The sequence below is a fragment of the Chiloscyllium plagiosum genome, unplaced genomic scaffold, assembly GCF_037043375.1.
Source record: "Chiloscyllium plagiosum isolate Xiang-an unplaced genomic scaffold, Cpla_swu_hap1 HiC_scaffold_45, whole genome shotgun sequence".
NCBI lineage: Eukaryota > Metazoa > Chordata > Chondrichthyes > Orectolobiformes > Hemiscylliidae > Chiloscyllium > Chiloscyllium plagiosum.
Genome location: NW_028270183.1, coordinates 9,531,790 through 9,757,160, shown reverse-complemented (window position 1 = coordinate 9,757,160; position 225,371 = coordinate 9,531,790). Strand labels below are relative to the sequence as shown.

The following is a 225,371-nucleotide window of genomic DNA, read 5'->3' as shown; positions in this document are numbered from 1 at the left end:
GAAGGGTCACCAGACCTGAAATGCTAACTTGCTTTTTCTCCACAGATGCTGCCACACCTCTGATTTTCTCTTGCAATTTCTGTTTTTGGTTCTGATTTTCAACATCTGCAATTCTTTGGGGTTTTTTTGTCTTAAATCTTGCTCTCTTCCAATTCTGGCTTCTTACACATCTTCTGATTTTCTACATGGCACTGTTGATGGTTGCAGCATCCTGGTCCCTGAACTCTGGAATTCTCTCAAATACCTCTCCACATTTCCCTTTTCCTTAAAGCTGCTTCGTAAAACTGATTATTTCAACTAAGTTGTTTGGCCAATTGTCCTAAAATGTGGCTCTGTGTATAAACTAACTGAAGACAGAAACAGAGTTAACTTCTCGTGTCCATTACAACTCTTCTTCAGAACTTCAATTCTGAAGCACAGTCATACTGGACTCAAAATATTAACTTTGTCTATCTGTCTACAGATGTTGCCAGACCTGCTGGGTTTCTCCAGCATTGTCTATGTTAGTTTCAGATTTCCAGCATCCACAATATTTTACTATTATTGAAGTGTCAAACCTTGTTTTGACACCCAAGACACCCACCATCCTGACTTGGAAATATATTGGTGGGCCAAAATCTCGTAATTCCCACCTGAAGAGCATTGTGAGTCTATCTACACTAATTGGACTGCAGTGGTTCAAGATGACAGCTCATCACCACCTTCTCAAGGGCAACTAATGATGGGCAATAAACCTCGGCCTAAAAGTTGATGCTCATATCCCCTGAAGGAATTTTTAAAAAGTTAATCTCTGCAACACAGCCAACAAAACGTGATCTATCAAACCCAAAATTTGAATACAATAATGGACTTTGCCGCAGCAATCAGAGCAAGATAACCTGATGTACATTACAAGGGTGAAATTAAAGTCACATTGAACCACATCGTTGGAACTGATGGTATAAATTTCAGATTGATTTTTATTTTGATTCATTGCTGGGATGCAAAACCTGATAGTATTGCAGTCAGTATCACATGATTCCATTTAACATTCCATCTTGTTCATCCAAAGCTGTAAAGACATCATCGTAACCAGTCCTCATTGCTTTCCCTGTATTAAATTGAAGGCTTGTTATATCTAGTCCCATCTCATATCACATTCTCCTGACTAAAAACTGTGGAATTCTTTTCATCCTGAGTTTTCCCTTTCTACCTGTATATGATTTACCCTGCTTTCTCTCCCACTCTTGTCAATCTAACTCGTGTCCTCTAGTATACATGGAACTCAGCTCAGAAATTAGCCTTTTGTTCAGTTGGTTTGTAGGTTTGCTTCTTTTTCTGTAATTCTTAACAATATGCTGGAGTTATGCAATATAATCACATAATGTACAGCAGCTATAGAGATTTATTGGCCTGTTAAGTCTGCCAGGACTTGTTTTTCAATCAGAATTCCCTCCTCTAATTCCATTTCCCCACATCATTTTATATACGGCATTTTCTGCTACGTACCAATGGAAATGTTATATCCCTGCCCTCAATACACACCCACAGAGAAGCATTCCATATCCCAGTAATTCCGGGAAACCCACCCTCTTCCAGTTAACTGAGATATTATCAGAACATCAATTTTGCAACATTGCTCTGATTATATTTTCTATAAACAGACACAGCTCCAGCTGAATTCAATTGTGCATTCTTCTGGTAAAAAAATTCTTTTGATTTTATGTATCATGTACCAGAAATCACTGTACTCACCTGTCTACTCAAAAAGATAATAAATGCCACACTACCAGTCTGAATTATTCAGGCCAATCTAATAGTCAGATTCATTTCAACATAAGATAATTACATGAAACAGCAATTAGATAACGCGCGATATTAATGGCACCAATTTTGAATCAACTCACTAAACATAAAAATGTCTTGCTCAGCATGTATTTTATTACATGGTCTGATAATCTCATTGTGAGATTATCTACAATAAAATATCTCATTGGCAATCAGTTCTAATGAACATCAGCCTTGGATATGACTTCCTAAATCCAAACATTTACCATCTTTGTTGCTTTCATTACTGTTGCTAATAACAGTCAGTTCACACATCCATTTTGTCACAAGATCTCCCCATGGTGCTTTCTGAGCCCCCATTGCTTGTCTGTTCATTACCACTCTCCTAATCAAACCGTCCCTTTACCTGAGTTTTAATCATCGACTTGGTCTTTTCACACAAATTTCCAACATACAGACCATTGTGTGGTTCGCAGCCATTCCGTGTGAATAAATTGCGGGCTATTGTGCATGTACATTGTGTGAATGTGCATATTTTAAGTGTATTATCACAGGACACACCTTTCTTCAAGGGAATAAGTGAAAAGATGCTTTCAGTCAAAGCTGTTATGTTGTCACCTTCTGCTGGCAAGTGGTGTGAGGCAATGAAAAGGAATTGGAAATAGCAAAGGTACATTGAAAACATAAACACTGAGAACAATGCTGAGGGCAATTGGATTATGTAGCAGCTCCGCACTGTCCCTTCGCTTCAAGAAACTGTACTTGAATGAAGACTGAGTGAATAAGTGCAAGTTTCCTCTGCTTGTGTCCCATGTGAAATGAGTTCTCAGTCAAACCTCGTGCACAGCACTAAAATATCTTTATTAAACCGACAATCTCACTCAGATTTATTGGGATTGCTGTTGGGGGGAATAGTGTGGTTTATATTTTACAATGAACATTTTTCCAGATAAATTTGAAGATGGGGTGAATGTAAAATACAGACTAACAACTCTCCCTGTGCATTCTTCCAGGTAATATCATATTGATTACAATTTCTTGATTTTCTCTGCCATAGGGAATTGTATCTAACAACACAAATAATTGCCTTCTTAGATAAGATAAATTCATGTGCATAAGATTAATAACCTAATGCTCAATAACTCCCTGCAGTGTATCTCACTGCCTTATGTTTCATTGGGATAGAAAAAAGCTACCCTTTGTGAAGCTGGAAAGCATCCTGTGCCATCAGATGTGCAGTCCTTTGAATGAAACATTAAACCGAATCCCTGTCTACTTGGCATTAATCTTTGAAGAAGAGCAGAACAGTTTTCCCCAGTGCCTGGATAACATTTTCCTCTTGACCATTTGGGCCACAGTGGTTCAAGAACATGTATCATCATCAACCAACAAGGGCAAGAAGGAATTAGCAACCATCACTACAACTAATTGTCTGGTCATATCACACTGCCGCTTGTGGAAGCCACCATGTTTCCCGCATGACAAGAGCAACTGCACCTCAAAAACCCCTCAGTGGCTGTAAAGCACTTTGAGATGTATTGAGGTTGTGAATGCATGATCTCAATTTTTTTCTCTATCAGGAAGTTATAAATTTACAGATTCTATAAGTATTAGCATCTACTTTGATAGCTCATTTATTTTCCACCTATGAAATCAGGCGTTCAGTTTTAATAAATTGTTGATGCCCCAGGCACAAAGTCGACAAATCCATCTTGGGGAAGGGAGTGGTGGCAGTGCAAGATGGGTTAATGCTTAAGGGGAAATTGTGGTGTCATGATAATGTCAATGGACTAGAAATCGGAGCTAATATTTATTGCCAATTTCTTTTTGCCCTTGTTGTTTGATGATGATACATGTTCTTGAACTATTGTGGTGCAAATGGTGGAGCCACACCCACAGAGTTTATTTGACTTTTCTGCACAATTAAGTGGTTTACCAGGATCGTTTTGAGAGTAGTTAAGAGTCAAGCACTTCACTGTGGGTCAGGAGTCATATGTTGCTCAGATTAGGAATGGACAGTAGATTTCCTTTCCTGAAGAACTTTAGTGCACCAGACAGGTTATTAAAGATCACTCACTAGTTTTATAACTAGCAATAGTGAGATTAATTTATCAAATTTATTGATGAATTTAATTTAATTTTTCCCAACTTCTCTGAGGATATTGGTTTAAGTTGCATCATGATGGCTGAGGAATCAAATTTAATGAACAAATCTGGAATATAAAGCTAGTCTCAGTGATGGCGACATGATACAATCATTATTTGCTGTAAAACCCCTTCTTTTTCATTAATTAGATTAGACTACTTACTTACAGTATGAAAACAGGCCCTTCGGCCCAACAAGTCCACACTGACCCGCCGAAGCGCAACCCACCCAGACCCATTCCCCTACATTTACCCCATCACCTAACACTATGGGCAATTTAGCACGGCCAATTCACCTAGCCTGCACATCTTTGGACTGTGGGAGGAAACAGGAGCACCCGGAGGAAACCCACGCAGACACAGGGAGAATGTGCAAACTCCACACAGTCAGTCGCCTGAGGCGGGAATTGAACCCGGGTCTTTGGCGCTGTGAGACAGCAGTGCTAACTGCTGTGCCACCGTGCCGCCCACAATATTCTTCAGCAAAGAAAGTCTGCCAGCCTTATCTAATCTAGTCTGTATGTGACTCCCGATCTACAGTGACGTGATTGTCTCTTAACTACTCCCCAGTATGGTCAAGCAAGCCATTCAGTGCAAGTACACTTAGGGCTGGGCAACAGATGCTGGCCTTGTCAGTGACACCCACAACCCATGAATAGAAAAGAGATCAAAGGCTTTAAAGCACAGCATCAAATATTCAATTCCATTGTCTGCTGTCTCCGTATTGAACCTTGGCTTCATACATTTACCTCACCACCTTCCCCACCCAGATCCACTGTAAAAGTTATTTTTATAATGAGTTTTCATTACCTGATTTCTCCTCCTTGCTCTGTAAACATATTTGACTGCCCATTATTTCATTTTAATGCCCAAGTGGTTTGGAGCTATTCAATAAAACAAGGCATTGCACTGCAGTAGAGTTCTCTTCTCCCTGGATAGACATGTTTCTGGAATGATGGGTGCTGGGTGGCAATATTACTGCAATAGTAATCCAACGGCCTGGGTTAATGTTCTAGAGACACAAGTCCAAACTCTAGCATGGCGGCTGGAGGACTTCATTCTAGATTTATTGATAAATAGAATTTTATAAAGGTAATCTCTGTATTGATAGTCATGAAACTGGTGAATAGTCACTTAGAATCCCATCTGCTTCTTTAATGACCTTTCAGGAGGGATATCTAGTGTCCTTATCTGGTTTGGCCTGCATCTGACTCCAGACTCAGAGCAATGTGGTTGACACTTAACTGCCCTCTGAAATTGTTGAGCAAGCCACTTAATTGTATCAAACTGCAGAAAGTTTGAATAACTCCTATGGGTGTGTCTACATCACATGTATCACAGTGGTTCAAGAAGATGTGTCGTCATCATCATTGTCAACCAACAAAGCCAAACAGAAATTAGTAACAAATATTGTCCATGCCAGTGAATACAATGAAGAATTTAAAACTAACAACATTTACCAATTACGTGTAGGGAAGAACACTTGGATGCACAATGGCCAAGTACAACAGTCTTATTACTTGCCTTGACCAGGATCAGCTCATGCAACTCCAACCCTGAGCCAACACTTGCTATTTATTGGTCTTTGCAACACAGCTTTCAGAGTACTGGAAGAGGCTGCTGTATGTGACAATAGAATGAAAACACCAGAGCATCAAACTTGGGGCACAATGTCCATCACATTGGTGTCTTCGAAAAAAAAAACATGTTCTTTTAAGAAAACTACTTTGGAATTAATTATCTCTGAGAGACTGCCTGGCAGGGATAGAGGAGCAGCTTCTAAATCCTCTGTATGGCTGACCGAAGAGTGACATGAATGGTAGCCATGGAGATGTCGTGAGAGATCATCATGTATGTGGCTCGGTGGAGGACAACTCCAAATTCTTGCAAAATGAATGTAAAAAAGATTCAACTTGAACACATCAGATGAAACTATTGGCAGAAATGTCACAGCACCTCAGAAAGCACAGTGTCATCAAAAAACTAAAAGATACTCAGCACATTAAAGCTCCCATTGTTTTTCAATGAGAATCATGTTAACCTTGCAGATTAAGTTGGAAACTTTTGTTTGTTGAAAAGACAAATATGACAACTTTTTTCCCTCTGATGGTTCCTTACTGCTTTGCATAGATACAATGTTTTCAAAATGATTAGATTATTTCTGTAAGCTTCATACCAACAAAAGCAATATTTGACCTTTAAAGCTAGCACTGTTTTCTTGTCAGCATGCTTCTCTCTCTCTCTCCCTCTCCCTCTCTCTCTCTCTCTCTTTCCCTCTATCTGCACCCCTGCTCCCCACCTTTTCTCTGATCTTTGCCTTTGGTACAGTGTGCACAGGAGTATAGGAACTTTACTGTTTCCTACTATCTCTCTCAGCCTTATTCTGTGAGCAGCTAGGCAAAGCATTCGAAATGTTAGAAAGTTTATGCTTCATCCATGACACATCTGGTGGGATTGTTCTTTTCTTTCTCCAAAAGGATTCCAAGAAAAAGTAAAGTGTTACTTAATTAATTTATGCCAATAATTAATACATGCCTATAATACATAAATGAAAACAGGAATTAGATAATTAACCCCAATCAGAGTGTTCTTTCTGAGAAAAAGAGGCCAGAGAGGATTATTTTTTCAGATATTCTCCCTTAAATTAATCTGGGTTTATATCTGCACGTTCATCTCCCAGTGAATCTCATGGATTTGAGATGGGGTGGACTGCATATTGTGATGCAAAAGGCAGTATATAGTTGTGTGGGACTGACTTGATGGATGAACTAACATTTTTTTGTCTGTCCAACATTGACTTTGTATTGATTGATCTCACCTAATCACCTCTTACCATGTCTACAAATTCCATCTCTATCTCCAAATGCATTCAATGACTTATTGAATTCATGCTCCTCAATGAAAGTCTTTCTTCTAGTACATCTCATTCTGTAACTTACTATTCTCTTTTACTGCAACTTCCCAACTGGAAGACTTGCCTCCCAACTGAAATACAAACAGCAGTAGTAGTGGGGCTGAATGGCATCTTTCTGTCCTGTTCTTTCTATGCTGTCCCACAATTTCCAATGTATCTTTTAGGATCCTTGTATCAACTACTTATCCAATCTATTGTTAAATGCTGACTGCTTCAGTTGTTATGTCTTAGTTAGGTTAGATCCAGGGTTAGTTAGGGATCCAGGGAGAGTTAGTCAATTGTTTAAAACATTGGCTTGATGGTAGGAGAGGGTGTTGGTAGAGAGTTGTTTTCGGACTGGTGGCCTATGACCAGTGGTGTTCCACGGGAATGAGTGCTGGGTCCACTGTTGTTGTTATTAATGTAAACAATTTGGATGAGAATATAGAAGGCATGGTTGGTAAATTTGCAGACAACGCCAAAATTGATGGTATGGTGGACAGTGAAAAAGGTTATCTAAGAATACAACAGGATCTTGATTAGCTGAGCCCATGGGCTGAAGAGTGGTAGGTGGAGTTTATTTTAGAGAAATGTGAGGTGTTCCATTTTGGTAAGGCAAACCAGGGCAAGATTTACACAGTTAATGGTAGGGCCTGTGGAGTGTTGTCAAACAGAGAGACCTACAGGTTCAAGTACATAGTTGCTTGAAAGTGTGTTCCTGGTAGACAGGGTTTGAAGAAAATGTTTGGCATGCTTACCTTCATTGGTCAGACCATTGCCTATAGGAGTTAGGATATTATGTTGTAGCTTTACAAGGCAAGTGAGGCCACTTTTAGAGTACTGTGTACAGTTCTGGTCATCCTGCTATAGGAATGGTTTTATTAAATTGAAAAGTGTGCAGGAAAGGTTTAGAAGAATGTCACCAGGACTACAGGGTTTGAGTTATAAGAAAAAGTTGGATAAGCTGGGACTACCTCCTGGAGCATAGGAGGTTGAAGGATGTCCTTATAGAGGTTGATAAAATCATGAGGGGCATAGCTAAGGTTAAAAACGAAGGTCTTTTCTCGAGGGTGTGGGAGTTCAAAACTGGAGGGCATAGGTTAAGCTGAGAGGGGAAAGATGTAAGAGGGACCTGACAAGCAACATTTTCACACAGCGAGTGATGTATAAATGGAGTGAATTTCCAGAGGAAGTGGTAGATGCAGATACTGATACAACATTTAAAAGACATTTGACAGTTACAGGAATAGGAAAGATTTAGAGGATCATGGGCCAAATGCAGGAAAATAGGGCTAGTTTAGTTTGGGAAACCTGGTTGGTATGCATGAGATGGACTGATGGGTCTGTTTCCATGCTGTATGACTCTATGACTCTATGACTCTGACAGACAGTGTATCATTTAGCCTCATATCCCTGTGCCATTGTGAGCCCTTTGTTAAACTTTTACCCTGATAACCTTTAAAACTTCAACGAGATTATTTTTACAAAGGAAGGATGACCAACTCCCTTATTCTCTCTTTTAAAAATATAGCATGTAGAACATGCTATCATAAGGAGTGGTTGAGGTGAAAGACTCAAATTCAATTGAAGGAAACTAGATAAACTTCTGAAGAGGAAATGAATGGAAGTTTTCATTTAGGGGGTCACATGAGAGGAAGCACATGTGGACAATAAATGCCAACTTAAATCACGTGTTTAAGACACATTTCTACGTTGTAAATTCTGGATAATTTGAGTTTTTGTTATAAGAAGAAAGAGGTATAGGCCACATGATCCCTGAAGCCTGCAGCACCATTCAGTAAGATCATGGATGATCATCTATATCAATTTCACATACCGGCTCTATCCCCATGTTCCTTATTTTCTTAATGCTAAAAAAAATCTATTGATTCCTGTTTTGAACGTGCTCGTGTTGTCAGGGGAATTAATTTTCTTGTCTCAGCATGCAATTTCCAGTTGATTATAGGTCCAAATCTTCACATGAAGACAGGAAAGTAAAGTGCCTCACTGATGCATTGGCAGCTTCTGAAATTGGTATTGATGCATGTTGCTGAGGTATAACATAACATCTTTTCCCTGTAAATCAGGAGGTGTGCTTGATGATGCGTCTTGGTACTGAAAGCCCAAAAGTGCTCCATCCCTCGCATCCTGACTTGTCACCTTGCTAAAGAGGAGAATAACCACTGCTCTAGACGATAATGTCTTCAGAGGGTCATTAAAACTGTTTTCTTAATATGCTATGGTGGGATGTGGTCTCACTGGTAAGGCCAACATTTGTTGCCCATCTCTAAATGCCTTAGAACTGAATGGTTTGCTAGGTCATTTCAGGTGTCAGTTAAGAATCAACACATTGTTGTGACTCAGGAGTCACATGTTGGCCAGACTGTGTAAAATGTCACATTTCCCTCCCTGAGTGGTCTTAGTGAACCAGCTGGGATTTTATAATGAGGAGAAAGTGAGGACTGCAGATGCTGGAGATCAGAGCTGAAAATGTGTTGCTGGAAAAGCGCAGCAGGTCAGGCAGCATCCAGGGAACAGGAGAATCGACGTTTCGGGCATAAGCCCTTCTTCAGGAATCTCTGAAGAAGGGATTTTATAATGATCAACCAACAAGGGGTGGCTAAGATAGGAATCTACTGAGATGAGTTTTCAATTCCAGATTTTATTAATTGAGTTTATTTCTAGCAGCCACCTTGCTGGGATTTGAAACTGTTTCCCCAGTGCAATCGCTTGGGCCTCTGAATACTAGACCAGTTACATTGCCACGGCTTGATTGTCTGCCTGTGCAAATGTGTTTCCTAACACTTTTCCTTTTTTGAATAACAGCAACTGCAAATATCATGCAATTTGTACTTTGTTATGTTTGCAAAATTTTATTTTCATAAAGGCATTCAAAATAATGCTCCAGTTATCCCTGTAGGCATCAGTGAGACATCACTTCTCATTGAAGTTTGGCCCATTAAAGCCTGTCAAAGGAGAGCCACCTGTCAAAGTAATGAGTTCACAGCGGCTTGTCCTCTATCAAAAGAAAAAACATTCATTTTGATAGCATTTTTCAAAACCACAGGACATTCTAGAGTGCTGCATGATCAAGCTAATGCATTTAAAGTGTAGTTACTGTTATAACCTAGAAAACCCAACAACCAGTTTGAGCACAGTAAGATCGTACAACCAGCATTGAATCCCCACATAATTATTCTAGGTGTGATCTCACCTATACCCTGTGCAGTTGTAACAAAACTTGCCTATAATTAACTTCTAACCCCTTGCAATAAAGGTCAAAATTCCATTTGCCTTCTTAATTAGATGTTGCACATTCATGCTAACGTTTTTGTGTTTCATGCACCCAAGAATACAGATCTCTGTGTCCTGCACATTTTTGGAGTCTTGCCATTTAAATGACAGACTACTTTTTGATTCTGTCCACCAAAGTGCATGACCTCACTCTTTCCTACATTAAGTTTTGACTCCTTACTCAACCTATCTACATACCTGCTGATTCCTTATGTCTTAATCGTAACATACTCTCCCACCTAATTTTCTGTCTCCGGCGAATTTGTATACATTATAGTCTGCTCCCTCCACTGTGTTGCTAATATAGATAATAAATAATTGAGGTCTCAGAACAGATCCTTATTTTACTCCACTAGTTATGTCATTCCAACCCAAAAAAGACACATTAATCTCAACTCTCTGTCTTCTTTGTGTTAACCAATTCTGAATCCATGCAATACATTACACCTAATGTTATGAGTTCCTATCTTAGATCAAATGCCTTTTGAAAGTTTAAATACACCTACCTTGACCAGGTTCCCCCATATCAACTCTGCTTGTTAGAACCTAAAATAACTAGCAAACTTTTCAAACATTATTTCTCTTTCACAAAACCATGTTGAATTTGTTTTCTTGATTTAGCCTTTCTGAATGCTGTGTTATTATATTCTTCATAATAGACACCAGCATTTTCCCCATGATGATGTTGGTCTAACTGGACTTAGTTTCCTGTTTTCTGTCTCATTCTCTTCGTGAACAGAGGTGTCACATTAGCAGTTTTCCAATCTGCTGGAACCCTGCCAGAATCCAGTGATTTCTGACCAATGCCCCCATTATATCTGCATACCACTTCCTTTAAAATCCTTGGATGCAGCCCCAGTTCCTGGTCATTTGTCTTTAGTCCCATGAATATTTTGTTTGGCTGATATCTTTTGGGAAAGGACAGACAGGACCATGATTTAACTGCACACCAGTGGGAATGTACATCTATCAGTGCACTACTGCTTTTGTACTGTAGAGGAGCAGATTTTGTGCTCAGACCTCTGGGGTGGGATAGAAGTTTTGACACCTGGCTTTCCTTATATGAAATTGGCTTCAAAATCCACATTCCCACTGCATCCCTTATTGAAGTCCTTCTTGCCTATCCCAGGTTCCAGGCAACCAGAGGAAAAATATGAGCAAGGTCTCTCTGAGCCGCAACTCAACATGTGACAGCACAAGCTTCACTTAACTGCTTTCGCATGGCTTGTAACCTTCCCTCTGTGGGCAGCTCCCCTTCAGAACACCGAGTTCCTGAATGAGCTTCTTAATCTGGGTTCTGCCCTGCTGCCCAATAGCTTGATGAAGAATTTTAAGTAAACACTGTCACTGGGAGCAGCACTTTACAACTGTAGAATGGGTAAAGTTAGTTTTAAAGAATATTCAATATGATTTGCTGAATACAAAGTATTAATTTTCTTTATTCTGTATTTTGTTGATGAGCGATTAGCATCATAGAGGATAGGAGAAGTTTGACTCTTGATGTGAAATGCTAAATATAAACATTCATTCTTTTTATGGTGTATGATCAGGGAATGCTCTAAGTTTTAGTGTAGGGAGTGGCCACTGCATAGAAACAAGCCATCTAATCCAAACTGACATACATGTTCCCATCTTCTCCCATTCTTCTTATTCTGCGCTAATCAATGAACCCTTCTATTCCTTTCCCCCTTAAGTATTTATCTGGTTTCCTCTTAAATACCTCTGTTATGGGTCTCAGGTACTCCATGCGGTCACACATTTTCACCACCCTCTACCTGAAGATGTTTCTCCTGAGTTCCTCACTGAGTTTTTTTTTGGTGAAAGTGGATAGTTGAATTGTCTCTCAACCTTCCCAAGATGTAATTGCAGTGTACAGAGTAGAGTGGAAAGGGTTGTTTGTCCCAGTGATTCTTTGCTGCCGCCACTAAGACAACACTCAGCGTCTCCCCGCAAAACAGAGTTAAGATCAGAAGATCTTCGGTGCAGGGAATTGCTTGTGTAAGTACCTGTCTCAGTAAACATTAGATAACCTTGCCTCTTGCAGATTCTTCAGAAACAGGGCGGGAGTTGTGCCCTTGACTGTCCATGAGGCAGAAAGATAGGCTGAACTGGCTCTGTCCCCAGTATGCACATTGCCAAGCATGTGATGTTATACTATGTGAGCCTTTGTGTAGTGACCTTCGGTAGTTGTGTTGCTGCTGCCACTAACTGTCAAGTATGTTCTGCGCAATTGGTTGTGGTGTCTGTTGTATTTCGCAAAAAAAAATAGAAATTTAAATGTGTAGCAGGAGTACATAGTCAGTAATGGTTTCTCCCCGATATTTGTGATTAACCCATTGCTGTCAGACTATTTGCGGAGTCCTGCCTTTGTTCCCGCTAGCAGAAGCCATAACAATTCAGAGACACAACATTTCTGACTAGCTTTTACAGTACTCCTCGCTATCCAGACACATTTTATCTTTGTGTATGTGCGTGAAATGAAATAATCGAGGTTACTTGATGTCAACAGGGGGTTGGATGAGGCTGATTTCACATAAAACACTTGATAAGAACCAAAGGATCTTTTAGTTCAGATGAACTACACCAAAAGTTGTAAAAATTTGTAAAAGTTGCAAAAGTGCAGAAGGAATCCAGTCAGCCCTGTGCTGCATATTCTCTGAGAAAGCTTTCCTAATAGTCCCAACTCTATTCCCATGTTCTGCAAAGTTTTATTTTAATATGTAATCAAATTCCCTTTTGAAAGTTAATATCAAATCTGCTTCCACCTTGCTTTCAGTCAACTCATTCCAGATTATAGGCATTTGCTGAGTAAAATAATTGTCCTCATCTCACCACTGATCTTTTTCCAAATATCTTAAACCTCCAGTTTATGTTCTTCAGTTGCTGACTGTCCTGCCAATGGAAGATTTCTTCCTGTTTACTCTCTCAAAATCCCTTACTGCTTTGAACCTCTATTGACATCTCCCCTTGGCTTTATCTACTTTAAGGAGAACAATCCTAGTTCTCCTGGTCTCTCTGGATGGTTAAAGCAGATCCTTTTAATCTAGGATCTTTTTAAAAGTACCTTTTTAAAAGTATGCTTATCTCTTTCCCACTTTCCATTGTGGACTGTGCTTTGCTGAGGGAAGAGGAAGTGATGTCCTGTGCCTAAGTGGTTGGGAATGACTTTGGATAAAGGAAGCAAGAACTTTCTCCCAGTGTGAGCTTGACTCAGTTAATAATGGGAGAAAGTGAGGACTGCAGATACTGGAGATCAGAGTTGAGAGTGTGGCGCTGGAAAAGTATAGCAGGTCGGGCAGCATCTGAGGAGCAGGAGAATCGATGTTTTGGGCAAGAGCCTTTCATCAGGAATGAGGGCCCGATAAGGGCTTTTGCCCGAAATGTCAATTCTCCTGCTCCTTGGATGCTGCCTGACCTGCTGTGCTTTTCCAGTGCCACACTTTCAACTCAGTTAATAATACTCTCGCCTTTGGATGAGCAGAGCATAAACTCATTCTCCATATGCAGGAACTTCAGCTTGTACAGCTGGAGTTTAGGAGTTGGGAGATCATGTTGAAGCTGTACAGGACATTGTTTAGGCCACTTTTGGAATACTGTAATTCTGGTCTCCCTGTTAGAGGAAAGATATTGTGAGACTTGAAAAGATTTACAAGGATGTTGCTATGGCTGGAGGATTGAGTTATAGGGAGAGGCTGAACAGGCTGGCGCTGTTTTCCAGGAGAGTTGGAGGCTGAGGAATGACCTTAGAGAAGTTTATAAAATCATGAGCAGAATGGATAGGGTCAATAGTCAAGGTCTTTCCCCCAGGGAAGGGGAGTCCAAAACTAGAGGGCATAGGTTTAAGGTGAGAGGGGAAAGATATAAAAGAGACCTAAGGGACAACTTTTTCACGTAGAGGGTGGTACGTGTATGGAATGAGCTGCCAGAGGATGTGGTGGAGGCTGGTACAATTGCAACATTTAAGAGGCATTTGGATTGGTATATGAACAGGAAGGATTTGGAGGGATATGGGCCGGATGCTGGCAGGTGGGACTAGATTGGGTTGGGATATCTGGTCGGCATGGACGCGTTGGACCGAATGGTCTGTTTCCATGTTGTACGCCTCTTATTACTCTACATGAAAACCCACACTCGGGAGTATGGCTGCTGTGCAAGGTGAGATTAAACTAAGGCCCTCTTGATGCATCAGGTGGATATTAGAGGGCCACAGTGTGGATCTGAAAAGAGATCCTGATATTTCTCTACCAACAAATATTCCCAGCAACAGGTTATTTGCTCATTTGCTGCTTGTGGGATCTTTCTGTGTGCCTACCTAACAGCAGTTCTCTACATTTCATATTAATGATTGCAAACAAAGACCATTCCCATGGTTTGGCAGAGGTGTGATAAGGTATCCTATAATACAAACCTTTCTTCCAGTTCCCTCTTCCTTCCCTATTGTAAAGCATCTTAAGGTTGTGAGACAAGATGGAAATTATAATCACAGAGAGGAGTTGGCAGCTTAACTGAGGCGATAACAGATTCTTTTTATTACGTTCAGATTTTCTGTGATTTCTGTGCAACCAGCTGGAATGATATCACAGAAGCACACTGCTTTACACAGAGACACTGAAGGAGGTCATTTAACCCATCGCTAGATCCAATTAAAACTCTCACTAACACACTCCCATTATAATTCTGACCAATTCTAAATGAATTTCCCTACCCTGCCATGTGCCTATCTCCCTGTAGTTAACATCACTAATCCTGTAATAATTCTAAATTAACTTTCCTGTCCAGCTCTATGCCCATAACCTTGTAATCTAACATTACTAACCTTGTATCAATCATCATAGACTTCCTATAGTGCGGAAGCAGACCATTCGGCCCATCGAGTCCACTCCGATGCTCCGAAGAGCATCCAACCCAGACCCATCTCCTTACCCTATCCCTGTAACCCTGCATTTCCCATGGCTAATTCACCTATCCTGCACAACCCTGGATATAATGAGCAATTTAGCACGGCCAATCCACCTAACCTGCACATCTTTGGACTGGGGGGGGAAACCGGAGCACCCGGAGGAAACCCACGCAGACATGGGGAGAATGTGCAAATTCCACACAGGCTGGAATCGAACCTGGGTCCCCTGCTAACCACTGTGTCAAACATAGACCTCATTTCTCCCCCCTGAGTGAACTCCCCCCAGTGAATATTGAGGAAAGTCTGGCAGCCTAGCCAATATTTATCCCCAAACCAAAATCAGTAAAATGGGTTCAAAGGAGCACAGAGTTGTTGCGGCAGTGAAGGTGGCCATTCGGCCCATTGTGTCTGCATCAGCTCTTCAATCAGCATAATGACGAAGTGCTGATCGCCTTCCTCTTCCCATTAACCTTGCACATTGTGTTCAAATAATTATTCGAAGCAGTTCTGAATGCCTCACATGACATCCCTGCACCACATTTTCAAGCATTACTCCTTGTGGGAGTTTGTTCTGTGCAATTTGATAATCGTTTTGCCTTTTATTCCTTGTCACAAGAAGATGACTTTGAACTGAGTTAGGAGTTGGTTTGCTTTCAAGCTTTGTAGCCCCAGATACGAACAGGAGAAGCAGGCTAGGGCGAATACCATTTAAATTAATTTGTGAATTCGAAAATGCAATTCAGCATGTTGAAACTTCAGTAATCCCTTATTGATGGTGAGCAAAGAGGCCGGGAATTTGTTTGTGCAAATGATAATGGGAGTTACTGAAGGCGTTTTTTTTCACAGGCTGCGCCACTACGTGTCAGTGCCTGAGTCTGACCTTGGATCAAGGAGAAAGTGAGGACTGCAGATGCTGGAGACCAGATTGAAAAATGTGGTGCTGGAAAAACGCAGCAGTCCAGGCAGCATCCGAGGAACAGGAGAATCCTGATCAGTCAGTCCAATTGATAAACTGTAACACTTCGTGTCAACCAGGAATTCCTGAAGAAGGGCTTATGCCCGAAACGTCGATTCTCCTGCTCCTCAGGCAAACAAAGCGTTTGGTTTTAAGGAGCATTGGAAAGGGGGAGAGCTGTAGTGTGGCAGAGATGCCTAGGAGTGAATTTCAAGAGTTTAGAGCCGAGGTGACAGACGTCGAGGCTGGAGTTAGAGGGGGCTAGGATCCTAGACCGGGTTCATGGGGCGAGGGGGAACGCTACTTGGGAAGAGCCTGCACACTGGGCAGTTCTCTGCAATGATCTCTCAGTTCTGGCTTGTCCAGAGGACCCCGGCAGAAACAGCGGAGGCAATGTGGCAGCTCCTCTGTAAGACTGCTGTCAGGATGCAGTGGAGAGATTTCACGCGTTTATAACATTCACACCCCGGAATGACATGGAAAAAGTTCCGTGTTGTTGAGAGAAAAAAAAAACCCTTCTGCTAAGGCCTTTAATCTCACCAGAGAATGACAAAAGTAACTGTGTCCAGCACTTAGCATTCCCTCAAACATTCCATTCAGTGAAAGGTCTTTAACAGAAAATTCCTGACCAGTCAGTCCCATTGATAAACTGTAACACTTTGTGTCAACCAGGTTATCCCCCCGCCCCCTACTCCCTTCCTGCTTGCCGATAATTCCAATACTTGGTACACTGCTGGCTGTTCTTACAGTCGGACCACACTGCTCAACATTATTTCTCTTAGTTTTGCATGTCTCCAGCGTTTAACTATTTTATTAGTGCTTTTTTTTGTCCAGTTCAGACTGGACTTAGCTCAATGAGTAACCACTGAATCAGAAGGTTGGTAGTTCTAAATCCTGTTACAAAACGTGAGTGCAAACTGGAGGTTGACACCAGTGAGGCCCTGATGGAGTGCTGCACTGTCAGAGGCCCTGTACCATGCAAATCAGAGATTATATGGGAACTCCAGTTTTCCTCTTGGATGGATGTAAACGCTTCATGTCACTAATTCAAGAAGAGAGGGATTTCTGACTCTGAGCCAGCTTTTAGCCCTAACCAACCAACCAACAGATTATTTAATTGTCATCTTGTGGTTCTGTTCGCCAAGCTGGGAATTTGTGTTGCAGACGTTTCATCCCCTGTCTAGGTGACATCCTCAGTGCTTGGGAGCCTCCTGTGAAGCGCTTCTGTGATGTTTCCTCCGGCATTTATAGTGATTTGTATCTGCCGCTCCGGTTGTCAGTTCCAGCTGTCAGCTGCAGTGGTCGGTATATTGGGTCCAGGTTGATGTGCTCGTTGATTGAATCAGTGGATGAGTGCCATGTCTCTAGGAATTCCCTGGCTGTTCTCTGTTTGGCTTGTCCTATAATAGTAGTGTTGTCCCAGTCGGACTCATGTTGCTTGTCATCTGAGTGTGTGGCTACTAAGGATAGCTGGTCATGTCATTTCGTGGCTAGTTAGTGTTCATGGATGCAAATCGTTAGCTGTCTTCCTGTTTGTCCTATGTAGTGTTTTGTGTAGTCCTTGCATGGGATTTTGTACACTACATTGGTTTTGCTCATGCTGGGTATCGGGTCCTTCGTCCTGGTTAGTTGTTGTCTGAGAGTGGCTGTTGGTTTGTGTGCTGTTATGAGTCCTAGTGGTCGCAGTAGTCTGGCTGTCAGTTCAGAAATGTTTTTGATGTCTGGTAGTGTGGCTAGTCCTTTGGGTTGTGGTATGTTTTCATCCTTTCATAGTATGTGGGTACTACTGGCCAGCATTTGTTGCCACTCTTACCTGCGTGGCTTGCTAATACAGTTAACAATTCATCGCATTGCTGTGGGTCCAGGCATATTTAGGCCAGATGAAGTAAGAACTGCAGATTTCATTCCCAAAAGAACAATAGTGAACCTCATGGCTTTTAATGACAATCACTGACAGTTTCATGTCATCATTTCTGATTTTATTGGTTTAATCAATTCCAGGCTTTATTAATTAAATTAAATTCCCAGAGAAGATGGTGGTGAGTTATGTTCCTGAACCCCAACAGTCCTTGGGATGTAGGGACACCCACAGCATTATTGGGGAGTTCCAAGATTTTGACCTGGTGACAGCAAAGGAATGGCAATATATTTCCAAGTGGGGGTGGTGAGTGGCTTGGAGGGGAATTTGCAAGTCCAAATGTTCCCATGTATCTGCTGCCCTTGTCCTTCTCAATGGTAGAGATTGCAGATGAGGTTGCTGTTGAAGGAGCTTTAATGTTAACAACTTAATGTTAGCCTTGTCAATGATACCAACGTTTTGATTATGAACAATGAAAAGCATGATTTTAAAAGACTTAAATAGGTTGAAGTAAAACTTTGGATGATACGTTAAGTAAATCAAATCATTTCCCTTCGGACTTGGAATGAAATTGATGAACTGCATTCTTCTTCCAACTGTCACTTGGGAAATGTTTGCACATGCACAGTTAGCAAGGACATTCTCTGGAGGAAGGACACTGAGCAAGATTGCACCATGTATCCTTCTGGTGAAAACGATTCAGCATCTCAAAGCAGCTCCCTTGTAAGCCTGTTGCTGAAGCTAATGTGTGATAATTGTACACAGGGCAAGGCCCCAGCATCTATCATTTAGTGTGCTGAGTTCAGCTGAATAGCTATACTAGGATTGGTTTGAACTTATTTGGATGAGGGAGTAGGAAACGAAAAAGGGATCTCAATCACTGGCCTCAGTCCTCCTTGCTGAAGGAATTGTGGATAGCTGTGTTCATGAGTTTGTATGGAAGGCTAGCTAGCATAGCAAGAGAAAAAAGAAGGAATTTACATTTATTTAGCATCATTAACTTGCATCTTTTATGCTGCAATATTTAAATCATCCAGATTTGAAATTAAGGGATTGCTGTGTGCTGTAATGTTAGGGCAAAGTAGATGGGTGCAGGATGTTTGCAGATACTGTTCAGGTCTTTGAATCAGACATTTGTTGGCAAATACCCCACTCCAGATCCTGAAGCATATAATCTAGGCGACACTTCAATGTCATACAGAGGGAATGCTGCACTGTCAGAGATGCTGCTAATATGGATAACTCCTACATAGTGTATGGCCTTGCCACAGTATGCTTTGAGAAAATGGGAAACTAATGGAGAAAATGAGTCATTTGGCTCATTGTAAACACATTATAATTTAACACCAATTGTGGCTTGTACTTTAATTGTTTTATTGTGTTTAACTGATGACCAAGACTTTGATATATGCCATGTATTTACAAGCTGTGGTGCGATTCGAACCCAAGACATTACCCAGGTCTCTGGATTAACAGTCTCGCAATAATTCCACTAGGCCCTCGTCTCCCCAGTTTCTAGCTTTTGTACAAATTAATGTGCCATTTCTAACAAAGAAGATGTTTTTAAAATCCTTAATAATATGACATTAAACTAAGTCTTAATCGTACAAAGTTATGTACACACAATGAGGATATCTTTCATCATCAAATCTCTCCCGTCTGGTCTTTTAACTTTCCATGCATTACACCTACCTGCGTTTGAATCAATGTCCCACATAACATTTGATTATTGTGCAGGAATATTGTTTTTACTGTCAGGTACCTTAACATTTCTGGCATGGCTTCTATGCAGCTACATGTATAATATTTTGCATGGAACAAGAACTACACAGTACCTTTCAGGCTATTGCCTGACCATTTGGATGCGCAGCTTAGCATGAACATTGTTTTGAATGCCTGTACCACCTGGATATCCATTATTCTATACATTAATCATCAGAGCCCTTTGATCAGATTCCAGCTTATAAACATTCCCATGCATCTATTATTTGTGTAAAAATGGCCTAAACCTCCCCAAACCCCCACTTGCGACCCCAATTGGCTTCAAGTCAGTTTCCAATGTAGTTAGTATAATTCACTGCTACTGCAAAATAATAAGTAAATGGTGAACTAAGAGTAATGGCTAATGGATATTTTTCAGGCTGAAGGAAGGGTCATAATTGAGTTTCAGAGGTCACTATTGGGGCCTTTTCTTTTCCTGACATATTTCATGATCTAGACCTGAAGGTACAGGGCACAATTTCAAAATTACCAGATGTTACGAAACCTGGGTTCATTTTAATCTGTGAGGGGGGGGGGGGGGGGGGGGGGGGTTGGTGGAGCTTCAAAGGAACATAGACAAGTTGGTGAAATGAGTGGAAAGTGGCCGATGAAGCTCAGTGCAGAGAAATGGAGACACAATATAAAGCAAAGGGTAGAACCGAAAGCAAAAGCAGAGGGATCCCGGTGTATAAGTCATGAAAAAAACATGTAAAACAGATTGCAAACACGGTTAAGAAAACATATTCTAGGCTTTATTAATAGTGCCATAGAGTTAGTAAAAAATAAAATATTGAATTTAAAGAAGACATTAGTTCAGCCTTGGCTGGAATACTGGGGAGGCAATGGCTTGGTGGTACTGGTGCTGAACCGTTAACCCAGAGACCCAGGTAATGTTCCAGGGACCTGGGTTTGAATCCTGACATGTCAGATGGTGGAACTTGAGTTCAATAAAAATCTGGAGTTAAGAGTCTAATGGTGACCATGAATTCATTGCCGATTGTTGGAAAAACTCATCTGGCTCACTAATGTCCTTTAGCCAACCTTACCTGGTCTGGCCTACATGTGACTTCAGACCCACAGCGAATGTGGTTGACTCTCAACCTCAATCAGGGATGGGCCGTAAATGCTGGTCTAGCCAGCAATGTCCTCATCCTGTGAATGAATAAAAAAAAAACTCCAGGCAAGAGTACAGAAGCGATTTAGGATAATGGTACCAGAGATAGGGAATTTCAGTCATGAGGATAGATCTGAAGAGCTGTAACTGTTCTTCTTGGAGAAGGGAATGCTGAGGAGATGTGATAGAGTTATTCAATATTGTGAGAGACCTAGACACAGTAAATAGGGAGAAAGATATACCCACCCATGAAAGGATTGAGAAGAAGGGGTCCAGTTGTAAAGTAATTAGTAAAAGAAGCAAAGGAAGAATGTGCAAGCTTACGGGAGAGGGCAAGAGAATGGCACTAGCTAAGATGCTGTGTTGGAGAGCCAGCACAAACATGAAGGGCCAAATGACCTCTTTCTGTGCCGTATCAAATCTGTGATTCTGAAGGAATTAGGAATATTCTTGCTGAAAGCTGCGTCGTAAAAGGTTAGAGCTGGAGTCAATCTTTATCCAAGTTTATAAGAATTTATGACTGGAGATATAATTTACAAACATGCACTTCCTCATGCAACAGCCATACTATCAGTCTATTGCTATTTTTACATGTTCATGTATCCTGGTGACTAGTTTTCTGCCTGTTTGTCCAATGTCGTGTTTATTACAGTTCTTGCAAGGTATTACAAGGACAAACTGGCAGAAAACTAGCCACCAGGATACACGAACATCAACTAGCCACAAAAAGACATGACCCACTCTCACTAGTATCCTTACATACGGATGAGGAAGGACACCACTTCAACTGGGACAACACATCCATCCTAGGACAAGTCAAACAGAGACACCCATGAGAATTCCCAGTAGCATGACATTCCAACCGGAACTCTGTCAACAAACATATTGACTTGGATCCCATTACCACCCCCTGAGGGGGGAAAAACAGGAAATGACATCACCATATGAAATGACGTCACCACCGGAAATGACATCACCAACCCAAGGAAACCCAAACGTATAAATAGAAAGCAGGTTACACCACCAATGCTTCACCTGGAGGCTCACTGAAGATGTTACCTAATATGGTGACAAAATGTCTGAAAACAAACCCTCCAGCTCAGTGAGCAAACCTACATCCAGAACCTCAACCTGCGCTACAAATATTCTCAAAACTTGCCAACATATGTTGCAGAGACACTAGGCTGACAGCCTCTGAGAGACCAGGCCAGGACGCACCATGAGCTGCAGGGAGACCAGGCTGAGAGCTGCAAGAGGCCTGTTTGGGACCTGCCATGAGCTGCAGGGAGACCAGGCTAAGAGCTGCGAGAGACCAGGCTGAGACTTATCACGATCTGCGAGATACCAGCCTGGAACCCACTAGGAGCTGCGAGAGACCAGACCGGGACCCACCATAAGCTGCGAGGCCCACAACAAACTGTGAGAGGCCTGGCTGGGACCCACCACAAGACCAAAGAAGGGACAAAAGAGAAGGAAACAGAACGAGCAGAGGAGCTCCATTTGGAACGTCCTGCTCCGCCTCCCTCACGACCAGAAGGAGCACATTTGTAGGAGCACAAGTAACTTTCCAGTTATTACCCACTGCCAAGATACAATCAAATACATTAATATACAATTAACAATAACTACTTATTACTTTTTCATAATGGCTCTAACCAAAAGAAGGGAATCAAATTAATTTCTTATTTGCATGGCTGATTAGTCTAGCTATGATAAGGTAGTCTAAAAATAAGCTGTTCCACTAGGACAATTGTCTACATTGTTCTTTATCCACCTTAGAGGATGAAAATGAATGTGGATGCAGGATGAAGTCATTCTGTATGGTGTAAGAATAGAGATGATGTCGATATAGATTTGGGAGGGTGAGGATAGGGAGCATACAGTAAGACCTTGTGAAGTGTGCCTCAGATTAGTAAAGGAAGGAAGGATCTCAAGATGTCCCAAAGTCTTATACAGCAATGAAATACTTCTGAATCGTAGTCATTAGTAGAGAAAATGCAGAAATTTGCACACAGCCAGCTCCCCTAAACAGCAATGTGATTATTTTAGTGATTTGGTTGACGAGAAAATATTGACCAGGACATCAGAGGGGAGGATCTCTCTGAAATAGGGCCATGGGATCTTCTGCATCCACCTGTAAAGTAAGGTGGAGTCTTGGTTTAACATCTGAATGAAGGCACCTCCAACAGTGCGGTACTCCATCAGCACTGCACTGGGTGTATCCATCTGGACTGTGTGTTCAAATCCTGGAGTGGAACTTGAACTCTCAACCTCAGAGGTGAGTGCGCTCCCAGCAAGAAAGGGTTGACAAGTATCAACAAGGAGATTAGACAGTCTAATATAATCCCTCTAATTAAATAACTGATTGAAGCAGGTATCTCCTCTCAGTTCCATCTGTCCCCAGAGAGCTAGCATTAAATGTTTTAAAGCTGGACAGAAGCCTTTTTAAACTTCAGTTTAGCTTGTGTGATTACTAAGTAGAGTGCTCTTATGCAGCAATATTTTCTGTACCTCTGTCTGTGGACCTGCACTGCTTTGCATAATACTCTGAGAGAGCCACATTCTAGCCCGCATTCTGTTGTTTGTGGTAAGTGTACTTATTTGTCATCCAGAGGATTACAGTGTGACGCCAGGAGTTTAAGACCCTTGTCATTTCGTTGTGGTTGCCTTGCGTGCCTGCTGTAATCTACAGGGAGTTGATCTCTGTAAAACCGCATTAGAAATTATTACCATCATTTCAGCCAATGGCACAGTAAGGATTTTAAGACGTACTCTCCTGTGCGGTCATCTAAAGGTCACTGTGGCCGTATTATGTAAATCTGATATCCGATTGCACAGAAAGCTTGATTTATGTAGCACCTTTTCTTTTGTTGTGTGGTTTTATGCCCACATCCAGAAGTTGGGGTTCAAGACAGACTGGTCGAGGAAAAGGCAAGATCAGAAATTGTCTTCAATCTTGGACTTCTTTATTTATACTGCTTTTTATATATTAAGACTAAGTACCACAATACATGGTATTCAGAGAAATATCAGTCTCTGTTGTTACATATGTTCATAAACTCTGTTACCTAATGCTAGCTGGTCCACTCAACATGTTTCTCTCCACATGTTTCTAACATTTGCTCAGCTAGACTTCTGGTTCCTGTCTGGCTGTCCCTATGTTTCTCTACTTCTTCGCCCAGATTATGCTATTTATGCCCATGAAGAGCATGTCCGTGACACCATTGTAAGGTTGCTTCAGTGTCCTAAAGGCCTTACTCAACACTTTTCACAACTTTTATTTCTTTCTTCTCATGGCATTTTGGCATTGCTGGCATGGCAGTGTTGTTGTCTATCCTCAATTGCCCTTGAGTTGAGTGGCTTCTTAGACCATTTCAGAGGGAAGTTAAGAATCAACTTTATTTGACTGTGTCTGAAGTCACATGTAGATCAGATGGGCTAAGGATGGCAGATTTCCTTCCCTGAATATATTAGTGAACCTGATCAGGTTTACAAGAATTGATGGTAGTTTTCATCATCATCATCAAGTTATTTTTACAATCCCAAATCTATGAATTGTCATTTAGAAAGTACTGGCTGAAAGAGTGGTGAAAGCAGATTCAACAGTTACTTTAGAAAGGGAAATGAATAAATAGTTGAAAGGAAGAAAATTTCAGGCCTGCTGGTCAGATAGCTCTCTCAAAGAGCCAAACACAATGAGGTAAATAGTATTCTTCTGTGTTATTTTGATTCCATGGCTGTGTAGCTGGTTTTGATGAAGTGAGTCAATATTATGACAGGTCCCAGATTCTATTTAAAACTTGTACTTAGTGGATATTGATAATGTGAAGGTGGTAGCTTAGCTGACTAAAGTTGAGGAGAAAGTGAGGACTGCAGATGCTGGAGATTGGAGTTGAGAGTGTGGTGTTGGAAAAGCACAGCAGGTCGGGCAGCATCTGAGGAGCTGGAGAATCGATGTTTTGGGCATAAGCCTTCATTGTTGCTTCTCCTGCTCCTCAGATGCTGCCTGACCTGGCTAAAGTTGAGGCTGTTTCTAATATCTGTCTAATTGGTGTTTTAGTTGTCACACTCTGATGCATCTGATCTGGTTCAGTGCAGAAAATGGACAGAGTCTTAAGTGCACTCTAATGTTATGAGCGTTATCGCCCTTGTGGGAGTAAGCAAGGGACAGTTTGATTTTTTTTTAGGAGCATGTGACTACTGTTACTTTTTAATACAGCACTGGGACAATTAGAAAGCACAGCACACATTGTACTTTGGCAGTGCAGTAATGAGTCAACCTTTCATAGAGACATTGCAGAGGATAAAGGAAAGCCAGCCACTTCGAGAATATTCTACAGCAACTGAAGTCAAAGTCTGAAACAAGTGATTAACAGAAAACAAAATGATCACAAAAATATAGGATAAAGGGAGAGAAATGAAACACAGGCTATTAAGGGCACCTGTGCCCAGGGACTGACCAGAAAGTGCTTTGTCAGAATAAAATCAACCACGAGTGAATCTGAATCTCTTCGATAAAAGTCAGCCTTAACTTTTTTCAGATAAAAGCAGAGAATAAAAGATCTTCTTCGAGAACCTGATATTGAGAAATTTAAAAGTACTTGGCAATCGTGAGACAAGCCGAGGGTTGGCTCACATCCTTGAACAAGACCCCCTGCCTTCTCGACTGGTTGTGCTTCCACTGTTTATGGCATTCTGCCAGACACGCTATTCATCACTTCTATTCTGTGTGCTACCCACAGGAAAAACAAGGGAATGTGGCTCGTAAATAGTGTCCATAAAACAGCTGATTGTAGATGTCAGCTATGACTCAGTGAGCAATGCCAGAGTAGTCAAAAGGCTGTGGGTTCCAGTCCTATTCTAGTTCCTTTATCATCACCATCAACGCTGATTCAGATGAAATGTTTAAACCACTGTCCTGTCTACATTCCTGGGCGAATGTCAAAAATAAATCCCACACCACCGTTTTTCAAAGAAGTGCAGAGGAATTCTCACCAGTGCCCTGACCAATGCAGAAGGAGAAATGAGTAAAACTGGCGAATGAGACACATTGATCCAACTTGTCTCCTTCAGAGGGAAGCTCCAGTATAAACAGTATCAAGTATCACTATTTCTCCCCCTCTGGAATTGTTTATCTCATGAACAACATCACTTTTAAATAATCCAGGTTAATTATTTAATTGCTGTCCAGTTTGACAGATGCATTTCTTGCATTGTGTCAAGTTCAAATATTTATTGCATTCCTTGTAACTGAGGTTGTGAAAGGGATGACGTCAATGCAGGTTAGCTTCTTCTTTCGAGAAAGTGACATGAAGCACAGAGAGGCTAGAGGCCAGAAAGGAAGCAGCGTGCTTAATTGAGACGTTGGATAGAGCAATGTTTTTGGCTGAGCTCCCAACTGATGGAGCACTGCTGACATCTGCTGAGCTGTTTGTAGTGAATGCAATGCGAAGTGGGCAGTAAAGTCTGGAATTAACCTGATATTCCAACCCAAAAGAAAAGGATCAGAGAAGAACTTTAAAACAATAATGCACTTCCTGCTAACGTTTCAACGAATTGTTGATTTATTAACTATAAAAATGTTAGAGTTGAAGAAATGACACACACATACACACACACACACCCCCCCCCCAACTATTTGGTCCATCATATCTGTGAGAGGTCCCCTTACTCCCATCCACATGCTCTGTCTTACAATTTTGCAAACTTTACTATTTTAAGTATATATCCAATTTCATTTGAAAATGCTGATAGAATTCGCTTTAATGGCCATTTACGGCAGTGCATTTATCATCATAGAAATTCACTGCTTGAAAAAATGATCTGAATTCCTCTCTGGTGCTTCCTTTGGTTTTTCATTTATTCATTCACAGGATGTGGCTGTGACAGGCAAAGACAGCTCTTACTGTGCTTCCCTATCTGCCCATGTAAAGGTGGTGTTGAGCTGCTTTCCTTCACCAGTACAATTCATGGGCATGGTGGCTCATCATTATCTTCTCAAGGATATTTAGGGATGAGAAACAAATATTGACCTAGCTGGTGATACTTTCAGACCTAGCATGCATTCACCTGGTTAAAAACATGTGAAAAGTTCTCCAGTTTCACACGAAAGGTGGTAAATAGCTTCCCCCCACCCCACCCAGAAAAGGTTTTTGAGGCTGAGATTCAATTGGAAATTTCAAAACTGAGGTGGCTTCAGTTTTCTTCAGCTTTGAATGAAGTAAAGATCAAAACCACTCAATGGCAGGTGGAACATAGTTGATGGACTGAGTGGCCATCTCATTCCTATAGTCCAGTGTACAAATTTACTGCTCTTATTATTTCAGTGCAGTCTGGTTCTGAGAGAATTGAAAGTGCTCTACAAACTTGACTATTCATTTCAATTTGCAATATTATATGTTCCTTTGTGATCTCAAATGACACAATGCACATAATTTGTAGATTTCAGCTTTTGAAGCCTTGAGAAATTCCTTAAAGTGTCTGCTCTGTCTGGCAGTATCTTGAATTCCCACTCATTGTTGTGACACTGTCCATATCATCTGTTGATCTCTTGTATCCATTTTGTGGGGTGAGAAATAGAGGGTGACTGCTAAGGTGAGTATAACGTGTTGTGCCCGACCGATGGGGAAAGGCTGCACAGTGGGATCATCTTATATGCCTGTCAACGTATACACTATTGAGTCATAGATGCATAGAGATGTACAGACCCTCCAGTTCAATTTGTCCATGTCAACCAGACTTACCTACTGAAGTCCCATTAGCCAGCACTTGGCCCATATCTTTCTAAACCCTTCCTATTCATATACCTTTTAAATCCAATTGTACCAGCCTCAACCACTTCCTCTGGCAGCTCATTCCATACACACACCACCCTCTGTGTGAAAAAGTTGCCGCTAAGAGGCCCCTATTAAATTTTTCCCCTCTCACCTCAAACCTATGCTCTCTAGTTTTGAACTCCCCTACCCTGGGGAAAAGACCCTGTCTATTTACCCTATCCATGCGCCTTACGATTTTATAAACTTCTATAAGGTCACTCCTCAGCCTCCGACCCTGCAGGGAAAATAGCCCCGGTCTATTCAGCCTCTCCCCATAACACACACCCTCCAACCCTGGCAACATCCTGGTATATCTTTTCTGAACCCTTTCAAGTTTCACAACATCCTTCCTAAAGCAGGGAGACCAGAATTACTCACAGTATTCCAACAGTGGTCTAACCAATGTCCCATACAGCCACAATGTGACCTACCAATTCCTATACTCAGTAGACTTTCCGATAAAGGCAGGCATACCAAATGCCTTCTTCATTCTAACTGCCTACAATTCCACTTTCAAGGAACTTTGAATCTGCACTCCGAGGTCTCTTTGTTCAGCAGCATTCCCCAGCAGAAACTTACTATTGTGATGATGCTGCTCCTTTAACAAGGTAATGCCGTCCTTGGCCTTTTTCAGAGAGGTTGTAAAAGCAGCGATTCTGAAAAGTCTGGGTTTGAAGGGTTTTAGGGCCAATTTGATTATAGCCAACAGATACTGCCTCACACAAAAGGCTTTCAAGTTAAAAGAAAAACACTTGCACAATGAAAGGGGAGTGCCCAGTTCTCCCAGCTCAGCTTTTCTCTGGTTTGGTTTGGGTTAACAGTTTGGCTGTTGACTGAAAGCAGGCTGTCAGTTTTGAGGCTGCTGCTCTAAGGAGCAGCTACATGGAAGAAAGTGTTCCACGCTGAATCTCTCTGCCATCTCTCTCTCTCCTGTAAGGTACTGTGTTTGATTTTACCTTTTGTGCCAAGGGGTGTTTATGGGGATTGTTGTACATATTGGGAATGGCATCATTAAGTTGGGATAATCTGTTGGGTTGTTGGAAAGGTTAAGTTATCCCATATTCTGGTCTCTTTTGTTTGTGTTTCATTCAGTAATCTTGTAAATAAATTTTATTTTATTTAAAACTAAGTGGTTTGACCAGCTGCACCACTCCTGGAATATCTACTGTAAACCTGCTTAAAACAACTCGCAAAGTTAGGGTCTGGGCTACTTTCTTGAAATGTGTTGAGGGGGTCTTGCCTGGTGTATAAGATCTGCTTGATTAGCCTTTCTAAATGCAGCACCTCACATTTATTGAAATTAAACTCTATCTGCCACTCCTCAGCCCATTGGCCCGTCTGATCAAGATTCCATTGTACTCTGAGGTAGCCTTCCTGGCTGTCCACTACACCTTCAATTTTGGTGTCATCTGCAAACTTACGAACCATACCTTCTACGTTCACATCCAAATCATTTATATAAATGGCGAAAAGCAGTGGACCCAGCACCAAAGCTTGTGGCACACTGCTGGTCACAGGCCTCCGGTCTGAAAATCAACCCTCCATCATCACTCTCTGTCTTCTATCTTCAAGCCAGTTCTGTATCCATATGGATAGTTCTCCCTGTATTCCATGTGACCCAAACTTGCTAACCAGTCTACCAATGAGGAACCTTGACGAATGCCTTACTGAAGTTCACATCCACTGCTCTGCCCTCATCAATCCTCTTTGTTACTCCTTCAAAAAAACTCAATCAAGTTCATGAGTCATGATTTCTCACACATGTTGACTGTTGCGAATCAGTCCTTGCTTTTCCAAATACATGTAACTCTTGTCCCTCACGATTCCCATCAACATCTTGCCCACCACTGATGTCAGGCTCACTAGTCTTTAGTTCCTTGATTTTTCCTGCCACCTATCTGAATTGGTGGCACCACGTTAGCCAACCTCCAGTCTTCTGGTATTTCACCTGCGGCTATTGATGAGACAGATTTCTCAGTAAGGGGCCCAGCAATCACTTCCCTAGCTTCCCACAGAGTTCCAGAGTACACTTGATTAGATCCTGGGGATTTATCCACCTTTGTGCATTTTAAGACATCCAGCATTTCCTCTCTGTAATATGGACATTTGTCAAGATGTCACTATTTATTTCCCTACTTCTATATCTTTCATATCCTTCTCCACAGTAAATACTGATGCAAAATACTAGTTTACTATCTCCCCCATTTCCTGCAGTTCCCCAAAGAGGTGGCCTTGTTGATCTTTAAGTGGCTCTATTCTCTCCCTAGTTACCCTTTTGTCCTTAATGTATTTATAGAATCTCTTTGGATTTTCCTTAACCCTACTTGCCAAACCCTACATGTCCCTATTTTGCCCTCTGATCTCCCTCTAAAGTGTACTCCTACTGCGTTTATGCTCTTCTAGGGATTCTCTTGATCTCTACTGTTTATACCTGACGAATGCTTCCTTCTTATTCTTGACCAATACCTCAATTTCTCTAATCATCCAGAATTCCCTATACTTTCCAGCCTTGTCCTTCACCCTAACAGGAACATATTGTCTCTGGACTCTCATGATCTCATTTTTGAAGGCTTCCCATTTTCTAGCCAAATCAATGGTCCATGAAGTTGACTAAAAATCTGAGGGTGAAGTGATCTCCTCTCACAGTGATCTCTCTTGAATAATACCATTCATGGCATGTCAATATTGTAAATGCTGAACTAATTAACTGTGGATGCTCCAGGTTAGATTAAGAACAATTGATGTTAATTGGTGTACATATTAAATAATTAGTTTTGCTTTGCCCTTAATGGGTCTTGCTTGTAAGTATCTAACTAGCCAATATGGGTGATCACAGGTGATGGTCAACGTTTAAAAACAAATAAGTCACTGTGATTTGGAGGTGGGAAAGTCGCTTAGTTGCCTGTGATAGCATTTCTGGGTTAAACAAAAAGAGAAAAGAAGAAAAAGAATTGATCTTTCTTTGCCTGTAATGGAGTTTGCATGAAAATATCTAATTGGCTACACTGTGGCAGTTAATGTTAAAAACAAAAAAAAAGTCACAGTGATTTGGTGGTGGGGAGAAAAAAAACTGTTTGGTCATGTGTGGTAGCATTGTTGGATATGAATAAAAAAAACGCAAAGAAAGAGAAATAATTAGTGTCCCCACAACTCCATTTTGATTTGCCTCCCCTGCTCCTCTCTGTACTCCTACCTCACCTTTGATGGTTTGCATTGCAATAACTGAGTTATGCATATAAGTTAATCAGTTGGGAAACATGGGAGATTTACTGGTACTGGTTAATAGATGAGAAAAAAATACCCACGGATGATTTGGTGATGAGAAAAAAAAATCAGATGTGTTTAAGAGCACTTCTGGATATACAAAAAGGAGATGAATTGGTTTCCATGGGATCTTGAACTGCAATGATAATGTCCCTACCTCCAAACCAGGAGGCTTGAGATGAAGATCTACCCATTGACATACGTAAAACATTTCTGAACAAATTGATTAGAAAATATCAAAAGTGTGTCTGAACCCATGGAAATGGACAAAAAGAAGATGCAAACATCTTGAAGGAAAGAAAAGGAATATTTGGTTTCTGTGAGGTCTTATGGTAGAGTGGTAGTGTCCCTCTGAGCCAGGATGCCTATGTTCAAGCCCCATCTGCTGCAGGGGTATGTAATGGCATTGCTCAACAGATTGGTTGGCAAATATCTGGTTTAGAAAGTCTACATTCAAGTCTCACCTGCAATGAAGGTGTGTGCGATGACATGTCCAAACAGATTGATTAAGAATTGTTTTCTGGAAATTGGTTTCCTCTTTGCCCAAGTGTCCTTGGGGAGGGAGCACTCCACCAACCTCTTTGAAGCTTTTAGAGAGAGAGGTGGGCACCATGAATGGTTTAGTGCATTATCTCCCCCTCTCTTCCACAATTATGCCCATGGCTGAGTGTCCCTTGGGAGGGAGTACATAAAATCCATTGGTACCTTCAAAACATTGAGGGATAGATGGGCACTGAGATGTCCGTGGTACATTATCTCCCCAGCCACACTGTTTTAATTTATTTTCTCCTTGTTTTCTCCCCTTTTTGAATTTTATTCATGAAACACTACCCTAGTAATTTTTGTAAAGTGTTAATTGGATTACTTGTTAATGTGGTGGTGGGTTTACTGAGAGAAAATTACAGGCTTCCACCTGAGAAAGAAGATCTGCAATAGAAAATAGTGACCTGCATTTATAGGAGTGTTCATATATGAATTGGTAAAAGTTGATTTGCAGGTGCAACAGGTAAAGAGGAGGCAAATGGAATATTGGCTTTCATTGCTAGAGGGATTGACTTTAAGAGCTAGGAGGTTCTGCTGCAAATGTACAAGGTGTTAGTGAGGCTGCCTCGGGAGAATTGGTCTCCTTATTTGAGAAAGGATATACTAGCTTTGGAGGTGGTGCAGATGAAGTTCACAGTGTTGATTCTGGAGATGAGGGGGTTACCCTATGAGGAGAAGTTGAGCTGACTGGGACTGTGCTCACGAGATTCTTCTAAATGAGAGGGGATCTTATGGAAGCATTTAAAAATATGAAATGGATAGATAAGATTGAGGCAGGCAAGCTGTTTCCACTGGTGGGAGAGACTAGGATTAGGGAACATGACCTAAATTAGGGGAGTAGATTCAGGACAGAGCTGAGGAGGAACTGCTTTTCTCAGAGAGTAGTGAGTCGATGGATTTTTCTGCCCAAGGAAGCAGTAGAAGCAGTGTCATTAAATATATTCAAGACACAGTTCGACCGGTTTTAGCATGGTACAGGAATTAAGGGTTATGGGGATATTACAGGTAGGAGGAGCTAAGACGATTGACAGATCCGCCATGATCTTAATGAATGGCAGAGCAGGCTCGATGGGTCAAATAGCCTACTCCTGTTTCTATTACTATGAAACTATGAAGCTATACGAGACTAAGAAGTGTAAATATACAGATGTGAAAGACAGAGTAGTCCCTTATTTACCAAATAAATATTCACCAGATTTAAGTGGCTTTTCATGTTCTATGATGTGTCAGCAAGCAGTTGTTGCATATTTCAAATATGCAATTCATAAAATGCAAAGAGTTGAACCCTCTCTCCATTTGATTAGAATAATTTGCTCTGTCTAATTTTACCATCAGCCTGTCTTGAAATAGAAGCAGAAACAGAAAACAGAAATTGCTGGGGAAACTCAGCAGGTCTGGCAGCATGGGTGGAGAAAAAGCAGAGTTAACATTTAGGGTCCAGTGACCCTTCCACAGAATGGATTGTACCTCGGAAAATGTTCTTAGGTATGCTGAAGATGGACTGGGGGAAGAATAAATGATAGATGGAGATGAAACCTGAGAGAGAGAAAACAACAGCTGAACAAAGGAATGAATAAAGGTCAGACTGGGGGAATGAATTACTGCTAATTGGGACCATTAGTAGCTGACAATGGGATGGTTGTGGTAATAGTGGAAAATCATTTTCCACTTGGGGACTCTGCAACCTTCAGGACTCGATATCAAGTTCTGCTCCCACGTCCTTAATCCAACCTCCACACACCAGGACTTGTCATCGCATGTCGTATTAGATGTTATAATAAATAATGAGAATAATTAATAGCCTATCAACATATTATCCAATAGCAAATTTAATACAATTGAATTCAGTGCAGCATTTTGAGAAATGGATGCAGAACAGCTATAAAGGACCCAGATTTAGGTAAGGCCAGTTTTAGTGTCAAGCGACCTTGTGGTCCACAGCAAACAGGAAAATATCAGTGAGAGATGTTTCAACAAATGTTATGGTACAGAATCAGTTTGCACCCTTGAGGGCATTAGCTACTTGTCAATAATAAAGCCAGACATGGATGATGAAAAATCAAAAATAAAAACACACAAACATGCAAAAATCAGCATAGATTCTGGCAACTGAGGATCCCAAAAAAGGTGGTAAAGGGCACAAAAATAAACTATGATTAGAAAGTTGCAAGAAATCCAAAATCAACACAAATTGTATTTACAATTATATTTAAAATAGAGAGTGTAGTCAGAAGCAATGGGGCCATTTGAAAACTGATAGCACATTATAGGAACAAAAATGATGAAATGGCAAATATGTTGAATAATTACTTTGTGTCAGTCTTTATAGTACAGGAAAAGGCCCAAAGAAAACTATTATTAAATCAGTACAGTACAGGGATTTATCAAAACTGATGTAGACAAAATAACAGTAATGTAAAAAAAAATGCCATTCAAGATGATAAATCCCCATGGCCAGCTGATTTCCATTCCAAGGCTATAGATGAAGTCGGTGAAAACATTGCAGTTGCTCCGACTGTAATCTTCCAAGGCTCTCTAAATGAAGAATTGGAGAATTATTTATGTCATTCTACTACTTCAGAAAAGCAAGAGAGGAAAACCAAGGAATTACAGATTGAGGGGTCACAAAAGTGAAATATTGATTTTGTTTCTCTTTCTACTACTGATGCCTGACCTGTTGTGGATTTCCAGTATTATCTGTTCTTATTTCAGATTTCCACTAGCTGCAGAACTTTGTTTTTGAATTATAGATCAGTTTATCTAACATCTGATGTTGGGAAGTGACCAAAATCTACAATTAAGGATAGGGAGACTGAAAAACTAGAATATTTCAACTGATAAGAGACAGCCAGCATAGAAAGGGTGGACCATCCCCAATAAATCAGATTGAATGTTTGAAGAGGCAACTAAAGTAGTTGGCCAGGGAATGCTTGTGATGTTATTTGCATGGGCTTACAGAAAGCATTTGATAAAGTCCCTCACAGGAGATTCTTAGCTAAACTTGAAGTTCATTGAGCTGAAGGGAACTTATTGACCTGCTTAGGAAGTGGCTGAATGGCTGGTGGCAGAGAGTAGAAATAATTGACCATTCCAACTGGTCAAAATGTGATGTGATGAGCCTCAAGTATTCACCATATTTATTAATAACTTTATGTTTTGTTTTTATTTATTCTTTTGTGGGAAATGAGCGTCTTGGCTGGCTGGCATTTATTCCCTGCCCCTAGTTGCCCTTGAGAAAGTGCCCTTCTTGAACCGCTGCAGTCTACCTGCTGTGGGTTGACCCACAATGCTCTTAGGGAGAGAATTCCAGGATTTAGACCCAGCGACAGTGAAGGAATGGCAATATATTTCCAAGTCAGGATGGTGAGTGCTTGGAGATGAACTTGAAGGTGCTGCCTTTGTCCTTCTAGATGGAAGAGGTTGTGGTTTGAAGGTGCTTTCTAATGATCTTTGGTGAATTTCTGCAGTGCATCTTGTAGATGGTACACACTGCTGCTACTGAGCATCAATGATACAGGGAGTGGATGCAGTGCTAATCAAGCAGTCTGCTTTGTCCTGGATGGTGTTGAGCTTCTTGAGTGTTGATTGTATGGGATTCAGTGATGGTAATGCCATTGGTTAGATTGTCTCTTGTTGGTGATCGTCATAGCCTGGCATTTGTGTGGTGTGAATATTAGTTGCCACTTGTCAGCCCAAACCTGGATATTGTCTAGATCTTTTTGAATTTGGACATGGCTTTGCTTCAGCATCAGAGGAATCACGAATGGTGCAGAACATTATGTAATTATCAATGAACAATCCCACTTCTGACCTTATGATGGATGGAAGGTCATTGATAAAGCAGCTGAAGATCGTTGGGCCTAAGACACTACCCCGGGGAACATAGGCAGAGTTGTCCTGGAGCTGAGATGACTGACCTTTAACAACCACAACCATCTTCTTATGTGTCAGGTACGATTCTAACAACTGGAGAGTTTGCACCCTGATACCCATTGATTCTAGTTTTGCTATGGCTCCTTGCTGTCACACTCAGGTGAATGTGGCCGTGATGTCAAGGGCTCTAACTCTCATGTCACCTCTGGAATTCAGCTCTTTTGTCTATGTTTGAACCGAGGCTGTAAAACGGTCAGGAGCTGAGTGGCCCTGGTCGAACCCAAACTGGGCATCACTGAGCAGGTTATTGCTGAGCAAGTACTACTTGATAGCACTGTTGATTACACATTCCATTACTTTACTGATGATTGAGAGTAGACCGATGGGGCGCTCATTGACTGGGTTAGTTATGGTATGTGGGCATTGCTGGAAAATTTTGCATTTATTTATTATCTAATTGATCTTGAGAAGGTGATGGTTAGCTACCATCTTGAACCACTGTCAACAGTGGTGTTATGGAAGTTTGCTGATAATGCAAAGATAGTTGACATTATAAGCAGTATAGATGGACATAGATTACACAGTGATGTTTCTTGATTAAGTGAAAGGAAGTAAAAAAAAGGAATAAATGAATTTCTCTAGACACCTGGAGGTGAAAAGAACACCACGGAACACTTCCTAAATGTTAAAAAAACAGAAACATCAGAAGACCAAAAGGCTTGGGGATCTATGTATGGGGTATATTATTAGTGTCATGAATGCAAGCAGAAAATAACGAAGGCACTGAGTAGAATGCTAGACTGTATGATAACAGCACAAAAGTAAAATACCGAGATGGCTACTTGAAATTCAGGAACGAAGAGGATTCGGACTCGAAACGTTAACTGTTGTTTATCTCTCCACAGACACTGCCAGACCTGCTGACCTGCATTTTTTGTTTTATATCATCTAATTGGACCTGTACCTGATATGCCATTCAGTTATATCGTGGCTGGCCTTCAACCTAAACTCCTTTTTCTGCTGTCTTTTTGCAAATCACTTAATGCCTTTATCTGTAAAAAAAAACAAGACAAATATTCAAATTTTCTGACATTCGTTCGCAGAAACATGATGGAAACCTAAGCCGACATTGTAGCACCGCCGAACAGCCGCAGTCTATTTCAGCACCACGGCCAGCTCTGCGTGCGGCCTCCACCCCACACCGTGAACACGTTTCATCCAGCATCAGGAACAGCTCTCGGGGCAGACACCATCAACCGAGCAGCTCCATACCGCTTCCTGGCGGCGTCCAGTGATGTTGTTTCTGCCTCTGGGCTAGAAGATTTGGATTCAGGTCTCACATGTCACCGGGATTGTGGTTTAGAACATGTCCTGGCAGCCCTCGTTCGTGGAATATGAGTAATAGGGAGAAAATAAACCTAGGAGAATACAGGCATTTGTTTGCTAAAGCCTGAAGTCGGCCTTTAACCTACACCATTGCACAGCAGTGGGCACTAATATAGGAAATGATTTGGGAAATTTCTGAACTGTGAATACGTACAACAAAGGTCCAAACCTTCCTATTTAGATTAGGTTGCATTATCTTGAATTAAATTCCCCACCCCAATCTCATTATTACTAGGAGACCCAATCAGTGAGATTCCCAGTCAAACATCAAACATAAAGGACATGCAGGTCCTGGGCCTCCTCCATCACCAAACCCTTACCATCTATCGCCTAGAGGACGGGCACCTCATATTCCGTCTTGGGACCCTGCAACCACAGGGGACCAATGCGGATTTCAACAGTTTCCTCATTTCCCCTTCCCCCACATTATCTCAGTCCCAAGCCTCCAACTCGGTACAGCCCTCCTGACCTGTTCATCACCTTTCCCATCTATCTGCTCCACCCTCCTCTCCGACCTATCATCTTCTCCCTCACCTTCATCCACCTATTGCATTCTCAGCTACCTTTCCCCTAGCCCCAACCCTCTCCCATTTATCTCTCAGCCCCCAGGCTCACAAGCCTCATTCCTGATGAAGGGCTTATGCCGGAAACGTCGATTCTCCTGCTCATCGGATGCTGCCTGGCCTGCTGTACTTTTCCAGCACCACACTCTCGACCATAATTTATTAGCTCCCGATCCATTTTACTGCCTTTATCTGGCAAGGAGACCTAGTTGCCTAGTGGTTATGTTATTGGATTATTGATTTACGACATGCTCAAGTTCCACCACAGCTGCTGGGGAATTTGAAATTAATCAATTAATTAAATTTAAAAAAATCTATTGCCAGCAATGGTGACTATGAAACCAATTTGCTCACGACCAACCTTTAAGGAAATCTGTGGTCCATTCCCTTCTCTGGCCTACGTAGAATTCCAAGCAGGCAGCATTTAATTGACTCTTAACCTCCCACTGAATTTGTCTAACAAATCATTCAGTTGTGTTCATAGATGGTAATTCACTCCCAACTTCTCGACGACATTTAGGGTGAGGCAATAAATGCTGGTCGTGCAATCCTGTGAATTAACTTCGAATAAAAACATGTCCACAAGATGTAGCTAACGCAGTGACCACACGATGGCGCCTTTCTACAAATTTGCAACCTGCTATCTGGAGTGAAACCCCCTCAGTGTGCAGTGATGAATTGCGCCCGTAGTTTTGGGTTTAATTCCTTTTGAATCCTTTCTGAAGCAAGGGTAGTACTCATCGTTTTTGCATTTCTGTAGACCATACGCTGCGGTGAGAGGGTGGCCCCTGGATTGAGGATCTGCTTTGGCGATTATGGGAGCACAATATCTTCCATCCCAGGAGTTTATAATCAGGATTCATATGCAGAAGATTGTAGATGTCAAGCTCTTCACTATTGCAGCATTCCGAACTTCCTTATTCTTTTTTTTCTCTACTGCTGCTTGGATACAGCAGAACGGACCATCATTCAAAACACCTTACCCTAGGAATCATGCACATTCATGCACATTCATGTGTGTTAGCGTGTGGATATATGCTTGCATGGGTGCCTCTCTGTGTACATGTGTTTATGTGTGTTAGTGTCTGTCTGTGCATGAATCTGCATGAATGTGCATGATTCCTAGGGTAAGGTGTTTTGAATGATGGTCATGATACCGACACGAAAGCGCACAAAGATACGCACACATAGAAACGCACACAGGTGCAACTATACATGCACAGACACACATAAGGATTCACATACACAGAGATATGGACAGGCACACTAACACATGGAACTGCCACAGTTAAATAAAGGGATACAAAGGTAGACAAACATTATAGGAGAAAGTGAGGACTGCAGATGCTGGAGATCAGAGCTGAAAATGTGTTGCTGGAAAGGCGCAGCAGGTCAGGCAGCATCAAAGGAGCAGGAGAATCGACGTTTCGGGCAGGAGCCCTTCTTCAGGGCTCATGCCCGAACATTATAGGCGCACACATAGTCATATACATTAATGCACAATGTAACAGCAGAAACACAGACCCATGCACAAAACAGACAGAAAACAGGCCAAAATATACAAAAACACACAGTCATGAATAAATCAAAAAATACAGACACAGATACACATAAACACAGCAAAATTTGTCACAGGAGAGTGATCAGGGATGAACCCCTTTAACACTCATTACTAGTGGTGTTAGTTAGGCTGAGATCCCCTAAGACAGATGCTGAAGCAGAGGCCACTCCACTTCAGGCCACAGTAAGAAATGCATTAACCAATTCAGTCGTTGAATGCTTTTCTTATTGTAAAATGCTAATGTCAGCGGGTGCTTGGAATCCCACTTGCATCAGTAATTGGAATAATTGTGCTGCAGGGATTCCACAGAGTGCCTCTCCCTGTGTGTAAGTGTCTCCAGTCATTACACAGCAGTAGTGGGACTGTTTAGGGAATCATTTACACATTAAGGATCATCTTCCAACATCACAATCAGCATGAGGCAACTTACTCATATCCTACAATGATGACCGTGACTTTCAGTCACATCCCACTTGATACTAAATCCTTGGTCAGTCCCTGACCAATACCAAGCCCTATCATCCCCACACCCTCTACCCCGCCCCCCAAACATCCACTGTCTGTTTCAACAGACGCCACACTTAGACCAATTTATATAAAAACAACTGTTAGTTACAATGAGCCAAAATGTGAATTTTAGTTGCTTTGTCTAGAAATGCCACCTAACCTGCTGAGTGTTTCTAGCATTTTCTATTCTTATTGATCACAATTTATTGTTTTGTACAATGATACAGCACAGATGGTGGCCATTTGGCCCCTCTTGCTTGTCTCAGTTTTTTGCTGAAACTATTCGTTTATACCCACTTATGCTCAATCTCTTGTAAAACTAACATCTTGGGCTCTTAGAGGCAACACTAAAGGCAAATTATGTTTTTAAAGAGGATTCTTACACTTTCACAGATTGTTTTGCTGACTCCTTACTTTGTCAATGTTGTTGGATTTTAATCTGCTGTTGCCACCAACTTTACAATCTCTTCTTCAACTGACTCCTTCCCAGTGCAGACCAAATAAATTGCAAAGATTTCCCAAATCCCATTATCAATATTTTTCAAAGGGGAAAGTAATGGATGGAGGCTGGACTACTAAGGCTGCCCAAGTGATTGTTCTTTATTCTTTGTTGGAACATGGGTGTCACTGAAAAGACTAATTTGATTTGTTGTTCATCCCTAATTGTCCTTGAGCTGACTCGCTCCCTAGACCATTTGAAGAGGGCAGCTAAGAATCCTGGTCCACCGTTTCATTTCATCCTTCGTATTATTCGACGCCTTAACTCCAAACTTTTCCTGTTTCTTGCAGATGTTAAGGAACACAAGCTTTAACTTCTCATCCACACCCCTGCCCATCCTCCATCTTCCAACTCCCAATCCCTTGAACCCCATCTCTTTCAGCCCCACCCTTGCCATGTGTTCACCATACCCTCTGACTTTCCCCTCTCTGAGGCTGAGCGTACTGTTCTCAGCAAAGGACGCAGCTTTGTACCCTTACGTCCCCACCTCAATGAATTCTGGGCTCGACACAATGCTGAGCTCTTTTTCAGTCTCTCCAATAAGAATCAACCACTTTGCTCTGAGTCTAGAACCACATGCAGACCAGACTTCCTTCCTCAAAGGACATTAGTGAATCAGATAGGTTTTTATGACTATTGTCATGGCAATCATCACTGAGACCATCTTTCAATTCTTGATTTAATAAGCTTGAATTTGAATTTCAGCAGCTGTGATAGTAGGATTTGAACCCATGCTCCCTAGAGAATTAGCCTGGGCCACTGGTTTACCAGTTAGTGGCATTGCCTCTTTCCACCATCTCCTCAGATGGAGGCACTCACCTGCCTTTGATCCCAACACCAATTTATGTGGGTAGAGATGTTTCCTCCTTCATCTAGAATGTACACTACCAAGGAAGGTGCCTGTTTCATGCTGCAAACTCCATTTGCTGTCTTCATAATATGCACTGCTCTGGACAGTGGCTGTTATGGTTTCTGCAACCTTTAGCTTCCATGTCCTATGGTCATTTCCAGATGCCAATGGGGTAACTCATTGGCTGTGGACAACCAGGACCCAGCAAGTTATATTCATGCCAACTTGACGAAGCAGACCTTTTAAAAACCAAAAAAACTGCGGATGCTGTAAATCAGAAACAGAAATTGCTGGAAAAGCTCAGCAGGTCTGGCAGCATCTGTGGAGAGAAATCAGAGTTCTGATGAAGCATCATTTGACCCGAAACTTTAACTCTGATTTCTCTCCACAGATGCTGCCAGACCTGCTGAGCTTTTCCAGTAATTTTGAGTTTTGAAGCAGACCTTTTCTTGTTTGCCACTGCATGAATAACTCTTACACCATAGCTAGATGGTTAATTATTGCAGACATCTCCTTGCTGCCAGCCCCATTAATGGCATCTCACCAAATACACATTGTGCCACACCAATAATAATATCTACAAGCATCTGTGTGCTTGTGTGTCACCATCATGCCACTCTTCATTGCCAATGTGTGATGTGAAAATTCTTCAAACTAATGTAATGTTTCTCCCAGGCCAGTTAGTCCTGTGGTGATCTTTATAATTGAGGCAGTGGCATAAGTGACAAGGCAGTGTCAACCTCATATTTGAGATTGTGTCATGCCATAAATGTTTTAACCATACTGAGTAAGAAAAACAGAATAAATTATTTATGCTAATATAAATGCTGCTGGTCTGGGGCAATGTACTATTACTTATTCATACATTCATAAAATGGCTGTTAGTGTTGAGAGGATGGTGAAGCAAGAGGCCAGTGAATGCAGGGGGAGTATTTGAGAAAATGTGCATTCTGTCCCTTTTTCTTACACTTTAGGAATTTGTTGTCTTATCTTTAACACTCTTCTGGAGCACCTTTTCTGTTACTGGTGAGAATGAAGCAGACTTTTTTTCCCTGTTATGTTGGCCCAGTATTTACGATCCATCCCTAATTGCCCTATAGAGGTTGGTGGTGAGCTGCCTTCTTGAACTGCTGCAGTCCATCGACCGCAGGGATATCCAAAAATGCTGTTAGTGAGTGAGTTTCAGGATCTTGATCCAGTAACACTGAAAGAATGACGATATAGTTCCAACTCAAAATGTTCTGTCGGGCTTAGAGGGAACTTGCAGTTGGTGATGCTCCTGCACATCTGGTACCCTTGTCCTTCTACATGATAAGGGTCCCAGGTTTAGACAATACTGTAGAAGGAGCCATGGTGTGTTAATGCTGTACATCTTGTAGATGGTGTACATTATTGCCACTGACCATCGGTGGTGGAGGGAGTAAATGCTGAAGGTGGTGAATGGGATGCCAATCAAGCAGGTTGCTTTGTCTTGCATGATGTCAAGCTTCTTGAGTATTGTTGGGGCTGCACTCATCCAGGCGAGTGGGGAGAATTCCTTTGTGTTCCTGACTTGCTCTGTGTAGATAGTGGACAGGATTTGGAGAGTAATGGTTTGAGTTACTTAGTGAGGAATTCTCTGATCTGCTCCTCTATTGGACTGCAATAAGTTACTTGTTTCTTCATGTCACTCCCTCCCACAATACTTTGGCACCTCACTGGCTCAATGGTATTGGCTGCCCTATTTGCCCAGACTGCAACTATTTCTCATAGAGACTTGCTTTCATCTCGCACCCATAACAACCTCAGGGCATCCCAAGTATTTTGCAGCCAATGAAGTGCCATTGAAGCAAAATAATTCAGCTACCAATTTCCACACAGGAAGATCATTACAAATAGCAATGAGATAACTAACCAGATCATCTAATCCAGTCATGTTGATTAGGAGATAAATATTGGCCAGGAAACCAGGGAGGACTCACTTGCTCTTCTTTAATATATTGTCGTGGGATCTTCAGGATTCATGTCCATAAGACCATAAGACATAGGAGCAGAAGTAAGGCCATTTGGCCCATCGAGTCCACTCCGCCATTCAATCATGGCTGATGGGCATTTCAATTCCACTTACCCGCATTCTCCCCGTAGCCCTTAATTCCTTGTGACATCAAGAATTTATCAATTTCTGCTTTGAAGACATTTAGCGTCCCAGCCTCTACTGCACTCTGTGGCAATGAATTCCACAGGCCCACCACTCTCTGGCTGAAGAAATGTCTCCGCATTTCTGTTCTGAATTACTCCCTCTAATTCTAAGGCTGTGTCCACGGGTCCTAGTCTCCTCGCCTAACGGAAACAATTTCCTAGCGTCCACCCTCTCCAAGCCATCTATTATCTTAAAAATCACACAACACCAGGTTATAGTCCAACAGGTTTAATTGGAAGCACACTAGCTTTCGGAGCGACGCTCCTTCATCAGGTGATTGACAATCACATGATGAAGGAGCATTGCTCCGAAAGCTAGTGTGCTTCCAATTAAACCTGTTGGACTATAACCTGGTGTTGTGTGATTTTTAACTTTGTACACCCCAGTCCAACACCGGCATCTCCGAATCATGTATTATTTTGTAAGTTTCTATTAGATCTCCCCTTAATCTTCTAAACTCCAATGTCGAGCCAAAGCTGACAGCATACATCACTGAGCTGTTGGAGTTCAGCCTAATTCCATTTGCACCTGGTGTCTCCATACTGACACTTTCCAGCTGGATGACTGGACAGCTATCAGGAGTGGGAATCCTAGTGGCTTATGTCCGTCTTTAGCTTGGGCAGCTGTGACCAGTATGATGGACAAGCTGCTGTCAAAACTAAAGCTCCAAACTAACTGGCGTTGCAATATTTCTTACAGGTATGGAAAATAGGCAACCTTAGGGATGGTTCAGTATGAGGGCAGAAAATTCATCTTGTGATCAAATCCAATTGTGAACTGATTGATTAAGTAAGTCTCATACTGTTACCAGGGTAAAGGATGGACGTGACACTAGGGAACAGAATTTGAAACTGGATACAATGACTTCAGTCTTGCCAATATATAATGAAAGAAACTTTCTTTTTGTCCGGTATTAGATGTCAGTTAGCAACAGTGGAGGAATCAAGAGGATAGCCTCAGTGTTCATGTAAATTTAACACAATGCTTTTAGAGGCTGTTACCAAGGGGAACTATCTTCTTGGTATTTAATGTGCCACAATCCTATTGCACATGGTTCAGTGTTGCTTTTATTTTTCAGACTCTTGTCTTGTCTTGTGACAATGTTTAATTAATCATTAGTTCTGGGACTTTTCTCTCCTAGTCTTTATTTAAGGATATTAATACTGGTGGTAACTGCTCTGAATGAAAATGGTAAATTAGATTCCACTAAGCAAGATACCTCTCAATGTAACATTACAATGTTAAGCATTGTTTTGTCAGTCTTGGCATCAAGTCTAATTTCAATCTTCAACATATCTGCAATGATGGATACTACAGATAACAAATGAAGACAGTAAATACATTTGCATCAGGCAATGACAATTTCCAACAAGAGATAACCTAACCATCTTCCCTTGATATTCAAAGGCATTCCACTTACTGAATCCTGCACTTGGTGGTTGACTAGAAGCTGAACTGGGCCAGTCATATGAATACAGTGGATACAAGAATAAGTCACAGAATGGGAATTCTGATGCATGTAACTCACCCCTTGACTGCCCAAATCATGTCTACCATCCACAAAGAATGAGCTGGAGTGAAATGAAATGCCGTCCATTTTGCTGGACTGGTGCAGATCAACATTATCCAGGGCAAGGTAGCTCACTTGATTGGCACCCAATCCTCCACTTAAACAGTCACTCCCTCCACCACCAATGCACAGTGATAAGAATGTGTACAATATACAAGATGCATTGCATCAACCTATCAAAGCTCTTTCAACAGCACCTTCTAACCTGTGACCTCTATGACCTAGAAATGCAAGGGCAGCAGAAACAGGGGAGCAACACCATCTGCAAGTTCCCTTCCAAGCCACTCACCATCCCTGATTTAGAAATGTGTTACCATTCCTTCACTGTCACTGGGTCAAAATCCTATCATTCCTTGCCTCACAGCACTGTGGGTATACCTACATTCAAGGATTGCAGCAGTTCAGGCTCACCACCACCTTGTCAAGACCAATTAGGAATGGGTAGTAGATGCTGGCCCAGCCGTCAATGCCAACATCCTGTGGGATAAAAAAGATGTAGAATCTTGCCCAATATGCAATTAAGTGTAATTAATCTTTTCGATGTAGACAGTGTTATAAGGCAAAAAGCCAGTAAAGTCCATCTGTCTGAGCAATGGTTAACACATAGTTTGAATGGAACAATGATGAAATTTTCCATTAGTGTTGGGCCTCTTCCCTTGGCATTGGGCCATTTACTGGGAAATGATGTAGATGTATTGATTTTCAATTTCAGTTAACTATGAGTCATTGGCTTGAGCTGGGCCCAAAGTCTCTTGTGAATTACCCATATTCAGCTGTTTACCGATGACTGTTGCCACTAATCTTCCCATTTGTTAGATTCCTACACTTCCTCTCCCTCTCGTGAAGGCATTGGTGTGCCTTCGTGGGTACAATTTGCCCAACAACTCTCTACCTGAGCTGCCATCCTCGTCTGCACAATATTGGTTGGCAATTGAATTGATCAAAGTGAGCTGTTGTTGTTCATTCTGTTTGAAGCCCCAACACTCACAGGCAAAGACAATAGATCGTAATTCAGAACAGGAATGCTGGTTGATTATCTCAGTACCTACCTTGGCATGCTGAGGAACAAAGAAAAGCCAAACTCAAGACAGATATTTAACATCCGCAAGCTAAGGGCTGCACTGTTTTCAAGCGAGATGTCAAATTGACTTTCCTCTCAGCCAGGTATAAATCCAATCATAGCAGATCACCAATAAAACTCTCTGGTGACCTGGTCAATATTTACCCAAGAATTCATCACCAAAATTACAGATTATCTGGTCATTGTCTCACTGGTATTTGTGGGACCTAGCTGTACACAGGTTGGCTGTTGTGCTTCCTAATGTTCCAATAGTGACTACATTTCAAAAGCATTTCGTTGGGTGTGAAGCACTTTTGGAACAGCTGGAACATGATTGAAATAACTCCACATAAGCTGGTATCCCATCACCGGTACCTTATTTACATGTTGAGAGTCCTTTATGCTGATCCGGCTCCTTCAGGGCCAGCTCTCAGAGTGAACAAGATGTCTGACACTTCTGTTCTTTTTTTTTAGGAGAGTCCTTGCATGTACACACACACTCTCACTCACACTGATCCAACTCTCAAAAGGGAAAACACCTGAGTGGCCAGTGACAAGCAATGCCCTTCTCTCCGTTTTTTTTTCTCTATTAACCCCCACACAACCGCCTAACCGCGGTAGTGCTTATTTATTCCCCAGCACCCATGGTGTGTGTGTGCAGGTGTGAGACACAGTGAAAGACACAAAGTGCACGAATCTTTATTCAGACACTTCTGTTCTTATCTGTCAGCCAAGGCCCCCTGATTGGACCATTTTAACAGCCCTAATCAGGGAACTCATATTCAATGAGGTCCACCTGGCTGACCTCATTACAATCACTACAACCATCCCCCTTTGAGTCTGAGGATCTAGGCTGGTTCCTTTTCTTGTAGCTCCTCCTGGGGTGTTTCAGTGCTGGGTCACCTCACTCCAACTCTGCCTCTGATACAGGTGGTGCGTAGTACACAATAACTCACCTCTTGTGCCCGGAGAGTCTCAGAAGAAATTCATTTTTCAGACGTGTCAAAGCAGTGACATCCTCCATGTCCATCTCAGATTCCAAGGCTTCTTCACCAATTGATGGAGAGTGGGAATGCTTAGGTTCTAGAGCAGTCAAAAAAGGCTTTAGAGGAGCCAGGCACGTTTTGCTTCTGCAGTGTTTGAGGAGTTTGCAGCTTTCATCTGGTCCACGTGCTTGTTCAGGACTGTTGCACCTACCTGATCTTTCTACATTACTGAACCTGACCTCACATCGACCATGTCTCTTACCCTTTTGGGACCATTCCCGTGGTTCCTACACCAGACTTCATCTACTGAAATAAAGTGTCTCTGTCACTTAGTGGAGTCTTGTGTCCAGCATTGACATTCTTTATGCCTTTGCATCCCCCTGTCCCCAGGTCTAGGAAGATCAGGTTTAATCTGGTGTGGAGTTTTCTCCCCATTAATAACTCTGCTGGAGTTATCACTGTAGTTGTATGAGGGTGGTCCTATAATCAAATAGGCACGAGGACGTTTTGATATCTAGTGAAGCTGTAGGCTGTTTCTTTAAGCCTGCTTTTAATGTTTTGACTGCTCTTGCTGCTAGACTTGGATGATGGATGGTACGGAGCTGTTTTTATATGTTGAAAACTATTTGACTTTAGGAAATACTCAAATTCCCTGCTGGTAAATGCTGATCCATTATCTGTGACCAATGCTTCCATGAGTCTGTGTATTGCAAAAGACGCATGATGATTTTCTATCGTCGTCCCCATGTTTGATGAATTAACTCTGCACATTCAGTCACTTTGAGTGAGTGTCCTCAATGACTAAGGGCATTGAACCCGTGAAAGGACCTACATACCCGATGTGTAACCATGTCCAGGGTTTACGCGGCCATTCCCACAAATGTGGGGGAGCTGTTGGTGGTAATTCATGTCCTTGTAGGCACTCTAGGTATTGACCCACCATCTCAGCTATGTCTACATCAAATTCCAAACACAACATAACTTCTCAACAACATATTCATTTTGGAAACCTCTTTAAAGTGTTTGTGGTTCTTTATTATTACAAATTTAGATCTGTAAAGGTATTGGTGGAAGTTCCTGACTCCAAGCATGACCACAAAACTTTCCTTCTCTATTTGAGTGTATTTACACACTGCATTAGCCAAAGTCCTGGATGCATATGCACTTGGGTATTCCTCTCCACTGGGCCATCAGTGAGCAAACACTACCCTAATATCATACCATGCTTCTTCATTTTCCTAAAAGCTATAACTTGGCTACGAGACCATTTCCAAGGCTGGCACTTTTTCAATAGCAGATGAAAGGGTGGCAGGATGGAGGCTAAGTTACTCATGAACCTTCCACAATAATTCATCAATCCAAGGGAAGATCTGAGCTCTGGTGCAGACAATGGGAGCCGGGGGACCTTTGATTGCCTTCACTTTATCTTCCAACGGGTGTAACCTGGTCTTGTTGACTCTGTAGCCCAAGTAAGTCACTCGGGATGCCTGGAACACACATTTTTCCCTCCTAAGGTATTTCCCTCCTCAGGACTGTGTCCAAGTTCTCTAAGTGCTTCTTATTGATCTTCCCTGTTATTAGCACGTCATCTAGATGAATGGCAACCTGGGGTAGACCTTATAGAATGTTCCCCATCATCCACTGAAAAATTGCACAGGCTGATGATACTCCAAATGGCAATCTCATATATTGGTACAAAAACGTATGGATATTAATTGTAGCATACTCCAGCGAGTCCTCATCCAACCTTAATTGCAAGTACATGTCACTCACATCCAGTCTCACAATGGACAGCTTCTCTACCAGCCTTTCATATCACTCCTGTAAGGGATTGAGAATTCATCCAGCTGTGAAAAGTGTTTTACCATTTGTATAAAATTCTAACAAAGGCGAACAGACCCATCGGTACAACTGGTACTGCCTGTTCTGCCCAAACTGGACTGGTTTGAGGATTTCTTTGCTTTCCACCTTTCTGATTGTTGCCTCTACTTTTGCCTGTAAAGCAATTGGCACTGGGCAGGCTTTGCAGAATTGTGAAATTGTTTTCTGGTCAACAAAAAACAATCTCCTTTGATAGTCTCTAAACTTGACTGAAAATCTTCCAGGGATTTAATTAGGACTTCACTTAGGCAGCCGTTTTCTAATTGAAAAACACTGAGCCAATCTAGGTGAAACTTTGTCCAACCCATTTTGTCCCATCAAGCTTGGTTCTGAGCCTTTTACTACAATCAGTGGTAACTGAATTAGCTGCTTCTTCTCATAAGAGACTGAAACCAAAGTCGTACCCTTAATCTCTAAAATTCCCTGGTATAAGTTCACAGTCTCACCGAAATCTTGCACAAACTAAAGGTTGGAGTCCAGAGGGAATTTTGTTAAAGATTGTTTCTGTGATCACAGATACAGCCATGCCAATATCAATCTCTATTAGAACCAAGTGACCATTTAACCAAATGTTTATTTTGATTCATTCTGATTTGGATGTTGCTAACCAATTTAACTGTTGCAAACCAGATGTAGATGGACTTTCCAGGGCATGGACTCTCCTGGATACCGGCCTATGGGTTCCCTTGCTCAATTCAAGCCTAGTGCCATTTTTGCTGTCTCGAGTCCACATACAGGCAACAACTACAATGGCTTGCTGGTTCAGATCCTGAAGAAAATGTTAACCATTTGGCTGAAGCTTAGCTTGCTTTTGGGTTTTGCTGTGAGCTGACCTAGAATTCCTGTGTTCAGGATATGCCTGAGTGAGACTATGTAATTGCCTTCACACAAGTGGTGATCCTGCGTTCAGTGGGCCTGGCAATGATGTCCACTTCCATTGCAATACCCTGCAACTCATATGCTCCACTTGCTATATTTTCCAATGATAAAGCCAATCTTAATGCCTGTTTCTTGTCCAGTTGGGCATCAGCTAGTAGGCATGTTTGCATGGTTACATCATTAATCCCACATACTTAGTGGTATCTAAGCATCTCATTAAGGATTAAACCAAAGTCACATGCCTCTGCCAGTCATCTTAAACTAGTTAAAAATCCTGCTACAGACTCCCTGGTTCTTGAACTGATGAGTAAAACCGACACAAATCAGAATTACAGGAGGCTTAGGGTCGTAATACTCCTTAACTAAATCTGTCAATTCTTGAGAGGTTTTAGTATCTGGTGCCTCAGGGAATGTTAAGCTCCTAATAACTGAAAAAGCTGCTGGTCCACAAACTGTCAGGTGAATTACTCATTGCTTTTCATCTGCCCAATATCATTTACCCAGAAAAAATAATGCATTCTTTCCACATACTGGGCCCAGTCTTCAACAGCAGAATCAAATGAATCAATCTTCCTAAATAATGGGATGATGCCAGAAATGCTTACTCAAAGAAGACTGATATGAGCAAATTTCTTCAGGATCATGCTTTTCTCTCCTGGCTGCTGAAACAACTCCACAGAGGCCAGTATCCCATCACCAAGTCACCCTGTATTTGCACATGGTAAGCCCTTGACATTGACTCAGGTCCCTCAGAGCCCACTCTCAGAGTGAACAGGAAGTCCGACACACCTGCTATCTGTCAGCTGGGGCTCCCTGACTGGACCAGATTAAAAGCCTCAATCAGGGAATTCATAATCTATGAGGTCTATCTGGCTGACCTCGTTACAATCACTACAGTGATGAAAGGTGCTGCATTATTGCAGGTCTCTTTTTAAAAAGTAAAAAAAATTAAAGAAGAATATGTAAGAGTTAAGTATAAATAACTAGACAAAGTAATCTGTTCTTGTGTATGATATACATATATAAAATATATGTACTACCTGATAGCTTCTACATTGACCGTGGAAAATGCTTGCATTGACAGTGATGTTTAATCTGGTGCCCAATGAAGGGCCCACATTTCAGTACTAGTTGTAGGAATTCTGTCAGAAGAAACAAGACCTCAGTTCAATTAGAGGCTAATTGCTGTGGCAAATTTTAGCAGATTACAATCTGCAACTCTTCAGTTCCTGCCCCTGGAGTTTGCCCATGTTATCAATCAGTGGGAAATCACTGAGTCGCTGACCCTAATTTCACACTACGGAATTAAGAGTTTGCCTTGCATCTGTAACAAAGTACATTTAGGAAACTAGAAAGTCTGAAATGTGACAACAGGTGTGGGAATCTCCTGACCAACAGATGTATAAACTATTTTATGAAAATTGAATGAATTGTTGTTAAGGAAATACAATCTCAGGTCATTTAGATTTCAATGGTTGCTTCAGGTTCAGAAACCTTTCAAAATAGAAAGCACTTATCAGCTTCTACTGCAGAATCCCTAGCAATCAATCACGTTTTCCTCCCTTTTTCAAATTGTTTTTTTGTCTGTGTCTAAGTGTGCTGGCTGGAGTGTCACATCTGGAGTACACCATCTGTATTGTTCTGGCATGTATGACATACTGTTTTAATATATTACACTGATAGATGTACAAAATATTTATATAAATAACTGGAATGTTCACAACCTCTTAAAATATGAGTCTTTGTTTTAGTATTTCTGTAAAAAGGAATGAAGGTTGATTGTATTAATTAAGATGTAATGTTTCTTTATTTCTGGGGAGCTTTGATCGTCATCAGGACAACCAGCTGGGTGAAATTACTGAGCCCAGAAGTACTAGGAAGATTATACAGCATCTACACAGTCAATCACTGATACATCCTGAGTTAATGACGGTAACTCCTACTGATGCTAATTTAAGTCCTTCACATTGCTGTTCCTGCTAACTCCTCACAGCTAGTTCTCTCGGTTGTGTCATCGGTGTTTGCCATTCACCTAAAAATATATGAACAAACAGTATTTTTTTAAAGAAATGTTGAAGTTAATCCCAACATTCTCTCATGAATGCTGTGATTTGTGCCTTTGTGACTTTCGGAGTCTGTTCCTACTGGATTTGACAGATGGGGTAATAGTTTAGTGAGAACAGTGACAACAAGCGTCACCTACATAGGAGACACCCCCTCAACAACTTTCACTTACACAGCACAATAAATATGCTAACAAAGATGCTTCATACAAGCCATCATCAAACAAAATTTGACTGAGCCATATAAGAAGATGGTAAGTCAGGTGACCAAAAGCTTGATGAAAGAGGTAGGTCTTAAAAAAGGAGAGAGAAGGGTGGAGACATTTAGGGAGGGCTTTCCAAAACTTAGACATGGGCAGCTCTTGGCACGACACCAATAGGCCAGCGATGAAAGTCAGGGACGTGCCAGAGCCCAAAAATGGAGAGATTTCATGGGATTGTAGGGCTGGAAGAGGGCACAAACAAGAGGAGGAATAAAAGATAAGAAGGGATTGAAAAACAGAAGTGAACAATTTTAAAATCAGTGCATTGCCAACATGGAGGTAATATAGTTCAGCAAGCAGAGGGTGATGGATGAACAAAGGTTAGTGTGAGTTCAGAAGAAACTCCTGTGGATTTGGCTAAAACTACTTTCAGACAGATCTCATGGATATCCAAGAGAAACGTCTATCCTTGAGGATTTGGACTAAAGAGTTTCCAACCTACAACCTCTTCAATGAGTCCCTTCTGGTAAAAGGATTGAGGAGTTTTCAAAAGTGTGTGGACATGAGTGAAACCTTTGGCTTTTCCCTATGCATGAGTGCCCAGTATTATCCTCCAATGCTCTCAATCCCTTACCTCCTCTGATAATCATTGCAAAAGGGACTGGTTCTCTTGCCTTCTGTCCATTGACAGTCTGTTCTCTTTGGGGCATAACTTTATACAACAATTTAAACTTACTCTCTATCAATAACATTTGCAAAGCTAGCAAGCTTATGCATTCACCCACCCCTGCAACAGATGCTATATGACTTCAGCATGCCTCAAAGTGTTTTATTTACAATGACAATATAATATTTACCAATTAGGAGCTGATGTGCACATAGCAAAATCCCACAAACAGTTGATGTCCAGAAATTAAATGCATGCTGTTGGATTCCTAAGGGGCGTGGCAGCAGGGTATCATGCATTTACTGCCTGTCTAGTGTAGTAACATCACTGAATTGAGGAGTACGTGGTAAGCCCCAGATGTGATTGCTGTCCGGTAATCAGCATACTTTTATTCTGGGTAGCAAGCACAAGTAAGAAAAAAGGTGCTTGCATTTTTATATCATCTTTTGTGTCTTCAGATGTCAGAGTGTCATTCAAAAAAATCAATTGATTTTTAAGTATATTTACTACCATTTCTAATAGAAGCACAGATGCTAATTGAACACCACTCATGAGTGAACCTGTGTTTTAATGAGTGCCTTCAGTTCACACCATGGATCAATTAAACCCTAAGGGGAACTTTGGCGTCTTTCTGTCTGCACTTGTAGAATTTTATGTGTATACATATATTTTATGCAATGAGTTGTTGTGATATGGAAAACATGACCTGAAAAGATGTGGAAGCAGATTCAATGGTAACTTCCCATAGAAGCATAGAGGAAACTGACAGCACAGCAGTAGGCCATTCATCCCATTGTGTATGTGCTGGATGAAAAAAAAAGCTCTGCAGCCCCACGAAATTAGAAGCAGCAATAGACCATTGAAACTGCTCTGGCATTCTTGATCATTAGCTGATCATCTATCTGAGCATCATGTTGCTGTATTATCTCCATATCCTTGATTGCATTAGTATCTACTCATCTATCCAACTGAATCCTGCTCTCCAACTCTTGGCCTGTAGTTCTGTTGGTCACAATACTTCGTGTTTTTTTCTAAAAATGTGACCTGCACTCCCTTCTGCGCGAAAAAGAACTATTTGATTTCTGTCTAATCTGTCTCTGAGGAATCTACATGAAGGTTTAACATATGGAGAAAGAGCAGGAAGGTGTGGGACTGTATCAATACCTCTGCGCAGCCAGTTGGGGCCGAATGGCCTCCTTCTCCCTGCATCAATCTGTGATTTGCAGCTCCCCCCTCCCTTATGTATCTGAATGTATTTGTTGTGCAGGTATGCGCGCCGTATTGTGAAGTGCCCCTCTCCATGGTGCTGAATTGGTTAAACTTCCTCTTACTGACTCTGGAGCAAGAGAGACAGACAAACGCTGGTGACCAATACATGAAGACCTGAGCAGATGTCAAGGTAGGCTCATCTTATCTCCGATTGGTTCTCCTAAACGGGCAAGCTGATAGGTTGCCTCTATTTTCTTTTGCCAGTATCTATTTGCTTGTGTGTGTGTGTGTGAGTGTGTGGAGCTGTCAGCTTTTTCTACACAAATCCCTGAGTCATGCTTTGACTGGAGAGTTAAGGGTCGGTCGATAGTGAACGCAGACTGATCAAACGGATGCTTGCAGTGAAGATGCATTTGTGTGTGTTGGCGTGCAGAGGGCTGGAATGGAGCAGCGGCAGGATTTTGTCTGCAGTGAATTCTTCCCGAGCCAAAAGCTCCTGAGTTTTTGATTCCCCAGGCTAACCCTCCCCCCCCCCTCCCCCCCAGCACCTTGGAGCAGCTGTCACAGTCTGGGGAAGGGGTATGAGACCTACCATCTGACCATGTGCCAATGCCAAGTGACCCCGGATTGCCCTGGTACTGGGGTAACGATCCGGTGCTGTTCTATGGACATTGTCTGGCCACTGACCCATTGAGAAACAGATGCTCCTGCCCTCGGAGCCTGTACCTTTTCTCTTCCACATTCAAGATCACTGAATATTTTTGTTTCTCTTTCCCTCTGCTGGTTCTCCTTCTACCCACGCCCCACCCAAACCCCCCGCTCCCCCCCCCCCCGACCCCGGCTTTTTTTTTTGGAGGGGCTGGGGAGCTTGAAAAGTTGCAGCTTGTTCCCCTGATGGCGACTGGATCCGTCCTGTAGCACAGCAGATGTGACCTCTCGTATCGTCGGATTAAGGGAGAGGGAGAAAGAGAAAGACATTCGGGCGTCTGAGATGACAACAGAGGCACCAGCCTAGGGTGGCCATGGATGATTCTGATATTGTTAGACGGAGGAGAGTTCAGGTGAGTGCAGCAGCTCAGTTAAAAATAAAAAAAAAGGCTTAAACTTCTAAATGTCAAAATTAAAAAATGTTTTGTTTTCGAATTAAATTAACGATGGGGGCTACGTTTTCACCCCCATCCCAACCCCCACCCTCTGTCGCAATAAACATTTTACTCTGCATTGAAAGGTTGGCTCATAATTGGACGTTACATGGGAGACTGCTCGGCCCGTCACTCATACACTAGCCCTTTGAAGCCACCTTCCCGCCCCCTTCCCCGCTCTTTCCCCAGAACCCTGCAAATCCCCCACCCTGCTTGTTATTTAAAAAGAGGCGAATCCTTTTACAAAGTGACGCTTAGCAGGTAAGGCAGCATCTGCGGAGAGAGAGAGAAACGGTATTAACATTTCAGGTTAGTGACCTTTCAGCAGAACTTTTAAAAGTTCCGATTGAACTTGCTTACACCAGTCTTTCCAGGCAGTGCCATCCAGAATCATTGCAACCTGCTGCATATAATTTAAAATCAACTCCCCAGATGGAATTTGACTGGGAGGCTAGGGGAATTGAATTCTAAAAGTACAATGCATTTACTTTTCTCCTCCTCAATCCCCCACTGCACCTGGGCTGGTTTGATTAGATTAGATTCCCTCAAGTGTGGAAACAGGCCTTTCGGCCTAACCAGTCCACACCGACCCTCCGAAGAGTAACCCACCCAGACCCATTTCCCTGCTACTAATGCACCTAAAACTATGGGCAATTTAGGATGGCCAATTCACCTGACCCGCACATGTTTGGACTGTGGGAGGAAACCCACACAGACATGGGGAGAATGTGCAAACTCCACACAGACAGTCATCCAAAGCTGGAATTGAACCTGGGACTGTGAGGCAGCCTGTACTAACCACTGAGCCACCATGCCACCCCAAAACATGTGCTCCAGGTGAGGTAGTGAGTTTGAGACCAAAGTTTTATGTCCTAGTGTCAAGGCTTGGATTTGAATTTTATTTTAGTTTTTGTTTGCTAATGAAATTGAGGGCAGGACTGACTGGGAATTGGAAGAACAGCAATACCTCTGTGGCTTAGTGCTTTCTCTCCAGTGCAAGAGGATGGCAAAGTGCCTTGGCAGTGCAGTACCATGACAACACCAGCCCTTTCAAACATTCTGCTCCGCAGTCACAGCTAGTGATTCCTGAAATCCTGTCTTTGGAAATCACACAAATCATGTGTGGGGACTGAGAAACCTCACTGGCAGAGTGTTGGCTCTAATTGGCTCCCAGTCCTCCTCTTGGGCATTGGCTTGCACTCGGCTGCATGGCCCTGTGCTCTGGCTGCTCTCTGTTTCAGCCAGAGCTTCTTTATGTGATAGGGTTACAGTAAGGGTCTACCTGGTGAGTTCATCCGTCTAGTGGGGCATCTCAATTCAGCTTTCTTCTAGTGTGACCTGACATCCGCAGATGTGTGCTTTTGAGAGGATATCACTGGATAGAGACAGGGTGGGGTTTGGGGGGTATTGGGTAGTGGTTAGTTAGGATCTTAGCACAATTCCCTCCACCCAGCCTCTCTAATCCAAGGTTGCTGAGATCAATTTTATAGCACTACAAATAACGTCCAACTGAGATTACTCAACAGCACAGGCTGTCTCACAGTGACAGTATTAAGAGGGCTATAAACAGTGGAGTTTTTGAATCAAACATGCACAGTACATGGTCAGTGTATTTCACGGACTGGGTGAATTAAATGGAATGTGTCTTGAGTTTCTTTTATAATCTAGTATTAGAACCTTAAAAATAATCTTGGAAAGAAAGTCTTACATTTTTGTGGTGCCTTTCACAACCTCTGGACTTCTGAAAGCATATTACAGGGAATAAAAGTGTAGTCACTGTTGTATGGCAGTCAATATGTGCACTGCAAAGTCCCCCAAAGAGCAATGTGATAATGACCAGATAATCTGATTTTCAGTGATATTAGTCAAGGGATAAATATTGCCCAAGATATTCAAGTATTATTTCCTCTCCTTTTCTTCAATATGAAATAACTTGCAGTGTTGTGGCTGTTTTCATGACATTTTAACATGCGTTACAGCCAGTAACTTACTTTTGAGATGCAGTCACTCTTGTAGAAAATGCAATAGCTAATTTGCACACAGCAAGCCCCCATTAAAGGCAATGAGATATGTCCAGGTAATCTCTTTTTTTGTGAGTTGTTGATTGAGGGATAAATAGTTGGCAGGATAGCAGGGAAAACTTCCCTGTTGCTCTTTGAAATAGTGCAGTGGAATTTTTTTACATCCACCTGAATGGCAGGGCACCATTCTAACATGTTATTCAAATAGACAGCACTCTCTTGGTAATGCACTGGAGGTTGGATTTTTTTTAAATCACGGTCTGAGGGTAAGATTGAATCCAGACCTTGAGTTTCAGAGATGAATGTGTTACCAACTGGGCAACAGCTAACACAAATAGTGCAAGTCAACACAAATAATCTAGGCAAAAGTGAGGACTGCAGATGCTGGAAACTAAAGTCTAGATTAGAGTGGTGCTGGAAAAGCACAGCAAGTCAAGCAGCATCCGAGGAGCAGGAAAATCAATATTTCGGGCAAAAACACTTCATCGGGAATAAATCCATTCCTAATGAAGGGCTTTTGCCTGAAACGTCAATTTTCCTGCTCCTCCGATGCTGCCTGACCTGCTGTCCTTTTCCAGCACCACTCTAATCAACACACAAATAATCTGTTGAATCCAACTGAAAGAGAGGGTGTTTATGTTCCAGTTTATTGTCTCGTTTAAAATATGGTCCATCTGGCAATGTTGCAATTATTAAGTACTGCATTGAAATGAAAACAGAAACTTCTATAGAAATTCAGCAGGTTTGGCAGCAACATTGGAGAAAAAGCAGAGTTAATGTTCGGGTCCAGTAACTATTCTTCAGGGCTGTATTGAAATGCCTGTCTAGAATTTGCGCTGAAGTCTGAGGAATTCTTTGTGAATTTTAAGTTCGTATACGTTTCAAAGGTGTGTGTACATGTACATGCATACGGACAGGTGTATGCATATGTGTGTACCCATGTATGTATCATATGTATAGATAAGTATGCATTTGTAGTTATGCCTTTTTTTAAACCTCAGACATGCGCGATCTATACTTCTCTCTCCCTAAGTAAACACTCAAATAAAAATAAAATACTGCAGGTACTGGACATCTGAAGCATAGAAAATGCTGGAGAAACTCAGCAGGAATGGCAAAGTAGCTCAGAGATTAGCATTGCTGCCTCACAGCCATAGGGTTGAATCCTGAATAGGATGACTGCATTATAAGCATATCTTCCTTAACTAGTCTAGGTTGGGACTCAAACCTGGGACTTCTGGTTTAGAGGCAGCGACCATGTTAGGTGCCTGTGCTTCCAATGTTTATCCAGCTTCTTCTTACATGCAGCCAAATCCTGTTTGGGTAGTGAGCTTCCCATTCTCAACATACCTGGATTAACCTCCTAAATTTCTGCTTGGATTTATTTTCTTATATTTAAGGACTGTGATCTTTTTAACTCCCCATTTCTCCCAAGCAGAAACACCTCCTCTACATCTACTTTATCAAGTCCTAATGATGATTTTAAAGATCCCTATTATTAGGGCAGCACAAGCCCACACTGGCCCTCCTTAGAGTATCCCAACCAAATCTATTCCTCTACATTTACCCCAGACAAATGCACCTAACTACACATCCCTGAACACTATGGGCAATTTCGCACGGCCAATTCATATAACCTGCTCATCTTTGGACAGTGGGAGGATATTGGAGCCCTCTGAGGAAACCACGCAGACACAGGGAGAATGTGCAAACTCCACACCAACAGTCGCCTGAGGCTAGAATCAAACCTGGGTCCCTGACGCTGTGAGGCAGCAGTGCTATCCACTGAGCCACCATTTCTTCTGAAGCCAAAAGGTGTTTTGTCTTATATTTGAAGTTGGGAGTTCAATCTGTGATGGCACCACTTCACAGCTGCTGTTGTAGTAATCTTGGAATGAGCAACAAATGTCTTGCCAGCTCATACTCCATGAATGATATATTTTTAAAGGAAAACCCCGAGGCCCCAGTCCAAGGCAGCAGCATTTTCAGTGAGGGAGGATGACCGAGTCCCTGTCTCCAGTGGCAGTGACAGAGGAACTCCAGTTTTGATTCCCACTGGAAAGGTGTGATCGAAGGCCTGACTGCAGTGGCACAGTGGGAAATGTTCCTGATGCAGTCACTTGTGTCCATGTAGGTTATGAACTTGATAGTGAAGGAACTGGGGCAGATAGCAGCAGTATCTACCCGAAAGTGTACAGGAAGGCAGTGGCACGGAGTGAGCCCTGTTTATAAGAAAAACATACTCAGCCCCTCTAATGATCTTTAAAACCAACCCTGTTCATTCAGTGTCTCAGCATGAGGTTGTAAAAAGTGTTGCCACCATTCTGGGAATGTCCAAAAGCTTCCAAGTATTAAAAATAAATCTCCTCCTGCGAGTAATCCCAGAGAAAATTCTGAACAGCATTAAAAAACATATATAATTCCTTTCGCTTGTTTGTGATAAGAATGTCAGAGCAGGCAAAGAAAGGACAGAGTGACTTGTCAGTCATGACGTTTTCAATTGAGTACAGAGCAGTCTGCTCACTTTCTCAAAAAGCCAGTGGAAGGTGGGACTTCATGGGGTTTGACAAATCAGGAAACCAATGATGAGGAGACTGGGGAGTGAGTGAGTTTGGAGGGAGAAGGTCATGTGATGAAATCTCTAGGAATGTATCCAGAACAGTTGGCAATCTTTGTTATACTGTGCTGACAACTAATTAGATTAGATTCCCTACAGTGTGGAAACAGGCCCTTCAGTCCAAACAGTCCATGCCAACCCTCCAAAGCGTAACCCACCCAGACCCATTTCCCTCTGACTAATGCACCTAAACATTATGGGCAATTTAGTACAGCCAATTCACACTGCGGGAGGAAACCAGAGCAAACCCACACAGACATGGGGAGGATGTGCAAACTCCACACAGACAGTCGCCCGAGGCTGGGGATGAACCTGGGACCCTGGTGCTGTGAGGCAGCAGTACTAACCACCGAGCCACCATGCTGCCCCATGTTATGATAGCATCAGTATCGTTATACTTGTTGAGCTTTGTACTTTTTAAAATCCATCCATTTGATGTGGCCAGTAAATAGTATCCATCCCACAATGTGCCCCAGAGAGCAGTTAAATGTGAACCACATTGCTGCATGTCTGGAGGTGCATGTAGGCCAGACCAGATAGGGCTAAAGGACATTGGTGAACCAGATATGCCTTTGCAACAATTGATAGTGTTTTTTTAAAATTATTGATTGTTATTGAATTCAAATTTCACTATCTGACATGGTCAGATGTGAACCCTTGATTCCAGATCATTCATTGTGGGCTCTAGATTACTAGCCCCATGTCAGAGCCTCCCGCCCAAGGTAGTGTTTCCTGTTTTCTCTCTGAGTAGGAAGAATGTTTACTCCCCTTTCTTCCAGGTGTTTTGCAGGGTCTGGTCCCATTAGTTTTATCAACCCTCTGATAGCTAGTAGTCATATTCACTCCTGTGATATAAATGTTTTGAGTGTCCACAGGCATTATTATCTCAGTGTGACCAAAGCTGATCCTGCCCTTATGGATTTGCCACTGGGACAATGTTATCTTTTGTTGGCCACTGCCAGTGATCACTATGTGGTAAATCCTGGTCACTAAGTGGTTCAACATGAACATGTCACCCCACTATATAGGGCCCTGGCTTGTCAATCTGTGGACTACCTTCAGTTTGGCTCTCCATCATTGACTTGAGTGAAAACTGAGAGGGCACCTGATGAACAATTCATATTCCCCTCCAGAAAGTTCTCGTCAGTCTGCACTGTCACCTCCTGAAATGATGGCTATCATTTGAAACCAGGTGAAAACTGTAATTTCATACTTGGTTCCAAACGTACAAGTTAGTTTTAAACAGTGAGTACTCCAGATTGAAAATTACTCTTTATTTAGTTATCAGGAAACTACAGTTGCCAAAACGTTTTAGTATTTGTTATTATAAAGAAAGAATATCCATAAAGTTTAGGTTGTTACAAATACACAAATATTTAATGGACCAGGAAGACAGACTGGATTCATACAATGATCCACATGTGATTATCTGCATACACATGAAGAGCCACAAGGATGTTCATTCACTGGGCCAGCATGTATGATGTGTCCCTAATTGCCCTTAAGTAAATGGTGGCAAGCTGCCTTCTTGAACCATTGCTGGCCATGTACTGTAGGTAGACCCACAATGACCGTAAGGAGGGAGTTCCAGGATTTTGATCCAATGAAAATGAGTAAGAGCAATATATTTACAAGTCAGGATGGTGTGTGGCTTGGAGGGGAATCTGCAGGTGATTGTGTTCCTGTGCATCTGCTGCCCTTGTCCTGCTAGATGGCAGTGTTAGTTGGTTCAGGAGGTGCTGTTTAGGAGCCTTGGTGAGTACGTCTGCAGTGCATCTTGTAGATGATATGCATCGATGTTACCAAATGTCAGTGATCAAAGTGTTTGAAGATGTGATGCCTTATCCTGGATGGTGTCAAGTTTCTTGAGTGGTGTTGGAGTTGCACTCATCCAGACAAGTAAGGAGTGTTCTGTCACAGTCCTGATTCATGTATTATGGATAGTGGTCAGGCTTTGGGTAGTTAGGAGGTAAGCTACTTACTACAGAATTCTTCATCTCTGATCTCCTCCTGAAACCACAGTATTTATGTGGCTGGTCCACTTTGTTTCTGGTCAATGGTAAGCTCCATGATGTTGATAGTAGGCTTTCAGAGATGGTAATTCCATTGATGTATATTGCCACCCACTGGTGCTTTCTGAGGTTGGAGCTGATGGATTTGATTGGTATTCAATAAACCAGGCTGTGCTTTGTATCTAGTGACATTGTGCTTGAGAGTACATTCGTTGGTGTTACTCTATGCCAGAGTAGGAAGCAATTCCATCTCCTTGCCATGATAAGCTCAAAACCTCATCTCAACTACACCCCTAACCAACCAAAAACATAAATGGAATCTTTGTCAATTTAAGGAACTAATGATCCAGAAGCACCACGAGACTGAGCAAAGTTCTTTTAACTTAATGGCTTTTAATTGTATGACCTTAAGCCTGCTGCAAAATAAACCATTGAGGACTAATGCAGTGTATTCTGGTAAGGAATATTAGAAAACTGGATTAAGAACTGCACCAATTCCACCTTAAAACCAAGAACATGCAATGTTTTTTTTTAAAGATCTTTGCACCCTACAGTTTCAACGTGTCGCTGTGGAGATACTAGATTTCCTGATGACCATTAATTAAAAGGGAAAAAAAAGACATCCTTACATGTATACATTGCCTTTTACAACCACTGGACACCTCACAGGCAAAGAATGTGCAGTGCAATCAATGTGGTAGTGTAAGGAGTGTAATAACTGATAGGCACATAACATTCCTGCTCACTGGATTTTGCTATCAAGTCCAAATAATGCGATTATGTGATCTCCATTGAGGGATAAATATTGACCAGGCTATTGGGGATAATTCCTCTGATGCTGTTTAAAATACTGCTGTAAGATTCTTTTCAGCCACCTGATTAGGCAGTTATAGCCTTGGTTTAGAATCTCATCTGAAAGTCAGCATCTCTGACAGTGCAGCACTTCCTCAGTATGGTTTCGATTTCTGTACTCAGACCCAGTGATAACTCACTTAAAGGGCCAGCAATCCAATACAATTCGTGAAGTCAGACAACATGGTAAAGGAACCAGGGAACCTGCAGAGTGCAGCTGGGCTGAGAAGTGTCAACTAGTTCAGATTCTGGCACCTCCAAGGGCATTATTAACCTAATGTGGAACGGTTAGTCTGTAGCTCTGTGCATTAAAACCATCTGCATGATCATACTGTGACTGAGAGGGTGATACTGCATTTGTGTTCAGTACAGTGTGTGCCTCAGACAACTCAGAGTAAACTCAAATACTTATTAGGCTGTGGTGCACCTGTCCGTGCACATCTACATCAATGTGGGTTCAAGGCGCGGTGTAGCATGCCGTGATGTGAAGAGCTGTATTTTCTTTTAAAGGAAGCAGGGACTGATAAGTAAAAAATAAGTAAATAAGTAAAAAATTGAAACACAAACTTGACCGTCAAAGACATAAAGGTCAGCTGTCATTTCAATCCAGACTCTGTAGTCTGGGTTTTGAATGGCCAGCTGTGACTCTGTGGGCTTAGTCTCATTTCTGAATGTTGTAGGTTCATGTCCCACTCTGGGTGACTTGGGGCTCAAATTTAATCTGACATTCCCACTGCCGTACTCAGGAAGGGCCAAAAGCCTGGCCCTGCTCCTATTTTTCATGTTACTATCTGAGGTGCTGTCTTCAAATGATAAGTTAAACGGGAGCCAGTTCTTGGCTGCCCAGAGTGACTTTCCTCCTGGATTGGCTTTTCTACATTCTCTGAATGTAATTCACTGTTTCATTCAAATTAGGAGTAGGATATTGACTGCTGGATGGTTTTGCAAAATATCATCAGAGGTGAGTGGGTCCTGTGGAAAAGGCCTCGTAGGTTTATTTTTGGATGGACCCTGGCCTGAAGTGTTTTGAGAGTCATTAACCTCCTTGGTGAATGTTTTCCTTGGATGGAACCCCCTTCCCACCACCTTGCTGGAGGGTGACCAGCGAGAGGTCTGCCGAATGAGAAAGGTTCCTTGCTGTTTCAGGAGAAAGTGAGGACTGCAGATGCTGGAGATCAGAGCTGAAAATGTGTTGCTGGAAAAGCGCAGCAGGTCAGGCAGCATCCAAGAAACAGGAGAATCAACGTTTCGGGCAATTCCTGAAGAAGGGCTTATGCCCGAAACGTCGATTCTCCTGTTCCTTGGATGCTGCCTGACCTACTGCGCTTTTCCAGCAACACATTTTCAGCTCCTTGCTGTTTCAACTTACCTTTGGGAGACGAAGAACAGAAATAGTGGTAACATGTTCATTTGCTAATAAATAATTGTTACACCGTGATGCTGTACTGCTGTAATGATGTAGGTTAATTGGAATGTGGGACAGCAGTAATGTGAGTCATAGAACCCTATAGCGAGTCATTGAACCATTCCAAGGTTCAATGTAGGCAGAACCCATTGCCACCTTCTGGAGTTGGTGCTTTCATTGTCTCTTGAGATTTGGAAGCTGTACTATTTTAATCAGTCTTTCCCTCATTAAATGCTCAGAGATTATTCTCGGAAGAAACTTTCTGTTCAGCGGCAGTTTTAAGAAAGGGATCAGTTTCTATTCCGGGTGTCTAATGTCAGTAACAAGCATGACCCAGAGCAGATCAACCCTCCTATTCAGTCACATCTTCTCTCATTACTGTAGGACCTGGATCTGTCAGGATGATGAAAACCTGAGCTACAACAGAATTATTATTTTCCAGCCTTTCAGGGTCAGATGTTAGGCTCGATAGATGGTAAATTCTTGTGTTCATAGCTGAGGGCTTCAGTATCAGCAATTAAACAGTCTCATTGTCGGTTTCCATAGAGAATACCAAGACTTCTCAGGTCAGGCATAGCTTGCATTTGTATAGTCCTTTCTCAATTTCTTGATGTTACTTTTGTAAAATGGCAGCAAATTTGCCCACAGTAAACTCCACAGCAACATCCTGAAAGAATGACCAGGCATCATTTTTGCGTGATGTTTGATGAGGGAAAAATATGAGCTAGCAGTAGTAGGGGCAGATAAGATTTAACATTTCATCCAAAACGCAGCCTTAAGTGGGACTTCAACCCACCAGCTCCTGTTCCAGAGGTTAGATTGCAACTTAGTGAGCACAGTTTACAACAGAGGCAGAGTGAAACTTCCTTAATGAGCCTTAACCATAACCAAAGTCAAATAGCTTCACAGTCCCTTGTGGGGTCTTTGCATTCCTCTTAGCAATCTCCTCTGAATGAGATTGTCTTAATGTGAATTAGTGCTCTGATCCAACCTCCGACTTTTGTGAGCTGTAAGAGTGCTTGTGTTCAAGATTCAACATCACAGATGAATCCATAATTTATTAGATGGAAACTCTCAGTGAAGTTCTGAGGGAGTGCTGCATTGTCAGAGTGCCAGTTTTTGGAGTTAATGTCAAATTGAAGCCTCATTTATTTGTGTGGTTAAACAGAAAACATATTTAGAGCCATAGAGATATACAGCATGGAAACAGACCCTTCGGTCTAACTCGTCCATACAGTCCAGATATCCCAACCTAACCTAGTCCCATTTGCCAGCACTTGGCCCATATCCCTCCAAACCCTTCCTATTCATATACCCATCCCCCACCCCAGGGGAAAGACCTTGTCTATTTACCCTATCCATGCCCTTCATGATTTAATAAACCTCTATAAGGTCACCCCTCAACTTCCAATGCTCCAGGGAAAACATCCCCAGCCTATTCAGACTCTCCCTGTAGCTCAAATCTTCCAACCCTGGCAACACCCTTGTAAGTTTTTTCTGAACCCATTCAAGTTGCACAACATCCTTCCGATAGGAAGGAGACCAGAATTGCACGCAATATTCCCAAAGTGGCCTAACCAATGTCCTGTACAGCTGCAACATGACCTCCCAACTCCTGTACTCAATGCTCTGACCAATAAAGAAAAGCATACCAAACGCCTTCTTCACTATCTTATCTACCCGAAACTCTACTTTCAAGGCGCTGTGAACCTGCACTCCAAGGTCTCTTTGTTCAGCAACATACCCTCGGATCTTGCCATTAAGTGTATTAGTCCTGCTAAGATTTGCATTCCCAAAATGAAATGCCTCGCATTTATCTAAATTAAATTCCATCTGTCATTCCTCAGCCTATTGGCCCATCTGATCAAGATCCCATTGTAATCTGAGATAACCTTCTTTGCTGTCCACTACACCTCCAATTTGGTGTCATCTGCAAACTTACTAACTATTTTCACATCCAAATAATTTATATAAAAGTGTAAGAGGCGAAAGTAAAAGTTCCATGTTATCACTTTAAAATAGTTTAGATTGGAATTCAACACCCATGAATAAGTGAATCATAGAATTCCTACAGTGAGGAAACAGGCTATTTGGCCCAACAAGTCCACACCAACTCTCCAAAGAGTCTCCCACCCAGACCCATTCCTCTAACTAATGCACCAAACCTACACATGCCTGAACACTATTGGCAATTTAGCTTGGCCAATTCACCTAACCTGCACATCTTTGGACTGTGGGAGGAAAGCAGTGAAAGCCCACTCCGACACAGGGAGAATGTGCAAACCCCACACAGGCAATTACTCCGGGCTGGAATTGAACTCAGGTCTCTGGCACTGTGAGGCAGCAGTGCTAACCACTGAGCCACCATGCCACCCCAAGTGTTCACGTGTAACGGCACAATGGTCAAACACCAAGACTCAGCTTCTAAATGAATGCTGCCTTCAAAAGCATGAATTACAAATTAATGTTGGGAATTCCATTTAAAAAAAATGACAAATTGTTCAAGATTTTGGAAATGAGCTGCTTTGTTGAAGACCAGTAAGGGGGAGATTTTCCTAATGTCCTAATCATTACTTAATCATCTTGTCACTCTCATTAGATTATCACTACGTTATCTGGTCACTACTATTTGGTTGTAGAAGGTTGCTGTACACAAATTGGCTGCTGTACTGTCCACATAACCTTTTCCAAAGTTCTTCACTGACTGTAAATTGCTTTGTGGCGCCCAGATGTCACTCATTAGGGAGTAGGCAGAAATTGTCCAACTCTTTCCAGCAAACAGAAATTTTGCCTTGAACACTTGTGTCTGTGATTAATGATTATTATTTTAGCATTGGGCTTGTGAAGGCATGGACAAAGAAATATCAGCAGAGCATGCAACACTCTTACCGTATTGTGTCAGGCAGTTTAATCCCATTGAAATCTACAGAAGAAAGTAATAAAATGTCAGATCCTGAAAAAGTACATACACAGTCCCATCCATACACTTGTACACCTACACGTACACCCACATATACACACACCACACTCACACACATGCTTATTCATGTACAATCACATCCACACCCGCACTCACACGGACATGCACACGATCACTGCACCCATGCTCATGCCTGCATCCACATCACACTCACAACCACACTCTCACACTAGCGTACTTTCACACTCTAATTCACGCTGACACTCACACCCTCACCCATAGTCTCACCCACACCCACATATTCACACTTACGCTCAAGCCCACACTCACTCTCAAGCTCACATTCTCACACCCCGCACCCACACTCACAACCATACTTACACTCTCACTCACATCCACAATCACGCCCATGCTCACAGCCACACGGACACCTCTGATGAAGGACTTTTGTCCGAAACGTCGCTTTTCCTGCTTCTCGGATGCTGCCTGACCTGCTGTGCTTTTCCAGCACCGGTCTAATCTCGACTCTGATCTCCAGCATCTGCAGTCCTCACTGATACACTCACACTCTCACTCACACCTGTACCCACTTACAAACACACTAACACTCGCACCCACACCACACACTCACACCCACACACATCCACATCTGCACTCACACACAACCACACTCATACCCAAGCTCACACCCACACCCATGCACACTCACTCCCACATCCAAGCTCACACTCATATTCACACGCACATTCATCCACATCCACGCTCACACCCAAGCTCACACCCATGCCCACACTCACATTCACACTCATGCCCATATCCATGCTCACACGCTCACTCACACTCTCAAGCACATTCAAAAACACACATTCACATGCAAAAATAATACAAAATATTTTCCAATGAAGGAGGAATATAAATCAAAGGAAACTGGTTTAATGTGATTGGCAAGGGAGTGCAACTTGACATGAAGAAAACATATTTTGTGCTGCAAATTGTTTGTTCTGGAATTCACAACCAGAAGGAGCAGTTAGAACAGATTTAGTGATAACTTTCTAAAGGGTATTGGATAGATACTCAAAAAGGAAGAAATTATTAGGCTCTGGTATAAGGGCAAAGTAATGTTTCTAACTGGATAGCTCTTTTGTAATGGACCAAATGGCCCACCTCTGTGCTGAATTATCCTCTGATTCTGTACAGATTTAGATAAATATAGGGAGACATAAATTATGCACCTAATGATTTTAGGCATAAAGATGTTCTGAAAGATCAGAACCTAGCACTAAAAATCTCTTGAGAAAGTTACCATGGCAACCACAGGCTTCATATTTGGGAGTGTCTTCCGATTCTTTAAAGTGTTGTTCCGATTGGTTCAATCTGACAGGCCACTTTATTAATTGTTTATGATGGGGAGAATCTTTCACAGCCAGCTCCTCGGGTGACCCAGTTAGTAAGAAGCTGGTGTGTAGGGGGCTCCTTGGTTTAACCGTCTTGCTGAGAACCCACCAGAAAGTGGGCTTCATGCGACTGCATTGAACCTTGATACCCTCTGTGGCCCATCACCGGCCAAAACCTGTGGTCAAGGATGAGCAATGCATCTCAGTCAGTGCCCCAAAGTGATTGAGTTTGGCTTGTAGGGTGGAGTTGTGTGTTCTCAAGGAAATGTGGGCAGGTTGTGGGTTGGTTTGTTTTTCTCATCTTTTCTGTGAGGCATTTATTGCCCATGTCTAATTGCTCTGGAGAAGCTGCCGGTGAGCTGCCTTCTTGCACCACAGCAGTCTATGGGCTGTAGCAGCACGCACACTGTGCTAAGGCATAGTGGGAACTAGAAGGTATGTGGTTTGGAAATCAACGGCAGTGTTAAATTGACATGACGATGATAGTACTGAGGCCATACTGCAGGAGGTGCCATCTTTTGAATAAGATGTTAAAGCAAGGCCCCATCCGCCCTGTCAATAATTCCAGAGCATTCTTTCAGAGAAATCAGGGGAGCAATCTCCAGTAAGGTTACTGCAGTTACTGGAAAACTGAAATGAACACAGAGAAGGCTGAAGAAATTTAGCAGATCTGGCTGCATCTGTGCAGACAGAAATAGAGTTAACATTTCTGAAGAACTGCTTTGAAGAAGAATCATATTGGACTGAAAATGTTAACTCTATTTCTCCCCCCACAGATGCTGCCAGACCTTCTGGGTTCCTCCAGCAATTTCTGTGTTTGTTTGAGCTCTCTCCAGTGTCCTGGCTGACATTTATTCCTCAAATAGCTCCATTAACCCAGTTGATCGGGCCATCAGCACATTGTAGTTTATGGGAGCTTGCTGTGCACATTTTGACAGCTGCATTTCCAATATTGCAACCGTGACTGTTCATCAGAAAAAAGTACTTAATTGACAGTGAAGCTTTTTGGGAGCAAAGTTTTTGAGAAGAGTGATAGGATTGCAAATGTTTCATATTTTATTGAGGGATGGGTGTGTTGGTGTAGAACTTGGACTAAGATGGAGGTCAGCTGGAGGTCCGATCAATGCATCATGCGGCCAGTTCGAAGGATTATCTTTAATGTACTGCTGCTTAGTAACAATGCATTAGGCGGTATTGATCAGATGATACTCAATTGCTAAAATATCATTGGCAGCTGGAGTTTAAGCTGGGATTCATGCTACAAGACAGCCTGAGCAGATTGACACTGAGATACCATCTATCAGTTTCAGTGCTGCTGATGTCATGTTGAATTCCTGAGGTTTTCCACTATTAATAGTTACTTAGTTGTTCATTCTGTAAAAAAAAAGAGAAGTACTCTTAAAGCTTTGCATCTTGAGCTCATCAGGACAATCACAAGTAAACCACATCTCCAGGGGAACAACAATTTATACTACATGAGAAAAGGGTGCTGATTGATTGGCAAGAGCACTCTGATTTGTAGAGATGTTGCCATGGAGAATACTCAGCAGAGTTAACTGCTAGATGTAGTTCAATTTCCCCCACTCTGCACAGGCAACTGAGATATTGAAATGCATTCTTTTTTAACTCTCCTTCCCCCTCCACTATCACCACCATCCATCCATTGAATCAAATTCCATAAACAAACTTCAGGACACTATTACAAACCTGGCTGTTGAGTTACAAATGTTTGCACTGATTCTCCAGTATAGCCATAAACTATTAACATCAGGAAGGCTGGTGATGAGTTAACTGAACTCAAACAGGACAATTTTAAGAAATATTGTGTACTTTGTACCTTTTCAGCACGTCAAAATCCCAATGTATCTTTTACAACCTTATAAGGTACTTTTGAAGAATGATCACTGTTCCAATATAGATAACGTGGTAGCCAATTTGCACACAGAGAGATCCCTCAAAAAGCAATGAGAGGAAGTCCAGAAAATCTGAACTGCAAACGGGGAAAGAAGGTGAATCAGTTCTCTTCTTTTTAATCCCTGTGGTTGATGCAACCAGTTTTTAAAATTATTTGTAGAATGCAGCTATATAATTTTAAGTTAAAACTTAATCTTTGTCAAAAATAAAGAGCCTATTACTTGTTTTTTTTGAGAGAAATCTATCATTTACTAATCCTGAGAAAAATAATAAAACATGACAGCAAACACACACGCATACAAGCGCAGGTGGACAGGAGAGGGTGTCTGTTACAAAGGGAAGCTGAAGAAATTGTAATTTAAGAAGTCCTTGAAGCTCTTGAGGTGTTAGATTTTAACCTGAGACCAGGGTTGTTTACTGGATGTCTTGTATCTGCAGCAGTGGCAAAATCTATAAATATATTTACATTCTCAGTTACTAGATGGTTCTCTAATTTGCTTTACGATGGGGCATAGTTTTTAGAGACGCTGATGGAAGCAGAAAGTGAGGGAGAGAAAGAATCTTCCAGTATTGTTACCAACCCAGTTTCTGTCCTCGCCCCAGTCCCAAAGTTGTTTTATTGAAATACAGTTCACTTGTGAGGAAAAAGGAGGGAGTGTATGTGTGGAGCCTCAGGAAATGAGTGAAATCCTTAATAGAGTCATAAGGTCCTACAGCAAGCAGACAGGCTGTTTGGGCCAAACTGGTCCAAGCTGACCAAAATGTCCAACGATGCAAACCCCATTTCCCTGCATTTGGTCCATACCCATAATGAGTACTTTATATCGGTATTCACCAAGAGAGGTATATGAGGTATGTTGAGGTTAGGGAAAAGTGGACGAATGCTCTTGGCAGGTCAACATAATGAAGGAGGAAGTGTTGATATCTTCAAATGTATTAAGGTGGACAAGTCCTCAGAGCCAAATAGGGTCTATCCCAGGATACAGTGGGCGTCAAGGGAGGAAATAACTGGGGCTATCAGAAACAGATATCTTTGCATCTTGTTTGGTTTCAGGTAAGGTTCCAGATGACTGGAGAATGGCCAATCTTGTTATTTTGTTTAAGAAGGGAAACAAAGATAATCCAGGTAATTACAGACCAGTGAGCCTGACATTAGTTGTTGGGAAGCTGTTGGAGAAGATACTGAGAGACAGGATTTAATCATTTTTGGAAGCAAATGGACATGTTAGTGTTAGGCAGTGTGTCTTTGTATGGGGAAGGTCATGTCTCACCAACTTGATTAAGGTTTTTGAGGAGGTGACAAGAGCAATTGATGAGGGAAGGGCAATGGATGGTGTCTACATGGACTTTAATAAGGCATTTGATGGGTTATCTCATAGCAGGCTGGTACAAAAGATACAGTTTCATGGAATCTGGAGTGAGCTGGCTAGATGAATACAACATTGGCTTAGTCACAGAAGACAGAGTAGTAGTGGAAGGATGAAATCCGGAATGAGGATCAGTACCAGAGGTGTTCTGGAGGGATCAGTGCTGGGGCCTTTGTAGCTTGTAAAAGATACAAATGATCTGGGGGGAAGTATAGGTGTCTGATTAGTAAATTTGTGGATGACATCAAAATTGGCAGAGTTGCAAATAGTGAGGAGGATTGTCAAAGGATACAGCAGGGTATAGAAAGATTGAGAATTTGGGCAGAAAAATGGCGGATGGAGTTTAATCCAGACAAATGCAAGGTTACGTATTTTGGAAGTTCAAATTCAGATGCGAATTATATAATAAATGGCAGAATCCTTAGGATTAGGAACTAGCGCAAGCTGCATAGGCCGAAGGGTCTGTTCCTGTCCAGTATTGTATTGTTCTGTAATCTCATGTAAGGCATCTTTTCTTTTTAAGAATGGGTTTATCCGTGGGTAACTACCATTCTGGCATGAACTTTCAGAAATGTACAAATCAAAAATAAGGGACAAGGATTTCTTTATGCCTGATTGCGTTTCGGAAAGTGGCTTTTGATCAAATATTAATTTCAGCACAGACTGTCTTTGTTTATTTCAGAATGGTTTTGTGAATTTGGCTCAACCTGGTCAGGTGACCATTGTGGCCATCTTCAGTCTGTTTTCTCTCCTCTCTTTTTTTTTAAAGACATTAGTTTATGAAAATCACAGGTGTGAAACTCAGATGTTTTAAGTTGGAAACTATGGCAAGTAATATTGATTAAGAAATAAATGTTGGCTAGGACACCAGGGTGATCTCCTCCTGCTGTCCCTTCGGATAGCACCATGGGATGTTTTAAGACCACCTGAACAGGCACAAATTTGTAGGAGTCGCAAATTTGGGAAAAGAAGGAAGGAAATGTTAATCTTTGCTGGGACTATGTATGCCTCTCACTTTCTTTCTCATTTACTTCCTAAAAGTGGTAACGCCCACAGTTTCATGAGCATAAGATGCTGCCACCCATGAACAAGGGTAGGAAATCACTATAGCAGCATTGCCCAGAGTCGATATACTGCAATCAGCAGTAAAATCGACGTTTCGGGCAAAAGCCCTTCATCAGGAATAAACTGCTGTGCTCTTCCAGCACCACTAATCCAGAATCTGGTCTCCAGCATCTGCAGTCATTGCTTTTACCTACTGCAATCAGCAGATGACTTTATTGCCAATGATATTGTCCTGCCTGTAAGTCAGCAAGTGAGAACTGGTGCAAGGCAGGGAATTTGCTCAACAGCCACACTTGTACGAAGCAAGTAGGGCTCAGTATGAGGTAAGAAGCCATAGTCCACAAAGGAGCATGGGCATTTGCCTCCATTAGAGAGACAATTGGTCATGTGTAGCTGGAGGGTAATCTCTCCACAAGCACAAGGTAAGATGAGGAGGCAAGTCCTCCATCAACTCCCACATCTGGTACAAGGATTGGACCCATGCTGTTGGCTTTGTTTTTTCTAATAATCTGTGCTAACTAACCCCCGGAACTCATTAGGAGACCATTACAACTTTGGAGCCTTCCATGGAAGAGTGACATGCAACTACAGAAGTGGCTTGGCTACTATGATCAGGAAAGGGAAGGCAGAAAGGATTTAACAGAGATAAACACAAGGTGGTGCTTAATGTAACAGAAAGTGTGCACAGAGTTAAATAGTATTCTTTAGACAAAGATGGAGATAGAAAGGGATCTGGCTGTGATTATTGATCCTTTGCTGAAAATTTTCAGTCACAGTGGAATGATTATCAATAAAATTAATTAGATACCAGCTCCTGTTTGAAGGGCATTTAGCTACAAGTCTAAACAAGTCATTGTAACCTTGTAGAATTGTCAGATGAGGCTGTGTATGATGTACGGCGATTAGATATCCTATCATCAAATAGACATTGAATGCTCAGGCAAGATAGAGGCTGATTCTGGGACTAAGTGCATTTTTACACCATGTCTGCAGCACAGAAATGGATCATTCAGTCTCACTGGCTTCCATGCCTCACATGAACCTCCTCCCATTCTGCTTCATCCTAATCTAGCAGCATGTTCCCTTCCTCCAATGCTTCCCCTTAAGTAGTTACCGCAACAATGCCCTGTGGGAGTGAATTCTATATTCTCACTGCTCTCTGGGTAAAGAGATTTCTGATGAATTCCCAATTAATTCATTCATGCCTTTCTTAGCCTACTTTTGGACTCCTCTATAAGAGAATGCGTTTTGTCCATGTCCATCCGAGAACCCCAACATAATCTTAAAAGTCTCTTCACCGCTCACTTTCCTTTTTTTACCTGGAGATTCTGGTGTGTAATTTTCATATGTTACTGAAGTTTCATTTCTCAGGCTTAAGCAGCCATTGAATTGAATAGCTTCAGCGTGGTTTGTTGAGGGCTTGGGGAACCAGGCAACAGTGGAAGGGAGGTGAGAACTGCAGGATCCAACTGGTAATTACTTATCAAGCACAGCTTGTGCGTCAAGAGGAGCTTGATTGCTGATCTATCCCCACGCTGACCACCTAAACTAACCTGCAATGATTTCTCCTACCTCCCCTCTCCCTGCAATCTCTCCATTCAACTCCTTGCTCAGTGATCTCACCCCCTCTCCCGTCATGGTCATTTCCTCTCCAGGTATTCATCTTCACCAAGCTCTGTCTATTTACCTGCTGCCCTGTGATCTCTCCCTCACTACCATCTTTCTCTGTTCTGTGTCCTCTGATGTGAATGATGATCTTGCCCTCTCTCTCTGGTCTGTTGTCTCAGCCATCTATCACACTCAGATATTAACACAGCCTCTCAATGTGAACGAAACACAGAAATCCCTGTATTCTCAGAGAAAAAAAAAACTGATCCCCTTTCCTCCTGTGATCAGTTATATCAGAACCATTATTAACTGTAGGGATTAAATCTTATTCATCATCAAACAGCCATTTCCCTGATAATTTTACAAGTGATAAATAAAAGCAATTCCCCCTTTAATTGACCCTTGGATTTTTGTTTTCTCCTGTGTTCCCCCCACCAGCCCCCGAACAGCATTCTGGCAATTAATCCTTTATTTCTTGGAGACTCCAGGCCATTCCTGGAGAGCTGGCAATGCTAAAGTCATTATGGAAATGGGCAGTAGGACTAGAACATATGGCAAAGAGGTGGCTAAGCTTAACAATCTGTCACTGTACAGTATATCAGCACAGGTATTTAAAATGGCTTCAAACTTTACTCCTCGCAAATTGTTTCTGTTTGTTGATTTTATTAAAAATAAATCTGCTTCTTCATTTCTCACCCACACTTTCTGCATGTGAAATGCCATGGATCACAGTTATCTGTTTTCTACAGTTCCAGCTGTGTGTGATAATACCCAGCACAGTAAATAACAGTGCCAGGGCTCCTGTAGCACAGTGGTAGTGTCCCTACATCTGTGCCAGGAAGCCCAGTTTCAAGTCCCGCCTGCTCCAGAGGTTGTTAAATAACATCTCTAAATGGGTTGATTAGAAAACATTTAAATAACACAAGCAGTACTTTAGGGAATTTCTCCTAACATAGTGAGAGCTGAAATGTGTAGGAGGAGGGAGGATGTTTCATTCTGGATGGGTCCATTTACGGTCTGAATTACTATTTCTTTGAATCTTTCATCCGATATTGATGTCGCTGGCAGGGCCAACATTTGTTGAACATCTTACTTGCCCTTGAGAAGGTGGTGGTGAGCTGTCTTCTTGCTGCAGTCCCTTTGGTGTAGGTAGACCCGCAGTGCTATTCAGGAGCGAACTCCAGGATTTTGACCCAGTGACACTGAAACAACAGTGATATATTTCCAAGTCAGGATGATGAATGACATGAAGGGGAACCTGCAGGCAGTTGTGTTCCCATATATCTGCAGCTCTTGTCCTTTAGGTGGTAGTGGTTACAGGTATGGAAGGTGCTGACTAAGGAGCCTTGATGACTTTCTGCAGTGTATCTTGTAGATGGTGCACACTGCTGCTCCTGAGCATCAGTGGTGGAGGGAATGGGTCTTCGTGGATGTGGTGCCAATCAAGTGGGTTGCTTTGTCCTCGATGATGTTGAGCTTCTCGTGTGTTGTTTGAGCTACACTCATCCAGGCAAGTTGGCAGTGTTCTATCACACTCCTGACTTGTGCCTTGTATATGGTGGACAGGCATTGGAAGTTAGGAGGTGAATTACTTGGTGCAGGATTCCTCACCTTTGACCTGCTTTTATAGCCATTGCGTTTATGTGGCTGGTCCAAATCAGTTTCTGGTCAATGATAAATCTCAAGATGTTGATAGTAGAGGACTCAATTGATGGTAATGCCTGTTAATATCAAGGGGCAGTGGGTGGATTCTCTGTTGTTGGAGATGGTAATTGATAAAGAGCCATAAAGAGAGAGCATTGTCAAGGTGTGGAGATTTCAGGAGTGGTGTGGCAGATTAAATTAGTTGCTGAATATTCTTGGGAGTCTCGCAGTAATGTGACTGAACTGATAATCCAGAGGACAGAGCTAATATTTCAGAATGGGAATTCAAATCCTATCATGGGGAAATTTGTATTCAATTCATTAGTAAAATGGGAGTCTCATTAATAATGAATGTGAAACTATTGGATTATTGTCGAAAACCTATCTGGTTGTGTTCTTTTCAGGAAGGAAATCCATTGTCCTTACCTGCATGTGACTCCAGGCCCATGGCAATCCCCATTATCCTTCACTACTCTCTGAAATGGCCAGGACAGCCCCTCACTTGCTCAAGGGCAGTTAGAGATGGGTAATAAATGTCCATTTATTGATGACACTCATATTCCTAGAACAATTAGAAAGTGACCAACACAAATGGCTGTGAAGATCTACTGTTTAAGTGTCAGCATTCAAAATTACACATCGGTTTTGTTCATGTAAATAAGGAGAAACTGTGTTTCCACTGGTGAGAAGCTTTGTAATCTGAGGACACAGAGTTAATATAATTGGCAAAAGAGCCAGAATTGACAATGAGAGAACACTTGTGTTAACACACTGAGCTGTTTCGATCAGATTGTCTTGCCTAAAGGGGTGATGGAAGTAGATTCAACAACAACTTCGGTCCAACTCATCCATGCTGACCAGATATCCCAACCTAATCTAGTCCCATTTGCCAGTACTTGGCCCATATCCCTCTAAACCCTTCCTATTCGTATACACATCCAGATGCTTTTGCATTTGCTGGTTGCAATTGTACCAGCCTCCACCACTTCCTCTGGCAGCTCATTCCATACACGTACCACCCTCTGCATGAAGAAGTTGCCCCATAGGTCTCTTTTATATGTTTCCCCTTTCAACCTGAACCTATGCCCTCTAGTTCTGGACTCCCCCACACCAGGGAAAAGACTTTGTCTAGGAACCCTATCCATGTCCCTCTATGTCACCCCTCAGCCTTTGACGCTCCAGGAAAAACAGCCCCAGCCTATTCAGCCTCTTCCTGTAGCTCAAACCCTGGCAACATGCTTGTAAATCTTTTCTGAACCCTTTCAAGTTGCACAACATCTATATGACAGGAAGGAGACCAGAATTGCACGCAATATTCCAAAAGTGGCCTAACCAAAGTCCTGTACAGTCGCAACATGACCTCCCAACTCCTGTACTCAATACTCTGATCAATAAAGGAAAGCATACCAAATGCCTTCTTCACTATCCTATCTACCTGTGACTCCATTTTCAAGGAGCTATGAACCTGCATTCCAAGGTCTCTTTGTTCAGCAACACTCCCGAGGACCTTAACATTAAATGTATAAGTCCTGCTAAGATTTGCTTTCCCAAAATGCAGCACCTCACATTTATCTAAATTAAACACCATCTGCCACTCCTCAGCCCATTGGCCCAACTGATCAAGATCCCATTGTAATCTGAGGTAACCTTCTTCACTGTCCACTATACTTCCAATTTTGGTGTCATCTTCAAACTTATTAGCTATACCTCCTATGTTCATATCCAAATCATTTATGTAAATGAAAACGTGTGGACCAGCACCAATCCTGTGGCACTCCACTGGTCACAGACCTCCAGTCTGAAAACAACCCTCCACCACTACCCTCTGTCTTCTAACTTTGAGCCAGTTCTGTATCCAAATGGCTAGTTCTTCCTGACTTGCATGAGATCTAACCTTGCTAGTCAGTCTCCCATGGGGAAACTTGTCGAACGCCTTACTGAAGTCCATATAGATCACGTCCACTGCTCTGCCCTCATCAATCCTCTTTGTTACTTCTTCAAAAAACTCAATCAAGTTTGTGAGACATTATTTCCCACGTACAAAGCCATCTTGACTATCTCTAATCGGTCCTTGCCTTTCCAAATACCTGTAAATTCTGTCCCTCAGGATTCCCTCCAACAAATTGCCCACCACCGTCAGGCTCACTGGTCTATAGTTCTCTGGCTTGTCCTTACCACCTTTCTTAAATAATGGCACGACATTAGCCAACCTCCAGTCTTCTGGAACCTCAGTGACTATCAATAATGCAAATATCTTGGCAAGGACCCAGCAATCGCTTCCCTACCTTCCCAAAGAGTTCTAGGGTACACCTGATCAGGTCCTGGAGATTTAGCCACCTTTATGTATTTCAAGACATCCAGCAGTTCCTCCTATGTAATATGGACATTTTTCAAGATGTCACCATGTATTTCTCCACATTCTATATCTTCCATATCCTGCTCTACAGTAAACACCAATGCAAAATATTCATCTAGTATTTCCCCCATCTCCTGTGACTCCACACAAAGGCCGCTTTGCTGATCTTTGAGGGGCTCAATTCGCTCCCTAGTTACCCATTTGTCCTTAATGTATTTGTAAAAACCCTTTGGATTCTCCTTAACCATATTTGCCAAAGCTATCTCATGTCCCTTTTTTGCCCTCCTGATTTCCCTCTTTCGTATACTCCAACTGCCTTTATACTCTTCTAAGGATTCGCTTGATCTCTCCTGTTTATACCTGACATTCTTTCTTTTTCTTAATCAAACCCTCAATTTCTCTCATCATCCAGCGTTCCCTACACCTACCAGCCATTCCTTTCACTCTAACAGGAATATACTGTCTCTGGACCCTTGTTATCTCATTTCTGAAGGCTTCAAATTTTCCAGCCATCCCTCTACCTGTGAATATCTGCTCCCAATCAGCTTTTGAAAGTTCTTGCCTAATACCATCAAAATTAGCCTTCCTCCAATTTAGAACTTCAACTGTTTGATCTGATCTATTCTTGTCCATCATTATTTTAAAACTAATAGAATTATGGTCACTGGCCCCAAAATGCTCCCCCACTGACACCTCAGTCACCTGCCCTACCTTATTTCCCAAGAGTAGGTCAAGTTTTGCACCTTCTCTAGTAGGTACATTCACATACTGACTCAGAAAATTTTCTTGTTCACTGTAACAAGTTACTCTCCATGTAAACCCTTAACACTATGGCAGTCCCAGTCTATATTTGGAAAGTTAAAATCCCCTACTGTAATCACCCTATTATTCTCACAGATAAATGAAATGTCTTTACAAATTTATTTCTCAATTTCTCGCTGACTATTAGGGGGTCTATAATACAATCCCAATAAGGTGATCACCCCTTTCTTATTTCTCAGTTCCACCCAAATGAATGTATTTCCGGAAATATCACCCTCAGTACAGCTGTAATGCTATCCCTTATCAAAAATGCCACTCCCCCACCTCTCTTGCCTCCCTTTCTGTCCTTCCTGTAGCATTTGTATCCTGGATCATTAAGCTGCCAGTCCAGTCCATCCCTGAGTCACATTCCAGTAATTGCTATGATATCCCAGTTCCATGTTCCTAACCACGCCCTGAGTCTTTCTGCCTTCCATGTTAGGCCTCTTGCATTGAAATAAATGCAGTTTAATTTATCAGTCCTACCTTGATCTCTGTGCTGTTCCTGCCTGCCCTGACCGTTTGACTCACTTCTTTTCTCAACTGTACCAGTCTCAGATTGATCTCTTTCCTCCTATGGGATCCCCTGGGATCCCCCCCCACTTCACCCCCCAATAGTTTAAATCCTCCCTTGCAGCCCTAGCAAATCTCCCTGCCAGTATATTAGTCCCCTTCCAATTCAGGTGCAATCTATCCTTCTTGTACAGGTCACTTCTACTCCAGAAGAGATTCCAAATGATCCAAAAATGTGCATTCTTCTCCCATACACCAGCTCCTCAGCTACGCATTCATCTGCTCTATCCTCCTATTCCTACCCTCACTATCTCGCAGCACCGGGAGTAATCCAGATATTACTACTTTCAAGGACCTCCTTTTTAAATTCCTGCCTAACTTTCTATATTTTCCCTTCAGAATCTCATCCTTTTCCTTTCCTATGTCATTGGTACCAATGTGTACAATGACCTCCTGCTGGCCCCTCTCACCTTTGAGAACATTCTCTGGGATATCGTTGATCCTGGCACCAGGAAGGTAACACACCATTCTGACTTTTCCCGGCTGGCCGCAGAAATGCCTGTCTGTGCCTCTGACTAGAGAGTCCCCTAACACAATCGATCGATTGGAACTCGATGTACCCTTCATTACATTAGAGCCTGTCTTAAAAACAGAAACTTGGGTATTCGTGCTACATTCCCCTGAAAGTCCATCACACCCTACAATTTCCAAACCACTTGTTTGAAACGGGGAAAGCCACAGAAAACTCCTGTACTACCTGCCCATCTCTCCTACCTTTCTTGGAACTAACCCATCCACCTGACTGTATCGGTGGCTTTTCTCCCTTTCTATAACTGCCATCCATCACACCCCCCAGGACAGAATCCCACTGGTCCTCACCTACCACCCCACCAATCTCCATGTACAGCGTATCATCCGCCGTCATTTCCGCCACCTCCAAACGGACCCCACCACCAAGGATATATTTCCCTGCCCTCCCCTATCAGCATTCCATAAAGACCACTCCCTCTGTGACTCCCTAGTCAGATCCACACCCCCCACCAACCCAACCTCCACTCCCGGCACCTTCCCCTGCAACCGCAGGAGGTGCAAGATTTGCGCCCACACCTCCCCCCTCACCTCCCTCCAAGGCCCCAAAGGAAACTTCCATATCCGCCACAAATTTACCTGCACCTCCTCACACATCATCTATTGCATCCTCTGCACCCGATGTGGCCTCCTCTACATTGGGGAGACAGGCCGCCTACTTGCGGAGCGTTTCAGAGAACACCTCTGGGACACCCGGACCAACCAACCCAACCACCCTGTGGCTCAACACTTCAACTTCCCCTCCCACTCCACCAAGGATATGCAGGTCTTTGGACCTGCAACAACAACACAACAGACCACAACAACACGACGGTTGGAGGAAGAGCGCCTCATCTTCTGCCTAGGAACCCTCCAACCACAAGGCATGAACTTGGATTTCACCAGTTTCCTCATTTCCCCTCCCCCCACCTTGTCTCAGTCAAATCCATCGAACTCAGCACCGCCTTCCTAACCTGCAATCTTCTTCCTGACCTCTCCGCCCCCATCCCAGTCTGACCTATCACCCTCACCTCGACCTCTTTCCACCTATCACATTTCCAACACCCCTCCCCCAAGTCCCTCCTCCCTACCTTTTATCTTAGCCTGCTGAACACACTTTCCTCATTCCTGAAGAAGGGCTTATGCCCGAAACGTTAAGTCTCCTGTTCCCTGGATGCTGCCTGACCTGCTGCGCTGTTCCAGCAACACATTTTCAGATCACACCCCCCAGCTCTTGTAAATTCCTCATTGCCTCTAACTGTCGCTCCAACCAATCCATTCAATCTGACAGGATTTGCAACCGACATTCACTGCAGATATAATCCTCAGTAGCCTGGAAACTCTCTCATTGGACAAGAAAAGCATATCCCTCTACTAAAGGCCACTTTGCTCCTCCCAATCTACAGACCCAGAAAATAGCACCATCTTATTTCCCTACAAAACACTGCTCCAGGCTAACTTAATACTTATGGCTTACATTTTTTAAATGTAATCAAGAGACAGATCCCAATAAAAACATATAATCAAGAAAGAACCCATTCTACTCACTATTGTAGATTTACAGCAAGGCTATGCTTAAAACTATTCATTTATCCGTTTCTGTGCTGTGACCTCTCCCAAGATCAGTTGTGCATTTCGCTGTTTGTCAAGTTTTCCTAGATGCACTCCAATTTCCAGCGATACATGAATTCAAACAGCAAAGGCAGTAACTGCGCATGTTCACTGCCGTGTCAGTTAGCAGTGTAGGTTTCTTTCTCTCTCTCCCTTACAGACCTTGTGTCTTTGTCTGTCTTTCTCCCTTTTAAAGTTGTTGTTGTTTTGACTTTTCTTTTCTCCAAAGTTTCAAAGCAATTGCAATAGTATATAACACAATAATTGCAGCTCCTGGAATTTGAGGAAATCACCTCTAACACCTAAAATACCTCAAAAAAGGAGCAGCTGTTACAACTCAAATTTTTCCCATCCTCCATCTTGGATTACCCAGAATCCATATATGAATAGTTCTTACAAATGGCCCAATCATGTCCCTCAGTACTGTCTGTGTCAATGGCAGAGAGGTAAGACTGGTGGATGTGGAATTAAAGTAGCAAATGACAGAATCATAGGGTGTCTACAGCACAGAAAGGGGCCATTTGGCCCATTGTGTCAGTACTGGCGCTCCAAATATACAATCCCCTACCTTCTCTCCGTAATTCTGTGTGTTCTTCCTTTCCAGATAATAATCCCATTGCCCCTTAAGTGTACATCCACCATAATCTCAGGGCGCACATTTCCAGATCTTAACTGCGTGAAGGTGTTTTTCCTCTCTGGTTGCCATTACTTCTTTTGCCAATGACCTTAAATGTGTGCCAAATACTTTACCACTCCCTTCCACTGTTGGGAACAGTTTCTCCCTGTTTTTGTCCAGAGCCCTCGTGATTTTGAATACCTCTACCAAGTTTCCAAGGAGAAGAATCTCAAAAAGAAAAGTGACAAGCTGTTTCACTTGCAGACACAGTGAGCACGTGAACATGGAAGCAGGATTTAAGTCATTCAGCCCCCTTGGCCTGTTCTGGCAGTTACTGTTTTCTCATGGTTGATATCTGCCTCCACACCCATTTAACTGCCTTAGCTCCATATTCTCCACTGTGCTATTGATAAATCACAAATTGTAAGGACCTAGATGACCTCATGCATCCATAACATGTTAAGGCAGTGGCGAATGACAGCTGAGATGGTAACTTCTCCATTTCCAACTGACCTTCTGTTGGTTTGTCAGCGTACTGCTGTTGTTTCAGTTACATCTTCATTTTATATTCACCATCACTGCAGCCCCTTTCTGAGGTAAACCTTTAGTGAAACACCTTCCTATGACAACTCTGCCCTTTTGAGTAATGGCTGCTTTTGTGCATTTATTTAGTGGCTTTCAGAACCTCACCAGTCCCAAAGAACCCTACAGCCAATTAATTATTTTATATGTGCAGTCATGGCACAATGTGGGGAATATGGCAGGCAATTTGTACACAGCAAGATCCCACAGATAGCAATACAATAATGATCAGAGTGTTTTAATAATTTTGGTTAAGGGATAAATATCAATGCAGGATAATGGGGGACACATCCATGGTTTTATCTGAATAGTACCTTTTACATCTACGAAGACAGACCTGGCTTGAGATTAACATTGTGTCTGCAAGAAGTCACCTCCAACCGTGAGGCACTCCCTCAGGGCTGCAGACGATATACCAAGAGGTGGAAGAGTGAAATTAATTTCACGACTGCAGATTAAAATATGCCAGAATTCTAGTCTTCTATATTGGGGACATGACGTAAGCTGCACTTCTGTTTGAAAATAGCTCCGATGCATTTTGCATGCTGTTCATTACACCTTCCCTAGCATGCTCTCCTTGTTCACATCTTTCCTGAACATTTCCTGTGTTGGCCACCCAACTGACTGCATCTGTCACAAAGCATGGGATGGAATGTAACAAAGATGGATACATTGATTGGAAAACAAGGACTGGAATATTCTTGTTGGCACTATCCATTCTCAGCACTTACTTCATCATGAAAGAGCTGTCACCTCGTCATAATAGCCAGAGTGAACATACCATAAAATCCTAGGCACATTTCCACAAGGACATGGAAAAATTCTTGGTTGTTCAGTGGTACAATCATTAAATGAATACCCCCACTCAACCACAGAGCCGCTAAATTGTCGTGACACAGACAACATTTTAGAAAGTACTGAAAGGGCAGCACGGTAGCACTGTTAGCACTGCTGCCTCACAGCGCCAGGGACCCAGGTTCGATTCTACCTTCGGGCGATTGTCTATGTGGAGTTTGCACATTCCCCCTGTGTCTGCGTGAGTTTCTTCTGGGTGCTCTGATTTCCTCCCACAGTCCAATGATGTGCAGGTTAGGTGGATTGGTCATGGGAAATTGCCTGTGATGTTCATGTTAGGGAAATGTAGGGTGATACGGATTGGGTAGGGAGCTGAGTTCGTGTGGGATGATCTACAGAAGGTTGGCGTGGACTCAATGGGCCGAATGGCCTGCTTCCGTAGGGATTCCATGATTCTACCTCATCGGCTGTAAGAGATGTGATGAAAAGCATTAAAATGTGAGCCTTCCTTTCTGCAGGAAAATGATATTCTTCATAAATCTGAGACACAGGAAATGGCCACGGGTGTGTTTGTAAAATCGTTGATCACTTGGTTATATCCAATGAGGCAGCTTTGCAAACAGAGTTTGTACAGCAGCTTCAGAATTAAACAGGCCATATTGATGTATGTCAAACATTGAGACAACATTAAAGACCACTAATCTAAAATAAAGAACGGTGGATGCTGGAAACCTGAAACAAAAACTGACATTTCTGGAGAAACTCAGTAGTTCTGGCAGCATCTGTAGAGAGAGAACAGTGTTAACATTTCAAGTCCAGTGACCCATCTTCAGCTGAGGGGTCTGGCCTCCAAGCATTAACTGTTTTATCTTCACAGATGCTGCCAGACCTGCTGAGCTCTCCAGCAATTTCTGCTTTTGCTTCACCTTAAGGACCACCTTGGACCTGTAAAACCCCTGTCCAGCCAAGATATTGGAACTTTTAACCAAGTTCAAGGCTGGGAGGCTTCTCTGCACAGTAACTCACCTCCTGACTCCCCAAAACCTAGCCACCATCGACAAGGCAGAAGTCCCCGGTGTGATGGAATATTCTCCACTTACCGGGGTATGTTCAGCTCCAACAATACTCATGCAGTATAAACATGCAGGACAATGCAGCTCACCTACCAGTACCCTGTTCACTACCTTTAACATTCACTCCCTTCACCATCCATGCATAGTCGCAACAGCGTGTACTATTTGCAAGTTGCATTGCAGCAATTTTGCCAAAGCTATGCTAACTGCACTTTCTAATCTCATGAACTCTCCCATACAGAAGGACCAGGGCAGCACATCAATTGAAGCACCACCACCTTCAAGTTTCCCTCCAAGCTAAAATAGCATCCTGGAAATATGTCGCTGTTCCTCAGTGTCATTGAATCAAAACTATGGAACTCCCTTCCTAATAGCACTGTAGGTGTACTGACATCCAATAACTACAGCAGTTCGTGGTGGCATCTCACTGCCACCATCTCCAGGGTATTTAAGCATGGGAAATAAATGCTGGCCCAACCAGTGATGCACATATCCACCAATGAGTAAAAACAAATCAGCTAATGTTGGCACGGAGCTGATTATCCTTTGTGTTTTTGGCTCTTTGCTCATGTTAATTTTGTTTCTTTTTGTTTGTTCATGAGATGTGAGCATTGCTGGCAAGTTCAGCATTTATTGCACTTCCTTAATTTTCTCCAGGCCATGGGGGTGTGTACATACATCAATAGTGCTGTCAGGGAGGGAGCTCCAGGATTCTGACCCAGTGATAGTGCAGAAGGTAAACATCAAGGTAGAGAAATCTCCATGCATAATTCCACTTACATCAATCTCCCCTATACACACAAAAACTAGGCAGTATAACTCCATTCCACAAAACTGTACTTGTAACACCGATGCATTATATGTTAATATGTTACAATTATCATTTTCAAGAAGTGGACACCAGATAAACATTTACTGTTGAAGATGTAAAAAGACAAAATACATAATTACATGACTGTATGACATGACCTCTTTTCTTAAGGCAGCCACTTAGCATTTTATCTGATACTGTTAGTGATAGTGGTCAGACCCATGGTTGATATCGTTGGGGAACACATCTATGCATCATCACAGAGTCATAGAGATGTACAGCATGGAAACAGACCCTTCTGTCCAACCCATCCATGCTGACCAGATATCCTAACCTAATCTAGTCCCAATTGCTAGCATTTGGCCCATATCCCCCTAAACCCTTCCTATTCATATGCCCATCCAGATGTCTGATAAATGTTGTAATTGTACCAACCTCCACCACTTCCCCTGGCAGCTCATTCCATACACGTACCACCATTTGCGTGAAAAAGTTACCCCATAGATCCCTTTTAAGTTTTTCCCCTCTAGTTCTGGACTCCCCCACCCAAGGGAAAAGAAGAGTTGAATGTGATTGCTGATCACTAATGTGTTCTGAACAGCTGGGATTGCAGAGATCAGAAGTTATTGCTCCAATATGAGAGACCCATGAAGACTTTTAACCTATTTGCCTTTTTCTCTTATTTACAGAAAGATCTGCCTTTGACAAGAAAAGGGAGCAGGTGAGTAAAGAGTTTTCAGACGTTAAAAGACAAGACGTATAGCTGGAAACACATAGCAGCAAAAAAATTGACACACTTATAAGGCACATTTATCACTTCACATCCCAGGGTGCTGCCTAGGCTTTTACTGAGATAAACAATTGACACTGAACTATGTGAGGTATTAGGACAAATTACCAAAATAAAAATGATCAAAGAGATAGATTTGAAATGGTGTCTCAAAGCAGGAGAGAGAGATAGCGGGGAGGTTTTAGGGAAGCAATTCCAGATCATAGGGCCCAGGCAACAGAAGGCATGGCCTATGGTGGGGCAAAGTAAATGCACATAGGTACAAACTGCAAGAGCTCCAAGGTCTCAGAGGATTGCAGGTCGAGAGATGTTGCAAGGATGGGGAGGAGGTCAAACCATAGAGGAATTTGAAGACTAGGATGAGACTTTTAGAATTGAGACACTGCCAGAACAGGAGCCAAGTTACTTCATGAGTACAGAGGCAATGGGTGAAGTTACTTTGAAGCTGCTTCCATATCGTCTTTCAGACACCTCATTCAGATCATGACTATTCACCTGGTAGAAATATTTATATGATGCTTATTGAGTAAGGATATAATTTGATGCTTAACTGTCCTGTGCAACAAGAGAGGGGAAAGGTGTAAAAGTGATCTAAGGGGCAACCTTTTCATGCAGAGGGTGGAATGAGCTGCCAGAGGAAGTGGTAGAGGCTGGTACAATTACAACATTTAAAAGGCATGGGTATATGAATAGGAAGGGTTTGGAGGGATATGGGCCAGGTGCTGACAGGTGGGACTAGATTGGGTTGGGATATCTGGTCGGCATGGACGGGTTGGACCGAAGGGTCTGTTTCCGTGCTGTACATCTCTGTGACACTATGACTAAGTTCTGAGCCAAATGTTAGATTATGAGAAAGTATTAACAAACTTAAAGAATGGTCATTTAATTGGCAAATGAATTTCAGCATGAACATGTATGAGGTAGCTTGACAAGAAAAATAAGGAGACGGCTTAATATTTAGAAAATAACAACCAAATCAGTGCTAAATAAAGGGACAGATAGCCAAAGCTTTTCCTTTTGCTAAAGAATGCCAAATTCAAAAGGTCACTGCAATTTATATTACAGGGGAATGGGTGCTGACTATTTAATTAGTTGATTCTGATTGGCCAAGCAATGCCATAGACGAAACAATGTAAGGTTCCTGGGTAATTCACAAAAAGCGCAGGACATGAACACATTCCTTAAGTTTTTTCAGAGGAATGGACCCTGCATAAATACTGTAGAGCAGCAAAGGGCCTAAAAAAGCACAAGTGTTTAAAAAAAGCGGATTTGGGCTAACAAGGTTATAAAGAAGCAAATCATGGATTTATATCTTGCAGAGAGGATGGAAAAGTAAGGAAGTTATCCGAAACTCAAATTGAAGCTTGGCTTTAGACCACACCTAGGGTACTGCGTATAGTATGGTGGCAGCGTTATGAAAGAAATGGTGTGGTGGAATTGGAAAGCATGTAAACAAAAAGAGCTACAAGTATAATAGTGGAAGAACGTGCAAACTCCACACAGAGAGTCGCCTGAGGCAGGAATTGAACCAGGGTCTCTGGCGCTGTGAGGCAGCAGTGCTAACCACTGTGCCACCGTGCCGCCTACTAATTCTATATTCTATAGAGTCATTTTGTACAGTTTTTCCATGGAAAGGTTTGGATAAACAAATGTTGCAGTTTTTTTTTCAAAAATGAAAACTAAAACTAAGACAGTTTGTTGAAGCTTTTGGGAAAAAAAGGGGTGTTTGGTCTGCCAATGAGCAGCTATTGACTGTGTTATTCATGATGATCAAGGAAATAGGATGAGTCATTTCACCACAGAGTCTCCAGAAATTATTCACCACTGTCGACGAACCAGATTGAAAGGTTGGTTGTGGTTGCAGGCTTGATCAGAAGTCTTCCAATTGATTTGTTGACAGGTTAAGGACTAAGAATCAGGTCATCAAGTTCCAATGGGATAAGAGATCAACAATCTAAATGTTGGTGAGTGTTCTGATGTGAGGGATGCCCAGATGGATTGAGAATAGTGGTAATGGTGTATGCATTGGTCAAGATGGGCTGCAAAACGTTCTTGTGGCACAATGGTAGTGTTCTATCTTTGAGCCAGGAGACCTGGGCTCAAGCCTTGTTTGCTGCTGAGGTATGTAATAACCTCTCTGAACATAACAATAAAACAATGCATATGGATGCTGAAGATCTGAAGCAAAACCAGAAATTGCTGGAGGAACTCAGCAGGTTGGTTAGGGGGGAAAATATTGGGTGCAAACAACTTTATTTAGCCAGAGGGGCATAGCTGATTATTTTTGTCATTCGTGAGGTGGGAACTAAGAGAAGATGAACTAAGTGAGATTTATTGTAGCTCCTATTCTGTATGTTCATAGACTATCTATAAAGTACATCTGATTAATGATTTATAATTGCTGTCATCACATTAGCGTTAGTACTTGGCTTCTTGAAAGCTTGCAAAATTGCATTTGAAGGACGTGGTATTCAATTCAGAGTGGGGACGTCTTGTTCAATCCACGTTACTCTGTAGTATAAATTTGACATTGGGTGCTCCCCAGAATAAAGGGAGCAGGGTCCATTTAGGGAATGATCAGCAGAGTTGTATCTGAGAGAATAATGAGGCTGATTCAAATGTGTAACAGTGAGTTCCGACAGGGATTTGTGCTCAAGACAAATGAATTATTTATATTCAGTGTGTATGTGCACACTCTTGGTATGTGCATGCAGGTTGAATACAAAGATGATGGAATGGTGGTGTAGAGGTCTTGTCATCGGGGATTGTAATCTAGAGGCCCAGGCCAAACATTAAATCGGTTGGGACTTTACTCACTGGAGTTTAGAAAAATGAGAGGTGACTACATCAAAAGATATAGGTTTCTTAAGGGTCTTGACAGGGTAAATGCTGAGAGGATGTTTCCCCTCATGGGAGAGGCTAGTACCAGAGCGTATGATCTCAGAATAAAAGGGTGCCAATTTTAAACTGAAGTGGGGAGGATTTTCTTCTCTCAGATAATTGTGAGTTGTTGGAATTCCTTGTCACAGAGCTGTGGGTAAAGAGTACTTTTGTGTATTTACGAGTGACATAGATAGATTCTTGATCAGTAAGGGTCACAAGGAAAGGGCAGGAAAGTGGACATGAGGAATGTTGGACAGATTAAAGAGGAGGAAGTGCTGGATGTCTTGAAACGGGTAAAGGTGGATAAATCCCCAGGACCTGATCAGGTGTACCCGAGAACTCTGTGGGAAGCTAGAGAAGTGATTGCTGGGCCTCATGCTAAGATATTTGTATCATCGATAGTCACAGGTGAGGTGCCAGAAGACTGGAGCTTGGCAAACAAGGTGCCACTGTTTAAGAAGGGCGGTAAAGACAAGTCATGGAACTATAGACCGGTGAGCCTGACCTCAGTGGTGGGCAAGATGTTGGAGGGGATAGTCAACATGGCTTTGTGCGTAGGAAATCATGTCTCACAAACTTGATTGAGTTTTTTGAAGAAGTAACAAAGAGGATTGATGAGGGCAGAGTGGTAGATGTGATCTATATGGACTTCAGTAAGGCGTTCGACAAGGTTCCCCATGGGAGACTGATTAGCAAAATTAGATCTCATGGAATACAGGGAGAACTAGCCATTTGGACACAGAACTGGCTCAAAGGTAGAAGACAGAGGGTGGTGGAGGGTTGTTTTTCACACTGGAGGCCTGTGACCAGTGGAGGCCTGTGACCAGTGAGCTATAGGGAAAGGCTGAACAGGCTGGGGCTGTTTTCCCTGGAGCGTCAGAGGCTGAGGGGTGACCTTATAGAAGTTTACAAAATTATGAGGGGCATGGATAGGGTAAATAGGCAAAGTCTTTTCCCTGGCGTCGTGGAGTCCAGAACTAGAGGGCATAGATTTAGGGTGAGAGGGGAAAGTTATAAAAGAGACCTAAGGGGCAACGTTTTCACACAGAGGGTGGTATGTGTATGGAATGAGCTGCCAGAGGAAGTGGTGGAGGCTAGTACAATTGCAACATTTAAGAAGCATTTGGATGGGTATATGAATAGGAAGGGTTTGGAGGGATATGGGCTGGGTGCTGCGACTAGATTGGGTTGCGATATCTGGTCGGCATGGACGAGTTGGACCGAAGGGTCTGTTTCCGTGACGTATATCTCTATGATTCTATCACTCTATTCGCCATGAACCTTTAAAATGATGGAGCAGGCTTGAGGGGCTAAATAGCCTACTTCCTATTTCTAATGGCCTTATGATCTTAATCCTACCGTGGCAGTTGGTGGAATATTGAATTAATAACTTTGGAATTAACATTGAGTAAAATTGAACGTGAAATTATCATCAATTGTTATAGAAACCAATCTGGCTCAGTGATGCCCTTTCGGGAAAGGAATCCGCCATCCTTACCTTGCTTGGCCTGCAATGTGGTTGACTCTGAACTACTCTCTAAAATAACATGGCAAGCCATTCAATTCAACGGCAGGTATGGATATGTAATCATTGCTGGCCTTGCTCCTGACACCTAAATCCCATGAAAGAATAAACTGTACAAAATTATGCAGAATTTGAAGAACTGACAGATTAGCTCATGCCCGAAGCGTCGATTCTCTAGCTCCCTGGATGCTGCCTGACCTGCTGCGCTTTTCCAGCAACACATTTTCAGCTCTGATCTCCAGCATCTGCAGTCCTCACTTTCTCCTCGAAGATTATACCTCCCAGCAAAGACTCCAGGAAAGAGAAAGCTGAGGAGAGATATAACAGATGTCTTTAAAATTGTGAAATGGTTTGATAAGTTAGAGGTGGGGGTAATGTTCAAACTAAAGTGAGGGGACCATAAATACAAGACAGACACTGATAAATCCAATCATGAATTGAGATTCCTTTTTAACCAGAGAGTGGTTAGAATGTGGAACTCAAAATCACATGAAGTTAAGGTGAATAGATGCATCTAAGAATGAGATAAATACCTGAGGTGCAAAGAAACAGAAATTTGATAATGTGTAATTGTTGACATATAATTGTTAAGGGGATGGGAAACATCAAAGCTGATATAGGCCATTTGAGCCAAATGACTGGTTTCTGTGCTGTCAATTCTATGTAACATATTGAATGTTTGATGCTCAAGAGTCAGTTACAGACTGGAATCTAATTATTGATCGACTGTATGGAATATCGTGAACACGCAGAAGTGAATTTCATCGTGGAATCCAACTGAGCGGTTCAGATGCTCAAACAAGTAGATTATATATATCATCTATATGTTGACTAATTGATAGGCTGGAGTGATTTATCAGCAGGAACCTAATAGTTGGATTTGGCTGATTTTTGTCTCAATGGTGGATAGCTGGACTGAGTTGTAGGTTAGAATCTAGAGCACTCAGATGATTTGCAGATTATTAGATTACTTACAGTGTGGAAACAGGCCCTTCGGCCCAACAAGTCCACACCGACCCGCCAAAGCGCAATCCACCCAGACCCATTCCCCTACATTTACCACTTCACCTAACACTACAGGCAATTTAGCATGGCCAATTCACCTAACCTGCACATTTTTGGATTGTGGGAGGAAACCGGAGCATCCGGAGGAAACCAAGGCAGACACGGGGAGAATGTGCAAACTCCACACAGAGAGTCGCCTGAGGCAGGAATTGAACCTGGGTCTCTGGTGCTGTGAGGCAGCAGTGCTAACCACTGTGCCACCGTGCCGCCCACGGAGTAACAATGGATACTCAGAATTGCTGACTAGTGTACAATCTGATGGAGTGGTTCAGGTAATATCATAAGCTACACTGTGAATGGCTTGTGGCCATCATCTGAATTGCAGAATTAAATTACAGCTCAGAAGCGACACGTGGTGTCTGTTCCAGTTCCCAGTGATTTAATTTTACAGGGGAGGTGGTGTTCTGTGCCTGGTCAGTCCCTATCTAGGCAGCAGCTGTCAGTACAATCACTGCACCCTGTGTCCTTAATACACGCTGACATTCACACGAGCGGATTACCCCTTGTGATATCATTACTGCAGCATTATCCTGAGAGTAATTGATACCCAGGACCTTGGCTATGAGGGCGGGGGTGGTGGAGGGAGGAGGCTTTAATGTTGTATCAGAGCTAATATGCTATCACAAAATACCAGATTAAAGCACCAACACTGAGTAGCCAGCATCTGAGATCCCGGCCCATGAACTGAGGCATAAACTAGAACCATGAGCTGATCTGATTTGTAACCCCCCTGTACCTGACAGTGATTGCTGTGCTGGATATTGGGCAATGAGACAGGTGAACTTAATCACTTTGAGCCCAGTTAGGTCCTCAGAGAATGATCCACAATTGATTAGATTGTGAAGTCTGGCCAGTTTTGCGATGCCCTCTCATCCCCGTACCCAGAGGCCCAGTCTCAGTAGATTTTGTATAGAGGTCTATGGGTGGTTCATAGAGAACCCATGTCCCCAGGGATTTTATGTGGACTCTGAGTTTCCAATACTTTATGTAGAGATTAAGTCCATGGGTATTTATGAAGAAATCAGATGCCCAGATACCCAGCCCAGTAGTGTTTTATCCCAGATGTTTTCTAGAGAGACCTGATCCTTGGCTGTTTTATATACAAAGTGAGATGTTTTTATGGGTGCTTTAGGTAGAGACTGTACCCTGGGTGTTTTATATATAGATACGATTCGCAACTGTTTTCTAGAGATGTAAAGGTCTATAGAATAGAATATGGCCCTTTGGCCTATCGCATATGTACCAATCAAATATAAGTCCCTAACTATACCAGTTCTATTTTCCAACACTTGGCCTTTAGCCTTGAATACTTTGTGCACATAGAAGTGCACATCTAAATACTTCGTAAATGTTCGGAGGTTTCTGCCTCTACCATCCTAACAGACACTATATAAGTTCACTCATGTCCCTTAGGGAAGGAAACTGCCATCCTTACCTGGTCTGGCTTACATGTAACACCTAAATCACAGCAATGTGGTTGACTCTTAACTGACCTCTGGATAATTAGGAATGGACAATAAATGTTAGCCCAGCCAGTGACACCCTCATCCCTCATCCCATTAATAAGAAAAAGGCTGTGAATTTCAGATTTCCACCATTCTCTGGATGAAAAAGGATTTCCTCAAATCTCCTCTAAACCTCCGACCTTAAATCTATGCCCTCCTAGTCATTAATCACTCATAATTTTGTTCATCTCAATGTTGTTGTTCCTCAGTCTCTCCTGCTCCAAAGAAAATAACCCCATCCAATCTCTCTTCATAACTCAAATTCTCCATTAGGCAACATCCTGGTAAATTTCCTCTGCAAATCTATTATATATAGAGACCCAGTCTCCATGTAATTTATGTAGAAACTTTGTCCCGAGACTGTTTTATGTAGAGACCCATTAGCTGGGTGCTTTATATTGAGACAAGTTTCTTGGCTGTTTTATAAGAAGACCAGGTTCTCGTTTCACATGTTTCATTAGAGACATTGTATATATTGAGTCCCAGGGTGTTTTATGTAGAGTCATCCTCTATGTGTTTTACATAGCGTTCTAGTTCCTGGGTATTGTGTTGCAGTGGTGGTGTACCTTGCCCTGAACAATTCGGCTAGCTTCAAGTCCCATCTGCTTGAGAGGTTGTGTAATTACACCTGTCAACAGGTTGATTAGAAAATATATATCTACCTGGTCTCCAGGTGTTTCACACAGACACCCGGTCCTGGATTCTGCCTCTAGAGACACAGCCCACAGGTGATTTATGTAAAAACCCAGTTCCTGGGCATTTAATGTAGTGAAATGGTTCTCAGTATTTTATGTAACGATCAGGTCTCTGTGTATTTTATACAGAAAACCATTCCCAGCTGTTAGAAACAAAGAGCCTTCCATGGGAGTTTTGATATAGAGACTCAGTCCACATGTATATGAGAAACAGGCCCGGTCCATGGATGATTTATGCAGACACCCACTGCCCCGATGTTTTATTTAGAGATCTGGTTCTCAAATGTTGTAAGTAGAAACCCAGTCTCCCTGTGTTTTATATAAAGCCTCTTTCCCGGGTATTTCATCGAGAGACACGGTCCCTGGGAGTTTCATAATGATCCAGTCCCAGATGTGAATTATAGACATCCAGATTATGGATGATTTATACAGAGACTTAGTTTATGGGTAAGACCATAACATGTAGAAGCAGAGGTGCCCATTTAGTCCATCAAATTTGCTCCACCATTCAGTGATATAATGGCTGATCTGACAATCCTCAGCTCCTTTCCTGTCTTTTCCCCATTATTCTTGATTCCCTTGATTAAAAATCTGACTATCTCAATCTTGAATAGACTTAATGACCCAGCCTTGACAACCCTCTACGATAAAAAGGCTCACTACCCTCGGAGAGGAAAAATATCTTTATTCTCTGTCTTTTGTAATGTGTGCACTAGGAGTGACTCCCAGATCCCTATGTGTTGTAGCTTGCTGCAGTCCTTTCCAATTTAAATGATATTTAACTCTTCAGTTCTTCTTGACAACTATGCATATGTTATAAACGTGTTTGGGACCAGCAATAACCACTGCGGCACTCCACTTATTACAGTTTGTCATCCTGAAAATGCTCCTTGAGCTCCAACTCTCTGTCTTCTATTAGTTAGCCAATCCTCTATCTGTGCTGATATACTACCTCCATCACCATGGAGCCTTATTTTGTTAAGTAGCTTAACATGTGGTATCTTATCAAACACCTTTTGGAGATTCAAATATTTTATATTCATTGGCTCCCCTTTTCCATCCTGCTTGTTAGCTCCACAAAGAGTTCTAATAAATTTATCAGGCATAATTTTCTCTTTATGAAGCCAAGCTAATGCTGCTCAATCATATTATGTATTTCTAAATGCGTCACTATTATGCTATTTACAATAGACTCAAACATTTTCCCAATAGCAGATGTTAAGCTAACTGGCCTATTGTTACCTTGTTTTTTTTTGTTAATAAAAGTGTTACGTTGGCACCATTCCAATCCTCTGGGACTTTTCCAGAATCTAAGAATTCTTGGAAGATTACTATCAATTCATCCACTGGTGAAGCCAGTTGAGTTTCTGGAGCTGCTTCGTTTAATATCCTAGGACGCATCCCACCCAGGAATGCCGAGCCATATTCAGCTGCTTCACCGATGACTTTCCCTCCATCATAAGTTCAGAAGTGGGGATGTTCGCTAATGATTGCACAATGTTCAGCACCATTCGTGACTCCTCAGATACTGAAACAGACCATGTTCCAATGCTATATTGGACCAGGGGTCATAAAAGGACCTAGTACTGTGGAACGAGCCAGGACAGGTGGTAGAAGTTGCGGTGGGGGATTTCTTTGGGAACAGTGACCACAATTCTGTAAGTTTTAGAATACTCGTAAATAAAGATGAGAGTGGTCTTAAGGGAAGAGTACTAAACTGGGACAAGGCCAATTATATCAAAATTAGGCAGGAGCTCAGAAATATGGATTGGACACAGCTATTTGAAGGGAAGTCCACATTTGATGTGTGGAGGCTTTCAAAGACAGGTTGAAGATAGTGCAGGATAGGCATGTCCCATCGAAGGCAAAGGATAGGAAGGGCAAGATTTGTGAAGTTTGGATGACAGGAGAAATTGCATGACTAGCCAAGAGGAAAAGGAAAGTGTACATGAGGTCTAGGCAGCTAAGAACAGAACGGGCCCTGGAGGAATATCAGAAGAGTAGGACAAGTCTTAAACAAGGAATCAAGCGGGCAAAAAGGGATCACGAAATAGCTTTAGTGAGCAGAATTAAGGAGAATCTCAAAGCATTTTATTTTTATATAAGAAGCAAGTGGGTAACTAGAGAAAGGATTGGTCCACTAAAGGATAATGAAGGAAGGCTGTGTGTCCAACCTGAGAGAATGGGTGAGATTCTGAATGATTACTTTGCATCAGTGTTCACTGGGGAGAGGAACATGATGAATGTTGAGATTAGAGATAGAAGTTTGATTAGTCTGGATCACGTTGACATAAGTAGGGAAGATGTGTTGGGTAGGCTAGAGGTTATTAAGGTGGACAAATCCCCAGGACCGGATGGGATCTATCCTGGGTTGCTGAGGGAGGCGAGAGAGGAAATAGCTGGGGCCCTAACAGATATCTTTGTGGCATCCTTAAGTACAGGTGAGGTGCCAGAGGACTGGAAGGTAGCTCATGTTGTTCCCCTGTACAAGAAGGATAGTAGGGATATTCCGGGTAACTACAGACCAGTGAGCCTTATGTCGGTGGTGGGGAAGCCGTTGGAGAAGGTACTGAGGGATAGGATCTATTTATATTCAGAAAAGAATGGGCTTATCAGTGATAGGCAACATGGTTTTGTGGGGGGAAGATTGTGCCTTACCAACTCAATAGAGTTCTTCAAGGAAGTGACCAAGTTGATAGATGAAGGAAGGGCTTTTGATGTCATATACAAGGACTTTAGTATGGTAGACTAATGGAGAAAATGGTAGACTAATGGAGAAAATGAAGTCACATGGTGTGCAGGGTGTTCTAGCAAGGTGGATAAAGAACTGGTTGAGCAAAAGGAGACAGAGAATAATCGTTGAAGGGAGTTTCTCGAAATGGAGAAAGGTGACCAGTGTTGGGGCCACTGTTGTTTGTAATATACATAAATGATCTGGAAGAGGGCACTGTTGGTATGATCAGCAAGTTTGCAGATGACATGAAGATTGGTAGAGTAGCAGAAAGCATAGGGGACTGTCAAAGAATACAGGAGGATATAGATAGACTGGAGAGTTGGGCAGAAAATTGGTTGGGCAGAAAGGTGAATTTCAGTCCAGACAAATGTGAGGTGATGAATTATACAACGAATGGAAGAGCCTTGGGAAAAGTTGATGGGCAGAGAGATCTGGAAGTGCAGGTCCATTGTACCCTGAAGGTTGCTGCACAGGTGGATAGAGTGGTCAAGAAGGCATATAGTATGCTTGCCTTCATCAGACGGAGTATTGAGTATAAGAGCTGGCAAGTCATATTAAAATTGTATAAGACACTGGTTCGGCCGCACTTAGAATACTGTGTACAGTTCTGGTCACCACATTACCAAAAGGATGAGGACGCTTTGGAGAGAGTGCAGAGAAGGTTTACGAGGATGTTGCCTGGTATGGAAGGTGCTATCTATGAAGAGAGGTTGAGTAGGTTAGGTTTGTTTTCATTAGAAAAAAGGAAATTGAGGGGGACCTGATTGAGGTTTACAAAACCATGAAGGGTATAGACAGGGTGGATAGATAAAAGCTTTTTCCCAGGGTTAAGGATTCAATAATGAGAGGTGAGAGGTAGAAAGTTTAAGGGGGATACACACTGCAAGTACTTCACACAGAGGGTGGAGGGCGTCTGGAACGCGTTGTCAGCAAAGGTGGTAGAGGCAGGCACGGTAGATTCATTTAAAATGCGTCTGGACAGATGCATGAGTAGGTGGGGAGCAGAGGGATACAGATGCTTAGGAATTGACCGACAGGTTTAGACAGTACATTTGGATCGGCTCAGGCTTGGAGGGCCGAAGGGCCTGTTCCTGGGCTGTAAATTTTCTTTGTTCTTCTTTGTTCTTTGCTACAAAGTCTGGACAATATCCAGGCTTGGAGAAAGTGAGGCCTGCAGATGCTGGAGATCAGAGTCGAGAATGTGGTGCTGGAAAAGTGCTGCAGGTCAGGCAGCATCCGAGGAGCAGGAAAATGGACGTTTCAGGCAAAAGCCCTTTATCAGGAATTCACCAGGCTTGGGCTGACAAGTGAAGTAACAAGCATGCCACACAAATGCCAGATAATGTCCGTTTCCAATAAGAGACAATCTAATCACCACCCCTTGTCATCCCTAAATCTCCCACTATCAACATCCTTGGAATTACCCTTGACTAGAAACTCAACTGGCCTCACCACATAAACACAATAGCTACAAGAGCAGGTCAGAGGCTAGGAATACTGTGGCAAATAACTCACCACCTGATTTCCCCAAAATATCTACATAGTACAATTTAGCAGTGTGATGGAATACTCCCCACTTTCCTGGATGGGTGCAGCTCCAATAACATTCCAATAACATAGCTTGACACCATCCAGGAAAAAACAGCCCACTTGATTGGCACCACATCCATAGGCATCCACTCCCTCCAGCACTGGTGCTCAGTAGCAGCAGTGTTTCTATCTACAAGATGCACTGCAAAAATTCACCAAAGATCCTTAAACAGCTCCTTCCAATCCCACTACTCGTTCTATCTAGAAGGACAAGGGCACACTTACAAGGGAAGACCACCACCTGACAGTTCCCCTCCAAGCCACTCACCATCCTGACTTTGAAATATATCACTGTTCCTTCACTGTTGCTGGCTCAAAGTCCTGGCATTATCTCCCTAAGGACATTGTGTGTCAACCCACAGCATATAGACTGCAGTGCCTTAAGGAGACAGCTTACCACCACCTCCTCAATGCCAACTGGGGACCGGCGATAAATGCTGGCCCAGCCAGCAACACCCACGTCCTATGAGTGAATATGAAAAAGGTCCTAGAAACTTAACGGCCTTTGATACATTCGTTTCCTTCATACTTATTCTGTCCTCCTTTTGTATCTTGGTTCTTTAGTATTAGTGCAATGCTATTCGGGTGTTCTACTGTGAAGGCTGACACAAAGTATTTACTCAAATCCTCTGCTATTTCCTGGTCCCCAGTATTATTTCCCCAGCCTCGTTGTCTAAGGGGCCTATGTTCACTTTGGCATCTTTCTTCCTTTGTAACTGTTTAAAGAAGCTCTTGCTGTTTGTTTTCATATTAGTTACATGTTACCTTAAAAGTTTACCTTCTCCTTCTTTATTATGTTTTTGGCTGTTTTTGTTGGTTTTTAAAACTTCCCCAATCCTCAGGTTTATTACTAATCTTTACATCTTTCTATATTTTTCCTTTCAATTTGATGCTATCATTACATCCCTGGATAACCATGATTGGCTTAGCCCTATCCTAGAATCATTCTTTCATCCTGGGATGTGTCTTTGTTGTGAGCCATGAACTATTTTCTTAAACGCGTTTCATGAACAGACCTAGTCCTTGAGTACTTTACACAGAGATCTGGTGCTCCAGTGTTTTATGTAGAGACCCAGACTCCGTTTAGCACCTCACCTCAGACAATGCCTTACTTCTTGCATTTTAGTGTTGTTAGTCTGCATATCATGCTTAGTTGCCTGCAGTGGGGCTTGAACTCCCCACTTGCAGGCATGAGTCTTTCTCAGCGTTTTGCTGGAAGGCAGGCCTACGACAGGCCCAGCACCATGGTCACCAACCACCAAGGGTAGGGCAAGGAGGCAGGTCCCAAATCCCCAAACTGGCATTGAAAAGAATGAATCAATAAACGAGGTGAGGGGGTCGAGAAATAAATCATTCATCCTGGCTGACCACATCCTGTCTCATTGACATGCTGGGAATCAGCAGTGCATCTACAGGTAAATATGAAGTGAGAAATAATGGCCTTTTCAGATTATGGATTTGCCCCAAGCATTAAAGTGGATAAAGCTTCATACTGAGGAAGACAAAGGGCAGTTTTAGGAACTTGAGATATTAAGTGGAGAGTATTGATTCTTATAGGTGTGTGGATACCTGGAGAAATGTATGTATCAGCAAAAAGAAGCAAAGAACTTTGAATGATACAAAGGAAGGATGTTAACTCCCTCGCCTTCTCTCCCTGAAAGAGATTGATTGATGCTATCAACATGGCAGAGGTTTCCATTGACCAGAAACTGAATTGGACCTACCATATAAATATATCGGCTACAAGAATAGATCTGAGGCTGAGAATTCTGAGGTGACTGACTCACCTCTTGTCTCCCCAAAGTTTGTGCACCATTTCCAAGGCACAAGTCAGGAGTGTGCTCTTCATTTGCCTGAATGAGTGCACCAATGCTTCAGAAGCTTGATACTATCCAAGACAAAACAACTTGCTTGATTGGCACCCCATCTCCATTTTCAGCATTCACTCCCTTCACCACTGCCACAGAATATCAGCAGTGTCCCCTCTACAGAATGCACTGCAGAAATTAACTAAGGCTCCTTTTAACAACACCTTCCAAACCCATAACCACTACCATTGAGAAGCATATGGACAGCAGCTTCAAGGTTGCAAGTTCGCTCATCATCCTGACGTGGAAATGTATTGCTGTTCCTTCATTGTCACCTGGGCCAATATCATAGAACTCCCTCACTATGGCATTGTTGGTCTACCCACACCATATACACTGTAGCAGTTCAAGAAGGCAGCTCACTAGCGCCTTCTGAAGGGCAATTATAGATAGGCAATAAATAGTGACCTAACCAGCGACATCCACGTCCCTCAAACTGGGGTATGTATTCACTCAGACTCTGAACTCTCTCAGTCAAACATTTATGTGTTTTGGTCTGTCAATTCCAATATTTTAAAATTTTAATTTCTGCTTTCAAATCCATCCTTGGCTTCACGCCTCCCTCTCTGTAATTGACCTCTGTCCTCAACCTCCAAAATGTCATTACGCCATCAATTCTGACTTTTTGATCATCACAGATGTCATTCCCTGCAACATTGCTGACTGTGCTTTCAGCAGCACGGGCCATAAATTCTGGAATTTTGTCCCAAACCCCTTCTGCCTTGCACATCGCTCTCTTCATTCAATATGCTCTTTACAACCTACCTCTATTCCCAATCTTTTGGCTACCCATCCCACAATCTCTTTATGCAGTGATTGACTATGAGATCCTTGATTGTGATTGTTAATCAGCGCCAAAAAGGGAGCCCTGCCTGACACAGGTATAAACAGAGAGTCTTCAGGGCCTGACTCTGAGCTGCCTGGTCTCAGCCAGTGTACTGTGCACATGTAAATAAAGGGTGACTTGGTGACGGGATACCAACCTCTGTACAGTTATTTCAGTTTATATGGCTTAGTGTAAAATTCACTGGGGTGAAACAACTTGGGACTCTTTCCTATGTTAAAGTTGCCTCAAACTTACCAAAGTTGGTAAAATAGGGCAGAGTCAGCATGGTTTCATCAAGGGGAGGTCATGCCTGACAAATCTGCTAGAATTCTTTGAGGAAGTATCAAGCAGATTGGACCAAGGAGAACCTTTGACAAGGTACTGCATAGGAGGCTACTGAGTAAGATAAGGGCCCATGGTGTCAGAGGCAAGGTGCTAGCCTGGACAGAAGCTTGGCTGTCTGGCAGAAAGCAGAGAGTGGGGATAAAAGGGTCCTTCTCAGTATGGCAGCCGGTGACAAGTGGTGTTCTGCAAGGCTCAGTGTTGGGACCACAACTTTTCACTTTATACATGAAGGAATTCTGAGGGTATTCTGGCTAGGTTTGCAGATGATACAAAGATTGGTAGAGGGACAGGTGGCATTGAGAAGGCAGGGAGGCTGCAGAAGGATTTGGGCAGGTTATGAAAGTGGACAGAGAAGTGGCAGATGGAGTATAACGTGGGAAAGTATAAGGTAGGAAGAATAAAGGCATAGACTATTTTCCAACTGGGAATAAAATTCAGAAGTCTGAAGTGCAAAGCGACTTGGGAGTTCTAGTCCAGGATTCTCTCAAGGTAAATTTGCAGGTTGAGTCAGTAGTTAGGAAGGCAAATGCAATGATGCAGTTATTTTGAGAGGGCTTGCATATAAAAGCAAGGATGTACTTCTGAGGCTCTATAAGTCTCTAGTGAGGCCACATCAAGGTGTATTGTGTGCAGTTTTGGACCCCATATCTCAGGAAGGATGTTCTGGCTTTGGAACATGTTCAGGGGAGGTTCATGAGAATGGTCCCAGGAATGAACAGCTTAACGCATGAGGATCATTTGAGGACTCTGCGTCTATACTCAATGGAGTTTAGAAGGATGGGTGGGGAGGGGAATCTAATTGAAACTTACAGAAAGCTGAATGGCCTGGACAGAATGGATGTTGGGAAGATGTTTCCATTGGTAGGAGAGACTAGGACCCGAGAGCACAACCTTAGAGTAAAGGGAAGACCTTTTAGAACGGAGATAAGGGGAAACTCCTTCAGCCAAGGAATGGTGAACCTATGGAATTTGCTGCCACAAAAGGCTGTGGAGGCCAGCTCATTGAGTATATTTATGACAGAGGTAGATTGGTTCTTGATTGTAAAGGGGATCAAGGGTTCCGGGGAGAAAGCAGGAGAATGTTGAGAAACTATCAGCCATGGTTGAATAGCGGAGCAGACTTGATAGGCTGAATGGCTCCTATGTCTTATAAATGGAGTTTGTTGTTGTGCAGATCAGGACTTGATGCTTGGAATAAGGGTTGTGACAGGTTAAATATAAGCAAGTTAAACTGGTCGGGTGTGTGGGGAACACAGTCCTGTTACACTGCTTTATTGTTTTGTAAAAAGAGAGGGTGGTGACTCCATGTCGTTGAGGAGGGTTTGGCAGACACTTCTGCACATGAAAAAAATTAAATCATTTCTTTTTATTAATTCATTTTTTTCTCTTATCATGTCCTTCAAAATCTTTCATACTGCTTCTATTCAATCATTGTTTCACTCACTGTCTTTCTCTTGGGTTCTTTCTTTTAGTAATCTGCTGATTTCTGTTTCTGTGTTTTATTCTGACCCTGTGTCTCTCTCATAGTGATATAGAAAGACAGTGATCGACACAATCTGTCTGTGCTGCTATTCTGTCTTTCTGTGTTTATATGTGTGTCTGCTTCTATTTTTCAGTGCCTACCTCTGTATCATGATCTCTTTGTCTGGTTTTCTGAGCATGTCTCTCTCTGATTTTAGGAGGAAGTGAGGACTGCAGATGCTGGAGATCAGAGCTGAAAATGTGTTGCTGGAAAAGCACAGCAAGTCAGGCAGCATCCAAGGAGCAGGAGAATTGACGTTTCGGGCATGATTCCTGCAGAAGGGCTCGTGCCCGAAATGTCGATTCTTTCTGATTTTAGTTCATTTGAGTTTAGTCTCCACCTGTCCCTGACCTTAAACTTGAAGGGTGAATGGCCCGTCACTGTCTTCCCTGCTGGTGTGTGTGTGTATGAGGGAGAGAGTGTGTGTGTGTGTGTGTGTGTGTATGTGTTTGTGTGTGTGTGTAAGAGTAAGATGTGAGTATAAATAAGTGAGTGTGAAAGGATGTGAGCGAGAGTTTTTATGTGAGTCTTTGCTTCTGAGTCTCTGTATCCCTGTACTCCTTCGGTTATACCTGTTTCCCTCTTTCTCTCCTTCTCTGCCTCTTTTCATATTTAAGTCTGCATCAGTGGGTGTGCCTATCCCTCCCTCTAATCTTTCCTCTATCATAATCTTTGCCCTTTTCCCTCTTTGTCTCCGTTGTTCTCTTTTTGTCTCCCATGTCTGTCTCCTTTATTTCATTTTTCTAGCATTTCTTCCTTTCCCATTGTTAGCTTTTATCTTCTCTCAGAACCTCTGGAGTCTTGGTCTGGACTTCTCAGCTGAAATCTGGATAAATAGATGACTGTTTTGTGAGTAGGCACCGTCTCCCCCCTCCCCCCGAACACTCCCATATGGCGGGAGCAAGTATGGGACTGACTGATTGTGTTTAAGCTCCAGGGCAGATTCTTGACGATGCAGGAACAGAGGGGGTGGGGTTTGGAAGAGGTGCCAGCTCTTCCAATCCCAGACTGCTGGTGGCAATAGATTCACACACTCACATATACAGAGACTTACACACTCACACACACACAGAGCATCCTCCCCTTCCCAGACCGGTGGAATAATCTGCCAAACCCATCGAGGGAATTAGTACAGCTTTCTTTCCTCAGTGGCTAGACGGTGCTGTGTACCAACTTAACGCCACCATCACAATGTCAGCTCTGCAGGACCATGTCTGACTCTCTCTGGACTGTACTGTCTAATTTTTCTATGCCGTACTTCCTTGATAGCAGCATGTTCCGACGTTCTAAAAGGTAACTGAGAGGCTGCCTCCATTGAACAAAGAAAGGGGCATGTTCTGGTGTGCCTATGACAGTGAATGTATGAGAGAAGGTCAAATCTACGTTTGTCTCTGTGTGTGTGTGTGTGTGTGTGTAATACAACATATTTGCATGTTTCAGGGTGGTACAGCAGCCAGTAAGCAGGGAGGGATAGATAGATGTTTGAAGAGGGGAAAGGGCTGTGGTTATTGCACTGATGCTGAGAAGGAGGGATTAGATTCCTCCCTCTCCTCCACCCACTCTTGCTGTAAAGATGCTAGGCTGTGAAAAGCAGCAATGCATGCAGCCATAAAACACTCAGTGTTCTAAGCGGTTCACCTTGGTAAGACAGGAGAAGGTGCGAGATGTCTGCTTTATTTTTTTCGTACTTGCAAAGAATAGAGGTGAGAATGTGGTTCTCATTGTGAAGTTAAACAGTGGGAACTGTACTCTCTGGAGGGTGTGACTGTTATTATCAGGACAGAAGAGAAGCTCAGCAAATGCTGAGATGGATTCTATTGTTCCACTTCGATACCTTTTTGAATGCTGAGCCTCCTGTTATTGTGTGCTACTTTACTGACATCATACACGCATGCACAGATGTACACACACAAATGTACATGCACTTATATACATGTACATGCACATACGCATACACATGCAGACTCACACAGACATACTGATACACATATACACACTCAGACTTAGACATGTGTTTACATATATACACATATAAAGATAAAAATACGCATAACCCATACCAGCACATAAACACACAAACCTAGAGTTACAAAGAAACATACAAAGATCACACATAGCAGAATTTGATACCTTTCCCCTTGAGTTTGGAGGAACAGAGGTATTGAGTTGAGTGGGAGGGTGCTAGATTGGAACAGTGCCTTCTCTTCTTCATTTCTATATAAGGCAGGAAGGCTGATGGACAGCCTTTCTACCTGTTGCCAAATGAAGTCCTTAAGTGGGCAGTCAATTCGGGCATGATTGATGTCACACAGGAGGCCCAAAAGCTAAACCAAGTTGTGTTTGCTTGTGGGCTCCCAGGGAGGGTCCCTTGTTCAAATACACTCAATGCCTGCTCAAAGGTCCTGGCCTCTGTTACATAGTCAGTCCTAGCTGCTGTTGTATGAGCAGTCAGATCTCTACAGCGTGAGCTGCTGTTTGCAATGGAGGTTTTCTGCCACTATTCTTTTCAAGTTTAGGGATTCACAGGGCTTGCATGCTCGAGTGTAATAGAGGAAAGCCACCTCCTGCTGCTCTGACAAGAAGAGGCTTTTGTAGTAAACAAAAGTCATAGACATTTTACAGGACAAAGAGGGCCTTTGGCCCATCAAGTCCACACCGGTCATCCAACATCTATCTATTCTAAACTTATTTTCTAGTAACTTGGCCTGTAGTCTTGTTAGCTATGGCATTTCAAGTGTTGATTTAACTACTTTTTCATTGTCTTGAGGATTCTGCCTCTAATCACTCTTTAGGCAGTGAGTTCCAGATACCCATAACCCTCTGGATAAAACACAACTTCCTCAACTTGTTTCAACTCCTGCTCCTTCCCTTTAAACTGTCCCCTGATTAGTGACCACTCTACTAAGTGGAAAGGTTTTTTCCCCAAACACCATGTCTATGTCCCTCAGAACCTTGTATATCTCAGTCAGGTTCCTCCTTAGCCTTCTCTGCTCTAACAAAAACAACCCCAACCTTATACTTTATTTCATGAAAACAATGTAATGTATGTCTCAATGCTCTGATAGATATTGTTACTGAGGCTATAAGGAGATCTCAATGTTAGGTTTTACTTCTATGAGGTCTTATTACGTTCTCCCACTGAATGACATCATCCTACAAAGCAGTGCTTAAAGCACTCCTCAGCATTAACCATTTCAGACTCCTACATCTTTTTGCAACAGCACAGGGCAGGGGAAGGCAGGGTGAGAGACACCACCCGCCCTTGCTGCTGACCCTTCCCCTTCACTCTTCTGTCATGACTTCCATCCTGCAACCCCTCCGATCCTCACTCACCTAAGGCCTGGGTTCCTTGACCATTCTAGATTTCTCCCTGGCCTCTGATTGGGCAGCAGCACTTGGGAGTGGGAAACGGGATTTCTACACCAGTATGCTAATCTTGGGCGAGGTCCCACTGCTGCCCATTTAGGTGCCTATTTGGCTGTGAATTCTGTTGGCCTTCCCCAAAGGCGACCCACTAACTCTGCATCTGATATTTCTATCGCGTATTTCCCATACGTACCAACATCCACCATCTACAAGGCAAAGTCAAGAGTCTGATGCAATATGAGGTGTGATACATGGGTGCAACTCCAACAACACTCAGGCTCAACACCATCCAGGAAAAAGCAGCCTTTTTGATTGGCACCCCATTAACTGGCCTACAGTAGCAGCAGCAGTGTGTACCATCTATTAGTTGCACTGCAGTAACTGACCAAGGACCCTTCAACAGCACCTTCCAAATCCTTGATCCCTACCATCTAGAAGGCAAGGGAAAACAAATGCTTGGGAACACATCACATGCAAATTCCCTTCCAAGCCACACAGAAGACAGATAAGCAAATAAATGAAGACACAGCCACGAATCTAGTTATCAACATGCACAAACATACTGGCACACGCGTGTGCAAGCACACACTCTTGTAATCAGATCTTTTTGATTTGTCATTCAGTTTTTCAGAATGTAGGTTTCTGACTGTTAAGTCATAGCAGGATAAAATATTTTGAAGAGTTCAGGTGACAAATGAGTTCTAAAATATATTGTGTGTGGGATTGATCATTGAATGACCTTCATAGTGCACATTCCTAATTACCTTTGCATCTGAGGCATGTGATGTGGGATTTCACTTCTCTACATTTCTGTTCAATACAGAACCTTTCATTTTTAGTGCATTGCCTTCAGTTTTCCAAGGACTGTGGGGATAAAGGCGACGAAAATTTTTAAAAAATATGTAATTCAGACAAAATGTGTCTGAGATTTTTCTAAGAAGGTAGAATCCTTTGCTTAATCAATGGACCCATAGCCTGGACAGGGAATTGGAAATCTAAATTATGTCACGTATAGGATGTAAACACATGGAAGATGAGTGACCAAGAACAGATGTCAATCACAAATCACTGAGTCCAGGCGCAAGCACATGGAGATCTTCTTTAAGTAAGTATGAAATCAGAGCAGGAGGAGGCCATTCAGCCCCTTAAAGGTACTTCGCCATTGCTGATGTTCTGCCTCAGCTGCCCTGTTGTGTCCTAACCCCACATTCCTTGATCCTCTCGTTGTCCAAACAATTTGTCAATCTCCAGCTCTTGTTATTTTGATTACCCATTTGATGTTATTATTCTTCCTCCATTTTGGGATTAAACAATAGAGCATGTTTAATCTTTTTTTTACTGTACCTCAGAATGTTACAATTTAGGCTGGGTTTTATGTGTGTGTGTGTGTGTGTGTGTGGGGGGGGGGGGGGGGGGGGAGTGGAAATGTTGGTGGCAGGGTGGCTACATTGGGCACAGGGCTGCATCTCCCCAACCTCATCCCCATTGTCTGGCAACACTGCTACATATTGGACCATAAAACCATAAGATGTAGGAGCAGAATTAGGATATGCATCGAGTCCATCAAGTCTACTCCACCATTTGATAACGGCCGATATGTTTCTCAACCCCATTCTCCTGTAACCCTTGATCCCCTTACTAATCAAAAACCTATCTACTGTATATCTGTCTTAAAGACACTCGATGATTTGGCCTCCAGAGCCTTCTGTGGTAGTGAGTTCCACAGAGTCACCACCTTCTGGCTGAAGAAATTCCTCCTCATCTCAGTTCTAAAGGGTCATCCCTTCACTCTGAGGCTGTGTTGTTGAGTCCTAGTCTGTCCGACTGGTGGGAACTTCTTCTCCATGTCTAATCTATCAAGGCCTCCCAGTATTCTGTCAGTTTCAGTCAGAATCTCCCTTACCCTTCTAAACTCCAGCAAGTACAGATACAAGGCCTGTGACCAGTGATGTGCTACAAAGATTGATGCTGGGTCCACTGTTTTTTATTATTTACATAAAATGATTTGGATGTGAACATAGGAGTTATGGTTAGTAAGTTTGCAAATGACACCAAAATTGGAGGTGTGGTGGACAGCAAACGTTACCTCAGAGTACAGCGGAATATTGATCAGATGGGCCGATGGGCCAAGGAGTGGCAGCTGGAGTTTAATTTAGATAAATGTGAGGTAGTGTATTTTGGAAAAACAAGTCAGGGCAGGACTTATACACTCAATGGTCAGGTCCTGCGGAGTGTTGCTGAACGACAAGATCTTGGTTCACAGTTTCTTGAAAGTAGAGTCGCAGGAAGACACAATAGTGAAGAATCCTTTGGTATGCTTTCCTTTACTGGTCAATGCTATGAGTATAGGAGTTGGGAGGTCATGTTGCAGCGGTACGGGACAATTGTTAGGCTACTTTTGGAATATTGTCTGCAATTCTGGTTTCCCTGCTACAGGAAGGATGTTGTGTAACTTAAAAGGGTTTAGAAACCATTTACAAGGATATTGCCAGGGTTGGAGGATTTGAGCTAAAGGGAGAGGCTGAATAGGCTGAGGCAATTTTCCCTAGAGTGTTAGAAGCTGAGGGGTGACCTTATCGAAGTTTATAAAATCATGAGGGGCATGGGTAGAGTGAATAGTCAAGGCCTTTTCTCCAAGGTAGGGGAGTTCAAAACTAGAGGGCATAGAGTTAAGGTGACAGGAGGAAGATTTAAAAGGGACCTAAGGGGTAACTTTTTCACGCAGGGGGTAATGCATGTATGGAATAAGCTGCTAGAGGAAGTGGTGGAAGCTAGTACAATTACTACATTTAAAAGGCATCTAGATGGGCATATGAATAGGAAGGACATGCTCCAAATGCTTGCAAACGGGACGAGAATAATTTAGGATATCTTTTTGGCATGGGCGAGTTGGACTGAAGGGTCTGTTTCCATGCTGTACGGGTCTGTGACTCTATGACTCTATGAGTACACAGAACATCCAATTTCTGTCAGAGCCCCATTCTGACTTTAGTGCTGCTTTATTGATGCTTACTGATACAGGTTCCGATCTAGTTGCATGCGCAGCTACCATGAGTACCACCTCATGGCGATTGGAGAGAATATGGCTTTCCTTAGGTTGAGATATTTTTGTAAAATGAATTAGATTTTGGAGTCTTGAAATTTTGTGAAATATCTATCTGCTTCCCATTTGAGGTCCAACAGAAGCCCCACACTATCCACTCTGTAATAACTGTGATGTGGCTCAGTGTTAGTATTTATTTGGGATCAGAGACAAGAGTCATAGAGTCATAGAGATGTACAGCATGGAAACAGACCCTTCGGTCCAACCCGTCTATGCCAACCAGATATCTCAACCCAATCTAGTTCCTCCTGCCAGCACCCGGCCCATATCCCTCCAAACACTTCCTGTTCATATACCCATCCAAATGCCTCTTAAATGTTGCAATTGTACCAGCCTCCACCACATCCTCTGGCAGCTCATTCCATACACGTACCGCCCTCTGCGTGAAAAAAATTGCCCCTTAGGTTTCTTTTATATCTTTCCCCTCTCACCCTAAACCTATGCCCTCTAGTTCTGGACTCCCGACCCCAGGGACTTTAAGGAAAGCATTTTTCCATCTTGAACCATCAAAGCACTCCATGGTTGGGTATAACACAGTCAGGCAGGTTTAGAGCAAAATAAAACAAAAAAACTATGGATTCTACAGATCTGAAACAAAAACAGAAATTGCTGGAGAAACTCAACCAGATGGTGGCACCTGTGGGGAAAAAGCAGAGTTAACATTACGACTCCTAAACAGAACCAGACTATCAGAGCCATCGGAATTTGATGAAGTGCCCCCGGACTTGAAACAGTAATTGTTTCTCTCCCCACAGATGCTGCCAGACCTGCTGAGTTTCTCCAGCGATTTATGTATAGGTTGAGAGTAAAGTTGTCGTTCCTCTACCCAATACTGTCCCTTAGATGGGACTTCAACAATTCTGAGCCCTAATGTGCTTGGACTGAATGGGGAACTGACTTCCTGTCACATCCTGGTCTCAAGCTGCTCCTTCAGTTTAGATGATGTGGGAAAGCCATAGATCCATCTTTAAATGTGCAGATTGGGTGTGGATGATGTCATCAGGACCTGTCTGCCATTTTCGGGTCAGCTGTGACTCCACCCCACCCCACTGCCCTGTAACCTGGCTGAACTTTCCTGATCATGGGCCAAAACGAGACCGGTAAGTTGTATAACCCAACTTTGGGCCTCCTGTGCGTGATGGTTTTGTCAGGTTGTCACAGAAACCCAATGTGCTCCTTAAAGTGCTTCAGGGAAATAAACTACTGTCCTTACCTGGTCTGGCACATTGGTACTCAAGTCCTGTACGAAGATGGTTGGCAGTTAAGTATTCTCTGAAGTGGTACCTTCACCATTAGGATTGCATGGATCAGGAATGGGTCCTCCATTCTCGAGCACAATACAGGAATGGTCAAGGAATGCCATCTTAAGGATGAATATTTTCATAAAACACCTACTGGTGCTGTATTTTCTAACAATTCCTCAACCATATCAGATTCTGACAGGATTATAATGAAGGACTAACTGAGCAAAGGGCTTGCTAAATCACTGGAGCTTTCAACCTAGTGTCCTTCCAAGGTTATTGTGGATGGCAGGGATAAATGAACTCAGTGACATCATGGTAATGTCACTGGACTAGTGATTAAGAAACCCATATCTGGTGGCATGAGTTCAAATCCCACCATAGCAGTTGATGGATTTGAACTGAATATAAATTGAGCTGAAGAAAAATTAGCCTAATGATGACCATGATTCCCCGTCGGGTTCACTAACTTCCTTGAGGGAGATAATTCTGCTGTTCTTACCTGATCTGGCCAAATATGACTCCAGACCCACAGCAATGTGATTGCCTCTTAACTGCCCTCTGGGCAATTAGGGATGGGCAATAAATGCTGGCCTGGCCGGTGACATCCTCATCCCACTAAGGAATAAACAAGAATCACCCAATGCAAGAAGACAGTGTATTTTTTTAACTCTTTCAAGGGATGTGGCTGTTACTGTCAAGGATTCTTTGCCAATTCCTATAGTCTTTCAGAAGTGGTGATGAACCAATTTCATGAACCAAAGCTGTCCATCTGGCGTAGATGAACACACAGTGCTGCTGGAGAGAGAGTTCCAGACTTTTTACCCAGCAACAATGAAGAAACAGTGATATATTTCTAAGTCAGGATGGTAAATGATGTGCAAAGGAACTTGCAGATGGTGACACTCCCCCCTATCTGCTACCCTTGTCCTTTTTATTTGGTAGAGGTTGTGTGTTTGGCAGATGCTGCTGGAGAAACCTTGCTGAAAGTTTACAGTATATGTGGTAGATGATGCACGCCGTTGTACCTGTGCAACAGTTGTGATGGAGTAAATGTCGAAAGTGGTGGATAAAATACCAATCCAGCAGGCTTGAATGCAGTTGGAGTAGTATTGATCCAGGCCAATGGAGAAAATTCTATCACACTGGTGTGTGGACACAGGCTCTAGGGAGTCAGCAGACTGGTTATTCACCTCTAAATTCCCAGTTTCTGACCTCCTTCTGTACCCACATTAAGTACATGGCTGGTCTATTTCAGTTTCTGGTCCATCTGACCTCCATGGTGTTGGTGGGGGAATTCAGCAAATGTAACACTTTTAAATGTCAAGGAGTAGGGTGGTGACTTTCTCTCATGTTGGAGGTGGTCATTGCCTGGTACATCTATAAATGTTACTTGTCACATATCAAACTGAGCTTGAATGCTGTCCAGATGTTGCTGCACACAGAGCATTGAACAGTAAAGTGCAGGAACAGGCCTTTTGGCCCATTAAGTCTGCGCTGACCATTATACCATTCTAAACTAATCCCATTTGCCTGCACATGGTCTGTATCTCTCTATTCCCAGCTTATTCGTCTGCCTGCCTCAATGCCTCAACTGTTACTATCTGTATCTGCTTCTATCACCTCCCCTAGCAGCACCTCAAACAGCTGCCCCCAAACTAATTTCTCCAGTTCTTGCCCAATATAGTCGTAATTAACCTTAGCACTTCACCTAAGGATAATTATCCTTAACTATCTAAAAATGTATGGAATTATGATCACTGTTCCCAAAATGCTCCCCCACTGAAACTTTGTTCAACAGGCCAGGCTTATTCTAGTACGGCCCCTTCTGTAGTTGGACTAGTTACATATTGTTTCAAGAAACCCTTCTGGATTCACCTAACAAATTCTGCCCCATCTAAACCCCTAGCACTAAGTGAGTCCCAGTCAATATTGGGAAGTTAAAATCACCCACTACAATAACCCTGTTGTTTTTGCATCTTTTCATGATCTGCCTACATTTCTAATCCTCTATCTGCCGCTGACTATTAGGTGGCTTGTACTATAACCCCACCATAGTGATTGCGCCTTTCTTGTTCTTGAGTTTTACCCATATTACCTCAATTGTTGAGCCCTTCAAGGTGTCCTCTCTGAGTGCAGCTGTGGCATTCCCCTTAATCAGTAATGCAAGCCCCCTCCCCCCACAGACAGACAGACACACACAAACACACACCCACACACACACACACCCACACACACACTGGAACATTGAGCTGCCAATGCTGCCCTTCTTTCACCCAAGTTTCTGTAATGGCTACAACATTATAGATCCATGCACTAATCTGTCTTAACGGTTATACTCCTTGCGTTAAAATAAATACACTTCAGAGCACCAGTCCTGCCATGTTCATTTAATTGGCCCTGCCTGTTCTTCCTATTAGATTTACTTGACCTAACCTCTCCCTTCTCCTCAATCACTCCACATGCTGACCTACTGCTCTGGTTTTCAACTCCTGGCACCAGCAAACCTCCCTGTAGGATACTGTCGCTTCTCCAGTTTAGATGCAATCTGTCCTTCTTGTACAAATCCCTCCTGCCCTGGAAGAAATCCCAGTGGTCCAGATATTGGAAGCTCTCCCTTTAATACTAACTCTTTAGACATGCTTTCAACTGTATTAACTTCTGTTTCTGGCATGTCTAGCATGTGATCAAATCGACTTCAGTAAGGCCATCAACAAGGTTCTCATGGTAGACTGATTAGCAAAGTTGGAACTCATGGAGTACAGGGAGAACTAGCCGTCTGGATACAGAACTGGCTCAAAGGTAAAAGACAGAGGGTAGTGGTGAGGGATGCCTTTCAGACCCGAGGCCTGTGACCAGTGGAGTGCCACAAGGATCGGTACTGGGTCCATTGGTTTTCGTCATTTATACGAATGATTTGGATGTGAACATAGGAGGTATAATTAGTAAGCTTACAGATGACACCAAAATTTGAGGTGTAATGAACAGCCAAGAATGTTACCTCAGATTACAACAAAATCTTGATCAGAGGGGGCACTGGGCTGAGGAATAGCAGGTAGAGTTTAATTTAGATAAATGTGAGGTGCTACATTTTGGAAAGGCAAATCAGAGCAGGACTTATATACTTAATGGTAAGGTCCTGGGGAGTGTTGCTGAACAAAGAGACCTTGGAGTGAAGGTTCATAGTTCCTTGAAAGTGGAATCACAGGTAGATAGCATAGTGAGAAGGCATTGGGTGTGCTTTCCTTTATTGCTGTAGGAGTTGGGATGGCATGTTGCGGCTGTACAGGGCATTGATTAGACCACTTTTGGAATATTGTGTGCAATTCTGGTCTCCCTCCTATCAAAAGGATGTTGCGAGACTTGAAATGTTCAGAAAAGATTTCCAAGGCTGTTGCCAGGGTTGGAGTGTTTGAGCTATAGGGAGCTGTTGAATAGGCTGGGGCTGTTTTCCCTGGAGCATTGGAGGCTGAGGAGCGACCTTACAGAGGTTTATACAATCATGAGGGACATGGATAGCAGAACCAGACAAGGTCTTTTCCCTGAGGTGGGGTTTCCAGAACAAGAGGGCATTGATATAGGGTGAGAGAGGAAAGATTTAAAAGGAATTCAGGGGCAACGTTTTCACGCAGAGGATGTTACGTGTATGGAATGAGCTGCCAGAGGATGTGGTGGAGGCAGGTACAATTACTTAAAAGGCATCTGGATTGGTATATGAATAGGAAGAGTTTAGAGGGATATGGGCTCAGTGCTGGCGAATGGGCGAGATTAGGTTAGGATTTCTGGTCGGCATGGATGAGCTGGAACAAAGGGTGCTGTATATCTCTATGGCTGGATGTCTTGAAATGCATACAGGTGAATAAATCTCCACGACCTGATCAGGTGTCCCCTTGAACTCTGTGGGAAGCTAGGGAAGTGATTGCTAGGCCCCTTTCTAAGGTATTTGTATCATTGATAGTCATAGGTGAGGTGCCAGAGGACTGGGGGTTGGTTAATCATGTCTCACGAACTTGACTGAGTTTTTTGAAAAAGTAACAAAGAGGATTGATGAGGGCAATGGGGGTTGATGTGTTCTATGTGGACTTCAGTAAGGTTTGACAAGGTCCCCCATGGGAGACTGATTAGCAAGGTTAGATTTCAAGGAATACTAGCCATTTGGATACAGAACTGGCTCAAAGGTAGAATACAGAAGGTGGTGGTGGTGGGTTGTTTTTCAAACTGGAGACCTGTGACCAGTGTAGTGCCACAAGGATCGGTGCTGGGTCCACTGATTTTTATCATTTATATAAATGATTTGGATGTGAACATAGGAGTTATGGTTAGTAAGTTTGCAAATGACACCAAAATTGGCATTGTAGTGGACAGCAAAGGTTACCTCAGAGTACAATGGAATCTTGACCAGATGGGCCGATGGGCCAAGGAGTGGCAGATGGCATTTAGTTTAGATAAATGTGAGGTGCTGCATCTTGGAAAGGCAAATCAGGGCAGGACTTATACATTTAATATAAGGTCCTGTGGAGTGTTGTTGAACAGAGACCTTGAAGCGCAGGTCCTTGAAAGTGGAATCACAGGTAGACACTGGTATGCCATTGATATGCTTTCCTTTACTGGTCAATGCTTTGAGTATAGGAGTTGGGAGGTTATGTTGCAGCTGTGGAGGACATCAGTTAGGCCTCTTTTGGAATACTGAGTTCAATTCTGGTCTTCCTGCTGCAAGAAAGATGCTATGAAACTTAAAAGGGTTCAGAAACCATTTACAAGGATGTTGCCAGGGTTGGAGGATTTGAGCTATAGGGAGAGGCTGAATAGGCTGGGGCTGTTTTTCCTGGAGCATTGGAGGCTGAGGGGTAACTTCATAGAGGTTTATAAAACCATGAGGAGCATGGATAGGATAAATAGACAAAGTATTTTCCCTGGGGTGGGCGAGTCCAGAAGTAGAGGGCATAGGTTTAGGGTGAGAGGGGAAAGATAGAAAAAGGGACCTAAGGGGCAACTTTTTCATGCAGAGGGTGGTACGTGTATAGAATGAGCTGTCAGAGGAAGTGGTGGATGTTAGTACAATTACAATATTTAGAAGGCATCTGGATGGGTATGTGATGAGGAAGGGTTTAGAGGGATATGGGCTAAGTGCTGACAAATGGGACTAGATTAGGTTAGAATATCTGGTCAGCATGGATGGGTTGGACTGAAGGGTCTGCTTCCGTGCTGCCCATCTCTATATTTCTATGACTCTATGATTCAGGGAGCAATCTTGAGGTTACAACCCTAGAAGACCTGCTTTACAACTTTCTACTAACCCTCTAAGTTCTCTTTGCAGGATCTCATCTGTCCTCCTGCCTATTTTGTTTGTATCACTATGGATCATGACCTCTGGTTGCTCACTCTTCCCTTTCAGAATAGCTTGTGCCCACTCAGAGACATCATTGACAGGAACACATATGGTGTTTAGTGGCTCAGTGGTTAGCACTGCTGCCTCACAGTACTAGGGACCTCAGTTAAATTCCAGCCGTGGGTAACTGTCTGTGTGGAGTTTGTACATTCTCCTTATATCTGTGTGGGTTTCCTCCCACAATCCAAAGATGTGCAGGTCAGGTGAATTGGCTATGCTAAATTGCCCATAGTGTTCAGGGATGTGTAGGTTATTTGTATTAGTCAGGGGTAAATGTAGAGGAATAGGTTTGTGTGGGATCCTCTTTGGAGGGTGGGTGTGGACTTGGGCTGAAGGGCCTGTTTCCACACTGTATGGATTCTATACTCTTCGTGGATAGGACAAAACTGGAGCATTTTCCATTTTCTCAGCCTGACGCCAATGTTACATTTAGACTGGAGCAGCTTGGCTGGGAACCAACATTCTCTCTAAACTGTGTGCACAGCCTCTCCAGGGTTCCATGCACGGCAATCGGTGTCAGCATGCTAGCTGTGGTGTGACTTCCAAATTGCAGACATCACTGGGGTGCATGAGCCTCAAAGGCTGCTGCAGCCAGAAAGAAGATTAAAGGGAATGCTGCTGGGGGTGTGGCTAGTCCTTGGGCTGAACGTCTTCAGTCATTCTGGCAGCATGATGCCCATTGCCTGTGCTGTACTCAGTGCTCTCAGCCATTTTTTTGATACTATATTGAGTGCCACAAATTGCTGAAGGGTGGCATCTGTGATTATGTGTCCTCAGGAAGAGCTGAGATAAGTCACTGAAAATAGTGGCAAAGGCTTCAGCGTTGTCTTTTGCATTCACTTGCTGGTCCCTCCAGTTATTGGAGATGGTAATATTTTTGGAGCCTCTTTCCCTGCTCACTTGTAGAATTGTTCACTACCATTTACAACTGGATGTGGCAGGACTGGAGATTTATCATCTGGTCCTTTGACTATTGATCTCTTGCCTCCACCTATAGCATGCTGCTTCCAATCTTTATCATGTAGACCTGCTGAGTTGGCATTTTGTCCTTAGATGCCCCTGGTGTTGTTCCTGACATGCTTTTCTACATGTTATGGACCAGGCCAGACTCCCTCAAAACAGTTCAAGAAAGTAACCCGGACCCTAACTTTGCTGCTTGTTTCAAGCAGGTGTAGCGTGGGCGATGTAGCTGGCCCAACCACTTAGTTTTAAACAAAACAGAATTTGTTTACAAGATTACCGAATGAAACACAAACTAAAGAGAACAGAATACCAAATGACTTAAACCATCCAAAAACCCAACAGATTTATCCCAACTTAATGATGCTGTTCCAAATACTTGCAACAATCCCCATACACATCGCTTGGCACAAAAAGGAAAAAAATCAAACACAGGTTCTTTGAGGAGAGATGTCAGAGAGAGGGAGGATCAGCATGGATCAGTTTCTTTGGGTCTCATAGCTTCAAACTCAGCTTGCGACAAACCAAACCAAACCAAACTAAAGAAAAGCTGAGCTGGGAGAAGTGGCCACTCCCCTTCCATGTACGTGTTTTTTTTTAAACTTGAAAGCCTTTTGCCTGACACACTATCTGTTAGTTATAATCAATTTGGCTCTAAAACCCTTCAAACCTACACCTTTCGGAATCACTGTTTTTACGACCTCTCTGAAAAAAAAAGCCAAGGACAGCATCACCTTGTTAAAGGAGCAGCATCATCACATATACTCCTCATTGAACCTGAGTTGGCCTCTTCCCTTGATAATGGTGGTAGAGTGTGGGATGTACTGATCTTGAGATTACAGATTGCGGTGGAATACAATTCTGATGCTTGAGTGCCTGTTTTTGAGCTATTACAATCCCTTCACTTGCAATTTTGCTTCAGTTGAAAACTCAGTCTTCTCCCAATGTTTGAATAGCCCAGTTATTCCCAATCCTGATACAATCAGACAAATACTTAACATGTCCCAATGGGGTTATTCTGTCTGCCTATCATTGTCAATCAAACAATAATTCATTTAGTTCCATCTCAATGGGTTAATGGCCCAATGGAGTGGAAGGTATTGGAATAACAATGAACATATTTAATCACTAATGATATGAACATTAAGTTCTGACTTATATCTGCTGATTAGTTTAGGTCCAGGATATGTTCTGGTGCTGCAGGAGTTGAAGATTAATCTCCAGGAAATCACTGCAGCCACCAACCTGGACAAAGATCATAGACACTATCAAAACATTTTTCTTTGAACACCTGACATAAATAAGTTGTAAAAGTATCGGTTAATTCTGAAGGAAATAGCTGCTTGGTAGACTGTGAAGATTCAACCAATTGTATAACAGTAAGCCAGTGTTCTTCCTAATTGGCTTTGAAAGGCTGTCTGTCAACTTGATCAACCAATGGTGGGAATTTGGGGAATGTGGCCATCACAAACTCTTAACATTCGCCTGTGCCTGTGTTTTTGGTTTTGCTGCTGTTTACCTATTATTTACTTATCTATGCTATTTAACTCTGTGACCTGCCTGTATTGCTCACAAGACAAAGCTTTTCACTGTGCCTCAGTACACGTGACAATAAATTCAATTCAGTTCAAGATGACAAAACCTCCAGGGGTGCACCCAATCAAATCTGACAACCCAAATCAAGGTGTTGCAGAACAGCCCAGAACTGGGTGTTGATCCTTTCACACCCCACTAAGCTGCATTGTGAGATTCCTACTGGATTATTGCTCACCTGGTTTCCCAACTAAAGATGTTGTCTTCCCCAGGGAAACAGCTGAACCTCGAGCCATAATGTAGACCAGAATTGAAATGTGCAGGGTTGAAAGAGGAATGTCGACAAAGTGAGTACTTCATAGCCTTGCCAGAGGAAGGCACTGTCTATCTACTCCACTTGTCCTGGGATAAACAGTAGATGTGCCAAAATGTGAGGTTAGCTGATGTTCCCTTTGTCCACTGCACAGGCCATTGGAAGATTTTGGAAATGATTCTAAAAAAATAGGGTTTACATGTGCTTGGAGAGGCAAGGAATGACTTGGGATAGATTCTTGAGGGCAGAGTGGTAGACCTGGTTTACTTGAACTTTAGTAAAGCCTTCGATAAGGTTCCGCATGGTAGACTAATTATTAAAGATCACAAGGGATAATCACATACAAAATTGGCTTTACAGCAGGAGACAGAAGGTGGTGGTGGAGGATTGTGTTCCAGTGAAATGTCAGATTTGAGACAGGCGGTTCTTGCAAGGTTAGGGAGATGGGTTGTTTGTAGATGTGTGTGGTTCTTCTTGATTTCATCTCTGGACATTTGTGACCAAGCCTCTTGGTGCCTGCAGAGCCTTCCCAAATGAGCCTTCCCCATTTTGGTCAGTCACAAGTCACGGTCTCCCATAAGTCAACAGGAATGTCAGAATTCTTCACGAATGCCATGAGGACATCTCAAACCTGTTTCACCGTCCTCTCGTGAATGTCCTGCTACAACTGAGTTCCAAGTTGTGTAATTGGTTTGGGAGTCCCAGGTTCGGAATACAACCAACATGTTCTGTAACTTAGGGGCTACTCTAGCTTCCCAAAAGGGCGACGTAGGACCCAGGCCTTTAACCCTGACAACATCGGTCTAGAGTTGCCCGTGTAATGATATTGGTAATGTTATTGGGCTGCTGATCTAGAGGTCTGCGCTCAATTACCTATCCTGCAGCAAGGGATTTGAATTTCAATTAACAAGTGGGGGAGGCGATGGCCTAGTGGTATTATCACTGGACTGTTAATCCAGAGACCCAGGTAATGTCCCGGGGACCCGGATTAACTTCCACCATGGCAGATGGTGGAATTTGAATTCAACAAATATCTGGAATTAGGGTCTAATGATGACCACGAATCCATTGTCGATTGTTGGAAAAACCCACCTGGTTCACTAATGTCCTTCAGGGAAGGAAACTGCTATCTTTACCTGGTCTGGCCTACATGTGACTCCAGACCTACAGCAACGTAGTTGACTCTTAACTGCCCTCTGGACAATTAGGGATGGGCAATAAATGCTGGCCTGGCCAGTGATGTCCTCATCCTATGAATGAATTAAAAAAAAACAAGAGTTAAATCTTGTTAATAATGATGGGGAAACTCTAGGATTGTCCTAAAAATGCATTTACTTTGCTAGTGTCCTGATCTGACCTACATGTGACTGTAACTCCTGCAGCAATGTTGGTTTGGTCTTTACTGGATCCTGAAATAGCTGAGCTTGCCTCTTGTTTCCATGGCAACTTGGAACAAATGCTGGCCTTGCCAGCGGTGCCCACATCTCATTAACAAATAAGTTCTGGTTGGATGATATCCTGGAGATTTTAGCAGGTGACTTCTACAGCTGTACCACTATCCCCATTGCTTGACTAAAGCATCTACCTGAACCCCTCGAGAAGCAACCCAGCTTTTCATGACCAATTCCTCCATGTCAGTGAAACAGTCTCCTTGCACCCCCTCTCACATCTCCAGGTGTTCTTACACAGTTGATAAGAGAAGGACTTCAAACAGTTTATTTTTTATTTAAAGCATACCACCTTTTTAATGACCACTACCTTTCTCCCAGGATTGCCCACTGCAAATGCTGGAGATCACTGTTCAACCGTGAGACATTCTTGGCAGGTCACTGTCATGTTACCTGTTCAGAACATTTGATCAAACGTTAAATACACCACCTCACATGACCCAAATCAACTAAAGTGACATGCTCATCCACTAACAATTACAGAGTGCCATGTAGCTAAGCTCAGATGTTGGCACTCAGTATGAAGAAAATGGAAATTACAATGACATAACACAAAGTGACACAGCAAAGTGATCTGAGGAACACTGTTGCTATGGCATGTTGCTAAGGTGCTTTATGTTTCACGTGACCTTTTTGAAATATATTTGCTTCTGTTGATTTGTTAAGGAAATTGGTTTTGAAAACCTCACAAGCTTAGCTGGCTGTTCACCAAACATCTGCGGACCATGAGCTGATAGTGGAGTACCACTGATGTATCATTTACTATCTTCAGCAGAGAGGGTCTTCGCTTTCCAGGGCTGTCCTCAATCTCCAGAATATTTAGTGCCATAACTTTGCTTTTAAGTGTAATTTGTTAATTGAAAACTTCTATATTAACCATAAAATATATGTCAATATTGTTGTTGGCAGAACGATTGTTTGTTGACCAGGTAATTTTAAGATGTACTACTGTTCACTCTGTCCATTTTTTCCCCCAGTCAGCTGTGGCTTGATAAGTTCCAAATCTTGTCCTTAAATCATGGACTTGTACAAATTGTACAAACTCCAGTGCACTACTGAGGGAGAAATTCCCTTCACTAAATCAGATGGATGGAGAAGATCTCATGGACTATTTTGAAGAGCAGAATCCTCACCACTAAAATAGCACTGTGAGAACTTGTACAATAGTATGGTTTATGGTGCCCCACTGGTGTTATTGCTGAGCTGTTAATCCAGGGACCCAGGTAATGCTCTGGGGACCTGGGTTCAAATCATGCCATGGTGGATTTTGAATTCAACAAGGATCTAGAATTGAAGGTCTAATGATGACCATGAGTCTATTGTTGATTGGTGGAAAAACCCATCTGGTTCACTAATATCATTTAAGGAAGGAAACTGCCATCCTTGTCTGGCCTAGCCTACATGTGACTCCAGACCCATAGCCATGTGGTTGATTCTTAACTGCCGGCTGGGCAATAAATACTGGGCTGGCCAATGATGTCCTCAGCCTGTGAATGAATTTTTAAAAATCCGTTCTGCAGTTAATCATTTTTTAACCTTATTGTTTTCCCTCCTCAGAGACTAACATTTTGAGTCCAGTATGACTCTCTTTTATTTCCAATCTCGAGCATCCACCATGTTTTAATGCAATGTTGCTAATTGAGGGCAGAGCTTCATAGCCACTTTAAGCCAGAGGTTGTTCAATGCAATGGTGATGGATTCATGTGGTGCAGTGGTTGTGTCCCTACCCTTGGCCTGAAATACCTGGGTTCAAATCCCACCTACCCCAAAAGGTTACCTGATGTCCTAAGATAGGAGTGAATACTGCAGATGCTGGAATCTGTACTGAAAACAAAAATGCTGGAAATCACAGTGGGTTAGGCAGCATCCATAGATAGAGAGCAAGCTAACATTTTGAGTCTAGATGACTCTTCATCAGAGCTGAAGTGAAATGTGGAGGGTCCAGCATTTATACAACAGGGGATGGGTTGGGTTGGGTTGGGTTGGGGTGGGGGGGGGGGGGTGGACTACTGGGGGAGAAAGGATGTTGATAGTGCAGATTAAGTGTGAATCATGTAATAACATTTCTGAACAGGTTGATGAGAAAAATAGGTCAATGTTTTTAAAAAAATTCAAAACATTGATACTATAACCACCCCCCTCTGTGTGAAAGGGAGTTTAATGTGCCATTTGCAGTAATTAGGCTAATTTCCGTTTAAATGGACACTGAATCCACAAAACCGTGGTTTACTGGCCTCATTGACACTTCTTCAATTGTTTAATTGTCATGGAAATGACAGGGATTAGAGGGTGACAACATTTTGCTGAAGTGGTAGCACTTTGCTGAGTGTTTGCAAATAGAGGCTGTAAATATATTGCAGAAGTACTTCCGCTAATATTTTGGCATCTGGCCCTGTTAAAATTGTGGTGGGGAATTTAAGGTACCATCAATGAACCTATAGATTCTTGAGAGCAGCAGGATGGGGGGAGAAGGTGTATGAAGGCAAATTGGATACTTAACTTTATTAGTCAAAGTATTAAATACAAGAGGAAGGCTATGATGGAGCTCTGTGTAACACTAGTGATGCTGCAGCTGGAATACTGTGTGCAGTTCTGGTCACCAAGCTCTAGCAGTGGTTGCTATAGTCCCCGAGGACTGCTCTCTCATTACAGAAACATGGTGGTGGTGATTTAACCTGAGGGTCACCATGCTTCAGGCAAGGTCAAGGAGGCAGGAACTGATGTGGTGACCTCAATATTGTGGGAATTGACCCCTCACTGTTAGCATTACGCTGCATTGCAAAACAGCTGTACAGCCAACTGAGCTAACTGAATCGCAATCCCCACCTCCCATCATTGCACTATAGGAAGGTGATTGCCCTAGAGAGAGTGCATAGGAGATTCACCAGGATGTTTTCTGGGCTGCTACGAGGAGAGAAGTCTGACTGAGGTGTAGACATTTATGCTGGGTATGCACAGAGAGATACTTCCCCCTTGTAATAGTGTGATCAGTAGCTAGGGGGCATAATTTTGAGGCAAAGAGCAGGAAAGTGAGAGTGGCTTTGAGGAAACTATCTCAACTGGAGAATGGTGGGTGGTAGAGGCAGCAATCTTCAATTTAAAAATAATTTAGTTGAGCACTTGAAGTGCCATCACAAACAAGGTTTTGGGTCAAATGCTGGAAAATGAGATTTGAATAAATGGATGTTTTATAACCAGTACAATCAAAATAGGCAGAAGGGCCTCCTTCTGTATTGTAAAAAAATCTATGGCTCTCTATGACACTGGAAAAGTCGCCCTACTGAGAGCTGGAATACAATATCCAGTCTGATAATCCTGGTACAGCTTTCAGGGGGTGCTGCACTGTCCCTTTCTGGTGGAGACTATAAAGCTTCCCTGTCTCCCCTCCTCCCATCTGCCCTCTCAGGAGAACTACTTTAGATCCCTTGGAACTACTTTGAAAAAGAGTAGGGACGTGCTCCCCGATGTCTTCTCCAACGTTTATCCCTCCACCAGCATGATAAGATAAACTATCTGCTCAATATTCCATTGCCATTTGTGGGATCTTGCTGTACACAAACTGGCTCTTGCATTTACTACATTACGACAATGTACTTCATCAAAATACTAGCCTAAAGGAACAACCTGAGCTTACAAAAGGTACAATACAAGTGCAAGTCTTAATTTATATTATAGTGCAACACAGAAGGAGGCCACTCAGTCTCTCAAGCCTGTGCAAGCCTTTGGCAGAGCTTTTGGACTTGTTTCACTCTTTGATTCTATGCCTATACTGCAATGTTTCTTTCGATTCTTCTTCATTCCTTCCTGTTATCCATGCTCCCTAACACCATAAGAAATAGGAGATACAGTAGGCCATTTAGCCCTTTGAATCTATTCTGCCATTAATTGATTCATGGCCAATTTTATGGCTAAATTCAATCTATCCACACTATCCCCCTATGCCTTTGATCCCTTAGTACTCCGATATTGATCAATCTGTGCCTTGAAGACATTCAGTGTCTGAACAGCCACAGCTTTCTGGGAAAGAATTCCAAAGATTCATATCCTCTTAAGTGTAGAAATGCCCCCTTCTCTTAGTCCTAACTAGCTGAATCCTTATTCTGAACCCCTGACCCGAGCTTCTAGATTCCCTGAGCAGAGGGAAGCATCTAGGCATTGTCTACTCTGTCAAGTGTTATGGTGTGAAGGAGGCCATGTCTGCACCAGCTCTTTAAATGAGCATCATTACCTCATGCCAATTTCTTGCTTTCTCCCCATACTCTTACACATTACTTTTATCTACAATCATCCAGTGCTTGCTTGAATGTCACAATTGAACTCGCCTCCACCAAATTTCCAGGCAGTATGTTCCATACCCTAACTATTCATTAAGTGAAAAAGTGTTTTCTCATTTCACACCAGAAAATGGTGCACTGAGAACAACCTAGCTCTCAATGCCGGCAAATCTAAGAAACTCATTGTTATCTTTCGGCATAGAGATGGAATGAGTAGAGACAGTCAAGCTCCTGGGAGTGGTCATCCACAATAAGCTTTCTTGGACTCTTCATGTGGATGCACTGGTTACAAAGGCCCAACAACGTCTCTTCTTCCTCAGGCAGCTGAGAAAATTTGGCACGATGGCGAATACTCTTGTCAACCTTTATGAGTGCGCCATCGAGAGCATTCTGTCTGAATGTTCAGGATTGGACACAGTTACAGAGAGTGGCGAACTCAGTCCGGACAATCACAAAGGCCAACCTCCCATCTATAGAATCCATCTACGAGGCCTGCTGTCAATGAAAGGCTGCCAGCATTCTCAAAGATCCATCCCACCCTGGCAATGCTTTTCAACAACATGACACTGTCCTATCCCCCCTAGTCCAGGAACTCCCCACATACGTTCGAGACACCACCCACACCCTCCACCTCCTCCAAGACTTCCGTTTCCCCGGCCCCCAACGCCTCATCTTCACCATGGATATCCAATCCCTCTACATCTCCATCCACCATGACCAGGGCCTCCAAGCCCTCCGTTTTTTCCTCTCCCAACGTCCCCAACAGTACCCTTCCACCGACACTCTCATTCGTTTGGCCGAACTGGTCCTCACCCTTAACAATTTCTCCTTTGAATCCTCCCACTTCCTCCAGACCAAAGGGGTAGCCATGGGCACACGTATGGGCCCCAGCTATGCCTGTCTCTTTGTTGGCTATGTAGAGCAGTTGATCTTCCGTAATTACACCGGCACCACTCCCCACCTCTTCCTCCGCTACATTGACTGCATTGGCGCCACCTCATGCTCCCGCGAGGAGGTTGAGCAATTCATCAACTTCACCAACACATTCCACCCTGACCTTAAATTTAACTGGACCATCTCTGACACCTCCCTCCCCTTCCTGGACCTCTCCATCTCCATTAGTGACGACCGACTTGACACTGACATTTTTTACAAACCCATCGACTCCCACAGCTACCTGGATTACACCTCTTCCCACCCTACCTCTTGCAAAAATGCCATCCCGTATTCCCAATTCCTCTGCCTCCGCCGTATCTGCTCCCAGGAGGACCAGTTCCACCACAGAACACACAAGATGGCCTCCTTCTTTAGAGACCGCAATTTCCCTTCCCACGTGGCTAAAGATGCCCTCCAACGCATCTCATCCACATCCCTCACCTCCGCCCTCAGACCCCACCCCTCCAACCGTAACAAGGACAGAACGCCCCTGGTGCTCACCTTCCATCCTACCAACCTTCGCATAAACCAAATCATCCGCCGACATTTCTGCCACCTCCAAAAAGACCCCACCACCAGGGATATATTTCCCTCCCCACCCCTTTCCACCTTCTGCAAAGACCGTTCCCTCCATGACTACCTGATCAGGTCCACGCCCACCTACAACCCACCCTCCCATCCTGGCACCTTCGCCTGCCACCGCAGGAACTGTAAAACCTGCACCCACACCTCCTCCGTCACCTCTATCCAAGGCCCTAAAGGAGCCTTCCACATCCATCAAAGTTTTACCTGCACATCCACTAATATTATTTATTGTATCCGTTGCTCCCGATGCGGTTTCCTCTACATTGGGGAGACTGGACGCCTCCTAGCAGAGCGCTTTAGGGAACATCTCCGGGACACCCGCACCAATCAACCACACCGCCCTGTGGCCCAACATTTCAACTCCCCCTCCCACTCTGCCGAGGACATGGAGGTTCTGGGCCTCCTTCACCATCGGTCCCTCACCACCAGTCGCCTGGAGGAAGAACGCCTCATTTTCCGCCTCGGAACACTTCAACCCCAGAGCATCAATGTGGACTTCAACAGTTTCCTCATTTTCCCTTCCCCCACTTCACCCTAGTTCCAAACTTCCAGCTCAGCACTGTCCCCATGACTTGTCCTACCTACCTATCTTCTTTTCCACCTACCCACTCCACCCGCCTCCCTGACCTATCACCTTCATCCCCTCCCCCACTCACTTATTGTACTCTATGCTACTCTCTCCCCACCCTCACCCTCCTCTAGCTTATCTCTCCACGCTTCAGGCTCTCTGCCTTTATTCCTGATGAAGGGCTTTTGCCCGAAACGTCGATTTTACTGCTCCTTGGATGCTGACTGAACTGCTGTGCTCTTCCAGCACCACTAATCCAGAATCTGGTTTCCAGCATCTGCAGTCATTGTTTTTACCTTTTCAACAACCTCTACCATTGGGGAGCAGGTACAGAATCCTGAACACACACACCAGCCGGTTTCGAAACAGTTTCTACCCTACTGTTGTTAGAATACTGAAGGGACTCACAAACTCTTAACATTCACCTGTACCTGTGTTTTTGTTTTTGCTGCTGTTTACCTATTATTTACTTATCTATGCTATTTAACTCTGTGATCTGCCTGTTTTGCTCGCAAGACAAAGCTTTTCACTGTGCCTCAGTACACGTGACAATAGATTCAATTCAAATTCAAATTTAAATTCACACTTGCTTCTTTTGTAAATCACTTCAAATCAATGCCCTCTTGATTTTATTCCTTTTCTGAGTGGGAACAGTTTCTCTCTTTTACTTCATCCAGCCTCATCATGATTTTTAAAACTGCTATCATCCTCTCAGCCATCTTCCCTCCAAGAACAGCAGTCCTAACCTCTTCAATCTGTCCTCATGACTGAAGTTGCTCATCTGTGGAATCATTCTTGTAAATCACTTCTGCATTCTCTCCAATGAGGTCACATCCTTTCTATAGTATAACGCCCAGAACTGCAGACAGTACTCCAGTTGACGCCTGACCAGTGTTTTATACAAGTTCACATCATGTCCTTGCTCTTGCACAGTAGGTCCATATTAATAAAGCTGAGGATAGTGTGCTTTACTTACTGCTCTCACCACCTGCCCTGCCACTTTCAATAAATGTGCACATATAAATCTTTATATTTATATCAGACCACCCTCTCAATCTGCCTAGGCCAAGTCTACTCCATCTCTCTTCATAGGATAACCCCATATTCTCGTACACCTTTCATTCTAGAAGTTTGACTTGATGATGATGCGGGGTCCTGGATTATATGGTCTGTTTGGGACATCGGAGAGACAGGACACCAACTTGCGGATCATTTCAGAGAACATCTCTGGGACACCCACACCAATAAACCCTACCACCCCGTAGCTGAACAATTCAACTCCCCCTCCCACTCCACCAAGGACATGTGGGTCCTGGGCCTCCTCCATCGCCAAACCATAACCACCCAATGCCTGGAGGAAGAATACCTCATCTTTCGCCTTGGGAGCCTGCAACCACACCGGATCAATGTGGATTACATCAATTTCCTCATTTCCCCTACCCCCCAATTTATTCCAGTCCCAAGCCTCCAACTCAGCACCATTCTTTTGACCAGTCCATCTTCCTTCCCATCTATCCGATCCACCCTCCTCTCCAACCTATCACTTTCACCCCCATCTTTATCTACCTTTCACATTCCCAGCTACTTTCCCCCAGCACCTACCCCCTCCCATTTATCTCTCAGCTCCTCGGCCCACAACCTCATTCCTGATGAAGGGCTTATGCCCGAAACTTCGATTCTTCTGCTCCTTCGATGCTGTTTGACCTGCTGTGCTTTTCTAGCACCACACACTCGACTTTGGGAGGCATGGTCAGTTTAATCTCCTAGCTTTTAATGAACAGGTCCCCAATTTTTTCAAGATGCCAGGCTCTTACAACAGAAAATTCTGTCAGATTTGTTTAACACTGACAGCTTTGGGAAGGAAGTGGGTAACCCTCAGTCTGATTAAAGGAGAAATGCACTTCACAGATGAACTAACAGCAAGACGTAAACAAGGCCAGCTGTTTTGTTTCTTAGTGCAGGTCTCTCAAAACCTCAGGAATAAAGGATTGTAGAAGACATCTCACTGTGGGGGATACATGAGGTATGTTCCTGCAGTGAATCAAAGAGTTGGTGCAGAATTAAGTGTCTATTAGAAGGTTAGATTGGTGTCCAGTTTTAATAACTGGATGTTTTGTACTGATTGAACCTGCAGACTGAAACACTATCCTTATTGACACAACATCCTCGCAGTCAACTACTGATTTCACCTTGGCACATTTTGCGAGTTCCTTATATCGTGCATAACTCATGCTTATGAGAAAGCAGGAACGAAACTGAAAGAGTAATTGGGAATAAAGTGAACTTTCTTGATCCTCCAACAGGATAAGAAATGCAGTGTGGTCCTAAGGTGCAGGACCAAGGGAGTGGGACTAGTTGAACAGTTCTGCCAAAGTGCTCGCAGAAGAACAACAGACTGAATAGCCTCCTTTTGTGTTGCATTATTATATAAATACATGAATGCTGCCTGAGCCAGCAAGTGAAGGAATTTTTAAAAATGCCATGGAAATAACTCCACAAAGGCCAGTATCCCATCACCAAGTCACACTGTATTTACGCACAAACAGTTCTTGACTGTGGCTCTGCTTCATACAGAGTCAAGCACTAGGATGTCAGTATGTCTGACACTCATCCTTTTTATGTCAGCCCGGACTCCCTGATTGGGCCAGATTAACAGTCCCAGTTATTTTATCTGGGATGCTACTGGCTGACCTTGTTCCAATCACTACAGACAGGGCAAATTGTCATTCAGTCTAATTACAGCTTACATTTATATAGAGCCTTTACATTACAGAAACATCGTAATCACTTTATTTAACAATTTGCACTGTACTATATTTACTTCAGAAATAAATGTTATAATATAGAAAAGTGGTGGACTGGTGGTCGGAAGGAATGAGATCAAATGGGCTACTGAGAACTTTATTTATTCACCCCTTTAGTGTTTTATATTTGTGTCAACAATCTTGAATTATTGTTTAGCCTGTCATGTTTACTTTTTTTGGGAGTATCTGATTCTCACACTGGAGACAGGGTCCAGCTCGGTTGGTTAGTGGGAATCCAATGGAATAGTTCAGTTACGGGTCAGGGCTTAAACCAAAGGTCTGAACATAATATCAGAATTCTAGCTTTGGTTGTGTGAGATGCAGTGCTTTGAGTAGAAGACTGGTTAAATTACTTCCCTACAGGTTACATTAATAGTGTTATTTTTAATTTATTCACGGGATGAGGACATCACTGGCTAGGCAGCATTTATTGCCCATCCTGTGACGGTGCTGCTCCTTTAACAGGGTTATGTTGTCTTTGGCTTTTTTTTCAGAGACGTTGTAAAAGACACAAACTCCAAAAAGTCCACGTTTGAAGGGTTTCGGGGCCAATTTGATGATAGCTAACATATATTGCCTCACGCAAAAGGTTTTTAAGTGAAAAAAACACTTGTACAATGAAAGGGGAGTGGCCAGTTCTCCTGGCTCAGCTTTTCTCTGGTTTGGTCTGGTCTGGCTATTCACAGAAAGCAGGCAGACAGTTGTGAAGCTGCTGGACCCAAAGAAGCAGGTTGATGCTGATCCTCCCTCTCTCTGACATCTCTCCTCTAAGACCCTGGGTTTGATTTTATCTTTTGTGCCAAGGGGTGTTAATGGGGATTGTTGCAAGTATTGGGAACAGCAACGTTAAGTTGGTATAATTTGTTGGGTTTTCGGATGGTTTAAATCATACAGTATTCTATTCTCTTTTGTTTGTGCTTCATTCAGTAATCTTGTAAATAAATTGTGTTTTGTTTAAAACTAAATGGTTTGACCAACTGCATCATTCCTGGGATATCCGTGTTACACCTCCATAAAACAACTCACAGAGTTAGGGTCTGGGCTACTGTTTTGAAATGTTTTGAGGGGGTCTGGCCTGGTCCATAACAATGCTTAATTGCCAACAGGGCAGTTAAGAGTCAATCACATTGCTGTGCGTCTGGAGTCACATATAGGCCAGACTAGCTAAGGATGGCAGCTTCCTTCCCTAAACAGCATTAGTGAGCCAGATGCGTTTTTCCAACAATCAGCATTGGGATTCATGGTCATCATTAGATCCTTAATTCCGGATGTTTACTGAATTCAAATCCCACCGTCTCCCCTGGCAGGATTTGAACTTGGTTCCCCAGAACGTTATCTGGGTCTCTGAATTAACAGTCCAGTGATAAAACCACTAGACCTTCTTTATACAGGGGTTAAAATGAGTATTGAAATTGTTTTGGGGTAATGGGCTGTGGGGTGCAAGTTCCCCACTCTAGTTAAATAGTGAGTATTAACATCTTCTAAATTACAGAGAATAAAGTAGCAAAATACTGCAGATACTGAAAACATAAAGTAAAATTGCTGGGGAAACTCAGCAAGTCTGTCAGCCTCTGTGGAGAGAGAAACCGAGTTAACATGTTGAGTCAAGTATGGCGCTTTTACAGTTCCAAAGAAGAGTCATTCCAGACTCAAAATGTTAACTGTTTCTCTCTTCATAAATGCTGCCAGACCTGCTGAGTTTCTCCAGCATTCTCTGTGTTTGTTTCAGGGAATATAATTCCAGTTTGTGTAATTCCTCCTCATAATGTAATCCCCGGAGCCCAGGCTTCATCCAATAAATTTGCCCTGAAAGGCTATACAAATCTTTCTGTAGGTGTGGAGGTCACAGCAACTCGAGGTGTGGTCTAATTGGGGCTTTGTTCTAAGTAAAGCCTCCTCCGTGTAACACAATATCAATGACTGCTAAAGGGAACTGTGACTGAACAAATAAAAACGATACTCCTTCCTAAAGACTGTAAAGGATTGGTGGGCTTGTGAGTGACAGTCAGGCATGACGGAGGTTTGCAGCTGATACTTAATGAGCTGCTTTTCGAGTTAATTCTCTTCAATAAACCCTTCCAGCTCAAAGGTGTTCATGACACAATGCTGTGATAATCATTATCCGCTAGATATTAATTTGTCTCCTTGAAGAAAGAGAGTGACAGAGGTTATTATTTGCTGTGTTTTCGGGAGGGTTGTTTGTTCTGGTGAATGATCTTCAGTCTCTCTAAGGTGCTTGGAACTGTTCTCTGAGATTCTAATTAACTGAGCAACACTAAGGGTGGATGTTACACTCTGAAGTTAGGAGAAAGGCTTATCGTTTAGTGATATGTGATTAAGACCTTTGTCTGGCCGAAGAAGCCTTTGTAATTACTGGGTCTTTTGTTCCTATTTTGGGAGCATGATGCGACAGTGAATCAGCGAGCACCCCTGTATCAGACACAGAGAGAGAGAGAGAGTTCCAGTGTTTACACAGGAGACTGGATTTACCTTATCCCGAGCAGCCTCAACGCAGTGACAGGTCTTACGCCCACATCTTCCATGCAGTGGATTTCTGCAATCTAAAGTGTCTCTTCGGGCAAGAGGCAAGAAAGAAAGACTTAAACTTATGCAGCATGTTTTACAATCTTCCAAGTGCTTTATAGTGGAGCTAGCTCAGCTGGCTGGACACCTGGCCTGCAGTACAGAGTAATGCCAACATTGGTGGTGGTTTAATTCCTGCACTGGCTGGGGTGACCATCAAGGTCTCTCCCTCTCAGCATCTCCCCTCTGCTGAGATGTGGTGACCCTCTGATTAAACCATCACTAGTTATCTCTCTCTCTGTCTCTAATAGGAGAGTGGTTCTATTGTCCTCTGGGGCTATGGTGACTTTACCTTCCCGTTACAGCAGAGTGCTTTCACAGCACTCAATGTTTGTTAATGTAGGAAATGCCACAGCCAGCTCCCACAGTAAGCAGATAGAATGACAACAGCTGTTTTAGTGATGATGACCAATGGATAACTGTTAGCCAGGACATCAGGATAACCTCCCTGCCTTTCACAACAGTGCTGGAAGATCTTTCATCATCATATGAGGAGATAGATGAGGCATCACTTTAACTTCCAATCTGTACAACTGCATCTCCGCCAGTGCAGTGAGTTCTGTACTGGAGTACTCGATGGGCCGAATGGCCTTACTTCCACTCCTATGTCTTATGGTCTTATGATACTAGCTTTATTTTAATGTTTAGTTCTCAGTGTGGGACTTGAATCCACAACTGCCTAATCCTGAGACGAGAGTTTGAGCTTCTGATCCAGAGCTTGATACCTCCATGGCCAGAGTTCTCTGACAGATTTTTTGCTTGGTATGGGTAATGAGGCAGTAAAGGTAGGGTGGAGGTCTTGCAAAGCAGTGGGTAGCATCCCTTCTCTCAGTTCAAGTCTCACCTCTGGACTTGTTGGCAAACAGAACATGGGTTTGGAAAATGTTCAAGTAGATTGATTATTAATCTGTACCTCCTTCCAATAGATCTGGTGGTATAGGCTAAGCGGGAAATGGCATCATGCTACCGTCACCGGCCTAGTAATCCAGGGATATAGGTAATGCTCTGAGAACCTGGATTTAAATCCCATTGCAGCTGCTGGTGGAGTTTGTTTTCAGGAAAGAGTTAGATATAGTTCATCAAGCTTAGGGGATCAAAGGTTATGAGGAGAAAGCCAGAACAAGATACTCAGTTGGATGATCAGCCATGATCGTATTAAATGGTGGAGCAACTCAAAGGGCTGATTGGCCTACTCCAGTTCCAATTTCTATGTTTCTCTGATTAGTAGCAAGCAATAGGGTGAGACAATTTCTGGGTCAACTATCACCAGGTGTCAATAGAAATGCACTGGTTTGCCAGTCATATTCATGCACCAATGAGGTGGAAGTATACAGTTGCCAATGGTCTTTTAGTTGCCAATGGTCTGTGGTACCGGACAGAGATGGACGGATAAAAGCAAAACACTGTGGATGTTGGAAATCTGAAACAAGCAAAGAGAATGCTGGAGAAACTCAGCAGGTCAGGCAGTGTCTGTGGAGAGAGAAGCAGAGTTCATGTTTTTGAGTCCAGTGACCCTTCTTCAAGCTCTTCCTCAGAGAGGGATGGATATGGGTGCAGCTCAGTCAGGGGTAGGCTCAGAGGTTGATTGGCCCAATCCTAGGAAAGGTTTAGAGGGATGCTATCTAATGGCAGTTGATCAATTTAGAAATTCTGGTCAGCATGGACGAGTTGGACCAAAGGGTCTGTTTCTGTGCTGTGCATCTCTATGATTCTATGATTCTTTTTAGTCATCTGATCCACAAATGTGCACATGGTAACAGATCTTTTTGCTCTGATTTTGTGTTACAGTTGTCGAACCAGCAACAGGAAAAGCTTGATTCTGACCAGCACGTCGCCAACTCTCCCACGACCTCATTCACCACTCCCGGGCCATCTAGGTAAGGCATCAATTCCTCGCTGCTCAGCAACAGATGGGGTAGGCTCAGGGGATTGAGTGGGGGTAGGGAGGAATACAAGTGGAGGTGAGAAATTTAAACCTGCAACTGTGGGATAGTCCTTAAACTCTTCATGGAATTTGGGTTTACATCCATCGAGGATTGGCTCTGAAGTCTCCAGGAATTAAAGGTTAATCTCCAAAATAAGGAGGGGGCAAAGTCAGGCAAAGAAACATCAGAGGGCATTTAAAAACTGGCATTAGTTGATGAATCGGTGGAAGTCCCACCTCTTTGTACCAATGAAATCCAACTGCAATGAGGCAATGAATTGGCTTCCAACATGATCAAGGTCCCCACAGTGCAGGTATCCCTCCCCCAAGAGCTGCTGACCAATTACAGACCGATAATTCTCCATTGTCAGCAGTGACACCGGAAGAAGTGGTTGCTGCAGGTAATGCAGGTCTCCACCAGGGATTGATGCTGGGCCGTTGGATCCACTGGGGGAGAGGGACGCTAACAAAGTGAGGAGACGGTGAAGGATATGAGGGTGGTGGTGGTGAGGTAGCTTTCATCCCTCCACCCTGTGCCCGCCCACCTGAAACCAACTCCACTCAATATGTCCACCTTCCAGGTTCGGGGCCTCTCATTAGGGCATTGCATGTCTGTCAACAAGGCGCCCCACAGACAAAATTTGACAGGCAGCCTTTGAGAGTGAGGGGGAGGAGTGAGACCTGTGTGAGTGCTGTTAAATCCCTGAACTACTAGATTGTTATCAATTCAAATTTCACCACCTGTCATAGCAGGATTTGAACCCACAACCCCAGAACATGGATTATTAGTGTAGTGACATTACAATTACCCCACTGCCTTCTGCCCTGAGCCATGATTAAATCCTTGGTGTCTCAGGGATAATTGCCTTTGAATAGCTCATTAATGAATCTAATTGACATGCTCCTGTCAGTCCTGAGGAAGGGTCACTGGACCTGAAACGTTAACCCTGATTTCTCCCCACAGATGCTGCCAGACCTGCTGAGGTTTTCCAGCAATTTCTGTTTTGGTTTTTGATTAACAGCATCTGCTGTCCTTTCAGTCTTCATGCTCTGTTGGGATTCCCTTTTTAAGTCCTTCCTGCTCCGCAGTCCCCACTAAAATGGCGCCAGTTTTCACAACTCATGTTTCTAGTCAGCCTTCCATATGTTATTACATACTTATGAAACAGGTAGAACTGGAACTCAGGCCTCCCTGCTAACGGGTAGGGTCACTATCACTGCACCACAAGAGAGTCATGGCAGTTTTCACAAAGTTGGCATTCAGAATTGGGTACAGCTGCCTGATTCTTTTCTCAATTACTTTAAATCCATGTCCTCTGCTTGTAGCATTTCAGTCCCAACCTGGAACCCATGTCAATGATGGCAGGAGATGTAAAGCAGTTCACTTAATTTCCTGCAGTTTTCCATCTTGATTCCTGAAGGTAGCAACCATATGGTTTATGGATAAGTAAGACCATAACCCATTCTTCATGTGCTAACCTGGGCTGTGAAACTATTCAACTGTGGGAGGTATCAGAGAGAACCCTTAACTTGCTTTTGTTGCAGGTTCACAAGAGCTTAATTTCCAGCACAGGGTCCTGATCCTGTGCTCCCGAATCTTAACGCTGGCTGATTTCTATTGCAAACACCACCCACATAACACCACCCTGGCCCCAACCCCAATCTTAACCTTAACCTTAAGCCCAACCTTCCCCCGACTCCTGAATATGTGTTGCCCATTTCTGATTGCCTATGCTAGCTAATGGTTAAGTCAGAGTCAGAAGATAGTTTTAAGTTTAATTTTTTTTCAGTTGGTTATTGTAGTGGTTAGGTATTGAACATATATACATGAGGCTGCATGTGGTCTTTAACAAAATAACACAAGTTTATCACATAAAAAACAAAACTGCACATATAACAGTTTATAAAGATCATAATGCTAACAGCAAAGCAAAGTTTCAATCTGTTTACCAAAACTATCCTTTTACAGATATTCAATCCCAGAGAAATATCACTCCTGTTCTAATCCTTTAATTTCCTTCTTTGCTGACATTTTTTCAGGTCGCCTTCTTGGATTGCGGAGACAGGTTTACAATGTATTTCCACGCATGCTGGCATTAAACCTTTGTGATATTATGATGGCAGAAACCTCCTTTCAGTCCAGACAGCTTCTGTAAAAAGTCTCCCCGGCTTGAAGCTTCACAGACTTAACCCACTCCTAGTAGGTTGACCAGTTCCCTGAACTGCGAACGAGATTCCCCTGCTGGGAGGAAACAATTCTTCCGTCTGAACTGAATCCTCATTCTTTCAAAGTGAGATCAAAACCTAGCCCCTGATTCGAGACTCTGATCTATTTTCTTTCTGTCTGCCATTACTCAGCAGTATATACAACTCATCCATCAACACCCCAGGTGTTCTCCCAGGCAGTTGGCAGAATCACATGACTTGCTGGAAATGATGTCTCCTGTTCACTGTTCGAAATTACCTTCTGACCTCTCTAAAACAAATACCTTAACAGAACTGAAAGTACACATCTGCCTCTATTTAAAACAAAATCTAAATCCCAAATGGTAATAATGCATAATATAAATATTTATCACAATTGTTAGGTCACTTTAGAGAGCAGTTAAGAGTTAACCATGTTGTGGGTTTTGAGTCACATGTAGGCCAGACCAGGTAAGGATGGTCCTCACTAATTTTTAATAAGTGAAGCAATTAGGTTTTTACAGCATTCAGTTATAGTTGTCATGGTCACCATCACTGAAACTGAATTCCAGATGTATTGATTAATTAGCATTCTACTTGCTCCCATGATGGTGGGTGAAGCTAAATCCCCAGACTGTTAGCCTGGGCCTCTGCATTACCAGTCCATGACATTACTGCTAATTACTATCTAGACTAGATATGTGGTTAAATGTTTGAGGAGTGAAAATAGAATCATCACACTCCATCCGGCCCTGCACGGAATGAATGATATGCTAAAGTTTTGTCTGTCCAAAACCACTACCAGAAGCAAGGAGATATGACTTATTCTCCACAATTAAAGAGTTTTTGAAATAAAAAAAATCTCTGCTATAAATCTTCCCTACAAGTGTGGCAGCTGATTGCTGCCAAGTGATTCATCACAACGAACATAATCACATGCACCATAATGAGAAGAAAGTGTTTGGGATGGGAAATTTGTAATCTACTTATTAAACTCATCCTCTTTTGATGTTTGCAGGTGTCTGGCACTTTCTGCTGCTAATCAGGCTGCTGCACTTGCACACTGACCTTGACGTGAGCTCCCTGCTTATACTTTAATTTTATTCATTTACACTGTTTTATTTTGGGAGTGCCAGGAAATCTGGTCTTGTCTTTGGGAGTGAGTGCAGAGGGAAGTACAAAATATGTACTGGGCAGAGCCAAGTGCCCGTGAGTTACTGTGACTTTAAGATTAATTCAGTTATCTCTATCTAGATTCTGTTTATTTTCTCCCAGTCCCTGTAAAAGGCAGTGAGACTGTTGTTGGGATCCCATGGACTAGATGTGTCAAATAGCACATGTGTAAAAGTGAAATACTGAGGGTGCTGGAAATCTGAAATGAAAGCAGTGAATAGTGGAAGAACTCAGCATGTCTGGCAACATCTGTGGAGAGAAAGCAGGTTAATGGTTTGAGTCCAGTGACCCTCTTTCAGAATGTCACTGGACTTGAAATGTTAATCCTGTATCTGCCTCCAGAGATGCTGCCACACCAACTGAGTATCTTCAGCACTTTTTATTTTTAACATCTTCAGGATCATAGAATCCTTATAGTGTGGAAGCAAACTGATTGGCCCATCAGGTCCACTCTGACCCCTCGAAGAGCGTTCCATCCCACTCACCCTATCCCTGTAACCCTGCACATCCCATGGCCCATCAACCTAACCTAGACATTCCTGCACATCCCATGGCCAATCCACCTAACGTAGACATCGCTGCCCACCATGGGCAGTTCAGCATGGCAAGTCCACCCAATTGCAGTTCTTTGATTTATTATACATGTAAGACTAAGGCCGTGGGTTAGAGGGGGTGGGGAACGTGGGGGTGGTGAGAGAGAGGTGATGTGAGAGAAATAGAGGACAGTCAACATGCAGTTATTTTCTGAATTTATGGAATTCAATATTGGGACCTAGAAAATGAGGAGTTGGTTCTTGTGCTTGTATTGTGCTTCATTGGAACACTGTTGTTGGTCCAGGACAGAAGCTTTAGCATGAGAGCAAGGAGGTTGATTGAACTGGTAAGCAACTGGAAGGTCAGAGTCAGTCCCAGGGTAACGGTCACCAAATCTGTGTTTGGTCTTGCCAATATAAAGGAGACTGACCGCATTGTGAGCATTGAGTACAGCGTTGGTAAAGTGTGGTGCTGGAAAGAGCACAGCAGATCAGGCAGCATCTGAGGAGAGTCCTGATGAAGGGTCAAGCCTGAAATGAGAACTCTCTTGCTCCTCGGATGCTGCCTGACCTGCTGTGCTTTTCCCAGCACCACACTTTATCGACTTCTCCAGCATCTGCAGTCCTCACTAATTCCTTGTTGAGCATTGAATACAATAGACTAAATTGAAAGATATCTTTTATTGAAAATTATACTTTATTCATGGAAGGAAATCTTTACGTACATACACAGTTAATGAAACCATTCAGATCTAAACCGTCTTTACTTACAGAGAGAAAAACAAACATTGTGGTTTGGCTTTCTCTAACTTATAATTAACATATAGGCATTGGGAGGGTCTGATAGCTGAACAGACCCCCGTTATACCTTGGCAGAAAGACCTTGGTGGTAATTGCCCCAAGCTTTAATTTGTCCTTCATCAAGAAGTCCTTGGAATGTGTCAGTCTGCAACACCCAGTCGGAGTCAACTGTTTCAACTGGAAGACCAGCAAGTTTCAGGCAGACCAAAGAGCGTCTTTCACCAAGTTGATGGTTCTCCAGGCGCAGTCGATGTTTGTCTCGGTGTGCGTCCTGGGGAGCAGAACGTAGAGCACAGAGTCCCGCAAAAGATGTGCAAGTAAAACGCTGCCTTACCTAGAAGATGTGTTTGGAGCCTTAGACACTGTGGAGGGAGGAGGTGAATGGGCATACGTTACATTTTCTGTGATTGCAGGGTAAGGGGAGCAAAGAAGTGAGGCTCAAACAGCTTTCTTCTCTGCCATAATGACGTTACGCCTATTATATAGGTGATGAGAGCTGTCAATAAACACCTTACTATCAGTCAGCAGTAGCTCATGATAACCCTTCACACCCTCCACTCTATTTAGATAGGCAGACACTTTAACAATTGATCTACACAATTCAGTTTGTGTCTGGACTTCCCTGGCATCGGGCCCATCACTACATTTGACGACATTGTATCCATTTAACATCTGGTGTTTCTGGTTTCAGCTCCAATGTTTAGACAGTCTTCCTGTTAATGATTTGAATGTAAATAATTTTGATAATTGACCTTTCCTTACTTTGTTCCTTTTGTTCAGGCAGCAGTCCCTTGGACAGTCCACGGAACTTCTCTCCTAACGCACCCGCACACTTCTCATTTGTGACCTCTCGAAGGTGAGGGCAGATCTTACTGCGCTGCTGCTAGTGGTGGTGGTGGTGGTGGTGAGGTGTGGGTGGGGTGACAATTTTCAGTTGTCTCTCTGAGACATGGGCATTGGTCCTATCGTTATGATTAGGCAGCACAGTTTGAGAAAGTTGATATGGCAATTTGTGGAAAACCAGGGGAGGAAACAACTCAGAATCCCAAACTCTAATTCCAGGATTGGTCTGGGAGTTTGTTCTTGATTGTGTGTCCTTGACTGCATTTGGGCAAAGGATCTTAACATTCACTGAAAGCAAAAAGAAAAGGTCAAATCCCACCCTTCAATAATTTTGTGGAATAAATTAATATGAATGCAAATTGACTACTGCACACGGATACTGATGTTGTGCTGTGGTACTCAAGAGGCTTTACTGGCAAACTGTCTTTTTGCAGGGATGTAACATGACAGAATTAATAAAATATGGAACATTGAGTCATGTTTGAGAGTGCTCAGAGAATTTACATATAGGACAGTTGGTCTCAAGGAGATAATTAAACTTCCAAACCTTGACAGTTAACTGATTGTTATCAGTGGACAGTAGCTATATCTGTACTTGCAAACTCTGTGTTATGTGAGTGTGCATTGTATATGTGTGTATTTGTCATGTATTGTGGGTGTATGTGTTGAGTCATGTGTGCCATCAATGTCTGTATGTCATCAATGTGTGCACCGTCTTTGTATGTTTTACGTGTGCATGTTGTGTGTCATGTATGTGTGTTGTCAGTGTGTATGCCATGTGATAGTGTGTTTATGATGCATATGTCATCAGTATGTGTGTGCATGCATGTGTACATCAGCATATGTGCATGTCACGTGAGTATGTCTATCATGCATATATGTCATCAGTATGTGTGCATGCATGAATGTGTGCACCATCAGTGAGTGTGTGTTTGTCATGCGAGTGTGTGTGTTATTAGTGTATGTATATTTCATGTGTGTGTCTTTGTGCGATATGTTGGGAGAGAGTAAGTGCAAATTGGTGATAGAATTGTGTGTTTATGTGTGACTGTCAGAGTGGTCTAGATGAGTACAGTGTAAGTGAGGCTGAACTGTAGGCTATAATCATTGAGCTATGTTTAGTACACAACCCTCAAATGCTCCATAGGAAAAATAGCCTTGTGTTTTACAACAGGATTTCACAGAGTGTCCCAAAGGGCTCTGCAGCCAATGAAATATTGTTTTAAGGCTAGTCACTGTTGTAACGTAGGAAGGGTGGCAGCTAATTTGTACACAGCAAGCTCCCATGAGCAGCTGTGAAACAAATGACCAGTTTCACCTGGTTTTACCTTTTGGCTGAAGAATAGATGTTAGCCCAAGACACCCAGAAGAATTCCATGACTATATCTAAACATAGTTCTATACGTTCTTTTAGCAGAGGGAGCAAGTGGGAGAGTCGCAGTCTGGAGTTTGCCCTCATTTTATGAAATGGGACGTACATCGACAAGATATGTTTTGCAAAATTATAACAGTTTGTTCTGCTTTAACATCTCGCTTAAAAGGAGGTGGTGTTTCCTCCATCAATTCCACACTCATTGTGAATCTTTTGGTCTCTTCTATTTTCACTTGTGACCTTGCTGGTTCTAACATGGTTTGGTTGTAACAACAAGGGCTGCAGAATCTTTGGCCAATAGGTCATTCTGGATGTGAGTGCAGACTATTCAACTGCAGAAGCATCACATTCAAATCAAAACTGACATGCACCCCTGTTTTGAGCAAGTATTGACTACAATAATCAGCTTCTGGATTATTGGTGCTGGAAGAGCACAGCAGTTCAGGCAGCATCCAAGGAGCTTCGAAATCGACGTTTCGGGCAAAAGCCCTTCATCAGGAATAAAAGGGCTTTTGCCCGAAATGTCGATTTTGAAGCTCCTCGGATGCTGCCTGAACTGCTGTGCTCTTCCAGCACCACTAATCCAGAATCTGGTTTCCAGCATCTGCAGTCATTGTTTTTACCTCGTACAATAATCAGCTGCCAATACTGAATGATTGTCCCCACCATACTCCCTCTCTTCAGGGCACTGAGGCACAATGCAGGACTCCACTTGATAAGATTAGCACTTTCAGGAGAATATCAACACTGGCAAGCACTATTATAATTTTCATTCCTTTCGAGACCAGGTATTTATGCAGTGAGCAAAGTGGCGATTAACCTCAGGAAGGTAGCCTGTATCGAGGGTGAGCGCATGACAGGGTCATCAATGTTTTTGCTCTGTACCTTTCTCCACTCTTGTTTCTCAACGGCTTAACCTGTTTCTTTCCTTTCAGCCACGGTCATCGCACTGACAGGTAACTCCAGTCTGTGTTGTGGCTGTGTTAGCTCTGATGCTGTGCTCAGCTCTGTGAACTGGCTGAAGGTGGCAGCCTTGTGGAATGTGGTCCATTGGTCCTCTCAGTTGATGGTGTTGTGTGACCAGGCTTCCCTTTATCGTGTGTGTGTGTGTGTGTGTGTGTGTGTGTGTGTGTGTGTGTGTGTGTGTGTGTGTGTGTGTGTGTGTGTGTGTGTGTGTGTGTGTGTGTGTGTGTGTGTGTGTGTGTGTGTGTGTGTGTGTGATGCATGCTAACTTTTGATGTGTTATGCTTTTAAGATTGATGAATTGGCAACTAAACCAACTCAATGACCCTGCACAAATAAGGAAAGAATTACTTTCAAAATGTCAGAAAGCATCTTCCAACCAATAATATATATTTGCAATATTAGTCATGGATGGAATGTTTAAACATGTCAGCCAATTTACTCACAGCAAGCTCCCATAGTCAGAAACTAAATTATTTCGAGATAATGACTGTTTAGTATGAGTTGCAAATATTGGCTAGGACACCAAAAGCAGGGGAGAAAACTTATTTGAAGTTTCAAAGATTGGAGCCTTATTTGAGAAGGTAGAACTTTATTGTCTCATCTGAATGTCTGGTAGTGTAGCCCTCCTTCAGTACTGCATTGGGCTCAATGTTGTGAGATTTGAACCATAGCATCAGGACTGCCCACTGAACCACGGCTGATACTGGAAGTGATGTTGAGGGGATAGCGGGCAAGATCAGGCTTGGTTGTGATGGAATTTCCACTGCACTCAGCAAGTGCTTTAGGACCACAAGTCAAAAGCAAAATTGATGTACAATTTACTCTCCGAAATTTGAGACTTGGCATCATGGATGGATTTTAAGGCCCTCCCCCATGGCAAATTTGGAAGCGAGCCACATGTGAACTAGCTGGAGGGTGCTGGAGTGGATCCTGCTCTCTTCCTGCCTCTGAGCTGATTAAGCCTGGGGTGGAAAGATGACTGGATGCTCTTCATGCCCAACCTACCAAATGAGGCCCACCCCCTGTGGATAAGTAATTAATTAATGCATGTTAGTGATGGACAGGATAATCATCTCAGGCTTGTATGTGCACGTGTGTCTGTGTATGTGTGCCTACATGTATGCATGCACGTGTGTGTTTATGTGTGAGCTGTGTGGGTTCGTAAGTGTTTGTGCGCACGCACGTGTGTGTGTGTGTGCTTGTATGTGTGCATGTGCACTCAGTGTTTGTTTGAAAGACATGACACCAGGAAATGAGGTGGAGTCCACAATCTCTGTCACTACTCTAGGCCCCCTTACCCCTCTCCCATAACTCACGTCCCACATTCACTCACCCACAGCCTGGCTCTCTCAGCAATCTCAGGCCTCTCTTTTGGAACATTATGGGTGATACTGCCTGAAACAGACGACTGCCTGCATCTGATTAGGAATATGTGTAGGGGTGGAATTTTGTCCTGGAGCCCTTGATTCCAGGGATGGTTGTAGTTTTTGGAGGCCAATCATGTCAGCTCCAAGACATTTCTGCTGGAGTTCCTCAGAGTCCTAGGCCCAAATACCTTCAGCCGCTTCATCAATGATCTTCCCTCCATTATAAGATCAGAAGTGGAAATGTTCACTGATGATTGCACAATGTTCAGCATCATTTATGACTGTCAGATACAGAAGCAGTCCATGTGGAAATGTAACAAGACCCAATAGTATCTAGGTCTGGGCTGACAAGTGGCAAGTAACAATTGTGCCACAGAAATGCCAGGCAATGACCGTCTCCAACAAGAATGAATCTAACCATCACCCCTTGACATTTAATGGCATTACCATCGCTATTAGCACCCTGAGGGTTACTGTTCATCAGAACCTCAACTGGACTACAGTGACTACAAGAGCAAGTCAGAGACTAGGATTTCTCCCAAGTAACCCACCTCCTGTTTCCTTAAAGCCTGCACACGACCTAGAAGGCACAAATCAGGAATGATGATGGAATACTTTTTATTTGTCTGTCATAGTGCAGCTCGAACAACACTCAAGAAGCTTAGTACCATCCAGGACAAAGCAACCAGATTGATTGGTACCCCCATCCACAACCATTTGTCCCCTTCACCACCGGCACTCAGTAGCAGCAGTGTGTACCATTTACAAAAATGCACTGCAGAAATTCACTGGACTCTGTGCTATATTTTGGCACTGGCTGGAATTGTGTTGCTGCTTTGGTTTTCTTCCTGACATTTGGGGATGTGGGTCCCCCACTCACACAGGGGCAAGAATTCCTCTTGCAGCAATTGTGTAATGTCAAGAATTCACTATTTTGAGGAACATCACAAAATCGGACTCCAGAAAGGTCTTCCATTCTGAAATGAACGAGGAGAAATCAAATCTTTCACTAACACACTGCAGACATTGACTGAAGGAATTTTTACCCCTCAGTACTGATTGTGCATCTGAGTGTGTATGTTTGCGTGTGCATGTGAGTGTGTGTGTGTGTGTGAGGGTGTGTGTGAGTGACTGCATGACTGTGTGTGTATGTGTATGTGTGTGTGCACGTGACTGTGTGTGTGCGTGCAAGACTCTGTGCATGTGTGAGTGTGTGTTTTGAGGCATTGCTGTTTTAAATGCTGAAATTGAGTCCCTTTCAGACAGAGTAAAAAGTGAAACATTGATCTAATTTCTTTCTCTCATTTAGAAAGGTTGCGACTCTGTCTCCCTAGTGACATCAGCAGAATAAATTAGCACAATTTAATGCATTAATATTTGAAAACTCTGCAATTGGAGTCATAAAAGAAAAAGAAATAATGAAAGGGCTAATGGTCTGTAATTTAAAGGAAGAATAGAAAGTACCATGTGTTCAGGAAGGTCACACCCAAGGTTAAAGTGCAAGCCTGAATTCTCCTCCCATTATTTTAGTTTTCATTCCGAGATGGAAATTCTCATTTGTTGCTTCTGAAACCTTCAAAAACAAGGTTGAGGATTGAAGTTTTTATTTGTGCTGAGCAGAGATTAAAAGTTTGAGGTATCAGCCATGATTTAATGGTGGAACAAACTCGATGGGCTGAATAGCCTAATTCTGCTCATTCTGCCTCCCTGCCACCTTCTTCAGTTTGCTTGTAATTGAAGCCAATGCTGCACTGTTGAGGTATGGAGCCACTAGAGTTCAGAATGAAACATTATACTGTTTGCCTGCAAGCCCCATTAAGTGAACAATTCTGCTTTGAAGTTTATTGATCCCTGTAAAAATACATATTTGGCCAGACTGTCAGCAGGCAATCGAAGAACTGCCAATATAATCAAGATGCTAATAAGGGTTGTAAGATGTTACTGCTTTAAGACTGAAAAGTGACTATGTATGTTGTTCTGTATAATGCCTCCTATTGCTTTTCCAGGGCAGATGGACGTCGATGGTCCCTCGCCTCATTGCCATCCTCGGGATATGGGACCAACACTCCCAGCTCCACCGTGTCTGTATGTGATACCTCTCTCACTCTGACCTTTAGTACATGCATAAAGAGCCAGCTGTGGTTCATGTCATTGCTATGATGTACTCTATTGCTGAGCCATTGTAACTTGGCACTTTCACTCAATAACAGCCACTTGGATTTATATAACACCTTTGACTTCTTTTAAATTCATTCACGTGATGTGGGTGTCGTTGGTTAGGCCAGAGTTTATTGTCCATCCCTAATTGTCCAGAGGGCATATAAGAGTCAGCCGCATTTCTTAGGGCTGTGGAGTTACATAAAGGACAGACCAGGTAAGGATGCCATTTCCTCAGAAGGACAATTGTAAACCAAATGGGCTTTACCAACAATCATTTCAAGGTCACCACTGGATTCTTAATTCCAGATTTTTAGTGAATTCAAGTTTTGCCATTTACCATTTGAACCCATTTCCCCAAAACGGTACCTAGGTTTCTTGATTAATAGGTCCAGTAATTATACCATCCGGCCATCACCTCCCTAGTAAAACATCTGAAGGCATTTCATAGGAGTGTTACCAAAGCAGATTGACTGAGTCACATGAGATATTAGGGACGTATGACCAAAGATTGGTCAAAAAGGTCAGTTTGAAGCAGAGTTTTAAAAGAGGAGAGAGCGGTGGAAGGGTTTAGGGAGGGAAGTCCAGCTTTAAGGCCCGGAAGGTTAAAGATATGGCCACCACATGTGGAGCAATGAAATTCAGGGATGTTCAGAGGCTGGAATTAAGGAGGACAGAGACCTCAGAGGCTACAGAAATGGCGAGGGACAATGTAATGACTGTTGGTTTGGCCTTGGGCGTTCCATTTTCCAGCAGGAGTTTAAGATGTCTATGGTATGACATCAGAAGAATGTATATGTTTCACTAAATTGTGTGTGAGTATACAGTAGACATTACTGTGCAGCATATTGTAAATATCACACTTCAGATGCAAGGTAGTCTTGAAAGAAAAGAGAAAAGCTTTAATCTTCTGACATTCAACTAAAACGCACAACTGCTTTCCAATTATTTAGTAAAAATGAAACTCTTGTGGCCTAACCGCCAATATCTTTCTGTTAGATATGAGCTCCCCTTTCACCAAGGCTGACTGAGTTAACAATGTTAACATAGCATTCTAAATAGGATCTGACCCAAAACTGTACACACTCAAAGCACGACATCCTGCCCTTTGTATTTCAGCCCGCTCCCCCTCCTTGAGATAACAGCTAACAATCCACTAGTTGTTTTGAAAGCTTTGTGCACCAATTTAAATGATTTATATATTGAAACAGTCCAAACCTCTTCACTCCTAGTTTCTCTCCATCTAACACTCTGAATGATAACAGAGCTCTAGAGGGTTGAATGTTGAGGGCAGGTTACATAAACCTAGCTTGTCTATCCTTGGGTTTATAAGAGTGATGGCTAATTGTTCAAGGTGTTTAAAATATTAAAAAGTTCCCGATAGGATGGAAATAGTGAAAGTATTGGAGGAATTAAGAATGAGAGGACATAACATTAAGAGCCAGCTTATTCAGGAGGGAAGTCAGGAAAGACTTCTTCCCACAGAGGGTCTTGCAAATCTGGAAACTCCTGTCTCACAAAGGAGCTGTGGACAGTTAGTGCTTTCAAGATTAGGGTTGCTAGGTTTGTGTTGGTAAGGATCTTAAGGAGATTTGGAGCTAGCAAGTGTTACAGATTTGAGGTACAATCATAGTCATAGAGTCATAGAGCTCTACAGCTCCGAGAAAAGGCCCGTCAGCCCACTGAGTCTGTGCCAGTCAAAAACAAACACTTAACTACCTTAAGGAGAAAGTGAGGACTGCAGATGCTGGAGATCAGAGTCTAGAGTATACTGCCAGAAAAGTACAGCAGGTCAGGCAGCATCCGAGGACATTCTGATGAAGGACTCTTTCCTGAAACGTCGATTCTCCTGCCCCTCGGATGCTGCCTGACCTTTTATGGTTTGCCAGCACCACATTTTCGATACTTAACTACAATAATCCTGCCCTCTAATCACTGAACCCTTGACCAAGGGGTAAAATGTCTTCCTGTCTATCCTATCTATGTCTCCCATACATCGTCTAATTGCATGAAGACATTGAATGGTCTCCTCCTTTTCCTCTGCCCCCCTCCTGGATGTGGGAGTTGGAGTGAAGAAACTTGAATTCCAGTGTAAGTGTTCAGACTTAAACCTAATGGTTGGACAATGAGTATACTTTAGGCCTTATGTCAGCAATGCCTTAGGAAAGGAAGGAAAGCATGTTTTGCTCATTTTAGGTTGCTGGATCTCCTCTCATATTTGTGTCTTGTTGTTTGCATTGAAACACTGCAGTCATCATGCTCGTCACAGGAGAAGCTTCATCAGTTGCCCTTCCAACCCACAGTGGATGAACTGCACTTCCTGTCCAAACACTTTGGCAGTACCGAGAGCATCACTGATGATGATGGCGGGCGACGCTCTCCAGCAGTGCGGCCACGGTCTCGGAGTCTCAGGTCAGTACTTGCAGTCTGATCCACCATTTTGGAATCTCCAGCAATGAACCGTGGGCCATTTCGACCACAAGTGGGCAGCATTGGTTCAGTTGCCCCCTCAAGCCTTGTTCATTGACAAATGAAATGAGGGTAAGATAGCCTTACATTTCACAGCCAAAGTACTTTAAACCCAGCAAGGTACATCTCAGAGTGTTGTTGCTGCTGTAATTGAGGAAGCAGTTTGCACACAGTAAGCTCCCATGAGCAGCAATGCAGTAAGTCCAGATAATCTACTTTTAGTTAGGGATTGAGGGATTAATATTGACAGAACAGCAGTGAAAACTCCCCTGCTTTTCTTCAAAGTTGCACGGTATGGTCCTTTGCCTGATTAATGTCTGATTATAGCATTGGAGTCAGCCTAATTGACCCAATATTCTCTGCAGTCAAAACTCTCCCTCCATGTGAGAATCTATTACTCTGTTTTCCTCCATAATTAAGCTCTTTGCATTAATTCTTGTGGGTATTCAGATTATGAACATTGCAGAGTGAGCCAGCATTTGTTATCCACCGCCAATTGCCCTTTAGACGGTGGTGATGAGCTACCTTCTGAAACCGCTGCAGTCCCTTGTGGTGTACATTTGCCCATGGTGCAGGAAGAATCAGGATATTGACCCGGCGATGCTGAAGGCACAGTGATATATTTCCAAGTCAGGATGGCATGTGGCTTGGAGGGGAAGTTGCAAGGGGTGGTCTTCCCATACATATGCTGCCCTTATCCTTCTAAGTCATGAAGACTGTTGAAGGGAGGGTGGAAGGAGTTGGAAGGTGCCATCAGAGGAGCCTTTGAAGTGTTATGACAGCGCCCAGAGATGTTCTCTGAAACACGAATTGGCATCCTGTCTCTGGGACACACACAACAAACAACCCCACTGCCCTGTGCCCGACCACTTCAATTCCCCTTTCCCACTCTGCCAAAGGGCATGCAAGTTCTGGGCCTCCTCCATTGCCAACTCCTAACCACCTGATGCCTGGAGGAAGAATGCCTCATCTCCCGCCTTAGGACCCTCCAACCCCATGGTGTCAATGTGGATTTCACCAGTTTCCTCATCTCCTCTCTCCCCACGTCATCCCAGATCCAACCCTCCAACTGCCCTCTTGAATTGTCCCACCTGTCCATCTTCCTTCCTATCTATCTGCTCCACTCTCCACTCTGACCTATCACCATCACTCCCCACTTGCATCTACCTATCGCCTTCCAAGCTACCTTCCCCCCAGCCCTACCACCCCACCTATTTGTCTCTCAACATTCCCCCCACATTCCTGATGAAGAGCTTATGCCTGAAACATCAACTCTCCTCCTCCTCGGATGCTGCCTGACCTGCTGTGCTTTTCCAGCGCCACACTTTTTGACTCTGACTCTCCAGCATTTGCAGTCCTCACTTTCTCCTGTGTGTGATAGAGTCATGGAGTCATAGAGATGTACAGCATGGAAACAGACCCTTCGGTCCAACCCGTCCATGCCGACCAGATATCCCAACCCAATCTAGTCCCACCTGCCAGCACCCAACCCATATCCCTCCAAATCCTTCCTATTCGTATGCCCATCTGGTCAAGATCCTGTTGTAATCTGAGGTAACCCTCTTCGCTATCCACTACACCTCCAATTTTGATGTCATCTACAAACTTACTAACTGTACCTTTTATGCTCGCATCCAAATCATTTTTGTAAATGACAAAAAATAGAAGACCCATTGAGCTCAATCATTGCTTGCTTCATGCTCCTTTGTGCTATTGAATTCCACATGTGTTTCAGTCACTTTTATCCTACTTTCTAGAAGATTCAATTGCAAATGGAATGCAATCATTTTCCAGGCAACACACATTCCCACACAAGCCAAACAAGTATCTGCCCAGTGTGAATGAACATTTCAGCACCTCGGAGAGTGCTATGTATCACTTAGGCCATAGTGTTCAAAGTTAAAAATCACACAACACCAGGTTATAGTCCAACAGGTTTAATTGGAAGCACAATTAAACCTGTTGGACTATAACCTGGTGTTGTGTGATTTTTAACTTTGTACACCCCAGTCCAACACCGGCATCTCCAAATCATGACATAGTGTTGTCTACTAATTAACAGATTGTATGATAAACTCCCACCCTGGAAAATAACAGGTATGTAAAGCAGGAAGATTATCACGGTGACAATCAGGATGATCTGTCGGACAAGGGCAAACCCTGGAAAGAGAAGTGCTTTACCCATTGCTGAGGTTCAGATCCAGTAAAGTGAGATTCCTTCCAAGCCACCTAGTGTCCTGAATTGGAACTACATCGCTATTCCTTCTCTATCATGAATCTTTGTCATGAAACACAAATCCTGCAACACCTTTCCCAGCAGCCCTGTATCTGTGGTTGTACAGGATGAACTGCAGAAATTCAAAACAGCAGCTCACCACCAGCTCTTTAACGGCAATTCAAGATAGGCATTAAATCCTGTGATCTGTAGTGCCACCCACATTCTGTGGCAGAATGAAAACAAAGGGTGCATTTATATAGTACCTCTCATGGCATCCTGTGGTGTTTTACGGCCAACGAAGCACTTTATTTATGTCTTATCACTTGCAGAAACCATCAATGAGTTTTCATATAGCAACATCCCTTAAATGGAACTTAAATGACAATATAATGTTTTTTGTGATGTTCACTGAAGGATAGTTGTTAGCCAGTGCACCAGGGAGAACACTCCTCCTTTCAGACATTTTAACTCCACCAAGAGGTTTCACCTCTTTACTACAAGATCTAATGTCTCTAGATCTTGAACACAGGTCTGTTGAAAGGGCCTTGAACCATTAATACTCCAATCAGAGGTGCGAGTGTTACCCATTGAGCCACATTAAGGTCTGTCTCTCAATAAAATTAGTTTTCTTAGGATATGGCAGTGGTGATGTAGATGTCCCTGTGCTCCCACAATTGGGACAGTAAACCTGGAAACACACATTTTGTTAACTGTGGATTAATAGGGCTAGAGGACTGAGATGGTGAACACCCATTTTAGGAAATTTCAGAAGAGATTTCGCTTTTGCACAGATTTCCTTTAAATGGCACTTCTTGTCTCTCACTCAAAAGACACTAAGAATACTGATCTATGTTCTAATAACAGTCATTGTGAGTTGATACCCACCACTTTTTGACCTTCTTTTGATGACACTGAATCTGAATACTCACTGAAAAACTAGTCAGTTCAAGCAGTTATTTATGACTAACCCCTCAAGACAATAAAATGTAACGCCTACCAAGAGAGTAAAAGCAGAGCCATTTGAAGTCAGTGTTAGAGGAGGCATTTATCCATGGGTTTGATGGACTAACTATCGCAGGCCTGGGTGGACATTAGCCTAGTGTGGGTGAAAATGTGCCCAGTGTAAAAGAGAACAAAGCCTCATGGGACAAGCCCAGTGTGGAGCTTATGGCTTAAGAAAGACTATAATATTTAACTTTTAACTTTATTTATTTATTTTTCTACTTTATGCTGTGAAGAACTGTAATGTTGAACTTTTTAACTTATTTCTTTATTTTTCTATTTTTGTACCGAGGTACCTTTATATCTAAGATGGTGCCGGGAATGGCTACTTTGTACACTTTTCATTGTACTTCTGTACTCCCGTACTTGAATACGTAACAATAAAATCTAATTCTAATTCTAATGCAATTCATTGCAGCCCTGGCCGCTCTCCTTCCTGCTATGACAATGAAATAGTGATGATGAACCATGTCTACAAAGAAAGGTTCCCAAAGGTAAGGATTGTCCTTGGGTCCATTTTACTCATCCAGTTAATCAGAATGCTCAATCAAGCCTGTCACTGTCACTATTGACATCGCACCAGTGCTAATATACTCCTGACCTTCAATTCTGCAGTAGGCGTGGGGGTTGCTGGGGAGGTTGTAAGTTAGCAGCCTTGAATATGAAATGTGAAACAATTTCCCCCATGAATTACATACTGAGTTGTACCATTGTTTAGCTTTCACTAAGCGTTGCCATCCCCATTAGTTTTCCTCCCGAGTATAGACTACACGAGTCACAGGACCATTAAAATATCTGCCTTCAGCTTTAAGCAAAGCTTATAAATGGAATAATTCTCAAAGTTTTTCGTGTGGATCTCCTCCAAGGTTCAGATATTAGTTATGTTGCCTCGCGATATGAGATTGTGGTGTGTTCAAGTACCTCTGTGTAGCAATAGTTACGTTGTAACTCCTTTCAGTTTGCTTTGTGGATGTGTGAGAGCTCCACAGAGATATTCACTTCCTTTAGTCTCCAGACAGCAAAAGAAAGAGAAGGAACAGAATTCACTGTAAGCATCAAGGAGCCTGTGAAGAATGGAAGGGCAATAGTGAAGCATGTGGAGTAGAGACTTTGCCATGAGCCAGAACTATAAGAGACTCCAAGCTGCATTCTGTCAAGATGCATAATTGGGGAAGATTTCTTTTTTAATCTGTATCTAATCTGACTTTGAGAACTGAAGTGAAAATGTGTTGCTGGAAAAGCGCAGCAGGTCAGGCAACATCCAAGGAGCAGAAGAATCGACGTTTCGGGCATGAGCCCTTCTTCAGGAATGACGACGGATGATACGATGTACATGGAGGTTGGTGGGGTGGTAGGTGAGGACCAGTGGGGTTCTGTCCTGGTGGCGATTGGAGGGGCGGGGCTCAAGGGCGGAGGAGCAGGAAGTGGAGGAGATGTGGTGGAGGGCATCGTCGATCACGCCTGGGGGGAAATTGTGGTCTTTGAAGAAGGAGGCCATCTGGGTTGTACGGTATTGGAACTGGTCCTCCCAGGAGGACCAGTTCCAATACCGTAGCTCCCAGGAGGACCAGTTCCAATACCGTAGCTCCCAGAAGGACCAGTTCCAATACCGTACAACCCAGATGGCCTCCTTCTTCAAAGACCACAATTTCCCCCCAGACGTGATCGACGATGCCCTCCTCCACTTCCCGCTCCTCCGCCCTTGAGCCCCGCCCCTCCAATCGCCACCAGGACAGAACCCCACTGGTCCTCACCTACCACCCCACCAACCTCCATATACATCGTATCATCCGTCGTCATTTCCGTCACCTCCAGACAGACCCCACCATCAGGGATATATTTCCCTCCCCTCCCCTCCCCTATCAGCGCTCCAAAAAGACCACTCCCTCTGTGACTCCCTCATCAGGTCCACACCCCCCACCAACCCAACCTCCACTCCCAGCACTTTCCCCTGCAACCGCAAGAAATGCAAAACCTGCGCCCACACCTCCCCCCTTACTTCCCTCCAAGGCCCCAAGGGATCCTTCCATATCCGCCACAAATTCACCTGCACCCTCACACACATCATTTACTGCATCCGCTGCACCCGATGTGGCCTCCTCTATTTTGGGGAGAGAGGCTGCCTACTTGTGGAACGTTTCAGAGAACACCTCTGGGACACCTGGACCAACCAACCCAACCACCCCGTGGCTCAAAACTTCAACTCCCCCTCCCACCCCACCAAGGACACGCAGGTCATTGGACTTCTCCATCGCCAGACCATAGCAACACGATGGCTGGAGGAAGAGCGCCTCATCTTCCGCCTAGGTACCCTCCAACCACAAGGGATGAACTCAGATTTCTCCAGTTTCCTAATTTCCCCTCCCCCCACCTTGTCTCAGTCCCAACCCTCGAACTCAGCACCGCCTTCCTAACCTGCTATCTACTTCGCCCCCACCCCCACTCCGGTCTATCACCCTCACCTTGACCACCTTCCACCTATCGCATTTCCAACGCCCCTTCCCCAAGTCCCTCCTCCCTACCTTTTATCTTAGCCTGCTGGACACACTTTCCTCATTCCTGAAGAAGGGCTCATGCCTGAAACGTCGATTCTCCTGCTCCTTGGATGCTGCCTGACCTGCTGCGCTTTTCCAGCAACACATTTTCAGCTCTGATCTCCAGCATCTGCAGTCCTCACTTTCTCCTTTGAGAACTGGATACCTACAACAGATCCCCAAAATTGAATTATTGCATTCCTGAGACTCAGCAAAAATGAGTACAGTATTCACAAGGAGAAAAAAAGTGCATTTAAGGAAAGGTTTCCTCTTTATGTATGTAAATCTGAAGCAACACCTGATATTTAATGAAACTCTGCGTAATCAGATTGTAGGTCTGTGATTCTAATTACAAAGTTCTCGAGTTTCACTTGACACTCTACGATGGCATTTGAAGCTTTTTGCTTGTTCATGTGAATCTATCCAGTATCTAGCTCTGCTGTGAATCTGTGAGAAGGTGAACCTGCCCAGTGTAATCATGCTCATTTTATGATTAAACTGCTGAGGCTTTTTATGGAAACTGACTGTACTTTAATCTGAAATTATTCATGTGAATGCTCAAAATCCCTCTCCATGAAACTGCAAGCCTTCATTTTTACAAATAAATGATGAAACTTAATATTTACCTCAGACGAGAAACTTCAATTATTTTGCACAAGAAATCTTGTATTACTCGCGATTAAAGATTATATTTATTCCCAATCTCACTTCAATTGACGTTCACAGCCATACAGCGAGAGATGTTTGGTGCAACTTGTTAAATATGGTGAAACATTTTGGGTGTGATGCAGGGAGACAGCGCAGATGGGTGCTGGTGCTGGGATGGATTGCAGGCTGTGAGGGGCTGTGATTGGAAGGTGGGGAAGTCTATTTTCTTTGAGGGGAGTGGGTGGGGTGAGCCTACCTGCTCCTCACGACCCACAAGAAGTGCTGTAAATCTCCCAAATATCTCTTCGGTATGTTTCCCGAACACGACCCTCACCCATTCCCTCCCGCCTCTAACCCAGCACTCCACCCAACTGCTCGCGGGCAGTTCTGTTTTCTGTTTCAGAGACATCATGAAGAGAAACAGTGAGCTATGACTGATAGTTAGCATTCACCAAGTAGCAAAACCTTAATTTATGGTCTTACAATAATCGGTGTTTTACCCTCAGTGGGTATGAGTCAAAGGTGAGAAAATGAGCAGAGCGATTAAAATCTGATTGAATCTGATTGAGGGGTTGAATGGCCTTGACCTGATCTGAGAATCTGTCCCATGCAGGAACTGAAAATCTCAAACAGAGTAATAAAGAAGGAGACTGATGTATTGTTAAGATTTGATTTACCCAAAACTAAGTTCTCACCAATGACAGGCCAAGGGAAGTGTGCCCATTTCACTCTCGTACATGACCACTCAAGGATCCTTGTAAACTGGACCTCTCTTGTACAGGAAATTTGTGAGCAACTGAATAGGCTGCAGTATCTTGAAGTGAATATTCAAGGAATTTCTTGGCAGCATGGATTTGAATCCTCCTCTTAAAAACCTAATCGTTCAGACCGATTGAGCCACAGCATTAAGCCTTTCACTCTCAAGACAATAGAATTGTTTTGTAAACAGAGGCCAATAACACTTGCAATTCCTTCTTCAGGCCACCGCCCAAATGGAGGAAAGGCTACAGGAGTTCTTCACAGTCAACGCTCCAGAGAACGTGCTCCCCCTGGCTGATGGGGTCCTCAGCTTCATCCACCACCAGGTCATTGAAATGTCCAGGGACTGCCTGGACAAGTCGCACGAGGGGCTCATCACTTCACGCTACTTCTATGAGCTGCAGGAGAATCTGGAGAAGCTATTGCAGGATGTGAGTCAGCCCATATGTTTCGTAAAACACGCAGGAGTCTTATCAAATGTGTTCTTTCAATGTGCATGTTGCCGATCAAGAAGCCATTATTTTGTTAATAGTGTTAGAGAGCTGTGCAGCACAGAAACAGACCCTTTGGTACAACTTGACATGCCGACCAGATATCCTAAATTAATCTAGTCCCATTTGCCAGTATTTTTGCCCATATCCCTCTAAACCCTTCCTACTCATATACCCATCTTTTAAATGTTGTAATTGTACCAGCCTCCACCGTTTCCTCTGGCAGCTCATTCCATGCAAGCACTACCCTCTGAGTGAAAAAGTTGCCCCTTAGATTCCTTTTAAACTTTCCCCCTTGCCTGAAAACCTTTTCTCTCTAGTTTTGGACTCCCTTACCCTGGGAAAAATACCTTGTCTATTTACCCTATCTGTGGCCCTCATGATTTTATAAACCTTGATAAGGTCACCCCTCAGCCTCCGACGCACTAGGGAAATTAGCCCCAGCATATTCAGCCTCTCTCTATAGCACAAACCCTGGCAACATCCTTGTAAATCTATTCTGAACCCTTTCAAGTTTACCAGCATCTTTCCTACAGCGGGGCGACCAGAAATGAATGCAGTTAATGTTACGGATCAGTTCTAGAATGAGCTAAAATGTTTACCTCCCATCACTGCCTCCCTCACCCCACATGCCCCCTCCCTCATACCCCATAGTTGGAGAGCATCCAACTACCATTTCATGAACATACTCCATTATTCACCAGAGGGGAACCCAAAACAATCTGCTCACCCCTTTAGGTAGGACATGTGGGTTTTTGAGAGAGTTTTATAAGTAATTTACAAGAATGTTTTCAGTGAAGTGGGAGTTTAGTTGCAAAGTCAAGTTGGAGAAGCTGAGAGTGTCCTCTTCAGATCAAAGAGGATTGAGGGGAGATTTGATAAAGTTGCACAAGATTGTGATGGGTTTGGATAAGGCAAAGTAAAGTTGTTAGCTGATTGTACAAGAATTATAGAATACCAATTTAAGGTTGGATATGTGATGCAGGAGGATATGAAGAACTTTTTTTATGCAGTGAATTGTGAGGACTTGGAACTGACTGACCATGGGAGTGGTGAAAGTTAAGGTAATCAATGATTCGAAAAGAATATCCAACACCAATAAACCTGCAGGGCTGTGGGGATAGAACAGGAGAGTGGGACTGAGCGGATTTCTCTACAGAGAGCCAGAATGAACTTTTGTGCAAAAATGACTGAAAGTAGGCAGGTTGTTTTGCATTGATGAAGCAAAGGTCAGCAGGCAATTTGAATGGGTGCAGAATTTAAAGGTCCAAGTTTAAAATGATGAAACCAGTGTGGAAACTAGAAGTTATAACCACCTCTCTCTATAGACAAAGCTGGATAAATAAATGGATATAAACATCTAGCCGTGGTAGGTATAGACTAAGACGATCCCACATTCAGTAAAGAGCAAAGAAAGATTTGTTTATTTCCACCTTATAGCATGGTTTGGGAATATCCCAAAGGACAGTGAATTACTTTGAAATGAAGTCATTGTTGTTATGTAGGAAAACACAGCAGTCATTTAGTTCCCAACAATAACCCACAAACAGCAATGAAATTGTGCTTCCAAATAAACCTGTTGGACTATAACCTGGTGTTGTGTGATTTTTAACTTTGTCCACCCCAGTCCAATACCGGTGTCTCCAAAGCAATGAAATGAATGGTCTGGTGTTTTCCGGGGTATCAGTTGGTGCTGAGTTGTTTGCAAGGGCGATTAAGAGAATTCCCTGCTCTCCTTTGAATAATACCTTGAGACCTTTAATGTCTGTATTTTTTCACATAAATTATAAACAGTTAGCAGGCAAGTATGACAGGTAATTGGAATGTACACAACACGTTAGCCTGAACAGGATAGAATATAGAAGTAAGGAGGCAGGGGCTCTTAAGGCACAGTGCCAGGGTCCCTGACTCTAATCTAGACGATCTGGATTCAATTCCACCAGCTCCATAGGTGCGTAATAACATCTCTGAACAGATTTATTAGGAAATATCTAAAAGTAGGGAGGCATTGTTACAACTATTGGAGGCATTAGTGAGACCACATCTGGAGCACAGTGGACAGTTTTGCCTCCTTACGTAAGGAAGGATAGATTTGCATTGGAATCAGTTCAGAGATGATTCACTCCTGGGATGACAACATAGTCTTGTGGGGAAAAGTTTGAAGTTAGGAGCTTCAGAGAACAAGAGACGGATCTTTTTGAAATGTGCGAAATTCTGAGATGACAGTGTAGAAACTGAGAGGATGTTTCTCCTAATGGAGAATTGAGAACTGGGGAGTGTAAATTTAAACAAAAAATAATAGATTTATTTTTTATTTTAAATGGTAATTTCTTCTCTCAGGTGGCTGTTAATCTTTCGAATCCTCTTCCACAGAGAGCAGTGCACTGGGCCACTGCTTATGTTCAAGTGTGACTTAGATGTTTATTCAGGAAGGGTTATGGGGACAGGCACGAACGTAGAGTTAAGACCACAATTAGGTCACCAATACCTTACCAGATAGTACAGTAGGTTTGACAAGTCGAATGGCCTGCTTCTCCTTATATTCTATATGATCCTGTGATCTTATTTTTGTTTGAAGGACAATCCTTGCAAGATTGAGACACTAACTGCATACCAGACTTCAGTTTCAGCCTAGATTATGACTTCAGCCCTAGATTCGGGCTTTGACTCACCACTTGAGTCAGAAATAAGAGTAGCCAGTGACTGAGTCAAGATGACACACTGGATCAAATGCTATTGGAGAGCAATGGTAGAGACACACTGGGTGACTAAGTCATGAACTAGTTGAATGCCAGAGGAAACCTGAGGGACTGAATAGTCAATTTCTGTACCTATGCAGCATTGATAATGATTCTTGCGCTTTGGGCACCAGAGAACATTTCTGCAGAATTCTCTGTCAGGAACGAAAATATTCAGGGCTCTGGCAATATAAATGGTGCTTGGTCTGTGGAAGAAGTCAGGTAATTTAAATGATCATCACTCTTCTTCTTCTTGTTTTGACCAAACTAAAAGTATTAAAAGCTTTGGATATCTTGGATGTTGGAGCATCAATGATGCGGAGGCATGTCTGTCTCTTCTGTAATCAAATTCCTCATGTCAGCCATATTTGATGGCAAGGTGTTGGGAGGGTGGTTGTCTTTGTAGTACACATTTGCACAATTCCTGTCGTCAAGTCTAAAGTGATGTGAGTGTCACCATGGAAATAGAATGACGGCAGTGCACAATAACTTAAAAAACAAATACCTCTAATTTAGGCACATGGCTAATACTGAGAGCATCCATCCCATAAGTCACTTACACCTTCAGCCTCATCTGACTCATGGAAATTTTTGGACAGGGATCATTCATCCCATCATGTCCGTGCTGCTTCTTTGAAAGAGTCATCCAATCAGCTCCACCTTCCAAAGCCAAAATGTCCTTACAGAAAACAAAACCCAAAAGTTAATCAATCACAAATTTTGCACAATGTAGAATTAAATGGAAATCCATTTTATTGCTGATTCTACTTGAATATTTTGCCACACCCACATATCAATGGGAGCATCATTGGTGAATGATGGGGAGATTTTCCACGCCATAGGGTGCCTAGGACCTGAATTAGAGCCTTCCTTTGTGTCCTGAGATGCTGTCATCATTTCATCTGCTTGTCTTGGATTAGTTCCAACAGAATCATAGAATTGTTATGGTGCAGAAAGAGGCCACTCAGCCCATTGTGCCTGCACCAGCTCCTCAAGCGTACTACCTAGTGCCATTCTTCTGCCTTTTCCCTCTATCCAAACAATCAGCTAATGCATTCCTGAATGCCTCAATTGAACCTGCCTCCACCAAACCTCCAGACAGTGCATTCCAGACTCTAACAATGTGTGAAAAAGTAATTTTCTCACATCACCTTGTTTCTTTTGCATGTCACTGTAAATATACACCATTTTATTCTTGTTCCTTTTATGAGCGGGGATTGAAGTGTTCCAGGTCAGTTCTAACACAAGCAACATCTCCCATTCCTCCCAGGCACATGAACGATCTGAGAGTTCAGAGGTTGCTTTTGTGACACAGTTGGTGAAGAAGCTCCTGATCATCATTGCACGGCCAGCACGGTTACTCGAGTGTCTGGTAAGCCACATTATTCTGTACTCTCCAATATGGATATACCAGTTTCCTATTGTATTATTATATTGTATCTTCAGGCACCACTTCAAAATGGGGCCTTCGACTTCAGAAACATAGAAACTTAGAAAACAGGAGCAGGAGCAGGCCATTTGACCCTTTGAGCTTGCTCTGCCATTCACTAGGATCATGACTGATCATCCAAGTGAATAGTGTGTTGCCCAATATCTTTTGACCATTTAACCTCCAAGTGTTATACCCAACTCCTTTTTGAAATCATACAATGTTTAGGCCTCGGCTCCTTTCTGTGGTAGTGAATTCCATAGGCTCACGACTCTGCAGGTGAAGAAATTTCTCCTAGTCTCAGTCCTAAATGGTCTACCCTGTATCCTTAGACTGCGAGCCCTGGTAAAGGTGATACAGGTCCCACAGATACTTGCCTGCAATTCTGCAAACCATAGCACAATTAAATCTCAAAGCTTACTTGCCAATCTCATGCAGACCAGAAACAGGTACACAGGTCACTCTTCACTCATTTCTCCCTTCGCACGATTTTCAGTTGCAAACAGTGAGGGTTGATCCATTTTGTTAAGGGTTTTGTCAATGCTGTGAGCTGTCAACTCAGGATTTGCACCACCAGTTTACATACAGAAGAATGAAATGAGAGTGTTTCAGTTTCTTCTGCAGTGCTGCACCTTATCTCCGGGTACCTCGGAGCATGTAGAATGTAGATATGTTGATTCTTGTGACCTCCCATTGTTCCCAAAATCATCAAAAGTACATTGCTCTCCCACTGCCATTACCCAATGATGCAGACCACTGAGTACCCGGTAATATCGAGGGAGGGGGAGTGATTGCGTTTGGTGCAGGTGGATAGCAATGAAACACTGTTCATACTATGCCTCAGCCTTGCAGCTGATATTCTGGTGGGAAATATAGCTCTGGATCTCAGTATATATTACGTCTGAGAAAATGGAGTTGAGTGATTGGACTAAAACAGTTTGAGATCCTATATGGAATCTTGCTGAAATAACACAACCTCCAACATGGGAAGCCCTGTAATTGCTGATGTTTAATAGAATAGTAGAGTGATACCATGCAAAAGGAGGCCATTCAGCCCTCATGCCAGTACTAACTCTTGATAGAGAGTTAGCTCCTCTACCCCTTACTCTTTGCAAAATTAATTCGGTCTTCTGGGGATGGATTTGAACTTTGATCCCTGAGTTAGTAAAGCGCAGCAGGTCAGGCAGCATCCAAGGAGTGGGAGAATCGACGTTTCGGGCATGAGCCCATCTTCAGGAATGATTCCTGAAGAAGGGCTCACGCCCGAAACGTCGATTCTCCTCCTTGGATGCTGCTTGACCTGCTGCGCTTTTCCAGCAACACATTTTCAGCTCTGATCTCCAGCATCTGCAGTCCTCACTTTCTCCCTGAGTTAGTAGTCTAGTAACATAAGCACTACAGATTTACATTTAGCTCACTAAGTTAATTTAACATTGGTGGTAGACATCACTCACTGCTGGAAGAACCCACCCATTGCTGTGACCTGAGGGTTACCCTGAACTCATTCAGCCAGTCACATCAGCGTGTGGGTTTTGAGTTCCCCTGACACCCCTACCCCTCCCCCAGTGTTTAGGATGTAGCAATTCATGAAAACAACAAGTCCACCCTGACCCCACTCACCACATTCACATGTGTCTCATAGCTGGAGTCAGGAGTTAGGATACTACCTCCCTCCTGCCTCTCTAGTGCTGACAAATACTCTCTCAATAGAATAAATGACTACATTGCCCGAGCAGAAAGGACTCCTCTGTGCTTTAGGTCATTAGCATCAAGGCACGGTCAACCTAACCGCTCCCGCCTCTTGCAGCTCCATCAACAAGGGAAGTCTGGGTTTTCCGACGGGCACATCAGTTTGTCTGGGACTGACAGAGCAAAGTCAGGGGGACCCTGTTTGGTCTGTCTACACCCAAGTTATACCTGGAGCAAACAAGAATCCTAATTTACACTTGGATTCTTGGCCCGACTCACAGGAACCTTACGGATGTTGAAGGAAATGTCTTTTGTTGGGAAACCAGGAGGTTGGTTTGTTCAGATTTCAGTCTAGGTTGCACTGTTATCTTGCAACGGCCTCATAGTTATAGCTAACCTAAAGAACACTAGCCGTTTAAGTGGGAAAACTGCATTAACATATCACCTGGCTCCAGGTCCCACTGCTCTTTACAGAGACATAATGGGGAGGTGGTGGCAGAATGGTAATGTCACTGGACTAGTAATCCAGGCTAATGCTTTGAGGACAGAGATTCAAATAGCTATGGCAGATGGACAAAGTTCAAATTAAATAAAATCTGAAGTAAAAAGCCAGTCTAATGATGACTATGTGACCATTGTCAATTGTTTTAAAAATTAATCAAATTCATTGCTGTCCTTTAAGGAAGGAAATCTTACCTGGTCTGTTCTACAGAGGATTTGAGACCCACCACAATGTGGTTGACTCCTAACATTACTCTGGGCATTTAGGACTGAGTAATAAATCCTGGCCAAGACAGCGACACTCGCATACCATGAACAAATAAATGCTATCAACCACAGTTTGACACCATATCAAATGAGGACGTACCTGGCTAGATGATGTAAAGCTCAGGCAAAGAGGCATCTCTTAAAGTGTAAATCAAGATGAAGAGAGGAGAGGAAGGCCAAATGGAGGGAATTTCCGAGGATAGGATCCAAGTAGCTGGAGGTATGGCTGCCAATTGAAATCAGGGAAGAGCAATAGGATAGAGCTGGATATTGCAGGGTTGTGGAGCTTTATTTAAATTAGCTACATACAAATTCTCAAAAGGATTTTTCAGTTCATTCTCTGGGAACCACTAGCCCTTACTGTTTATGACTAGTTTCCCTGAACAACTTTCTTCAAAGCCTGGTTTAATTTGACCTTGTGGCTAGTTAGGCCTGTTTAGAGGTCAGCCAGAGTCACCCACATTGGTGTGGGAGTGGAATCACTTATAAATGCAGAACAGGATAGGAACAGCGCATTTCCTTTCTGAAAAAGACATTAGTGAATCATTTATTTGTAGGACAATCCAATAACATTGCAGTCACATTTATTCTAGGCTCTCAGGAGATTAATGCTGGAGGGGAGGTTTCCTCAGAGCTGTTCTATAACTTAATTGGAAAGACAACGTCAAATAGAAAGAAAGACTTGCATTGATATAGCCCTTTTCACAGTCACAAGACATTTTAAAGTGCCTAGCAACTGCTGAAGTACTCAATGTTGCAGTGGTAATGTAGCAATGTAGTGAGTTGGATGATCAGCCATGGTCATATTGACTGACGGAGCAGCATCAAAGGGCTGAATGGCCCCACAAAGAGCAATGGGAGATTGACCAAATAATCTGATATTTGTGATGTTGATCAACAGTGGCCAGGACATTTGAGATAAGACCAGGTCAGTTTTGAAATTTATGCCATGGAAGGTTTTACATCCACCTAGGCAGTCAGGACCTCTATTTAACGGCCCATACAAAAGACACCACGTCCGATGGTATAGTGCCCCTTACTGCACTGGGGGCTGAGCAAAGATCTTTGATGCTCATCCCCTGATGTGGGAGTTGAATCAAGAACCTTCTGATTCATAAATGATGTAAAGATCCCTTACATGCAGAAACTGTGTCGTGCTCAGTCTAGCAAATGGACTTTGAGAAAACTACTAAGTTCACCAAAACTCTCTCAAACACAGCCCTTACTTTCATCCACTCCATGCAGGAATTTAACCCTGAGGAATTTTACCATCTGTTGGAGGCTGCTGAGGACCATGCAAAGGAGGGCCATGGCATTAAAATTGACATTCCCCGTTACATCATCAGCCAGCTGGGACTCACCCGGGACCCCCTGGAAGGTAAAGACATTCTGATTTCTATTGTTCTAAATAAACCTTAAACAAGTTCAACAGCCCCCGGTGATGCGCAGTGACTGAAATCAAAATTAATTGGTCAATGGAAACTTCTTTAAAATATCATTATTCAGGCGATGATACACTCAGACCCTGTAATGGTTCCTAAAGGCATGCTCTTCTTTCTAATGCTATTTTCAAACACCCTGATTGGACACGGTATGACACACCACTGTGGTAAGTGAGATCTGAACCTATATCTTCACATCCAGAGTAGGGACACTACCATTGTGCCACAAAAACCTGAAGCAATCTACTGTCAACTCTAATGGACTTGTGCAGCTTAAGTGTTTGGCCACTGTGGCATTCCATCAATCTACAGCACTTCCAATAACAAAATAAAATCCTACAGCTAAATCTCATGAAAATTGCTAAAGCTTTTGCTAATTGTAAATTAATTCTTAAAAATAAAATTGGCCGAAGTGTCAGAAGCCAGAGAACATTGATTCATTTGCAAAAAGAACCAGTTAAGGAAAATGATTGTTGTTCATCAGTTGTTAAGTTGTGGACTGCAGGCCTGCAAGGGCAGTCAGAGCAGAGCCAAATGCACAAAGGGAGTTGAAGTAGGAAATAGGGATGAATTGGATAGTCTTTCCAAAATCTGTCATGGTTTTAATGGTATAAATGTCCTCCTTTGTGCTGGAGGTTTGTCTCTGCCTCCTAGTAGGGAACAGTTCCACTGGAGCCAGTAGCCATTTGTCCCCTGTGAGCCTGTACACAGGAGCACAGAGATGGCAAGGCTGTGACAGCGATGTGAATCTTTAAGGGATGAAGGTGCAGGACACTCAGTTATCCTTAGTATTACGGTCAGGGTTCCGAACGCTATGCTTGCACCAATCAAGGCAGCCTATTCAACTGCAAGCGGCATCATTGTGAAGCCTTGTTCTATTTTCATCTGACACTTGCAAATGTGCACTTCCACACAATAATTACTGGAACGATTCCTAGAATGAGAGACCTGGTGGACAGAAAACTTGAAGCTCTTTGTACTGGTCCTACTAATCCAGAGTGAAGGCAGCTCACCCTGCCGCAGCACATACTTTCCAATCGATACGCTTCAACATCAGAGTAGGGACACATTCATTCACTGAACTTACAGGGTAAATATGTGCTTTACAATTGTTATGTCTGTCAACTCCATCTGCATATGAGGCATGATTGGTAGGGCATCGTGTTGTCTAGGTTTAAACATGAGTTGTTTGTTTGTTCTGCTTGAGCTGTGCATTGGGAACAGCATTTATAATCACAGCAATACCATGTAGGAACTGGACATGTAGCAGACATGAGCCATGATGTGAGGCAGTAAAATAAGAGACATAGTGCCCTTTTCAGCACTGCAGCCCCTTCAGGATAAGTGTCTCATTATGCACCAAGCTGTCAGAAACCCTGCCCTTCCATACACACATTGTCCTTTTATGCACAGACTTCCCGCTCATGCATGTTAAGCCAGTTTATGAACAAATTCCTCTCGTACACAGACTGCTGTTTTATGCACATACTCTTGTTCACACACTGCCCCCTCATGCTCGTCCAACAGCCATGTGCATACTACACCCCTTGTACCCATACTGCCTGCTGGTGCACACATTGATCTCTTCCGAACACATTACACTGTCGGGCACACAGCGACCTCTTGTTTGTGTGCTTTCCTCTCTCCTGCACATTCCAGCCATTTGCACACACCATTATTCCCTTCCTGACCTTGTGAACACATTGCCTTCTTGCACTTGCAAAGATACACATTTCCTGAAGTCTTTTTAGAGCATCTTTGACAATGTTTTGTGACGAGCTCCCTGTTTCCAACAAAAAGGTGGGGGGGAATGGGAAAAGAGAAACAAAATAACATTTGGACACTTCCTTTTGAAATTAGTTGAATTAACTACAATGAAGAATTTATCAAAATGATCTTATCTAGTTTGGTGTAAACTCAGATCCCTAGTTTGACATCATATTCTAATCAGTCAACTTCAATTTCAGAGAGCCATTTGTAATTTTAAAAGCACATTGCCTTAGATTTACATGATCAAATCTTGCAGGTGAGGTGATTGGATTCTTCAGTCTGATAATGCACACAGTTATCACCTTGTGTTGTAAAACAGTTGTCCATAGGCATGTTCTATTTCAGTGTCCAGCCTGTGGACACATTTGCACACCACATTTGTAATAACACGGTACTAAGAAATAAGGTTCTGAGTGTCTTGCCCCTTTAAGAGGGCTGCTAAACCTGAAATGCTCAAATACTTATTCTCATATTCTTGTGAACAGAAATGGCCCATCTGGATACCTATGACAGTCCAAATCTCAACACCCAAGAACTGGTCGACTTGATCGATGTGAGTTCATTCAGCCAGAGTTATGTCTGTGTTTTTTAAAATATTTGTACATAAACAATGGAAGGTTTCATCTCTTGCTTTCTCCCTCAACAGCTTTGAAGGCCTGGTGTGTACAGCTCTATATTGTCAATGTGGGATGTGGTCTCTGATGGTTCATGTCCACAAGGTCAAGCAGCATCTATAGTGAGAGAGACAAAATTAACATTTCAGGGTGATCATCTTTCATCAGTTCAGATGGAAGGTCACCAACATGAAGTGGTAACTCTGTTCCTCCTTTCACAGACATTGTTAGGCCTGCTGAGTTTTTGGTTTAGATTTCCAGCATTAGCCGGATTTTCCTCTTTCTGGATCCGGCGATTACAGTAGTTTATGGACGTTCTGCCTCAGCACTTATCCCCATGTTTTGGAGTTGAGCCCTTTATGCAAGGTAACTTTTAGTCCCTCTATAATGGCCAGGAATGCCTGTTGCCCTTTGTGAACGATAACTAATTACTTAAAGTCCAGAGCTGAGAGCTTCATTTGGTCCCTCTGATCTCCTGCTAACTTGAGCAAAACTTTAGATGTGTCGTAAGCAAGCGCCAGTCTCAGGTGATTTTGTTCCATACCAATGCTGTGGAAAGGAGCTCATAACTGCAGTATTGTTGGACAGATTCTATGTGAGGTGTTGTCCTTTGTCTCTCTAACTCTCATTGTGTTTTGCATTCCATCTGTTTCTCTTTTGCTGCTTTTATGCTTCTCTTTTTCTCTGCCCCAGTCTTTTTCTATCACTGTAGCATCATAGGAGGTCTCCTTCTCAGTTCTACTCCCAGTGCAACAGTGCACCGTTCCAGCTGAAAGACTGTTTAAAATCCCAAGTATTGAGCAAATATTGAATTTCTCAATTCACTTCCCTGGTGAAGAGGCCATAGCTGAAAGCACTGTACTGTTCAGTGTAGTGACAAGGGTGGCTAATCCTGTGAATGAAAATGTCACACAAATATAATAGAAATGCAGTTTTAAATTCAGCTTGATTGGGCTTGAGTCATTCTGGAGTAATGCTGAACCTGACCAGGGAGCAGCTGATGCAGAGAGGAATGTTCACCAGCTTTAAAAATTGAACAAGTGTAATTTCTTTAATGCTTTCCAACAGACTCCAGGATTCAAAGTTTAAGAGAGTGCATGGACAGAAAAGATTTTGCTGTAATTCACTGCTGAAGATAGCCTAGAATGCAGAAGTTCATAGGTCATGCAGCAAGTCACAGAGTAGGGGTGAGGAAGACTGATCACACACTCTATATGTTACACGGCGAGTTACAGACTCTATGCCTTTGTCACCGCCTCATTCGGTAATTCCAGTGCTCACCAAGCTGGGAATCTATCCATTTGTCTTCCTGCGCTATAATTTATTTGAAACACTGCCGCCTGCATACTAACCTCAATCAGGTCCTTCTCCCCTGAGAGTGGCCTGCATCTACTCCCAATTAATGCCTGAAATTGGAGGTTTTCGTTATCATGTTTAAGTCTCATCATCACCCCCGATCCAGCTGTATAACATTTTATAAAGCTCTCATTCCTGTGACTCTGATGCCTTGTGTATTCACATTTCCAACATCTCCCCACTCCCTGCTGCCGTTCTCTTCAACCCAGCATTGGTGACTGGTCCTTCAGCTTGGAGAAAGTGAGGACTGCAGATGTTGGAGCTCAGAGTCGAGAGTGTAGTGCTGGAAAAGCACAGCAGGTCAGGCAGCATCTGAGGAGCAGGAGAATCGACGTTTCGGGCATAAGCCCTTCATCAGGAATCCTGTTCCTGGATACTGCCTGACCTGCTGTGCTTTTCCAGCACTACACCCTGGTCCTTCAGCCTCCCAAGTTCCTCTACCTCCCCAGTTCACTCTCCCCTTTCATTTCTACCCATCCCTTTGTGCCAGGCCACTTTCTTTCAAACTTTGTCTTTTAGCACAATGTCAAACATTTTGTTTATCCTCTATGCAGCACTTATAAATGCAAATTATTGGTGAAAAATCCAACCCTAACCAACATGTCTGATTTTCCCCAGGGTCGTGGGCCTTCTGGCAAACCTCCAAAGGCACCATCTGAAGAAGACTTTGACACCATTAAACTAATAAGCAATGGGGCATATGGGTAAGTGGGAATATGGATGTTTTATTAATTTATTCTAGGAAAGTATGGATGTTACTTATTGTAGTTAACTTCTTTCGAAAGATCTTGTAATTATAGCCACGAGGTAGTACAGAACTTGAACCTTGCTGAGAAAGATTCAGCATGTTGTCAAAGCTTACTGTTTACACTCTTCAGGACAAAGGCGAAAATGTCAAATTTCAGACACAGACTCATAGAGACATAGAGCTGTACAGCATGGATACAGACCATGTAGTCCAATTCATCCATGCCGACCAGATATCGTAAATTAGTCTAGTTCTATTTGCTAGCATTTGGTCCATATCCCGCTAAACTCTTCCTATTCATATACTCATCCAGATGCTTTTTAAATGTTGTAATTGTGCCAGCCTCCACCACTTCCTCTGGCAGCTCATTCTATAAACACACTCTGTGTGAAAACGTTGCCCCTTTTTAAATATTTTCCCTCTCACCTTAAACCTATGCCCTCTACTTTTGGACTCCACACCCTTGAAAATAAAACATTGGCTATTCACCTTATCTATGCCCCTCATGGTTTTATAAACCTCTATAAGGTCACCCTCAGTCACCCTCCAGGGAAAAAAGCCACAGTCTATTTAGCCTCTCCCTATAGCTCAAACCCTCCAGTCCTGCCAACATCCTTGTAAATCTTTTCTGCATCCTCTCAAGTTTAACAACTTCCCTTCTATGGGATGGAGACCAGAATTGTACACAGTATTTTAAAAGTGGCCTCATCAATGTCCTGTACAGCCACAACATGACGCCCCAAATCCTGTACTCAATGTTCTGACCAATGAAGGCACGCATGCTAATCGCCTTCTATATCGCCCTGTCTGCATGCAACTCCACTTTCAAGGAACAATGCATCTACACCACTCGGTCTCTTTGTTTAGCAACACTCCCCATGACCCTACCATTAAATGTATAAGTCCTGCCCTGGTTTGCCTTACCAAAATACACTTAAACTCCATCTGCCATTCCTGGGCCCATTGGCCCACCTGATCTAGATAATCATCTTCACTGTCCACTACATCACCTATTTTGGTGTCACCTGCAAACTTACTAACTGTGCCTCTTGTAACCACATTCAAATAATTCATACCAAATGATGAAAAGCAATTGACCTAGCACTGATCCTTATGGCACACCATTGATAACAGGTCTCCTGTCCAAAAGGCAACACTCAATCATCAGCCTCTATCTCCTATCTTCAAGCCAATTTTGTATCCAGTTAGCTAGCTGTGATCTATTCTTCCTAACCAGTGTACCATGTGGAATTTCATCAAACGCTTTCCTGAAGTCTATATAGACAATGTCTACCACTCTGCCTTCATCAAACTTAAAAATTACACAACACCAGATTACAGTCCAACAGGTTTAATTGGAAGCACTAGCTTTCGGGGTGCTGATCCTTGTTGGACTATAACCTGGTGTTGTGTGATTTTTAACTTTGTCCACCCCAGTCCAACATCGGCATCTCCAAATCATCAAACTTCTTTGTCACTTCTTCAAAAAAGCTCGATCAAGTTAGTGAGACCTGATTTCCCACACACAAAGCCATGTTGACTATCCCTATTCAGCTTTTGCATTTCCAAATGCATGTATATTTTGTCTCTCAGAATCCCCTCGAACAATGTACCTGCCACTAACGTAAGGCTCCTGGTCTATAGTTCTCTGCCTTTGCTTAATTTTAAATCATAGAGACTCTTGAAAAGGTTGGCAACACTATGTTGGAGCCAGAGCTCGTCCAGACAGATTGGAGGATGACGCACAACAGCGTAGCCACACATGGGACCTGATTCGTGTGGAGTTGGAACAGATGGCATAGGAGTCTTTTCTTTGATGACTTGTGGGTTCTAATTTGTATTATGTGTGGATGATATCCAATTTTTTTTTCTGGAAAAGAATGGGAATTGTGTATGGAAGGGTTCACTGTTCATTTGCCAAGTCTAGCTCTAGCTGAGCGATTATATTACGGACTAAGAGATCAATAAAAATTAGTCAACATTCACTATCACAGGAGGAGCCCATTCAACCTGTGCCCTCCCAAAACTGCTTCTGCCATTCAATTAGTAGCTGCCCCTCAGGTCCATTTGCCCAAATTTGTTCCAAATCCCTTAACAACATTACCCAGTAAAAATCGATTGACCTCTGCTTGAAGATGTCAATTCTCACCCAACATCTACAGCTTTGTGGGAGGGGAGCTAGATACAAATTTATCTAGAAAAGCGCTTCATTCTTAAGTGGATCAGCAGAGGTATATGCTGCATTGGTATGAACCATTTCTTTGAATGATATGAACAAAGAGCACATGTGCCCTGGCAGGAAATTAGTCAGAGGATCTTTAACATACTAAAAGAGGTCAGTCAGCCCGTCGGGTACATACTCTGGAGAGTAACCCATTTCCCGGCTCTGTCCTTGAAGCCCCTGCAAGTTTGCTTACCTTAAGCTCCCATCCAGTTTCATTTTGAAATCATTTAGTGTCACCAAGTACCAGGCCATTGCTGTTGACTGCACCTCTTGTCCAGGACCTTAAATCCATTGCCCCTAACTATTGAACCATCAGCTAATGGGAACAGCTTTCATAGAATCATACAGCACGGAAATAGACCCTTTGGTCCAACCAGTCCATGCCAACCATAATTCTAAACTGAACTAGTCCACCCTGCCCTCGCTTGGCCCATATCCCTCCAAATGTTTCTTATTCGTGTACTGATCTAAATGTCTTTTAAATATTATAACTGTACACTCATCCACCACTTCCACTGGAAGTTCATTCTACACACAAACTACTCTCTGTGTAAAACAAATTGCCCTTGATAATTTTTTAAAAATCTGTCTTCTCTCCCCTTAAAGAATATGTCCCTTAGTTTTGAAAACCCCCACCTCATGGAAAAGGCATCTGCCATTAACCCTATCTGTATCCCTCATGATTTTATTAGCCTCTACAAGTGCACTCCTCAACCTCCTACCTTTCAGTGAAACAAGTCCCAGCCTATTCAGCCTCTCCCCATATCTCAAACCCTCGATTCCTAGCGACATCCTGGTGAATGTCTTCTGAACCCACTTTAGCTTAATAATATCCTTCCTATAGCAGGGTAACCAGAACTGGAGACAGTACTCCAGAACAGGCCTCACCTCTACATAACTTATCAGAACAATGTGGTTTAATTTAATAACACTTTAAATAGACGCAAAACTAAACAACCCGACTTCCAGTTGAAACTGTTGTTTGAAATGATTGGGTACTTGCTTTGTTCCAGTGCTGTTTACTTGGTGAGGCACAGGGAGACAAGGCAGCGATTTGCCATGAAGAAGATAAACAAACAGAACCTAATACTTCGAAACCAGATCCAGCAGGCATTTGTGGAGCGTGATATCCTCACCTTTGCAGAGAATCCTTTCGTAGTCAGTATGTTCTGCTCTTTTGAAACCAGACGGCATCTCTGCATGGTCATGGAATATGTGGAAGGTGAGTGACAAGACAGCCAGCCCGCTGTCACATCTCTAATCTTTGGAACTGGCGCAGTCTAAAAGGGAAAGTGTGGTGGAGGACAAACACTCAAGCAATTGTATTAATATTAATAAAGGGGTAAATACTTTTAATGGGAATGCATAAAAGTTAGGATTTCGTAAACCTACAATTGCTTAAAAGATTGTCGGTTTTGGGGAGGGAGGGTTGTTATTCTGGGTGTATGGAATTGATAGGCCGAACATCCTTTATCACCAAAGAACTTTCTAAACAAGGGGTCCACCTATGGATTGTCAGGGGAGTGGCTATTCTCCCCGCAGGAGGAAAAAGGGTGGGATCGAGGACCTGGAAACAGTCCTGGGCTCCCATTTCCCTGGATCTGCCAAAGCAAATGTTGATGTAAATGGTCCAACTCTAAATGTAATCAAACAGAATATAGTGTAAAAGCAGGCCATTCAGCCCATCAAGTCCTCACCAACCTTCCAAAGAGCATCCCATCCAAAACCACCCTGGTACCCGATCCCTGTAACCCTGTATTTCCCATGGCTAACCCACCTAGCCTGGATCAATGGTATTGGAAGAGCACAGCAGTTCAGGCAGCATCGAGGAGCTTCAGCAAAATCGATGTTTCGGGCAAAAGCCCTTCATCAGGAATAAAGGCAGAGAGCCTGAAGTGTGGAGAGATAAGCTAGAGGAGGGTGAGGGTGGGGAGAAAGTAGCAGAGAGTAAATGGGTGAGTGGGGGAGGAGATGAAGGTGATAGGTCAGGGAGGAGAGGGTGGAGTGGATAGGTGGAAAAGGAGCTAGGCAGGTCGGACAAGTCCGGACAAGTCAAGGGGACTGGAAATTTGAAACTAGGATGAGGTGGGGGAAGGGGAAATAAGGAAGCTGTTGAAGTCCACATTGATGCCCTGAGGTTGAAGTGCTCCGAGGCGGAAGATGAGACGTTCTTCCTCCAGGCGTCTGGTGGTGAGGGAGCGGCGGTGAAGGAGGCCCAGGACCTCCATGTCCTCGGCAGAGTGGGAGGGGGAGTTGAAATGTTGGGCCACGGGGCGGTTTGGTTGATTGGTGCGGGTGTCTCGGAGATGTTCCCTAAAGCGCTCTGCTAGGAGGCGCCCAGTCTCCCCAATGTAGAGGAGACCATATCGGGAGCAACGGATACAATAAATGATATTAATGGATGTGCAGGTAAAATTTTGATGGATATGGAAGGCTCCTTTAGGGCCTTGGATAGAGGTGAGGGAGGAGGTGTGGGCACAGGTTTTACAGTTCCTGCGGTGGCAGGGGAAAATGCCAGGATGTGAGGGTGGGTCGTAGGGGGGGCGTGGACCTGACCAGGTAGTCACGGAGGGAACGGTCTTTGCGGAAGGCGGAAAGGGGTGGGGAGGGAAATATATCCCTGGTGGTGGGGCCTTTTTGGAGGTGGCGGAAATGTCGGCGGATGATTTGGTTTATGCGGAGGTTTGTAGGGTGGAAGGTGAGCACCAGGGGCGTTCTGTCCTTGTTACGGTTGGAGGGGTGGGGTCTGAGGGCGGAGGTGCGGGATGTGGACGAGATGCGTTGGAGGGCATCTTTAACCACGTGGGAAGGGAAATTGCGGTCTCTAAAGAAGGCCATCTGGTGTGGTCCTCCTGGGAGCAGATACGGCGGAGGCGGAGGAATTGGGAATACGGGATGGCATTTTTGCAAGAGATAGGGTGCGAAGAGGTGTAATCCAGGTAGCTGTGGGAGTCGGTGGGTTTGTAAAAAATGTCAGTGTCAAGTCGGTCGTCACTAATGGAGATGGAGGTGTCCAGGAAGGGGAGGGAGGTGTCAGAGATGGTCCAGGTAAATTTAAGGTCAGGGTGGAATGTGTTGGTGAAGTTGATGAATTGCTCAACCTCCTCGCGGGAGCACGAGATGGTGCCAATGCAGTCATCAATGTAGCGGAGGAAGAGGTGGGGAATGGTGCTGGTGTATTTACGGAAGATCAACTGTTCTACATAGCCAACAAAGAGACAGGCATAGCTGGGGCCCATACGTGTGCCCATGGCTACCCCTTTGGTCTGGAGGAAGTGGGAGGATTCAAAGGAGAAATTGTTAAGGGTGAGGACCAGTTCGGCCAAACGAATGAGAGTGTTGGTGGAAGGGTACTATTGGGGACGTCTGCAGAGGAAAAAATGGAGGGCTTGGAGGCCCTGGTCATGGCGGATGGAGGTGTAGAGGGATTGGATATCCATGGTGAAGATGAGGCGTTGGGGGCCGGGGAAACGGAAGTCTTGGAGGAGGTGGAGGGCGTGGGTGGTGTCTCGAAAGTATGTGGGGAGTTCCTGAACTAGGGGGGATAGGACAGTGTCGGGGTAGGTAGAGATAAGTTCAGTGGGGCAGGAGCATGCTGAGACAATGGGTCGGCCAGGGTGGTCAGGCTTGTGGATCTTGGGAAGGAGGTAGAACCGGGCAGTGCGGGGTTCCCGGACTATGAGGTTGGAAGCTGTGGGTGGGAGATCTCCTGAGGTGATGAGGTTCTGTATGGTCGGGGAGATGATGGTTTGGTGATGGGGGGTGGGGTCATGGTCAAGGGGGCGGTAGGAAGATGTGTCCTCGAGTTGGCGTTTGGCTTCAGCGGTGTAGAGGTCAGTGCGCCAGACTACCACTGCGCCCATTTATCCGCTGGCTTGATGGTGAGGTTGGGATTAGAGCAGAGGGATTGGAGGGCTGCGCGTTGTGAGGGTGAGAGGTTGGAGTGGGGGAGGGGGGGTAGACAGGTTGAGGCGGTTAATGTCCCGGCGGCAGTTGGAAATGAAGAGGTCGAGGGCAGGTAATAGGCCAGCGCGGGGTATCCAGGTGGATGCAGTATGTTGGAGGTGGACGAAGGGGTCCTCGGAAGGTGGACGGGGGTCCTGATTGTGAAAGTAAGCTCGGAGGCGGAGGCGACGGAAGAATTGTTCAATGTCACGGCGTGTATTAAATTCATTGATGCGTGGACGGAGGGGGACAAAGGTGAGTCCTTTGCTGAGGACTGATCATTCGTCCTCAGTGAGTGGGAGGTCCGGGGGGATGTTGAAAACTCGGCAAGGCTGGGAGCTGGGATCTGTGTGGGTGTGGAGCTGGGAGTGGGGTCGGAGCCAGTACCTGGAGTGGGTGTGATGTTGGGGGGAATGGGGGTGGAGGCATGAGCGGGGGTAGTGCTCTCCTCGGGGTTCTGGGGGGTGGGGATAGTGACAGAGGGGTCTGTGCGGGGCGTGTCAGCAGAATGCAGGTGAGTGGCGCTGGTGGGGGAGGAAGTGGTGGCAGTCACGGCAGTAGGGGTGGTGGAAGTCACTGAGCGTGTGGCATCAGCGATGATGTGAGGGCCGGAAGTGGCTGTGGGAGTGGCCATGATGGGGGCAGAAGTGACATCATCAATCAGCGTAGGGGTGGTAGCTGCATCAGCCACTTGGCTAATGGCGTTTCCGAGGCCAGGGGAATCTTCTGGAATGTTTGAGGAGCGCTGGTTATGGAGGTGGGTAGATAAAAGTTTGTTGTACTTACAGTTTTTGATGTTTGAGATGGAATTGAAATACTGTTTGTTGAGAGTATGGATTCTCTTGAGGATGTAGTACAGAGTGGGTCCTTTGCAATTATGAGAGAGTGTGGCCCTCAGCTGAGGCAGGGCAGACTGTAGAGAGGTTAGGTGCCGGCGTATTGCTGCTACACGCCGTGACATCGAACAATTCTTCCGTCGCCTCCGCCTCCGAGCTTACTTTCACAATCAGGACCCCCGCCCACCTTCCGAGGACCCCTTCGCCCACCTCCAACACACTGCATCCACCTGGACACCCCGCGCTGGCCTATTACCTGCTCTCGACCTCTTCATTTCCAACTGCCGCCGGGACATTAACCGCCTCAACCTGTCTACCCCCCCTCCCCCACTCCAACCTCTCACCCTCACAACGCGCAGCCCTCCAATCCCCCTGCTCCAATCCCGACCTCACCATCAAGCCAGCGGATAAAGGGGGCGCAGTGGTAGTCTGGCGCACTGACCTCTACACTGCTGAAGCCAAACGCCAACTCGAGGACACCTCTTCCTACTGCCCACTCGACCATGACCCCACCCCCCATCACCAAACCATCATCTCCCAGACCATACAGAACCTCATCACCTCAGGAGATCTCCCACCCACAGCTTCCAACCTCATAGTCCGGGAACCCCGCACTGCCCGGTTCTACCTCCTTCCCAAGATTCACAAGCCTGACCACCCGGGCCGACCCATTGTCTCAGCATGCTCCTGCCCCACTGAACTCATCTCTACCTATCTCGACACTGTCCTATCCCCCCTAGTCCAGGAACTCCCCACATACGTTCGAGACACCACCCACGCCCTCCACCTCCTCCAAGACTTCCATTTCCCCGGCCCCCAACGCCTCATCTTCACCATGGATATCCAATCCCGCTACACCTCCATCCGCCATGACCAGGGCCTCCAAGCCCTCCGTTTTTTCCTCTGCAGACGTCCCCAACAGTACCCTTCCACCAACACTCTCATTTGTTTGGCCGAACTGGTCCTCACTCTTAACAATTTCTCCTTTGAATCCTCCCACTTCCTCCAGACCAAAGGGGTAGCCATGGGCACATGTATGGGCCCCAGCTATGCCTGTCTCTTTGTTGGCTATGTAGAACAGTTGATCTTCTGTAATTACACCAGCACCATTCCCCACCTCTTCCTCCGCTACATTGATGACTGCATTGGTGCCATCTCGTGTTCCCGCGAGGAGGTTGATCAATTCATCAACTTCACCAACACATTCCACCCTGACCTTAAATTTACCTGGACCATCTCTGACACCTCCCTCCCCTTCCTGGACACCTCCATCTCCATTAGTGACGACCGACTTGACACTGACATTTTTTACAAACCCACCGACTCCCACAGCTACCTGGATTACACCTCTTCGCACCCTATCTCTTGCAAAAATGCCATCCCGTATTCCCAATTTCTCCGCCTCCGCCGTATCTGCTCCCAGGAGGACCAGTTCCACCACAGAACACACCAGATGGCCTTCTTTAGAGACCGCAATTTCCCTTCCCACGTGGTTAAAGATGCCCTCCAACGCATCTCGTCCACATCCCGCACCTCCGCCCTCAGACCCCACCCCTCCAACCGTAACAAGGACAGAACGCCCCTGGTGCTCACCTTCCACCCTACAAACCTCCGCATAAACCAAATCATCCGCCGACATTTCCGCCACCTCTAAAAAGACCCCACCACCAGGGATGTATTTCCCTCCCCTCCCCTTTCCGCCTTCCGCAAAGACCGTTCCCTCCGTGACTACCTGGTCAGGTCCATGCCCCCCTACGACTCACCCTCACATCCTGGCATTTTCCCCTGCCACCGCAGGAACTGTAAAACCTGTGCCCACACCTCCTCCCTCATCTCTATCCAAGGCCCTAAAGGAGCCTTCCATATCCATCAAAATTTTACCTGCACATCCACTAATATCATTTATTGTATCCGTTGCTCCCGATGTGGTCTCCTCTACATTGGGGAGACTGGGCGCCTCCTAGCAGAGCGCTTTAGGGAACATCTCCGAGACACCCGCACCAATCAACCAAACCACCCCATGGCCCAACATTTCAACTCCCCCTCCCACTCTGCCGAGGACATGGAGGTCCTGGGCCTCCTTCACCGCCGCTCCCTCACCGCCAGACGCCTGGAGGAAGAACGCTTCATCTTCCGCCTCGGAACATTTCAACCCCAGGGCATCAATGTGGACTTCAACAGCTTCCTCTTTTCCCCTTCCCCCACCTCATCCTAGTTTCAAACTTCCAGTCCCCTTGACTTGTCCGGACTTGTCTGACCTGCCTAGCTCCTTTTCCACCTATCCACTCCACCCACTCCACCCTCTCCTCCCTGACCTATCACCTTCATCTCCTCCCCCACTCACCCATTGTACTCTATGGTACTCTCTCCCCACCCCCACCCTACCCTAGTTTATCTCTCCACGCTTCAGGCTCTCTGCCTTTATTCCTGATGAAGGGGTTTTTCCCGAAACGTTGATTTTGCTGAAGCTCCTCGACGCTGCCTGAATTGCTGTGCTCTTCCAGCACCATTGATCCAGAATCTGGTTTCCAGCATCTGCAGTCATTGTTTTTACCTAACCCACCTAGCCTGCACATCCCTGATACTGTGGGCAATTTAGCATGGCTAACCCACCTAGCCTGCACATCCTTGATACTGTGGGCAATTTAGCATGGCTAACCCACCTTGGGACGGAGGGAGGAAACCGGAGCACCCACAGGAAACCCATGCAGACACAGGGAGAAAGTGCAAACTCCACACACACAGGTTGGGATTGAATCCAGGTTCCTGGCACTGCAAGTTCCTGGTACCTACTACTGAGCCACCATACCACCCATGATGATGTACCTTCTGCATGCACAGTGCACTAATGTTCAACTAGATTTACTCTTCTGCCCACCACCTCAACCTTTGTAAGAGAAATCTTATGGTTTAAATAGGAATTAAAAATTCCACTGTGATTCAGCTTATGTAATCAATGCAGTTTATGTAATTAGAGTGTGGCCCAGGCAGTGTAAACTGCAAAGTTATTGAATATTGATATCACTCAGTATCCAGCATCCAGGGCTTATTCATGCAAGTATGTGATACTAACTTTCAAGTGTTGCACCAGTCGCAACCTGGGCTGTATTGGGTCTGTAACAAAGGAGTAGGCTATTCAGCCCCTCTGACCTGTTCCATTTCTCGATTTGATCAAGATCTTAACCTGTTTTGATTCCATATTCCTGACTATGTTAAAAAAAACTATCAGCCCTGGGTATGAAAGTTTTGATTGTATGGGGTGGGGATAAGGCAGATCAAAAAGTTTTAATTCCCATTGTCCTTTGTGTGTTGAAAGGCTTTCTGACTTCACTCTTGAACAGACTTGTTCAAATTTGAAAGATATACCCTTTATTCAGGACTACTTCCATCAGAGGGGTATAATGATCAGATCATTTGGGTTTTAGTGATGTTGATTGAGGGATAAATATTGATCAGGACACCAGGAAGAATTCCTCTGCTCTTCTTCAAAACAGTTTTACAGTTGCTTGAGATGGAAACTGTCAAATTAATTCCCTCCTTCTCCCATTGCCGTACTCAGGACCTTCAGCGATCATCGCTCTCTAACATTCATCTTCTTGGATGGCGTCCAACATTTTGGTGTTTTTCTCAAATCTGGTACCTCTTGTGCTTCTTAAACTGTCAGTCTGCTTCCTCCTTTGTCTCCCTCTTGCTCTACTACCCTTAATGTTACCAGTTACTCCCAGCTGGTTTAGTTTCTCGCTCCTAAATACATCGCCCGTAACTGTCATCAAACCTCAAAAATATTGCTCCTTGAGTTTGTTTACTTGAAATCATAGAGTCTTACAGCATGGAAACCATGCCTTCTGTCCAACTCGTCCACACTGACTAGACATCCCAATCTGACCTAGTCCCATTTGCCAGCACTTGGCCACATCCCTCTAAACCCTTCCTAATCATATACTCAGCCAGATGCATTTTAAATGTTGTAATTGTACCAACCTCCACCACTTCCTCTGGCAGTTTGTTCCATACACGCACCACCCTTTGCGTAAAAAGGTTACCCAGGTCCTTTTAAAATCTTTCCCCTCTCACCTTAAACATATGCCCCCTAGTTTTGGACTCCACCACCTGAGAAAAAAGACCTTGTCTATTTATCCTATCAAGGCCCCTCATGACTTGAGGAAATACAGTCTATGCTACCTGTTGTTGTAACTCCAATCTTTTACCAATTTATTTATTGCAGGAGGTGACTGTGCAACATTGCTGAAAAATATTGGCGCATTGCCTGTGGACCTGGCTCAGATGTATTTTGCTGAAACTGTTTTGGCTTTGGAATATTTACATAATTATGGTATTGTCCATCGGGATCTAAAACCTGACAAGTAAGTTTGAAATACCATTCCTGTCATGGTGAAGTTTACTTTGAGGTTAATATTAACCAGGTATTGTTTAACTAAACGGGTCACATATTTAACAGGAAACACCCTATGTGCATGAAAACCATAGGAGCAGAATTAGGCTATTTGGCCTATTTGGCTCTACCATTCAATCACGGCTGAGATATTTCTCATCCCCATTCTCCAGCTTTCTCCCCATAACCCTTGATCTGCCTACCAATAAAAAAACTACTTATCTCTATCTTAAATACACTCAATGATTTGGCTTCCACAGCCTGCTCTGGCAATGAGTTCCACAGATTCACCAACCTCTGGCTGAAGAAATTCCTCCTCATCTCAGTTCTAAAGGGTTCTCGCTTCACCCTGAGGCTGAATCCTTGGGTCCTAGTCTGTCCTACTCATGGAAACATCTTCTCCATGTTCACTGTATCCAGGCCTCTCAGTATTCTGTAAGTTTTAATAAAATTCCCCCTCATCATTCTAAAGTCCATTGAATACATGCCCAGAGTCCTCAACTGCTCCTTATATGATAAGTTCTTCATCTTTGGGATCATTCTTATAAACTTCCTCTGGGCTCTCCAAGGTTATTGCATCCTTTCTTAGATACAGGATACATGAACATCTACTAGCCACAAAATGATATGACCCTCTCTCACTAGTATCCTTACATACAGATGAGGAAGGACACCACTTCGACTGGAACAACACATCCACCCTAGGACAAGCCAAACAGAGACACGCATGAGAATTCCTCGAAGCATGGCATTCCAACCGGAACTCTATCAACAAACACATCGAGTTAGACCCCATCTACCACTATGCTGAGAAAAAGTACAGGAAATGACATCACCACAGGAAATGACATTACCAACCCAAAGAAACCCAAACATATAAATAGAAAGCAGGAATTATCATCAGTGCTTTACACGGAGGCCCACTGAAGATGTTACCTAGTATGGTGACGAAACATCTGGAAATGAACCTTCTAGCTCAGCGAACAAACCTACATCCAGAACGTCAACATGAGTGAAAAATCTTCTCAAAACTCCACTTTGTGCCTCCTCACATAGTCAACACTCCCTGTGTCCTTTGTATCATCTGGAAACCTAGCAAGAATGCCCTCAGTTCCTTCGTCCAAATTGTTAATGCATAATGTGAATAATTGTGGTGCCAACACTGACCCCACTTCTATCCTGAAAAAGACCACTTTATCCCTACTCTCTGTCTTCTGTTAGTCAGCCAATCCTCTATCCAAATCAGTACCTTACCCCTAACAGCAAGGGCTCTTACCTTATTTAGCAGCCTCCTGTGTGGCCCCTTGCCAAAAGCCTTCTGATAATCCAAATAAATCACATCCACTGGCTCTCCTTTGTCTAACTTGCTCATTACCTCGTCAAAGAATGCTAACAGATTCATAAGGCATCACCTCCCTTTGATGAAGTAGTGCTGACTCAGCCCTATTTTACCATGCACTTCCAAGTTTTCCGCAATCTCATCCTCAATAATGCTTGTTAAAATATATCACCAACGACTGAGTTCAGGCTAACCGGCCTACAGCTTCCTGTGTTGTTGATTAATATCTGGTACATTGTTATGAGCAACAACAGGAGAAAGATCACTGAAGCTTTAAAAAATTGCCATTCATCTTTGCACACCTTTGTTCATTAGATTGTGGATATTGTTTTTGGGGGGAGGAGTCGTTGTGGGATATGAGACAGGCAGTTCGACTGGGTGGAGAAGTTAAAGATGAAAAATCACATGACATAACCTCCAGGAACATGTCCAGCTTGAGCTGACAACGATAACCATGTCCTCATTGAGTAACTGTAGGTAATTGTCCATTTATATTTTCAAGATGTAGAGAGATACTCATGACCTTTTCGACTTCCCAAAAAATTCTAATGAGCTTCCAATACGTTCATCTCAAGACCAGAAATGAATAAGACACAAAACCAGTTGTCACCAGCTCACTTGCTGGACTCTCCGTGTGCTTTATTAAACCACTTGCTCTGTTCTTATTGTTTGACAGTCTCTTGATAACGTCAATGGGGCACATTAAGTTAACAGACTTCGGCCTCTCAAAGATTGGTCTTATGAGTCTCACCACCAACCTCTATGAGGGTCACATCGAGAAGGATGCCCGGGAATTCCTGGACAAGCAGGTCAGGAAATACGATACTTGCTTTTCCTTATTTGCCCGAATCAGGATGAGGAATTTTAGTCTTGCCCTGTGAAAGATACTTTCCACTGATGACACATTCATCTCAGCTACAAATAAAAGCAAAATACCGTGGATGCTGGAAATCTGAAAAAAAAACACAGGATGCTGGAGAAACTCAGCAGGTCTGGCAGCATCAGTGGAGAGGGAAAAAAAAGTTTCACATTAAATATGACTTTTCATCAGAACTGAATCTATAACAATATTGCTTTATGACCATCACCTGTGAACAAATGAGTTCTCCAGCATCCCGTGTTTGTTTCAGCTCAGATACATCATGGCTGTATGTTGAGTAGAGCTCCCTAAAGTTACTGTCAGCAAACTCTTTCATTGATCTGAATTTTGGATGAGAGTATCTGAATAAAATCATCAAATTCCTATCCATCTACTCTTTGTGAGCTTTCTAGGTTGGTGTGGGATTGTCTCAAATTTTGGGAGACTCTGCGTGATAGAAACTGGGATATGATTGTGTAAAAGCACTGAACTAGAATCCTCAAACTTATCAGTGAACCAGGACCAGATTCAAACTAAATTCTAAGGGTGAAAAGATAGTGACGTACTGTGGTGACATGAGCACAAAATCTAGGCAATGCTTTCTGAGTGAATACTGCAGTGTCAGAAGTATCCTTCAAATTAGGCATTAAACCTTGGTTCCTTCCGCCCTCTCAGGTGGACATGAATGATCACCCAGCGTCATTTCTGGCCAATTGATTACCTTTTGCCAAAATCATTATCTAGAGCCATTATCAGTTTGGCATTTGTGGGAGCTGGCTGTATGCAAATTGGCTGCTGTATTTTGTCCATTTTATGACAATGACTGTTCTTCAGAAGTACTTCATTGACAGGAAGGCAGTTTGGAGGGCATCCTGAATTTGGGACAGGCGCTTTTTAAACACAAGTGCTTTAATGCTTTACATCATTCAGATAGCCCCCTCCGCTGGTGTGATGGTCCATTGAAAGCTGTACCTTAGACTCGGTGTTGGATTGATATAGTGAAGGGGACAGCTGTGCAATTTTTACAACATACTTGAGCAGTGACAAATCCATAATCAAGACTTATAGCTTTTCTGCTCCTGTGTTCCCTCTTTTAATTATGTTCTAACCACTGACTGCCACAATCCTCTATCAATCTGGCACTGGCTCCGTATGAGCCAGTCTCGGGAGCAATCAGCAGTATTACTATCTCAGCCAAGACTTTGAAAAAATTGATTTGGACAGATTTTAGGTTCAGTGAACAGAGACGAATATCAGTTTGGAAAATCATTAAAAATAATTCAGAAGCATTTCAGAAAGAAGAACTGAGTAACGCTGTGTATTTAATATTTCTTGGGACTTGAGGGGTTTGCTGGCTGGGCCAGCATTTATTACCCCTTTTTATCTGTTTTGGAGAAGATGGTGTGTTGAGCTGCCCTCTTGAACCTCTGCAGTGCATGGAGCACATGTACACCCACAATGGGTTGGGGGTGGGTATAAGATAGAAATGTCATGCCATTTTTCTTGTGTTTTATCATTTTACTTATTAATGGCTTTTGTGAGTGATATTGATATCTTTCAATTATTTCTTGGCGCCTGTAGAGGCAATTGCACAAGAATCATACAGATTCGGCCCATTGAATCTGTACTGCCAAAAGTAGGTAACCAGCTACACTAATCCACTTTCCCATACTTGGCCCATAGTCTTGAATGTTATGATATTTCAAGTGCTCACTGAAGTACTTTTTAAATGTTGTGAGGTTACCTGTCTCAGCTACCCTTCCAGGCAGTGCATTGTAGACCCCCACCACCCTCTGGGTTTTTTCTCAAGTCCCTTCTAAACTTTCTGCCTCTCACTTAGCATTGTGCCCCCTTGTTCCTGACCCTTTGACTAAGAATAACAGCTGCTTTCTGTCCTTCATAGTTTTATACACCTCAATCACATCCTCCCTCAGCCTTCTCTGCTCCAAAGAAAACAGCCTGAAATTCTCTTAATGGCTGAAATTCTGAATCCCAGACACTATCCTGGTGAATCTCTCAGCTCTTATAATCTATGCCTCGGCTGATAAAGGCAAGCATCCCACATACCTTCTTAACTACCCGATTAACTTGTCCTGTCGCCTTCAGGCATCTTTGGACCATCAGTCAAAGATCCCTCTTTTCCTCTGAGCTTCCTAGTGTCCTGCCATTCATTGAGTACCTCCTTGTTTTGATACGTCTTCCAAATGGCTTCACTTTACAATTATCAGGGTTAAATTCCATCTACCAATGATCTGACCAATACATTTATATTTTCACTGTCAACCACACAGCCAATCTCTATGTTATCTGCAAACCTAATTATCATCCTCCTACATTCTAATACTTTGATTGGGAAACTGATGGAATGAGGTGCTACACTAGTTTTATCACACAACTGATTTTATTATGCCAACAGGAGGAGTTATTGTAGAAAGTCAGTCATCCTACTCTGTTCCTTTCAATCATGTTGCATCCTACCCTGACTGAAATTTCTCAATGAAACTCCCAATTCTCTGATTCTCTGGCTCCATTGCAAAATGATCCATGCAATGATAGAGTCATAGAGATGTACAACACAGAAACAGACCCTTCGGTCCAACTCGTCCATGCCAACCGGATATCCCAACCCAATCTAGTCCCACCTGCCAGCACCCGGCTCATATCCCTCCAAACCCTTCCTATTCATATACCCATCCAGATGCCTTTTAAATGTTGCAATTGTACTAGCCTCCACCACATCCTCTGGCAGCTCATTCCATACACATATCACCCTCTGCATGAAAAAGTTGCCCCTTAGGTCTCTTTTATATCTTTCCACTCTTACCTTAAACCTATGCCCTCTAGTTTTGGACTTGCCCACCCCCAGGGAAAAGACCTTGACTATTTGTCTTCTCCACACCCCTCATGATTTTATAAACCTCTGTTAGTTCTCCCCTCAGCTCCAGGGAAAACAGCCCCAGCCTAGTCAACTTCTCCCTATAGCTCAAATCCTCCAACCCTGGCAACATCCTTGTAAATCTTTTCTGAACCCTTTCAAGTTTCACAACATCCTTCTGACGGGAAGGAGACCAGAATTGCACGCAATATTCCAACAGTGGCTGACTCGTTTATTTATTAACTAGACACTGAAATTGGAAAATGAGGCAATTGAAAATGGCATCATCCTGCAGTTAGATAATTAAATAGGCTACAGTATTACCAGAAGATCGTCTATACTTTATACAGATCTTTCACATGTTCTTTCTTGGTGAAGAACAGATTGATCATTGAGGTGTTAAGCTCCCAACAACATGCTGTTAATCCATCAGCTTTTTAAATTATTTTTGCATCTGTCCACTAGTTTTTTGTGATTTAGTTTTAAGTGTCGGCTTTGGAAGGATTGTTGTCTCTGACTCACAACGTTCCTGGTTTAAATTCCACTCCAATCCCTGAAGTCAAGAGTCAAGGCTGACGCTTTGGTGCACTACCCAGGAAATGCTGCACTGTGAGGATGCTGTCTTTTAGATGTCGTGGTAAACTGAGGTCCCATCCAGTGAGTTAATTGTTTATAATTCCGTGGTCCTATTTCGAAGAAGAGCATGTGCAGTACCCCTGCTGTCCTCACTGATGTTTATTCATCAAGAAACAGTAGAAAAGCAGAAATAAATATAAAATACTGCAGATGCTGCAAATCTGAAATAAACTCAGACAATACTGGAGAAACTCAGCAGGTCTGGCAGCATCTGTGGAGAGAGAAACAGAGTTAATGTTTTGGTTCTTCTTCAGAAATTTACTGGACTTGGAACATTAATTCTGTCTCTCTGTCCACAAGTGACAGGCCTGCTGAGTTTCTCCAGCAATCTCTGTGTTTGTTTTAGAAAAGCAGGTGAGCTGATTGTTTCTTGGAGGTTATTGTGTGTGAATTGGCTGCCATGTTTCCTACATTACAAAAATACTTCAAAGTTTAGAAAGTGCTTTGAGATGTTGATAACTATAGATATATAAATGCAAGTCTGTCTTTCTATTTGTGCGATTGGAAATGTAAATTTCACTGCCTCTGTAGCTTTTCATCATTTACAACATACTATACAATCTATCAATGTTAGGTCCATGTATATGATTTCATACTGAACTCCATCTGCTCACAGATAATTATACTCAGAGCTCAAGTGTACTGGGAATTAAAGCATACTAGGCAAACAATAATCCTGGAATTAAATAAACTATCTTGGCTGATTATCCTCATAAGACCTTCAATTATGTTGCTTCTCCACCAAAATTATTCATAGCAAGTTGCTTTTAATTTAGAACGACGTCCCAAGACCCATCACAAACAGGTCAGAAAAATGGGCACTGAGCTAAAGAAGTTGGCATGAAGGCAAATTCTGAAAGGCTTGGCCAATTGAATAAGGAAGGCCTTAATGGAAGAGACTGAGGTGGAAAGGTGGAGAGGTTTAGAGAAGAGAGTGGGGCTTTATAGCGAAATGTACAACTGCCAATGGTGGAGTGAGGTGAGACAGTGTTGGGGATTAAGGGAAAGCGATGCAAAAACAGTGCAAAATAGCTGATTTCGAGACTTCCTGAAATGGAGTGTTTTGTTGCAGGTGTGTGGTACTCCAGAGTACATTGCCCCAGAGGTCATCGTGCGACAGGGGTATGGAAAGCCGGTCGACTGGTGGGCAATGGGCATCATACTGTACGAATTCCTGGTGGGATGTGTTCCTTTTTTTGGTGACACACCTGAGGAGTTGTTTGGCCAAGTCATCAGCGGTAGGTTTGGAATCCAGTCTGATCTATCGACCCTCCCTCGATGTTTGTGTTTATGCTGCATTGTACAGTCTTGGGCAAGAACGTTCAAACTGTGGTCATTAGAACCTGGCAATAACACAGTGGTTGAAATTCAGGCCACACAATGATTATCTCTTGGTTGGTTTGAATTGTGACTGTGGGAGGGAGTTAGATTCAGATTAGGTTGTTCTTGGCATTGTTCCCCTATGGATTAACAAATACCTATTCAGAACACCAACATTTCTTAATATCCAGGAATGTGCGCAAATGGAAGGAGAAAACAGATCTCAATTTTATTTATTATGTCCGAGGGCACGAAGGCAAAAATATTTAGATATTCCTGACCTAAGGTGAAAAAATAAATTGCCTGTCCAAAAATTGGTTAAATATTCATGCTGTAATGATTCAGTTGTTTTAAAGTTCTGGAGATGAGTAATTGGGCCTGTCAGTAACTTAGTGGGTGTTGGTCTTAAGGTGCTGGCATTGAAGAGTAAGCCACCTCTTCCCACACAGGTTGTTGCTAACATGAAGGAACCTCTTTCTCAATCTCTCCCCTTGCCTGAGGCATGGTGACCCTGAGGCATTCCACCAGTCATCTCTACGATCCTCTGAAACTATGGTAACTTAACTTTAATTAAATCCCCAAAAAACATGAAATTGCAAAAACAGAAACCCAAACCCTGTTGCATTGTTACAGGGCTCACAAGCGAATTATGTGAAACTCAATTGCAGGCTTTGCTGTCTTGTAAACCTGCTCAGCATCTTGTTGCTGTCCACTTGAAAGGACAAATGCAATCGGGAGGCAAATGAAAAATTGGTAATTTCCAGCAGTTAATGGACAACAAACATTTCTGAAGATCTTTCAGAGCCTGAATTCCTACAACTAATTAGTGGAACAAGAAACTTGTGACATGATGTACTGTATCCCATGGAAAAGTCATTGTTCCTTCGCAAAGGGTGAAATGAAAAGCTGATAGGTATAGAGAATACTGGATGATTAAAGAAATTGAGGGTTTGATTAAGAAAAGGAAGGAAGCGTATGTCAGGTATAGACAGGATAGATCAAGTGAACCCTTAGAAGAGTATAAAGGCAATAGGAGTATACTTAAGAGGGAAATCAGGAGGGCAAAAAAGGGATATGAGATAGCTTTGGAAATTGAGCGAAGGAGAATCCAAAGGGTCTTTACAAATACATTAAGGACAAAAGGGTAACTAGGGAGTGAATAGGGCCCCTCAAAGATCAGCAAGGCAGCCTTTGTGTGAAGCTGCAGGAGATGTGAAGGAAATTAAACAAGAATTTTGCATTGGTGTTTACTGTGGACATGGAAGATATAGATTGTAGGGAAATAGATGGTGACATCTTGAAAAATGTCCATATTACAGAGGAGGAAGTGCTGGATGTCTTGAAACCCATAAACATGGATAAATCCCCAGGACATGATCAGGTATACCCTAGAGCTCTGTGGGAAGCTAGGGAAGTGATTGCTGGGCCATTTGCTAAGATATTTGTATCATCGATAGTCACAGGTGAGGTTTTGGAAGACTGCAGGTTGGCTAATGTGGTGCTACTGTTTAAGTAAGGTGGTAAGGACAAGTCAGGGAACTATAGACCAGTGAGCCTGACCTCAGTGGTGGGCAAGTTGTTGGAGGGAATCCTGAGGGACAGGACGTCCATGTATTTGGAAAGGCAAGGACTGATTAGGGATAGTCAACATGGCTTTGTGGGTGGGAAATCATGTCTCACAAACTTGATTGAGTTTTTTGAAAAAGTAACAAAGAGCACTGATGAGGGCAGAGCAGTCGACGTGAAGAGCAGTCGACGTGATCTATATAGATTTCAGTAAGGCGTTCGACTAGGTTCCCCATGGGAGACTAATTGGCAAGGTTAGATCTCATGGAATACAGGGAGAACTAGCCATTTGGATACAGAATTGGCTCAAAGTTAGAAGGTAGAGGGTGGTGGTGGAGATTTGTTCTTCAGATTGGAGGCCTGTGACCAGTGGAGTGCCACAAGGATCGGTGCTGGGCCCTCTACTTTTCGTTATTTATATAAATATTTTGGATATGAGCTTAAGAGGTATAATTAGTATGTTTGCAGATGACATCAAAATTGGAGGTGTAGTGGACAGCAAGAAGGTTACCTCAGAGTACAATGGAATCTTTATCAGATGGGCCAATGGGCTGAGGAGTGGCAGATGGAGTTTAATTCAGATAAATGTGAGGTGATGCATTTTGGGAAAGCAAATTTTAGCAGCACTTACACACTTAATGGTAAGGTCCTGGGAAGTGTTGCTGAACAAAGAGACCTTGGAGTGCAGGTTCATAGCTCCTTGAAAGTAGTCGCAGGTAGATGGATAGTGAAAAAGGCGTTTGGTATGCGTTCCTTTATTGGTCAGAGTATTGAGTACAGGAGTTGGGAGGTCATGTTACAGCTGCACAGGACATTGGTTAGGCCACTGTTGGAATATTGTATGCAATTCTGGTCTCCTTCCTATTGGAAGGATGTTGTGAAACTTGAAAGGGTTCAGAAAAGATTTACAAGGATGTTGCCAGGGTTGGAGGATTTGATCTATAGGGAGAGGCTGAACAGGCTGGGGCTGTTTTCCCTAGAGTGTCTGAGGCTGAGGGGTGACCTTATAGAGATTTATAAAATCATGAGGGCATAGATAGGATAAATAGACAAGGTATTTTCCCTGGGATGGGGAAGTCCAGAACCAGAGGGCATAGGTTTAGGGTGAGAGGGGAAAGATATAAAAGAAACCTAAGGGGCAACTTTTTCACGCAGAGGATGGTACGTGTATGGAATGAGCTGCCAGGGGAAGTGGTGGAGGCTAGTCCAATTGCAACATTTAAGAGGCATCTGGATGGGTATATGAATAGGAAGGGTTTGGAGGGATAAGGGCCGATAAGACTAGATTGGGTTGGGATATCTGGTCGGCGTGGATGAGCTGGACTGAAGGGTCTGTTTCCATGCTGTACATCTCTCAGACTCTAAATCGTGGGAAGGAGGATGCTACTTATACTGAAGCAGAATAATTCTGGGCAATATAATAATCTGAAATAAAAGAGAAAGGGCTGGAAATGCTCAGCACACCTGGGGAACCTGGGGCGGGAGAAACAGCATTAATATTTCAGGCTAATGGTCTTCCATCGGAGTGTTGTAAAAGATCAGAGAGGTATTTGGTACTGGTGGCAGTAAAAGGGGGCAGCAGGACTTCCCAAAGTCGGGGGTCCGCAATGGGTCCACAAGCTGAAATTTGGGATGATGTGTCAATAACGGAAGCTTTGGAGTTTTCACTGAAGCTACATCAGTGGTGTCCCTGATCTAACAGGCACCTGCTCTCTCAGCTCCTGCCCCACTCTGACAGGTCCCCACCCAACATCCACAGGTGCCCACCCAGCACCCAAAAGTCCCCACCCAGCATCCACAGGTCCCCACACAACATACACAGGTCCCTACCCACCATCCACAGATCCCCACCCAGCGCCCACAGGTCTCCATCAGTACCCACAGGTCCCCACCCAATGTCCACAGGTCCCCACCAGCACCACATCGTCCCTGTCTCAGGCCTCAAACCTCCACCCCACATTGTGCAAGCACAACACCCCAACCATCCCACCCACTGCTGCCTTCGCTCCCCTGCTCTCAGTGGTCTCAGGCTGAGGACTTATGACAATTTTCAAAGCTCAAAATGGGGTCATGGAGGACAAAAAGTTTGGGAATCACTGGGGTGAGGGGAGGGGGTTAAGGACAAAAGGAATGCTCTGTGATGTATGAAAGGAGAAAATGATGGATGAAAGACAGGGTACTTCAATAGTTACCTTCACCACAGTTCCAAAGAAATCTCTTTTTTTCCATAAAAGGACAATTGCTGAATTAGAAATAGAGTGCTGACATTATAATGGAATGAGAGGCTTCAAGTGGGATTTGGGGCAAATGGTCACAAATATTTTAGCAAAAAGTAATTATACAAAGGCCATTAGTGGAAACCGTATACCTTTCCGATTTCTAATGTTGCCTTTTGTTTCCAGATGATATAATGTGGCCTGATGGCGATGAGGCACTCCCAGCAGATGCCCAACACCTTATTTCCTGTCTTCTACAGCCAAACCCATTGGAGAGACTGGGGACAGGTAGGTGACCCCAACCTGAGTGGGACCATAGTGGTGGATGGTGGTTAGGTGGACTGGCTGTGCGAAATTGCCCTGTAGTATTCAGGGATTTGCAGGCTAGGTGGATTAGCCATGGGAAATGCAGGTTTACGGGAATGGGCGTGGGTGTGGGTGAGATGCTGTGCAGGAGGTTGGTGCAGACTCAATGGGCCGAATGCCCTCTATCCGAACTGATTTTATGATTCTATGGAGCAGGGCCTTTCCTCTCTCTCCCTCTCTCTCTCTCCCTCTCTCTCTTTCTCTCTCATTGTTCTTCTGCCTGCAGCTCTGTCATCATCCTTCAAAGCTTAAGTTGGAAATGATGACCATCTATTCTTTCATAGATGTTTAACACAATGCTCTCAGCATGATTTTAACATAAGGAAGACTTATGTTAAAATGTTTGCATAACAATTTTAATCATCTCAGGTTGTCCCAAAGTGCGTTATAGCCAATAAAGTGCTTTAGAAGTGTAGTCACTGTTTTAATGTAGAAAGGTTTTTGTCTTTATGCGTGTTGAATTATTCATAGAGCTAACATTTATGGGAGAGATGAGGTGAGACACAGTTGATTCACCCTAACCTGATATGATAAAGAATGCCTTAAGTTGTCATTTTTATGTAAATACCCTTTTATCCTATATGCTCTTTATATAACTTATTAAGTTTACTTTTTGAATGTCTTCAACAAGGCAGAGGTTGCCATTGCCGGGAGAAAAAGCACATTCACATTTCAGGAGCTTACCACTCCCAGTTTAAGCCCTGTCTTATCTGGGGATAAGTAAAGCTCCCTCATTCTTTGATTTGTTGTTCTTTGTTTGCTTTATGCTCTTGGGTTGATTTTACAATCTAAGCACACTGTAGAAATATAAGTTGCCATTGTTGCTGTTATAATTACCATTTATCCCCCAAAGGCCTTGACTCTCAACATCTACCACCCTTATGACCTTTTGAATCACACCGTTTATTTTGATTGTACACAATGTCAGTGTGAGCCCCTTATCCAGTTTGACCTTGTGAAGGTAATACAAAGCGAGTGTACCAAATCCCTTCCATTCTATGCAATGCTGCAACATCATATCCTTTCCATTTACTCCCTGGGACCAGTCTTTCCAATTTGCCAGCCCCTGCTCAGTTGATAGCACCATCAACTCTGGGTCACAAAGGATTGCTCGGTCCCTTGATCCTGCTCCGTCATTTGATAAGATCATGACTGATCTGATTGCGAACTCAAATCCATTTTCCTGTCTGGCACCATAACCCTCTATGGATCAAAACTCTATCTAACCTTGAACACAAATCCAAGTTAACACTTCATTGCAGTAGCGCGGGAGTGCTGCATTTTTGAAGGTGCCTCATCTTTAAACTGAGGTCCTACCTGTCAGCTGGGAGTTCTTGCCAGTGCACAGACCAATGTTTATTTTTCAGTCAACATCACAAAAAAAGCAGGTAGTCCAATCATTGTGACATTCCTGTTCGGGAGAGTTTGTCAAGTGTGGCATTTCCTATGTTACAACATTGCAACACTTGGAAAGTATGTCATTGGCCATAAAACACTTTGAAATGTCCATTGGTTGTGAAAAATATGATATAAATGTAAATATTTGTTTTGAAGTTTTGAGCACTATTTAAGTATCTATATTTTACATTCCCAGGATATGATGTTGCTGGCATGACCAGCGTGTATTGCCCATTCTGTTGACCTTGAGAAGGTGCTAGTAATTCACCTTCTTGAACTGTTGCAGGCCACGTGTCTACTGTCTGAGGTACGGCCCAGACAGAGTTCCAGGATTTTAACTGGCAACAATGAATGAAGGATGATTATGGTTCCAAGAATGATATGTAAATGGAAGGTGAACTTGCAGGTGGTCCGTACATCTGCTAACCTTATCCTTCAAGGTGGTTGATGTCACATATTTGGACAAAGTTGTTGAAGGAACCATGGCCAGTTGCTGCAATCTACCTTGTAGATGATGCACACTTCTGCCAGTGTGTGTTGGCAGTGAAGGGACTGAATATTTAATGTGCTGCATGGTGTTCTGATGAAGCAGATTACTTTCTCCTGTGTGGTGCTGAGCATCTTGAGTGTTATTGGAGCAAGTAGGGAGTACACTATCACACTCCTGACTTGTGCCTTCGAGATAGTGGACATGTTTTGGGGAGTCAGGAGGTGAGTTACTTGCCCCAGAGTTCCCTTATTCTGACCTACTGTTGCAAGCCACAGTATGTATAAGGCAGGTCCAACTACAAGTCAGCTATCTTTTCAACTAATATTATGTACAATGTTAATGAAATGACCACTTTGTATTCATGCTAATATCTCAAATTCTTCCCAGTTCATTTCACCGGACAAATGAAATGTTCCAAGGTCAAAGTACTTGTCAATCATTCCATTTGTGCACAATATCAGTGGATGAAACTACATTTCATTTCACTGCAGTTAACATAAAATCACAAGGTGCCAGACTGTTTCCATTCACTGTGGTTGCATATCTGATGAATAGGTCAAATCTCTTCCATTCACTGTGGTTGCAAAGTGGGCTAATGAACCCAACCCTTCCATTCACTCCCATTACAAGTGGCTTCCCCTCACTGTTAACTGTCATTTAATAACATCTCTGATGCAAGTATAACACATTCTGGTAATTGCCTTCTTTGTAATGCTCGTCAGGCCCATCCACTGCCAAATTTCATGGGCCAACTCAGCATAATTTTGAAATCTAATCACTTTTGTTGCAATATAGATTGTGCTAAGTGCGTGCTGCTGAGCCTGAATTGCTGCGATGTCATTAAAGAGGCTGAGGTACAAAAAAGTTCAAATTGGCAATTTTTATGTTAATGGAAGTTGAGATGGAAGTGCATCCCTGAGTCCAACATTTCATCAAAAGTCTGAGGCACATTTATCCAGCAGTGACTATGATCTCAATGAGCAAAAAGCTGCTGGATGTTTAATGTTGGAGAAATGCTGCATGTCAGGGATGAAGGTTAGTGCCCTGCATTTCAAGTTGTTAGTGACCTCCCATCGACAAAGTGAATTGGAAAACTATTTATATTTGCGACCTCAGTGAGCTGGTGACAGTTGCCTCTCAAATAATAAGTGGAAGGTGTGATACAAAATTGTTTCCACACACAAATTGCCTATATGCATAGAAATTAGTGTAAACAATGGAGCTCATTGTCTAAATCAGCTGGGAGCATTGATTCATAAAACTAGCCTTAAAATTCTCTTCCCAGTGTGTACATTAAAGCTGAGTTGCTACTCAAGATGCATTTAATATGAATTCTGGTTGCATTGTTGTGTTTAGATGTAGCCACTGTTGGAAAGGGGTGGTCCTAGACATTTTGGAGCCAACTTTGCAACTTTTAAATCGTCCTAGTTCTGTGGAGTGTCATGACACAGAGACAGCCGAACCAAATCAGTCTTTCTACTTGTATATTCATAACACAGTAAAACTAACCATTGAAGATATACTTGGAAGTATTCATTCCAGTGGTTCCTAACCAGACTTTTGAATAACCAATCACAGACTTTGGTCATAGAGTCATAGAGATGTACAGCATCTCTATGTACCATACATGTACCACCCTCTGTGTGAAAAAGTTGTCCCTTAGGCCTCTTTTATATCTTTCCCCTCTCACCCTAAACCTATGCCCTCTCGTTCTGGACTCCCTGACCCCAGGGAATAGACTTTGCCTATTTACCCTATCCATACGACTCGTGATTTTATAAACCTCTATAAGGTCATCCCTCAGCCTCTGACGCTCCAGGAAAAACAGCCCCAGCCTATTCAGCCTCTCCCTATAGCTCAAATCCTCCAACCCTGGCAACATGCTTGTACATCTTTTCTGAACCCTTTCAAGTTTCACAACATCTTTCCAATAGGAAGGAGACCAGAATTGCACACAATATTCCAACAGTGGCCTAACCAATGTCCTGTACAGCCGCAACATGACCTCCCAACTCCTGTACTCAATACTCTGACCAATAAAGGAAAGCATACCAAACACCTTCTTCACTATCCTATCCACCTGCGATTCTACATCAAGGAGCTATGAACCTGCACTCCAAGGTCTCTTTGTTCAGCAACACTCCCGAGGAACTTACCATTAAGTGTATAAGTCCTGCTAAGATTTGCTTTCCCAAAATGTAGCACCTCACATTTATCTGTATTAAACTCCATCTGCCACTTCTCAGCCCATTGGCCCATCTGATCAAGATCCCATTGTAATCTGAGGTAACCTGCTTCGATGTTCACTACATCTCCAATTTTGATGTCATCTGCAAACTTACTAACTATACCTCTTATACTCGCATCCAAATCATTTATATAAATGACGAAAAGTAGAGGGCCCAGCACCGATCTTTGTGGCACTCCACTGCTCATAGGCCTCCAGTCTGAAAAACAACCCTCCACCACCACCCTCTGTCTTCTACCATCGAGCCAGTTCTGTATCCAAATGGCTAGTTCTCCCTATATTCCATGAGATCTAACCTTGTTGATCAGTCTCCCATGGGGAACTTTGTGAATAATTAATTTCCAGACACTGGTTATCTTAAATAATAAGTGGAAAGTCTTAACTATTTATTAAATATACGATAACTTTAGCAGAGAGAAAAATTAAATAACACGGCAAGCTGATTATAGTGATTTAAACCCGAAACACTTCTTTTCAGGCCCCATTCACACAGGAGGCTCACAGACAAATAAACGCAGTTAAGGAATAAATAACATAACAAAACTGGTCAGGTTAATTACACGGCTTTCATGACGTGGTGTTTCAAAGGCATTAATGTGGACGCCTTGGCTGTTTTCTCTGAAACATTGATCAGGGTCACCTTCTCAGTTCACCCTGGAAAAGGCACTCAGTTTTCTATACTTTGGGCATCTGAAAGCAAGTGTATTAAATTAGGCAGGGAGCTTTCAAATCTTCATAATGTCTCAGCAGCAGCCCAGAACTATCTGTCAGAAAACATACTTCAAAAACTAATTTTAGTTCCACCCTGATAGACTAATCGACTCTTCCTGAGGCCTCAAGTACTATTAAACAACTGCTTGAAGATGGACTCTCTTCCAGACTTTCCAGAACCAATTCCCAGGTACTGATAAATTTGAAACTTCTGCTCTCTGTTCAAGCATACAACTGTTCTTGGTATCTCTGTGACTGCTGGAGCCTTTTAAATCTAGGCCCATCCTGCGATTAGCCTCCAAGTCTGGCCTCACAAACAATTAAAGCTTGTTTGATCTGTTCTTCTCCTTTTACCCTGTCCCAAAGTCCACAAGTCATTTTCAAATCATCATACAACATTGATAAAAGAATAACAATAATCAAGAATTAGTGAGGATTCTAACAGTAGCCATGTTTAGTTAACCAGTGCCAATATGACCTGGACATTTCAACGTTTGGTATCCTAACCCCATTTCTCTTTCTATAGGAGGAACCTATGAAGTCAAGCAACACGGTTTCTTCAAAGACCTGGACTGGAATAGTCTGCTGCGTCAAAAGGCAGAATTCATTCCCCACCTGGAGTCAGAAGAAGACACAAGTTACTTTGACAGCAAGTATTTTTCTTCGAAGCAAAGTTGGGGGCTGTGAATGGTGTTAGGATGCCTTTATAAACTCTGAATTTTATGAGACTCAGTTATGAGATTCAATAGTATACAACAGGGTAGAATGGAGACAGGATCCATGGGAGCCTCATCTTGACCTTGCTGCTCAGAGAAGTATAGAACACAGGAGATGTGCCTTTCTGAAGCAGGGGGGAGCTTGGAGCATGGGTGCTAGACGGGAGGTGGGGTGTTCAGAGGACCCCCTGTATCCAAAGCTAACCAACCTCCTACGTTATGTGTCTGGGCAGTCGCAGTAAATGCAGTCTGAGTGGGTGCTGTTAGGGTGCTGGGTGGATTGTGGTCCGGGACAATCGCAATCAGAAAGAACATTGAGCAAAAGGCCTGGAGAGTGTGGTGGATGGGTGGTGATTGTGGGATTTTGCTGTGAATCTGAAATGGTGCTATTCTCTCTTTATGAAGCTCGGTCTGATCGATATCACCATGTCAATTCCTATGATGAGGATGACACCAATGAAGACGAGCCAGTGGAAATTCGACAGTTTTCCTCCTGCTCACCTCGCTTTATTAAGGTACTTTGGAGAATACGAGTCTCTTTTCCCTTCTCTATGACATTTTTCACCTATTTTGTATAGGGAACCCTGCAGGAAAATTACAAGACTAAATAGTAATATGTCTGGTCAGCACGTGGAAACGTTTTCTCCTGAAACTACCTGACTCACTGAGTTTCATCATTCACACTCCTTTGAGGTGAGGAGGACACTTGGCCTAGACCTTGTTTTAGTGGAGGTAGGGTGGGAGAAATATTTATGGGATATGGTTCTGGCTGACCAGGACATACTTCTGTCTTGGGTGTATTAAGAAGATTTTACAGATTGACAATCAACCTGTTATTAACACACCCTCCATGGCCATCAATCTCTGGAGTGAGACTTGAAGCCAGAGTTTCTGGCCCAGAGGTGTGGATTTCTACTCAGTGCACCATAAGACCTCTCGTTGATTTTAATGAGGGTTCAAACTCAGGAGACGTGGCAATCTGCAATCTTCCTACGCTGGGGAAGCAAGCAACTGGCAATGTGTGTAAGCCTAGAGCTCACTGAGTGTCCTCTAGAAAGAAATAGACACACAATGGCTAAAAGTTGAGATAATGTGAATTCTATAAAATGCATATTTCCAGTGATTTTCTTCCCAAACACGTAAATCTGAGGAATATTTTGAACAAAAAGTGCTCCCTTTTAAAAATCTCAGAGGAATCAGTGGTGTTATTATGCTGCGTTAGAAAGACTGACTTAACAAGTTGATTTCACCATTATTCTGTCTTTCATAGGTGACAGTGTGTTTGTGCTTTGCTTAATGGGATTTGAGGACATGCAGTGACACCTACAGGTCTCTAATATTACTACAGGATGAAGTGGAGGGGAAAACTGTCCCTGCTGACTCTTACGCCCCATAAGATGTGGGAATATAGAAACAGTATACCTTCAGACAGTTTCATTCTAGCACAATGGGAAACTCTGCATCAGCCAGCCCTATAAACTTCAAACTCCTCAAATCCATTTCTTGTTGCCTATTCCCTCCTATTACTGTAATGTCCTGCAGAGCTACAGCTCTCTGTGATCAATGTTCCTCCAGTTTGGCATCTTATGCATCTCCAACTTCGATGGCTCCACCTTTGGCCCAAGTTCAGTAGGGCTTTGAACTCTGAAAATCACCCTCTCCTTAAAGATACTTATTAAAATTCACCTCCTTAACCCTAGTTTTTATTCTCCTTTCCTAATATTTTCTCTGTGTAAAGGTTTGTCTAAGAACACCCCTGAGAAGCAATTAGGAATAAAAGAATCAGAAATTGACGGAAAAGCTCAGCAGGTCTGACAGCAGCTGTGGAGAGAAATCAAAGCTAACATTTCGGGTCGAATGAACCTTTCTCAGAATCAATTAGGAATGTGTTGTTACATTAAAAATTCATGGTTTTGTTTGTTGTAATGTTCAAGACCATTAAAGTCAATAGTTAGAAAAACCAAGAGCCAAGGAGCTACAAACTCAAGAGGAAGTCTTCGGGGGCCTGAGCCTTTGTAAATCTTCCCTTGGAAGAAAGACTTGCATTTATATAGCACCTTTCACAACCTCAGTCTATCCTGGAATGCTGCTGTACAGCAAATAAAGTTTCTTCTCATGTGTTATAGAACATAGCACATTACAGCATAGTACAGGTCTTTCGGCCTTCGATGTTGCACCGACCTGTGAAACCCTTCTGAAGCCCATCTAACCGACATTATTCCATTTTCATTCATATGTTTATCCAGTGACCATTTAAATGCCCTTATTGTTGGCGAATCTACTACTGTTGTAGGCAGGGCGTTCCACGCCCCTATTACTCTCTGAGTAAAGAAACTACCTCTGACATCTGTCCTATATCTGTACCTCTCAATTTAAAGCTATGTCCCCTCGTGGTAGCCATCACCATCCAAAGAAAAAGGCTCTCACTGTCCACCCTAACTAACCCTCTGATTATCTTGTATGTCTCTATTAAGTCACCTCTCAACCTTCTGTCTAACGAAAACAGCCTCAAGTCCCTCAGCCTTTCCTCATAAGACCTTCCCTCCATACCAGGCAACATCCTAGTAAATCTCCTCTGAACCCTTTCCAAAGCTTCCACGACCTTCCTATAATGTGGTCATTGCTATAATGTTGGAATTGCAGCAACCAAGTTGTACACAGCCAGCTCCCACAAGTAGCTTTGTGACAATGACTAGGCATGCTGTTTTAGCGACCTTGGTTCTCTGCGAAATTCCTGTCTCCTCATCTGGTCAGTCCCACTGCCTGTGGCTCTTAGGGTCCAGTTGACTGGGTGCCGCGGGCAGTGAATGGTGTTTGCCCTAACGCTGGGTTGTGATGTATGCAGGTTTACAGCAGCATGGAACGCCTCACGCAGCATGAGGAGCAGAAAGCCCCAGTGGTCACCCGACGCAACCTGAACAAACACAAGGAGGAAAAGAGTGAGAAGATGGAGGGGTTGAGCTCCATCAGCACCCGGGACAAGAGCTGGAGGACAAGCTCTCCAGAAATGTAAGTAGGGCAGTCTCCTCCTCTCTTAAACCTCGAGAATGCAGGCTTATACACTTGTGCTCCTTGTGTTAAAGTTTTTGTCTCCAAATTCAAATCCCTCACTATCTGGCACTGCTGCAACACAGCACCAGAGACCTGGGTTCAATTCCCACCTCAGGCGACTGACTGTGTGGAGTTTGCACATTCTCCCTGTGTCTGCGTGGGTTGCCCCCGGGTGCTCCGGTTTGCTCCCACAGTCCAAAAATGTGCAGGTTAGGTGAATTGGCCATGCTAAATTGCCCATAGTGTTAGAGGCAGGGGTAAATGTAGGGGGTCTGGGTGGGTTGCGCTTTGGCGGGTCAGTGTGGACTTGTTGGGCCGAAGGGCCTGTTTCCACACTGTAAGTAATCTAAATAACCTCATCCTGTCCTGCAACCCTTCAAGATTTTTAAGATCCTCCAAATTCAGCCTTTTATACATTTCCCAATTCCATCACATATTTCAGATAGATGTCCCTCAACTCCAGGCCCTGGGATTACTCCCCCAAATCTCTCTGCCTATCTCCCTCTCTCTCTCTCCCTCCTCCTTTAACGTGCTGCTATCTTGATCAAGAATTTGACCATTTGGGCTTAATGACTCCTCCTTAGGTTGGGTGTCCATTGAGAGGCTTCCTGACGTACTGAGTGTCAATATTCAGCTATTGGTTTAAGGTTGATGAATTGGGCTAATGTTTGGGATGACGATGTAGGACGGTGGGGAGGGGGTTGCGACACTGCCTCGGTGTGCTGAGGTCTATATTTTCATTGATGCCCCGCCTTTACTCTGATCTGTGCTGTTCTCAGGAAGCGCCTCTCTGCGTCGGAGTCTTCTTATGGCGAGAGTGACTCCAGTCCGCCTCTCACCGTACGTCGCAGGTTCTCCGCACTCATGGACACTCACAAGTTTGCCACACCCCTCGAGGACGACACGGAGGTAACCCACAAACACCAGGGAGTACAGACGGTGACGCCAGTCCAGGAGCAGTCAAGCCAGTCTGAACCACGGCAGAAAGATGTGGAGGGGCAGATTGCCAATGCTGCAGGAAATGCCAGCAATACCCCAACATTCCCAGGTACGGGAGCACTGCTGTGTTCTGGACTGTCTATATGATGGTTGACGCTAATCCGCTAGCATTCTCCGCTCAGTTTGAAGGATTGGTGTGTAGAATTACATACAATGTACGGCATGGAAACTGGCCATTCGGCCCAACCTGTCCGTGTTGGTCTTTATATACCTCATGAGATTCCTCTCTCCCTTGACCTCTCAGTATCCCTTTCACCCTCGTGTGTTTTACCCGTGTGTTATAGTTCATTCAGAGAGTCCAAGTGGCCATAGCAATCTACACTTTAACCTGCATGTTGTAGCTCAGAGTTATGGGGAATGATGCTTGAGGCTGTAATGTTCTTTCCATTACATGGTGGTCCAGGTGTCTGACCCAGTCTTACAGCCTGTCATCAGTGTGTGGTGGAAGGATTTATAGGTTGACATTGCTTTAGAAACACATCTTCCTTGGCCACTTAATCCAGGGTAAGACTCAAACTTCTGGCTCCAAGGCAGGGACTCTGAGTCAGGTGACTGTCTCCTCCAATGTTTATCCAACTTCCTCTTAAATGCAACAAAGGTATTTGTCACAACCGGTAGTGAGGTTCCCGTTCTCAACATGCCTGGATTTTCCTCCTAACTTCCCAGTCTGATTTATTTTCTTACCTTTATGGCCTGTGATCTTTTTAACTCCCCATTGCGCCCAAGTGGAAACATCTTCTCTCCATCTACTTTACTAAATCCTATTGATGATTTGAAGATCTCTTTCTTTAGGGTGGCCCAGCAGTTAGCACTTCTGCCTCACCGTGCCAGGGACCCAGGTTCGATTCCACCTTCTGGCAACTGTCTGTGTGCAAAAGGTCAGACTGCTTCTATTTCAGCCAATCACCCCTGGGCCAGTTCTCCTGTAAAGCCCTTCATGCCTTCCTCGTGACATTTATTCCCTTCCGTCGCTAGAGGAGATGGAGTGAGAACATCATTGAATCTAGCTTAGTTGACTATTCACAGCCTGACACTGAAATGAGGATTGGGCGTTCCAGCCATATTTTCAGGCAAGATCATAAGGAAGGGTGGAGTAGGCTCGATGGGTCGAATGGCTGTTCTATGTCCCTAGGCCAAGGGTCAGAAGAACGAGGTCAATATTATCAGTGGTGCTGATCTGTATCAATGAAGATTGACACTGATAGTGGTCTGTCAAGGACTCTTGTAGGAAGCTGCAACGTTTGGATGTCAATAAATCTTTAAGTGCCTTCCTGCTAAATGCTTTCAGTTTTATTTCAGCTGGTAGGCCGGTGAAGTTAAGTGAGTCGCTGTGCACTGTTTCAAAGGAAACGGATTCCTCGTCTACAAAGGCAACGAGTGACCTGGCAGTCCGCAGAGCGCGTCACCAGCAGCTGTCTGGGGACTCAGGCGAGAAGCGCACCTCCCGGCCCGTGAATAAGGTCATCAAATCCGCTTCGGCCACCGCTCTATCGGTCATGATCCCTGCAGGTATGGTGTGTGGAGACAGCAGTGCAGTGGTAATGCTGCTGGGCTAGTAATCTCCAGATTCTGGATCAGTGGTGCTGGAAGAGCACAGCAATTCAGGCAGCATCCGACGTGCAGCAAAATCGACGTTTCGGGCAAAAGCCCTTCATCAGGAATAAAGGCAGAGAGCCTGAAGCGTGGAGAGATAAGCTGGAGGAGGGTGGGGGTGGGGAGAAAGTAGCATAGAGTACAATGGATGAGTGGGGGAGGAGATGAAGGTGATAGGTCAGGGAGGAGAGGGTGGAGTGGATAGGTGGAAAAGGAGATAGGCAGGTCGGACAAGTCCGGACAAGTCATGGGGACAATGCGGAGCTGGAAGTTTGAAACTAGGATGAGGTGGGGGAAGGGGAAATGAGGAAGCTGTTGAAGTCCATATTGATGCCCTGGGGTTGAAGTGTTCCGAGGCGGAAGATGAGGCGTTCTTCCTCCAGGCGTCTGGTGGTGAGGGAGCGGCGGTGAAGGAGGCCCAGGACCTCCATGTCCTCGGCAGAGTGGGAGGGGGAGTTGAAATGTTGAGCCACGGGGCGGTTTGGTTGATTGGTGCGGGTGTATCGGAGATGTTCCCTAAAGTGCTCTGCTAGGAGGTGCCCAGTCTCCCCAATGTAGAGGAGACCGCATCGGGAGCAACGGATACAATAAATGATATTAGTGGATGTGCAGGTAAAACTTTGATGGATGTGGAAGGCTCCTTTAGGGCCGTGGATAGAGGTGAGGGAGGAGGTGTGGGCACAGGTTTTACAGTTCCTGCGGTGGCAGGGGAAAGTTCCCGGATGTGAGGGTGAGTCATAGGGTGGTGTGGACCTGACCAGGTAGTCACGGAGGGAACGGTCTTTGCGGAAGGCAGAAAGGGGTGGGGAGGGAAATATATTCCTGGTGGTGGGTCTTTTTGGAGGTGGCGGAAATGTCGGCGGATGATTTGGTTTATGCGGAGGTTTGTAGGGTGGAAGGTGAGCACCAGGGGCGTTCTGTCCTTGTTACGGTTGGAGGGGTGGGGTCTGAGGGCGGAGGTGCCGGATGTGGACGAGATGCGTTGGAGGGCATCTTTAACCACGTGGGAAGGGAAATTGCGATCTCTAAACAAGGAGGCCATCTGGTGTGTTCTATGGTGGAACTGGACCTCCTGGGAGCAGATACGGCGGAGGCGGAGGAATTGGGAATACGGGATGGCATTTTTGCAAGAGATAGGGTGGGAAGAGGTGTAATCCAGGTAGCTGTGGGAGTCGGTGGGTTTGTAAAAAAAGTCAGTGTCAAGTCGGTCGTCACTAATGGAGATGGAGAGGTCCAGGAAGGGGAGGGAGGTGTCAGAGATGGTCCAGGTAAATTTAAGGTCAGGGTAGGGTAAATTTAAGGACAGAACGCCCCTGGTGCTCACCTTCCACCCTACAAACCTGCGCATAAACCAAATCATCCGCCGACATTTCCGCCACCTCCAAAAAGACCTCACTACCAGGGATATATTTCCCTCCCCACCCCTTTCCGCCTTCCGCAAAGACCGTTCCCTCCGTGACTACCTGGTCAGGTCCACACCCCCCTATGACTCACCCTCCCATTCTGGCACTTTCCCCTGCCACCGCAGGAACTGTAAAACCTGTGCCCACACCTCCTCCCTCACCTCTATCCAAGGCCCTAAAGGAGCCTTCCACATACATCAAAGTTCTACCTGCACATCCACTAATATCATTTACTGTATCCGTTGCTCCCGATGCGGTCTCCTATACATTGGGGAGACTGGGCGCCTCCTAACAGAGCGCTTTAGGGAACATCTCCGAGACACCCTCACCAATCAACCACATCGCCCCGTGGCCCAACATTTCAACTCCCCCTCCCACTCTGCTGAGGACATGGAGGTCCTGGGCCTCCTTCACCGCCGCTCCCTCACCACCAGACGCCTGGAGGAAGAACGCCTCATCTTCCGCCTCGGAACACTTCAACCCCAGGGCATCAATGTGGACTTCAACAGCTTCCTCATTTCCCCTTCCCCCACCTCATCCTAGTTTCAAACTTCCAGCTCCGCACTGTCCCCTTGACTTGTCCGGACTTGTCCAACCTGCCTAGCTCCTTTTCCACCTATCCACTCCACCCTCTCCTCCCTGACCTATCACCTTCATCTCCTCCCCCACTCACCTATTGTACTCTATGCTACTTTCTCCCCACCCCCACCCTCCTCCAGCTTATCTCTCCACGCTTCAGGCTCTCTGCCTTTATTCCTGATGAAGGGCTTTTGCCCGAAACGTCGATTTTGCTGCTTGTCGGATGCTGCCTGAATTGCTGTGCTCTTCCAGCACCACTGATCCAGAATCTGGTTTCCAGTTCTGCAGTCATTGTTTTTACCTTAGTAATCTCCAGAACCAGCCTAAATGCGCTGGGCGACATAGGTTGAAATCTCACCTTGGTAGCTGGTGGAATTTGTGTTCAATTCATTAATTTGAGTTCTGGAATGGTGACCATGAAATTGGTGTTTAAAACTCATCTGGTCCACTTTGGGAAAGGAAATCTGCCATCCTTACCTGCTCTGGCCTACATGTGACTTCAAATGCAGATCAATGTGGCTGACTCTTAATAGACTTCTGAAATGGCTGAGCAAGCTACTCAGTTGTAGCATTTAGGGGGTGGACGACAAATCTGATGCCCGTATCCCATGAAGGAGTTTGGGGGAAAAAGAAGAGTTAAGCCTTGCCCCACCATGACATGAGCTCTATGAACCGTGGGTTTCCTCCGGGCACTCCGGTTTCCTCCCTCAGCACAAAGATATACAGGTTAGGTGGCTTGGCCGTGCTAAATTTCCTGTAGAACAGGGTTTCGGGGATGGGGTGGGAAATGGGTCTGGGTGGAATGCTCTTCGGAGAGTTGATGTGGACTTGATGGGCTGAATAGCCTGCTTCCACAAAGTAGAGATTCATTGATTTGATAAAGAAGTCTTCCGAATGTATTAGGAATCTTTCCAAGCCTGGGCAAACCTTCTGGGTTATATTTGCACCACCGTGGGTTGGGATAAGTAAATGTTTCAGATTTCATCTGCTTTAAATAGTTGGATACCAGTCAGAAAGTGGAACTAATCAGTGCTTAATTCGTTATTTAAAATTTAATTTAGTGCCGTGATCTTTGCTGAGAAATTAATGTGGAATAATATTAGGTCGAATGTGAAACCTATTCCCGTGTTTCCTGAAGAGTTGGTGAGATTAAGCAGGATACAGCTAATCTGTGCATTGCAGAGGTGCTCCAAATAGCTTTCCTACCATTGGGTTAACACCAGGGTTGGTTCCCTCCCACAGCTCGTCATTGACCGACCACTGGTCTGAGAGCCAAGTGACTGTTGTATCTGCTTAAGTGTGATGGCATCCACAGCCTGCCAACTGTCCAGACTCATAGAAGTGTCAAATGTGGTGGCCAGGCAGTCAGTGGAGTGGTATCCCAGGCCATTTTGCAGTTTTCAGCTTCTGCATTAACTTTCCTGTGATGTGCCTTGGGGGTGTTTAATTAAGTTAAAGGTTATAAATGCACATTGTTGCTGTTGAAATGGCGCCTGGTTAATCCAGTTTGCCGTATGGCTCACGGTTGTGAGGGTATTCCAGTGACATGCTCGATATTAGCACAGCTCGTTTATGCCACTCAGTCAATCCCACTCTACCTCTCCTTTGTGTCTGCAGTAGATCAACACAGCAGTTCACCTCTCGCCAGCCCTATGTCACCACGATCGCTGTCATCTAATCCTTCATCACGGGACTCCTCACCCAGCCGGGACTTCTCACCGGCAGTGACGAGTCTCAGATCCCCAATCACCATTCACCGTTCGGGAAAGAAATATGGCTTCACGCTTCGTGCCATCCGTGTTTACATGGGAGACAGTGACGTGTACAGTGTCCAACACATGGTCTGGGTAAGTCCCATTGGACAGGCCAAGAAACACCATCGTTCACCATCACCCAGTCTATTGCTACCACAGGGATTGGTTGAGGCAAGATGCTTTCAATAGGCAACTGATCAGGCAGTAGTTGCCTGTTACATTTCATGTGGGGAATCCAAATTGCTGCAGCTACCTGCACTTTTATGTAGCTATTACAACCTGGATCTATGGATAGTGACCATAGACAGGTTCTAGGAACCTCTTCCACTCTTATCACCTGCCATTAGTGTGTTGGAAGGATTTGCAGCCAATACACAGTCTGTTTGGCTCATTATGAATGCACCTTCCTTGGTTCTAAAGGCCTGAAGAACCAAGTTTCTGGTTCAGAGGCAGGGATGCTACCCAGAGTCCCACAAGCCCATGGTTAACTGGATGAGTAGGTGAGAAAAAGGGATAGAAAGACTTGCTCAAAGGTTGAAATGGGGTGGATGAAATGGGACGGGACTCTGTTTGAATGCTGTTCCCATATTCAATGTCAGAGCTGCAGGGCTGTGGTGAAGGGCAGGACAATGGAAATAATTGAATTGTTCCACCAAAAACATGATGGGTAAATGATCTCCAGCACCCACCAAACTTTGCTTTTGTTTAATGGGACAAATGACTCCCTTCTGCGGCCTGTGATTCTATGAACTGAGCCTTGCCTGACCCTGCAAAACCCACTGTGTCAGCACAATGTATCACACTCAAACATCCATTATGCACCTTCAGAGTCTGAACCACCAAAAGCAAAGCAGCTCAGTGGGTTGCTGTGGACCATTTGTGAGTGGTGTGCAATTTAATCCATCTCTTCTCTACATTGCAGCATGTAGAAGATGGAGGACCTTCGCACGAAGCTGGACTTTGTGCTGGTGACCTTATAACTCATGTGAATGGGGAACCTGTCCATGGACTCGTCCACACAGAAGTTGTGGAACTTATACTGAAGGTAACTTGCTGTGATAACGCACACAACAGTGTGGAGGTGCCGGTGTTGGATTGGAGTGGACAAGGGGTCAGATGTCACATGACACCAGGTTATTGTCCAACTTCACCTGATGAAGGGGCAGCACTCCGAAAGCTTGTGATTTCAAACATAACCTGGTGTCGTGTGACTTCGGACAAAGTACTCAACTATTAACATCTGTGTAACTCTGTCAGGATTATTCTAATCACAAGAAAAGTTTGAGCAGGTTGGGCCTATACTCCTTGCGGTTTAGAAGAAAGCAAGATGACCTTACTGAAACAGATTCTGAGGGAACAAATAGGGGTTTCATGGGAAATTTTGAAAGGACAACTCTAGTGGCTAAATGCTGAGACCGTGTTTCCCCTCATTGTAGAATCCTGAACTGAGGGTGCCATTATCAAACAGTGCATTTCTCAGCTAAGATGGGATTGAAGAGGAAGTTTATCTGTCAGCATGTCAGTTTTAGAGTTTGGAATTCCTTTCCTGAGCAAGCAGTGAAGGCTGAGCCACAATATATTCGAAGCTGAGTTATAGAGATGTGACAAGGGAGTCGAGGGGTATAGGAAGATAGACAGGAAAGCCACATCAGCCATTATATTATTATATTGTTCACATGTCTGTGTGTGTGTGTGTGTCAGTCAGTGTGTGCATGTGTGATTATGTAACAATGTGTGTACATGCAGATTCATGCCTGAAACCATTATTTGATTACATCTCCATTTGGTCTGTTAATCTGTTTGACAGGACTGTTGGAATGATTCAAGAGGGTAGATGTCATGTTTCAACGTGTGAGAGGAGACCAAAATCTGACATCTTAAATAGAGAAAGGAACACAAACACTTACATTGATATAGCAACCTTAGGAAATCACAAAGCAATTTACAGTCAATGAAGTACCTTTGAAATATAAATAGCAATGCTATAATGGCCAGGTAATCAGCTTTTTTGATGTAGATTGAGGGATAAAAATTGTCCAGGACACAAGGAGTTACGACTTGCTCTCCTTCAGAAATGTGCTGTGCAATCTTTTGTATCCTCTTTGTAGATGCTTACAGCACAGAAGGAGGCTGTTCAACACATCATGTCCATGTCAACTCCCTGTAGGGATCTGCAGATACATGCACAAAGGTCCCTCTGACCTTCAAAGTATTTTCCAGGGTCCTGCCACCCAGAGTGTAATCCCCTGCCTTGTTAGCCCTCCCAAATGTATTGTCTCCCATTTCTCTGTGTTGATTTCTATTTGCCACTGGTGTGCCCAGCTGATCAGTGGTTGATATTCTCCTGCAGTTTACACTATTCTCTGTGTCATCCATGAACCTCTTGATCATACTCATTATAATTATGTCCAGATCATTAACATACACCACAAATAATAAGGGCCCCAGCCCTAAGTCCTGACAAACCCACTGAGACAGATACTGTTACAGAAACATCCCTCTACTTCCTGCTTCTCAGTAAATATTTTGAATTAAATGAGCCACAATCCCTTGGATCCCATGAGCTCTTAATGTCTTGAAATCTTATCGTGAAGTCATGAGGGTTCTTATTAAAAGCTTTGCTGAAGTCCATGTAATCCCATCAAATGCATTACCCTCATCAAAACTCCTGGTTACTTCCTTAAAAAGTTCGATCGAATTTGGCAAACGTGACTCTCCCTTAACAAATCCATGCTGACTATCCTGGATCAATCCATGTCTTACCAAATACAAAGTAAAAAATCACATAACACCAGGTTATAGTCCAACAGGTTTAATTGGAAGCACACTAGCTTTCGGAGCTAGTGACAATCACCTGATGAAGGAGTGTCGCTCCGAAAGCTAGTGTGCTTCCAATTAAACCTGTTGGACTATAACCTGGTGTTGTGTGATTTTTAACTTTGTACACCCCAGTCCAACACCGGCATCTCCAAATCATTACCAAATACAGATATACTCTGTCCCTCAGAAATCTTTCTAATAACTTTCCCACCACCAAGGTTAGCCTGACTGATCTGTAATTTCCTGGTCTATCCTTCTTTCAGTCCTCTGGCACCTCACCTGTGGTCAGAGAGGGTTTGAAAATTACTGCCAGAAGCTCTGATATTTCCTCTCTTGCAAACCCCCAGCCTGGGATATATCTCATTCAGGATTGCAGATTTATTCACTGCACATTGATTGAATATGGGATTACATCTTTGAAATCCCACACAATGAGTTTTCTGATCCTTGCCATGTGGACAGGAAGTGACACCCAGGGCTCCCCTGGAAAACCCCATTAAGGACACTTACACGGGCAATGGTCTGGGAGCAGGATAATTTCATATTAAATATGAACGTTATGAGTTAATTAGAGTACATTTTTCTAGTTGATTTTATTTTCAGTTTACAAAATGGCATGGATTAATTCTTCCCTATTATATATTTTTTTAAAATCAACCAGTTCAGTGATGTCATTACATACCTCTGGAGTAGGGAGAACTTGAATGCAGGCCTTCTGGCCTAGAATTATGAACACTATCATTGCATCACAACAATTCTCTCTATATAAGTACAGGTATATATGTGCACCCAGTCAAATGCTCACCCAATTAATCCTTAATTAACACAATATCATTACATATTCCTTCATTTTGCAGGGTGGTTAGCACTGTTGCCTCCCAGCGCCAGGGACCTGGGTTCAATTCCACCCTCGGGAGACTATCTGTGTGGAGTGAGCACATCCTCCCACTGTCTGTGTGAGTTTCCTCTGGGTGCTCCAGTTTCTTCCTGTGATGTGCATGTTAGGGTGGATTGGCCATGCTAAATTGCACATAGTGTGTAGGATAGGTGGGTTAGCCATGGGAAATACAGGGTTACAGGGATGGGGTAGAGGGGGCTAGGTCAGGGTGAGATGCTGTTCGGAGGGTTGGTGAGGACTGTTTGGGTCAAATGGCCTGCTTCCAGACTGTTTAGCCTTAGACAACTCTGCCACACCCTACTGGATGACACCATTTCACTGGGTTGGGAAAACTATCACAGTCTTGCCCCAACTGGCCAGCTGTCAATTTTGCCTTCAAAACCGTTGCCCCGCTCTCCAAATCCATTGAGAAACTTCAGAACCCGGGGAGCTGGGTGGAATTTCAACTTCTTAAGGTTTCGTCTTTGTCCAGTAAGTAAAAATAAGTTTGAAGAATTGTCAGAGATTTAACACTGAAGCACTAGTTCTTGCTTTGAACTCAACCTGTTCTCTTTACAGAGTGGAAACAAAGTGACTGTAACAACAACACCGTTTGAGAACACATCCATTAAGATTGGTCCAGCCCGGAGATCCAGCTACAAAGCCAAAATGGCCAGGAGGAATAAGAAAAGCACAGGGAAGGAAGGGCAAGAGAGGTAAGGAGACAAATTAATTCTGAAATGTAGGATTCCTCTCCATCACACACATTAGAACAGTCTTAAGAGTGTACCTCAATACTAATGCACTTAGAGTGAAATAAATTGGGCAATTCAATTGCTGTTCTTTAAGGTGAAAAGGAATGTACAAAACTGTTCTCTTTTGAGAGCATTTAAAACCCTGTGCTATTTTGTCTATTAACCGAAGATGACTCTCGCTGGCTTTCCATGCTTTTGAGTTGTTATTACATTAGTCTTGATCAGATCAGAACCTGAAATTCAATAAATGGCAAACCTTCCATTACTGTAGCAGCCTATGGCATTAGAAATATCTCAAATAATGAATTAACCTGATAAGCAGCGACTTTTGTTCAGCGAGCAAAACAATGCTGAGTTGCATTTCCTTCAACACCATCCTTTGTGATGTGCTCTCAAAGGGTCAAAGGTGTAAGGACCATGATGATCAATATGCTGCCTACCCTTTGTAATCCTGCTTTTGCCTGTTATTACTGTTGACTGCTCCATACTGTAATTCAGTGGGAGGGTTCTTTGTGGATGAATGACTCGCCAACTAATTCAAACTCTCTTTCTTCCTCCCCACTCCTCTCAAGCAGTAAGAAGCGAAGCTCTTTGCTTCGAAAGATAACGAAACAGTCTAACCTGCTGCACACGAGCCGCAGTCTCTCCTCCCTGAACCGCTCACTCTCATCCAGCGACAGTTTACCCGGTTCGCCCACCCACAGTCTTTCTGCCCGCTCACCTACACAGAGCTACAGACCCACGCCAGACTCTGGCTATTTAGGTACTTACTGCTTGGCTTAGTGAATTCTGCTCGTGGGTGACAGTGCAATGAAATTTCTTTTTCTCTAAGCTGAAGAAAAAATCTACAAAACTGTTCTCCATTTTTGCAAGTTTTGAGAACCCACAGCTTAAGGTCTTGAGTTTTGAAGAGCTGGTTTTCGGCGGCATTCCTCATGAGCAGGGCTGATATCTGGAGCAAGGCTGCGTGATGAGGAGCTTGCAGGGGGAGGATAGTGGGAAACTGAAAATGGTATTTTAAAACTCATTCACAGGATGAGGGGGTCACTGGCAAGGCAGCAAAGGTCAGTTAAGAGTCAACCACATTGCTGTGGGTCTGGACTCACATGTAGACCAGGGAAGGATGGCAGTTTCCTTCCCGAAAGGACATTAGTGAACCAGATGGATCTTTTCCCAACAATGGTCATCATTAGAATCGTAGTTTCAAATATTTATTGAATTCAGCTTCCATAACCTGCTCTGGTTGGGAATTGAACCTAGGCCCCCAGAACATTACGTGGTCTCTGGACGAACAGTCCAGTGATAATACCACTGCATTCCCGCTGCTGCCAGACCCCGGTAATGCTTACATCCTAAATACAGTATCAGGCTATTCGGCCCAACTGGTCCATGCTGGCCTGTTTATGAACAGCCTTCTTCCACTTTATCTCACCCTTTCATTTCTTTTTTTCCTTTCTCCCTAGCACATCATTGTACTTTCTCGTTAAGCTGTGGTAAGAATCAATGAATTTCAAACGTGCATGCACATATTGTGAGTTTAATACAATTTCTGTCCTCCCCGCAGGTGGAGGGGGAAACTCATCTCAGAGTAGCTCCCCAGGTTCAAGTGTTCCAAATTCCCCGGCCACCCCACACCACATCCGGCCCAGCAGCCTTCACGGCTTGTCCCCGAAGCTCCAACGCCAGTACAGATCAGCGCGGTGCAAGTCAGCGGGGAACATCCCGCTGTCCCCTCTCGCTCACACTCCGTCGCCCACCCACCCGTCCCCACAGCACCCTTCCTTCCCACTGCCCGCCCACACGGTGGGCAGCTCCAACACCACGCAGACCTTCCACATTAAGTTACACTCGTCGCCCCCGGTGGTGAGACCGCGGCCCAAGAGCGCAGAGCCCCCCAGGTCCCCGCTTCTCAAGAGGGTGCAGTCGGCGGAGAAGCTGTCCATCCCGCTCTCGTCCGAGAAGAAACTCGCAATCCGCAAGCACAGCCTCGAGGCATCCCACTCGGAATTCCGGAAGGAAGGCCTGCACAGTGACACCAGTCTGCAGAGCCTGATGGAGTCGGAGGGAGAAGTCCTGGGATCAAAGAGTGACAGCAGTGAAGTGGGGCCTTTCCGACAGATGGCTGTCAGGAAACTGGGCAGGCAGGAGTCTCCGTTGATTGATAGAGACATATTCTCCACAATCAGGCAAGAAAGGGGGGAAGGACTTGACCCCGTGCAGGAACTAGAGGTTAAAATCAATGATCATGAGGAGATTCCAGTTGGAGGGGTCAACGTAAATCATGATGGCGTAACAAGAACATGTTCCACATTTAGCTCTCACAGCAGCTCCAGTGGGATTAAAGACGTGACCAAACATTTGGCTGAAGACCAGGGGATTAGTGGTTCTTCTTCATCTTCAGTGAAGGAATCAAATGGAAAGACTATTGCTTCAAAAGCGCAGAATTCTGATCCATCTTCCAACACAGCAGCAGCCAAAAAATCTGATCAAAGCTTAGATAAGGACACACCATTTAGTACCACGAGAGGAAAGAATGGTACATCTCCATCCTCTGCTTCAACATCACGCATGGACAAGAGTTCTGAATTATCACTGATCCCCAGACCTGATACTTTGCCAACGCCTTCCGAATCGAAAATGTCTCCAGCACCAGTAGTGACCAGCCTTAATGTCAATGTTACACAGCCAATCCAAATAAACTGCGTCTTGGAACCTTCAGAGAAAAATCAGCCCAAGGAACCCAAGAAGACGCGGTCCATTGATCCTGCGAAAAGGAGACACCAAGGAGTGCAAACTGAACCATTAGGACCTGGCTCCCAGAACCAGGATGGTGCCTGCAAACTAATGCCAGACCACGGCACCGTGACATTGCCAAATCAGAGGGCAGAGCCAAAAGATGTATCTCCAGCAGCTGGTTCCCAGCCAGCCTCTGAGGAAAAGGGCAAAGCACTGGAAATTCCTGCCAAGCTGGAGGCCACAAAGCCTGCGGGAAGCAGTGATGGAAAAGATGCCCACAAGAAGAGCATGGCTTGTGAGACCAAAGATAACGTTGAAGACCCATGCAAGATTGAGGAGAAAAAGGTCTACAGTCATGAGATTTTGCCTCAGGAAAGCCTCCTGCAACCAGCCAAAAGACCCGACGCCGGAGATAGAAGTGCCCCAGTTAACTGTTACAAAGGAGCATGTGAGGCACCTTTAGTGAGTAAAGGGGCCCCGGAGACTAAAATAAAGAAGCCACCCGCCCCTACACCATGCGAGGCTGGGCCAGGTTCCCCAGCGGTGGTGTCGTCATGCTCAGACAAACCGGGTTTTGTCAACCATTTGGCCTCTGTGGCAAAGAGTGTACTTGGGCCTGTGAAAATGGCCATCCCTGTGGTGCCAGCTGCTGCAGCAGAAAGACGGAAGGCAGGGGACAACGCAAAGACACTTGCTGACCAACAAGGCATCGCCACAGCCCTGTTAGGACCAGTCACTAAGCCAGTATCCATGGCAACCTCACAAGACATAGGCAGTGTGGCTGTTCATGAAAAGAAAGAGATAAGCCGTCAGACACTTTAGCAGGGGCTCGGAGTTGGAAGACCTGCAAATGAAACGGCAAGCGAAGCGAATTATAAATCAGACTGTTCGTGACGCAAGAATCAAACCATGCAACTGAGGAAAACAAAATACTAAAACCTCAGATTCTGATTGCCAAGGTGCTTGTTAAGTTGCAAACAAAATTACAGAGGTTTAAATATTTCAAAAGAATGTGAAAAATTTAAAAATGATAGTGTTTCGGCATCATGTGATTGCATGTTTATGTATAAAATATACTGGTTAAGTGCATTACACGCTTAAACTGCTTCTACATGTGGTCATGTCACATAGTTAAATATTCTGAAGTGCTCTTGTCAAAAAAGGTTAGTAAATTATTGAAGTTATGTAAGTTGGCTGCAGATTAGCATTAACCCTTACCAACACCTTGCAATTTTAGAAAATATTCTGAATTATTTCAGAATCGGCGCTGCACGTGTTATTACAGGGACCCATGCATCTGTTATTGGCTGTAGTGTAGGAGAGTTAATGTGCTTTAAACAGTTCTTGCCCTCCATTCCAACATGGAATGTTTGTGTTCATACACTATAGCTGTACTATGGCCTGGTTTTGAGGCTATTTTTGTTGCCTGACTTGTTGACTGTTCAAAACTAGAGGCATTGATTCAGATTATTATTCCAATCAGATGACGAGGGCTCTGCAATATGTAGCAAACAGTCCCTTTAACAAAAGTGAAGTGTTTCCTTTGCCCAGGACTAGGCTTTTTGTGAAATTACACTCTGCATTTCAGATGCAAAGAGATAGTTATTTGTAGCAACTCCCAGAGCTATCAGACTTTCAGATCCTGAATGAAATTGTTGCACTTTGGCCCAACCTCTCAGTTGACATGCCAGTACCATGTTCTCTTTAGCTAGCTCAGACTGGTGACAACTGGCCTTCATCATAAAAATATTCAGTTTGCCAAGAATCTGCATGGCACCAGCTCTTGATATCAGTGTAAAGATGGAGGCAGGTCAGGTGCAGTTTACCACATTAGTTCTTGAAGCATTTAACTGCTATTCAGCTGCCATCTTGTTGTTTGTTAGGTGTGAAGGGTTTCTGATGGTATTACGGGTTAGTGTCCTGTGGTATGAGCTTTATTGCCTGTTGGTGCAGTGCAATCTACCTTCCATTATGTCACTTTGAAATGTTATCAGGAGAACAGCCATTCAAACAGACCACATAAAACTGGTCCAGTCAGATGTAGTGGGAATGATACTAGGCCTGGGGTACAAGACCAATCCTCAGTCTTTCTAAGCACCTTCTTGGTTACATCTCACTGATGAATTGCTCTTTACAATGTATTCCTGTCACTGGACCGAACATTGAGCTAACTTTGTATATAAATGTTGGTATGATAGAATGGCTGCAAACCTCAATGAAATGTTAATGTGCACCTGAGTTGCACTGTAACAGCAGCCAATACAAGTAGCAAAAGGTTGAATTGTTATAGTCAAATTCTACTGTGCCTTTTGATGAGTTGCAGCCAATTGCTACATTTTTTAAAAAAAAGTTCAATAGTATTTCAAAAGAGAATTGGATAAATACTTGAAGGGAGAAGCTTACAGAGAAAGTGACTGGGACGAAGCTCTTTCAGTGAGCCCAACATGGGCATTGTGGGGCAAATGGCCTCTTTTTGCACTGAGAGATTCCAGTTGGCTAACAGACTGGCTGATGCCCATGATGATGGTGTTGTTTATAACTGTGACTCAGCTGAAATGTTAGAAGTCCATCCATTGGAAGTCTGGATGCCGGAATGTCCCAGACCAGAAGAACTTTGAGTCAGTGTGAAGCTAGGGAGAGTAGGCTTCCAATTGACTATAAATGACAAACTTGTAGACAAGGCATGCTTTCTTGTCAAGGTTTAATTACACACTGTGGATAACTGAGGCTGGTACTTTGGGGAATACCCAGCCATCCTGTGTCACTGCCTCTGGGCTAGAGGTGTGTACTGACATGTCTGAACAGATTTGACAAATTTTTGAATAGAATCCCTACAGTGTGCAAACAGACCCTTCGACCCAATAAGTCCACACCCACCCTCCGAGGAATATCCCACCCAATCATTCCCCATTACTCTGCATTTATCCCTAATGCACCTAACCTACACCTCCCTGAACACAATGGGCAATTTAGCATGGCCAATTTAACTAACTTGCACATCTTTGGATTGTGGGAGGAAACCGGAGCACCCGGAGGAAACCCACGCAGACACAGGGAGAATGTGCAAGCTCCACACAGACAGTCGCCTGAGGCTGGAATCGAACCAGAGTCCCTGACGCTGTGAGGCAACAGTGCTAACCACTGAGCCACCGAGATGTCCATACCCTGCCATCCTGTGTTGTTCAGTTTCAAATAACTGCGCCTATCTCAGCAATTCCTCAACTGTCAATGATTTTACCCAGTTTGTTTCCACATCTGCAGTATACACACAATATGTTCGGAATCATTGTGAAATATTCTATAGATTACTTCACAGGTCTGCAGTAAATCATGGACAAAATCTTTGCTTTTTCTGCCATCCCCATGAGCTTGTCATGTTTTCAAAGGGAGTATTCCCTCTGTTAAGGTATCACTCCCATTCTGCTTTCCTGTCTGCCCCTCTCTCTCTCTCTCTCTCTCTGTCTCTCTCCTCACTGCACACGGCTTCAGAACAGTGTTTTGCTCCAAAGGCACTTTGTGAATTCCTTGGGTGAGAGTGGCTGAGTTTGACACCTACCAATGATTTGATAACTCTCCCTGTGCAGAACTGGCCAGCCTCCTGCCAGCCGTTAGCCCAGAACAGAAAGGACAAGGGATAGAATTTTTAGCCCCCACCAGCAGGGGCCTGTAACGAAGGTGAGAAACATGAAATTCTGTGCCACCAATGTGGGTGTGTCAAATCCCTGGTTCCAACCCACTCCAGATACCTTTTTCCAAATCATAGAGTCATAGAGATGTATAGCATGGAAACAGACACTTCGGTCCAACCCATCCATGCCGACCAGATAATGTGTGTGTGTGTGGAGGTGAGGGGTGTTCCGTGTCAGGAGTGAGTGGTAGCGGGGTCAGAAAGGGATGAGATAGCGAATTGATCCAATTAAAAGCCGGTGATTGGAATGTTGTGTGTGAGGGTAAGGAGGGAGGGGGTAAGGTGTGTGTGAGGGTGAAGTGGACATGCGTGTGAGGGCGGTGGGTAGAGGTCTGTGTGAGGGTGGGGATGAGGTGTGTGAAGGTGAGGGAAAGATTTGTGAGGGTACGCGGAATGTGTGTATATGTGTGTGTGTGAGGGTGGGGAGAGGTATATGTAAGGGTGGGGGAAAGGTGTGTTTGTGTGTGTGAGGGTGGGGGTGGGGGAGACATATGTGTGAAGGTGGGGGAATGTGTGTGAGTTTGGCGAGAGGTGTGTGGGTGGGAGAAAGGTCTGTGTGTGATGGTGGGGCATAGATGTGTGTGAGAGAGAGTGGGGGAGAGATGTATGTATGAGGGGGAGGGTGTACGTGTGTGAGTGGCGTGTGTGTGAAGGTGGGGGAAAGATATGTTGGTGGGATGTGTGTGAGGGTGGGGGAGAGATGTGAGGGTGGGATGTGTGTTGAGGGTGGGGGAGAGGTGTGTGAGAGTGGGGTGTTTGTGAGGGTGGGGTTTGTGTGAGGGTGGAGGAGAAATGTCTGAGGGTATGGTGTGTGTGTGAGGGTGGGGGAGAGGTGTGAGAGGGTGGTGTGAGGGTGGGGAGAGGTGTGTGAGGGTAATGTGTGTGTGAGGGTGGGGGCCAGGTGTGTTAGGGTGATGTGTGTGTGAGGGTGGGGGAGAGATTGAGGGTGGATGTGTGTGTGTGAAGGTGGCGAAGAGGTGTGTGAGGGTGGGGTGTTTGTGTGAGGGTGGGAGAGAGGTGTGTGAGGGTGGTGTGTGTATATGTGTGTGTGAGGGTGGGGGAGAAGTGTATGAGGGTGGTGTGTGTAAGGGTAGGGGAGAGGTGTGTGAGGGTGGTGTGTGTATGTGTGTGTATATGAGGGTGGGGGAGAGGTGTGTGAGGGTGGTGTGTGTGAGGATGGGGGAGAGATTGAGGGTGGGATTTGTGTGTGTGAAGGTGGAGATGAGGTGTGTGAGGGTGGGGTGTTTGTGTGAGGGTGGAAGAGAGGTGTGTGAGGGTGGTGTGTGTGAGGATGGAAGAGAGATTGAGGGTGGGGTGTGTGTGTGTGAAGGTGGAGAAGAGGTGTGTGAAGGTGGGATGTTTGTGTGAGGGGAGGAGAGAGGTGTGTGGAGGATGGGGTAGGTGATAGAGGCCCTCTGACAGCAGACCACAGCAGCAGGGTAGGGTAATGTCCATCAGGGACTTTCTCTGCGTGCCTGGATACAAAAGCAGCCACGTGCCATTCTGTAGAAGGGCTGCCTCCTCCTGCTGCAAAGGCCATTTTAACTTTGGGTTTGAAGTGCTTCCTCCTTCACTTACCCGACACCATGATCCTGTGGCTTCTCTCAAGCCAGAGGCGCTACTGGCCCTCCCCAGTTGTGAGATTCCACCTGCTGTCCTTCATTGGATGCTGAGCCCAATGTCTGGGTCTTAACTGAGCACTTGAGCATGGCAGCTCAAGGTCTCAGGAGATCACAGAGAAAATCCCACCCGAAATCTTCCAAGATCGATGGTGCACATCTCACCAAGCTGTGGTGGATGTCATTTAAATTTTTCTCTTCCGAGCCATCTTTTTTTCAAAGAGCTTTCATCCATCTTGTCATGGGTGGCCTCATTAGTAAGGCCAGAATTTATTGCCCATCCCCAGTTGTCCTGGAGACAGTGGTGGTGATGCGCCACCTTCTTGAACCACTGCAGTCCATGTGGCTTGACTATTGATCTGAGAGGAGCTCTCTTGCTCCCTCCGGCTTTAGGATGAGGTACCTGCCACATGCAGCACCCATTTGCAGTCCTACAGGTTTGCTGACGCGCAGAACATTTCCATTATATTTGATGTTCAACCTTAATAGAAATTGGTAAACAATCCCTGTCTTGTGTATTTGTGCCACATCCTGAACTTGAATCTGCCTGCAATGGTTTTGGATGTGTGGGTTTGTGCATTAATCATGAAAATGATGTTCTCGGTTCCCGTTAAATACTTGCATCCAATTTGCACTGAGAATCCCTTCCTGGCGCCGTGTGGTGTCAGCCACTGCAACATGTGCCATTGTTGCCTATGGTTTCAGCCCAGTCTCTTCACTACCCGAAAGGCTCATCGGTATTGTGTAAATTTTCACGCTTCTATGCAAAGCTGAACATTGCTGTGTGATGCTAAGGTGTGATTTTCCCTTTCTTCTTCCTCCTCCTTCTTCTCGTGTGTTATTTTATAAAGTGATAATAAATATGGATCAAAAACAGAATGTTTTCTGTAATGACGTTCCTGGATGTAAGTGCAACATATCTGCACTGTTTAACTGTGATGCTGTAGGCTTGCAAAAGGTCCCTTTTTATTTTAAAGAAATGAAAGCTGTTATTGAAAATATACTTAAGTGTGGTGTCCACCAATTCAGTTGAAGTCCAGTTCTGTATGTTCTGAAGAATGGATGTGAAGATAATTATTAATACACAGAGTTTAAAGCATTTTTGATGGCAATAAGATACCAAATCATTAACCACTGAGCTGCTGCTGTCATCTACCTGTTCATCACACGATCTGTAACAGGCACTTGAATATTAAACAGGCAGGCTTGTTCATTTTTCAACAATTAAATGGTTCTTTTTTTAAAAAAAGTTTCAATTAGATATTTTCCACCAAATTGGCACTTTGTTCTCCTCAAGCCTAGTGCTCTCAAGGTGGTATCCACTATATGCTGCCAGTGATTTAAAAAGGTAAAAACAATGACTGCAGATGCTGGAAACCAGATTCTGGATCAGTGGTGCTGGAAGAGCACAGCAGTTCAGGCAGCATCCGAGGAGCAGTAAAATCTGCTCCTCGGATGCTGCCTGAACCGCTGTGCTCTTACAGCACCACTAATCCAGAAAGTGATTTAAAAAAACAGTCTTCATTCAGAACAGACTGCTCCATCTAGAGAGCACGAGATCATTCAGATTTTCTTTTGCTTTGTTAAGCATTGTTCACACGCACCTTTAATTCTGCAACACCTTTAATTAGACTCCTCACAACAATTGTAATGGGTGTGGCAATCAAAACACTTTCTGGAGAAGGCAGTGAGCAAAGGGGAGTTTAAACACAAGGGCTAACATTTCAAAAAGCGAAAGAACTGCTGGAAATCAGAAACAAAAACAGAAGTTGTTAGAAAAGCTGAACAGGTCTGGCAGCGTCTGTGAAGGGGTAACATTTTGAGCAGGATCTGTCTCAATGGACAGGAACAAACAAATACTCAAGTTACAACAATGTGTACTCAGAATCAAAGTCATTCAAGTCTCACTGAGGAACCCTTAACAAAAAGGCTGGAGTGAGTTGAGAGTGGTTAGATTTTATAGTTCCACTGATTTCTTTGTATCCATACATGATTTTTCACCAACATTTGCAAATAGATGAAAACTTGGCTTCTAGTGATCAATTAAGATTTCTCAGAAATTGGGGTGACTGTTCAGATTATGGAGCTGGGCTTTAATTGAGCAGAATGACCTTTAGAATCAGATGCAAATTCCTCAACTGAGTCACACTGGTCACAGTGGCACAAATTGTACCTGTGACTGATGATGGCGGGTTCTGAAGTGACGGTAGTTTGTTGCTCTGTCTGTTGGAATTACATGTCAGTTCTTGCCAACTAGACATGTGTTAGTCAAGTAAGCGCTGATGAGGAAGATGAGGAAGGCAAAGATGAGGAAGACAAGGGTTAGTGACACACCACAGCAGAGAATGTGCACGTGAAGAAAGTTTTAAAAAGTGATCAGATCAGCTTCTGAAAATGACATGAGCCAGAGCGATACAAGACAAAGGGGACAGACACTGAGCAAAAACAAAGCAGCAAAAACTGAATTGTATGATAGAGAAGTGAGGGAAGGGACACTAACATGAAAGCTGCAGAAACCAATAAGTCATGTCACAAATTTAATTTCCTTCTGTCTGCAGCAGAAACTATCCACTTTATTTTTATTTTGGGACCTGTGTAATTCTTCAGTCGTGTAGAAGAGGTTCATATATTCCAAATTTTCTGGAGAGGTGGTAGTGGTAATATCACTAACTAGTAATCAGGAGTTCAAGGTGAATATTCTGTATATGGCACATGGTGAAATCTAAACTCATTAAAGATCTGGAATCAAAGGCTAGTCTTATCATATCCATGTAACCATTGTCATTGGACTCAATGGGATGAAGAGTGACAAGTGGAGTTTAATTTGGATAAAAGCGAGATATTGCATTTTGGTAAAACAAACAAAGACAAGACTCACACAGTTAAAAGTAGGGCCTTGGGTAGTGTTGTAGAACAGAGAGACCGAGAGGTTCAGGTACATGGTTCTTTAAAGTTTGTATCGCATACAGATAGGATGGTTAAGGAGTTTAGCACACTTGCCTTCATTGCTCAGTCCTTTGAGTAGAGGAGTTGGGACCTTATGTTGAGGTTGTACAGGATGTTGATGAGGCCTCTTCTGGAGTACTGTGTTTGACCTAGTCTCTTTTTATAGAAAGGATATTATTAAGCTGGAGAGGGTTTAGAAGAGATTCACCAGGATGTTGGCTGGGAATGGAGGGTTTGATTTATCTGGATAGGCTGGGACTTTTTCACAGGAGCACAGGAGGTTGAGAGGTGACCGCATTGAGGTTTATAAAATAATGAGGGGTATAGATAAGGTGAATGGCAGGTGTCTTTTCCCTCGGGTGGGGGATTTCAAGACTAAGGGGCATATTTTTAAGGTGAGAGAAGAAAGATTTTAAAAAGACGTGAGAGACAATTTCTTTGCACTGTTTGCGTGCGGGATGAACTTCCAGAGGAAGTGGTGGATGCAGATACATAACGTTTAAAAGACATTTGGCTAAGTACATGAATAAGAAATGTTTGGAGGGATATGGGCCAAGTGCAAACAGGTGGGACTAGTTTAGTTTGGGATTATGGTCAGCATGGTCTGGTTGGACCGAAGGGTCTGTGCTGTATGACTCTATAATTGTGTTAAAAACCTACCTGGTTCACTAACATCTCTTTAGCGAAGGAAACCTGCTGTACTAGCTTGGTCTGGCCTGCATGTAACTCTAGAGCACAGCAATGCGATTATCCCTTAACTTGCTTCAGAAATAGTTTGGTAAAAACAATGACTGCAGATGCTGGAAACCAGATTCTGGATTAGTGGTGCTGGAAGAGCACAGCAATTCAGGCAGCATCTTGCTGCCTGAATTGCTGTGCTCTTCCAGCACCACTAATCCAGATTCAGAAATAGTTTGCCAAGCCAGTTGGTACGAGGGTAATGATAGGGAGATAATAACTGCTGGCCTAGCCAGCAATGCCCAAATTGCATGAACAAATTAAAAAAAGAGAGACGAGTTTGAGGCTGAAATGCCAACTTATATTTCTATGTCTATCTTAGTGTGAAAGCATTACTCTTAGATTTCTTGACCGCTTTAACTGTGTCATATCCTTTTACCCAGTTTCCTATTCTTTTGTACCTGATTTAATCTAATTACAAGAGGCAGGTTTTTCAATTAAATGCAGACAGACATGCTTAGCAGATCGATCAGCATCTTACAGGGATCGATAGAATAATTGGCTGCTGCATTTCTCATGACCACAGTGACTGACACTTCTGACGTACTTCCTTAGTTGTGATGCCCTTGGAGATGTCCAGTGGTTGTAAAAGGCTATAGAAAGGAAAGTCTTCAATTTAATGTTTCAGTGGAAACCTTCCTCAAGACATTGGCTCTGAAGTATTGAAAGCAGGTAACTCTGAGGGGATTATATGAAAACAAAATGGTGAAGCAAAGATAAATCAGAAATACTATGGGGCTGAATCGTTTGTGCACAGTGCTCACAAATGTGTGCGATGAACTCAGCTTGAACAATAATACAGTTTGTTGAAATAATTAAACGCATCTGCCTTTGTGTGCTGAAGGGACTATGGGGAGAGGACTTCTTGATCTAGTAACTTGCAAGGAGTTGTTCCTACTTCAATCCAGGCATGTGAGCAGGAGCACTATTCTATTTGTGGCTGTCCAATATCTTTATTGACATAAAAAGACAGGAGATCACTTAAATATAGAAAGCGACTGTGCACAAAGTGATTGAACAGACCATCCCATTTTATGTAAAATTTACACCATCCTTAGCTGTGGTGTTTCTTGAAGTTTGTGTCCATTGAAGTTCAGAAAAATGAGAGGTACTTTGATTGAAATATATAAGATCACAAGGAAATTGATGGTGACAGGATGCTGAGACATTTCTTCCCATTGATGGGGAGTCCAGAAGCAGGGGACACAACACACAACATATAAGTGAAACCATGTTCCCAAATGATGCACAACCCCTGGTGTCTGAATTGCTTCCTACATCCCTTTGAGTACAAGGTGTATCTCTGTGAACAGTAACATTAGGCCCTGAAGCCCAAAAGCATGCCTTGCTTGCTTGTTGATGTTGCCATTGTAAAGTTAAATTAGGACACTAAACACAAGAATTACTTCTTCACACACAGAATTGAGCAAAGCAGCAGAGATTAAAAGGCATTTGGATAGGGTGACAGCAGATGTGGATATTTTTCTTCAGAGAAAATGGCATTGTCTAAAATGGCATTCCTCATTTCCATTATCTTATCTTGTAATTGCAGGTGCTTCTTGACATTTACCTCCCCTTTGTAATTCCTTAGAAACGGATGAATAGGTGTAGCTATGCAATCCTATTCCATTAAATCCTGGCTGTTCTATATCTTCACCCCATCTACCCTCTTTGTTCTGTAACCCCTTAATATCCTTATGGTTAAAGTGAATTGAAATGCCGTAGGTGGTCAAAATTTAGGTGATTAGATTAAGCAGCTTTGAAAATTTAAACAACCTCTGTAAGTGTCAACTGATCCATTATTCAACACAGTATATTCTATACAAAATGCTAAAGATTAATCTTTAATCGATATCCTATTATGTTACACTACTGCTTCCTAAAATTGATATTCATCTGCAGAATTTTTTTCCCAGAATAGCTGTAAACTGATGCCTTCAGACATCCCTGTGATGTAAGCAATTTGTACCTTGTCCCAGTTTTTTTTTACACCTGATTTGCATGTTTTTGCAACATCTCCTAGTTACAGTGAGGTGTGAATGTTTGCTTCATATCCAATATGACATGCAGTGTTCTTCTTGCTGAATGAAGGTGTCACTTGAGGTCTTTTGCTGTTGCCACGCAAATAATTTGTGATTGGCCTCACCCATTATTTTTGTGATTGCAAAGAGTGATCATCAAATGCTATTCATTTGAGTTTTTGGTCAGAGAATGGTGTGAAACTGAACATTAACATTTCTGTTCCTGGGGGTGGTTAGCTTGGTTGGTTGGATGACTGGTTTGCAATGCAGAGAGATGCTAGCAACTTGGGTTCAATTCCCACAGTGGCTGAGGTTACCACAAAGGATTCTCCTTCTCAACCTTTCCACTTGCACGAGTTATGATAACCATCAGGTTAAACTCACCACCAGTCATCCACCTCTCTAATGAGGGAACAGCCCTAAACTAGAAGGAGATGGCAACTTTACCTTTTCTTGTCTGTAATCCAAGCAACAACATCCATTATATTTATCTGCATTAAATATTTTTATCTTAATCTTCATTAAAAAACTAAATGTTAAAACAACTGCATGGTGCAGAGCCACACAAAGCAATGCCCATATATGCTGTTAAATGATCTCTGTTACAATGGCAAAATGAAGAGGTACTCTTGACTAGATGGGCCGACACCAGCCATAGTGCCCCTTCCTGACAAGCATCCAGTCATCCCCTGCTGCAGTGAATGCTGAGGGAGGACACAGTTGTATATGGCTTTGGCAACTTGTATAATTAACTTGCCCCCTGGCAATTTTTGCTCAAGCCTGTGTGAATAACAGACACCTATGAAACTGTGCTGAAGTGAGAAGAGGATATCCAAAAAAGACACTTTAAGTATTTGCACTGAGGCAGGTATAATGTTTTATGCAGCGCAAATTTGCCCAGACTTTACAATGTGGTGTTTTAAAGGGCCGCTGAAGCTATTCTCATTTAACACTCTGCTTGGTTTGAATGACATTGGTGATTTATTGTGTAAGCCATGAAATTGGTCAATGAACAGTATAAATGTAGTAAGAATCAATATAATTTTAGAATCTCCAGATCAGATGGAAAGCAGGTGAATGAGGAATACTTCCAATAGCATCTACTGGACTTCAGATTTTATTCCATCCATTTTGAAGTCCAATAAAAAAAATCTTCCAAGTTATTTTGTATATATTAGCAATTCAGTGATGCATAGATTTTGGATATGCCACTTTAAAAACAAAAATAAGGGTTGTGTTTTTGACTATTCACTGATTTTAGCTAAATTATTTTTTTTAAAAAGCAAAGGACCCACTTAATAACTATGTCATCACTGCAATTCATGGATGGAGCAAAATATACCCCTAAAGCCACTACAAAGTTATACAGACACCCAGTGCGCGTCTCCATTTTGAAATAATGGGACTTAAAGTGATGCTAAGCAAATGGAACAGCTATTTTGTAAATGTCCAGTATCTGTTAGAACTGATCTGTATATATTGAATTGTCTTTACAGAGTAATGTTTAAAGTTAATGAAACTTGTCAAGGCCTTTAGGCCAGGTATCTACGCACTGTTTAACAGTGGATATTGCAGGGCAGCTGTATGTAATATTTATACATTTCATCTTATTGCCTTAACTTTATTTTCTCACTGCTTCTGTACTTCACTGACTGTGTAGAAAAAAAAATTAAAACAAATTTTAAAAATTGACCAGTTGTTTGTTGTTGTTGCTCATCTTCAGCACTACAAAGAAATTGCAGAAGTATGTCTTTTTGCAACAGACAAGTTACACCCTGCAGCCTATAGAGAGACACTGAAATTCACTCCATATAGAGCAGGGTGCATTGTTACATTTATACCTGCATCACTTGTTTGTAGCAACTGGGAGATGGTGAGGACTGCAGATGCTGGAAAGTCAGAGTCGATAAAAGTATGGAGCTGGAAAGTGTACAGCAGGTCAAGCAGCATCAGAAGAGCAGGAGACTCAATATTTCAGGTCAGAACCTTTCATCCTGATGAAAGGTTCCAACCTGAAACATCAACTCCGCATCTGTTTTATACCATCTCCTCAATTTTGTTTTCAACCTGGGGGTTTCAAAGTCCAAAATTTTAAAACAAAGGGAAGCATGGCATAACCTTAAAAGTAACTGACTGCCCAGATAACAAACTGTAGCCACTTTTCTGCTTGAATGGGTTCAGATGAATTGAATGGCCCCTCTCGTCTAGACGTAGTTTCAGTTTTTGTATTGGTCCACGGTAAAGAAAATGGAATGATAGTCTTGCATTTGTGTAGGC

General features: G+C 43.5%; 1 protein-coding gene across 8 annotated transcripts; it reads left to right on the top strand.

Annotated features, from left to right (window-relative positions):
• Nucleotides 1-53,597: 53,597 nt before the first annotated feature.
• Nucleotides 53,598-216,120, top strand: mast1a (microtubule associated serine/threonine kinase 1a). Of its 8 annotated transcripts, XM_043694928.2 has the most exons (28): nt 53,598-54,306; nt 85,621-85,652; nt 133,171-133,259; nt 138,778-138,853; nt 141,148-141,168; nt 144,552-144,630; nt 146,954-147,114; nt 150,810-150,885; nt 154,554-154,763; nt 158,832-158,933; nt 162,693-162,825; nt 165,145-165,212; nt 167,248-167,333; nt 170,615-170,823; nt 178,608-178,746; nt 180,791-180,923; nt 185,557-185,722; nt 189,773-189,874; nt 195,326-195,448; nt 195,921-196,030; nt 198,361-198,524; nt 199,346-199,614; nt 200,865-201,074; nt 204,758-204,987; nt 205,817-205,939; nt 209,171-209,307; nt 209,919-210,109; nt 210,911-216,119. In XM_043694928.2, exons 1-28 carry the CDS (start codon nt 54,268-54,270, stop codon nt 212,902-212,904), a joined length of 5,472 nt encoding a protein of 1,823 aa, XP_043550863.2. In that variant the 5' UTR covers nt 53,598-54,267; the 3' UTR covers nt 212,905-216,119. The 8 variants fall into 8 exon arrangements, with proteins under 8 accessions (XP_043550863.2, XP_043550861.2, XP_043550862.2 ...); XM_043694926.2 differs by lacking the exons at nt 53,598-54,306; nt 85,621-85,652 and adding an exon at nt 103,462-103,572 and having other exon boundaries at nt 204,761-204,987; nt 210,911-216,120; XM_043694927.2 differs by lacking the exons at nt 53,598-54,306; nt 85,621-85,652 and adding an exon at nt 103,462-103,572 and having other exon boundaries at nt 204,761-204,987; nt 209,922-210,109.
• The last annotated feature ends 9,251 nt before the right edge of the window (nt 216,121-225,371 follow it).

What these genes read in the sequence shown, in the direction of transcription:
- mast1a (XM_043694924.2), top strand. Translation starts at nt 103,490, where the DNA reads ATGTCTGACTCTCTCTGGACTGTACTGTCTAATTTTTCTATGCCGTAC. An exon ending in CACCCGGGACCCCCTGGAAG is followed by an intron (nt 162,826 to 165,144) that starts GTAAAGACATTC and finishes TCTTGTGAACAG; the next exon opens with AAATGGCCCATCTGGATACC. An exon ending in CAATACCCCAACATTCCCAG is followed by an intron (nt 199,615 to 200,864) that starts GTACGGGAGCAC and finishes GTTTTATTTCAG; the next exon opens with CTGGTAGGCCGGTGAAGTTA.